Here is a 279,647-nt window from a genome sequence, read left to right on the forward strand (position 1 = left end):
ACGTCACCACTTTGAGATTCACATTAGGAGTGGTAGTTTTTTTTTTATTTGGTTTTGTGAAATCTTTTGCATAGATATTTACATCCTGTCAGAATAGAATGGTTGGAAGGATGGATGGAACATAAAATAAAAAAAGGAAAAAGAAGTTGCAAGGATATGTAACCGTAATACTCGTAGAACAACTGATTAAACTTTGATTGCGGTTCTGGGAAGCCCAATCCCAAGGTACATACGACGCACGACGATAGCTCTTCATTTTGTGATTTGAATGCAGTATCAACTTATTTTATGGGAAAACAGCTGTTGGAGTATTATATTTATGTATTTTAATTCATATAAATGTGTCTAGATGGGTTTTTATTTTGGATTACGTGTGTATACAAAGGAATTTTTTTATGATACCATTTGCCTTACTATAGGAGTTGAATTTGAATTGCAGTCTTTTTCGTATAGTCGACTGAAGATTTTGAAACTATTGTCAAGAAAAATCACACATTTTTAAAATTACCCCAATATCATCGAAATTGACAAAGTTCAACTGTCAGTTCGAGATCACTTGAGCGGCCATTATTCAGGACCGGCAAAAAGGGTGTGCTACCTCACACGGGTTCGAACTTCTAGATGATCTTAGGCGCCAATTATAGCTATCATTGACAAAAAACTTTGGAATTTTCTTGACAGGTTGTTTATAGCTATCATTAAAAGTTTCTGTAATTAAAAAGAATTTCCTTGTTAAAATCCACCGAAAAACTTTTACTGACTGAAAACTGTCCTGGAATTGTGTGAAATTGGAACTCAAATCAGTGGGACGATTCGTTTCACTTTTGAACATAAAATTGTCAGCTGTTCAGGATAATGAGTCTCCGTCCGGAAAATAGGAAAATACATTTTAAGAGAAAAACAAATGAGCAATTACACTTTTAATCAAAAAAAATTCTTTGGGTGATTTCCGATCGATCCGTATATAATTTTCATTTCTAATCTAAGGGAATCATAGTCAAATATTGGCCTCTTAGAGCTGCATTAATAATTTTTGCCGTCTTATGAAAAAAGAATTCTTAAAACTATGTATGTTTTTTTTCCTAACGTCACTTTTTAAACTTACACAAAAAGTATCAAAAACGGGTATTGCAAATGGTTAATTTTTCTTTCTTTCTGTTAAAAAATAATTGTGTTATCGAATACAAATTTGTTTTCATATTTAATTATTTGTATACAAAACTATTTTCATTGTATTGTGGAAAGCTTAGGAAAGGTAGGAGACTTGGTCTCACGGGAGACTGAGCCCATGGTCGGATTGAAGGGAGGGCAACCAGAGCAGAAGCCCCGGGGCCTCCACAAACGGGGGGCCCCCACAACAGAGACTTTTTTGTTTCAAATTCCAACTGGTAAACAGTAGTAAACATCTTTTCCGTATTTTTTTTTTTGCTCTTTTACCTTTACCTACAACCTACATAACTTAGTACGTACATGATTACTTAATTTAATCAATCACTAGCTGACCCAGCAGACTTTGTACTGCCTCAATCAATAAATAAAAGACCTAAACTTTTGTCTAAATTAATTTTAAAATAACGAAGCGTATTGAATAAAAAAGCATTTTTTTAATGAAGTTTTATTATTATTTTCGACACATCATGTTGCTTACTTAAAAAAAAAGAGTCTTCCTGAAATACTGGCTATTTATAAGGCTTACATTTTTATCAACAGACACACAATGTTATAGTACAATTTGTTAATCAATTTAAAGCTTATTCATAAACTATATTTTTTGTTTTATTTTGTGGTGCGTAAATAAAAAAAGGAGTAAGTTTTCTGACGCGCAACGTATAATTGTCCATGTGCGAAACAGGGAAACTCCAAGTTGATTCCGCAAACATTTAAAGACTGTCCTTGCGGTTTATGTATTGTCATCTCAAAGGCCAGACGTACTGAAAATTGTAAGCGTTTAAAATCGAATGGTAAATCCATTGGAATCATCAATATTCGCGGGATCATGACATCATCTCCTTTTCCTATTATGATTGTATCTTATTCATCAGCTTTTTTACAGCGAGTCTTGTTCCATTGCATAGTCGAGGTTGATTATTGTTACGCAGCATGATGACAACTGATCCTACTTTTAACTGCAAATTGTGCAATTCCAGTGAATTTAAAAACTCCGTGGGATAGTTGACTACGTCATCCTGGTTCATAACGGTGTCGATTGATTTGAAGGAAACCAACTGTCCTGGAAGAAAATTTTGAATGGTCGCATTGAGATCCTCCGCATCTTTATTTTTCGCTGCCAATGTGAGGTAGCTCTTCGCACATTTGATTGACTGCGACGACCTAAGTCATTTCGTCTTCTCCTCGGCATCGAAACGTAATTAATCAAAGTGAGAACATTTCTTACTCACTTAACAGTAACTTAACAGTAAAATGTTACTATCACAAAATATCACCAAAAAAGATCACAAGGGATCACAAAAGATAAAAGGATGCACTCAGAGAATATCGTAACCATGATCGTAACACAATATCGTTAATCGTAATACTTTTTTCCGTGTTCTGATTTTTTTTGGTTTACCTTCAAGCTCCGTGTTCTGAAGTGCGACATCAGAATAATTATCATATTAGTTGGTTGTCAAATCTAATGTCAGATATTATGGTTGTGTTCAGAAACTTAATTTGTTGCAGCACTTAAGATTTATGAAATTAAAGTAAGCTAAAAATCAGTTTCGCGAAGCCGACTAAATAAATTGGAAATCAATACTACTAACAGTTTATTACATTTTTGTCGCGTTCGCGATTCACTTTTGTTTATTTTCGAAACGCGACATTAGATCCTCCAAAGCGTAAGGAAAGTCTATTTTCATAGATATGATTGAATTTGAACTTTATGCAGCGGTAGTAAATTGGAAACTGACTCTTCGACGTAAGGAACACACCTAAAAAAGACAGCAGTGAGTGATTATAATTTTATATGAACTTAATTGAATAGCGAGAAAGTTCAAATTGACTCTAGAAAACGTTTGTATGGGAAATAGAAAAGGGCTGTTTTTAGGGTTTTCTCGAAAATTATTTGATTTTGCTCGCCTTTTAAACCTTGCCTAGACCTCCACGAACATTTCAAGACTAAAATAAAACAAATCAGTTGAGCCGTTCTCGAGTTTTAATGACACTACCGAACAGCAATTCATTTTTATATATATAGATTGATGAAAGTTTATCCGGTTGATTTAGAGCCTAGTCTTGGTAATGAGTTCGTTCAATCTGTGTCTTTGATTGACTTATACAAATAGGAAAAGAACTATGGAACAGATCAATCGCCGGAACTATTTTACTACCAAATTCTCGAAAATCAAAATTTCAGAGCTACGTTCCCAAACCTCGAAATTGCATTGAGAATGTATTTGGTTTTGAGAATTTAAAGCGATTTACTCCGAAAACTAGATTTTAACGAAATCATCAACGATTTTTAGGCGAAAAAAGCTCGAAAGGTTCCGTTCGTTATCCCTTAAATTAAATTTCATATAATTCTTTTTTTCCGTTTATATTTATATGTATGTTTTTGTTCAATACTAAAGGAATCTGCTTCCACAATAAATTATTTATTGAAAAACTCGAGTGAAAAAAATTGGTTTACTTTATTTTGAAAATAATTTGGGTCGAGGGGCCCCGCTTTTTTATATCCTGAGGCCTCTGAACCTCTAAATCCGGCCCTGCTTGAGACAGTGTTTAAATTGAATTGAATATTATTAATTTATGAATTTAGCCGTCTTACTTTTACATACTATAAAGAAAATAATTTTGTAAAAATTCGAAATTGAGGTAACCATCAATTTATTTTGGTATTTTTACCAATTTTAGTAATTTATTTAAAAGTTTGTATTTCATATATAAATAAAATGCGCGACTAAGTCGAACAAACTTGCTTATGTATCCAGAGTGCCTGTTTAAAAATATTTCCTGCATTTTAAGATTTAAAAATATACTCGAAAATTAAAACACCATTCGATTTTTCAAAAAAACCTTAATTTTTCAAAACTTGTATTTGAAAATCATTAGGACCGTTTTTTCTTATATATACAATTTTTCGATTTTAAATTACAAATATTTTTGATATGCAGTTATTGAGAGCTTATCGATTTTTTCAATACATTTTACATTTCAATTTCGTAAAAAAATGATGAACCCTTTTTAAGCTATTGAATTTCGAAAAAAAATTTAAATATTTTATTAAAAATCAAAAATAAAAACAATAATACTTTTTATCATCAAATATTATTAAGACTTGAAAACAAAATAACGTTTTTTTGGAGTAATACACACATTTTTTATAGTGAAAGAAGCCAAGCTAAGAAAAAAATTAAAAAATAGTTAAATGAATGGGGACTTCTGTTATTTTGAGTTTAAAAAAAACTAACGCGAGTTTGCTCAATACCTCAATTTCCAAATCTGAAGTCAATCGACTCGATGATAAGCTGTAGGGGACAGGAACAGACATTGTGACGGAATCGGAGAACCCACTTTTTTCGACTTCTCTACCATCGCATTGCCATGTGTTATTAAAATTTCGAGTTCGAATTTTTTACGAATGCAGAACTTGCCATATAGTTTATACGTGTGTGTCGCAATTAAAAATACACATTGGATTTTTCTTATACCTTTACCTTACGTTAACAACAAAATTTAGAAATTTAAACCGAAATTAATTAAAAGTCAATACCATCATTTATTCCCGAGATATCAAGGATCTAACAGCAATTTTTACTAATTGTATGTAGTTTGAAATTAATTTGAAGCAAATATTTTAATTTTTTATTTGAGTCGAAAACCAACTTTTGGTAATGTTTTTTAAGGTTTTTATATTTTGTAAAAAAAAAACGTCAATCGATTTTTCTCAAAAATTTTACCAGGGGTGGAATAAGGTGATAGTTGACTATCATTTTTTTTATAGTCAAATTGACTATCATTTTCATTCCGTCGATTTCTACCCCAGATCAAATTCGATTATTTTGACTGTCAACAATCAACAATTACCTTAGCCGATTCCACCCCAGATGTCAAAAACGGTATTCTTCGTTGAATACAATTATTTTGGAGACATAAAATCAAAAATAAACCAATTTATTTTGTCCAATGGAATGTGAAAACTGGAGAAATTAGTGTTTTCACAGATCTATATCAAGAATAAATTGATTTATTTTATCTATGGATTTGTGCAGTGCTTTTGATTTTATTATTAAAAAGTGTTCAAAATTCAATTTTTTTATTTTTCAGTAAGTAAATATTATACTATATAAAGTATTAAAGTATTTGTACCATACTAGCATATACAAAATTAATAAATATTAAATACTACAGTAACGCCTTCAAATGGCAAAATTAACCGAAAACGCGAGGCCCAAAAAGGATAACTACTGAAAGAACTGACCGAAAATTGTTCAATTACCAGAACAGAACCCTTCCCTTTGTCATGCACTGCTATTTTTACGAACAGCCATATATTTAAAACACGGTTTTTACTGTGACAAAGCTAACGGTAAAAAAACGATAATACTTATTTTCTGATATTTTGAATAAAATCTTTAGTTTGTTATTAGAAGTTTAATGAAATGTATTATAACATTGATATTGAAGGCCTTTTTGTTTTATTTTGAGAGCACTGCTATTTTTATGAACACAACTGTAGCTATCATTGGTTTTCACCATTAAAAACAAAAATTGGATTTTTTTTGGCATCATTAAAAATTCATTGAAAATAATTTCCTGATTGAAATCCACCGAAAAACTTTTACTGACAGAAATCTGTCATTGGAATTGTGTGAAATCGGAACACAAATCAGTGGAACGAGTCGTTTCACTTTTGAACATGGAAAATGAATTTCCGCCCGAAAAATAGACAAATACATTTTTAGGGAAAAATAAATTCTTTATGTGAATTCCGATCGATCAGTATATAATTTTCATTTCTAATCAAATATCAATTCAAAAAAATGTCCGGCTCGCTTTCAATGATAGCTATAACTGGCGCCTAAGATGTTAAAAAAAAAATTAGGTAAATTATCTTTTAAGCTAAGTGAATTGCTAGAAATGGCTTTAACGTTTCACAAAATCGTTTAAAATTTCGCGCTCTACTACCACTTAATAATAAATAAATAGCTTAATTTGCACTTTAAACACAAAAATGTAGATTAACATGTCATTGTCATGTCATGAGTATGTCACTTCAAAGCTTAATTCATTTATAATAAATCCGCCCACAAGACAAGCGAGCTCTATACCTATACAATATGCTTTGCGTGTCTAAAATAAATATGTATATGTAGGTATTGTATACATCGTTTTGCGACGTTTTTTGATCAATCATATTTCCTTGTGGCCATAATGCAGTTAATCCAATTTAGATCCTTACATATACGAGAGTATCTGATGCTAAAAAATAACGAAAAATTCTCACTCATCTTAATGCTGTTACTTGAGTTATGATAAGCATTCCGTTACAACAAGACCGGTCCAAAAAAAGAACCAGCTATACTACACATACATGCATAGTTAGATACCTAACTAACAGTATATTGACCATATGTTTCGATTTCACAGCCAAATGACGTCAGCAGAAATTCAACCAGACCATATTGCCGTAAGAAAAGTTTTGTGGATAAAAGTTAAGAGACGCGTAAATTAGATTTCGGGTTAAGGATTCGTAGGTCTGTACGCTCTTGTAACATTTACACATAAAAATAACAGAGAAACCATTTTTCATTTGTATTTATTTGTTTTTATTTTAAGAATTTTAGAAGACGCTATAACAGTTCCTACATCATAGTATGATGTATTACAATACAGTAGGTTGGAAATTTTAGTTTGTATTATATGAGCTTTTTATCTTTATCTATGCGTTGCTATTGCGATTGCGATTTTGCGAACCCCTATGAATTCACACGTGTTCGCTATATTCCTAGCCGTGTTGTTTATGTTATCTTATGGGTTATAACAATCAAACCACCCTCTAGACTTTACTCGTTAAAATTAGTGTTTGTTATTGTAGATATGCCGAAAGCTATGTTACTTTCATATTATGTCTATGGCCATTTTAATCTGTTCAAGTTTAATCTTTTCTTAGTTCACATGCGCCAAAAAGAACGGTACCAATGTATTTGTTGAGCATGTGACAAACTAAAACTTGAGTTAATTTGAGTGCATTCTCAATGAGCTTTAATATGATTTTTTAACAAAAGCTCAAAAACGTATGTGTTTCAAAAGTCGTCATAAATTGTCACATTAAAAGAACTCACTGGCATTTCATGCTCTTATGTGCTAAAAAGTCATAGCTAGAGGAATAATCAGTTTCCGGTGGTGAATAGAGATAACTTGATATAGAGAATAAATTAGGTGGCGTAACAGTCCATTGAGAACTAGAGCCTAGTGACTTACAACTCCTAACCATTCTTGTGAGCGAGTAATGTTGTCAGGGATTTAAGGGACCTATTGTTTTTTAAACCGAATCTGAACATTTCGACGTGAGAAGAAACATTTCTGAAATGTAAATTTAATTTCCCATTGAAAGTAATTGTGATCGGTATGATTTTTGTATATAATAATTTACGGCCACTAAAGATTATATTAATAACCTTAACAAGTTTACGTTTAAACACAGGGGCCTGATTATGAGGTTCGCGGCGGATCATTTCAAATTCGACTCTCGTCGTATTTCCTTATTAACGGCGAAGCAAAAATAGTTTTTACTATGTACATATATTTTATAGGTTTGACTTTTTCTTCCTGTATTCCAGTGATTTGACACATTTTTAATTTTTTGATTGAATTTGTGAAATTTGCGATAATTTAACCAATAAATTATATCAAGTTTAAAAAATGGAATGGAAGTATGGTGTACATTTATTCTGAAATGGAAGAATTCGTTGCAATGCCCTTATTTTTCTTCATAAACTCGATGATAACCAAAAATTGATGTCGATTTGTCTGCTTGTTTTTATCGTTCCTTGAATGAATTTTGAAATTTTATTGTAGATTGTGGATAAATTATAAGAAAATTAAAATAAAGATAAAGATAACTCACATTTTTATACAATAACAATCAAGAAAGAATCCACAAAATCGAACAGTGAATACAAATAAACACATTTTCGCCTTTGAATCCGCCAAAAAAAACTGTCGGATTTCAACTTTCCAACAAACATTATGGCATTTCAAATTCACTTTGGAATTCGTTAAATGGTCGAATTTAAAACGAAGAAATCGAAAGCGAAATCAATAATTAAAAAGAGGCTGGGATACTGATAACTTTCCATCCCGTCTGTCGATTTGTTTTGCTTAAAACTTTGAAGGTTTTCGTGTTGGGTTAACAAATTTGTCAGTTGTATTATTCTTATAAATTTTAAAATTACTAACAATATTTTTTCATATAAAGAAATAGTTTTACCAATTTTAGTAGAATTTCTTAAATTTTTATAAATTGCATGAATGAAATTAATTTGAGAGATATCAAGAACTGTAGATCAATTTTTACCAAATTTGCGTAATCTTTCTTGTAGGTTTTGCTTTTTTACGAAAAACTGACTGTTGGATTTTGTATAAACAAAAACTACTGAATATCGAAAACAATATTTGAAGACATTTTTTTTTGTTTAGTTTTTGTAAAAAAAACTGTCAATCCGATTTTTCTCAAAATTCGACTGAATATTGATAACAATATTTCTTATAAGTTTAAATTAGTTGGAAGCTATAATCTCAAATTTTTGAAAAAATATATTTGAGTCGAAAATCAATTTTTACCTACTTTTGTTAAATTTTCTTTTAAATTTTATTTCTTGTAAGAAAAACTGTCAATTTGATTTTTCTCAAACTTTTTCCAGATGCTAAAAACGTTATTTTTCGTTGCAGAAAATTGTTTTGGGATAAAATCGTATTGTATAAGTAAAATTTTCGAGGTGAAACATTTTTTTCAGGTTTTTTGATTTATAAAAAAACCGTTTATTGGGTTTTTTTTTTTAAATATAATTGTTTGATATCACGTTACAATATATTATATAAAATTTAATTCACGTCTCAAGCGTTTTTGGTTCATGAGCTATTTTGGGTTAACCAAAATGTTCACCTTTTATTTGCTATGGTAAAAAACCACCCACGCAATTTTCTTGAGAGCCCTTTTTACATCTTTCTGTCTTATTCTGTATAACAAAATTTATTTGAAGTCAATAGCTCTTCTGGTTCTTGAGCTATGGACGACGAAATAAACGTCGTGAACGTACGTACACACGTATGCACATACATCTTTCTGAAAATCTTTGATTTCGATTCTAGGAACCTTAAAACGCGACAAATGTCAACATTTTTAATATGACACAGCGAAGCCATTACAATAACTTCCTATTAGAAGTTAATAAACTTAAATATAAGAAACCACTTAAAGTGCGTAGCACTCTACGACCTAAGACTTCGAGATTCTTTGAGTTATCCGAGTTAACAACCTTGAAAGTTCGATTTTTCTCCGATAAAGTATGGAGCGAGATTTAAGTTTAAGTTTTATCCGCAGCAGCATGTTGTATTTGTTATACATGAAAGCTACCACTGCAGATACAGACAGTTGTGCCAAAAAAACACGCCTATTGTGATTGGTTCCGAAATTGAGCTTAAGGGTAAGCTGATGAGCATTTCTAGAGTATTACGGCTAAATTGTTTAAGGGGAGTAATGCAACTGCCCCATTGCACAGAACATTGTTGGTAATAATATATGTATTATTGTTGGTAATAATGTATGTAAGTTATGAAACATTACGACACGAAGGTGTTCGAATGATGTAAATGTTTCGGTTATATTTTGTTATTTCTAAAACTCTTTTTTTATCAAATTCAAAATACTTAAATATGTTTCAGGGGCACCTGCTCAATTATTCAAGTTATATTCTAGTTTTGTAGCAATGAAGGCTTTAAAGCCAGACCAAAAAGGGTAAACAATTTTGCCGTCGAGGGAATCCTAGCCACCTATAGCTATTTTTGGCAATATCGAATATGTGATCATCCCATAAGAGGTGATAAACATACCGATCACTGAAAGTTGATTAGTTTCCTGGATGCAAGTGAAACTCGTGGATAGCGGGATTGAATATGGGTTACGCTTTAACGACCCATGCTGTCGAGATCGGAATTTAATGAGCTTATCATACGCTGCCTTTAAAGTTCCACAACCGTGGGACAAGCATGTGAATATGGAAATGAATATGAAATGATTAGAAGTGGTGTTTATGAATACGAGGAAGAGAGTCGATTCAATACAAATTAATAGTTGGAGGGCAAAGAGGGTTCTCCTTTTTTAGGCTGGACACATGCTATTTCCATCCACTCGGAAAGAGAACTGTAGAATAGAACAAAGCTTACGAAGTGGTCTTGTCAGTGTTGAAGAAAAGCGGCTTTCAATAAAATGATAGGATAGTTTTCTTTTGGTAAAAATTAATTTTCGACTCAAATATCTTTTCGATAATTAGAGATATTGGATAATTAAATCTTAACACAATTTTTTTTTTTCAATATACTGTTAAATTTTTACTTAAATCCAACAGTCAATTTTTCATAAAAATTAAAATCTACAAAAAAAAACTACACACAATTGATAAAAATTGATGTTCGTGAACAAGTAAATGTATAAATTTTAAAATGTTGTTATTAACGAAAAATGGTAATTGAAGTCTGTAAAACAACTTTCAAAAGTTCTATTGGTTTTCGACTTAAAATCCCCGAAAACAAAACCACATATTGAAAACCACAAACTTATTTCATCATATGCAAACTATTTTTTCTAACTTTAAGTTCATTTAAAAAAAAATCCATTTAAAATTTTTTACAAAACACCAAATCCTACAAAAATAATAAAAAATCTGATAAGATTTGGTTTTCGTCCAAGTATTCTTAAATTTTTGGAAAACCAACAGATGAGATGGGAAGTTATCAGTTTGAGCGTATCCCAGCGTTGCTTTTTAATTTTTCGTGCAGTTTATGTTGGGATTCCTTGTCCGCAAACTTACGGCCACTCTCAATAAGCATAAGTAGTAGACATCCTTAAGTATATTTAATAATATTTAGACAAGATGAATACGGCAGCCATTGAACGAAGTGCACTTTTTACTCCTCTCTCTAAGTTTTAATTTGCGCACTCTATAATATTGTATTTACATATATAAAAAATTGGGTGGCAAAACGGTTCGTTGAGAACTAGTACCTAGAAACTTACAACTCTCAACCATTCCTGTGTGCGAGTAGTTTGCCAGAGAACATGAGAATTGGCAGAAAAAAATATTGAGAGTGACGAAACGAAGACCAAAAAACGAAGCCATAAGCACACAACTGTTACCCTTAAACATGGAGGTGGAAGTATCATGTCATATAAGGGAACCGGTCCGTTACATCGCATAGAAGGTATAATGAATGTCCAAAGCTACATAAATATCCTTAAAGACGTTATGCTGCCCTATGCAGTTGGAGAGTTGCCTGTGACGTGGAAATGTATGCAGGACAATGACCCTAAGCATACTGCGCGAGCAACTAAAGCATGGTTTTCCAATAATTATGTTGATGTCATCGATTGGCCTTCATATATCCCGGGCCTAAACCCTATCTAAAATCTCTGGAAGGAATTGAAAAGAGAAGTTGATAATCATAAAATAAAAAAACGTAAATAAAGGCAGTGTAAGACAGTAATAAAAAATAAGGGTTTCCACAAATACTGAGCTACGAGTAAGCCTTCAAATTTGGACAAAAATTAACTGTTCTTAATTAGTTTGCCAGCTAATTTTGTTTCTTCAAAACCTTTGGAAAAGTTATTTTTATTTTAGAAAAAAATTTTAATAAAATTTCAAGTACTTGCCTTGAGAAAATGTAAGAAGTATTTTTTTTAAATTTGTGTACGTATACAGTTAAAACGGAGTGCATTTCTTAAATTGTTTGAAAAATAGTTGCAGAAGCTAATTTATTTATTTACGCTTGTTGTAACTTAAAAAAAAGTGAACAAAAGTGTATTGGTCTCAATTTTCTCAGGAGTTTTCAATTCTGTTATATTTAAATGAATGGTTTGAATTTAAAAAAATGAAACCGTTTATTAACAATGATTTTTATAATTAGTTCAGTTGTATTTTTCTTTACAATCTCAAACAATTAATTAAATTTAAAAAGGAATTCAAACTTGTAGTTCATCATAAAGTACACCGATCACAGTTGGAAAACTCTTTATTTTTTGATCTCCTTAGCTTGAAAACTTTTTCTGTCTTAATTAAACAAAATTCGACATACTACAGTGCCATGCACACAATTAGAAACGCTTTTCCATCTACCTTCAACTTCTGATTATAATGTTTTCTTTAAATAAATGCGGCCATCTTTTTTTTGTACATTGAAATCTAGCCAACTTCACTATAAAATCATAATAGTAACATAGAATACCGTTATTTTTTCATTAAAGAAAGCAAAAAGCACAAAACCACAAAATCGATCGTGCACATAATTAGAAACGAACATTATTTGAGGCTTTTGAGATTAAAGAGTTAATTTTGGGCATTGTAAGTTACACTTTTGTATCTAGTCTTTTCGACAATTGAATTTTAATTGTTTAGTTAGGTCATCAAAATGGGGAAAAACAAATCATGTAACGTAAAGACTCGACTTGAAATTAACTAACAGACCTAGATTTCTAACATTTTAAAATGTTCAAAGAAGATGGTATTTAATGCTGTTCAATATTTCAAGAAAAATAATACAACAGAAAATATACCACAAAAGCTGAGAACAAAGCCAATCTCTCAAAGAGAAGATGCACTGATTGTTCGGGAGAGCAAAAAACCCTTTTGCAACTGCGAGGGAAATTAGGAGGGCAGTGTTTGGTGAAGCAGATAGTGTAGACACTGTCAAAAGAAGGTTGCACGAAGCTGGACTCTTGGAGCGCATTGCAAGGAAGAAGCCATTACTCACTGAACTTCACAGAAAGGACCACTGGGCTTTTGCTAAAAAATATAAGCACTGGACAGTCAATCAGTGAAAACATGTGCTTTTTTTGCTGGAAACAAAAATAAATAGAATTAATTCTGATGGAAAAGCTTGTGTTCGCCGTCCGAGATCCCAAGAATATAATCCAAAGTCTACTCGCACCATTTTCAAGCATGGTGGTGGCAGTATTATAATCTGGAGAGCAATGTCTTGGTGTGGAGCTGGCCACAATCAAAAGAATTGAGGGTCGTATGGAGAGGATTCAATATTGCAGAATCCTTGAGAATGTTATGCTGCCGTACGCGGAAAGAAACCTACCCAGAGTATGAAAACTTCAACAAGATAACGATCCAAAGCAAACGGCCAGTTACGCCAAAAAATGTTTCGAAAATTTAAAAAAAATATTAAAGAAGAAAGCAAGACAGCCAAAACAAAATGACTTTGAAAAATCCTTTCTAATTTTTTGCACGGTACTGTTACTTTCGTTTATAATTACCAGATGGAGTAATTACTATTCGAAGTTGATCTAACTCGATTGCGTAAAAAGGGTCCTACAAAATAGACAAACAAATAGACTTAAAATTAAATTTTATTTATCAACAAGAAAACTTATCACAATTGTTTTTGATCGTATAACAGTAACAGATGCTTCACAAAATTCATCATAGAAGCACTTAAAAGTAGAACTTAAACTAACCAAGTACCTATACTCCAATTCTTTTAATTTAGAAAGAGAATGGTTATATAACTTGGGACTTTAAAAAATAAAGAGAAACTGCGCACCATAATTTGTATGAAGGTATAGGTAGGTGTGGGCGGAGGGCGCTATTGTGTATATGTATGTGGAAATAGTCCGTGTTCGGGGTTGTTTCAACGAAACTTACTCTTTGGACGCAGAGTAGTACTACTCGGGTATCTCCTTATTTTTGTCGTATCAGGACTCGGCTTTAATACGTTCTTAGCTTTGTTTGAAGTTGGAGACTCTGTTGGCATTGACTTGTACCTCTGCAGAGACATTCTGGGTTTCTTTGGCTCGGCGGCAAATGCATCTTCATCGACAAGAGCAAAGCAATCATCAAATGAATCTTGAAGGAAATCATAGGTAGAAGATTTATCCTTGTCAATTGGAGTCTCTTCGAATGACCGCTCAAGTTCCTTTGTACAACTCTTCTTTGCTTTTGTCTCAAACGTTATTTCCACCTGCTGTGATGCTTCCAATAGAAGTCCTTCAGATTCAGAATCATCGAGTAATAGATCCAAGTCACTGTTTGTAGGTGGTGGTAATATAATTGGAGAAGCGGGTTTCTTAACTTTAGCATTGGAATTAGTTTGCTTCTTTCTGGGAGTGATTACTTTCTTTTCCAAAACAACGGAAGGCTTCGCTAAGTCCGTGTGTTCTATCTCGAGGATTCCATCAAAAGAAGAATCGTCAAAAAGATCCTCCTTCTTTTCTTTCATGTCATGAAAACCTGAGGGTTCCGAGGGAAATTGTTTGTTTTCCACAAAATCTTTTTCCACAGACTTCAAAGTAGATGCGCATTTTTTGGATATGATTAATTCCACTTGTTCGCATTGTTTTTTCAACAAGTCATCTCTTTTGTTCTTATTGGTCTTCCGTTTTTCCAGTTCAGCTCTTCGAATCTCTTCCTTGCGCTCCACAGAGCGTTTCTTGCGGAGTTCCTTAACATTGGCGCTATTTGGAGTTGATTTCGAAGTGTTTGATGAAGTTGCGGCGGGTCGATCTTCTTGAGTCCATTGCCAGGTAACATCTGGACTATTATTTGAAGACTGGGAAAGTATTGAACGTGGAGAAAAGTCTGTATCATTTGTCGGCGAATATGGGAAGTTAAAAGTGAATTTTCTGTGCGGTGGAGTACCCTCTATGGAATCATCGTTCTGAATTGCAATTGGTGAAGATGGGTCAATTGAAGTTCTCAAGCGATGTCTAGGAGAGGGAGAAGCTAATAAAAAGAAATAAAAATTGGTTTATTTAGATTCTTTTAAGGTGGTTTTTGTTTTTTTTTTACCACTAGAACGATTTCTTAAACGAGAAGTCAAAGATAGAGATTTTCGGGGTAATTTTGGTGTCATTTCCATTTTTAAAAATAACAAAATTCCAACTAAGATCAATAAATATTTTTCAATTCGAATATTTAAATTAATTTTTTTGTTTTTTAAAAATTCTTTTGAAAATTGAAAAGTGCGGCAAACAAAACGAAAATGAAAAAGTCAAAAACCTGTTGGCGTTTAATTGGGGTAACCGCTGTATTGGATGGCATCGTTCAGTCGACGAGGACATTTGTTTACAAATAAATTAAAATTATCATGATATTTGAAAACTTGTGAGCAAAAACTTAAGAATTACTAAAAATTAACCTAAGATTAAACGCTTAAATCCTTAAAATTCTCCGCAAAAATAGTGCTACCACACAAACAACAAAAAATTACAATTTTGCAAATAAATTTTAATTACCGTGTTATTGCTCGAAGACGTGATAACAAACACTGAGGTCTTATGATTCTGACTGGAATTCGACATCTGTCAAACTATGTTGTTAAACCAATATTGTTGTCAGCTGAAAAACTGGCATTTACTAAAATGGATCGCCTAACTATCGCCTACTACTAAAAATGGTGAGTTTGCCACAGGCACATATCATGCTCTAAGAAAAGATTATGGTTTACATAATCGTCAACTACGCAAGTAATTTGAAAACTTGTGAAAAAAAATTGTAGAGGCTGGATTGGTTACAGGTATTGTAAGGCTTGTGCATCATCGTTTCGCTCGTAACACTGGAAATATCGCTGCTGATAGTGAAAGTGTTGCCAAAGACCCGAATGTTTCCATTCCTCGTCGTTTTCAGGAATAAGGACTGTCACATTACGGCATGTTTTACATTAAGATCTACACCTACATCCATATATAGTTGACCTCACATAACAACTGAATGGGACAACAGGCGGTGGACGGTGATTATTCAAACAATTTTTTTTCAGCGACGAGCACATATCTCACTCGGTGGATATGTTAATAAACAAAATTGTCCTATTTGGGGTTCTGAGAATGGTCAAGTATTTAAAGGGAGGTCATTACATCCACAAAAAGTCAATTTTTGATGCACTTTTTGGTTCGAAGGTGTGATTGGACATTACTTCTTCGAAAACAATAATGAAACCCCTGTCATGGTCATTTGATTGCCTTCTTTTTTGTTTGCCTGCTTTTAAAGAATACGATTTGATTCCAACAAGACAGTGTCACATGCCACACAACTCGAGTAAATATGGGTTTATTGCAGGAGACATTTCCTGGTCTCGTAATTTCTTGTCGTGTCATGGCGATATCAACTGGCCACCAAGATCATGCGATGGGGCTAAGGGAAAGACCATGTTTATGTAAATAAATCTTCAAGTTATGGCTGAAATACAGCCCAATAATTGTCCATAAAGTCGCAAATTACCTTAAAAAGAATCGATGCTTGCAATAATTCGCGTGGTGATCATTTAAATGATGTCCTATTTCACACATAATTTCAATGTTCAAACTTTATAATAAAACTGAAATATCATAAAAATAAATTTATACATCTGTTTTATATACATTTACTTGTACATGAAGGCCAATTGCTCAAACATTAAAATGATTAATGAACCTTAAAAACAAAATGAAAAGTCCCTAATTTATTAGCGACTTCGCTTGAACACACTCATAGAGAACTTGTCTCCTGCTGACAGCTCTTCTCACCTGAACTGCTGATGACATTTCATATTTCTGACCACTGAACTGTTTTCGTTTTGTTAATGTCAAATCGAAAGTAGCCTCGAATGAAGTTTGAGTGGTGATGTGTACTTTAAATACGAAATTATTTTAAAATTTATTTTTTCTCATAAGAACCGATATTAATTAAAAACAATATCTTCGGTTTGTCCCATTCCGATTCCAGTGATAAGCAATTACCATGAACTACAATCCCAATCCAGCTGTTCGACAGCGTAAGTTTGAAAATTGTAAGGAAAACTCGCAAGCAAGTAAAATTTTAACATAAAAGAAAAGTAGTTTCCTACTTTCATTGCAATTCCGGTTGAAAGTTATTTGTAAAATAAACGTTTCTTTAAATAACAACAACAGTCCAAGATCTAAAAATTTGTTTTTGTGTGAATTGTTAATTTAAATCCTTGCCACTGCTGATGTAACCCTCTTCCCTGTGAACTATGCCTTGCGATTTTTCCCCCTGCATGTCAAACAAAATAAAGCCAACAAAACTACTCAATTGTCTCTCTATTCCACATTTCCTGATTAGATCAAGGTCCTGCCGGCAGGAAACCCAAAAGAGTTAGCGACATCGGGGCATTGGGTCCCAGTGCACCAGTTGCTCCCCAACAATATAATCCACAAATGGAACCAATGATGATTCCACAAAATATTCCATATGCCGGCAACCAGCCTTACAATAATGGTGCAGCTCCAATTCAGCAGGATTTTCAGTATACAACAATTCCACAACCACAACAGCAACAACAACAATTCCCATCTTATCCAAATATACCTCCTCAACAACAACAACAACAATCTGGGAACCTTCCAAATGCCCCACAATTGCCACCACAGCAATTTGCCATGTTCCAACAGCCAATTGTGCAAGACATGGCAATGCAATATGGACAGCGTTTGGCCGATCAAGGCAAGCAAATGGTCGAGACCCAATTCGAGAAGTATGTGCCAGTTGCAAAGCTCAAATACTACTTTGCCGTTGACAACAATTACGTGATTAATAAGTTGCGACTTTTATTTTTCCCATTCACGCACAAGGCAAGTACTAATTTTTTATATAGATGTTTACAATTTAAACAACTCTATGCTCTTAAAACAGGATTGGTCATTGAAGTATGATCAAGACAACCCAGTGCAGCCTCGCTATGATATTAATGCTCCGGATCTGTACATACCCACAATGGCGTTCATAACTTATGTGGTAGCAGCCGGTCTTATGCTCGGCATGCAAAATCGATTTTCGCCCGAACAACTTGGAATTCAAGCGTCTAGCGCTTTGGCTTATAGCATCTTTGAACTAGTTGTCTATTCAATAACTCTCTATGTTGTCAACATTAAAACAAGTCTCAAAACTTTGGATTTACTCGCATTTTCTGGATACAAATTTGTCACTATCGTTGCGTGCCTCTTGACAAGTACTTTCTTTTACAGTTTTGGTTATTACTTAGCCTTGATATACTCCAGTCTAACGCTTGGATTCTTTTTGGTAAGAACTTAAGATCCGCCATCTGCCTGCATATTTATCATTTCATTATTTTAGTTGAGAACACTGAAGACAAAAGTTTTGCTAGAAACTTCAGCCGGCGCTTCCGATGGTCCAATCAATTACGACCCATATGGAAATCCACAGCAATTGGATTATACTGGAGACCGAAAAAGAAAGCTTTACTTCCTCTTTTTGATTGTTGGAGGTCAAGCTCTTCTGTCATTTTTATTATCTAAACATTTATTTCTAAGAGAACCGACGACACCAAGTCTCGGTGAACTAAATTTGTAATTAAATAATTTCATTCTTTTTTATTTGGTTTCTTTAAAAAAAAAACTTTTTATTATTATTTGTTGAATTATATAACGTCGAGAAAAAGTGTACACTTTATTCGTGGAATGTATGTGCACCTTTTAAAAAAACAAAGGAGAGAATAAAAATTTGTAACAGAACAAAAGAATATTAACTTTTGAAGTGAAATTATTTTTTTATATTTGTAAAATTAAAATTGATAAAATGAAAAATACATTTATATGAATATATCCAACGAATTAATTCCGGCTACAATCGGTAATCTCATATATATATACATACACACATTAACCATGTCGTTTTGGTATTTATTTCTGGAGATCTACATTGTTTTCAGGTGAATATTTGAAATTTGGCGTTTCACTTCTTCAACAACAGTTCTAAATCTTATCTCCTCATTTTTGTTTTTCATTTGTGTTGTTAGATAGAGGTAGCTAAAAAAGAGACCTCAACAGATCAAGATTAACTCAAAACTACGTTTCAACTTAAGTTCTCCATGTTTTGTTTTGTCTGTCTATATTTTATTTACTTCCTTACTTAAGGTGGCTCTATAGTCCAGGGGTGGAATCGGCTAAGGTGATTGTTGACTATCAATTTTTTGATAGTCAAATTGACTATCATTTTCATTCCGTCTGTGTAAGATGATTCAACTCAATTCAATTCGATTGAACAATTTGAGATTCAAATTGTCAAAATTCGTTGTTGCCGTGGTGAAATTTTAAATTGATTCTTATAAAATATCTAAATAAAAGTTTCAAATTGGCTGATTTTGAATAAAATTCTTACTTTTCTTGCTTTTTTTTCGAATGTCGTAAGCTTTGTCGGTCACAGGGATGTGTTTTTTAAAAGAAACAAAGTGAAATAAAAAAAATTTCCAGTCGTTTGTGTAAGCGTCTGGTAGCTCTATTCGGAATAAACAAATTTGTTTGAAAACGACTATCACATTTTTTTTGTTTTAGCTTTTTAGGTATCAATTTGACTATCACTTTATATAGATCAAACTCGATCATTTTGATTGTCATTTATCAATAATCACGTTAGCCGATTCCATCCCTGTATCGCTGTCTTCCTCTGCTGCTTTGCAAACCGGATCATTGGTTTCCATACGCTCTACGTGACCCAACCATCTTAGTCGTTGGACTTTTACTCTTCTGGCTTAGTCTACGTCGCTGTACAGCCCGTACACCTCGTCGTTCCATCTTTCTCCTCCACTCCCCTTCGATGCATACGGGACCGTAGATCACACGAAGGTGCTTTCATCCGCTTTTGTCATAGTACATTCTTCTGCACCGTGAAGCAGGACAGGGATGATTAGGGTCTTATATAGCAACAATTTGGCCCCTCGAGAGATGGCTTTGGCACTCAATTGCATTCTTAGGTACAATGTTTTTGTTTTTCTTAGTTATATATGTATCGATACAGGTATGTAAGTATGTATATTTAAAAAGAAGACAAATAAAAGTAAAATCAAGGGGTGACGGCACCCCCTCCTAAAAGATATTTTTTTTTTAATTTTCTTAGTAATTCCCTTGAGTTCAAAATATATAGTATTGACATAATGGATTTCACACTCCTTTTATTTGTAATAATTTGCTTTGTTTATATGAAATTAAAGTTTGAATCTTACTGCTTTAAACTGTTTTTGCTAAAAGTAGGTACTACTTTTAACTGAGGGCTCGACCAATAACATTTAAATTGAAAATCCAGCAACTTTTGAACAATGGACGATGCAGAGAGAGGTCATATGATTTGATTTCTAGAGAGTTGTATGTACCGTAGTGTACGTACATACGTACATTCGGGAAGCTCTTTTCGTCGTCCATATCTCAAGAAGCTGTAGAGATGTCGACTTCAAATTAAGTTTGTTATGCAGATACATAATAATACAGAAATATGCAGATAGGACTCCAACAAAAATTGAGTGCGTGTTTTTTTACCATAGCGACTTAAATTAAATTTATATTATATACAAATTTTAATAATAGTAAAATCGAATATTTTATAAACATACAATGATATAACATATCTCTAAACGAATTACTTATGAAAGAATTACGTTTTCGGCATCTGGTATAATTTTGATAAAAATCGAATATTGTTGGTAACTTTAAGTTAATTTTAGAACAATCTTTAGTTTATAAAAAAAAACATGAAAACCTACAAAAACAAAACAAATTATAAATGGTTTTTTACTTAAGTATTGAAAGAACAGAGAACAAGAAAAATATTGACTTTAAATTATTTATCTTACACAAAATACTGTTATGAATATTTTGTAAAAGGTTTAAGCATTGTGTGTCTTTTTATTATTATTACTTTAGTTATAATTATTAACTTTCAACATTAAACTATTTTTATCGGTGTATAAATAAGTCAAATAAGAATATCGTTCATGGATCAATTTTTGGAAAAATTAAAATGACTTCGACTTGGTAAAATTTAAAAAAAAAAGATCTAATTGACACCTTTTTTCAACAAAACTAATAAACCTAAAAAAACCTCCCTAAATATGTTCATAACTGCCTCAAAATTGAATTTCTCTACCTATATATGGGTGATTATACAAAAGTTGGGTAACTTTTGAGGATATTTTGTTTACGATATTGTTATTAAATCCAACTTCTACAAATTCGGGTGCATATGATAGGTAATCTTATTAATATATTGCTCCCAATCGGGCCAGTCACTTTTTTGAATACATTGTATGATATTTGAAAATTTCAGAATTTTACTGTCAGGGGACTGACTAGTATACACAGTTTTGAAAGTAGATATTATAATGAAATTTTATACAAATTAGTAAAAATCTCTTAGGATTTATTAATGATAACTTAAAATCACTTAGTAACAATTAAAAATGATTAATAATATGTAATACTATAAGAAAATACTATATCAGTTTTCAAAACAGACTTTTGACATTTAACGTGACGTTATTTAACTATCTTTTACAACTTTCACCAAATATTTTTAAGTAATCAACAAACAATATGAACAAAATCTGAAAATATTCATCTTAAAAGTACTAATGATCATTAAATGAAGAAAAATAACTATATACCTGACACAGGACTGACGCTATAGGACTGACGAAAAAGACGAAATTTGAAATTATAATCAAAACTAATGTTGTTTTTTGTAACTTCGAATATCAACAAACTACATTTTAACAAATCAAAGTATAACATGAATGAATAAAAATAAACTTTAGATTAACAAAAAAATAACGACTCGCCGTAGGACTGACATGTTGACTGGCTTAGCACGGGTATAGACAACAAACATAATCCAAACTCTGGTACAGTGATGGTGGCCGTCAAATTGTGCAATCCGCAACTAACTTTATTACCAACATTAAAATTTAAAGTAAAATTTGACGTTGAGTCGGCGATATTTCGCACTAATTTTAAATTTAAATAACACACAACGGACTGACGAATAAAACTGAATACAACATTTCTTATTTTTTAAATTAAGTGGAGAACACTGCATTATATGCAGTAGTATATATTAAACTATATACAGCTGTGTTCAAAGAAAATAGGAGTGCTCTTACAAAATTTGTCTAAGTTGTTTTTTTAACATGTGTTTAGTGGTGAACAACTCATTTCTCTTCCCGTAAATATAACGGCACCTTGAGTATGATAACACAATGAATTGGTTTGCAATTCATGCACATTTGCATTCATAACCACAATTTAAGAGTTTTTTACTCCCAATTGGGCTGTTCATTAAAATAGGAGTGTGGGTAAGATTTCACGTTTTAAAAGCAATAAAATAAAAAAAAAGTAAGTATGAAAATTGAACTAAAAAAAAAATCAAATGGGGTGGCGCAACAGTCCGTTGTGAGCCAGGGACTAGTGGCTTACAACTCTCAACCATTCCTGTGTGCGAGTACTGTTGTCAGGAATGGAAGGGACCTACAATTTTAGGCCGAATCCGAACGGCTAGTTTGAGAAAGCACTTTTTCATGACAAGAATTAATCTTGAAGGATTTGTCAATTCCTCGCAAGAGGCAGTACCCGCGAAAATTAATTTTTTTTTTTAAATTAAGGTGGCACAGGCAGTGATTGAACCCAAGACCCCTTGCATGACAGTCCAACGCACTAACCATCATGCCACGGGTACTACATGAAAATTGAACTAGGAATATTTAAAAGTTGAAATATCGTTTATTTCCACACATTTGATTATTTAGTGGGCCGAGGAAGGCATTGCCACAACGAAAAGCTTCAATTAATTAAAAAACTACAAAATGAAGGCAAAACATAATATAAAGAAATTAAGTTGCTGTTAGGATTTTCTGACCAGATGATCGCTAATGCCATGAAATACAAAGAAAATCCAAAACCCGAGGTAGGAAGCGAAAAACAACTGTAACGGAGGATCGTCGCATCGCTCAGTTCAGTCGAAAATATCCCTTTGCTTCCTCCCAGATGATCAGGGAAATTTCGGACTGTCAGTTAGTAGTTTAACTATAAGAAAGCGATTGTTAGAAAATAAATTAACCGCAAGAAGTCCGCGAAAAGTGCCCATGCTGGCAAAAAAGCATGTAGCAGCACGCCTACAATTCGCAAAAACACATGCCAACTAGCCTTTGTAGAAATGGCGAAACATTTTGTGGACTGATGAGAAAAAAATTGTTTTGTTTGGTGGAACAGGTTCCAGGCAATATGTACGACGTCCAGAAAATTCCGCATATAAGCCCCAGTACACCGTTAAAATTGTAAAGCATGGAGGTGCTAAGGTGACGGCATGGGGCAGTTTCTCTTATAGTGGTATTGGCCCCATACATCAAATAATTGGCACAATGGATCAGCGGGTTTATGTGGATTCTTGTCCAATGTGATGCTGCCTCATGCGGAATTTATGCCATTAAAATGGGTATTCCAGAAAGACAACGACCCGAAACATACGAGTAAGTCTGCTAAGGAGTGGTTTCGCGTCAATGGGGTTGAGGTTATGCAGTGGCTAGCTCAGTCGCCTGACCTTAATCCCATAGAAAATTTATGGGCAGATGTCAAAAAGGGTGTTTCAAAGCGGAGACCTTCGAATTCGCGGCAATTGTGGGACGCAGTTCAGGAAGCATGGCATCAAATACCAATTGAGCGCTGTCGGACCCTAGTCGACTCAATGCCGCGTAGATGTGCAGCAGTCATAAAAAATAAAGGTTTTTCAGCAAAGTACTGAAAAAATAATGTTAAGTTTGATTATTTGCTTCCTTTTTTATACTTGAAATGAAATACTCCTATTATTTTGAACAGTTCCTTACTGACTTATTTTAAGAAAATTTATGTTTTTACTATCTTATTTGTTTAAAGCAAAATAGTTAATAAGAATAATTAACACATGACCGAATTTCCTACCTTGTACAAAAGAAAAAGTAAATAAAAATAACTTAGTTAACTATTGAATTGTGATTTTATCTTTAAAAATTAGTCACTCCTATTTTTTTGAACACAACTGTATGTCAATCAAAGATTGTAGTAAATTGATAAGTTTTCTCATATCAATGATAATTTTAAGTAGACAGCTACTTAATTGTTGGTTTTCAGGGTTGTAACATGCCAAAGGACTGACGTCTTAAGAACTATTTGTTTTTTTTTTTTAGTAACTTGTATTCAAAATGAATAACTGCAATTGAGTGGCCAATTAAAGGTCTTTCCATAATTGTTTTAATACTATAAATTGTAATCTCAATAAAATATAATAAGACTTTGTATATATTGGTTGATGACATCGAGTAACCCAACTTTTGTATAATACACCTAACGTACTGTTTCTCTTAAAAAAATTAAAAAACAAAAATCTATTGCTTATATTTAAATATGCACATCCACACAACAATGTAAAATATTCAAAATTTGATAACATTGTAGGTATCTGGAAATTTATTATTTCTTATATTGAAATTCTCGCTCATTTTTACCCCCACCCCAATACATTCCACATTGAATACATGTCGAACGAACAGTTTAGGAAGTCGATAAAAAGATGTTAGGTCGAGCGTTCATCTTCATGTTTATAAAAACACTTTACTTTTGACTTTAAACATAAAAAAAGTTAGAGACCAGTTTTTCTTTAAAATATTTTGTATTTCATAATTCCAAATTCAAACATTTTGTATTTCATAATTCCAATATATATACATTTTTTTAATTTAAAATAGCAAATTACCAAAATAAAATAAATAAAGAATATGATAACTGAGAAAAATAACACTTAATAAATATTCGGGTTTTTTACATACTTATTTTAACTTATTAATTAAACTTTCTTACTATTAGTTTAATATTTTGTTGGATAAAACTCCGTCCAGTCTTTTGGGTATATTTTTTATAATTTTTTGAAGTTGCTTGAGTGCACTTATTGACGAAATTAGATTTTCGCGAACTCGACGGTCCAGTTCAATTCACAAATTCTCGATTGGGTTAAGGTGTGGAGATTGTGGAGGTGTTTGGATAACTTTTGGACAGTTATACGCAAGCCATGCGCCTTGTGCTTCAGGTCGTTGTCCTGGTAAAATTTTGAATTCCTTAAAATGCTCATTTTCTCAGCACTTTGCCCTACATTTTCTTTTAGGATCCTTACATAGTATTCCTAATTCAATATACCGTCGATGAATACTAAATTTTACATGCCTCTGGCCGAAATGCACCCCAAACCATGATGTGCGCGCCTCCATGTTTCACTGTTGGCTTTGTGTTCCTGCTTTTAAGCTCTTCATGTGGTGCAACACCATAAATCTCCAATCCGATCCAAAGAGGTTGTACTTACTCTCGTTATCCGTTGCGCTCTCGGCATTCATTTAGTCGAGCACAAAAATTGCCTATGACGGCTCGGTAGGTAGTCTCCGTGATGGCTGCAATTTCATGACGGATATTTTCTTTTAATTGTGCCAGGGAAGTCGGTTTATTAGCGTAAACTTAGGAAAAGAAAACAAAATATTAAATAGGAAAAGATCCATATGCTTTAAATCGGGACTCCGTGGAGGCCAATTTATGTCACCTCGCCTGGAGATTAATTTGTTCGGAAAAATTTCTCGAACTCGAGGCAGAGATCTGTTGGACGTGTGTGAAGTTGCTCCATCCTGCTGGAACCATGTTCTTTGGTTGTAACCAGGAAAGTTTTGCAGTTGGGGTACGAAGAACTAGTCTAACATCTCCACATAACGCTCTGAATTCACTGTGAGTGTGCGTCCCCTTCCATCTTCAAAAAAGTAAGGGCCGACAATTCCTCGCGCCGACATCGCTGCCCATACGGTGACTTTGGGTGAATGTAGCGGTTTTTGAAATTTTTTTTTTAGGTTGGTTGCACTCCAGTAACGACAATTTTGCTTGTTTACATGACCATTCAGGTGAAAATGAGATTCATCGGAAAACAAGATGTTGGTGAACGTTGGAAAGCGCTCAATCATCTGATTTACAAAGGCAAGCTCTGACCAGCATCTTGAGGCTTCAGTTCTTGCACTAACTGAATTTTGTACCGGTGCAGCTTTAAATCTTTGTGCAGCTTTAAATCTGTATACGGCATAATGAGGATCTGTGCACATTTAAATCAACAGCACGCTTCCGAATCGAGAGGTTTGGATCATCGAATAGACTGAGTAACACTTTCCACGTTTTCGTCCGTTCTTGATGTTTTTGGCTGCCCAGATTTTGGTTTCTCCAGAGTTGACCCAGTCTTTTCAAACTTCTCAACCCATTTTGCAATGAGTCGAGTGCTAGGCGCATCATTTAAGTGACGAATATGTCGAATACTGCAGAATTTTCTACGCGCTACAGTCGCCGAATTACCGTTTTTGTACCGACTAAATTCCCAAGAGCCAGACTACCGACTGACATAGCCCCCGCGCCCTCAGAATAGTTGCTTTAGCGTAATAAGATAAGCAAATGTGAACTTACTTTTGAGACACCTTGTATTACATCATCACACCAAGTTGCATCCTTATTTTTGTGTTCCCTCGCAAATTTGATCCGAATTTGCATTTTGAGCATATTGATAAAAGGCTTTTTTTCGGGCAACACGACCATTGTAGCCATTTGTCTTTCATTTTGCATTCCATTAACATTTCTTGCACAATTTTTGCTCCAATTAAACGAGGATTTGCTTTAATTTTTCTTACAATAAGCCGTTCTTCTTTCGTTGTTAACATTTTTGGTTGACCCATCTGCTTCTTTGGTTCCTTCCTTCTCTTTTATACTTCCGAACAATATCACCGACAGTGTTTGGCTTTATGTCTAAAATATCAGCAATTTTTTGTATTTTCACCTTTATTATAGTGAAAAATAACAAGGTTTCTTTTTTCAAGGCTTGCATTTTTTCCTTTTCATAAGTAACTTTTTAAATAAAACCAAACGATCTTACACTAAAATGTTTTAAAAATGTATGCGAAGGTCTAGTGAACACTTTATTTTAACGGAACTCTTGAATAGACAACCTGTTAATCAGGGCAAATGTCAAACTCAGCAATGAAAACAAAAAACCGAATATTAATGAAGCCCTTACATGCGTCCTTTTGGCGTTTTTTATTGTGTATCTTAATGCAGTTAAGTTATTGCACCATTTTTTTTAATGAAATATTTAGAGATTAATATACTAATTTATAAAATAACCAAATAATAGAACTAAATTCAACTTTTGCTACGAGACAAACACCAAAAGTATGATTAAGAATAAAAACCGAATATTAATGACACCCACTGTATATACAAAGATTTTTAGAAGCGCATATTTAAGATTGTTTATTTTGAAATTTGACGTTTTCTTGTATGTATGTATGTAAGCATAAGAAACATGATATTCTCTCACGATTTTATGCCACATTTTTGACGATTCTATTGTTTTTATCATAGACACACCATATTTATTTTTTATCTTTCATTCACGAATGTGAATGAAAGTGGATGTGTACATATTTGCTAACTGAGCTGATGACAATGTTTCTAAATTCTTAAAATGGATCAACGAACAACAAATCAATAAATAGATTAATTACTTACCTTCGTACTCAAAAACTATCTGAATGAAAATTTTTTGATGGTTTGATATTTTCGTCTTTTGAATGTTTGCAATATTAATAAAAGTAAATCGAATAACCTAAATCAGAAAGAAAGAAGATAATTCAAAAACTTTAAATTACCCTTACTATTTTCATTTATTGATTTTTTTGTTGTTTGTTTAGTTTCTCTTTTTCATTTATTTATACTTTTGCATTTGTTTTTAAATTTAATTGCAATTTTAAATCAATATAACTTAGAATGTACATTTGTTGCCTAGTTTAATTTTATTTAATTTAATTTAATTATTTCTTTTCATTTTCATTTAAACTAGTTTTATTTTATTTTTTTATAGTTCAACATGATAAAATTATATATATTCTTATTTGCATATTTTTTTTCTTGTTTTATTATAAATCAACGTAAAACTAAATAATATATTTCGATATATAATATAGAGCAATAATAATAATAATTATATCATTAATATATAATACATAATAATAATAAAAAATAATGAAAGAAAATAGAAAAGGAGACCGCTTTAAACGTCTCTTTTGTATTTTGTTATTTAAAATAAAATTAAATAAATAGAAAATTAAAACTTCATAGAAACAGATTATTATTTCATACAATAATTAACATTAACTTTTTATTTCTTTTCTTTGTTTTTGTTTTGTTTTATTTTATTTTGATGATCACTTGCACGTTGCTTTCAATTTGTGTTTTTTCTTTTTTATTTTATGATAAAATGTGAGGGTTTGCCTTCTTTATTATTTTAAAGGTGTTTTTCTTTCTAAAATAAAAATTATACAAGGTTATTTCTTCTTAGTATTTAACAATTTTATATAAAAAATCGGAATTTTTATGTTTCCCTGTTATTTTTAGTTTATATTCATTTTACAAACAAAAAACTCATTTAAATTACATAATTTTACTCTCAGGCAAAAAGAATCTCAAACAAACTCCTCTTATCGGTTAAAATAATGCAAACAATACCCAAACAAATTAATTATCCTATGTAACAAAAAAAGAAAATATTTATAAATCATTAAAATTTAGTTGCACACAATATTCATATCTTACATAGGTACATATTTATGTACAAATTTATTTAAAAACAAATCTTTGGTGTTGTCAAAAAATTAATTTTGCCTATTCGCCTGCCAAGCACAGCGGAGTTTTTTTATTTTTAACTTTTATTACAAAATAACAAATTTTTGAAATTGATTTTTTTTATAAGGGCCAATTTTTTGTTTTTGGAATCGTTTTATGTTTAATTAACAAATCAAATATAATTACAGTCAATGAAATAGATTAATTAACATGTTGATCTGTGTATGGTGTAATGTTTGACTGTTGTTTACATTTTTACAAGGACGGATAGTATTTTGTTTCGTGTTGTTGTTTTTGTTTTATCGTTGGTTAAAATAAAATATTAGATAGAATACATATTATACATAATATCAAATAGTCAGTAGTTCTATGCTCTGAAACTTGGGTTCAAAACGCATAATCAATGTCTGTGGATCTATTACTGATTGACAAAATTTCGTTTTTTTCTGTTGCACAAACAAAACAATACTTTTTCAAAGCATTAAGATGTCCCTAATTCAAATCTCGCCTTTACATTTTTTTATCACATCAGGTTTTTAAAAAATGCTTCTTTAAAAATGCAAAATGCAATTGTATCATGAAGATACAATTTAAAGCATTTTAGTAGCTTACTTAGTTTTTGAAAATTCTCATTAGCTGTTATTTTTTATTTGAATCTATAAGAAGTTTCGAGAACAACTCGAATTTGATACTTTCAATATTTTTGAAAAATACGTTTTGGTCTTAATTTTTTGTACAGATTTCGAATCCAAATTCTAATTTTAATTTTCAACATTATACATTTAAAAAACGAGATATAATAGAATTGTTTAGACATTAGATTCGTTACGAGAACAAAACTGACTTTCAAACCGTTTTGGGCTTTTTTGTTAAAACCATTTCTAGCAAAAATAGTTAAGCGTTTCTTTTAGATTTTTGTAAGACAAATGAAATTTGAGAACTTTTGAAATTTAAGTGAATTTTATATATTAAATAATATCACGAATCTCTCTCGTGAATAGCAGAATAGGGCTGTTTTATTGAAAAAAAAATCTACTTCATAAATTTAGATAGCCTAAAAAAGCCTTATATACGTGTTTTTTCCAATTTGAAAAAGTCATACACTGCCGGCCAATAGAATAGGTTAGCACCTTTTACAAGGACTAAGGCTTTCTTCTCCAGAATAGTGCTTTGAAAAAAGGTTTTTGCTTTTGTATTCTAAAATTATGCCTCATTATCGATCTATTAACAAGAAAGAGACAAATGAAATGTGTACTAATGGTAAATTGAAAGCACACTATGTATGAAATGCAATTAAAAAAAGAGCATTTCCCATCGGTCAATGAAATAGGTTCATCTACTTTAAAGTTAGTTCTGGTTCAGAATTTGTAAAGATCAGTGCGTGAAATTTTTACAAAATGAAGTAAAATTATTCAAAATACAATTTTAGAAAAAAATGGGAAGAGCACAGTACCTTAGTTCGGAAGAAAAAATTGAAATCAAACTTCAGAGCGAATGTTAAGTGGAACAACAGCAAGCATTTTCACAGTTAAGAGAGTGATTAGGAGTGCCCCAAACATCAAGCGCATGAAACTGACGAAGAAGCCTCCACTTAAGCCACAAAGAAAGGAAAAGCGTCTTGAATTCTGCAGTCATGGAAAAAGGAGAGGCAGTTTGTCGTTTTCACGGATGAAAAAAAATGTAATCTCGATGGCCCGGACGGATTTACTTATCATTAGCCTGATCTACGAAACCGTTAAGGTGGTTTATGGTATTTTGGAACTATTGAGCTGGAATTTCCATCATCACGAATGACTGCAAATTCATACAAAATCAATCCTGAATGGGCTTTTCCGAAATTGAGTGAAATGTTTGGACCCGTTAAATTGACTTTTCAGCAGGATAACGCCCCCATTCATACTGCTAGAGTTGTAAAAGCATAGATAAACAATAACAATGTTGGATTGTTATAATGGCTCCCTACCCACCAGACCTAAATATTATTGAGAATGTCTGGGGAAGTCTACAAGGCTAGGCAACAATTTGAAGACACAAAAAAACTGACAACAGCAATAAAACAAGTTTGGACAAACATTTCCTTAAACTATTTTTAAAAAAATGTGCCAAATATAATTTTTGAGGTAACGCTAAATAAAGGAGGGTTGACTCTTTACTAAATGAATACAAAAATGGCAAATTCCTTCATTTTCTCTATATTTTCCAAATAAACACAGACGAAGCTATTCTATTGACCGATCAAAATGGCAATTTTTTCAATATATTGCAGGAAACGCTTTAAGTTTAACGTTTTCTCATTTTAGAAATAGGTAAGTAGATATACATGCTTTGAAAATTTACCCACAAAAATATTCATGCAAGACAAATAGTCTTAAGAAAAAATAGTTCCTCTTTATTGGAAAAGGTATGACCCTACTGTATTGACGGGCAGTGTATCTCAAAAACTTGATATGATACATTAATTTTTAAGTCCGATTTGAATTAAGGCCGTCAAAACCCATTGGAAAAGTTCAATATTAATTCCAGCAAGAAAACCTTGCCAACCAGTGTTATATTTTGAATAAACGTCAACTAATATTTTAGAATGTTTTGACTTCCAGATAAAATTGGCAAATGTAACTTTTGGTTTTACTTTTGAATTGTACACAATGGCTGCTTTCAATTTCAGACAGATAGGGTACCCATACCTTTTTGTTAGTGTTTTACGTGTAAAATAACAGCTGAGATGCCAAAAAAGGAATCCAAGAATTTCTGGGGTATGTAGATATCTGACAGCTGATTCAACACATAGTTAAATTTCATGAAACTTTAAAATTGATTTCAGCTTTTTGTGTTTGATGGTAAACAAAAAGATAAAAAATATTATTTGAAGTTGTATTTGAGGATGTTCTGTACATAATAGACGATTAAGAAGCTATTTGCCTCCGAATTTTAGAAGGTAATTATGATCTATTTTTTAAACTTCAAAATTGACTTTTTTTCTCGTTTACCTCCAGTCTAGTGTCCAGCTTTCTGAAGTTGAAGAACCTCATCATGTTCCAGAGGTAGAACAAAATTCAGGTAAATATATATTAATCTTGTGGCAATAAATAATCTTTTTTGTTATTATGTATAAAAGCAGACATAGGCGGACAGCTTGTGGAGCTACAAGCAAATAAGGTGGCTGAAAGGAAAGGTAAGTTATTCTTTCAGATGATTCGAAATCCCAAAGAACCATTCTATTTTCTTTTTTTAAGGTTGGGAACATAAATCCATTCTACTCCTCTTGGAGGAGTAAAGAAAGAGAAAGGACCAACTCCGTGACCCAAAAACCCGGCGAAGAACAATTTTTCAAGAAATTGCAAAAGTTCTTGAAGAACACCGGTCAATTTTTGATGAGAAGGAATTAGAAATATAATTAAAAAATATGAATTATCCATTAAATGTTTTATCCTAAAACAATTTTGACTTCGAAGCTTAAATGTTTCTCTGCTTTTTGTGAACAGCTGAAAGTTGTTTTTATTTTTTAACAGCTATCTCAATACAGCTATCCAACTCGTTCAACAAGGTATCTAAAAATCCACCTATCCAAGATACACTATCAAACACGAGATTTAACGCAGCCAATAAAATTCAACCCATGCATACAAATTTTTAATGACATGAGACTCCATGCGGAAGATATCGTCCGACGAAAGTAGTTTTCCCATAGATCTCCTTCGACTTCATAAAAGGATCTTTAATTCATTATCATATTTTCCACATATGCAATAATGATGAATGTAAACAAACTTTTATGGGATGTAGGTAGATGGAAATTAAAGATTCTCTTATTTTCTTAATTGGAGTGAATGAAAATTAATGATGTAATTTTCCACTTAATTGGAAAGTTGTCTCACAATGAGTTAGACGCAATGAGGTTCCATTTTTCCATTTACTGTGGTAATGGGCAGGTTCAGACAACACAAAGGACTTCATTTGATGTAAACTGCATTCTTTGCACATAAAATTTGACCAAGTTCGTTTTTCATGTGTCAAAAATTAAAAGTCTGTGCTTTACTTCACTAACCTCTTCCTACAGTTGATTATGCGACAACTACCGAAAACATAATTACCTACAAAACACTTCTCAGGAAAGCTATAATTTTCCTTTTACAGAAAGTATCAAATAGAAACTAAATAAATCATATAGTTATAAAGTCAGTTTTTAGTTGAATGAAAGATTATGATTAGCTGTCATTTTGACATAAGTGTAATTGACTTTATAGTTAGGGAGATTTTTGATTTGACTAACTTTCAAGGGATTTCAGTTGCATTCAACTTCATTCTTTGAACGTAAATGTCGACCAAAACATCTAGTTAGTTTTTCAAGTGTCATGAATTTCAAATTCGAACTTTACTTAGCAAACTTCTACTTTAAGTTCATAGTACAAAAGGTACCAACAAAATGATTGGCTACCAAACACTCCTCAGGCAAGCTACAACTCCATCACGATTTATAAATTATATTGTAAAGAAATATTAGTTATTTCTGTTCAAAATTGACAAGGAAGTTGTACAAAAAATAAATAAATCATAGAGCAGTAAAGTTCAGCTTTCAGTCGAATGAAAAAGCACGATCACATGTCATTTTGACATGAGTAAACTTGACTTGATAGTTTGCTAGATAATTCTTGATTAACTTTAAAGTCAACTTTTGAATTAAGTTGCCTTAATTGGAAGGCAATTTTTTGGCAGCTGGCTAAACAGATACTAAAAACTTGCCTTACTTTCCTTTATCCTTTATGTCGCCTGAATTTGCCCATTATGTTGTCTGAACGTGACCAATTGCTTTTTTCTAATTCATTGCTAAGTTCGTTTTTGTTTCAGGAGTAGAATTTAAAAAAATATACGCATACATATATGCCTTCTAACTTTTGAAATAATTTAATTATTTTAATCGTGAGACAGTATCCAATAGAATAGAACTTCAAGAATGAATTTTATGGTCCAATCTTCAAAAGATGAAGATATGTTTAATGCCTAACGGACGTATATTTTGCTAATATGTATAATATGTAATTCATGTAACATAGTATCAAGAAACCCCTTAACCTTGGAAAAATTTAAACCCGTATAATCACATTATCAATCTCTGCTCAATACTCGTACTATTTTTAAAGGCAGAAATCTATTAAATTTCATTTATAATGAAATTGTATAATTATAAATTTGTTTTGTTTTATGATAATGGTAATAATATAACTATAACAATGTGTGATTTTACAACATAATAGGCTATTTTTCTTAGGGGAGTGGGAGAGGGTTGTTATTTCTTTCTAAAAAAACTTGAAATAATAAATTTTAATAAGAATTGACAAAAAACAAACAGTATGCAATTTTAAATAGTTTACTATTTCATTTGTTTTTTTCTGTTTCTGTTTTTGTTTTTGTTTGTTTATTTATTTATTATTTATGTACTATTGAATTCGTCGCCAGTTTAATTTTGTTTAGCTTTTAAGCTTTATTTCTTATCAGTTCCTTGCTTACATATTTAATGCCAATCCTCTGCAAATTTAGAAGCGTTGGATTCTTATATAGTTTACATTTTCCTTTTTAAAGTCTTTTTATTATAATAAAATGTTTACTTTGAGTTTGCTGTTTGCTTTATAACCGTGCTGATTATTTTGAATATTATTATTATTATTATTATTATAATAGTATATTATTTTTGTTTTATCAGATTTTCGTGACAAAAATTTATTATTGTTATTTAATTTTATTAAACTATACTACTGTACCTCCTGGAGGTGCACTGGGACTAGGCGACATATGTTGAGGAACATTCTGAAAGGAAATATAATATTTTTGTTTACAACAAATAAACAATAATTCTTATGTTTTACAAGCAAACTAGAAAACCCCCCTATAAGAGAGAAAATGCATCAATTTTTGTTTTATGGACTTTTGGCGAGTCCAAATTTATTTTTCTTCCAATTAATCCTGATTAATTTCTTAATTGTCTTCCCCCACTGCTGCAAAAGTTTCTGCAGATGTGTATGGAAAGGAGTTGCACAACGGTAGAAACTGCTCCGATTTTTTATTTAACGAAAAATTCAAGGTATGGAAAGTTTTTGGGGTAGCAAACGAGAGAGGGGGAAAGGTGATTCTACTAAGGCACCTCTCCTGATTTAGATGGCATCGGAGAAATCTCCGAGATGAAATCAAAGGTAGTGTCTATGGTTTCAGTTAGGTTGAACTACTTATTGAACACCTTATAGGGCTACTACGACATATTTAGAGCTCAGGCCTGTAAACAGTGGTTATGTCGGCTCTTTCACTTGGAGTTCAGATCAAGGACTTGGTATTTCAGGTTGAAAGCCGTGCGTCAGGGTGAATTCCTTCCCACGTAAAGAGAAACTAGATGTGAAGCAACAAGCCTCGGATACGATGGGATTTACTGTTGACAACCCACCCAAACGATTTAAGGACAATGAGGTTCGGATATGCAAGTGGAATGTTAGGTCCCATGAATGTTAGACAACCTGCAGCTGAACAATAAGTGGAAGCCCTACACTATTATGAAGCAGATGGGCTGTCAAAAAGAGAATGAAAAACTGCGATATTTATTATGGTGACTACTACCGAGAAAACCAACAACGCGTATTTAGATGCTGCTTTGTCATTGGAGCCAGGCTTAGGCAACAAGTCTGGAGCTATAGGTTAATCATCATCAACGAGCGTTATATTCCATCTCCGATAGAATATAACTACGCACACGCCCCCACAGAATAGAAAGATGACAGCACCAAGGATATATTCTTCAAACTCTTGGCAAAGCATATGTGTCCTAGCTACGATATTAAGCGAAGACATTTTTGGTGGAATAATGCCTGCACGACAAAGCTTCCTAAAACGGATTCAGTCTCGCGCTTTCCACACATCAACATCCACGCGTCCAACTTCATGGATGTCCGACCTCTCCGAGGAGCTAATATACTCCGACCACTATCTCGTTGTAGTCGGAAATTCGAAATCCTATCTTGGGATAGGCAAATCCGAGGCAAAACTTGGAACTGCTGGGAGAAGATACAACGTTGAACGGCTACAATCATTAGAGATCACCCAAACCTTGTTCGACCGAGTCATAAGTAACCTCTTTCGAAGTTCATTGCAGCCAACATAATGCATCGAGAAACAGTGGCAACATTTCCAAGGTACAATCAGAGAAGCCCCCTCTGACGTACTGAGTTTCAAGCTGCTATCAACAAGAAACCAATGGTTTGATGAGGAATTTAGGCAGGCAAATGCAACCAAACAAAAGGCAAGCAAAGCACTCGCAAGCTCTATGATCAGAAAAGGCGAGACGAACACCGACTTCTCAGAAGGAAAAGGAGAGAGCTTGAAAAGCGTGCGGTCGAAGATGTTGAGAGGTTTAAAAGCAGGAATGAAGTTCGAGAGTTTTATGAACAGGTAAAACGAAATTCACAGGTACATAAACCTAGAACCGAAGGCTGCAAAGATGAAAGTGGAAACATCATAGGGAACCGCAGTCAATGCTGAGGATATGGAAGGACCACTTCTGCAGACTGTATAACGGCGACAACGAACCGAATTCCACTGTTAGGCAGGATGACCAATTCAACATAGACGAAGAAAGCCAACAATCCCTTCCTCCCGACTTAGACGAAGTAAAGATTGCCATATCTAAGCTGAAGTCTAACAAAGCCGCTGGAGCAAATGGCTTGAATACGGAGCGCTGGTGATAATTTGGTTGGGAGCATGCAACAACTTATCTGAAAAAAGAAGACCCTCTAAACTGCACCAACTGTAGATGAATCAGTCTACATAACATCGCTTACAAAATATTCTATGCCTTAATATTTGAAAGTCTAAAGCACATCGTCAACAACCTAATAGTTCCTTATCAGTGTGGTTTAAAAATTAAATTAAATTGAGTGGCGCAACAGTCCGTTTGAGAACTAGGGCCTAGTGACTGACAACTCTCAACCATTCCTGTGTGCGAGTAGTGTTGTCAGGGATGGAAGGGACCTACAGTTGTGAGCCGAATCCGAGCGGCAAATTTATGAAAGCACTTTTCATGACACGAATTACTCTTGAAGAATTTGTCAATTCCTCGCAAGAGGCAGTACCCGTGAAAAACTTTAGGTGGCATAGGCAGGGATCGAACCCAAGACCTCTCGCTTTACAGTCCAACGCACTAACCATCATTCCACGGGTACTACGTGTGGTTTTAGACTATGAAAAATTACAGTCGATCAAATAATCACATTACGGCAGATCCTGGAAAACCCCAAAAATATCAAATTTACACCTACCATACATCGATTTTAAGGCCCTATATGAGAGCAATAATAGGTAAAAACTGTATAGACATAGTTTTGGCATCCCTGCGAAGCTCGACCGTTTGTGCAGGACGACCATGGAGTTCTTCGTGCTGCTCCATAAAGGTTGGAAAAATCAGAACCATTCGATGTCAAAAAAGGCTTTAGACAAGGTGATGCACTGTCATGCGATTTCTTTCACATCGTCCTTTAAAAAAAGTGCAGAGCTCCCACCTCAAAACTAGCGGCATTATCGTTTAAAAGTCTGTCCAAAAACTGGCATAAGCTGATGACATTGACATAATCCGAAGAACTCAGCGTGATGTCAATGGGGCTTTTGTACATGCTGTCATCAAAAAAAGGATACGGTGCAGAAGCATGGACTATGACAAAAGTGGATGAAAGCATCTTGGGATGTTTCAAGAGAAAAGTTCTTTGCCTGATCTGCAGTCCCGTATGCATAGAAGGTGAGTGGAGAAGAAGATGGAACGACGAGCTTTACGGGCTTTACTACTACGTAGACTAAGCCAGAAGAATACGAATTCCACGACTGAGATAAATGGTTCACCAATCCACATGGATTTAGATTGTAAGATTGGTAAGCAGTTTGTTTTTTTTTGGATCATTAGGATCAATGTATTAGAAATCTCCCAGATGGGGACTATGTCATTATGTAAAGACGGCAATGTAAATAAATAGCATTCACGAAAATCATTACAAAACAAAACAAAAGGTTGAATCTATTGAGGATTATTGTGTGCTTTAAATCGATTTTTGGCAAGTTTATTATTTTTATTTGCCTTACATCAGGTCTTTGGTTCAATCCCTGCTTATGTCATCTAAAGCTTTTGAAAGGAAATGACAAATCCTCCAAGAGAAATTCTTATCATGATAAAACTGTAGGTCCCCTCCATCCCGAAATTGAATCACACACATGGTTGAGTGTTGTAACTCACTGTCAAGCCACCTTATTTATTTCATATTTTTATAAATGGCAGTTTAGGGCTACTCGAGAATAAGTGGATTCAGATTCCAGTGATTTTCTTTGAGTGCACATTAAAAAGAGGAAAACTTAACCAGACCTATTTCTTACCTTTAAATAAATTAAAAACATTATAAAGTTATTTGTTTTTTTCTTACCGATGAATATGCTGGCCTCGCCCATGTATAAATAAATCCATCCTGACAAGCCGTTAGAAAGCAATCCTCTCGAAATATCAAAGCTGTTAGCCGTTCATGGGCGATTTTCTTGCACACAAGTGGCTCCAGCAGAGGACATTCGTCAAACCTTGGACACGATTGCGTACCGATAAGTTTCATTGGATCGTAAGATGTAACAATCGCTCCCGTAGGCGATTGAAGTGTTGACGATTTGGATCCTAGTTTCAAAGTACCACCTATTCCAATTCCATTGCCGTCAATTGAATTACATCCTCCACTACTATTTGGTGCTGTCATAAAAGATGTCTGATGGTTGCTACTGCTGCTGTTATTACCACTTACGTATGATTTAAATAACTTTCGATGGCTACTGTGTCGCCCGCCACCGACGCCGACGCCTCCACCGCCACCACCAGGGTGATTCTGATGATTGTAGTGGTTATTAGGTTGACTGTTATCAAAAACCGTTGTCGTCGATGTCGACGAAGAGGTCGAAGAAGACGAGGACTTCTTTTCATTGCTGAAAAAGTTCGATACTCGTTGTGTTAAATTGCGAAGCGTTGATATATTCGAATCATCGGACTTGGTTGATGAAATTCCAGACGATGATTTTGCGTTGACGTTGTTGCCTATGCCAACGCCAACACTGCTGCTATTGCTGCTCCCAATATCGATTAGATCGGATGTGGTGGCGCTGATGCAGTTAGGGAATTTCAATGGGTTATTAGATGGTTTACTATTACTACTATTACTACAATTTGATTTGTTTGCTACAACTATTTCAGCTGCACTGCCAATATTTATCGCCGACGATCCGGGGACAGTGGCGGCTGTGTCGTTGGCCGGAGATGCTGTCGACGATGACGATAACGTGCAATTCGCTGTTGAGAATTTACCCGAACTACTGTTACTACTATGTTTACTGCTACAATTACTGCTATCGTGATCCTTGGTGATAATCGAATTGGGGTTGCTGCCATTGGTGACTCCGGGAGTGGAAGTCATTGCGAATGGCTTGATAAGTTTTACGTCATGGATGTCTCCATTCAGATGCGCACTGGTATTGTTGCTTGTGTTGTTACTAGTTTCATTCAAATTGGTGCTGTTAACCCGTTGTCGGAGAGTCAAAGGATGCCTCAGCACGTCCTCGGTTATATCCCAAAGGCATAGTTGAGTGTCTTGACTTACAGAACCCAGGCGATAGCTTATGGCTAGTTTGTCAGGGGCTAAACTTTCTCGGAATGAATTCGGACGCTGTCGTGCATTAGGTGTGGGATTCTTTTCACCAGTGCTAGGGCCAGCGGACACAGCAGCGGCAGTGGTACCGCCACCACTGCTGCTGCATTCGAAACCGTGGTTGGAATCACTGCCACTGCCATAGCGGTGGTTGCTGTACTCACTTACTTGATTTTCGTCATCCGAAAAATCACCTCCATCCCAATTCGAGTAACACGTTGTGTAAGGATCAAACGCCACCACCGACACCCACGACCGGTGTCCCTGTCCACGGGCTACAACTCGACGCTCATGCAGCGACCACACTGTAACCAGGTCATCCTCACCACCCACCACGATGTATTTGCCATCTGGCGACCAACATACGCACAAGAAGCCTCCGAAATAGGATCGAGCAATACCGAGCAATTCCATTGTGTCATAGTGAAAGACTCGCAGGAAACCATCCTGCGAGACAATAGCAAGATTCGAGCCGCATGGCGAAAAACAGAATTCATTTATGTTGCAATTCTCCGTTCCAAAAACCCATTTGTAGAGAGGATTCCGGGTGGACTTGGATTTGCATGTGAGAATCGTAAAACCATCACCCATTTTGAAAGGCTGATAGTTTGGCGAAGTTGGCGTGCAGGGTAGTTCTTCATTGTACAAGTAAAGATGACCTGATGCATGAGATGCTAAAAATAGATTTGGCGAACGTGGTAACCACTTTAAGCAGGTTACTTTTGTTTTGTCAATCAGGCGCTAAATTATTTAAAAAAAATTCATTACTGATTGTTTTTTCTTAAGAAGATAAAATAATACGAATAGAAAAACAAACCTCTTCATTATAAATTTTTCTAAGTTCACGTGGACCCGGCTGTGGTTGTACTAGTTGGATTTGGCCTGTTGTGAATCCAACTAAGAGAGGTGCTCCACTTGGTGTAGCCGCATGTGCATTAAAGTCATGGCAACTTGGATTTATACCTTTGTAGAACTTTTTATCAATTGGTTTGCTTAATTCAGAACCCTTTAATAAATAAAAAATAATATTTTAAATATTTTTAAATGAAATTAAATTTAAAAATTTATATTGAAGTTTTGAAATGCCTTTTATTTTTTACTAAAAATTTTTAATAAAATAACACTCGCCAAGGTCAAACAGACAACTTGTTTCATTTATGTAGTTTTCAAATTAAATGAAAATCTATCTATACTCTCATTTTGTATTTCTTTCATTTCGTCATAATTCAATTTGATCAATGCTTGATGCTAAATGCTCTAAGCAACTCATTTCGGTTGGTATATTGCACATAAGCTCAGTTATAGAAATCTTTGCGGAAAACTGCTTCTTCATGACGTCGTTCCAAGTGGCAGTACCCAAATTGAACACAGACCTCTTACATTACTAAAAGTCTGGCACTAAAATGTTCATTCTATGAACTACACTTTTGATTATACCAAAAGAAAAAGATAGGTATGTCATATCTTCCTGGCTATTTTACAGTCCGTTACTCTGTTCCACCTACTGTTGGATTCTGCCAGAAAAATTAAGAAAATTTTGCCGTTCATAGCTCCAAAAGGAATATTTACCTTTTTCGCAAGTGAGCTATGAAAGGCCGATCCTTGCCGGGACAAGTCATCAGCCCGTTCATATCCATCAATGCCACTATGACTTGGAACCCAAATAAGAGTGACATGGAGGTTGAAGTTGAGGCTGAATCACCCATTTTGGACCAGTCTCGACATTGTTGAACCAGTTTAGAGGATATTATTTTAGTTTAAGTTTGATTTAAGTACTTTGCACGCTTGCTAGTACTCCGCTTTGGCACAAACAGGTAGAGAGATATTTAAGGATTCAGAGAAGATTCCCTCTATCACACTGTATCTTTGACCAGTCAGTAAAGATATTGGTATAGAAGTTTTTCGTAAACACTCCGTCCTTCTAATCCTTTTTGGCAGACAGGATAGATGACTTTAAGGTTTTACTAAGGGTTTAAGCAGGGGTGCAGTAGTTGGTGTCGGTAGCAAAAATATCAGCTGGAATCAGTTCGTTAGTATTGCCCTGCCAATGGGGTCTGGAAAACCAACGGTTTAATTCTTAAAGCCCTAGCGCACTACTGGTAGGAGGTGCAGAATAACATTTTAGGTATCTGTTGGGCAGGGTCGAAGGCCCTGTAGTGCCGACACTAGCTATTCTTTGAACCTTCCTTAGTTTTTCGATATTGTACTTCTCGTTAAGCGCAGGCTACAACAAAAAACGCTCCATATGACAAAATGGGACGTATAACGGCTGTGTACGCCAACAAAATCATCTTTGACTTTTTACCAAAAGTTTTTCTACAAGCGTAAAATGAAATGCAGGCCTTCTTCACCCGCGCTGGCTGGAGGATAAAGACAGGATTTGACCGTTCAGTCGGGGTAGGCTGAAGGCCGTAAAGAACATCAGTTCAGGTTCACTCCGATTAACACCTAGTTCACTGCTAATGGCCCAACTTTCTTCAGAGCCATCTCCGTGTTTTCGCTAATTAAGATCACGAACTTCCCCGACACCAGTAAAACCAAATCATCGGCATAAGGTACCGCTTTTACCGCACAACTTTTAAACTTTATGGAGATTTTATTCATGACTAAAATCCATGAGAGCGGGGAGAGAACACCGACCTGGGGTGTTCCTCTACTAACATGTTTGGAAGAGATCGTGTTTCTTTTGCTTTTGAGGGGGTACTTTTTATTTTGTATTTTAAATGGTCTTCAATTGTTCCGAAAAATTCTGGCTGGGAAAAACCTTTAAGTACTCAGTTTTGAAACTTAAGCAGTAATCGCAAAATCTTGTAAGATTTTCTACTCCACAAAATTTCTAACTCCTTTATAACTATCAATACTACATTTTTGAAGCTTGCAGGACTCAAAACACAGACAATTTACAACAGACTGTCTTGAAATTTTAGTTAATTTCTAATTATCTCACCATTTGGCACAATATGTCGCAAAAATCTTACTAAATATGCGCTATAGGTCAAGAAAGCCCATATTTACTTCTTGAATAACTTCATCCACAAAAAATAACTGTTATTTGCGGTTTGCAAGACTTCAGCGTTATGGGCCATGTTTTTTCGTCGATGATCTCATCTGTTCTATCTATCTGTTACTGTGAATCGCGCCACAACAACCGAGTATTTTTGGTCCGAATTGGAAGACATGGACTTGGACAACATGTAGTTTCAACAGGACGGTGCCATAAGCCACACAACATGAGCATGTTATCATAGGAGAAATGAGCCAGTGCGATTAACGCATCAATACTCATTTGATAATAATAATAATAACGTGTGAAGCTGGTGACGTTTGAAGGGATTAGAGCCAACATTGAACGCGAAGGAGCGGTCGTATCGGCCGAAACGTTTGCCTGAGGCCGAAAATTGGGTCTAACACTGAAACTGCTTCCGTTAACTCTATCATAAGAACTTAAAGATTCTTGTGAGAAGTCTTTAAGGTACGATCTCTAACTCCGACTACAAAAAACAATCTTAATGATTAAAATGGACTAATCGATGACCCTGAGGAATTTTTTGTGTTATCTTGGATTTTTTCGCCTCATCAGAATTCTATAGAATTCACCTATCTCCATTGAAAAGTATATTTGTTATTCCTTTTATCAAAATGCTTTTTTACATTTCTATGGTGGGATGTAATAACTTGGAGTGAGGTTTTCAATCAAACCATTACAGAAGCGTTGGGATGGCTACGTTTGACTCTTAAGGCAACAGTTTTCGTTTGGTATGATGATGTTGCAAAATTGTATCGTTTTCTTTGTTATAAACTTCTTCGACGGGTAAAAATCTTTTGCTTTGAAATAATAAATTATTTTATGCTGAGGCAGTCTGTTCCTCGCCATGCATAAGAACTCGGCCTTTCGCAGACTCCGCATCAACTCACGCGGTTCATCATGTGATCATGCATCCCCAAAAAGTTACCGTTTGGTGTGGATTTTGGGCCCAGCGGCGTAATTGGTCGGTACTTTTTTGAAAACGACGTTAGTGAAGCGGTCACCGTCAACATCGAGGGCTGAAATTGAACTATAAGGACCTAGACGACATGTGGTTCCAGCAGGACGGCGGTATACGTGCCACGATTAACATTTTGCATGAACGATTTGAGGGTAAGGTTATCTTTCTAAGGGGTGATGTGAATTGGCCATCAAGCTCATGCGATTTGACTCCGCTAGACTTTTCCCTGTGAGTATTCTTGAAGTAGCTGGTCTATGCAAATAAACCACAATTGAACGATGCCCTAAAGTTGAACATAACACAAGCCATCGCTCAAATTCAACCGGATCTATGCGAAGAGTCATTGAAAATTTAACCACTCGGATCGGTGACACCGTTAGAAGTCGAGGCGGGCATTTGAATGATGTCATATTCCACACTTAATAGCATACACGTGCCTTTTATATAAAAAAAAATAATTTTGTTATTCCTTACACACAGCTTTTTATATCCTATTTCAACATCTACCCACCCTTATTAAAAAACCCTTTATTACTTGAAAGTGGTTGGCTTACAATCAAAATTCAATCTGCAAAACAAAATTTACTGCAACCCAACATCAAAATTTCCAGAAGCTTGCGCTTACGAAAATGCAGACAAAGCTGCTAATTCTGCCATCAAATCTGTTAGTGTACGCGATCCGTATGGTATGGAGAAAAAGATTTGTTACGAGTAGTAAAATCAAAATTTATAACCTTGGAGACCTTTGTATTTAAAACTTATAGTACAATTAGAAAGGAATACCCTAATGTAAATGTAAAGGCACAGCTGATCCAAAACAGCTGGAATCTTAAAAAAGGGAATCCAAAGGCATCCAAAACTTTCTGGTGTATGTGGGTATCTGACAGTACAGCTGATTTAGCATATTATTGAATTTGAAGAAACCCGTCAATTAATTTTAAATCTGAATGATTGTCTGCATTTTGTGAACAGCTGAAAATTGTTTTCTTCTTTTTGCGAACCATCTCAATTTGGGTATCCAACTAGTTTAAAAATATTTAAAAATCTACATATCGAGATTGAACGCAACCAAAATGGTCGCATTCACAAAGCTAGTGGCTACGTGGTCAAGGGATTCTGATTGGCTAAATATAACTACAAAAGTAGTTGAAATTGAAAAGTGTAAAAAATTCGGCTACAAAGTTAGTGGAGGATGATTTTGACGTTTCAAAATCAGCTGCTCGGTAAGGTAATACGAATTCAAAATAAAATGAATTGTTCAATATTTAAATACAAATATAAATCATTTGATTTTATTGAATTTAAAAACACAAAAGACTAGTTAAAGTTATCAAATCAAAAATGTTTCTTATTTTATTATTTGCATTTGTCAATAATATGACGGTTCCAGATTGACTAGCTTTGTAGTGTAATTTTGCATTCACGAAGCTAGTTGAATTTTGAATGCTTTGTGAATGCGACCAATCTCTAACTTTGTATGATTTAATTTAAACGACTTTCGAAACAAAATTCTCCAACGAGTTCGAACTTCCCATTTACACTAAATAAATATTTAACATCTTTTAGCAGAAATCAATCGCTATCAATGAAATAATTACGAATAATAAATCTTATTGTAATAAGTAGGAACAATAACTAATCTTAATTTAAAATGGTGTAAAGGGTGTTTTTTTTAATGTGTGGTTTTCAATCTGAATTTTCTTGTTTCGGAAATGGTGTTTTTGACAGCTGTCAATTTATACATGGCCTTTTTAGTTTGCCATTTTATAATAAAAATAATTACTTCTAAATATCTTTTGGAAATCGTACAAATTTATGACCAAAAAAATGGTTAGGTTCGCGTGACTCAAAGAGTGCTTTGTCCAATATTCAGTCGACATAATCGCCCAGCAGTGTCGGTAAGCATTCAAATACCTTAGGTCAATAGTATCAGCCGGTAATAACATAAACAAAGAAATACCCGGGAAGTTGCTGAAAGCCAACAGTGCTTCATTTAGTCTGTCAAAGTTTTGAATACCTTGTATATCTGGATGACCTGCTGGTAGTCTCTCCAGATTTTGATACTCACATCGCCCTGTTTGAAGAAGTAGCTGATTGCCTGAGAAAACCAAATCCAACCATTAACGTTAAAAAGTCGAAGTTCTTTTTTTAGGAACTAAAGTATCTCGGATAGATAGTTGGAGAGGGAAAGTTCATAACCGACCCCGAGAAAAAAGAATCAGTTGTCAATTTTCCAATACCTACAAACTCAAGACAGGTCAGGCGACTGCTTCGTGTAGCAGGGTGGTGCAGAAGGTTCATCAAGAACTTTTCTAACCTGAAAGTACAACTAAAGATACGCTAAAGAAAAATATGCACAATTTCTAATGACCAATGAAGCTTTAGGCGCTTTCGAATAACTAAAAAGGGCCCTAACAGTTTCCTCGATTTATGTTCGCTCAATATTCTCCAAAAGGTTTTACATTCAATGCAACGCGTCCAATACGGGAATCGGCACGGTCCTCTTTCAGAAACATGACGATGAGCAAGACCCGCCGATATCATACTTTTCACAGAAACTAAATTCTTCTCAGCGAAACTATAGCGTCACCGAGAGGGAGTCTATGACAGCGGTTATGGCTATAAACAACTTTGAGCCCTACGTTGAAGGCATGGGAATCACCGTCATAACTGATCATTCGAGTCTAAAATGTCTTATGTCTATGAAAGGCATATGTAAGTAGCCGGCTGGCGCGGTGGAGCCTGGAGTTGCAATCCTATGCCTTCGACATAGATCATCGAAATGATCACTCAATGTCGTTCGAACACCCTCTCTCGTGCACATGGAGATGCTTTGGAATTGAATCTAATTACACCTCTCATCGATAAAAGACGAACACCCTCTCTCGTGCACATGGAGATGCTTTGGAATTGAATCTAATTGCACCTCTCATCGATAAAAGACTCAGAAGAATTAAAAGAAACCTGTTGGAAGACCCCTGAATCACTTCCTGACTTAAAAATAGAGCATAACTTCTTGTATAAGCGAACTATTCCCCAAACACTGGAAATACCTCCGTCTGAACACTCTTGGTGTTTGTGGATATCATCTACACTAACAGAAGGTGTCTTTGTTGTCCTTGACCATATGTCAAATTTTGTATTTCTTCAAGCCTTACGAGCAGCGAAAGCGTCTAGCATAATTACATATCTAAAAGAACAAATGTTTAATAATTTCGGAGTGCCGCAAGTCCTTCCTTCGGACAATGGAAAGCAATTCATTTCCAAGGAGTTCCAGAACTTCTCACACTTCGGTGTATGGCACTTTAAGACAGCCAACTAAGCGCCCAATCCAATGCGTCGGAACGAGTCATTAGGACTTTACTGACAGCAATAAGGTCATACGTAAAAGAAGACTAACGTGACTGGGATGCCCATCTACACGAAATAGCAGGGCATTGCGAAGCTCACACTTCTACGGGCGTTTCATCTTATTTTGCGTTATTCGTAGTCAATATATTGACCCATGCCAGTTGTTACGACTTGGCACAGAGACTTACCATCCTTGAAGATGGAGAGATCGCAACTCTTCCAAGACATAAGCGGGTGAAACTTCTTCGGACCAAACTCAAAGAGTCGATTTAAGAAGCAAACGAAAGAGTGTAAAATTTTACAATACCCGTACTTAAAAAAGTCGGTTTTTGACTGGTCAAGAAGTCTATAAAGTCGAGATGTCATCAGCGGTAGCCGAGAAAAGTTGGTGTTAGTAAAGGATTAATTTCAAATCATCGAATGTATGCGGCATGATTTATGCTTTTTTGGAAAGAGGGTAGCTAGCAAGACCCCCTTAACATATGACATATGTCTGTCAGCTGCCGTGACAGACATTCCCTCACAATCCTAGTATCAATGCCACACCTAGTTCCTATCTACCTATCTCGACCTAACCTATCCCATTGCCCTTCCAACGTCTATTCAACTGCCTCCCAATACTTTTACATTACAACAGTGAAGCCTTAGGGTGAGGCCAAAATTGGTTTGGTGTCGAGATAAATGGAGAGACTCGTTGTAGAGTAGAAGAAGACCCGAATGAGTACATCCGCCATCGCGCAAAATCCAACCAGTTCAAGAATTTGGCCTTTCGTCTGGACACTTGCCCGAAGTCATTTTTCCTTACAGTAATGCTAACTTTTTGGTCTTAACCAAACCGAAAAAATGACGCATTCATCTCTGGAAATTCAGATGGGCCGATCGCTTTTACGCCTAAACTACTGAACTCATTTTAATGAAATTTGGTAAGGAGATAGTTTAAGACTTAAGAAAGGACATGATTTACTTTTGACCTCGGGAAAACAATGCATTACCATGGGAAGAATTACTTTCCGGAGAATCTTATCGCTTTCACTCCTTAATTACCAAAGATTTAAATAATATTTGGATAAAATTGGTATTATGGCAAAACAACTTTTTCAGAAGATCACGTTATAAATATTACAGGGAAAGATTTGTCTAAATTTGGGATACCAGACCACAGAGAATCTGGGAATTGAGCAGTGATTTAGATCAAGAATTAAATTATGATACTGTCGTTCTAGAGCAGAGAATAACAGGGGAAGTTCCACTTTTAAATTCAAAACTAAAAATAGTTTTTGGCACAGTTATACACAAAATTTGCAGCGAAGAAGGTGGTTTGCTATTTTAAGATGCTCCAGGAGGCACAGGTAAAACTTTTCTTTTGAAGGTATTGTTAGCTCAAATTTAGAAAAACAATGGAGCTGCTTTAGCAGTAGCTTCCCCAATTGAATAGCAGCTACGCCGCTTAGTGGTGGACGGTCAACGTACTCGGTTCTGAAACTGCAGTTGAACTTAGCTCATGAGGAAACGCCAGTATGTAATATCAGCAAAAGTAGTGAGCGTGGAAGGATGTTGCAGCATTGTAAATTGTTGGTTTGGGATGAATGTACAATTTCCCACAAAAAAGTAGTGGAAGCCCTAGATTGTACACTGAAAGTCATCCAGAACAACCCGGCTAACATGGGAGGGATGGTGGTTCTCTTAGCTGGCGACTTTAGACAGACCCTGCCGGTAATTACTAGAGATATACAGGCAGATGAAAAAAAGTTTTGTCTGACTACGAATATGCGAGTACAGGTACACAATGATTCTCAAGCACGACAATATGTCACTGCTCTTCTAAAAATTGGAGAAGATTGTATGCCAACAGACTGTAACAGCTCGATAACGTTGAGTCATAAATTCTGTCAAATTGCCTGTAGCCAGATGAAAAAAAGTAATGTCTATCCAAACCTGCATATAAATTGAGGTCAATTTTAGATAGTTAGCAAGATAAACGAACAAATTATGTCGGACCAGGAGGGAGATATCGTCGAGTACCTTTTAGTAGACAACGTTATAGACACGGAGCAAGTAACATCATACCCCATGGAGTTTTTTAATTCTTTGGAATTATCAGGGGTGAAGGTTGGTGTTCCAGTCCTGTTAATGAGAATTTTTGACGCACCAAAGTTATGTAATGGTACACGGCTACAGATTATTAAAAATGTGTTGCAGTAACCTATCTTCTTCTTAAAATGTATTAACATAACCTATGACCATCACTTTTTATATGGCCTCATCTCATCTCGGCACAATTGAAACATACGTACAAAAAAGTACAGCTCAGGTTTTTTCATACTACTATCCAAAAAAACTATCTAATGCAGACAAAGTCGCGGCTAAAAGCTAGTTTTAAATAAACTAAATGCCCCAATAGTCCGTTGAGAACCAAGGCCTAGTGACTTGCAACTCTCAACCTACACTTTGTATGCTTAATTCAAACAACGAGAATCACTCCAAGACTTCTGGCATGACAGTCCCAGGCACTAACTATCCCTTATTTTCGTAATGAGAATTTTGAAGAAAATACAAACGTAAATTAAATTTAAAATTTAGTCTTGTGATCCCGAAAGTTAAAACAAAGTCCAATCAAACAATGTTAGGAGCTTAGCTTTCGATTATCTTCGAATTGGAATCTTTATCTTTTAATTTAAATAAAATAAAATTTATTAATACTCGTGTGCCTTATTATGCATAACAAATTTAATATAATATCGTCTCTTATCAGTGGCAAACAAATTTAAGCAAACAATGTAGTGATTTCCATGCATTCAAAATGCCCACACAAAACGTGTACCGTGCACATCATCGGTTCCTATTCGGCCCCACTATTCTTATCACCACTTGATCTATATTAGTCAGTAGCTAACCAGTCCATCATCGGCTTAATGATGTGCCACCTTGAATTTGTATTCAATTTGCCACATTTACAAGTACATACGTGTAGGTACTGTGTACAATAACTTATTTCACCCCGCCTAAGCTTAATTCTGCTAAAAAAGAAAAACAAACAAGCAAATTGAATTCGTCACACTGTGAACTGAACTGGAGATGCGGGATGTATAACAATGTCAACTGTTGAACAGTTACCAATTCGTTTGACTTCCTGTTTTCTGATTTAGATTTTTAGACAAAACCAAACCAAATCGAGCTGTCAACCAGAAAACCCTAATTGTGCCATTAAAATCGAGAGAATACCAAAAACAAACAAATAACAAATAAACAACACATAGAAAATGTGCTGTGCTGTGCTGTGTGCGGTGCACCTTCCTACAAACAATTGTTTTTTCATTTCCATCAGCTACGACGCGACGTCGTCGGCGGGGAGCGACGTTGATGACGAAGACGATGGCGGCCACAACACAAACAATCATCAATTAGCAGCAAATGGTTTGTAACCCGTCCCGTCGCTGTCGTTGTGCCGCTGGTTTCTGCCACCTTCCACCGGCACGGCCGCCGCCGTCGATACTTAACGTATCGTATGTAGCACCACCTTCGTCATCTACATCTTATCTTTGGGTTTTGGATATTGCGTAAGAAGCCCAATTGATTAAATATGTGATGTATCTCATTTAAGCAAAATTGCCAGTGCATGTCATAATAAGGCCAACAACAAAAATAAAAAACAATCTTTTTTCTTCTTACCTTCTTGACACCACGGAAGGCATAGACGTAAAGTTCCCTTCCAAAATTGAAGCAGATCCGATCGCCGCCAAACATATTGCCACCACCGAGTCCTCCGTTGTGATCGCCATTCATGTGGATACCCGAGATTCCAGCGCCGAGACGCGAATCGATTGATGAAGACGACAAACCAGTGACTACTGCGTTCGAATTAGAATTGGAATTGGAGTAGCTGTTCTGCCGATCGTTGTTGTTGCAAGAGTCGCCTCCACCGCCATTGCTAGATGACAACGACGAAGTGACTGCCGCCGCCGCCGCCACCGCCGAACTGCTGGTGGAGGAACTATTGACTGCGCAATTGGTGGTCGAGGAAAGCGGTCCATTTGTAGGATTTGGCAAGGAAACAATGGACACCCGCACCTGTGGTGAACTTTGACTGTTTGTATAACCCACTCGATTAGGTCGTGAATATTCCGATAGAGTCATCAGGCGATAGGTGCCCTCTCTTGTGACAAATTGAGTTTTCAAATCGTCCTTAACATTGGGATCTAGTTGGCCAGCCATTATTGGTGTTGTGTATTGTTCCTTGTGTCGTTGCTTTTTTCGTCCCTCTGGTTCTGATTGTGGTTTTGATTTTGTGTCTGTTTCTGGCTAGTTGTCGTCGTCGTCTTCTTCGTCGTTATCGTCGCCGTCGTTCGATGATATAAATAATAAATAAAAATGTTACTGCAAACTTTGTTTTCACTTTGTGACAAATACATTAGAGATTTGGGAAATTTGCAATTTTGTTTTTGTATATATTAGCTTTTAGAAAAGACAACGGTATTTCACGGATGGTGAGTTTTGTGGGAGATTTATATTTTAACAGGCATTTCGGTTTTATTTTTTAAGTTATTAATTATTTTCTTTCGTTACAAGGAACGAACATTTTCCACTTTTCAACTTTTCACAACTTGACGGGTTTTTGACGGAATTCATTTTTGTGTTGGAAAAATGAATTAAGTGAAGTTGAATGTGGTTCTTGTTTAAAATTCATCGGAATTTTCAATTTGGAAGGAAAAGACAGGGATGTAAAGTTTATTACTCTTACTTTGTTAAGGCCATGCCCTCATGTCAATTGGACAAAAACAAAATGATTCATATAGGTTATCTTTGAGCTCAACTTTTCATTACTGCAGCACGAATTTCGACTCGCGGTTTTTTTTTATTTGTTAGATATGTGTAAATAAATTATAACTAAAGCAATTTTAGAGCGAGGAAACATTTATTTCTATTTTTAATTAAATTTCAAAGTTCGCTTTTTACATACAAAATACTCAAAAATGGTTGATTTTAACATTTCTCCCCTGTTTTTTGTTCAGTGTTGCCATACTTGCTTTTTTTAATGGGGAATTTTTTGATATTAGTGCTCAAATGCAAAAAGTACTTTGCATATACCCAAACTCACACCCACCCCAAATTCTATAGTGAACCTAAGCAGGGGGCAGAATGTCCCCCCTAACATACCTAGCTGTTAGAACGCCGTGCTATTAATTAAAAAAAAAAACTTGTTTTAGGCTCAAAAAATGCAATACAACAAAAGTAGGATTAATTCCGAAAAAGACAATTTTTTGTATGACTTAAAGTTGTTTCCTCGCCTTTAAAAGTAAAACATGTACTATTGAGACCCCTTCCTAACTGTAAAAAAAATCAGAAGGATTATTATTATTATTATTATTTATTAACATACAATTTTAAAAATTACATGCTAATAGGAAGAAAAGAGCGCTAGCTGCAAAGACTTTCCACTCAAAGATAAATGTATTTATTTAGATAACTAATTTATGACTATTAAGGTATTTTTCGATTTTTAAAATGTTTTCGATACTAATAGCGTTTAAAAATGAATAGATATTTTGATTATAAGGCAAAATGGTATTGATTTGTTGAGAGATACTGCATACAGCGAGGCCGAGTAAATGTGAGGTATTAATGATGTTGTTACAGACTGGACACAAAGGTGGGTCTTCTTTCCTTAAGATGTGCTGATGGGTTGAGGTAGTGTGTCCTAACCGAATTCGGATGAATTTTGATGTTGTTGCTCTGGATAAAGATGGTGGGTAGATGGGGGTATGAAGATCGGTGTTAATTTTAGAATAGTGATTTTCGTAGCCACTCCATTTTAGGATTTTATTCTTTTTAATGATTTGTTCGATGTATCTTTGAAGATCTTTTTTCGAAAATATATCAAAAGTGAAGACAGGTAGTTTATTGCAAGACTTTGCGGCTTTGTCAGCGTATTTGTTGCCTGGTATGCCAATATGGCTAGGCACCCACATAAGTTTTAGTTTATTGGGGTTCCTTATAAGAAGGTCAGTTATGTTGTTTATTATCTTGCTTTTGTGGTTTGCGTTGGATATGGCACGGAGAACTGAGAGGCTGTCGGTGCATATCACTAATTTGTAGCTTGATAGTGAGATCGTTTTAGCAGCTTCTTTGATGGCTAATGCTTCAGCAGTAAAGATTGATGAGAACTCCCATAATATCCCTACCTTTAATAAAGTGCCATGTGCATCGGTTACCGCAAAGGAGGTGTTATAAGCTGATTTCGACCCATCTGTAAACAAAGGAGTCCAACCTTCATGTTTAAGATTTCCTATTATTTCTGCAAAGTTAGAATAATAAACTCTCCTGTTGGTGTTGTCTTTATTGTACTCTGTAAGGTTTAGCTGCAAAGACTTTTGACTTATTTTCCAGGGTGGAAGGTTTGGAGTGTATCCTTTAACTCGTTTGAAAGGTAAGCCCAATTCTTTTGCCTTAGATAAGGCTTTGTTGATTGTCGATGGAAGACGTCTTTGCATTTTTGAGTAGCAAGTTGAATCAATGTCACTGTCAATGATCGAGTCTTTGGGAAAGACAAGTTTAGCGATGATTTTTAATAAACTTTCGGATTGGCGCTGTTCCAATGTGGGAGGCCAGCTTCCGCCATGATGTTTTCAATTCTTGTTGTGCGGTAGGCATTTATGCTTCTTCTGGCCGACATGTGATATGTAGATTTGAGAAGATTCAAAGTAGTGCTTGGACATTTACCATAAATATAAAGACCATAATCTATTTTACTTAAGACTATTACATAAGGTGTTAACATGAATATTAAGTTTTTTATTGGATAAGTAGCTAATTATGTTGCTTCTTGTGGCTAGGCTCTTTTTCAGGTTTATACAATGTGGCTTCCAATTAAATTTATGGTTAAATCTTTATCCTAAAATATCTAGGTTTTCTAAATTTTCTATACTTACATTATTTATAGCTAATTCAATTTTAGGACAAGACAATTTTTTACAAATATGTAAGAGTTTACATTTATTGAGAGAGAGCTTAGCTCCAGAGTTATCACACCAATTTACAATGTCCTTTACAGCTTTTGAAAAAGTTATTTTTGTTGTGTTTACATAAAATGAAGACGTCATCAGCGTAGATACAATGGTCTAAAATACGATATTTGTCAATAATGGCACTAATGTCGTTAAAAGCAATCAAGAATAACACCACCAACAGAGGTGATCCTTGTGGTATGCCATTATTGAGAGGTTGTATAGAAGAAAAGGAGTTGTTAATTTTCACAGATATTTTCCTGTTCAACAGGAATGATTTGATAAATCCGTAGGTCTTGACCAACACCCCAAGTAAGGAGTTTGTTTAATATCAAGTGTATCCCTATTCTGTCAAAAGCTTTCATAAAGTCCAAGCTGAGTATCGATACGTGATTGCGTGAAGACAAAGCATTGGATACGTAATGATCGATATGTAGCAAGGCGTCTGAACAGCCTCTATTGGGTTTGAAGGCAACTTGGTTCGCACTGATTAACTTTTTATTTTCTAGGAACCAAAAAAGGCGTTTTGCAACAATTTTTTCCAGAACTTTGGACATGCACGGGATGAGGGAAATTGGACGGTATCCGTCTATAGCGTCTATTGGTTTGTTTGGTTTTGGCAGTGGGATGATATAAGCAGTTTTCCAAGTTTGTGGGATGATGCCGATGTTAAATATCTCGTTGTAAAGTGCAAGATCTCTAGATTTTACATTAGAGGGGAGATTTTTAATCATAGGATAGGAAACGCGGTCTCTACTTGGAGTATTGCCTTTCAACATGCTTAAACAACATTCCAATTCAATATGTGTTATACTACCTTCAATTTGTCCCGCTAAAGAGGTAACAGAAATGTCAGGTGGTGTATTGGAAAGGCTGTTTGCTTTCAAAAACTTGAAGGATGATGAGAAGTTGTTGTCATCTGAGAGGTTTGACCAAGAGAAAGCGAAGAAGTTGCTTATGTCTGAAGTCGAAGACAGAGTACCCATGGGTGTTTCTAGTCATCTTATTAGACGAGGGACATAGTTGCCAGTGAGGCACCGAATATTATGCCACATTTTGGCGACGGAAGAGTTTGGATTAATTGTTGATGTAAATTCAGTCAATAATTTAGCTTTGCTTATTTTCATTTCTTTTCTAAATAAAGCTTGAGGGTGGTTGGTTGCATGACTCCGCTGTTTAGGCTTCCTAAGAAGCCTGGGTGATTCAACCTTAAGGCAGCAGAGTCTGGGTTGGGGATACTGTTGTGTTGTTTATATAGATTCATCATCTTCCGTATCGGAGTTGTGAATAAAATAGTTTTTAGATTCAATAAGATTTCGAGTTCTTTGTGAAATAGGTGAGTTAGTAGATTAAGTTTAAGAGTTTAAAGTGTTTGGTGTCAAGTTTGTTTGTATGTTAATATGAGAGTTTTCAATGTTATTTTGAGAATTTTCTGGGGTTAATGGTAAATTCGTTTGTGTATTAATAAAAGGGTTCTGGATAGTAGTTTGAGAGTTTGTAGAGTTTGGTGTCAGATTAGTTTCGATATTGATATGAGATTTTATGATGTTTGAATGTGAGTTTTGATTAGTATCTGAGGATTTGGATATTGTTTGAGTAAGATTTACGTTTGAATTTAATCGTTTGGAGTTTACATTGTTGGTTGGGGAGGAAACAGAGAGTGTTGGTGGAGTTGGTACTGATATTGCTAGCGGTGTTTCCGGGTTAATGTCGTTTGAGGTTGTGGGAGGAGAAATGGGAGTGGCAATGGTGCCATTATTACGTGGAGCTTGGGATGAATTTGCGTTTTTAGGAGGTAAGCTAGATGAATTTGCTACATTAGCAAACGAATTTTGATTTAAATTTGGTACTATGGGGTTTTGTTCTTTATACAGGCGTTTGGCGTCAGCCATAATGCACTTTTTTTTTGTTTTTATTTTTAAAATTTCTTTCATCTGAATAAATTTTGGGCAGTTTTTAGAATCAGATGAGTGGTCGGAGAGGCAGTTAGCACACATTATTCTAGTACAATCAGTATTGGAATGAGGTGGAAGGCTGCAAGCGGGGCATAATGGGCTATTGTTGCATTTTGTTTTGGTATGTCCGAGAAGTTGACAACTCCTGCACCGCATGGGATTAGGGAAGTACTCAGACACTTTTGTTTTGTACCAACCTATTTCTACGGTTTCAGGTGGTTGGAAAGTATCGAAGGTAAAGAGCATTAATCCTGTAGGTTTGGATATATTGTCAACAGTCTTAGTGAATTTGTATATTTCAGTGACGTTTTGTGATTTCATTTCAGACACTATTTCAGATTCAGAGACACTTATGAGGCATGGGGCGTATACAATACCAATTAAGTTAATCGTGATCGATACATCGAATAATCCAGAGAGATTTTTAATGGCAATACATTTTTCGGCAATTTTTATATTTTTGGTTAGGATTAGGATATAACCATCTCTTAATTGAGAAATTTGCTCGTATTCTGTACTGATAGCGTCTATTGGTTTTCTGAGTGCAAAAATACTGACTGAGGAAAGAGGTTTTTTTTCATCTGATGGGGCGATAACAATAAACTTTGGATTTTTGGAAATGGTTTTTGTAGGCAGTTCAGGGAATTCTTCAATGGGAGAATAGGTTTTCCTGTTTTTTTTTGGTTTGGGTTCCGATAGCGAGACTTCAGAAAGTCCGCCAAAACGGCACCCAGGTTTCATTTTGGGGCCTAAGCCCAAGTGCTTTAATGGAAAATCACTACACACGCGGTGGGTAAGAGATGCGCACTTAAATGAGAAAGAGTGAGAGAGAAGAAAAATAAATGTTTGTTTTAAATGAAAAGGTTTTAATTTTTTTTTTGTTATTGTACTAAGTACAAAAAAAGCAGCCGAGTAAACAGAGATGCGTATAGCACGAGAGCTAGTCGGAGACTGAAGTAACGAATAACCAAAAAAGAGTGTAGTGTTTTTGCTTGGAACAAAATGCAGTCCTTGCCAAAACCAACAACGTTTCCTCTTTGCGATCAACTTAATTCCACAGACGTTGAATGCCACTTTTGCGGCGCTGTCATTGGAGCCAGACTTAGACAACAAGTCTTTAGCTATAGGTGCATCAACATCAACTAGCGCCTCATGACTATCTCCGTCAAGACTAAATTCGGCAACACAAGCCTAATAAGCGTACACGCCCCCATATAAGAGAAGGGTGAAAACACAAACGATATGTTCTTCGAGTTCTTGGACAAAACATATGAGTAGTGTCCTAGATACGGTATTAAAGGAAGGGAAGCAATCTTTGGTGGAATAATCGGGAAAAATAGCTTGCACGAAAACACTTCCGTTAACGGATTCAGGCTCATTGATTTTATTGCGGGTGCGAAACTTCATGGTTACCAGTTCGCATTTTTCACACCTCAACATCTACACAGGAGCTTGGAGTTCTCCAGATCAATCTACATCTTAGTAGAACCCAGTCAATGCTGAGGATATAGAAGGACAAGACCACTTTTGCAGACTGTATAACTGCGACGATGACTCGAATACAAAGTCTTCTTAGTTTTGGCATCCCTTCCAAACTGGTCTGTTTGTGGACTATTGAGAATTCGCACTTCTCCATTAGGGTTGGAAACAACTTGACCAAACCTTTTGATCTCAAACAATTCTTTGGACAAGGTAATGCGCAGACATGCGATTTCTTTAACATCGTACTTCAAAGAATAGTGTAGAGCTCCCATATCAACCAGAGGCAATAACTTCTAAAAGTCAATCCAATTACTGGAATATGGCATTGACATAATTATTGGCATCGCATTGACGTAATTAAAAGAACTCAGAATGATGTCAAAACGTCACCATCGACAGACGTAACTTTGAGGTAGTTAAGAACTCTGTTACCAGCGCTAAGGTCAAACGAAGAATAACTCTAGCTAACCGCTGTCTCTTTGGGCTAAGAAAACAATTGATTAGCAAAGCCTTCTCTACAGAGACTAAAGTGTCGCTATATAAGACAATTACCATCCCCGTCCTGCTATACGGTGCATAAAAGCATGGACTATGACAAAGCGGATGAAAGCACCTTGGGTCTTTTCGAGACAAAAGTTTTTCGTGTGATCTACGGTCCCGTATGCATCGAACTGGAGTGGAAGAGAAGATGGAACGACGAAATGTACGGGCTGTACAGCGACGTAGACTTTGCCAGAAGGGTAAAAGTCCAACGACTAAGATGGCTGGGCACGTAGAGCGCATGGAAACCAATGCTCCTGCCTGGAAAGTCTTCGAATCCACACCCACAAGATAGCTCAGTAATGGAAGACCGCGTGGAAGTGAAAAGTGACCTTTCCCTACTTGGAGCGCAAAACTGGAGACGCCTAGCTAGGAACCGAGCTAGATAGAGAAGTTTGTTGGGTGAGGCCCTAGTTCACACAGGACTGTAGCGCCAGCTTAAGTTAGTAAGTAAGTTGCATGCCAATCAGTGGAGTAGTGAAAAAAAGTAAGCTTGATACTTTTTAAAATAATTCTAAAGTAATCATATTTTACTTCCACAAGTTTTTGACAATTGGCAATACGCTGCGGTCTCAAAAAGATGTCCAAAATCAAACAGGTGGTGGATCCCCAAAAGAGAAAAAAGAGATTGAGCTTAAGAGGAGAGATAAATGTCATGCTAGGAATAAGTAGTCATGGAAGGGTATAAAAACGTTTCTTCTCTGGAAGGATGCTCGAAACTCGAGCCAAATTCGATTTTGCCAAGGAAATCGATAGCCTGGAAATCAAAGTAAAGGATAGTTTAAAGGGCCTTGCGAACAACGAATGGACGTACAAACGTGGTTTTACACGTTTCCAAAAGTTTGCATTTTGTTCTCTAAAACAAGATAATTTTGTAAAAACAATTTGGTAGTAACGAATTGCAATGTAGTTGCTACGAACTGTCAACATACCATCCACACTGCAGCGAATTAATTGTACGCGCACAGCTTAACCTCAAAATTATACCACTCTTGTTTTGTTTGTTGAAAAGGGTAATTATAAATTGACAATTCGTTGTTGTTAGCGTATAGAAATAAAGCAACACAAAAGTGTTGCTGGTACCAATTGATTATTGATACCAACCGTATCCATTAAAATTAAGTGTCCAATGAAATTTAAATTAGATTGATTTTGTTGCTTCAAGTTAGAGGAGTTTGACTTTTATTCATGTATGGCTATTAACAAATTTCGCAAGAGACTTGAGTTTCCGAATACCAAAATTGAAAGTCATAAAAGTTTTTTTTGACAGCTTCTATTTTTGTATATACATTAATTATTGTTTTAAAAAAATGAAAAATCTCGCTAAATAGACCCCATAAGATATGAAGTCGATATATTTCATGTAGTTTCATTAATCGACTAACTTTCAATTTAGTGCATTCTTCAACCCATGTTGAAGAAAGTTACTAAAGTAAGTAGGTGAAGACCTTAAAATGACAGTAGCCGAAGAACTCAAAACATTACTTTATGTTTATTAACATCTAATTTCACAGGTGAAACTTCAACAATTTGACCATAATATATCCAGTTTTTGTATGCGTTATATTTATGGATTAAAAAGAAGTGCAACTGTATATCTGTGTACATTACAATTACCCGAGCAAGAAACTTCGAATTTAGCTAAACCTTTATGGTGGATCTGCACGATCTACATTTCTGCAAAAAATGATGCAGCCATTAACTTGCTATGGACTATTAATGGCCAATGTTTGATCTTGATTTTTGTACTTTTTTAAAATTATAATACAAGATATGATTAGTTCCTTTGAAAAACTAACTGTCAGTTATCTGTGGGTACTTCATTAAGTTATCTGACATTAACTTCTAGCTTGACTACCTAGCTGACAAATGCGGACTAAGACAACTTTCGGAGCGACTTTCCATTACCACAGCGCGAATTTCCTTCTGTTTTTTTTACAATTACGTAGGGGTCTAAATAGAACATTTTTTAAATATTAAGGCGAGGAAACAACTTTAAGTCATAGACAAAAATATTTTCTTTTTCGGACTTAACCCTACTTTTTTTGTATTGCATTTTTGAGCCTAAAACAATTCTTTTTAATGGATAGCACGGCGTACTAACAGCTAGGTATGAAACCCCCCTGCTTGGGATCGCTATAGGATTTAGGGTGGGTGCGAGTTTGGGTATATGCAAAGTACTTTTTGCATTTCAGTACTAAAAATCAAAGAACAAAAAAAATCAAGTATGGCAACACTGAACAAAAAACAGGGAAAAAATGTCAAAATCAACCATTTTTTGTGGGTTTTGTATGTAAAGAAGTGAACTTTGAAAATTAATTAAAAATAGAAATAAATGTTTCCTCGCTCTAAAATTTCTATAGTTATTATTTATTTGCACATATGTATTAAATAAAAAACCTCGAGTCGAAATTCGTGCTGCGATAATGGAAAGTTGAGCCAAAAAGTGAATATATTTTCTGAATTTATTTATAAAAATGAAACAAAATATATTCCTTATGCAGTAGGGGTCTTAGATCATCACAGACACAAAATATGACATTTGATTTGATTCGCTTTTATATGCCATCCCTGTTATTTTTGTGCTTTTTGAATTCACCACCTTTAAAATGTCAACGTACAACGTATTTGCCGCATTAAAATTGAAAAATTGTTTACGTTTCTTTTTTAGTTTTTAGTTTTAGTTCGATGTTAACATTTTTACCAATAGATACCTCGACCTCCATTCAAACATATTTTTGATAATACAAAAATAAACAATGGAAACGTGTTCACATTTATTGGAGACACGAAGAGTATATTTTTGGATTTTCATTTACTTGTTTGTATTACTTTACTTTTTTTTTTTAATTCAGGTCATGGATAAGTGCCTTGTTTGTGATATCCAAGTTCGGGACATAACCCTCTCTGCAACAGGACTTCAAATCAAAACCAACAAGTGGTTACATTTGGAGGATTGGCTTGAAATCGATGCAGCTATCGAAAGAATATTGGAACCTTTCGTTCATTCAGAAACTTTGGATGGCTTCGAATCGAATAACTTTCATCTCGGCGGAGCCATACGGATCGATTGTAGAAAAACAAAAGTGTCCAGATCGCACAAAAGAATTCTGGGCGAAGAGCAGAAGTATCTACCAATTGCTCTCGAAATTCAAGTCACGAAAATTAATACAAAAACCCTTATGGAACAGATTACGATGTTCGAAAAGAAACTCAATAAATTGAATACACAGAGTAGAAAAGTTTCACCGACAATCGAGGAAGAAAAGAATTTAGTTCAGAAAGAAAGTCAACGTGAATACGACCCAACGGCTCACATTACGGTCACCGACAAGAATACCAGTGAGTATGTTCCTTACACAGCTTCTTCCAAAACACCATCAGCCTTAGATACCTCTGGTTCTGCCATTAGTGAACCTTACTCTCCAAAACCAATTGCAGTAGACACAAGTTCCCCCGACCAAATATCTGAGTCACCTAATCAAGTTCCAAACTACAAGCCGGCGAGAATTGCTTCAACCAAACAAAAACCAGAACCAGAAGTGATTGAGAATAACAACGAGAGGACAAGATCTTCACGGCGGAGACATTCACCAGAAGTCAAACTTAAAACGTTGAAAGTTAAAGAAGATTCACGGAATGAGAAAACCAAACGAGTAGCATCACACAACACCAAACCAACACGGAATGCAGAGCTCTTTGGCTCTGATGACTCTGATCAGGAACCAAAAACCACGGCGAAAGCTGCTTCCGCTTCTTCCAGGCCTCAACAAATCTCCAAGGACTCAACATCTCTGAATCCCACATCGTCGTCTTCACACGAAGAGGAAACCACTCGAAAACGAATGAAACTAAAGCATGATTCATCTTCTTCTCGCAAAAATGTTTTGGATAATTGGCTTTCGAAGGGCTCAATAAAAAGCTCTGACAAACCATCGGGAGAGAAGACAAATGGAAAGTCATCGTCGTCAAAGAAGTCTTCGCGACATGAATCCTCGAAACCAAAGACCTCCAAGGACGATCAAGAGCGACAAGAACTAGAAGCGAAACATATAAAAGAACTCGCAGCACTTAGAGACGCACTCAAAGCCTCGCGGAAATCTCCGCCGCCAGAAATCGAGATCCTGTAAGTGATGAAACGGGATGCTTATTTATTAAGACAAAAATTGTATGTTTTTGTTTTTTTTTTTTGTATCTTGTTGTAGTATATTGTATAAATACCGCTATTAAATATCTTGTAATCTTGACTAAAATCTTTTGCATGTTCCAAGTGTTGAGTCTAAGACCTGAAACAAGTAATTGCTTTTATAACTTCTTTGAAAACTTCTTTCGCTTCTGTTAGTAGTGAGTAGCAAATAATCTTAGTCTTTATTCTCAAGTATGTATGTTTGTATATCGTTGTCAGATATGTATATTATGTATAACTGTAAACTAATTGATGTATGTTTACGAATCATCACTTGCTGTTCCTTTAAACTGACACGTATGTTGTTTATAAGAAGTGACTGCCCCAACTTGTAAATACGATATATTTTTTAGACAAATTTATGAAATACATATTTAACTTGGTCACACATTTCACTCTATGGAAATTAGGACAGTGATTGAAATAGACAACTCTAAATATCACCGTTTCCACTCGACCCGTCCTCTTCCTCTTAAGACTCTGATCGCTTATTCGAGCTCGATTGCATGTCCATTGGAGTCTACCGAGTTTAATATTTATCAAAAAACTTCTGTAAATTTATAAATATTAAAAAAAAGTCTTTAGGGATTTTAAACTGTACTCCAATAGTGTATCTAGTGATATGTACGTTAAATGCTATTTATTTGCCGATTATTTTAAATCAGTTTATTTGCCTTTTGCTCCTTGTGAACCATATGATTTTTTGAAATCTTATGCTATTGATATTGGAAGTATAGACTTAACTGTTTCTCATATTTTTTTAAGCTCTACCTAGTCTTAATATAAATTAAAGTGCTGGGCCAGAAACATAGCCCCTGTAGCACTAAAAAACTGCGCTGTTTCTTTGGCGTTACCGCTCAGCTTGATTTTCAATCAGTCTATAAAAAGTGTCCAGTTTTTGGACTGTTGGAAAATCTCTTATATAACTCCCATATTTAAGTCTGGCCCGAAGCAAAACGTGACCAATTATAGGCCTATCTGCAAATTATCAGTGATCCCAAACATTTTCGAAATGCTTGTCTGTAAAAAAATAATTTTTTTGTTAAAGATTTAATATCTGAATACCAACATGTTTTTGTTTCTGGAAGATCTACTCCTACAAACCTTTAATTGCTATGCGATTCTGTACTTTGCGGGTTTGAAAATGGTTTACAGATTGATATTATCTTTACAGATTGTGCAATTTGTTGATAGAGTTAATTATAGTGTACTAATTTTTAAGCTTTCAAAACTTGGTTTCCATTCTTATTTCATAAAATGGATTTCTTCCTATTTAAAAAATCGGGTTCAATTTGTAAAATTGGGAGAGTTTAAATCTAAAAGTATTGATGTAACTTCAGGTGTTCCGCAAGGAAGTCATATTAGACCCTAGTTATTTATGCTTTTTAAAAATGACATTCCCGTAAATTTTAAATATTCGAAGTATGAGCTGTATGCCGATGATGTCAAGATTGTCCGGCTCATAAAATCTTCTACAGCCTGTCTGTATCTTCAAGAGGATATCCAAAAACTGGCTGAATGGTGTGAATCTAACAAGTTGTTCCTTAATTTTGCCAAATGTCAGAGCCTTACATGCCATAGAAAAAGAAACACTTATTATATTTGATTAAGCTATCCACAATAGAAGTTTAGTTAGGTTTACGGCAAAAAAGGATTTGGAAGTTATATTGGATGAAAAGCTTTCGTTTAATAAGCACATCGATTACATAGTCAGAAGAAACTCTTGTGATTTTTCCGACCCCTATACCCTCAAATCATTATATATTGCACTTGTTAGATCGGTATGGGATTATTGCAGCATTGTGGAACCCCTATTAAATCACTCATTCTTCTAGAATAGATACAATTTAAAAAAGTTGTATTGTATATCGATAAGTTGGAAGTACCATCTTATCGATATTATATTTAGATGCCTGCTTATTGACATTTAAACGATTGAAATAAGGAACAAATATTTTTCAATAATGTTTGTATTAATAAGCAATCGTATCAAATGTTCTTTTTTGTTAGAACGAATATTTTCTTACTTTCCATCAAGGGCTCCCCGCTTTAATTTTCATTTGCGAGAGACTTTTCATAGAAGAAATTATAGTAGAAACGAACCGTTCGCACGTTGCATAAGAGAAACGAATTCTGTTGTTGAGGTTATAGATATTTTATCTAACCTTTCAAGAGATATTTTTAAAAAAATGTTATTTCTGCTTTGTTATCGCAATCTGGTTTGTAATTAAGATTTATCTATTGCTACCATTATAATTATTTGTTATTTTTGTACATGTATATACATATATTTAAATTAAATGTGATATTAAATGTTTAAAGAAGTTGTAAGAGTTGTACTCTGTTTGATTAAATAAACTAAACTACTATTAACTACTATAATTGTTTGGAAGGTAGATTCCCTACAGTTCATTATTGCAGCGTGTCTTAAATCTTACTTATTCATACACGAGGAAACCCATTTGTTGGTCGCCCTTAACAGAGCCAGAATTTTGTTGAGTAATAGAAAAAATCTTGAACAAAAATAACATCAAATCTGAGGAGATCAAAACAAAACCAAAACAATCCAAATTTAAAAACAAATCAACATCTTAGTCTTCAAAAGCAGTACGAAGAGTAATGCTATCCTTAATTCCGGTTTCACTTTTTACATATCTAGGAAGATTATTTAAATAGATAATACCGTAATAAAAATAAAGTTTTGCGTACTATCGAAACCGGAACGATGTCGATTGAAAGACTGAACTTTAGACACTTACAATATCCTATCAGAGAAAGATAAAAACCATTGCATCATAAATCAGTCTCTGTTTCACATTCATACATTTCAAGGATTCGAGCATAAATCTTATAGTAGTGTAAATGTTCATCTTTAAGATAACCCTGATTACAAATTTTTAAGTCTTTTCTGGAATACTTATTAAAAATGAATAGTAAAGTTGAACAATAAAGAAAACTTGGTATTACTTAAGCTTTATATAACAACGTAGAAGATTCAAATTCAAGTTGGCTTCTTATTCATCGACATAATTTGCGTTAAAATTATTATCTAAAAGAAGACGTGTTTTATATTTTCAACACAATTTAGTGACCATCCATACACAAATTTATTTCAGCATTCACTCGAAATGTAATGAATTTAGTTTTACTCACATTCACATTCACCTCCAGCTTGTTTATTTTCTTTAGTTTATTTCAATCAATCTGAGATTAACATTCTCTTTTATATTACATAAATATAAATAAAAACAACGAAAAAATAGTAACTTAGAGATATAATAAATATTTAAAATAAGTACAGAAAACATAAATTTAACATATATGTATATATCACAATAATTAATGAAATAACAAAATTAACGTTACATGTTTTTTAAAAGTTTCTCGTGAACTGTGAATACAAATATCTATCTTTTCAATTACAGCATTGGAAAAAGTCTCACGAAAATGAAAGCCTATACGAAGGCCTTTACTAGGAAAATAAAATTGTATTTGCTCTAGCAAGAAAGGACACATAATGTGACTACTTACTATATCCTTTATCATCATAATAGAAAAATACTTTCTTCTGACCTCAAGCGTTTGCATACCAAAAAGCAAACATCTCACATTATATGCGGGCATAATAATGTTCCAATTTAGCTTAAAAAAACAATATCTTGTGAAACTTCTCTGAATCCTTTCAATTCTCAATGAATGATTTGCATAGTACGGATTCCAAACCACGCAACAGTATTCCAGGGTAGATCTCACAAAAGCCATATAAAGAGATTTAAGAGCATATGAATCGTAGAATTCTCTAGTGTTCCTTTTTAGAAAACCCAACATTTTATATGCTTTATTAACAATATAGTCAATGTGACTACTAAATGTGAGCTTCCTATCAAATATGTCTCCTAAATCCTTCTTTTCATTCTTCTATTGGTGCAATTTTCCTTGAGCATATAAAGCTTTGACATTTGGCTACATTTAAGAAAAAAAGATTTGTATTGCACCATGATGCAAGTTCACATAAATCTTCTTGCAATAAATAACAATCATTTAGAGAATGTATAGTTCTGAACATTTTTACGTCGTCAGCATATAATAAATAAATGGAAATTGGAAAATGTCAGGAATATCATTGATAAACAAATTAAAGAACAAAGGACCAATGTGACTTCCTTGAGGGACGCCGAGGTTACTTTTATGCACTTAGAAACATATCTGTGTATCTTAACGAATTGGGTTCGATCAGCAAGATACGAACGTATGCATTCCAAAAGTATGGAGTGGATACCAAGTTTGGACAATTTATGTAATAATATTTCATGGTTAACTCTATCAAATGCCTTGGCAAAGTCAATAAAGATGATGTCGGTCTGGAGACCACTTTCAAACCCACTAACAACTAAATCACACAAAATAGTGAGATTTGTAGCTGTAGATCTGCCGAAAACAAATCCATGCTGAGAATCGGATACTATTTGTTTAGTAAGAAAAGTGAGCTTATCACATACAATTTTTTCAAAAATTTTAGGAATAATAGATAACTTACATATTGGTCGTTGGTATACAAAAGTTGGTCCAAAAGCTTTTGCTGTTCTTCTTAACTTTGGATTCAGCTGTTGAAACATAATTACCATACAAAAATTTATTTAAGACATCAAAAGACTTTTCGATTACAAGATAGTTCTGTCTGAAAACCAAATTATTTTTGTCTTTTTTGTAGCGTTTATATGCTTTATTTTTTTTATTTTCAGCTTAGAAAGTCTGACATTGACATGGTGGGTTGGAATTTTTTCTACTTATTTTTTTTCGGAATAAAACTTTCAAATGCTTGTTTTAAATAAGTTTTAAAAGATACGAACGCTTGGGTCAGATCTTGGCTTTTTATTATGAACTCCCACGGTAATGAATTTAAAAATAAATTCATTGCATCGAAATTACCTTGCTTATAATCAAAAAAATAGTCGATATAAAAGCCATTTCTTAAAAGAGAAATAGAATTAGAATGCACTCCCACGAGAGCAGCAGAGCATGCAGCAGCGTCGTCATCGTCATTTTTTTTGCACAAAACCTTCTTCTTTTTCTTCTTCTTTAGAGATGGAAATTTTCGATGATGAAGCAGGCAGTGCGGAAGGTAGTTGTTTTTGTGGTTTTTGTTACTTGGAATTTTCGATGAAGTTTTTGGAGAGGGCGAGGGATTTATATTAGTTATTGAGAGTCGATTAGTTGCGGGAGAAGAGTGGAATTTGGTTATTTATTCCCTTCGTAGAATTACGCACTTCTTTACTCACATTTAATTGTTTTTGTTTATTTTCTGTTTCTTCCTTTTGTGTGGCAATAACTTTATGAGAACTGGGTACTTCAAGTTCGAAATCCGATCCTTGTAAAAGAGCAACAAACAGTTTATTTATTAAAGATGGTAGAACTATGTTTGCACAATTTTCAAATTTCCAGATTTTCACTTCAAAGTCACTTAGCAGAGAGCATATGGCATGAAATGGGATACCGCATGTACCGCACAAGACAGTCTCGCTAATGTTTAGTATATCGGTACACTTTCCGCACAGATTACTCATAGTAGACAAAAAGTCTAATAAAGATTCAAGCAAAAATATTCTTACAAGACCAAGACTTTCCTGTCGCACAGGTTAAGACATAATGAAAAATTTTAATGAAAAACGCAAATCAAGTGAACAAATTTAACTATTGGTTTAATAAATTCAATCGAATAATGATTATTTTCAACTAATTATTAACTCTTCTTAAGTCCTTATTTAATCTTTGTCACATTGTTTTGACTTCTCTCCATAATTGTAGATCAGACTATAATTCTTAAAAAGTTTTACCATATAATAATTAAGGCTATTCTTAAAGTCATTAATGTAAAGAAAGAGAAATGTCCCTAGCATAGAACCTTGTGGAACCCCTTGATCAATATTAATCGCATTAGAAATTTTTTTATTTACTTTAGTTCTCTGGCTTCATTACGCCAAATAAGACTTAAACCATTCCAAATCACCACCACGCAGACGACACAACCATAATTCTTTGATCAGGATATGTCTATCGATAGTTTAAAAGACACATTTCAAATCCAGGAATACAGCTATAACAGAATTTCAAAAGTCAATTTGTCTTTCCACTTCCACAGAACACAATCAATTTCAGATTCACACGAATGGCCTCTTCTAAATCTAGATTGTTCCTCAAATAATAAATTATTAACCTCTAAATATATTTGAAAATGATGACAACTAGGTAAAATAATAATAGTTTTAAATCCTCACACTTATGTTTATTAGTTACTTTTTCTACTGGAATAACTACTGATTCTATCCATATTTCTGGAAATGTAGCTGCAAACAATGTTTAATTGATCAATTGTAAAAGAACTAAACCAATTATATCGATTGACTGTATAAGCATTTCTCTATTATTTGTAAATACACACCTCGCCACCCTTGGTCCTGTTTTTTGTATCCTCCATTGCTTCCAAACCAAGCATGCTAGATACTATTTCTTTTTGTAAATTAAACTTAATTTAATTCTTGTAATTTGATCAAAAGAAAGATTTAATCCTAAAGCTTTAAGTGTTAACAAAGTACTATCAACCAAAAACCAGCAAAATAAACCGTCAACAAAATTGTGCCACTTGAATAGGACAATTTTAATAATTCATCTTTTTCATTACAAAAATATCTTAAATTGTAGGTAACTGGAACTAGTGTTGAGCACCCCTTCTCTACCAAAACTTCAAACATCCGGACTGGAAGGGATGTATACAAACTAGCCAAATAATTAAGTTTAATCGAGCTCAAAGCTAATTTGATGGCTTCGGTAAGCTCGGGTACACTCATATATTGTTGTCCTGATTGTAAAACAACGTCAACAACAAGTTGACATAAATTGTAGTTCATAAGTTCCATAATAAGAAATGGCCCCGAATTATTACACCTCCAACAAGGCTATGCAGTCGGTCCAAATAATGTGTTTCTTTGTGTAGGTCATGGAAATAGCTATAGCCATGGAGCGTTCCAAATTTAATTTTTTTTCATTGAAAAAGAGCACTCGGTTCCACTCTGAAATCCAGGTCAAATGTGCGCGACGCAAAATGAGGCGTTAGGGGCTTAGGGGTGGCTTTTTCTTTATTTTCAGTGTTTTCACATGTTTAGCTTTCTAAATAACACAACGCATAGTTGTACCACATTTTTCCCTGATTTTTGCCAAAGAATCGTGTGAATTTGACGCCTTTCTTAAAATATGTCGCCTTTCCGCATTGTTAACCACGCTATGTGTTTGGCCTTTCATGTTTTTTTTATGTTTACACTGATTACTTAAAAATGTGGACATAACGTGACGGAAGCACTCGTAGCGTAATGGTTAGTGCGTTGGACTGTCATGCAAGGGGCCTTTGGTTCAATGCCAACTAACTTTTTTCACGGGTACTGCCTCTTGCGAGGAATTGTCATGAAAAAGTGCTTTCTCAAATAAGCCGTTGGATTCGGCATATGAACTGTAGGTCCCTTATATGCACTAATCCAATACATTGTTTCGGTGTTGCTAACTTTTCATATTCGTTTTCAGACTCACATCCCTCTTCTTCGGATGTGGAACTGCAACGACAAAACATGACAAGCTCATTAAATTCTGACCTAAGTAGCATTGTACAATAGAGAATAAAAAACCGCGTGGAATTTAATGTTTCGAAAACCCAATGCTGTCTTGTATCGTTAAAGCGAGATATATTCCCCTTGGCATTATCCATGTAAGGCACTTTGTTTGTCACCCACCAACAACCTCTTGTAGTACGACCACATACGCAATGTCGCTAAAAATACCACAAGATGTTTTGGTTTCCTAGGGCGATGCAAGACATTTATCTCCCCTTCTGATCTGGCTGTTATCCACAAGACTTACATATACGTCCAAAGCTTGATTATAACTCCCATCTCTGTACTGGTGCTGCAGAAACTTACTTAAGCCTCTTGAATAGTGTTAAATGCATAGCATTTAAATTGGTGATAATATCATCATTAGTTCATTTACTTCGCATGAACAACGTCGTTAGGTTTCTTGTATGACCCTTTTTTTGCCGTTATTTTAAAGGTTTATGCTCTAGTACCCAGCTGAATCCCTCCACTTCAAAATTTTAGCCGTAATACTTCTAGGAATTCTCATCAATATTCCCCCGAGCCCAACTTCAGCCGTACTGTCAAATACAGAGTTTTGCTTTTTAGACGAATGTCGAGTGCCTTTCCCGGTCATTGTAATATTCAGGATTTCAAAACCAATGTGCACCGACAGCTCCTTTCAAATCCTCTCTCCTTCTCCTAGTGCTCACACTGTGTCTCTGCATAATAAGGGAAGTATGCCGTTGGGGCTTTTATGCAAGAGAGCAAGATTCATCACATTGGTATCTAAGGCAGGCAATGACGAGGCACTGTTGCTGTTAATGAAGATGACATCCTTCCACCATTTGGATCTTTTGGTATCACTTTTTATTTGTCCTGCTGACATTTTATCTTTGTATACTGCTGCCTTAGTTTTTCCACACAAAAGATTCGAATGTAATTTCTTGTCCATTTTTCAGACCGTCATTTTCGGTTAGCTTATAAATACCGATTCCTAGCTAAAATTGCCACCAAAAGAACTAAGTGATTCTATAAATAAAATATTTGATACCTATTGAACCTTGTAAAGCTTTGAATAGGTATTAACTTTCTCCTAAACTATTCTTTAATGTGTAGTATAGTATACTTGTCGATTGAGAAATCTCCTTAAACTCGAACCACCTATAATAAATTATTAACTTCTTTTAGAAGCCTTACCCATCTTTCATTTGAAGATATTTTAAAAACCTTCAAAGAAATGCGCCCAATTCTGGATCCCATTTTTAAAATCTACTCGAAGAAGACAAAAGTAACTGGCTTCGAGGGGATTAACCATATGAAAACTTTGATGCTCATCGATGATAAGAAACAGCTGCAAATGCTCAATTTCCTCCGTGAAAACTATCAACCCAATGAGAAGGGTGTTCCAAGTGTAAGTTTTTAAATTAAATACAAATAATTTATTTTGTCCTAACATAATACTTTTATTAGTTGACTGATTTGTACATAAACGCCATGGTCCCCGAATGGACAGTAAATGTTTTCATGAAGGAATACAAGTTCACACGATCGGAAGCGTTACAAAGACTTGAAGCTCAAGAGGAATGCACGGTGCGTAATAATAGTGAGGATCTATTAGACATTTCGGATCCCATATGAAAATTGAATTAAGACAAAATTTGTAAAAAAAAAAGAAGTTTTATTGTTCTTTTAAAATTTTTTATTCGACGTAATGTTGGAGTGTTTCTTAAATAAATTGTTTTTCTTTTTTTTGTTTAATAAACTAAGTTACAATTTGTGTCCACTATCAAAAGAATAATTGGTTTGTTCCTTAAAGTAGCTAAGTAGGAATTCAAAAAAGAATAATGAAGCGCCTTATTTGTATCTTGTGAGCAAACACAAACGAATGAAAATACAAATTGAAACTTTTGATGTGTACGTTAATACAAAAAAGTTAATAATAAATTCAGTCTGTTGATTTACATCATCTTGTGGAGTGCTTTTTACAGCTCATCATGTTGCTGGTCATCTTCTTCGGCTTCACCATCGGCTTCCTCTGCAGCTTCTTCTGACTTGTCCGATTCGCTGGAATCCAAGTCCAAGTTATCCTCTTCCTCGTCGATTTCAGGCTGCTCGTCTAATGGAACTCCCAAGGTCTGTCGCATCATACGCTCTACACTGTCGGCAAAATCAGCTGTTTCTTGCAGCATGAAACCTGAACGCAGAGTGGCTGTACGGAACATCATTGTTGCCATTTCCTTGGCGGTCTCATCAGCTTCGTCGGCCTCAACGCGACGCAACAGCTCACGGATCAATGGATGGCGTGGATTGATTTCGAGTGTTTTCTTTTGGTTAAGGTAGTAAGACCTCTGAGGATCATCAGATTTCTGGTGGGCATTTGACATGGCCAAACGCTCCATGTTTCCAGTCCAACCAAACATACCGGCGACCAGCGCACATGGTGAGTTGCTCAAACGTTCAGAGACTTGGGCCTTAAGAATTTTGTCTTTTAAGGCTTCTTCGTTCAACCATTTGACAAGAGGTTCAAAGGTCGACTTGAGCTCTTCGAATTTGCCCTTGCTCTTCTCGGATTCAGACAGTTTGAATCCCTCCTTGGCGACGTTTTGGAATTTCTTGCCATCAAACTCTGGCAGGGCGGAAATGCAATATTCATCGACGGCTTCAACGAGGTACAGAACTTCATAACCTCTGGCAAGGAGACGTTCAACGAATGGTGAGCTTTCTACCTCAGAGCGAGTGGATCCAGCGATGAAATAGATGTGTTCTTGGTTTGGCTTCATGCGCTCAACGTATTCACTGAGACTAGTGATGCCCTTGCCCTTCGACGATTGGAAACGAAGAAGTTTGGCCAAACGAGAACGGTTGCTAGGATCTTCCATAATTCCAAGTTTGATGCTAAAATAAAAAGTTTTTTTGTCAATACATCGAACAGAATTACATTTTTTCTTCTCTACTTACTTTGTTGAGTATTCTTTCCACAGTTTCTCGTAGTTATCTTTGTCGAGCTTCTTGATCATGTCCAAGACCTTGCGAATCAGCTTCTTCTTGATAACCTTGATAAGTTTGTGCTGTTGCAGGGTTTCACGAGATACATTCAATGGCAAATCATCAGAATCGACAACACCACGAATGAAATTCAAGTAGTTGGGCATCATGTCGTTGAATTCGTCGGTAATGAAGACGCGACGAACGTAAAGCTTAATGTTGTCGGACTTGGTACCGTAGCGGTTAAAGCTCTCGGATGGCTGAACTTTTGGAATGTACAACAAACTCTTGAATGTTACCTCACCTTCGGCTACGAAATGGGTTTGGGCTAGAGGCTCGGATGTGTCCTTGGTCAGACTCTTGTAGAATTCGGTGTATTCTTTTTCGGTTACGTCACTTGGCTTGCGAGTCCAAATAGGTTTACTTTCATTGATGAGGGACCAATCATAAACGGTCTTGGTGACTTTCTTGGTTTTTGGCTTCTTGTCCTCGGAATTGTCTTCTTCTACCTTAGCATCTTCATCTTCATCGATCACATCGTCATCGGCGCTCTTCTCCTTGACTTCCTCTTCCTCAATGGGTACTTCTTCATCGACGTTCTTGCTCTCCCACAAGTAAATTGGGAAATTGATGAATTGCGAATATTTACGAACCAATTGTTTGATTGTTTCTTGTTCAAGGAAATCTTGAGCTTCTTCTTTCATGTGCAATGAGATGACTGTTCCACGTTGCAGAGTATTTCCACGAGGATCATCAGAGATTGTGAAGCTGTTTGAATCACTCTCCCAGATGTATTGCTTGTCGGCATTATTTTTGGTTGTTACAACAACACGATCAGCAACCAAGAAAGCAGAATAGAAACCAACACCAAATTGACCAATCATATCATTAAGATCTTGACCTTCGGATTGTTTGCTTGGATCTTGCATTTTTGCTAGGAAATCAGCTGTACCTGATTTGGCAATTGTTCCCAAATTATTTACCAGATCTTGGTTTGTCATACCGATACCAGAGTCCATGATGTGAAGAATTTTGTTCTCCTTGTCGGCCTTGATTCTGATTAACAATTCGGGATTGGTTTCGAGTTCGTTTCGATCAGTGAGGGCAAGCAAACGAATCTTATCGATAGCATCGGAAGCATTTGAAATCAGTTCACGCAAGAAGATCTCCTTGTTCTTGTACAGAGAATTGATAATGAGTTTCATCATGCGGTTGACCTCGGTTTGGAATGTGAATTTTTCCGCCTGAAAAAGAAATTAAAAATGTGTTTTATTAAATTTAACAAGCAATTCCAGTTTAAACATTTTAAAGGGGATCTGAGAAAAGTACACAGAACTAGGAATACAAATAATGAATCATTGATTGATTGTGTTAACAAACATGTTGGCGCAGTTTTGAGACAGTTATCAATATTGTGTAAACAGCGTGGGTGAAATAAATCGAAATGCCGAAAATATCATTCAAGTTAGAAATCTTGTTGTTTTAGACAAAAAAAAGGCATTTCTAATAGGGAGATTGCTAAAAAATATTTAATTAGTGAAGCCTCTGTAAGAAATATTAAAACAAAAATTCAAATACTCGGTTCGGTAAATGATAAACTTGGTCGCGGTAGAAAGAGAAAAACTAATTCCTATGATGATCGCAAAATTATACGGAAAGTAAAAAAATCCAATGATTTCGAGTCGTTTTATTCAAGAAAAGACTGGAGTAAATACTTCACAAAAAATAATACGAAGGCGGTTAAAATTCACCTTAATTCAACTTTTGTTAATTTTTTGTAAAAAAAAAACTGTCAATTCGATGTTTTTCAAAATGTTACTGAATGTTGACAACAATATTTTTTGAAAGATGAAAGTAAATTAAAGCCAATATCTTAAAGTTTTGAAAAGATATTTGAGTCAAAAATCAATTTTTACCAACTTTTATTAATTTTTTTTTTAGGTTTTTATTTTTTGTACGAAAACTGTCAATTCGATTTTTCTCAACATTTTTCAGAATGTTGAAAACAATATTTCTTATAAGATAAAATAAGATTGAAGCCCAAATTTCAAGTTTTTGAAAAGATATTTGAATCGATATTCAGTTTTTACCAATTTTGAGTAATGTTTTTTTTGGATTTTTATTTTTTATAAAAAAAACTGTCAATTCGATTTTTCTCAAAATTTTATCAGATGTCAAAAGCATTATTCTTCGTTGCACAAAATTGTTTTTGGAATGAAATCATATTTTAGTCTTAGAATTTTGGAGGTGACAAATTTTGATTTCAGTTTTTTTTTTGATTTATAAAAAACCGTTAAATGGATTTTTTTCAAAAAATATATATGTTCAATATCACATTATAGTTTATTATATAAAATTTAATTCAAGTCCTTTAGCGTTTTTGGTTCGTAAGATATTTAGGGTTAATCAAAATGTTCACCTTTTTTTTAAACTGCTATGGTAAAAAAAAAACACCCACGCAATTTTCTTGAGAGCCTTTTCACGAACGTACGGACGTACGAACGTACGTACACACGCATGCACAGTCATCTTTCTTAAAATCTTTTATTTCGACTCTAGGGACCTTGAAACGTCGAAAATGTCAAAATTTTCAATTTGTCAAATCGGACCCATTACAATAACTTCCTATGGGAAGTTAAAAATTAATAAAATAAGTCCTGCAGTATACTAAAAACATGTTTCTGCAATACCTGGACGCTTTGAGGAAGACATTCAATAGAAAGGATACGCAGCTAAGTACTAAATGTTAAGTTTTCGACAATGTGTGAGGTGTTAAATTAACATTGGAAGTAAAGGCCTGCATGAATGCATTCATTTGCTTTCTCATAACTTGTGCACTACTTCAGTGTACACTATTCATTGTCATTTCTCAACACAGTATACTCTGAATACGAGTACCACACTATAAAAAGCAGGAGGTGTATTCTACTCGATCACCTGATTGCAAAATGTGTACACTGTTTTCTTTCTCTCGCTCTCTTGAGTGCTTGATTTGAGCGAAAGGTGTGCAATGTAAACTTTTGGAAATACACTGAGTACACTGGGTACACTGAATGCATTTAATGAAACAATAACAGACAACAAACAGAGCAAAAACACTCTAGTAAAGATATAAATCCTCGGTAGCTATATTGGTTTGCCTACAAACTAAACCGGAAACGGATATCATAAAGTAATTCTTAGTGTGGGTGAAAACACGCACACTAAGACACAATTAATGAGGTCCGGTGCGTGGAAATTTAGTTTGTAATAAATTAATTAAAAATGTGTTATTTGATTTATTTGTTTTATTGATATCTATACTTTCCATCATCAATCATGTCTTAATGCTTAATCTGTTGCTTTTCTCAACAGCCATTTCTCACATATCTCTTGTTTAAGAAAGCTGACTTTGATTTCAAACAGCAGTAAGTTAACCAATATTTCTTGAACCTTCTCAGTGTACTCAGTGTACCCAGTGTACATAGTGTAGTTTACACTTTGTTCATGAGTACCCATTTATGAATACCCATTCTTCATGGGTTCACTGCAGTAAGTGCTTGGTTTGAAATGGGTACAAGACTCATGCAGTAATAACATATACGACGATTCATTCATTTTAGTTTCAAGCAGTGTATATAATATGGAAGTGTACTTGAAATAAAGTGAATGTCTTGAAACTGGTTTCAAGACATTCATTGCAGACCTCTAATTGGAAGCCACTGTATATTTATCTTTTTTTACAATTCTTGACAGATAATTCATATAATAATAAAATAAATTGTGCAACATAAATATTCTGAGGAACTTTTTCACATACATAAGTTAAGTTTTTTACGTTGTTTTCAAAGCACATTGTGTTTCTTAAGGGTTTATGTTAAACAAACACATTTATGTACATGTTTATGTATATGTTTCGGCAAAGACTTCGAAAAGATCATTAATGGGGCTCTGACTAAGTGGGCTGCGGACAACAAAATAATTCCGGATAAACAGTTCGGGTTTAAGGCGGGCCATGACACAATTCATGCTGCGTCTAAACTCGTTTCTGATATCCAATGGAATAAATCAAAACAACAATGCGCAGATGCTGTTCTGGTTGATTTGGAAAAGGCCTTTGACACCGTATGGTTAGAGGGTCTTTACCTAAAACTGAGCAGGCTTGGCATAAGCAAGCCATTGTTGTATATACTTTATAATATGCTTAACGGTAGAAAGTTTGTTGTGAAAAGTGGCAATGTAACTTCTACGACAACATTCTCAATTAAAAATGGTCTTCAACAGGGAGCGTTGAATTCGCCGATTCTCTTCAGCATTTACACCAGCGATCTGATAGGTAGTCTTACAAAGGCAATTGCGTACGCCGACGATCTAATTGCGTACAGAACGGCCCGAATGGTTGAGGTTATTAGAATTCTCTTGCAGCGTGATTTCGACAAGATTCAGCGATATTGCGACGACTGGAAACTGAAAATAAATGTCCAGAAGTCGGAGACAATTCTGTTCCGGACTCCGTTGGCTAGGGCCACGAGGGATACGTGCAAGAATTGGCCAGAGATGGTCATCGTTGATCTTCACGGGCAGCCATTAGCGAGAAAAAGTGTAGTGAAGTACCTCGGTATCAGGTTAGATCAGTATTTATATTTCGATAGACATATAAATGCTGCTCTGACCAGGGCCAGAGGAGCCTTTGCTCAGACGAAACGGCTGTTTTTCAGCATTCGGCTTGACCCCAGAGTGAAGGTAATTTGTTACATGGCCCTCATACGGCCGATGATGGTTTATGGTTGTCCTGTGTGGTTCAGCGTTGCCCCTTCCCAGATGGAGAAGTTTCGGGTGTTCGAGCGGCAGTGTTTACGATGCTGTACCGGCTTATATCGATCAGCCGAATCTTCTTATGTGCATTACTATTCCAACGAGGTCCTATACAACGGGGCTCGAATCAACAGAATTGACAATTTCGTGGTAAAACTCGTTCGAGGTAACATTGCAAGAGCTATGTCTTCGACCAACAATTTAATTTTCGGGGCGTTCTATCCGAACGACGAGTATTTTGAAGTGCACGCTTGAGCTACTTCATTCCACCAGAGGCATTCCTCTTTTTAGACAAATGCGGTCTGATACAGGATAGATTGGCAGTTCCGTTAATCTACCACGTCAGACGAAGAACCGTGGATAGGCGACTCCTGTACAATCGGGATGTCATGGCACAAGGCGGAGCAGAGCTCCGTTGGTTCAGTAGGGCTGTGTCCGAACTGATAGGGTGAAGCAGGAGAACCAGTTTTGGTGGCTTCAATCGTTTTTTGATAGTGGGTAGTCGGGATGGGGTCTTAAGCCTTGGCCGGCTTACATACTTGTTTAATAGTATTAGGGTTTATTTTTAAGTAGAATAGGCATGATGGCACGAAAAAAAAATACGAAAAAAACAAACAAAAAATACAAAAAAAAAATAAAAAAAAACATTAAAAAAAATAAAAAAAGAGACTACAAAATATGAAAAACAAAAATGTTAGATAGTTAGATTTGCTGCTGTGGTTGTTCTAGTTTTAAGTAGTTTATAGGTAGAATAGGTAGTTTAAGTTAGTTTTAAATTTTATTTAAGGACCTAATTTTAAGTAGTTTGTAAGTAAAAATAAAAAAGGATATTGATATTAGTTTTTTTTTTCAAATTTTCTAATAAATACAAAAATAAATAAAATTTAAATGAAGTAAAATTGATCTTAGGGCCGAAAGGCATTAGTTTTAAGTGTTATAGTTTAACTTACGAGTGTCCGTATGGGACCATTAAGTTAGTTGTAAGTTATGGATAATTAGGCTAGTTTTATGAATTTTTGTCTAGCTTAAAGATAGGTTTAAGAATGAATTAATAAAAATGAATTAAAAAAAAAATTTATATGTTTTATATGAACAAACGGGCCTTAAAAAAACATTTTTGTCTGTGTAATTTTTAAGTTGAATTAGACTGCGCACCACAAATAATAAAATGAACCATTGCTTTCAATTTGCTGTTTTCATTTGTAATATGTCATGATTTTGTAGCAGAATTATTTCTCAAAAATGCTTTTTCGAATACAACAAATAAAGTTTTATGTTTAACATAGCTTAAGATAGCTCATGTAGAAATTACATTAAAAAACAAAATTTTAAAATAAATATCCAGCCTCTATTTGTATGGTTTACCGATTTCATTTAAAATCCGTTAATTTAATGACTTTTTAAATTATAATTTTTATCTTTTGAAAAATGTAGATATTAGTTTAAAAATAATAAATAATTATTCAAGATTAAGCGCATTAGATAAGATAGCGAATAAATTATCAACACGTCATGTTTAAATATTTCGCCCTTGACCCATTTTGTGAAAAAATATCAACTTAATTCTCAAAGAACTAACCCCTATCAAATAAATCGATAATTAAACGCTTTGTGCATTAATTAAAAAAAAAAAAAAAACAGTACATTCTTCTTAGCTAAATGAATTAGCACAACGGTTGAGTCACAAGTAAGGTATTAGATCTTTGAAAAACACAGATCACATAAAATTTGCTTTAAATACGTGTATGTTAATAAAGTAGGTACATTTTCTAACACATGTTGCAGGTGTTGCAACGCCCCTTTTTAAGAATGTTAAGCAAACAAAAGAATTTTTACCTTTTCACGGAGTTCCTTCAGTTGGGCAACATTCAAGCCATCCAGTTTAATAGCTTCTTCTTCTCTCTTTAAAGTTTCGGCATCTGCAAACAACAATTAAAGTTCCAAACTTGTATACGTTGTCGAAAAAGAAATCCGAAAATATACAAAATTACCTGTTCGAGAACCTTCCTTGAAGGCTCCCATATCCAGCTCGATTTCCTCAATAGAATCATCGCCTTCAGCGGATATTTGGCAGATCCCTAATCCAAAAAAAAAGGAAGATTGTATTTTATTTATAATTTGAATTGCATTTGATATGTAATTATTTTGAAAAATTAAATATTTTAGGGTTAACCGGTCCTTGGGTTTGTAGCAAACAGAAAAACTTACCCGAAAAGAAGATTAAACCAATTAGAAGAAAGTACTTCATTGTTTTATCCATTTTTACAATAAAATATTTATTCCTAGGAATTCGTATTTATTTTGTTTTATAAATTGTATGGAGGACAATTATAATTCTCCCAAAGGAAAAAATTATTCGGCCACGACACAAATTTATTACCCGCTCTGAATGAAAATGAAAAACGAAATGACAAATGGAGGAACGAGGTGCAATTTTTAATAAATAAAAATTGAATACGAAAATGCTCTCTTTTCACACACAAAAGTGAAGGAAGAACAAAAACCAAATGGCGATTTGTGATTGGTCCAGATCAGAAAGCAAATACATAAACCAACTGCTAGAATTTTTGACAGGTATGTATGACACTTTATTGGTGTAGTTTTGAAGTGTTTTGTTTTAAGGGCATATTAACATTTGGACTTAATAGTAGGAGCGCACTTCAATCGACTTGAGTTTTCTCAAAAGAAATATATGCATACGATTGATATGAACATGTTCGTCTTTACTATAGGGTTCGCCATCAAAAGTTTTTTTTTCAACTAGTGCTTATTTCGTGAATGGAAACAACTAGCTCATGTCTGACTTGACAGACAATTAGTGTTATCATCCCGCTGAATGAATATGGTTGTGTATACGCTTGAACAACGCTGGGAACATCGCTTAAGAAGATGCCGATTTTGCCATCTTCATCTTTTCAGATGAAGCTCATTTTGATCTTGGCGGGTATGAAACAAGCAAAATTGTCGATACACCCAAAACGGGTCACTGTTTGGTACGGATTTTTTCCCAGAGGCATAATTTTGCCATATTTCGAAAATGAGCAAGGAGTGGGCGTTACAGTCAATAGCGATAGTTATCGGGCCATATTGAAATAATTTTTGTTCACAAAAAGTTAAGAGGAGGATATTGACAATATTTGATTTCAACAGGACGTCGCTACGTGCCACACAGCCAAAGCTACACATGATGTTTTTATAGCACTTAAAAAAATGCTATTTGGCGGACCCTATGTAATCTTGATTTATTTAACATCGGCTGTCAAATTTTGAATTTATGGCAAAATTTTGAGTGAAAAGTTTTGTTCTTCTCAAATTAAAAATAAAATTCCAAAATCACACTTATCCAGAGCGATCTTCTTGATGTTTGCATCGCTGTTCATCAAGGTGCAATAGCCGACTGTTGTGGTTTTATTTAATGGAACAACGATTCCCACATTGTGGAATGTTTTGGAGCAAATTTTCCTAGCCCGCTGCGACATATTTTTGGCGACGAGTTTGAAGACGCATCCTTTGGATCCGTCATTACGAAATATGAGCTAGTTTTCCTCGTCATTGGGGTCTTCACGCCAGTAGCCATAGTCAATTCCGGTTTCTCAATTAACAAAGACCGTTTGAAACTCTGGAGGATCATGAAAGAACCGCCAGCGCCGCAAATAGTCACCGGGCTTTCATTCTAGACGTTTTTTTGTTGCCAGGTAGCTTCCCCAATTTTTTTTTCTGCAATATTCTGTAAATAAAAAAAAGCAATAATACACGGAGAAAAATCAGCCACTTTAAAATAAGGTGATGGTAATCTTAATACCAATCTACTTAACACAACTGGACTTCATATCGAAATAAATAGATTCCGTTTAAACGCTCTTAGATTCAATTAAGTTCATCATTTCATTCTCAAGAGAATTTTCTGCTAAAACAAACCATACTTTTTCCGCTTAAAATTAACTGACTTCTCAATAATTCTATGTGTTAACTTATTGATTCAATAAAATTTTCTTGAAAAGGTGCATCATTTTAAATTAAATTGAACATCTCCTTAAACAAAAGTCGCCACTTATACATACATGCAGTGATAAAAACGTTCCATGCTACCGTGCAAGAGGATCTTTGCAACAACAAAAAAAAAACAGTTCCAATCAACCCATCTACCTATGAATTTAAGAAGAGAATCATTTTAAACTAAGGGGAACATCTTAAAACAGAATTTTTGGTTGCTTTTGGTTTTGTCTTTGCAACAGTGTGCATGTTCATGTGTATGTAGGTACGGTAGACAAACTAACGGATTTTTCATTAAATGAAGTGGTGACTCTCTATTTTAAGCAGATGTCCACATTAATTTAAGTTGTGACTCCTTTTTTTATAAGACAATTTCATTGTTTTTGTTAGTTTTGTTGCATCTTATACTCGTTCAGTAGTCGCATTGTGTTTTTATTCTTTTTCCAGTGAAGTGTTGAAGTTTTATTAAATAACTTAAGTGACTAAAAATGTCGGAAAACAATGAAGAAAATATGATATATCAATTTGTTTATACAACTGGCGATAGTGCAATCGAAGGCCTTCTTTCTGAATGGGGTCTATGTGAAAATTCGATTGCACTGCTTCATGCGCAAGGAGTCGATCAAAATATACTCTGCAAAATGGAGCGTCATGATATTGAAGTACTTTTTTCAAAGGTTAATTTAGATTTTCGGGAATATATTTTGTTTAAAGACGGATTGTTAAATTGGCGCATTTCACAGGTAAGTATTAAAAGTTTCCATTTTATCAATACTTTTTTTTTATGAAAATAGCTTTACTTTCTGAGGGGTGTGGTGGTGCGATCTAACAAAAATATTATTTTTTTATTCGAAAGGTTTTATTCATTTTTGACAATATTTTTGTTTTTATCTGGTTTTAAGGGCAAACCGTTGTCAGGACCAAGTTTAGTTGATCGAGACACACTCTCAATGTCCAAATCTGTTACAAGTTGGCTGGATAATTTAAACCAGTCTTCATCACCCTTAACTTCTTCTTCTGAAACACTGAATCTCATAGATGTACTGAATATCGAAAGTGTGTTACAAAAAACGATAAAGGGGCAGATCATAATTGAGTTTTACAAGAAAAATAACATCTTGGATAATAAATGTCAAAAGGACTTGGTCCAATGCATAGTAGACGAGTGCCTAAACAAGAGAGTTGTCTTAAATTACAAATTAATGCAACAAATTTCAGAAAGTATTGTTAGACTTTCCAACGGAGAAAAAGGTATGTATAATTTTTTACTTGCGATAAACAACGTACTTTAGAGGGCAAGTTTTGGATTCGTAAAAAAGCGATCCAGTCATGCCTATTTTTTTTTTAAATATCTTAAAAAATCATATTGATATTTAAACAAACAATTGTTAGGAGACATATTATATGCCAAGGAAGCAAGGCTCAAAAAATCCAACTGGAAAACTTCATTCCAAGTGGGCGAATAGTAAAATTCGCATTAAGTTTGTGAAGAGAACTAAGCCCAGCAGTACTACGTCCACATCCCACAAAGAAGGCAATACTTCCGACTCTGATAAAGACAATCGTGATGAAGACGGTATTTTTTTTTAAATTATTATATATAAGTGTTCCAACTATATATTTATTTAATTTCATATTTATTTATAGATGAGTTAGACCAATGTATTGTCTGGTTAGCGAATCATGTTGCTCCATGGGAAACTGTCCTTGACAACTGGAAGAAGACAAGCAACCTTCGCATTAAATCTCTGAAGAATAATGACAAATCATTAGGCAAATTGCTTAAGGATTGGCCGCGTTACAACGATGAATTAGGATATTCGTTGGTATGTTGATATTCTGTTTTTTTCTTGTGTATACTAGTGCACAATAACAATGATTTATAAGTACTGATTTTCTAATCCAACATTTCTTGTTCTAACATTTGATAACTTTTGATTAATCTTATAGACATTTTACTAACTTCTTGTTTTGATGAAAATAAGATAAACGAATTAAAAGCTCTTATAAAAGCCCACAACGAACAATTTCAAATCCTTTTTAACGAAAGTCTTAAGCCCAAATTTCATAATTTGGTACACTACCCTAGAGTCATTCGGTTTTTAGGACCAATTAAGTATATGTCCTGTTTTAGATATGAAGCAGTGCATCAGATTTATAAAAATTATGCTCGCAATATAACAAGTAGACTTAATATACCAATAACTTTATCTAAGAAAGCAGCTTTGAAATTTGCTGCACTTAAGATGTCAAACTCTTTTTTTTTGCGACATATCAGATTTGCCAATGGAACAAGCAAATCAGGTTGTTTTCAAAGGCATTACTTATAAACCTGGTTTTATTTTAACAAAATGCTTGAAGTCGTCTAATTTTGTTTATGAAATTGAAAATCTTTTACCAAAAAGTGAAGAACTTTTTTTAATTTGTAAAAGGTGGAAATTAATTAAATATCTCAATCATTATTTGTCTTTTGAAGTAGGGGATTTAGATGAAAATTATTGTGCAATCAATATCAAAAATGTGGATGGACCACCTATTCATTTTTATTTTTTAAATAACGGGCTCAAAGTTGTTCGCCTTAAGCTTTATTTTTAAGAAAATGTAAAATATTCTGTAGAAATAAACACTGTAAATAAACACTATTTAAACTATAAAATTACTTTTTATTTTTTGGAAATTTTGCAGCTTATGAACAATTAATTTACAAATGACTTGTTTGTATTTTAAGAGTACTAAATTCACAAAAGCTTAATTTTCTTAGAAGATTTGCTGCTGTGATCTTTTAATTTAAACTCCAAACTTTAAATGGTTAAAAAGGTAAGACTTGTTCAATTTTTGTTGAAGAGGAAACTGAAACGAAATTTCATGCCCATATAAATAAGATATTCGGCACACAAAGATCAGTTCCGTATATATTATTTTATGGTAATGCAAAATTAAATAATCTTTTTTAAAATTTAAACAAAAAGCTAATTTTTGTAAAATCTACTGGTAAACTTATGATTTTTAAGTGGTGAACATCTTACTTTAAGAAGAATGAACTTGAAATTAAGAAAAACTTCATTTAATTTTTACCTAGGAGAAGTCTAAAAAGAAACAGATTTTCTTGTAAAATATATTCGTTAACGTGTGATACCAAAGTGCGAAAAATTTTAGTTTTAATTGAACGCACTTAAAATTAAGATATGCTTCACTTAATATCAACTTTCAAAAAGTCTTAAAAAAATGTGATTAGAATAAAATCAATCGGAAAACGGCTTGTATTAACGTGGAAGATACATTATTTGTATGCAAATGCATTTCAAAATAAGATGTTTTCGACTTGATAAAATACTCAAAAGAGAATGATTTTCTTATAAAACTAAACGGATTCACCTTAAATATAACTTTACCGAAATCAAGGTGATTTGTCCAATTACTTTAAGCCGAAAGTCCGCTTGGCAAAAAACCATGCAGAAATCCACTTAATTTAATTCAGATTCCAATTGTTTTTAGCAAGTCTTTTTTCTCCGTGTACTTATTTTGTAAGGAAATTGTATACATAATATTACCTACCACGGCCAAATTTGTTTCAGAATGAAATATTTGTTTTGACAGCAGCCATCGGCTGTTTTATTTACATTAATTTGAGCGCACAATGTTCCGAAAGGTTTGTTTGTTTAGCTCAACTTAGAATAGCAACTAGTCTTCGAGAGGTTTTATATAAAATTTGTGGTTTACGAAAACTTGTAGTTTACCAAAAATGTATGGAAAAACTTGAGTTTTCGGCCAAAACCGATGACTTCGCGAAAACCGGGTTTTGGACTTGGTGTGAAAAGCCTATTAGATACATCGTCGCCTGCATGCAATATTTTTGTGAGTGTGAAATTACGGTTTTGTAATTTAAATACAGTTTTAATATTCCATTTTTTTCTCTTTCAATCTGTGTAATCCGTTTTTTGATATTTGTCCTAGTGTCAGAGATAATAATTTTGCATTTTGTCGTATGTGCAGGATATTCAATAGATTGCTTGTCGTGGTACTTTAAGGCCTGGTAGAACGGTGAAGCCTGCTTTCAAATATATTTTTATTTGTAACAAAACAAAATGTTAAAACTGTGTTAAATAAATGAATCTTAATCTCTCTAATCTATATTTTTATGGTTGTACTCATAGTATTACTGATATAGACAGAGAGGAAGATATTTACGAATTTCCGAAGTCTTTCCACCAAAGAAAAAAAGTTTTGTGTGTAAACTATATCAAAAAAGTTGAAGTGAAACTAGACGAGAAGAAAGGCAAACAAACATGATGAGTATCCTAAAAAGAAGGCCATTTTGCATTTTCATTTCTAAATAAGCTATCTGACCATACAAGTATTTAAAAAGTATTTTATAAATACATTGAACATATCAGAGCGCAATGTTTACTATTTTTTCTCGAAATATTGTGTTTCAAATGACGAATCTAAATCTAAGACTTCAAAAGGAAGCCGTTAAAAATCACATTTTTAGCTTCGCAGTTGTAGCCTCCCATTACTGCCGTTCAACAATTTCCAACAAGCATTTATTCATTGTCGGATGTGTTTCATTTGTTTGTATTTGTTTGGTTGACAAGTAGTTTTGGTGAAAATGTCACATATGACAAGGACATATTGGAAAAAAATTTCTTTTATTGCTATCTTTATTGAAATATTGAAAAGTGTTGAACATGATTCGATACATGTTTTCTGCATAATATCATTTAACATAATGCTATACAAAATCTATAGTAAGGTTTCACCAAAAGTAGCTGAATATAACATACGACAATGTTTTATCCAGGTGACGATATCTTTAGCTATGCTTGCCCTCTTGAAGTTTTGACGGAAACAAATATTATTATTTTTCAAACGGCATCTGTTGTTTCTTTGCTTCAAAAAGACACTAAAGAAATCTATTCTTATAAAGTTTGACAAAATAAACAAAATACAAAAATCACGTTCAAAAACTTAAGTTAAAAATTGATTTTTCACGAAAAGGACCAGACGCGTATCAAAAATGCCTAAATGTCCATGTACCTAAAGGGTACAGAGAGGCATTAAAACTCGATTTAAGAATTATTAAGTATTTTAAGTTTTATGATGTGTTCCTGATTACGTTATTAAACTGAGTCAATTACCCTAAAGCTCAACAATAGTAAAATCCAATCCAACTTCTCTTACGTAATCTATTGTTTTTTTTTGCCATGAGCAACCTCAAATGTCACATTGGAAATTAGAAACGGTTAATCTATTGTTTAATTTTTTGTTGATTTACCTTTAGTGTCGGTAGTTATATTTTTTTTTTACAAAATTTCAAATAAATTATACAAAAAAATGCCCTTTAAAAAAAATGAATGCTGGTTAAGAAGCTGGAGGAACTACAACAGCTAACTATTTAGAGAATAAAAGAAAACACAGGTTTTGGGTGAATCCATTTCTCGAAGTAAGGGAATTTCATGATTTTGAGGCGCACCTACTAAAGGACTTACTATGGGAGGACGGTGCAGAACTGCAGAGGCAGACTAAAAGAATTTTCGTAGGATGTTGGTCGACAGCTTTGAAGCTGTTCTTTGCCTAGTATAGATAACTTTGAATTAATGAATTTAGGCAGTCGACGTCAATTTAAAAGACTCTCACCACTTCATACAACACAAACGTCAAATTTGATGACAGGATTTTGATCCGCTCGAAAAATCCAAACTGCGATGACCGGATTATGGACTGGATGTTTGATTGTTGGTCTCTATTGGGTTATCTGATGACAAGCCTGAAAAGTCCTGTTTTTGGATTTCATTATTGTTATTTCCAAAAACTAGTTTATCGCCAACATATTGTATACTATTATAATAAAATAGACATGGATCAGCTGTGCTATTTTTCAATCCAGCTTTCTTCATAAAGGCCAAGAATCATAGACCTCACCCTGTTCTGTCTTCTTCAAATCCCTCATACTACTCTAAGTATACTTCTTCCTACAAAGTACCAAATAAAAATGCTGTTTTGAAGGAGCATGCGAAACTGTGTCGTAAAGGGCTACATGACTGAATGATTCTTCGTAATCGATAAATTTTTGTTGAACATACCCTTTCGCAACAAGTCTTGCTTTGTATTACCTGTACTATCGTTCCCTATCGTTATTAGGTCGTTTTACAAGGTCCCAAGTTCCAATTTCTTCTAAGGATGATAACTCATCCTCCATTGCCAAGAGCAACTGCGCACTATCTGCTGACTTCAAGGCATCGGAGTACACCCCACCTGTCATTCAGCTTGGCTCTTTTCTTTCTCTTCTTAGTAACAAAATTATATTTACCGATTTTTTTGGTTTTGTTAATCAATTCAATATATTCATTCTATATGAAACATATTTAAAAAGTAATAACTTTATAAAGTACGAACACAAGTTTAGTAACTATAACCTGGAATTTATACCATCAATAAGAAGACATGCGAAAGGAAGAGCGAGTGGTGGCTGTATTTTCGGATATAAAAAAGATAATGATAGTAACGTCTTTGAATTGAAAAGTTATGAGCAGATCTAAAAATGTATGGCAAGAAATTCCGCATATTGCCAACTTATATAAATTGTAACCAATGGGATGCAAATTTCGAAAAAAAAACTAGGGAGTTTTTTACATCTATGAACCTGGTTGAAAATTTGCTGCTAGTTGGAGATTAAAATGCCAAGATCGGTAACGAAGGAGGAACGGAAAATGATCGAATTGATATGAGCAGGAGAACGAAAGATGCAAAGGAGAATGGAATGTGTGCAAGTTGTTGGATCTATGCAATTCTTTTGGGCTCCGGATCCAAAACGGTACCAGTGAGGGCGACAACCAAGGTGAATTCACATTTGTTGGGAAACAAGTTAGCTTGTTGTAGATTAAAGCTTGGAAAGAGGTGAATGGAGCTCACTTATAACTGATTTTGATTTTTTGAAACTATTCAGATCATATGCCAATTGTGGTAACATTTAAATGTGGCAAAATAGTACCAGAGGCAACTGTGGCCTTAGAACTTATGCCCAAACCAATGGCTAAGTCTACGTCACTGTACAGCCCATACAGCTCGTCGTTCCATCTTCTCTCCCACTCTCCTTCGATGCATACGGGACAGTAGATCACACGAAGAACTTTTCTCTTGAACCGACCCAAGGTGCTTTCATCCGCTTTTGTCATAGTCAATGGTTCTGCACCGTATAGCAGGACGGAATGATTTTTAGGAGGTCTTGTTTGGTGTGGATATTAAAGCTATATACAGGAGCATTATTGGCTGAGTAAGCTGCACTGTCAGCGTATTCGTTGCCCTGGATTGCTACATGTCCAGGGGTCCACATTAACTTGATATTGTTTGGTGATCTGGTGAGTTGGTATCTTATTTCTGATATGAGTTCAGTATTATTGTTAGGGTTTTTTATGGCGTTAAGTTAAGGATATGCTAGCAGAGCATATAATGTGTTTTTTCACGGTAATTAGACGCAGTCTTAGTATCTTGTAGTATGGCAAATGCTTCTGCAGTGAATACTAAAGCGAATTCAGGCAGGTTGTCAATGGAAGCAATGGCACAATTTTCGAGTGTCACCGCAAATGATGTGTTTTCAGTTTTCTCAGAACAATCGGTATTGGCGGTAGATACTATTGCTGGTATTTACTTTTTTATAACTAGCTAGAGTTAATATTAGAGATTCCGGGTTTGCGCACATTGTGCGAGTGTATGGGTTAGGATTGTGAGGGGGAAGGCTACAAGTTTCGCGTATCTTAATTCCACCGCAACGTTTTGTTGTATGTCCTAGCAATTGGCAATTGCGGCATCGCATTGGGTTGGGAATATATTCCGTAATTTTGGGTGTGTAAAAACCGATATCAACTGATTTAGGGATTTGGTAGAGGTCAAATGTGAAGAGCATAAGACCTGAAGATTTTTGTTTTCCATCATCATATTTTTTTTGGACTTTATGTATGTCTATGACACCTTGAGATTTCATTTCGTTTTTCATGAGGCATGGGGCATAACAGGTTAAGTTTATCATGTAGATTCACAGTTATTGGGCAAACACCAGCAAGATCTTTAATTCGAAGGAAAATGTCGGTGGTCTTTTGAGACCTTACAAATATTAGTAAACTACCGTCTTGAAGTTGGTTTATGCTTTCGTAATCTTGAGTTATAGCATCAATGGATTTTTTAAGGGCAAATGGGCTCAGTGATTTGATGGGTTTTTCGTTCGATTTTGGGGAAATACGATAAATCGAGGATTCTTTAGTGATAGATTGGAGGCTTGGGAAAGCGTTTAGTAGTATGGTGTTGTGTTTTTTTTTTTTTGGGCTGAAGGTCAGGGTCAGGATCGGGGTCAAGATTCCCAAATCGACCACCAATATTATTTGGCCAATTGGTCATTTTAACTGTTTTTTTCTGTAATACACTGGGTACACTCAAATACGATACCGAGAAAAAGAAAGAAAACAAAATAAAGAGAGAAAGTGGTTTAAAAAGAGAAAACCGGTTTTGCCGCTTGGCGACAAAACTAATCACACAGTAACTTGATGAACGATGTTATCGGTTCGAGAGTTAGTCGGTGACTGTGTTAGCTCTTTTAAATGAAGTAGATGTGTCTAAAATGCTTATATATTGCAAAACAGCACTAATTTATAGAACTAGTGATGAAAATTTTTAGTTAACACAACTGTAACTTAATTAATTACAAAACCTTAATACAGTTAAAATTTTGTCAGTTAGACAGACGGCCATGCTTTAAAGATTGTTATGAAATTGTACAATTAATTGCAAGTTAATAAAAATCTATCTAATCTAATCTAAAAAATCTATAGCTGGTAGGTAGAAATGGCGATCTCAAGGCAACCTAGCCTGAGATCCAATTAGCGCTGTAGTGCGCCATTTTGATACCAAAAACTCGTTTGACCTTTGATTGAAAGGGATAGATTGATAGAGAAGCTATTTTGTCGCATTGAGAAAAAAGATTAGGTCTCTAATGTTTGTGTCAGATAGCTCATCGAGGACATTTGCAGAGGAAATGGATTATGGTTTCACTTTCTCTTTGGTCACTACAGCTACGGCAAAATGTGTTGTAAGAGATACCCAACTTCTCTGCATGACCTCCTATAGGCCAATGTCCGGTACAAACCGCAACAATCCTGGCTATGTCTTGCCTTGGCCTGCATAAAAGATCGTATACACGGGTTTTGTTATAGGTGGGCCATATCTTCCTAGATGTAATGCAGTTGGGTAAATTACTCCACCTTCGGTTTGATTCAGTTTGGTAGATAGAAAAGATTTTACCCTTCACAGCACCAAGAGGAATGTTAACCATTTCCGCAAGTGAGCTATGAAGGGCCGATCCGGGCCCGTTCATTTCCCACGATACCACTATGGCCCGGAACCCAGATGAGGGTGACACTGAGGTTAATATTCAGGCTCGAAAGCTCATCGCGACATTGCTGGACCAATTTAGATGAGGATATGACCGAGGTAATGGCTTTGACAGCTGCCTGACTGTCTGTAAAGATAGCCGCATTTCGGTTTGGGTTTTGTTTAAGTATCTTACATGCCTCCCTTACTGCCAGCAGTTCAGACTGAAAAACGCTAGCAAAGTCAGGAAGCCTAAAGGATTTGGCTTCATTTAGAGACTCAGAAAAGATCCCAGAACCAACTCCGCACTCCATCTTTGAGCCGTCAGTAAAGATGGTTGTGTTGAAACCTATCGACACGACGTCATCCTCCCAATCTTCTCTCAATGGGAAAATAACCTTAAAACCCTTACTAAGATTCAAAGTAGGAGTGCAGTAGTCAGTGTCTATCGAGATAATATCTGGGGGAATCAATTTCGTAGTGTTGCTGTGACTATAAGGTTTTGACGCTGCACGAAACTATGTATTTAATAAAAAGGCGATTGGTAGAAGATCCAAAATAACGTTTAAGGCGTCCGTTGGGCAAGTACGCATGGCCCCAGTGGTGCCCACGCAAGCTGTTCTCTGAACCTTCTTTAGCTTATTAATATTATAGGCTTTGCTAAGAGCAGGCCACCACACAATCGAACCATATGTTAAGATTGGGCGTGCTACGGCTGTGTATTAGGTCATTGGAAAGAGGACTTTAAAATGAGCCATACAAAAAATTCGAGATTTTGGTAATTTTTCACATACAAATTATTCTGACAAATATTCGATTGTATCAACCTTCAAATATAAAATGCGGAAGATCGTTTTATTTGTCGGAAATTTCTTAATATATTATGATATTTTGAATCCTGAAAACACGGTAAAACTTTGCCCACTTCAATCACTCATCGTTGTAAACATAGTATTTGAATCTGCTATAATTTTATCGACTCAACCCAACTTTAAATCGACCCTTCAACTCATTTGCTGATCAATTTCTGATCTCTCAACCACGAGTAACGAGAACGTGCTGACAAAAAGCTTACCACCACTAAGCTCTAAAGCTTTTAGTTTCTCCTCCTCATATGTTAGTTAAGTTATTTAATTAATTCTAATTCTATCTAATTTCTAATCAGAGAGATTTAACGCAAGTGTAGTCTGTAGTGTACTGAATAGTAAACATTTAAAAATTAAATTTTATTTTTCATCGAATTCAAAGTGTTACTGAGAAAAAACATTGTAAGTATTTAGTATTTATTACTACATTACTTGTCACTTTATCAAAATAAAAAGGAATGTTGTAGCCGGTTAGCCTAACATTTTCGCGTGGGTTATAAATCTAAATATTTTGTTTTGGTTTCCCAAAAGCCTACAATGCTTATACCACCTGTTCATTATTACAGGTTAAAAGATTCCAAAGAACTCTTTCTGTCTATGAGAAAAGCGAAAAAGTATATTATATTATTAATATTGAAGTTTAAAATAATTTAATATAATTTCAATCAACAAGTTGTGATGATCTTCCTTCGTACAATAACAAAAACTTAAGTTACTTGCAGCGCACGTGCTGTGTATTGTACCTACCTTCATATTTGAAAGGTGACAGACAGACATCGGACCGCTGAGACATTTCAAGTTCTTATCGTATTTTTAAAGGAAGCACTTTATTAATGTAAATTTAACTACAAACAGAAGGAGAAGTAGGTAGCTATAGTTAATTGAATCAAATAAGTGGGTTAGGGTCAATGCATACTTTTTATACCTATTGGACAAAATAGAACAAATTGGTAGGTGGTGCCTTTGCTATTTCGATGTATGTAATCTTTTAAACATTCGATTAAGAAGAAAACTATAGCCATTATGCCGAATAAAAATTGACCATACACAAAAATACAAAATTTATTCAGCCTTATCACAGGCCCCGTCGTAATAGATTCGTAGTACGAACCCCGAATAATTGTATCATTGATCCCGTCGTACTAAAAAAATTTGCTACGAAATTCGGAGTTCGTGAAAATTGGTATCACTTGCCCCGAATGAATAGAAAGTTTGGCAGTTTTTTCTACGAACAATTATTTTGATCGGAGTTTTTAAAACGAACAAAAAATTAAGCTTGCGAAGATAAATTAAATAAAAATTGAATAAATGAAAAGAATAATGTAAGTTTTACTATTGTTTTAATGTGAAAGTGTTTAGCTATGTATGTTTTTTTCTAATTTTTTTTTTTTTTTGAAGGGCAAATAAAGTTATGACAAATAAAATTTAATTCGAAAGGCTTTATGAAATGCTTCAAGAAATACTTGAAATTGCCCAAGAATTTTTCAAAAATCCCTAAGGAGGAAGTGAATTCGTTTTGGGAAGCAGTAAAAATAGAGTTAAATAGCTTAGGCCCACCTTCTAAGGACACCTCTAGCTGGAAAAAAGTAAATTGAATAAATTAGTCCAAACTTTTTTATAATTTAATTTAATTCTTAAGTGTGGTTAAATTGGAAGTCATAAATCAAGAGGAACATGGTTGAGAACAAAAAAGAATGCAAAGCTACAGGTGGCGGAGCAAATAGAATGCATTTTTTTAGCAGCCTCGAAGAAGGTGTCATAAGAATGAATGAACTTTGACCAGCGGAATAAAAGATCCACAATCTTATATATTCGAAAATTCTTCCGAGCCTTTAGAATCAAATGAACCTTTTGAAAAGAACGAACTTGCCAATGTTTCGATGTTATCAGACGTAGTTGATGTGGGAAATGTTCCACGGCGTCTTCCAACCACTTCGCGTCAATCATATGATTCATCCAGTCTTCGTGTATTTTCTTCATTTATTGCAAAGATTGCAACGACAAACTATCAACTTTTAAGATAGGTAGAAATGGCGATCTCAAGGCAACCTAGCCTGAGATCCAATTAGGGCTGTATTGCGCCGTTTTGTTACCAAAATCAACTTTAAAAGACAAACACAAATAAAAATAAGAACAAATCGAAAGATGAAAAAGGAACTTTTATTTAATTTTCTTATTTTGACGCATATCAGCTGATTTTAAAACTCCGAAATTAGTATTTCTGTGTGGCAATGCTTTCTTGAATTCGTTCGGGGCTTATGATGTAAATGTATTCGTATTCGTAGCGTAACACAATTTTCGGGGACTCGCTACGAGGGACTCTGTGATAGGGGTGATTATGTCTTATTTGAGGTTCATTTGGCAAGTTCAAAGTATTTAATATGACTGGTCGGCAAGGTTTCCTTACTGGCATTAAAATTGCAAAATTTTAATGGGTTTGGGCGGCCTTAATTCAAATCCGACTTCAAAATTAATGTATCACATTAGGTATTTGAGATATCACTTATTAAAATTTTAAAAAACACGCACATATATAAGGGTGATTATACAAAAGTTGGGTAACTTTTAAGGATTGTTTATGATGGTTATTAAATTAAACTTCTACAAATTCGGGTGTATATGATAGCTAATCTGATTAATATATTGTTCCCAATCGGTCCAGTCACTTTTTTGAGTAGGGTACATTGTAAGATATTTAAAAATTTCAGAATTTTACTGCAAGGGAACTGACGAGGTAACAAAGTACTGAACATGTATACACAATTTTGAAAGTATTACAATGAAATTTAATACAAATTATTAAAATTACATATTAACATTTAAAAATAATTATTAATATGTAATACTGGATTAGGTTAGGTTAAAGTGGCAGCGGATTCAGAATCCACACACTAAGGCCAAAAGAGAAGGCCCATTGTGATACCATGTGAATCTAGAGAATTACTTCGGACTAGTCGAACCATTATATTTGATATCCTTTTTAGCTAGTTCACTGGGATTATCAAAAGAGTAGTCTCCCTGATGAAGTTTGCGTCTCAGTGAAAGTGAAGGGAAGGTGAGAGATTGTTTCCTCTTCATCCTTATCCATACAGCTCCTGCAGAAGTCATTTGAGGCTATACCAAGTCGTATTGCGTGTCTGCCTATAAAACAGGTACCTATAAGGGATAATATGAAGTCTGCTTTGAGATAACAAGTCTTTAGAGCGCCTTAGGTCCAGTGAAGGCCATATGAGTTTTGTGGCTGCGCATGTTGGTAAATTGTGCCACTTAGAGTTTGCTATAAGAAAAGCTGTTTCTTTTAGCAGAAGTTTACATGTAGCTATCGGTATACCTATCTTCTCCCTTTCAGGTGAAATAGGTATGACTGTTCCATTTTTAGCGAGTTCATCGGCTCTACAATTTCCTGTGATGTCTCTGTGGCCCGGCACCCAACAGAGGTGAATGTTAAATTGCTGCGCCATCTCCATAAGAGACGATCGACAATCGAGGGCCGTTTGAGATTTGGTTGAGACACCGTCAAGAGATTTAATAGCAGCCTGACTGTCAGAGAAGATGCGGATATCAGAAGTTGATATCACGTTTTCTCTTAGCCAGGGGAGAACCTCTTTGATCGCTAAAATGTCCGCTTGGAAGACGCTACAATGGTTAGGGAGGCGGAATAAGATGCTTAGATTTAGCTTTTTTGAGTACACACCACTACCAACTGCCTCATTTGTCTTGGATCCTTCTGTATAAAAATGTATGCTTTTGTCATCCAGGAGTTTTTTGTCTTCTTCTCTGGATGGAATTGATACCTGGAAGTTTTTTCTAAATTGGGAGTTCGGAATAGTGTAGTCTATGTACTTTGGTATAAAACCAAAGAGGTTCAAAAGGATGGAGTGCCCCAAATTGTTGTTGGTCCATTAAAGATAAGGCGTTGAGTCTTAGGTATAGCTGTACTAGCTGCCACTTGTTTGCTGAAGATGTCGAGGGGTGTCAGATGGAGGAGAGTGTCTAATGTTGCTGAGGGTGTGGTTCTCAATGCCCCGCTTATGCAGAGGCATGCAGTGCCTTGGACTCTGCGGTGTTTGTCGTAGTATGTCACTTTCTTCAGTGCAGTCCACCTTACTGCAACCCCGTACAAAAGTATTGGTCGGATCGGATGACCGATGTGTAGCCAATAGGTTATGCGAGGTTGAAAACCTCATTTGCTTCCTATGGCTTTCTTGCAAAGAAAAAGAGGTACTGTAGCTTTTTTAACTCTTTCCTGAATATTAGGTTTCCAAATTAATTTTTTGTCCAATATCAGACCAAGATATTTGGCTTCATTGGTAAAAATTAGTGGTACACCTTTTATTGAAGGAGGTACAATTACTGGGATCTGTAATACTGGGAGAAAATACTACAGTTGTTTGCATAAAAATAGCAGTGCTCTCCAAATAAAACAAAAAAGGCTTCAATATCAACGTTATAATATATTTCGATAAACTTCGAATAACAAACAAAAATATTTAATTCATAATAACAGAAAATAAGTATTATCAAATTTTTACCGTTAGCTTTGTCAGAGTAAAAACCGTTTTTTAAATATATGGCTGTTCATAAAAATAGCAGTGCATGACGAAGTACTAGAGCTATTATATAAGAAGTAAGAAAAACTATAATAAGTTATATGAAAGTATACAAATAATGTTAGCTTACAATTAGTTCTTTGTTGCATAACCACTGTTTTTTATGATGCTTCGCATCTATGTACGTGGCACCGAGTCCACTAAAACCTGACACCTCTCGACTAATATTGCGTTCCACGAATCACGCACTGCTTCCCACAATTGTTTCGAATTCTAGGGTTGTGCTTTATGAACTGCGTTCTTAACATCCCCCCACAAATTTGCAATGAGGTTAAGGTCGGGGGATTGAGCGGGTCACTCCATAACAGATAACTACTTCTGCGCAAACCATGGTTTTGCCTTTTATGACGTATGCTTTGGGTCATAGTCTTGTTGGTATACCCAAACCAACGACATTTCCTCTTCAGCATAGGGTAACATAACCTCCTCGATAATTTTCACATTCTCGGTTGCATCCCTTATACCCCCCATGGGATAAATAGGCCCGACCCCGTAATATGAAAAGCAAGCCCATATCATCATTTTTCCACACCATGCTTCACTGTTTTCATAGAGTACCTGCATTGTAGGGTCTTCTCACATATTCTCGACAACCCTTGGACCCAAAAATGACGACTTTGCTTTCATCGCTCCGCAGAACATTCCTCTATTTCTCTTTTGCCCAATCTCTATGCGCCTTAAAAAACTTCATTCTCTTTGCCACATGCCTTTTCGTCAAGAATGGTACCTTGCGTGGACTTCGGGCTGGTAACTTCGTTTATAAAAGACGTCTTCGTATTGTGACAGCGTTAACAGACAGTTGAAGTCCATTTCTTATTTTCCTAGAGCCTATGGAAGGGTTCTGTTTTGCTAACTGAAAAATTTTTCTGTCAGTTCTTTCAGTAGTCATCCTTTTTGGGCCTCACGTTTTCGGTTTATTTTGCCATTTAAAGGCGGTACTGACTATTTTTGCTGAGCAAAAATAGTCAGTGCTGAGTTTTTGAATAAGTTTTCGAATTTTTTCGGTGCAGGGTCTTGAACTTCGCATTGTTTATTTTTGAGCCAATATTTTTTAATTTTTTATATACTAGTATGTTAAAAATACTTAAAACTTTAAATAGTAAAATATTTACTTACCGAAAATTAAAAAAAAAATAATTTTTAACCTTCTTAATTATAAAATCAAAAGCACTGCTATTTTTATGAACACCAGCTTCATATTAACATTGCCCAAAATACCTGATAATACGAAAGTAAACAAACTATTTACCAGGCAGAAAAATATGTATTACATTAAAAATGTCCATCATTATAGAACATAATAATATGTACATATGTTATAAGCTTATTTTTTTGTATGAGTAACAAACAAACATCTTTGCGTCAACTACTCTCGATTATTTTATTTTTAATGTTATCAATGACCTTTTTCTTGATAAGAAATTGTGGGTCAAACCCCCTGGACAGAAATAGGCAATATAAAACTGATACTGATTCGACAACAACGACGAGCTATTTAGTTTATCTCAGGTTAAAATTGAAAATATTTGTGTTATTCCTTAGATTATCTTCGAACACTTCGGTTGACTTTTATTTAACTTATTCGTTTACGAAAATATTTTTTTTTTCTATTCCACAGTTTTGATTTGAAATGGCATCAGGAAAGTTGGGTATGTTTTCTATTGGTTCAAAAAATAAAAGAATGTTGAAGCTAAAATTAAAAATCTCTTTAACTCAGCTCTGTTAAGTGTTTCCGATAAATCTGGGCTCGTAGAGTTTGGGAAAAATTTAGCCGCTCTTGGCTACCGACTTGTGGCGAGTGGAGGTACTGCAACAGCCTTACGCAATGCGGGACTTATTGTCGGAGATGTATCTGATATTACTGGAGCCCCTGAAATGCTTGGCGGTCGTGTAAAAACACTGCATCCAGCTGTTCATGGTGGTATCTTGTCAAGGTATAATGATACTACCTTAAAGTAACATAATATGGATAAATAATATTTGATACCCTACTTCTTGTTCTTTAGATTGACAGATAGCGATCTTGCTGACCTTAAAAAGCAAAACTTTGATCTTGTACACTTGGTGGTGTGTAATTTATATCCATTCGTTGACACGGTCTCAAAACCAGGTGTAACTGTAGCTGATGCTGTAGAGAACATTGACATTGGTGGTGTTACTTTATTGCGCGCAGCCGCTAAAAACCATGAACGTGTAACTGTTATTTGCGAATCCAGTGATTACAGTAAGGTTCTGGAGGAAATATCAAAAACCGGTGACACAACATTGGAAACAAGGTAATTTTTTTTCATAAAAAGAAAATTTACATTTTCTTCTTAACAAACCAATGCTTTTTTTTATTAGAAAGCTTCTCGCCTTAAAAGCTTTCACACATACTGCCACATATGACGATGCAATCTCGGACTACTTCCGTAAACAGTATTCTGCTGCAGGATCACAATTGAACCTTCGCTATGGCATGAATCCTCATCAAAAACCTGCGCAATTGTTTACGCAGTTGGAAAAGTTGCCATTAAAGGTTTTAAATAGCGCTCCAGGGTTTATAAATCTGTGTGATGCCCTCAATGGGTGGCAATTGGTGCGTGAGTTGAAAAAAGCTCTAAATCTGCCTGCAGCTACGAGTTTCAAGCATGTTTCTCCTGCTGGTGCTGCAGTTGGTACTCCCTTGAGCAAAGATCAAGCTAAGTTGTGTATGGTTGATGATCTTTACGAGATATTGACACCTTTAGCTACAGCTTATGCTAGAGCTAGGGGAGCTGATCGAATGTCATCGTTTGGGGACTTTGTTGCATTGTCTGATGTGTGTGATGCCGTTACAGCCAGGATAATATCCCGTGAGGTTTCCGATGGTATCATTGCTCCCGGTTACTCCTCCGAAGCCCTGGAAATCCTCAAGAAGAAGAAGAATGGTGGCTATTGCATTTTGCAAGTAAGATTACTTGAATTTTGATTAAAAAAAAGCACAAACAAATCTCTTTTTTAGATGGATCCCGATTACGAGCCTAGTTTGATCGAACGCAAGACTATTTTCGGTTTGACTTTGGAACAAAAGCGTAATGATGCTGTCATCGATAAGAGTTTATTCCAAAATGTTGTCACCAAGGGTAAAGACTTACCTGAAGCTGCTATTCGAGATTTGATTGTAGCCACAATCGCCTTGAAATTTACTCAGAGTAATTCTGTATGCTATGCCAGAGATGGGCAGGTTATCGGAATTGGTGCTGGTCAACAATCTAGAATACACTGCACACGATTGGCTGGTGAAAAAGCTGACAACTGGTGGCTGCGCCAACATCCTCGTGTGGCATCTATGAAATTTAAGCCTGGTGTGAAACGTGCCGAAATTTCCAATGCAATTGATAATTATGTAAATGGAACTGTTGGCAAGGATATGCCATTAGCCCAGTTTCAATCAATGTAAGAACATTTTGACGAATGATGCAATGAAAATGAATACAAAATAATTTTCTTTTTAAAAGGTTTGAAGTTGTCCCTCCACAGCTGACCCAGGAAGAGAAAACTGAATGGCTAAAACAATTGAGTGGAGTTGCGTTAGGTTCAGATGCGTTCTTCCCCTTCAGAGACAACATTGATCGTGCTAGATTGGTAAGACCATGAAAATTTTGAGTTTTAAATCATAATACAAATTACAATTTACTTCTTCAGAGTGGAGTTTCATACATTGGCAGTCCAGCTGGCTCGACAAATGATGCTGGTGTTATTGAAGCTTGTAATGAACATGGAATTATTTTGGCACACACGAATCTCAGATTATTCCATCATTAAAAAATAATTTTTACAAATCACTACTGAATAATATTCTTTAAGCATTTAAAATTCAATTTACATTTACATCCATACTACACAAAAAAAAAAAAAAATAATAAATAAAAGAACATTGATGCAATATTTTCATTAAAAAAAAGTTTCTCCTATAGGGCAATGTCCAGTGCATATTGCAGCGATCTTGGCTATATCATGCGTTGGTCTGCATAATTTCGATAAAACGGTTTTTGTTATAGGTAAGCCACAACTTCCTGGATATGGTTAAGTCCGTTAGATTGTTCCTACGGTTGGATTCTGTCAGAAAAATTAAGAAAATTTTGCCCTTATTAGCTCCATAGGAATATTTACCCTTTCCGCAAGTGAGCTTCGAAGGGCTCATCCTTGCCAAGCCAACTCACCAGCTCGTTCATTTTTATTAATGTCACTGACCTCGAACCCAAATATGAGTGACACGGAGGTTGATGTTGAGACTGGATAGTATATAGGATAATGTGGCTGAATTGATAGCCATAACAGTCGCCGGCTGTCAGTGCAGATGTCCGTGGTTTAAGTTTGATAGGAGTATTTGCATGCTTCTCTGATTGTTAATATTTCCGCTTGGGATACACTGGTGCAATTAGGTAGCCGAAGAGACTTAGAGACATTGAAGGATTTAGAGAAGATTCCCGACCTAACTCCACACTCCATCTTTGACCCGACAGTAAAGATAGTGGTAACGAAGTCTTTGCTAACTATGCTATCCTCCCAATTCTTTCTGGCAGGAAAGACGACTTTAAAATATTTACTGAGGTTCAAGGCAAGGTTGTAGTAGTCGGTGTGTTTCGCAAAAATATCCACTAGAATCTGGAATCAGTTCGTAAATGTTGTCATACCTATAGAGTCTGGAAAGCCTACAGTTTGATTCTTTAAGTCTTAGCGCGATACTAAGTATTTAATGCGAAGATCTACTCGTAAGAGGTGCAAAATAACATTAGAGGAGTGGATCAAAGGACCCCGACACTATAGCTATTCTGTGAACCCTTCTTAGTTTCCCGATATTGTATTTCTTCTTAAGCGCACATCAATCCATAACACCAAATAGAACGTGCAAAGGAAGTGTACTTTGGGATCTAGAATGACTCCTAGATATTTTGCGCTGAAGTATAAAGACAGGGTTTGACTGTTCAGTCGGCTCTGGTAGATGGTAGGTGTTTTAGTTTCGGTCGCAAAGAGCACCCGTCCAGTTTTGCTCTGATTAACACCTAGTATACTGCTTGTGGCTCAGCTGCTAACTTACTTCAGAACCATCTCCGTGATTCCGCTAATGACGAGCTTTTCCGATACCAGTAAAACCAAATCATTAGCATAAGTTACCGCCTTCATCCCACAACTTTTTAATTTTATGAGGATTTTATTCATTGCTAAAATTCATAAGAACGGGAAGAGAACACCCTGTTAAGGTCTACTCACATCTTTAGAAGAGATTATTTTACCTTACGAAGCTTAAATCCTTCTATCACTTAGCATACAAATTATTCATTCTTGAATAAAAACCTCTACCCCGATGTAAGTAAGTGATTCGTGAATTGATTCAGTAAGGACGACATTGAAAGCACCTTCTACGTCTAAGAAGGTAGCAAGAGTCAATTCATTATAATGAATTGTCTTCTCAATGGTATGCACTACCTTACGCAGGGCCGTCTCAGTAGAATCCCTTTTGAGATATACGTGCTGATATTATTCTAGTGGAAATTCTTCGAGAATTTCCCTGATATGGGTATTTAGGATGCGTTCCAATATTCCAAGCTAAATGGCGGAACATTATTCGCGGGTTCATGTCCATGCCTACCCACTTTCGGGGAAAAAAGTACTCCTGTCTCCGTGTCTCCGGTACATGATTGAGATAGATGTATCCTTTAAAGATGGTCTCCAGTCATTTTACTGCTATTTCTTACAGTTTTTGTAGCATTACTGGTAGTATGTATGCTTTCTCGGGTTTTAACCGCACTCATATCTATTACGCACGATGTAAGTAATCAAGAACAAAAATATACAAGTGTGCATCGTCATTAAACACCCGGCATACCATTCGTCAAGAAATTCATGCGGCAAACCTGCTTGCTGACCCTGTAACAAACCACCTCGGTAAATACTATTTCGGAAGACGAAGTAATTAACAAATGTGGCCATTCCTGGAAGTTATCCGATTGGAATTTATGAATCAGCAGGCTTGAATCTGCTAACAACACATGTTTTGTGCTGAATAATTGTCCCGTATATGCTGATGCTACATGGATTCGCTCCTATTTTAAACGAGAATTCTGTGTCAAAATCTGCGAATGTCTTTAATTGTCTGAAAGAAGATTCAAGTTCCTGATTCCCTTCAAATATAACTGGATGTTTCATCACCAAAGAGAATATATACGACTCCTAATCCCAAACCTAGTCCCAAAAATAATATTGAACCCAACTGGACTCTTAAAACACGAATATTTCCAAACTTTTCTCTCCCTAACCAACTTTCGTCCCTTAACCGAAAAACTTCTCCTACCTCTATAAAGCCTCCATCCAAACAAATACAAACACAACGGTTTTAATCACCTAAGGCGGCCTCCCTACCAAACGTGATGCACTTATGGAAATATTCTTGAAATTTCTTGATGGCTTCGAAATTTCTCCTCATAAAGTGAGAGAAGACCTATCCTCTTTCGCGTCCTTCATCTCTTCAAAACGATTATCTCATATCCAAAATCCCGTGCAGATATGAAGAAATACTATCGCTCCTAACCTGAAGACCACGAAACCTAAATGTCTTACCCTATATTATCAAAATGAAATAGGGTTACGGTCAAAAACGTCTGCCGTCTTTAATAGCTCCCAAAACCTTCCTTATGACATCTTTGCCCTTACCGAAACCAACCTCACATCCGATATCCCTAGTACGGAACTCTTCACTAAAGACTATTCCATCTATCTAATGAATGTCGTGGAATGTGCGAGTGATACACATGTCGTGGTGTGCTTTTAAGATATCAATAGTAATTTTGATAGCTCCACATTACTACTTTAATCGAATTTGAAGATGTATCAGCTAAGGTCACACTCCCTAAGTTTTGAATTTTTGTCCTTTGTTGTTATATTCGAACAGCCCCACAAATTAAAGAATACCAAGCTGCTGTTAATGCCATTGATTATCTGCTTGAACAAGTGCAACCTAATGATTTGATCATCGTTCTTGGCGACTTTAATCATCCCCATCTCAATTGGTCCACGTCAGATGATCATATATCCTTCTTTCCAACTAACATCTCCTCTGAATCTGAATCACTTTTCATTCAACCTCCGTCTGACTGCGGTCTTTTTCAACTAAATAGAGTAGTAAACTTTATGGGGAGACACCTTGATCTCATCTGATTGCTATAACTGTGTTGTCTCCGTGAGCCCTCACCTTCTCTCAACCTTGGATCGATATCACCCTCCCCTTAATATCTCCTTACCCCTTGAATTTGAAAACAACTTTTTTGAAATGGAGAATAACTGTTATGATTTTCGTAGGGCTGATTTCTCCAAACTTAACGATCTCCTGTATCTCAGCCGACTTTAAATTAAGTTCCCTTCACTCAAAAGTAGAGTCCTTTAAAAATTGGTTTTATTTGATTCTCTCATACTGTATTGAAGAATCAGTACCATTCTATCGCAAAAAAGATTTCACCTCTTCTCCCCCGTGGTACAACAGAGAGGTCTGTAGCCTGAGAAATACCCGTGTCGACCACAACAACTATGTTCTCGCCTATAATTCTTTCTCTGAATTAAGGGAATGCCTTTATAACCAATACCTTAACCAAATGTAAAATAACCTTCTTTCTGATCCACCTTCAATGAGTTTCGCCAACACAATCTCCTCAGATCCAACAACTATAACAAATCTATTTGCTAAATACTTTAGCAAATCTTATATTGAACATCTCCATGATCCTGATCCTCGCTGTTTTAGTTACTTAGATGGTTGCGCTCAAAACTAAAAACTGAAGAAATGGTACTTGCCAAAATCATAAGCCTCAAACAAAACTTTATCATTGGTCCTGATGGCGTCCCCTCAGTTGTTCTAAAAAAATGTATGCATTCTCTGTCAAAGCCTCTCTCTTTGAACTCTCTCTTTCCCAAGGTGGAAAGGTTCATTTATATTTCCCATTCATAAACAAGGTAATAACACTGAAGTTAACAAGACCTATTGCGAAACTTTCATGCATTCCGAAACTTTTTGGAAAGCTTAGTTTATGATTCCGTTTAATTCGATTGCAAGCCCTTATTCTCCCCCCCTCAACATGGTTTTCTAAAAGGTAGATCCACTACGACTAACTTAATTGAATTTATATAAAAAGTTTTGTCATCTCTTGAGAATGGTAATGAAGTTGATGTTGTATGCACTGATTACAGCAAAGCCTTTGATAAAATATCCCATAAGATAATTTTTCTCAAACTTAGAGCACTAGGCTTTCCATCTATTTTAATAAACTGGATAGGATTCTACCTTGCGAATAGAACTTATAGATTCCTCTATTCTATTTAGATTCTATTAGAGATCTTGGTATTATGTGTGACAAACACTTGAATTTCCATTTCCATTTTGACCAAATTATTAATAATGCTAATAGATCTTTTCGCTTTATTAAGAAATGGTCAAAAGAATTTTACAACCCCTATGTAACTAAAGCGCTTTACATTTCCCTAGTCCGTCCTCATCTTGAATATGCATGCCAACTTCTCCTTTTTATGAAAACCATTTACTCAGAATTGAAAATGTTCAAAGACGTTTCGTTCGATTTGCCTTGCGTGACCATCCCTGGGATGATATATCCAACTTGCCTTTTTATGTCGATCGATTAAAACTTATAGGTTTGCAACACTTATCTATTAGACGCAAAAACGCTGATATATTATTTGCTCACCAATTGTTAATGTCAAAAATGTTAACCCTGGATTCCAGATCTTCTAAAGATTCTATGCTAAGATTTGGAATTTTGTTTAGTTCGAACTTAACTATTTGAACGAATTTCTGTCCAGGCAGTACTTTTAGGATTTCCATAAGGAAAAGATTTTCTGGACTTATGTTGAAGTAAATCCAATTGTGATCCGAAAAAGAACTCACGGAGGAGGATCTTCCATTTTCCATTTGCGGAATAGGCAGTTTTTACAACAAATCAATTATCTAAATACTTTTGTTTGAATATTGATATTTAAAAAATGTCTTAAATATTAACTACATGTACTTCATTCGTCTTCTTTTATTTATTTTTGTTTTTATTTTTATTTTCTAATGTGATGTTTTGTAGGCCCTAACAATTAGTATTCTATAAAAATTATTCATACAAAAATATTTGCTTTTTTGTTTTTAGTTCTTAATCATAAACGTCTCCTCTCCTCTTTCAATACGTTTTCCTTGGTCCACGTTTAAAAATTCTTCTACAGTTGACACTAAAAATAATGAATGTAAACACGAAGAGTATTACAGATGATAAAATTAAAGCAATAAATGTTGTTTCTTCCATATTCGATGGATCAAGAACGTGATTTTGTGGTAGTAGCTGAAAATCGACTAGCACTTGTGTTCCATTTGGTGTTGGACATGGTTGTTGGACAATAATTTCCTGATGTTGAACCTAATTTCGAATATTGTTGATGTTGAAAAAGAAATATTTGTACAATTTTTTTTTATTCAGACCTGTTTATTTCGGCAAAGCTGAAGTCCAGCTGAATTGGTCAATGTCTCAGGGCTATATTCATCGGCCACCAGAACCGGTAAGAGCCATTTCTGTGGTGAAATTAACTGCAGCCAATGCCACATTTTTGAAACATTCCTCGAATGTATTGAATATCCACCAACAGCTGTTAGGGCCAGTGTAAGAAGGACATTCAGAACAGTGGCGGACATTTTCGTTGGAAACAGATGGGCACAGAAGATTGCCAAAGTTTGAATTACGGTAAGATATGTGAGCATGAATCCTAGAAAAGAAATAAATTGATTATTAATTTGGAGAAGTTATGTTCGGAATTTTAACAACTCACCCATGTACAAATAAATTCCAGTGTCACTGCTTGTTGAGTAGGTGTACAGTCCAGCCATACTATGTGCGGGAAGGAGATATGCCAACCATATACACAAGCTTGGAAACAGGCCCATGAAGCACTTGAATTAAAACAAACAAAAATTGAATGAATTACATCGATTAAATGTTTTTGATTCTTAATTCAAACCTGAATTGTTATATAAAGTTCTCTTGAATACATCCCCAGTCGAATATCTCGCTCAACGTGCTTTCGGTCATCTTGAGCATCTCTGATTGTGAGCATGAGAAGCGGCCAATATGCCACCGCCATTATGCAATGGTGATAACCAAAGCGGTCATTGTAAGTGAGTTGTGGATCTGATGCAGGCACATCCCAGAATATACAACCTATGCAAAGCGACAGAACAGCTGCAGCTATAAGCTTGCTTATCCATGTAAGCAACGATCCCGGTTGTTTATATGCAGCAAAACGCTTTATCAAAGCTTTCACTTGTCCCATGAATCCGGCTTTTCGTGTAAAAGCCGGAAGTGAAGCAGGCGGTGCAGCCAGAGGTGGCTCCGAATTGATTTGATCCCAAGAGTTTGCCAAGGACTCAATACGGGCTGATGATTCTAACATGGCCGCGGCAGACAAATCGTCAAGCGTCACCAAGTCCACTAAAAAGAAAAATATCATTAGTAAACTCACTCTTTTTATCATAGAAATAACAAACTTACAATAATAATCAGCTGGATTTTTAAATGGTGGACAAGGATAACCAAGATTGCCCATATGACGTGGTAGATCTGATCTACTGCCAGAAAAAACTGTCCTACCGCCAGAAAGCAAAAGAACACCAGAGCACATTGAAAGAATCTCAAAAGTGGGCGGCTGAAGAGTCATTATAACTATTCTGCCACCACTGCACCATTGTCGAAGATATTCGACTAAAAAGAACGTATCGAAAATGTCCATGTTGCTCGTTACTTGATCTAGAATAAGTATCGAAGATTGAGCCAGCAGCTGACAAGCTACGCTAAGTCTTTGCTTCTCCGAATGTGTCAATGAGGATATATTTGATGCGCGGAAAGTTGTGAGTCCAAGATCTTCTATGAGAATATCCATCTGTAAAGTTTGACATAAAACAAAGAACATTTAATACGTCCTCCTTAATAATAAAACGAGGATCAATTTGTTGTTACCTTTTCTTTGAAATCACTGCGATCAATCGGCCCCCGTAGTGCTGCATGAAAATTTAGCGTACACTGCACGCTCATACGAGGATCAAGTGATGAACTTTCTAGGGCTGGGACATAACTGCACAACTCCCTCAAGCCGCGCCTATTTATTTGTTGTCCATTTACAAGAACCTCGCCGGAAATACGTTCCCTCAGTCCCGCCAGACATTCGGTGAGTGCGGTTCCTTCTGGCTGGGAAGTCGCCATTATTGCAAATAAGTCTCCGGCCTTTGCCTGCAAGGAAACTCCTCGCAAGCCTGGATTCACATCCAAGCAATGCACCTGAATATTGGGATACACCAAACCTAAGCTGGAATGTTTTCGATTTGACATTGTGTGTGCATGATGGTGTGAATTGTGCTGATTGTGGTTCTGATTGTGCTGGTTGTGATGATGATGGTTTTCCATACGACTACGATTGGTTGTGTAAGTTCGGGAGTCGTAGTCGCCATATGTTCCCATATCGGCACCAAGAAGGTCCGCTTCACTATGCGAACGGTTTCCGTAGTGCTTACCATTAGGGATATAATGTGAATTGACATGGTTCCCAACTGCACAGAGATCAATTGGATATTAAACTTGTTTCGAATCTATATTTGTATTATAGAAGCCTTACCCGCTATACTAGCTCGACTATTGGCTTGTCGTAAGGCAGCAATTGGAACGCCCTGTGCTCTTGAATCTGGCCGTGGTGTTGGAATTCCTCCGATAGCTCTAAAGTCTGATTCACTACGGTATTTTCTAAAAATGGTACATTTGTTAAAAGTTCTTTCATGAAGGTGAGGGTCGAATATTCTCACCTTAAATTTGGTGGCACTCTACTTCTCGTTGTCTCATTGTCACTGCTGTCATATCCTGACGAACCTGCAGGTGGGCCTGAGCTATCTCTGAAACCTCGATTTATCCGCCCCCTCCCCGGACCCGGACCAGGCCGATGAGATCTTTGTGAGCCGGCATTTGGAGGGAAGACTCGAGGCAGGCCAAACTTAAGGTACGTATACATATTTGAACCTAAGGGTGATCTAATTGGAGAACATAAAAGAATATAATTAAAATCCGATAATAGGTCAAATAATTCGACTCACTTTGGACCGTACCGTGGATGGTTAAGAATTGATTGGACAGTCGTATCGCGTAGCTGGAAGTTTCCATATGGCAGCGGGGATTTATCGGATGAACCAAGGGCAGAATCGGTGAAGTCTGAATTAAGATTTTGTCTGCAAAGTAAAAAAAAAAAATGGAAACGAAAATTTACAAATTGACACCGGAACAATTTAACCACCACCACGCCTATAATATGTGTGTCCAATTGAGAATCATTATCAGTTGCGACCAGACCCATGTTTCTGACGGATCGAAGTTTATTTTATGATTGTTTAAATTCTCATTCAATTTGACAGGCTTGCAGGTGGTGGTTGTGGTAATAGGAGGTACCGCATCGAGTTATTGTGCAATCAAGCGTGTGGCCATGGATAAAAGGCGGAAATGCAATAAATATTTTAGGTAGCTATGTCTCTATATGTACAGAAGCCATCAATCGTATTGATTTGCATTGTGGTTAATCATCATTCAATCATTTCAGGAAGTCGTCATAAAAATAATACATATATCACAAACAAAACTATTTTACCTGTAGATTGACCATGCGTGGAGGTCTTCTGATGCGGCTGGTGGTAAAGGTGTGTTTGGTCCGTGCGGTACAGAATATCTACGTTCTTCGCGGGACAACTTTTTTGAAGAAAAATTACTCATTTCCATATTCTGTAAAGAAACGAATGAATGGTATTAGATATGTTACCGATTTAGTTTTTAATTATTTAAATTAAACTTTTATTCATGTATGTTTATGAAACACCTACATTGTCTTTTACATATTAAGCTATACATGATATAAGTTGAAGGTATCATTAAAAACTATATTAAGAATTTGATCTAAGAAGCCATTAGCTAGACATAAACAATCAAAAATATGAATTTAAAAACACTTATTTTTAGTGACATGTCTTGAAACATTTTCTAAAATATTATTTTTAAAATCACTATCATACTTAAGTTGCAACAGAAACAAAGGCACAAAATGAGTAATTATGTGAGAAAAGAAAAATGCATGTGGAACTTATTTCTACAGTTTTCGCATTCGAATGCCACAAAAAATGGAGTTCACTCAAAAGAAAACTTCTGTCTAACGTGTTATTGTTATCAAATTTATTTGTCTGTTTGTTATTCGTCCAACTAGTTTTGATTAATTTATAAATTCCAGCACATTAAACAAAATTTTGGAAAACAAAATTGTTGGAAAAATAAGCTAAGATAAAATAATAAATGGTTTAAACGAAGTTCAAAGTTGCTGCTTTTAATAATAATTACACTTGTCAAGAAGGTTTTATAATTGGCAATCAAGTTATACTTTTTCAAATCAGGTTCGAATTGATAATCAATATTTCACTTCTGGTTTTTAAGATATCACATTTTAAAATCGCAAAACGGTATGAAAGTAATATTTATCCTTAGAACGAATTCGTTCTTTGCTTGTCTGATGGTCAGACAACACCCGGAAGAAGGTATGTTAGAGTCTTTGGATTAACTAACTCAGCTTGTTGACGAGCCAACTTTAATTCCTGACGTTAAAGGTCAACCCGACAACACCCTAGACTTGTTTCGTATCTCTCATCTTAATAAATACTTAATCAGTATTTTTTGTTCGTATCTGCAAAATTTCATGTCAAAAAAATTCACTTAAAGAAAAAAGTCCTATGAGGACCGTTCGCAATATGAGAAAGCCAACTGAGACGATCTCAATGAATACTTCAGGATATTTAACTGGTTACTATGCTTCGTGTGTATTCAGGCGCAGATATGGTTACAAATTTAATTTCTTGTGAAATTTGACATTTTATCCTAAAAAAAGGTTAAAATCTATAAAACCCAAAGAGAACTTATTATGGCTGTAACGAGGTTATTAGGATCAGAGTTGTGAGTTTCCGTTGTTATAAAACCAACCCCACTGAGAAAAACTGGAATTAGTTCAAACAAGCTGGAAAGATTTTCGACAATCGTATTTGACGAACCAAATTTTCGCTCGGTTCCAACGTTCTTCAACAATGATACTCCTTTTGTAAGCTCAATTAATAAAACCACTTTGCAATTAATTCAAAGCTACCAGAAAATGTCATGAGTCCTCCTTTTCTTGAGAGCGTACACGATTTTATGGGATGAATATTCTTTTGCCCTCATACAGTTGCAGGAGTACTGAAAGACCTTGGCTTACACAAATTTGCTGGTTCAAAAAGTATCCCACCTATTGTACTGAAAAGTTGGTCTATAACGCTGGCAAAACTACTGCGTAAGCTTTTTCATCTTTCCTACTCTATATGATTTTTTTTTTCTAGCGCATGGAAAACACTATTTGTTCAGTTTGTTTCTAAAAAAAAGTAAATTCTCCTCCCCAACACCTATCCTCCAACTTAAGATATGCCTAGAAGAACGAAAGCTACTTAACGACCGCCAGGGCTTTCGTAGCATGGTTTATCTCACTAAACAGTGGAATAAATCATTTTGGAGAAATTTAGATTATTCAAAAGCATTTAATAGCAATTAGCACCAAGTCATCTCATACTTTTGGTATTGATGAATCCTTTCATCGTTGGATCAGAAACTATTTTTTTAACCGTTCAATACAAGTTCAAACCTGAAACTCATAAATTAAAAGCTGGTGTCCACCAGGGCTCTGTTTTGTCTCCGATAGTCCTCCTTATATTCATAAACGATCTTTTATTTTCCACTTCCAATCCATTGAACTGTTTCGCTGACGACAGAATCCTCAGCTTTTTATATATTTGTTTCTTGATCCACATCCTTGTCATCGAATGTGGAACTCCAATGGCAGATATGATTAGCTCTTTAAATTCCAATTTCTTACGAACCGTGTAGAATTTAAGAATTTAATACTTCAAAAAGTCAATGCTATCTCCTGTAGTTAAAGCGTAACCCACCCCCGATGCCGCTATCTGTGAGTGGCACTTGCATCCAGTAAACTAATAAACTTTCAGTACTCGGCATGTGTATCACAGATCGCGTCTTATGAAATGATCACATATTCGATATTGCCAAAAATGCTGCAAAATGCTTAGGGTTCCTCCGACGGTGCAAGAAATTTGTCACCCCTTCTGAATTTGCTATAATTTGCAAAGCCTTTATTCGTCCAAAACTTGAATATTACTCTCATATTGGGGCAGGATAAAAAAAGAGTTTTGAAATTGTTCTGTCAAATTATAAAGTTGCATTCCTGCTAAAAAATAATTAAGCTGTAATACTCGAACTTCCTGGAATGCTCATCGGTTTACCCTTGAGTTCAATTTCGGATTTATTGTAAGTATAGGAATTCTTTTTTTAAACACTTATCGAGAATGTGGAATGCTTTACCGAGTTTTATTTTTCCCTGCTATTTGGATATTCAAAATTGCACCTGTATCTCCTCTTAAATCCTTCCCTATTTTTCTAACACTCGCACTGCGTTTAAAGGTAAACATGTTTAGGGTATTAATAACCCCTTGAGTACATGTAAACTTAAAAAAACAACGTTATTACACCAAAATATATTTAAAAAAGAGGTTGGGATGCGACCCACACTGATAACTTCCCATCCTATCTGTCGATTAGTCTTGCTTAAAAAGTTTGTAGGTTTTTGTGTTTTGTTAAAAAAGTTGTCAATTAAATTATACTAAGAAATTTTGAAATTAAAAACAATTTTTTCCATAATATAATAAAATAGCTTGATTTCAAAATCTATTTTTGTTAACGATATTTTTTAGTCGTTAATCAATTTTTACCAATTTAAATAGCATATCGAAAAAGTTCTTATTTCTTATATAAACAAATACAAATTAGATGAATGAAATTATTTTGAAGTCAATACCTTCATTTGTCCACGTGATATCGAGAACCGGACATCATTTTTACGAAATTTTCGTACTGTTTTTTGTAGATAATATTTTTTTTTATGAAAAAACGGACTGTTGGATTTTTATCAAAAATTCACTGAATGTTGAAAACAATATTTTTTGTGAGATAAAATAAGTTTGAAAACAATATTTTAAATTTTTGAAAAGATATTTGAATCGAAATGTTCAAAACAATATTTCTCATAAGATAAAATTAGATTTAAGCCAAAATCTCAAAGCTTTGAAAAGATATTCAATTTCAATTCAATTTTTACCTACTTCTGTTAATTATTTTTTAGGTTTTTATTTTGGTTTAAGAAACTGTCAATTCGATTTTTCTTAAAATGTTACTCAATTAACAATATTTTTAAAAAATGAAATTAGTTTAAAGACAATATCTCAAATTTTTGAAAGATATTTGAATCGATAGTCAATTTTTACCAACTTTTAGTAATGTTTTTTTTGTAGGTTTTTATTTTGTGTAAAAAAGCTGTCCATTTGATTTTTCTCAAAATTTGACTAAATGTTGAAAATAATAGTTTTTATAAGATAAAATTAGTTTAAAGCCAATATCTTAATTTTATTTAAAAGATATTTGACTCGAAAGTCAATTTTTACCAACTATTACTTTTTTTTTAATTTTTGTTAAAAAAAACTGTTAATTCGTTTTTTCTCAAAACTTTACCATACAGTTATTTTGGAGACAACATCTTTTTTTCTTCGTAAAATAATCGAGGTGAAAAATATTTTGTTTCAGTTTTTTTGATTTATAAAAAAAACGTTAGTTGGAATTTTTTCTAACAATATACTAGTTGTTATTGGTTCGTGAGATATTATGGGTTATCCAAAATTTTGACCTTTTTTTAATTTGCCTTGTTAAAAAAAACACCTTTTAAATTTTAAGAGTCTGCATTATCTGTACAACAAAATTTATTTGAAGTCGATATCTCTTCTGGTTCTTGTGCTATGGACGACGAAAAAACGTCGCGAACGTACGTACACACGCGCGCACAGAAATTTTCCAAGAAATCTTTTATTCTAAGAGCTAATCATATCTAGGGTCCTTAAAAAATCGAGAAATATCAAAATTTTCAATTTGACAAATCGCACCAATTACAATAACCTCCTACGGGAAGTTAAAAATAATGTCGAAAATTGTAATTTTTAACACTAAAATCGGAGTTCGGAATAAGCACACCCAAATTTGCTCTTAAACATATTTTTCCAAACCATGAAAGCTTAAGGTCTTTCAAATCAAGGCTAATAATTTATCCCAATAGTATTTGAGAATTTCCGAAAACTAAGTGAGATTCTCTAATGATTTCATCTAGAATTACAAATTTTTATTTTGCAAAATCCTTGTTCAAATTTTTAAAACCTTACCTAATAGAGATATTATAAGGTTAGATTCCAATTGAGGCTCAAACAAAATTATTTTTTTCTTAATTTAGCTGACCATTTATTGTATATGCAAAATAATTTTATTACTATCAGAAAATGCATAAGGTATGAATAGATAATTTGTAAGCATAAAGTTTATTTCTATTGTACGACCAGATGAAAACAAAAATTAAAAACATTCTTTATCATAGCACTATCGTGAAATTGGTCTAAACTGTGTTAAGCTGATTTGAATGACAAATTCAACCGTAAATTCTTTGTTGTACCACATAAACTTATAATGCCATTCAAGTACTTATAATAACTTTCGTAGAAAAACAAAACTCAAAATGTGAAACTGCTCGTAAGAAAGAACAAATGAAAATAGTGAGGGCTCTGGATACCTATACATAGCTTACCTACATACCTAAATTTTACTTTGGTAGTTTAATTAAATTACCATTATTGTGGCTTTTGTGATGATGCATGTACATTCATTGTAATCAATTTTCTCCAATAAATGGGCTTGTCAAATTTAACTTTAACATAGTTTTAAGTTAATTTCGTGAAACTATTGATGACCACGATGGACGAACTACACGGGCACGACGACGACAATGCAACGGCGACGACGACTACGACGACGACGCACGGTGACGACGACCTATTTTAATTAATTCATGCGTAAAAAGAAGCATGACGGTATATCTATTCGAACGCAGCGCTGAACCATCATCATTAAGTTGGTAGAGGTCTGTCCTGTCCTGATCAGACCAGAGAGGTAAAGACATACATTTTAAATGTATCCAAACGTGAATAAATGAAGTTGTCTGTAAAGTGAAACGGTTGTTTTCTTTTCTTCCATGGCTTTTGCAAAACGTATACTCTACTTCAGCCAACAACGGTACTTGAGTCCGTTGATTGTAGTCCGCGCTGCCTATGTTAAAGAATAATTACTGCAATTTTTTTGTTTGTATATTTTTATTATATTGAGGTGACACTATGAGTTCCTTCAAGAATGAATGATCACATATAACGTTTTATTTGACATTGAATATCCACGAACGAAACAAAAGAGCTGAAGTTCGAACTTGATTGTTTAACTTGAATAATTAATAGCGAGCCCGATTAATTTTGCGGTCAAAAGTTGAATTTTTGATGTAGAATTTAAGACCAATATTTGAAGAAATTCTTGAAAAATTAGGTAAAGTTGAATATTTTCAGAGGTTAATCTTGTTTTCGGTTAAAGATGAATTTTGATGAAGATTTTATGAATAATTTAAGAATTTTGATAAAATTAAAACATACATTTGCTAAGAAGCATATTATCCAAAAGAAGACAGACATTTTTAATAAAACAGGTTATAATCACAAGAAAGAACTAAATCATATTTATGTATGTATGTGATCTAAGGTACACTAAGCAATTAAATAAATATGTATAGCTTTTGTACATGTGTAGCGAAAAATAGATAATATGGTGTGATTTTGTATTTGTATGTTTTACTAAATGCATTTAGTATATATATTTCTACCGATAGTATTTCTATACATTATTCCAAAAAATGAAAACCAAAAGCAGAGAAAGTAATAAATTTTAATCAAAAATACATTTAATTTCAAATTCTCAGGTTTCGATTACAAATTCTTAAGTGATAAAGGCAAGAAAGAAAGTGAAACACAAATTAAAAGTATGCATAAAAAGCAATGTTAATCTCAAACATTAAGAAACAAGAATGCATGTTAAATGTTAAATTTATTAGTACAGATATTTATATTTAAATATTAATATTATGGGAACCTTTTTTTTGTGAAAATGCTTAACAAAATTTGCTACTAATGACCATCAGACATTAACTTTTTTTGAAAATTGATTTTCTCGACACTAATGTTACAATTTAAACTATTATATGATGGATATTAAGACCAAAGAATTGAAACCTCAAAAATTGAGCTCATTTGGCTAAAAACTTAGTGCAGTGTAAGTAGTAGTTAAAAATAAAATGAACTTAATACAATTTAATAATACAAAAATCAAACGTCGAAAGAAACAAATATAAACAAAAATTAAACTAAAAACAAATTGATAGAACATATAAGTGTGTAGTCCAATGGTCTTAAGCATGTTTTTATTAATACTCTTGCTTATGCTCTAATCAAATAGGTTTATATATTTAAAAGTTAAGACATGCGAGTTAATGGATCATGTGTACCATAGTTAGTGCGGTATTGAGAAACATGCATTAATTGGAAATTACGGGTTTTGTGTATTTTTTATATCAGTTAAAAGTTGATGAATAAAGACAATTTCATTATAGACCCTCCCTTGCAATAGAGGCTGAATTTTGAAGAAGCATTATCCAATTTTTATAAAGAGGGAAGATCTAAGGATCAGACCATGGTAGCCTTATTAAGACGATACGTTTAAAGTTGCTTTGAACGGATTCTACTCTATTGTTGTTAATCTCTTAAAAAGAAGTCCATACTGGGTATTCGTATTCACGATGGGGAAGAACCAAAGTGTTAAATAGGCCAACGTTTGAGCTGGAGCTGACGGCATCGCTGCCGAACTATTTAAAGCAGTAGGCAATGACTTCGTAGGGAACATGCACCAACTCATCTGCAAAATATGGTCGGAAGAAAGCATTCCCGATGAGTGGAATCTCAGCATAGTTTGCCCGGTACATAAAAAAGGAGACCCTCTAAATTGAGCCAAGTACAGAGTCATCAGTCTCCTTAACATTGCATATAAGATCCTCTCTGCGGTATTATGTAAACGTCTGAAGCCGTTTGTCAACATCCTGATAGGTCCTTATTATCAGTGTGGCTTTAGACCATTAAAGTCCACTATCGACCAAATATTCACACTACGGCAGATCTTGGAAAAAATTAAGGAGCTTTAAATCGATACCTTCCATCTCTTCACCGATTTTAAAGCCGCGTATGACAGCATCCATAGAGAAGAGCTCTACAGAGCAATGTCTAGTTTTGGCATCCCTGTCAAACTTATCCGTTTGTGCAGAATGACGATGGAGAATTTACACTGCTCTATCAAGGTCGGAAAAGTACTCACCGATGCATTTGAAGTCAAAAAAGGTTTAAGACAAGGCGTTGCACTGTCATGCAACTTCCTTAATATCATTCTGGAAAGAATTGTGCAAAACTCAAGCGTCAACACTAGAGACACAATCTTCCAAAGGTCCATCCAATTACTCGGATACGCAGATGATATTGACATGTAATTGGAAGATAAAAGCGTGATGTTAGTGGAGCGTTTTCGAGCATTGCGACGGAAGCTAAGAAGATGGGTTTAGTGGTCAATGAGGGCAAGACCAAGTACATGCTGTCATCAAAAAAGGACACTGAACAACGACGTCTTGGATCGACGTCCATGGACAGCTATAACTTTTAGGTAGTTAAAGACTTTATCTAACTAGGCACCGCTATTAACACAGACAACGACACTAGCGCTGAAATTAACCGAAGAATAAATCTTGCAAATCGCTGCTTCTTTGTACTGTCAAAGAAAGATGACAGGGTGTAAGGATGCTTCGAGAGAAAAATTCTTCGGGTGATTTTCGGTCCCTTACGCATAGATGGAGAATGAAGGAGAAGAAGAAGAAGAAGAGGAGACTCAGAGAGGACCTCAACCAACTTGGCGTGCAAAACGGGAGACAGCTAGCTAGGGACCGAGCTGGCTGGAGACGCATGTTGGTTGAGGCCCAGGGCCACCCCGGACTGTAGCGCCACCTTAAGTAAGTTTTAATTTACCCCTAAAAACACCTAACTATGCCTTGTATCTGGAAACAGAACTTCCAAAAATATTAACTAGCATGCTTAAATTGCAAGCAGACTACATTTTAAAGGTTTTATCCCATCATGATGATCGACTGACAAAAGGAATAGCACTTTATGACTAAGAAACGAGGACTGGTGGATATCGTCATGGAAAGCTCTGGGAAACGCGTCTATAGAAACAATAACGCTGAATCCATCAAATTTGAATCATGCTAAAATGCGATGCTCTTATGTAGGAACCTCGAAAATTACAAAGCAGGATTTTGTACTCACACTGAACCTGAATCTTATGGAATCAAACTACTTTAATGATTCACTGAATAACAGTCAAATATCCTTAATATTTAAAACAAGATGCGAAGTCCTTAGCTTAAACGGATCACCATACAATGGCAGTTTTAATCAGTTTTGCAGTTTTCCACTTCATGAGTGCATGTCCCATTTTTTGTGCCTACAGAAATGCAACCTTTGGAAAAAATTTCTGACGGTTCAAGAAACAGTAGAAGTGTTAAGCTAATTTCAATGGAAAGCACTCTATTCCTTTTTGAAACCCATTTATACATATAGGATGTTCATTATAACCGAATTTGTTTAAATTTTTAATTTTTGTTTATCATTCATACCTAGAAAATTATTTATTTGGATTTGCTAACCGAGCTGACGGTAATGCCATAGCCGCAAAATTCATAAAAATTATAAGCAACGTACCAAAAGCAAAACAATACAATAAATGAATGGAATGAAATTAAATTAATTAAATTAAAATTAGAAGTAAAGTTCCGAGTTAAAAAAAATTGACACTTATTCACTAACAGTTGACTGCAAATGAAGTGTCTTATGTGTTCTGAACATGCACAATGTTAAAACTTTACCAGAAAATTAGAAACATAGAAGTTTAAGAAAGCTTATAATCAAAACTTTTTTTTACTATTTATATTTTATTAAAAAAAAGGAGCAATTAATTCATTTTCTGCAGTTTTCGGCTAAATATCAAATCTTAGAAAAAGTAGGAAATGGAGAGGCCCAATCGGCTCGGGTTTATTTGCTTTGACAATCGACTTCACAGAACCCCACAAAAAATAGTAAACCATTATTAATAAATTTGCACTAATTGCAAACGTTGTTATTCAAGAGTAAATGTCATATTAAACTGACCATAAATTAAATGACAGCTGTCAAAAAGACCAACTCCGAAAAAATTACTACCAAATTGAAAACCACACGTCTTACAAAAAAAACGCCCGTTATTTTAAAAATGTTTCAAGGTAATATCAAATCGGAAAGTAAGTGTCTCTAAAGTCAAACTATTGTTAACTATTAAACAATATAAACAAAACCCCACAATACAAATAATAATGCTAATTATGTATCTAAATATACTTATGTACTCTTGAACACTGCTTTGTTTCTTACCTATTTCCCTTTAAACAAAATAAAACATAAGGACTTTTATGTACCTACTTAACTGTAACTATAAGAAAACTTTATTTAACATTTAATTATTGTTGGCAGTAGTAGGTTAATCTTAATGAAAAACACTTTTGTGCCAGTTTTAAGTTAGAAAAAAAAACGAAAATTCCCACTCTCAATGAATGAATGAATAAGCTATAAAAAGAAGTTAAGTTGCTGCTGGCGCAATGCATACAGAGACGCAGATATTTGAATCCCACAATATCCAAACTTAAAAGTTGTTTTGATTCTCGTGTTATTTTTATTTTTATTTTTTTAATGGCTTCATGCATCGCTGAATTTTGCCGACTAAAACAGCGAAAATAATAATAATACTAAAAATATAAAAAAAAAACAAATAATTGTTGTGGACCAAAAAATTTCACTTTCTCAGCATTCCAATGCGAATAACCTGACGCGACGACGAATAAAAGAATGCAGTATTTCTACCACTCTGACGAAGTCTGCTATGCTGCACCTGCTTTATGTGAAAACACACTTTAAAAGTTATCTGGCGGATACATTTTTAGTGGTTCTTTGATTCTACTGGGTCCATTGGCATTCGCTTGGTTTTCGATTGTCGAACGTCGTCATTGCTGTTTTGTCGGTCGACGTCGCGGCGGTTTGTTTCGATGGAAACAAATTGACCACGAATTGGAGCCAAACTATCAAGCCTGCCTGCCTGATGGAAACTCCGTCACTTGACTTTAGTTCCTGTTAGGAACATTTTGAAGTTGACCTAGTTGCTGTTATTGCCGCATTGGACGAGCGAATCGACTGATGTGATGCTAACACAACGGCGAGGCCGGTGCGCCGCAGTGGGGCAGCTAAATGTGGACGTGGAATGTTGCAGTTACTGCTTTCGCAGATTTATTAATTTGCATTTGCATTTACTGTAAACATCGTTCATTTGTATAGATTTTCCATACGACCGACACAAAGACGACGACGAGTTACGAGCTTCAGGTCAGTTTTATAGATATCGATGATACAATGAGGCTTCGAAGCGGTATTTATACTTTGACAAATGATGCCATTGGTGGATATTACGGTAACATGTTCATATGCGTATAGCGTATGTGTGCCTGTAATTTAGTGCTAATACCGGTAGTCGAAGTATCATCATCATAATATCATATAATAGTCAATTTGATAACTAAATAAAATTAATACAAACTTCAAGTCTTATTGCAATGTTATATACGTCCATTACTCTTCTAATGAGTTGTGCATTTTTTGTTGATGCTGTAAGTACATCAGATACATACATAGATTGATAAATGATTTTAATGAATGAAGATTCAAACTTGATTTTCTGGATTTTACTTAATTGAGATGTGACGTGTTTTTAAGGTCACTTGTTTATTTTGTGTTTTTAGAATTAGCAAATATTAAGATCTTCAAATAGTATTCGTCGATTTGTAAAAAGGATATGAAAAAGTCCCAGATAAATAAAGCACACGAATATTTATAACAATTCACTATAAATATTTGTGGAAATTAAAAACTCGAGCTGGTAATTTATGGTTTATTTATGGAGCGTCATTTTTAAAATATTTAGAACTCGAGCATTTCTTCATATCAAATCATATCGGTGGAACTCGGTTTAAAATCATTTTCTAGGAATTTAAGATCTCAGTTTTTGTAATTTCTGACTCGAAATAATGACATTTTATGAACAAAATTAAAAACATATGACAAATTTGGTTGTAGCCGACATTTTTATTTAAGGATTAAGTTTTGATACACTCCCTTTTTTGAAAAAATGCGTTTTTAAATGCATTTCCTTTAAAATTTGTGTTTTTTTAAATTGTTTCTTTTTGATAAATGTACAATTATTCGTATTGCACTGAAAAACTTTACTTGAATAAAGATTAAAAGAAATTGGTTTTGGTTTCATTTTTTCATTGTTTCTTGAAAACTCCAACCATTTATTCAGCAAATATGTATTATAGGTATAAGTCCTGCAATCTCTATTAAATATCATATGATACATGAAACTCAAATGATAGAAAGTCTTGCATTGAAAAGTTTCACGAACCTAAAAATTATTGTCGAGATGAAAAATGCAACAATATTGATAAAAGTTAAGTATTTTTAAATATTTCTTCAGATGCACAATTTCTTGTCTTCTATAAACATATTAATTTACATGTTTATTTATTTTTTAAATATATTTTATAATTGTCCTTGTGATCCGAAACCGTATTGAATCTTAAAGTAATGGATTTGGAAGAAACAAAAACAGGAATGAACCGAGTTCTAATACCGTAAACCCCAAATTTAAGGGTCTATTAAATCGAATTTCTATCTCAGGCTGAGATTTAAATCAGAGTTCTAATGGTTTAAAACTGCTGGAGCTCCATGCAGTTTTAATTTATCAAGAAATCGGCCTGATAATAACATTTTGTGTATGATGAACAAACTTCAAAAGTCAATATCTTTCTTTGTTTTCATAATACTTAAATCGAAAACCATATATAATTTGTAGGTTTTCGTGTTTTAAAAAAAATAAAAACTAAAAGTTAGCAATAATAGCTTATATAGTTATAGTAAATTAAGTTTGATTTTAAAAACTGTTTTTCTTTTTAGCGAGATTTTTAGTTTCAAAAGTTGTTATATACAAAAATATAGATTGGATCTAAGGCCATTATCTTACAGTAACAACAAAATATAGTTTAATATAAAATAAAAATAATGATAAAGTTACCAAGTTTTTTTTTTAATTTTCGTACTTATATATATATAAACAAATACAAGTTGGATGAATGAAATTAATTTAAAGTGTTCACGTGATATCGAGAACCGAACATCATTTTTACCAAATGATCGTACTGTTTGTAGATTTTGTTATGAAAAAACGAACTTTATCAAAAATTCACTGAATGTCAAAAATAAGTTTGAAATCAATATTTTAAATTTTTCAAAAGAAATTTGAGTCGAAAATCAATTTTTACGAACTTTTAGAAATGCTTTTTTTAAGTTTTTATGTTTTGTTAAGAAACTTTCAATTCGATTTTCGAAAAAAATGTATCAAATGTTCAAAACAATATTTTTTATAAGATAAAATTAGATTCAAGCCCAAATCTGAAAGTTTTGGAAAGATATTACTTTTGTTCATTATTTTTTAGGTTTTTGCTTTTTTGTAAGAAAACTGTTAATTCGATTTTTCTCAAAATGGTACTTAATTTTTGACAACAAAGTTTTAAAAAGTTATTTGAGTCAAAAAACAATTTTTACTAACCCTTACAAATTTGTTATGTAGTTATTTTTTGTTAAAAAAAAAAATATTTCTTACACATGCCTATTGGCTATTACAGTTGAATTAACAAGAGAATCATAAACCCGACACACTAATCTGAAATTACTACCGAGACTCAAATGGAAGAATGAAGAATCAGACTGCTATAAGCGTGCTTTGAACAATTTATTTGAAACAAATTTACTGGCAACCGAATCTACTGACATTATGGCTATAGTCAATTAACAGAATTTATACGAAGCTCAGCAACGAACAAAATATCAAACACTAGTTCACCGTTTAAACAAGAATGGTTTGATAATGACTGTTTGAAGGCACGCCAAAGATCTTTTGCACTTCTGAAAATCGTCCGGATTTCGCATAATCCCGATTTAAGGAAATGGTACAATGACTGCAACATCTACTACAAAAATGTATGTCTACACAAGAAAATAGAATTTGAAAACAACGATGCACTTAATCTAGTTCAAAATAAAAACTCGAAAGAATTTTTGAAAATCGCCAGAAATATAAACGGTACAAGCTACAGAATAGGTTCAGGGTTAACAGCTGAATCACTTGCAATCCATTTCAAACATCTTCTCCACAGCGATCCAAACCTTCAGTTTTCCTATGCTCAGCCATCAATTTTCTACGAGTCTTTAGATTCGGCCATAACAATTAAGGAAATAGAAGCAGTAATGAAGAAAGCGAAAAGATGGGATTCACTACGAATTTTACCAGAACGCAACTCCTTCATACTTTAAATATTTGTTAAAGTTTTATAACAAGATCTTGGCTAACGCCGAAATTCCCTCCTCATTCACAAACTCAGTTATCTTCCCAATTCATAAAAAAGGAGTTTTCGAGATTGCTGACAACTATCGCGACATATCATTTATGAACGCATTAGCCAAAATATTCTGCGGTATACTTGTGGAGAGACTTGAAAAACGGGTGGAGAGGAAAAGTATTCTTCAAATCTTCAAGCCTGTTTTAGAAGCCTATTCTACAACAGACTAGATTTGTACACTTTCTTCAATCGTTAAAGCCTTCCAAGCACGTAATAAAAAAGTATACTCTTTCTTCGTAGATTTCAAAACAGCTTTTGATCGGGTGAATCGTAATGCCCTGTTAAATAAGCCCTCGCAATTGGGTATTTCATCAAAATTTCATTCTGTGGTTTAGGAAATGTACAATGGAACAAAAGCAGCGGTATGGGATGGTGCAGTATTCTCAGATTGGTTTGAAACAACCACTGGAGTAAAGCAAGGATGGCTTCACAGCGCGTTACTGTTCTCCCTTTTTATCAATGACATTGTTGAAGATCTATCTGGAGGCATAAGGATATCTAATTCGAATGTAAATGTTCATCATCATCATCAGAAAACCTACAATTAATGATTAACCGATTAGCATCTTACTGCAACAGATGGGGGCTCACGATTGATACGGAAAAATCTAAGGTCATGGGGTTTTCGCGCTCCTCCCGAAATCAAAACGTGAAAAGGTGGTACTACAATAGAAATCTACTAGAAGTAACCAATGAAATTAAATATCTAGGCGTAAAACTTACCCACAATTTGAACTTCAACAACCATCTATGAGAAAAGGCTAACACTTCACAAAGCTTGTTGAATTCTACATGGAGAAAAGTATTTACTAATAGTAGAATAATTCTTTCCGCCAAGTATAAGATATACGAGGCGGTAGTAAAGTCAACGCTCTGTTACGCATGTCAAGTCTGGGGTGCAGATGAATATGAACAAATTGAACAATTCCAGAGAAATTTCTTAAACAAATTTTTCAACTTACCTCAAAACACACCAAACTATGCAATGTACTTGGAAACAGGATTACCAAAACTCCTAATAAGTACCCTTAAAGCGCAGGCGGATTTTATTATTAAGACTTTAGCCCATGACGACGCAAGGATCACAAAAAAAATGCTCTTATACGAGCTTAGGAATAAAGACTGGTTGAATGCTAAGTGGGAAAACTTAGGTAACACTTCATATTGACAACATTTTTAAGGAACAGCTGTACTGAATAATTAGAAAGAAGGACTTGACTCGAGTAACATTTGTTCTAAATGGTCGTGAATCCGACAGTAGATTGTTATACTCTCAGCTTAACTACAATCTTGAGAAGAGAAACTACTTAACATACCGAGAGATTTCTTTCATTTTTAAAGCGAGATGTGAACTACTCAGCCTAAACGGATGCCCTTATAACGGGAGCTTTGATCAGTTCTGTTTAATATGCAACCTTAAGTCAAATGAGGACTGCTTCCATTTTATAAGTATATGCCCAATATATAAGCCACACCGACGTTTCTTCTTTGGTAAAAATACCCTTTCAATGCAAGACACCCATTAAATACTAAACGAGTGCCACTAGAAAACACTAAGTACATTTTTAGACGTTATCTTCAAATATAGAATGCTTTTAGCTAGCTAATATGTTTAATTTGTTAATTTATCTATATAATTGGTATCTATAAAAGACGTTTACGAGAATTATAATTCTTGTCAACCAGGCTGACGGCTTAGCCGTAAATTTAAACTTAAACAATTATTGAAATAATAAATGAACTTGTTACTTACTGACTTATTTATTTCTTAAAAGATAAAATAAGTTGGAAGCCACAATCTCAATTTTTTGAAAAGATATTTGAGTCAAAATTCAATTTTTACCAACTTTCAGTAATTTTTTTTAGGTTTTTACTTTTTATACAAAAAATTGTCAGTTCGATTTTTCTTAAAATTTTACTATATGCTAAAAACGTTATTTTTCGTTCGATAAAATTGTTTTGGAGATAAAATCATTTTTTATTCGTAAAATTTTCGAGGTTACAATTTTTTTTCAGTTGTTTTCAAAAAAAAATATTATACATAATATATAATTTAATTCAATTCTCTATGTCAATGGTTCGTGAGATATTTAGGGTTAACCGAAATGTTCACCTTTTTTTAAACTGCTATGGTAAAAAAACCACCCACTCAATTTTCTTCAGAGCCCTTTCTTCATCTTTCTGCCTTATTATCTGTATAACAAAATTTATTTGGAGTCGATATCTCTTCTGGTTCTTGAGCTACAGACCCAATAACTTCCTATTGGAAGTTTATAATATAAAAATTGAGTCTGAAAAAAAAAACATAACATATTCTGTTATATTTTTCTAATACAAAAGATCAATTGTCATTTTCTGGCTTTTTGTATCTATATTTTTGTAGCGTTCTTAATGTCCATAGAAAATGCCAACAAGAACAATATATATTATTTTTGGAAAAAAGATATGTTCCAACATAATTGCTAACATTTCTGCATGAAATGCACCAAAAACCCTAAAATTGTCACTTCATTTTGCATTCTTGAAATATGTAAATGTTAAGTTAAGACACACGTAACATTATTTTAATTTCGTCAGCCTTCTTTACAGAATATTAAAGAACATTCCTAAGCGGTGCTCAAAAACTTGTATTAATGTTAAGTGCGTGACCCCCCCCCCCCCATAAATTTTCTGGTTTCAGTTCCATTTGGGTGTTTTTAAATTTCGCTTTTAATTTAAACAAAACAAATCAAAGTAATAACTCCACCCGATGAAAGCAAATTTAATTCCAAATGATAATAATTATCATAATAATTACGAGTATATACGTAAACACGAAAAGTAGGTGTAGCTTAAAATACAAATTAACAAAGAAAAAAAAAAGAAACAAGCCTTAAGTGGTTTAAGTACTTATACAATTTCATCCAAGCTTGTAAATATTGTGTTTTTGTTTTAGCCAGGGTTTAATAACTTGTTAATTATTCACTTAACAAAATGCATGAATGGTTTGCACCTTCATTTTAAAACAAAAAGCGGATACTCAAAACAAAAAGAAAAGATAAATTAACCAAAGCCATAAATTAAGTACAAATACATTACTCGTATATGAATTTTTTGAAAAACATGTGCATTCTGCTCATTAACCCTGAAGGTTAAGTTTAAATTTAAAACAAATTCTCATAAATATTGTCTTAAGCTCAAAAACAAATAAAAAAATATAGACCAAGGTGTAAGTTTTGAAACTAAAAATTCAGCTCTTGTAAAGCTAAATAAATACAATTAATGCATATACAAATTTCTCATCGAAGACTCCCACTTTTCTATTTCAGGAGAATACCTCAAATTACTGGAGCATGACATTACCAACATTCTAAAACTAGGTTACTAGTTGAATCCATCAAAATATTGTTGGAAAATAGATATTTTGTCCAGATTAACATCACAGAATACATATCTAGATGACATGACACAGTGATGACACGAATATTATCATCACAATACCGACATTCATAAATATTTTATATTAACAAGGCCATTTTTCGACTGTCTAATTTTATATTGTAATTATTATTTTGGCAACCAAAACACCAAATATTATGTTTTATTACAGTGGGCCAACAAATTTTAATAAGAGGAAAATTTTATTTTCTTATACGGTTTTATTGATCTTATAAAAAACTTCAGAACTATACAATTATTTTATGATCATCAAAAGCAATTAGGTCTTACGATTTAAAATATTTACATACAAAATATTCTATCTTGTGTGTTATTCAAAACTGTGAGAAACTATCATAAATATCATAAATATCATAAGCACTTATAAAATTCCATTATGACAATATGCGTTGTTTCACTGTAACTACGTAACGACGACGTCAAAGTTCCCACAAAGGAATACTTAGGTTTAATATTATACAAAGCTCATAGAGCGTTGCAATTTTCAATGTCAAATCTATTTGATAGACGCTGATGATGACTTCTACTTAAGGTATGCATATATTGAATAAAAATAGCTAAGCCCGTCATTTTGTTTTGAATTATGTTTTAAACAAATTATTGTGACGGTCGTTTACCCTATAAGTCATAGAAGTTTAATGTACTGTGCATTAACCAAGGTATAAGTCTATACGGTCATACGGATATAAAAAAAGGTAAGGTGATGAGAAAGAGGAAACCCGGTAACTTTAGAAAAGGTAAATCAATCAACCTGAAAAGAATATCAAATGGGTAAATTATTTAAATTAATATTAAAAGACATATAATAAACTTTAAAAAATAAAGAGTCTTATGTCATAATATACCTATAGTTTGTATTTATTTATATTGACGTGATTATAGTCTATTGAGCATACATTGGAAGGTGACATTTGGGGAATTATATCTCCTCCAGGAATATACTAGTACATACGCTTGAGATTTTGTTTTTCGTTAGGAAAGATTTTAATTAGAGTGAAATGAAAACGAGATCTTAAATCAGAAGATAAACGACTGTATTTATAATAATAACAAAGATGTATCATCCAGTAACCGAAATAATTAGACTTTTTTGTTGGATCGTAGATTAATTAAGCTGGTCTAGAAATAATGAGATAGCACGAACATTCATAAACATTCCTTACCCATTTTGACAAGAAATCTTTCTATACAAAACTTTGAATGGTATTATGTTTAAAATTAGTTAAATAAAGTCCTATTCTGTAAAAGGGGCTGCCAAAATTAAAATAACTTGATGTGTATCTTAACCTTACATTTACATATTTCAAGGGCTAAAGTGACATTTTTAACTTCCCTTGAGAAGTTATTGTAATTGTTCCGATTTGTCAAATTAAACATTTTTACATTTCTGAACATTTCAAGAGTCGTCCCTAGAGTCGAAATAAAAGATTTTCAGAAATATGTCTGTGCGTGCGTGTGTACGTACGTTCGTACGTCCGTACGTTCGCAACGTTTTTTTCGTCGTCAATAGCTCAAGAACCAGAAAAGATATAGACTTCAAATAAACATGGTTATACAGATAATAAGGCAGAAAGATGCAGAAAAGGCTCTCAATAAAATTGCGTGGGTGGTTTTTTTTAACCGTAGCAGTTTAAGAAAAGTTGAACATTTGGTTAACCCTAAATATATTACTAACCAATGACGCTAGAGACTTAAATTAAATTGTATGTTATGTATTGTAACGTGATATCAAACAAGTATATTTTTGGAAATAATCAAAGTTTTATTTATAAATCAAAAAAAAACTGAAAACGAAATTTGTAACCTCGAAAATTGTACGACTAAAATAAGATTTCATATCCAAAATAATTTTATGCAACATTATTCTTCGTTTTTGACATGTGATAAAATTTTGAAAAAAATCTATTTGACAGTTTTTTTATAAAAAATAAAAACCTAAAAAAAAACATTACTCAAAGTTGGTAAAATAGAATTTTGACTCAAATATCTTTTCAAAAACTTGAGATTAAGGCTTCAAACTTATTTCATCTCATAAGAAATATTGTGTTCAACATTCTGAAAAATGCTGAGAAAAAAATTGACAGTTTTTTTTTACTAAAATAAAAACCTAAAAAAAAATGAATAAAAGTTAGTAAAAATTGATTTTCGACGTGAATATCTTTTCAAAAATATGAGTTTATGGATATCAACTAATTTTATCTTATAAGAAATATGATTTTCAATACTCAGACAAATTTTGAGAAAAATCGAAATGACAATTTTTCTACAAATAATAAAAACCTAAAACAAAATTAATAAAAGTTGGTTAAAATTTACTTTCGACTCAAATAGCTTTTCAAAAATTGAAAATATTCTCTTAAAACTTTTTTTTATTTTACGGAGAATTCGATATTCAGTAGTTTTTTTTATTAAAATCAGTCTGTTTTTTCATAAAAAAGGAGTACGAACATTTGGTAAACATTGATGTTCGGTTCTGGATATATTTCAAATTAATTTCATTCATCCAATTTGTAAAAATTTAAGAAATCCTACTAAAATTGGTTAACATTTGTTTTCGGCTAAAAATCTATTTAACAAAACTAGATTTTCAAACTAAACTATTTCTTTATAAGAAAAATATTGTTTGTAATTATTATTAAACCAAACAAGAAAACCTTCAATCTTTTAAGCAAGGCAAATTAACAGACGGGATGGAAAGTTATCAGTTATTTTTTTCTCATCGAGATTCCAACTCAAGTTCTTCAAATCGCTAATTAAGAGAAGAGTTAAAAAATGTCAATCAGTTGTAACATCACGTAGTAGTGTTTATAGTTTTACCGAAACTTATAAATTGGCGAATAGCTATTTTTTCAAATCAGATCACCCAATAGTTCACCGTCGATGTAATGTACTTACAGCCACTTCCTTTGGAAAATTTATTTTCATCTTGGCTTTGCCTTGCTGCAAAATGAACGACTGTTATCAATTTATCACCACCACTAAAAGCGTGGTTATTTAAAATATCCAAATATTGCTGTTTGTTCATAATTCCATCGATTGCTACCAAGTCTCCGGTGTTTTTAAAGCAAACACATTCCCAAAACATGACGGTGCCACCACCATGAGTTACTCGTTTTCACAAAGGTGCTTCTTTGCTTTACATTTTCCTAGGGATTCTGTAAAAAGTTTTCTTTTTTGATGCGTGTTACTCAAAACAGCTTTCATCAGTCCACAATACTTTTTCCCAAAATGATGAAGGCTTGTGTAAAAATTCTTTGGCAAACTGCAGGCGTTTAAGGTTATTTTTGTGATATTTTGGGGCATTATTTTGGCTATGTAAGTAGCAAAGTCAGCCTCCTTCAAACGATTTCTTACAGTCTTTTTCTGAAATTATGAGTTGTTTAGCAAATTTCCATTAAATTTTCTGACTATTTAACGGTCCTCTTTCTTGGAAGTCTTGCGTGGTGGCCCTGGACGTGGAACATTTCGCGTATACATATTTGTTTTTTTTTTTTCTGCTAATTTATTTAACAATAGACGATTTGACGAGGAACTTTATATAGTTTGCTTAATTTTCCACCGAAATACCCGCATAATACTTGGTCACCATCTCAATTCTTAAATCTTGGCTAACTGAAGATGTTATACCCATTATTATCAACTAATTGCTTGTAAATGTCGTCGAAGTTAATAAATTTTATTAAAAAGAGGCAACATAAATAGGAAACCTCAACTCTGATAGCACGCGACACGAAAGAAACTGCAAAGATTACTATGACAAAATACTTTTTCAAGTTAGTTATGGCTCAGTTTATTTATTAAATAGGTCCCAAAAAGAATGCATGAGAAAAATAAAACATTTGGTTTTGGGTAAGACAAGATTGCCGTTACATATCTCAGTTTACCATATCAAGTGGTCTAGCATTACAAATAGTTTGTCAAAATACTTTTCCCGGCCATTGTACGAACTATTGCTTTACAATTTTCAAGAATTGGAACTATGGAAGCTAGACTATTAGTCGGGGAATGCCAACTAGGTAAAACAGCATTCACCGATCGAATAGCTAAAATGTGTATAATTAAGCTTTATTTAGTCGATAATTAGTTGTGACATTTGTATTGTGTCTTTCTTCATTTCGACTAAACAAATTACATAAGTAATTAAGGGGTGTAAAAAAGGTCTTATCTTGAACAATTTGCTGCCTAATAGTTGTGTTTTTAAAATGTTAATAATAGAAAACGCTCATTAGTATTAACTATTAATTTAAACCAAATTCTCATCAGTTTTGTATACAAATAAACTAAAGTTAATTCTATTAAATGTTAAATGGCATTAACAATAAAAATGCTTCACGCTTCTTTTGTAAGATAGTGCATAGCTAAGAAAGTATAATACTGCAAAATGCAATTATTGGAATGTGTATATTTCATTGTCTAACACGCTTTGTAAGACAACGTTAGATCTTCTTGTATACCAAACCGATCAACATTTGTTCATGTTCCATTGGGGAGATATTTCAATTCATATAAGTTGTAGTAAATTGTCTGGTCTGACGAGGACGACTTCGACTGACTGGCTGACTGACACACAAAGTTGATACCTCAAATGTACAAAGAAATAATAATGACCGTTACAAGTTGCCGTTTACATTCATCACCAGCATTGACTTAACTTCAATATGGATGGAATCGAGATCGAGTTCGAGACGCTTTTTTGTAGGTTGTTATAAGAAATCTATTCACTAGACGAATCTGTGTATGAGGCTTTAAGTGAATGAAATTAATTTCCTAAGTACGGTTATATGTTTCTATTGTATCAAACGATTGTGCTGTTTTGTTGTTGCAATTCAATGATAAATGTGGTTCATTTGACCACAAAGATTTTATCAAAGCAAAGTATACGCTCTCCACTGTGTGCCACAAAACGTTGTTCTGTTACGCTTATATGGCAACATTTGTGTGCTAAATAGATAACGCTATCAACATGACTATTATGTAATTTAATCGATATAGCAATTGAAACGCATTAGTCATAAAAATGGCACTGTACTGTATAAGCTCTAAGGTTTAACGTAGATTTTAATACATGGTCCCTATTTTGTAAGTTATTGTTATTACAGTCGAAATATCATCTAAATTTAAACGACATTGTTGTCTCGAAGGTGGGCCAAACTTTTAGTTTGTGATTGGTCAGCTGTCAAAAAACGCATAATGACTGATGTTTTCAATTGCAAAAATAAATGCATTCGTTTTTTTTTTTACTTATATTTGTAGAATTCTTCTCTTGTCAATGGCGAATCAAGGTGGGATATTTTACAAAACTATTTTTTTCTGGTGTACAAAATAAACAATACTTTTTTAAAGGATTAAGATGTTCCAAATTCGAATCTCGACTTCAAAATATTCTATCACATCAGGTTATTTAAATATACCCCTTAAAAATACTTAAAACAACTAAAAACGGGCTTTTTAAGACTAAGTTAAAACTCAAAATTTCTCTTAACAATAAATTGTATGAAGATTTTTAAAAGTACTTAGTTTCTGAAAATTGTCATTAGTTATGACTATGAGCCTTAATTTGAATGAAAGACGAGGTTACGTTTCTAGTTTTGTTGGATTTTTCGAAGACTTTCGATTCCGTTAATCATGTCAATCTATGTACGAGTAGAAAGCTCATGCAAAATTTTAATTTTTTATCTAGTGCAACTAAATTAATTTTTTCTTATCTAACTGATAGGAAGCAAGCAGTGCAAGTTGGTGACACTCTGCCAAATTTTGCCGAATGTCACTGGCGTACCACAAGGTTCCATACTGGGTCCTCTCTTGTTTTCTGCTTATGTAAATGAACTTCCATCTTCATTAGTTAATTCAGTTTTACTTCAGGCTGTCCACTTGGCCATACCGTTGTGACCCATAGTGTTTCACACGAATCGTATAACTAAAAAGAGGCTGGGATGGGACCCACACTGATAACTTCCCATCCCGTCTATGAATTTGTAGGTTTTCGTGTTGGGTTAAAAAACTTGCTAATTGAATTTTTCTTAAAAAAATTAAAATTACCAACAATATTTTTCATATGCATAAAGAAATAGTTTTGTTAAATAGGTTTTTAGTCAAAAACAAATTTTTACCAATTTAAGTAGCATTTCTTGAATTTTTACAAATTGGATTTATGAAAAAATGGACTTTTGAATTTTTATAAAAACAACTACTGAATATCGAAAACAATATTTTCTGTGAAATAAAAAAAGTTTAAAGACAATATTTTTAATTTTTGAAAAGCTATTTGAATCGAAAGTAAACTTTTACCAAGTTTTAGTATTGTTTTTTTGTTGGTTTTTTATATTTTGTAAGAAAACTGTCAATTAGATTTTTCTTAAAATTTGTCTGAATGTTGACAATAATATTTTTTAAAAGATAGAAGTTGTGTAAATCTAATACCTCAAAGTTTCGAAAAGATATTTGAGCGGAAAATCAATTTTCACCAATTTTTATTCATTTTTTTGTTCAGGTTTTTATTTTTTGTTAAAAAAACTGTTAATTATTTCTCAAAATTCTACTAGATGTTAAAAACTGTATTTTTCGTGGCACAAAGTTGTTTTGGAAATAAAAACATTTTGTATCCGTGAAATTTTCAAGATGACACATTTTTTTCAGTTTTTTGATTTATAAAAAAAAACTGGTAATTGGATTTTTTTCAAAAAACATACTTGGTTGGTATAACGTTACAATATATTATACAAAACTTAATTCAAGTCTCAAGCGTTTTTGGTTCGGAAGATACCATAAGGTTTAACCAAAATTTAACACACGCAATTTTCTTGAGAGCCCTTTCTGCATCTTTCTGCCTTTTTATCTGTATATTGATACTAAGTACATGCTGTCATCAAGAAAGAACCTACAATAACGACTTCTCGGTCAAAACGTTTGGCATCGACATACTTAGCTTTGAGTTAGGTAATTACTGTGTCTACTTAGGCTCCGGCTATGAACATAGAAAACAACACCAGCGCTGAGGGATTATTCTTCATAACTGCTATTTATTTAGCCTAAAAAAGCAATTGAGTAGAAAAGCCCTCCCTCGAGCGACAAAAGTGTCATCCCTGTCCTGCTATATGGTGCAGAAACATGGACAATGACAAAAGCGGATGAAAACACTTTGGGTCGTTTCGAGCTCTTCGAGTGATTTACGGTCTCGTACTCATAAAGGGTGATTTTTTTGAGGTTAGGATTTTCATGCATTAGTATTTGACAGATCACGCGGGATTTCAGACATGGTGTCAAAGAGAAAGATGCTCAGTATGCTTTGACATTTCATCATGAATGGACTTACTAACGAGCAACGCTTGCAAATCATTGAATTTTATTACCAAAATCAGTGTTCGGTTCGAAATGTGTTTCGCGATTTAATGCGATTGTGACCAAGTTTCGCACTCAGTTTACTTTATTGGACATTAAACCAACCACACGAATGCGTACAGTGCGTACAGAAGAGAATATTGCGTCTGTTTCTGAGAGTGTTGCTGAAGACCGTGAAATGTCGATTCGTCGCCGTTCGCAGCAATTGGGTTTGTGTTATTCGACCACATGGAAGATTTTACGCAAAGATCTTGGTGTAAAACCGTATAAAATACAGCTCGTGCTCGTTGGTGTGGTTTGTACGCTGGTGGAATCATTGGACCGTATTTTTTCAAAGATGCTGTTGGACGCAACGTTACGGTGAATGGCGATCGCTATCGTTCAATGCTAACAAACTTTTTGTTGCCAAAAATGGAAGAACTGAACTTGGTTGACATGTGGTTTCAACAAGATGGCGCTACATGCCACACAGCTCGCGATTCTATGGCCATTTTGAGGGAAAACTTCGGAGAACAATTCATCTCAAGTAATGGACCGGTAAGTTGGCCACCAAGATCATGCGATTTGACGCCTTTAGACTATTTTTTGTGGGGCTACGTCAAGTCTAAAGTCTACACAAATAAGCCAGCAACTATTCCAGCTTTGGAAGACAACATTTCCGAGGAAATTCGGGCTATTCCGGCCGAAATGCTCGAAAAAGTTACCCAAAATTGGACTTTCCGAATGGACCACCTAAGACGCAGCCGCGGTCAACATTTAAATGAAATTATCTTCAAAAAGTAAATGTCATGGACCAATCTAACGTTTCAAATAAAGAATCGATGAGATTTTGCAAATTTTAAGCGTTTTTTTTAAAATAAAGTTCTCAAGCTCTTAAAAAATCACCGTTTAGAAGCCGAGTAGAGGAGAAGATGGAACGACGAGCTGCACAGCGACTTAGCCAGAAGGATCAAAGTAAAACGTCTAAGATGGCTGGGTCCCGAAGAGCGCATGGAAACGGCCACAGGTTAATGCAGTATAGAAAGACCGGAGATCAGGCAGCGGGAACAGTTGGAAAGTGACCCCACCTAATTTGGAATGTGCAACTGGAGACATCTAGCTAAGAACTGAGATAAATGGAGAAGTTTGTTGGGTGGGATCCAAGTTCACATAGATGACTGTAGCGCCACCTTAAGTGTGTAAGTAAGTACATTTATAACTTTTTTTATTTTAAGATCACATTTCTATTCCGCAAGCTCATTATAGAGGGTTTTTGTTTACTGCAGAACTTGCCTTTTTTAAATCAATGTTTTTAGTATGTAAATATTACAGTATCATCAAACTTGCATCTTTGGCCGTACTTTATCCCTCTTCGGATTCGTTTGGACCAAAAACTTAGCTAGTTCTTTTGAGGGACTTTGAACACGCTACTCAAGATTGACTTCAACGTCAATTCCAAACTTTAAATTATATAAATTATTTATTTCGATCTCCTGTTTGGATTTTAACTATTATTCACCAATTTTAAAAATAAAATCAAACTTTAATTACCTATTTACCTACTATTAATTACTATTTATTTATTCACATATTATTTCTAGTTTCTTAATATTTTCCTTTTCTAAACACTCTTATTTTTATTTTCTACTTTTTTATTTTAAATATGTATGTATATTAAAAGTCTTGTTTTATAAAAAAGAAAACACACAAATAAAATCAGAAACTGTGTCAGAATAAAACGTGAATGTTAATTACAAGAAGCTTCAAAAATATCTTTACCTTAAACCAGTTTTATAATTGAATATACCTACAGAATTTAATTTAAAAACAAAAATGTACAATAAAAAAGAACAATTTTGAAAACAACAACAAAAAGTGTGTCAAATCATCACGTTTATTTGCATTAAAAGTCTTGACATGAACTGACATTGATTTCTCCTAAAGTAGTTTTTTTTTAAAATTATATTAAAAGTTTATTCTATTTCATAGCAGGTCAAAGCTCAGGTTAAATGATGATTTTTATAAAACGATTATTATACACGCACTTGGACTTGAGTATAACCGTTTATGTCTTCAAATGTCTTCATTTGGTCATGATGGAATTCCAGATTCCATCACTGACGTCGCACGACGAAGATTTCCCCCTCAAGTGATAATTTGTGTGTCAAATATAAGCCAAACAAAATGAATCGATCAGCATTCAGCGCTACGCTAACATAGGTATAAGAAACTAGTTAAACTTTCTCATAGACTTAAGGCTTGGTCAGAAATCGGTAAGTAAGGTATTTTCACGTAATTTGGTATGTTGGTATGTGGGTACGTCTAGAATTCTAGTATGTACGTACACATTTCGTATGACGTTGACAATGAAATATTTGAAATGCGAATTTTGTTTAACCATGGATAGAAATTTTATTTATAATCCGAGATTATCATCTAACTCTGTAGGTACATTTATAACTTCCTTTTAATTTTAGCTCATTTTTCATGTTTGGCTAGAAAATTATATTTTTATTATAGAGATACCAGTTTACGTTGCGGGAATCATGTTTCATAAAAAGCAACGACAATTTGTACTCGACAAGAATTTGACATTAAACTTGAAGGTTAGTTTCGCATTGCATTTAATGATTCTATGATTTCACTTGTTGAGTTTTTAATGAAATAAAATATTGTGATTCATAAAATAAGAATTTGTTGATACATTTTTTAAGTTGAGTGAATATTTTATATGACGTATTCTTGATATGAATGACGGCTTGGAGTATTAAAAGTAGTATCTATGCACACAATTTCTTTTTGTAAATAAATAAGGTGGCGCAACAGTCCCTAGTGAAAAAACTTTCTATTAATTTTACTCACTTCAATACTACTCAAAATTAGGTGCTTAAAATAAAACTTTAAACAAACTAAAACTACAAATTTTTCCTGAAAACTACTTAAAACTAGAACAACCACAGCAGCAAATTTTGTTTTTGTATGTTTCTATTTTTGAGCCGCCATACCTTATCTACTTTAAACTTAACCTTTAAACTTTAAAACAGGTATGAAAGCCGACCATCCCGACTACTTATTATCAGCCGATTGAAGACACCAAAACTGGTTCTCCTGCTTCACCCTATCAATTCGGTCCTGCTCGCACAAAACACTATTGAACCGAAGGAGCGCTGGCTGCTCCGCCTTGGTCCATGAGACGTCCCAATTGTACTGAAGTCGCCTACCCACGGTTTTTCGACCGACGTGGTAGGTTAGCGAAACTGCCAATCTATGCTGTGTCAGGTCACATCTATGTAAAAAGATGAATGCCTTTGGTGGAATGAAACCGCTCAAGAGTGCACTTTCAAAGCACTCGTCGTCGTTCAGATAGAATGCGCCGGAAATTAAATTGTTGGTTGAAGATATAGCTCTTGCAATGTGACTTCGAACGAGTTCTTTCACGAAATTGTCAATTTTGTTGATTCGAGTCCCGTTGTATTGGACCTCGTTTGCATTTGATGTAAGCCGGTACACCTCCATCTGGAAGCGAAAAACTTTGAACCACGGAGGACAACCATAAACGATCATCACTTAGGGGTCAAGCTGACTGCTATAATTCAGCCGTTTTGTCAATTCTCTGGCCCTGTTCAAAGCAGTATTTATATGTCTGTCGTTCTTTAAAACTAATCAAACCAGATAGGTACTTCACTGCACTTTTGATTGTAAACCGCTGCCGGTGAAGATCAACGATAACCATCTGTTGGCCCTATTTAACGGGGTCCGGAAAAGAATTCTTTGATTCAGTTTCCAATCGTCACAACATCGCTGAATATTGTCGAAATCACGCTGCAAGAGAATTTTAATAACCTCAACCTTTTGGGTTGTTTTGTACGCAAATAGATCGTCGGCGGCGTACGCACTTGCCTTGGTTAGACTACATATCTTTAAGATTGCTGGTGTAAATGGTGAAGAGAATCGGCGAATTCAACGCTCCTTGTTGAAGAACATTTTTATTTTATAATGTTGTGGTAGAAGTTACACTGCTACTTTTGACAACAAACTTTCTACCGTTAAAAATAAAATAAATTAGGTGGTGCAACAGCCCGAACTAGGGCTTACTGTCTTACAACTCTCAACCATTCCTGTGTGCGAGTACTGTTATCAGGGATGAAGGGGACCTACAGTTTTTAGCTGAATCCGAACGGCTAATTTGAGAAAGCACTTTTTCTTTGTTCTATTTGGGAGAGAAAGGCGTTAACATAAATAAAAATAAATTGTTTGACCAATTTTCCAATTTAAAAACGTTTTTGGAACAAGAAATAAAAATATAAATTTCATAAACCCACCTATTCACGAGAAATGGGTATATTATTTTGAAAAAATGTGCAATCTTATATTTTATTGCGATTTTTTGATGATAGCCCAGTTTGAAGTCGCGATTCCTACTTATAATGCTAATGACTGAGAAATGTAATAGATTAAAAATAGAAAACGTCAAAGCAATTCTATTTTGTAAACATAATTTTAATAATATGTCTTAAACTGAAATTTTAAATAAAATGTGGTCTAATGGCAAATACAACCAAAATTGAAGTTAAAAATCAGAAGAAAAAAAAAACATTATGAAATGTTGGTGACTTACGTCAATCTATGGACAAGGTTCATATTTTATCTGTTATTCTCTTAGATTTTCTTGAAAGCACATTTTATGCAGTAGATCACATAGAATTTTTTGGCATAAACTCGTCAATTAGTTCAATTTGTTACCAAGAAATTTAACTAAAGTTAATATTTTCTACACAAGTCAATGGATCATTGTCCAATTTTCTTAAAAACCTTAAAGGTGATCTGCAAGGGTCGATCTTGATTCCATTGCTATGTTCTCTGTTTACAAACTCTTTTCCAACTTATAATAAAAACACCATTTTAAGCTATAAGGCGATGATATCTGAAAGTGTATTGAAGCAGTTCAAACTGCCTTTTTACAAACAAATTTATTTGTTTAGCATTCAACCTAATTTAATTTTTTTTTCAATTGTAAATATTTTATCATTTCAAGCAGTCTAGACTCCTTCCCAAAGTACCACCGATAAATTTGGAGTTTTATAAATTAATTTCCCACTTAAAACAAGCAAATCTTACACAATTAATAGGAATACAGTTAGTAGGTAATAAATTATGTTTTAAATTTAAAAAAAAGCTACAAAGGGCATCAAGTAGAATTTGTTGTAGCTATTAATTAGTTCCAACGAAGTTCTCTTACATAATGTTTATCATCATTAGCAAAAAATGATTTATTTCGAAATTTTGTTGGTAAACAAAAATTCAAAAACAAAACTAAGGCCACTGACTGTGTGAAAATGATGCTTGGTTGAATACGAAATTATTTAACAAACTTTTCTTTTTCAACGCAAAGACGAACTTAGTTATGTTCTGTTGATATTTTCAAGTAAGAAAAAACACCATCTTCACTTGAAAACAAAGTTCCGAAATAAAATACTGTGTTAAAATTATTTAATAAAAGTTCTAATTTTCAATGAATGTTACTTAATCCTTTAAACATTAACAAAACTGATATCAAATTTGCAACTTTTGGGCTATTTTAACAACCACTTTTACCCATCTAGCAGGTGGCTTCATTAAGTTTCCTCGAGATCCGACTTTACCTGTTTACCTGTGCTGATTCCACGGATATAAGATAATGGAGATTGCCATCATCATCAGTTGGTAATAATAATAGACTAATGAGAATGAGAAGTATTGTAGTTATTAGTTGTGTAATTAACCGCTGTTGATTATAATATTCGCAGACAAAAATTAAATAGAACACTTTAAACGCTTCAATTAGCTGTGCGAACTAAAATGTGTTAATTAATATGAAAAAATAATGTATGTTAACATAATTTTGTAATAACACAATAATTAGATAATTTTTATTCACTGTGTCACATACAAAATAAAAACAAAATGAATTATAACACTAGACGTGTTTTTTTGGGATTCCATACATAGTACTGTGAAAAATTGTCAAAGAAACGATCCGCAGTAGTCCGGTTTTTATATTTGAAAGTTCATAGAACTAGAAATTTGTCAAAACAATTTAAAACCAAATTGTAAAAAATTGTAATATTCTAAAATAAACAATTTTCAAGAGGATCAGAAATTATCGGGAGTAATAATATAAGAACTAAATAAAAGAATTCGTTTTTCGATAATGGGCTAATTATATGTACAAAACTTGTTGATATTAACATTTAGCAAAATAATAAACAAATATTACAGCTTATATCTACTTCCGCATAATTAAACAACTTATTCGAGTCAGCTTACAAAAACTAAACTACATTTTTATTTAGTTTTACAATTGATTATAAAAAAGAGCACAAAGAACTCAAAGAACGATTTTATGCAAAGCAGCGTTGAAAACTGGATCAAAAAGTAAGATTTCATTTTTCTTGTCTTGTTCTTCTTCTTCTTGAAGACTTGTGAAGATACTTTTAAGGTGTTATTGTTAAAGGTTGTCCTACTAAAGTTACAGATACAGACTCAAAATTCTGTGAAAATATCGGGGTTCATCTTGAATTTTGAAATGAACACATTCATCAATCGTAAAGGACGTATCAAATGCAAAAACGCAACGTCTTAAAATCAAGTAATACTTATAAATAGTACAGAATTTACTAAATTGAATTAATTAATTATAATCAAGAAAATGCAATTTAAATATAAATGAGTAATTGAAAATGAGTATATTAAAAATGTATTTCAGTTCAAGATCGAGAAATATTCAAAACAAATATCTTGGAACTTTTTGTTTTCGATTCTAGTTTCTAGACCTTGAATGACTGGGAAGATTATTTCATAGTCTGACAGAATGAACAAGAAGTCGAGATGTCAAACACGTATGGGTAGACGGACAAATAAGATAAAACGACTCGAGAAACAATAACTAAGTCTATTAGATAGATAACTTGGAGTCTTTTTAACAATCAAATTGAAAAGTAAGATACACCACCGTTATTTGAAGAAAGTTTCCAGGTTAAAGGTTAAAAGTTGACGAGTCTTAAAAACGAGAGATGAGCAAATCTACGCAGGTTAAAAACAAATCGACCAGTGGCATTAAATTCTACCTTGAACTAATGAGCTTGAGAGTAATGGTCTGCAAACAGCTAGCACCCATATTATCATTTTAGAATTTTAGATATTGCATCCTTTATCAGTGCTGCCAAGAAAACGTAAGCAGAACATAAGGACAAAAAGAAGTCAGATTATTAATAAGCAACAAAAACAGTAAGGGCCCAAGGATTGATCCTTGAGGAACACCAGTACGAACATGAAGAAACAAAGAAAACTTAAGTTGAACTTAAGGACAAAAAGAAATCACATCATTAATGAGCAACAAAAACATTAAAGGCCCAAGGATTGATCATTGAGTAACACCAGTATGAACATGGAGGAACGAAGATAGTTTACCATTACAATACATGGTTTGCATACGATTCGGCAAATATGAATAGATAAGGTTTTTTGTTGTGTTGGAGAAGTAAAGAAAAGATAATTATTCCCGCTACCAAAGGGCTTCAAGAAAGGTTATCACAGTAGTTCATTTTTGTCTAAAGCCTGGCTTATATCATCGGACAAATTAAGCAGAGTTGAAACGCAACTGTTTCCTGACCGGAATCCCAATGGCAGAGAAGCCAAAAGTTGTTTGTCTTTGATAATTTGTTTAATTGATTACTTATATGAGTTTCAAAAGTCTCAGATAAAAACGGAAGATAGGTATGGGTCTTTACTCATTTTTCTTTCCTTGTTTTGGAATAGGTCATTATAATTGTGTTGAAGATGTTAGTTATGTGAGCAAGCAGAAGAGGTAGGAGTCAGGATGAATATTGCATTTCGATTTTATGTTCTTGAGAGTATTGAAGAACCCGTGGCCAAAAAAAAACTCAAAGTCAAAACAATAATAATTCACCCAATGGATAAGGACCAGGGACGAATACTTTCTCTCTGAAATTAATAGAATGAAGCTTACTTAAGGTGGCGCTACAGTCCGGGGCGGACCTGGGCCTCAACCAACAAGCGTCTCCAGCCAGCTCGGTCCCTAGCTAGCTGTCTCCAGTTTCGCACGCCAAGTTAGTTGAGGTCCTCTCCCACCTGGGTGCGCCACCTGAGTCGCGGTCTTCCTCTACTGCGCCGTCCCTCGGGATTGGATTCGAAGACCTTCCGGGCTGGAGCGTTGATGTCCATCCGCTCTACATGACCTAGCCATCTAAGCCGTTGGACTTTGATTCTGCTAACTAGGTCAGTGTCGCTGTACAGCCCGTACAGCTCGTCGTTATATCTTCTCCTCCATTCTCCATCTATGCGTACGGGACCAAAAATCGCCCGAAGAATTTTTCTCTCGAAGCATCCTAAGACGCTCTCATCTTTCTTTGACAGGGTCCAGGCCTCAGCGCCATAAATGAGAACCGGGATGATGAGTGTCTTATAGATGGTGATTTTACATGCTCGAGAGAGGACTTTACTTCTCAATTGCCTTCTAAGTCCAAAGAAGCAGCGATTTGCAAGAGTTATTCTTCGTTTGATTTCAGCGCTGGTGTCGTTGTCTGCATTAATAGCGGTGCCTAGGTAGACAAAGTCCTTAACTACCTCAAAGTTATAGCTGTCCATAGTGACGTTTTGTCCAAGACGTCGTCGTTCAGTGTCCTTTTTTGATGACAGCATATACTTGGTCTTGCCCTCATTGACCACTAAACCCATCTTCTTCGCTTCCGTCGCAATGCTCAAAAACGCTCCACTGACATCACGCTTTGATCTTCCAATTATGTCAATATCATCTGCGTATCCGAGTAATTGGATGGATCTTTGGAAGATTGTGCCTCTAGTGTTGACGGTTGAGTTTTGCACAATTCTTTCCAGAACGATGTTGAAGAAGTCGCATGACAGTGCATCGCCTTGTCTAAAACCTTTTTTGACATCAAATGCATCGGTAAGATCTTTTCCGACCTTGATAGAGCAGCGTGCATTCTCCATCGTCATTCTGCACAAACGGATAAGTTTGACAGGGATGCCAAAACTAGACATTGCTCGGTAGAGCTCTTCCCTATAGATGCTGTCATACGCGGCTTTAAAATCGATAAAGAGATGGTGGGTATCGATTTGAAGCTCCTGGGTTTTTTCCAAGATCTGCCGTAGTGTGAATATTTGGTCGATAGTGGACTTTCCTGGTCTGAAGCCACACTGATAAGGACCAATCAGGTTGTTGACGAATGGCTTCAGACGTTCACATAATACGGCAGAGAGGATCTTATACGCAATGTTAAGAAGACTGATGCCTCTGTAGTTGGCGCAGTTTAGAGGGTCTCCTTTCTTATGTATCGGGCACACTATGCTGAGATTCCACTCATCGGGCATGCTTTCTTCCGACCAAATTTTGCAGATGAGTTGGTGCATGCTCCCTACCAAGTCATCGCCTGCTGCTTTGAATAGTTCGGCAGCGATGCCGTCAGCTCCAGCAGCTTTGTTTGACTTAAGTTTAGATATAGCTATCTTCACTTCGTCAAGGTCTGGTAGGCGGAATTGTTGATCTGCGTCGCCGAGGTTGAGTGGTTCTATCTCCCTTACAGCGGAATTCGGTTCGTCATCGCCGTAATATAATTTGGAGAAGTGATCTTTCCATATTCTCAGCATCGACTGTGGTTCTACTACGATGTTCCCTTGATCGTCTTTACAGGCTTCGGTTCGTGGCTGGTACCCTTGGGAGGTTTTTTTACCTTTTGGTAAAATTTACGAACCTCATTCCTGTTGTGACATCCCTCTATCTCCTCGATCGCGCGCTTCTCATGCTCTCTTTTTTTCCGTCTAAGAAGCCGGTGTTCCTCTCTCCTCTTCTGCTCGTAGAGCTCGCGAGCAGCTCTCGTCCTTTTGTGCAGCGCCGTTTTGTATGCCTCTTGTTTCGCTGCGTGAGCTTGCTGGCATTCGTCGTCAAACCAGGGGTTTCGCTGTGGTGGCCGTGTGAAACCTAGCACTTCAGAGGCGGCATCTCTGATGGCTGCAAGGCAATGTTGCCACTGGTTTTCAATGCTTAATGCAGGAAGCATAGGACTCCTTAGGAGGTTATTAGAGACTCGATCGGAAAAGGACATGGCAGTCTCTTGCGATTGTAGCCGTCTAACGTCGAATCTTCTCACAGTACTTCCTTGTTTTGGCTTGGATCGTGATATCCGTAGCCGTACCTTGGCTACAACGAGGTAGTGGTCCGAGTCAATGTTGGCCTCTCGGAATGTTCGGATATCCTGGATACTGGAGAAGTGTCGTGCGTCGATCGCAATGTGGTCAATCTGGTTGACGGTTGATTGATCAGGAGATTTCCATGTCCCCTTGTGGATATTAAGATGCGTGAACTGCGTACTAGCTACCAGAACGTCTCGCCCCGCAGCGAAATCGACCAGCCTGAATCCGTTGTCGGAGGTAGTGTCGTGCAGGCTGTATCTCCCGATTATGCCACCAAAGATGTCTTCTCTTCCTAGCTTGGCATTAAAATCTCCTAAGACAATTTTAATGTCATAGCCAGGGCACTGCTCATATGTCTTGTCCAAGAGCTCGAAGAACATATCTTTGGTGTCTTCATCTTTCTCCTCTGTTGGGGCATGCGCGCATATTAGGCTTATGTTGGCGAATTTAGCCTTGATGCGGATTGTCGTGATGCGCTCGCTCACACTGTTGAAACTCAAGACTTTTTGCCTGAGCCTAGTTCCAACAACAAATCCACACCCAAATAGACGCTGTCTTTGTTCTCGGTAGCAGTCGCCGTAGTGGATATCGCAGTCTTTTAGTTTGCGTTTACCCGGTCCATCCCATCGCACTTCTTGGATGGCTGTAATATCTGCCTTGCAGCAGTTTAGGGCTTCCGCTAATTGTTCGGCTGCACGTGGTCTGTTAAGGGACCTAACATTCCACGTACATATCCGAAGATCGTTGTCCTTATTTCGTTTGCGTGGGTTGTCAACAGTGAATCCGTCCGTATCCGAGGCTTGTTGTTGCTTCGAGACTATGATGTTTTTACGTGGCCAGGAAGTCACCCCGACGGCACAACCCCCAACCTGGAGGGCCAGATCCTTAGTATAACTCCAAGGAAGGGGAGCCGGATGAACCGCTCCTTATAGGCCTGGGCTCCGAATATGTCGAAGAAGCCCTATAAGGTGTTCACTAAGTAGTTCGACCTTACTGGAACTGTAGACGCCACCGTTGATTCTATCTCGAGAATTCGTCCGCTGCCGCCTGGATAAGGAGAGGTGCCTTAGTGGAAACACCTCTCCCCCCCTCTCTCGTTTGCTGCCCCCAACAACTTTCCACTGGGGTTGGAACCCAATCTCCAGTTGAGGTACTAGGCACCCGATGTTCACCGCGGGGAGGTGAGAGTAGGAGTTGATAGACAGAGGTGGGTTTTAAGAAAAACCTGTGGACGCTTGTGTCCTCTTGAATGCACATGTCTACCATTTGAACATCAATAGAATGAAGCTGTTCATCAAAAATTCAATCTTTCTTTTGAGAAATCAGAGCTGGAGCAATGAATTACAGGGTTTAGATAAAGATAAAAAGAAAAAAGTTCATATTCCTTCATTTAAAATAGGTAATTCCATATTAATATCCAACGAGGAAAAAGCCAACGCATTGGCCCGGACATTTTGTGCAAACAGTTTAGTTGCTGGCAACAATGCAACTAATAATCACATAGAATGTATTGTTAATCAATCAAAGCAATTATTCAACGAAAGTGTCCTTTAAGTAACCGAAGATTATAGTATCTTCTGATGACGTTGAAATTGTTTTAAAATGTCTTAAGACTACAAAATCTCCCGATTTGACGGAATCAAAAATATTTTTTTTAAAGAATCTTCCAAAAATAGGTATAAGATACCTTAAAAACTTGTTTAATAATTATTTCAAAACAGAATACTTCCCCACAGAGTGGAAAGCAGCCAAAGTCATTCCTACCCATAAGCCAGGAAAAAGTTTTAGTGACCCTTCAAGCTACAGACCAATTAGTTTGTTGAGCAAATGTTTAGAAAAACTTATAAGAAGCAAACTGGTTTTGCATGTAGATCAATTTGATATCTTGCCACCAGAACAATTGGGCTTTAGAAGGTATCATAGTACAACTTACCAAATTGATAAAATAACAAAGTTTGTTAAAAATAAATTGTCTTCAGGAAAGAGCACAGGAATGGTACTTCTTGATGTGGAAAAAGCTTTTGACACTGTCTGGCATACAAAAGTAACGATACTGGAAGGAATTTTTATATTTTTTTTTAAATTTAAGTCGGGGATGGATACCTGACTTTAGCATTTAACTAAATTTTATTAATTAATATTAAATATATCAAACAACGATAGTAAACAGTTAGGGAAAAATTAGTTAATTTAAAATAAATAACAAAAAAAGTCCTAGTGAATTAATTGATGTCTTAAAACAATAAGATGAAAGTTGAAGAAGATTAATATTTAAATTTCTACATATGAACAATTCAGATACATGAGAGGGCATTTCTTTTACAATCGTTGTAATCAGTCGAAAAGAAGATATACGTGGTCGCATATCAAGAAAAATAATCAACATGATTTAAAAGATATAAGAAATTAGCATCACTTTATTTTCTAAAACTTAAAAAGTGTTTTTAAAACGACACACATACATTACTCCACCTAATCGACCTTAAAAAATATCTCACTAAATCAATGACTCGCAATCGGTACACTCTTTATCGAACAAACATTTTCTGAAAAATTTACTCTAAATTCTTAAGATTCATTAACAAACTATTACCTTTACATATACGCAGTATTTATTAATTGACTTCAACACAAAAGTAACACAGAAATGAGAATGTTAAAGGTTTGATGTGCTTTCAAATGTGTACTTACGTACATTATGTATGAGTAATATTAACAATGTTTTACATACCTACACATTAAACTTTAATATTCGAGTTTTACAAACAAAAAATATTTTATGTTTTTTTTTTAAATAAAACTGGGTCAAGTAACAAACATTACCCGACATGACACGAAACTCACTTATTCTAATAGAAAAAAATTAAAAACAAAAAAATCTAAACGGTGTTAAATTAAAGACGTGTTCCATTTTTAAGAAATTTTTTTTGGATTTAAATTTCTATTCATAATGTTGTTGGTTATCGTATTAAAAAGGCAACGCAAGGTGAATGACTCATGTAGATTTGGCGAGAAGTGAAGATTCATCTTTAATTTAAATATTTTTAAGCTTCAAGCACAAGAGATAAAGATGAATAAATGCGATTGATTTGATTATCAGTCTCATTAAGGTGTAGGAAGTTATACCTAACTTACACTGTGGTTGAAGTGGAACTGAGCAGTTGACTAACAAAAAAAGAAAATTATTAAAATTGTGATAAAGTATTATTATTTATTCATAGAATAAATTCCATGAGTTGTCTTTCGCTTATATACCTACCACAAGGTGTTGCAACATTACCATTTGGTAAAATTTGTGTATGAGATAAAATTGATTGTGACTTTTAATTACGAGAATTTCGCATTTGTTATCAAAGTCCAAATGTGGACAGAAATTTGACTTTTTACGAATTAGATGCTCTGTCTGACTCTATCTAAAGAATTGTTGCCCATTATTTTCACACTGAAATCGTCATTGCGGGCGGTTTCAATATACACAATTCTTTTTGGATTCCCTTTTCTGGCCAGACAATACCCGAAGGAATCAATGCAGAGGTTTTTGCTGAGTTAAATCAATTAACTCAGCTTGTTGATGAGCCAATTGGAAATTCTGACGTTACAGGTCAATCCCATAACACCCTAGACTAGTTTCTTATCTCTCATCCTAATAAATATGCAATCAAGGTATTATCGCCTCTAAGCACATTAGACTATTTTGTCATTTCTGCATATTTCTCATGCCAAAAAACCCCAGTTATAGTGAAAACCCGTTCGAGAACCGTATGACATTATGAGAAGCCAACTGGGACAGTCTCAACGACTTCTTATCAAACTTTTCAGTATTCTTCCTCGATAGTGACGTGAATTCCTTCGCAGATATGGTTACCAAATTAATTCTTTGTAAAGAGTTTATTAGGATCAGTGATTTGAGTTTCTGTTATGAAGCAAAACTCATTATGGAAAACAGGAATAAGTTCAAACAAGCTAGAAAGACTTGCAACAGTCATATTCATCGAACCAAACTTTTGCATTGACCAGAAATTACGGCCAAAATACTACAATGTCGCATAGGTAGTTCAAATGTCTGGTCATTTGTAAAAAAACGTACGAAACAGCATTAATTCTTCGGTTTGTTGTAAATTCTAAGCTAGCACAGTGTGTCCTCCTGTTCTTGAGAGCGTGGATAGTATTCCTGTTATTGTTCTGAAGAGTTGGCCTTCCACGTAGGTAAAAAGACTATACTAAAGCTTTCCCATCTGTCCTATTCTACAGGTCTCTTTCCGAGTGGATTGAAAACAGCATTTGTCCACCCTCTTCCCAAAAAATGTGATTCCGCCTCACCCCCTACATATCGTCCAATTGCACTTAAGTCCCTTCTTTACGAAATCATGCAAACGCTGATCAATTTTCAGCTAAAGAAATATCTTGAAGAAGGAAAGCTTCAAGAGGAAAGCTTCAAACAGCAGAACACCCGATGCATTTAGAAAACTAATGAATTTTCAGTACTCGGTATGTGTATCGCAGATCACCTCTTATGGAATGATCACATATTCGATATTGCCAAAAATGCTTCTAGGTGCTTAGGAGGTTGCTAGAAATTTGTCACCCCTTCTGATCTGGCTGTAATTTACAAAGCTTTCATTTTCCCAATACTTGAAAATAACTAGCATATCTTGTTAAGTGTCCCTAAGATAAATTTAAGTCTTTTGAATAGGATCCAAAAAAAATAGCTTCGAAAATGATAGGTGATTGTTCGATTGATGGATTGTTCTACTGGTATTTTTACGAACAATGTACTATCTAATTATCTAGTTGCATTCCCCCAAACGGTTCTCTTTGGAGCTCTTTCTTTAACTGGATTTGTTTGACACGAGAAACAAGCAAATATGACACTGTGGTCCGATGTGCCTAGAGGCGTCAATGCACTGATTGTGTATTTATCAGGATCAGAAGTGAGGAACAAGTCAAGTGTATTTTCAGCTCGGCCGTTTATATCTGATATACAAATAGGCTCATTGACAAGCTGATAGTTAAACTCAGCAAAAATCTCAGCACACAATCCTACGAGTGTTGTCTGGCCCGGCGAAGCCACGAAGAATCGTGAACATTGAAATCGCTCGAAATAACGATTTCAGTGTGAGGACACAGGGGGACAATTTTTTATATGGAGTCAGACAGAGCCTACAATTCCTGAGAAGTTAAAACTCTATCAAGGTTTGGTACCTGTAAATAAATTTTGTTTTGACATAAAGACAACTTTAAAAATTTGTTTCATCTATAATTTCTTTTCGTATGTTCGTATATATTTAATAAGTCCTCGGTTTATTTTTGAATAATCGTCATATTATGAATATCGTAAGAGTCAATATCCCGCCTTATTAACAAAGAACTATCCTGCACGTCCCCCGTACAATTAAAAAAGAGTAGGTACATGACCGGGTAACCCTAGATATCTACGTGTATTTATGAGCTTGACTATCTTTTACATTCGATTCAAAAACCGGTGTTCATAAGCTATAACAATTGTAATGATTGGTTTCAAACTTTTTACATTTACATATTTCATGTTTGAGGTTATCGTGAAACTATTTTTGTGAAATGCAAGCTTAGAAGCCAAGTATAAAATAATTGCTTATCATATATTTTGCAAGTCATAAGAAATTCTTTCACATTCAAGTGTTTTTTACTTTTGTTGAAATTTCTTGTTAGACTCAATTAAGGCAACCGCACTGTGTTGTATGTTAAGTTACCAGAGTCAACGAGTCTTTTTATTTATAGCCTGCCGGCTCAATTTATATATTCTCATTTCTTTGTATCTCACGAATGTGACTAACTTAACCAACAATCTTCTGAACCCATATACGATCATTATATACATTGATAATTCCTAGAACAAGCGGTGGCGGATGTTGAGATCATCGAAGAATTTTTTAAAGGGACTTCGACTTATACCAACCCTACAAGTTCGACTGCGAATACAAGAGTCTTCAAATTGAATTAAGCTGAAGGTATAGGTATTGCAAAAGTTGTTTAGCTTCAAGACAAAGCAAAGCAAAAACAATTCAATTAGGACGCGAAAATTGAGCTTGTCGTTTAGGTATTTTAATATTATGTTATTTTTCTTTTCTTTTTGCAGAGTTGTTGTTGTAGTTTCAAACCTGAAACTAGACACAAAATAAAGACCCCTGGCCCTGGCCAAGTGAATGTGCATAATGATACAAAGCCAACCTACTTTCGTTGTCGCATTCCCAGGAAAAATCTGTGAATCCATGAGATGTGGAATTTTATATAGGTATAAGGCATCATCAGAGGAAATAACTGAAGCTGACAGTAATGATGGCAACGAAGACGACGACCGACACGAAGCCGCCGACGACTGACATACAACGATGACAATGAGATAGTTGAGACATGATGGAACTTAATTTTGATCCAAGCCGTGTGATGCATCAGGTGTATAATTTTATTTTACAATTACTGCATATTGCGAGAGCATGGTGTCTATGATGACTTTTTTGTTGTTGTTAAATGTAGCAGGGAGGCGGCAGTCGTCGTTGTAGAAATGTGTGGTATTTTTCTAATATTACATCTGACGGAATTGAAATAATTACCTCATTGTCAGGGTTGGTATAATATTTTTTAGTATTTTCTATTTCTTTTTTTTTAATTCAGTTTGATGAATTACTCATCATAAATGGGTTTGTTTGGGATGTGAAGGCGTTGACTAAAGTTAGTTTAAAATGTATTTAGACAAGTTCTATTTTTCTAATTTATAGTAGGTATAGTAAAATGTGTGACCTTTAAGCTGATGCAATGCTTAGAGAAAGGTCAATGTCATTTATACAGTCCGAAAACTATTATATCTAACAACCTTGGGTGAAAAGGTAATAAATCATTGCTCAAATTCGACAAAATTACAGATGTTTCAATGCAAGAATTGGCTTACCACAGAACAACTTATTCAAATCATATTAATTATGATAGGAAATCGAAAGATGAGATGTGTGCTACGAAGGGTACTAAAATTTTGAAAATAGCTAATGCTTTAGATCAGCGGATCCCAATCTTTTTTACTCACGGAGCTCTTTTTGCGTGCCAAATTTTACGCGGAGCAGTTCGTTGCTCATAAGCCATTATTCGCAGTTACATGTGGCAAATTAATTTTTTTTTTTTTTAATTCAGTAAACAGCGAAAAACACAGGAACAATGTTCACTTGTCTTAACTTAATAAGGAGTTAAATATTTATATTATATGCATTATAATTAAGTGGAGTTTCTTTTTAGTTGGAATAATGTGCATGCTTATTTTTGCATAAAGCTGAAATATCTGGTTGAATTTTGGACATATATCAGGCTCTGCATTGCGACGGGATCTACATTTTGTTTTGGTTTAAACATATGCAGAGGACCCTGATTCGTTTGTTGTTGCAAACGGCAGAAGAATTATTGTAACTTTCACTGACAGTAAACTAAACTCGTCTTTCAACATACACCAGAATGCTGATAAAGACTTCTATGTTGCAAACAGTTCATTTATCGAAAATCTGATGTCAGGTCAATCAAGCACTGAAACTGTAGCGATGTCAGGGATGGTGGTTTTTCCAACGCGGTAGAATACGGGTTTATTGTCCAAACGTTTTCCTTAGTTCAGGTGGAATTCGGCTGGAAAATAGTAGAGGAAGCCACCCAGCAAACCTATACTCATTAAAAATACCATCGGAAATGTCCAAATCTATTTCTTCTTTAAATTCTTTGAGTATTGGGAAGCTGTATAGGTTTTGATTTTGTACAGATTCAGCTTAAAACTGGATTTTATATTTAAATGCTTCTATTTGGTCACTGGCATCAAAAACAGTTATTGCCTTTCCCTGAAGTGATACACTCAAATCATTTATTTTTTTAAATATATCTAACAGATATGACCAATGCTCATTACACAACATGTCCCCAAAACAAAGTTGTCGTCAATGAGGAAGGTTCTAATGTCATTTCGAAAAGCCACGTCAGCGTTTTTCACCGATAAAACCACCTTACTTCTGAGTGAAGAAGTAAAGACGTAAATAGACTACCCATGTCATCACACAATACTTTAAAAAGCCTTGTGTTCTTTGGCCGTAACCTTTCGTCCAACATCTCTTTAAGGGAGACCGGAATTTATTGCGACGGCATTTTGGGGTAGAACTACAATGGTGCTACCCTTAACAATTTGCTTTATTCTTGTGACGGAACTGGACGTTTTTCCAGTCATGGCCTTGGCACCCCGTCTTGATATCTACTCTACGCAGTTAACCCTTTTAGTAGTTGGCAACGGTTTACAGAAGAGCAGATCTTCTTGAAAGGACTGTAGATATTACATTTAAAATAGCCAACCCTGCAATATTCGTTGATTTATCCATTTGCAGCGCAAATTGTGTGACTTTGATTCTTTAAAGTGAAGTAGCTTTCACATCCTCCGCTAAGTCTTTATTCGTCTTGATATTATGTTATTTGACAAAGGAGCGGTGTCAACTATTTTTTTGGTTTATTTACCCAACAAATATTCAACAATGTCTTTGACACATGGCCTTATTAAGTTTTCAGCAATACAAAAAATGTGGCACGAGTGTGGGATTGAAGACAACTTTCCGATGAATTTTGGACTTCAATGGGAGTTAAGCAAGGGTGTGATTTAAGAGCGCTGCTGTTCAGTCTATACATAAACGATATAACAAATTAAGTTAGAGGCTGATGATGAATAGACTTCAGTGATATTGCAAAGTCTGGAACATATCAGTTAATTTATCAAAGTCCAAAATATTGTAATTCAGGAGCGGTGAAGGAAGATACTCTAGAATGGAAAAATGGAATTTTCAAGATGAAGTCGTAGAAATAGTTAAGGAGTACAAGCATCGAACCTGAATCTCGATAGATAAATAAATTGGGTGACAAGAATTACAATAGGAGAATTTGTCAATTCCTCGCAAGAGGCAGTACCCGTGAAAAAAAAAACTTTAGGTGGCATTCGCAGGTATCGAACCCAAGACCACTCGTATGACAGTCCATTGCACTGCAACTAAAAACAGGAACTGGGCTTGTATACTCTCAAATTACACGTCAATTATGTGTCAAAAATTATGGAGATGAGAGAAAACAGGATTCCGAAGGTTGTGTCACATCATCATCATCATTATATAGAGCTTTTACTACAGTAAAGTTAACCACTTCTTGCAAATAAAGACCTACTTCTTGGCCGATCACACCACGGGTAAAGTAAGTACAATCTTTAAAGTCAGAGGTGAAATCCTCAGTTTAAACTTTATTCCTCACCGTCTAGATCTTCCTCTATCGTGTCACGTTTGAGCTTGTAAATCAACAATAACTAAAACTGTCTAAAACTTGAATTTGCGGTGCAAGCACCTCCCGATTCAATAGACAACGAAACCAACAAAAACAAAACAAAAGTGTTACATAGTGTTGGAGTACCATGTTGCCGAAAATTATATTCTGATCTGTCAAAATTGCCCTTTATTTAAACTGGTAAGTTAAAATGTATTTATTTAAGATTTTCATAAGGTGATAAGGATAGATTATAACCCATAGAGATTTAATGACATAGGAGTTCGAGAAGGCTAACATTTGAAAAAGCCAAAGGATGATTTGGCCTTGTTAATAATATAATCAAAAAAGGCTCGAAAATTTAACTGATTGTCGCAAAAAACTCCTAGGTCACGAGTAGAACATACAAAATGAATGGTAATATCGTGCAGACTGAAAGTTCTTGAGGGAAGATGTGATCGCTTACGGGTTAATGTTATGAATTAAAAAAAATTGTCGCACCAAATCTGAAATGAGTCAAGATAAGTTTGGAGTAAGACAAAATCATGAATAACCTTTGTTGACAGTTAAATTATCAATGATGTTAATAACGTCGCTGATAGTTAAGACAAATAAAAAAGGACCAAGCTGGCTCCCTTGAGGGACTGCTAAGATTGTATCAATGGAATCGGAGATTAAGAAACTGAAAACAACTTTATACGGCGGTTCTCAAATATAATCTGAACCACGAAATAATAAAGGGTTATAAATCAAGGGTTTTAAGTTCAAGAAAAATTATTTGGTGAATTTGATTTTATCAAAGGTTTTACTAAATTTCAGATCTATCCCAGATCGCTTAGACTATACCACCCCAAAAATGGTATTTGGTAAAAGATTCCATGTGTCCATCCCTTCAAGATCCTCCTGGGAAGAAGAGGGACCCCTGGAAGACGATGCGGTACACTTCTACACTGACGGTTCAAAGACCGATCACGGAGTTGGAAGTGGTATCTTTTCAGAACAACTGAATCTCAGTCTATCCTATAGACATCCCAATCAATGTAGTGTATTCCAGGCAGAAGTAATGGCGATTAAAGAAGCACTATCCTGGCTCAAAGAAAACGTTATATCTTGTAAGGATATACGAATCTTCTCGGACAGCCAAGCCGCTCTTAAATCTCTCGCGTCTGTCTCCACAAACTCTCGAACAGTCCACGATTGTCAATCATCTCTGAAGGAGATGACGGAACAGTTTAACATTCACCTCATTTGGGTGCCGGGCCACAGAGACATTCCGGGAAATTGCAAAGCCGATGAGCTCGCCAAAAACGGAACACTTCTGCCTTATGTTAGACAAAAACATAACATAGGAACACCACTTGCTACATGCAAATATCTTCTCAAGCAATATGCTTTAGAAACAACAAATACTAGATGGTCACAAAGTACCACCTGCCTGGCAACCAAGCAAATATGGCCAAGTATTGACTTAAAACGGTCAAAAGGCTTGATATCACTAAGCAGACAAAGTATAAGCTCTACAATTGGAGTAATAACGGGACACTGCCTCATAGGTAGACATGCTCTGAGGCTAGGGGTCTACACAAATGACTTCTGTAGAAGCTGCATGGACGAGGAGGAAGAGGAAACGGTCCAACACCTTCTATGTACATGTCCAGCACTCTCCATTAGAAGGAATTACTTCCTCCGTAATCCCTTCTTCGATAATACCAGTGAACTGGCAAATATTGACACAAAACGTCTCTCTAACTTTATTAAAAGTACAAAATGGTTTGTTTAAATTCATTACTCTCCCATGAGTAACCTCATTAGTGGTATCACAATGGACCCTTGAGGTCTACGTGTGTCAATGATATCTGGACAGCCACTCAAACCTAACCTAACCTACTAAAGTCTTTAGTGATTACGTCCACATTATTCCCTTTCTCTAATTCGATTAGATTTTTGGAAACAAATTCATTAAGATTAGTTGAATTGGATCTGGCTTTTAAGAAGCCATGTTGTTGGGAAGAAAATATGGGTCATCAATGAAAACAGAGACAGTCGTAGACCTAGGACACAAGTGTTAAATTATTATTAGTACCGGTCAGTGCTTTAGTCGATTTTTAAAGCGATAAATCTCAGGAACCACTTGTGCATTAAATTTAAAGTTCTGTGAGATACATCTTCTTACAAACATTTTACCAGTGGTATGGTGCATAGAAATAAAAAATATAAGTGATCCCATCCACTGGTTTGGTTTTTGAACCATCATGCATCGACGTTGTTTGTCAAAAGTAGTTGTCAAACGTCATTGGTTGCAAGCATTAGTTGGCACAAGTAAAAACATTGTTTTAATGATTTGAAGAATTTCGATGGAATCAACCGCTTGATATTGTCTCTGCGCTTCCTAAAATCAAAGATCCTCAGTGACGCTAGAAAAGTTTTTCTATCAATATGTAAAAACCAAAGACTAAGTACCATAAATAAAGAAATCTGATGATCGGTTGGCACACTTGAAACATATGTCATTTCAGACTTGTGGTGGCACATTTTGCACATGCTAATGCAAAAAAAAACTGCTTGACTTCAAGCTGTATATAAAAGTCTATATGCATTTTATCAATATGACCAAAAAACTGTTGACTCATGTGCTCCATTGTCACCGTCTTGTTAAAACGAAACCTTTAAGCCACAAATACGATCTTAAAAATGTCCAATGTCTTGAAATTTTGATACAAAATTTGATTTTTTTGATAAAGTTCTTCTTGTGTTGTACTTTTAATAGTATGAAGTTATTTACGATTACTTCTTTTTAAAAACATTAGTATTAAAATTTATAGACCCAAAACTATCAAAAACAATTTTTTGAGTCATTAAATTTTCACTTTGGTTTCAGCATTGCTCGTACCTATGTGTTATGTTTTAAATTCACTTTCCAAAATGTTTGTTAATTTTATTGAATTTAAATTCTCTACAGATCTTATCGAAAGTTGGAACAGGTTAAAGTAGGTATAACCTTCTTCTTTAACACTTTCACTGAAACATTTTTCGAAGGTAAATTGCTTCTATGTATATTTTATTATTCGGATTTTATTTTAGATTTTTATTACACTGAATCTTGATTAAAATTCTCATCAAAAGATCTTGAATTAATTAAAAGCAAAGGAAGCAATTCGTCAAAATATATTTATAATGGGAAAAAAGCAAAATAAACCAAAGTTAACAATTAAAATACTTAGTACTTTGTATTTATACAAAACACTAAAATGATTCATTCTTGCGTTTTATAAAATAATTTATTTACTACATTATTATACAAATAGAGATTCAATATAATGTAACTTCATGATAGCATTTACGATAAACGAAAAGCACAAAGCCATAAAAACTCGAAAAAAAGAAGTGGTATTTTTCTAGCCATTTTTGCAGAGTGTTCCCTCTTTGTGCGATAAATTCAGTAAAGGTGCACCAACATGATATAAATAGTCTAAGAATTAGCGTTTTAAAAGTTCAATTAAATGAATTTCCTTTTTGAAGTCAATAGATTAAGAATTGTTTTTGAAAGTAAGTCCATCGCCTAAAAGGTTTTATGGTAAAATTTGATTATGTAACTTGAAATACTAAATTTAAAAATGGTTAGAAAGGGGATTTTTAAAACTTCATCAAAAAATTAAAATTAATGTTTGGATTCGAAAACAACATTAAACATTAAATTAAAGCATATTTGTCAGAACTAAGTACTTATGTACTAAATTGCTTGTTCAAAACTTCATGTAGATTCAACCAAAGACTCAAACCTAATGAGAATTCACAGAAACTTAGTAAAATACTAAAATGATTTTAATCGTATCTAGAAGAGAAAGATTAGTACCTTCGCAGAATCATATCATACAATTTATTGTTTAGAGATATTTTGAGTTCTAACTTAGCCTTAAAACACTCGTTTTTGTTTGATTTTAGCAAATTTAAAGGGTCAGATTTTGAAAACCTGTGATAGAAAATTTTTAAGGCAAGATTCAATTTAGCACATCTTAATCGTTTAAAAAAGTATAGTTTTGTCTGTGGGACAGAACAACAAATTTTTTTTGTCGACCAGTGAAATTTTGACAGCAATTTACAGATCTACTATTTGTACAACTGTAATAGTAAGAAAATGTTATTGAAAATTGCGAATATTTAAAAGCTTTTGATAGTATACAAGTCCACACTTTTTTAAACAAACAATAAACAAAAATTACAATCGATGATTATTCAGTGCTAAAAATTTGAATTATTTAACTTTAGAAAACTTACAAGAAAGTTAGGAGGAATTTGAATAAAAATATGTTAAGTTTTACAAATTTGATTTTAAATCTAAAATATATCCATTCATTTTCATAAAATCGCATGATAACGTTGAAGGGGAAATCAACGAAATAGTTCAAAAGATTCAAGAAATTGATTTGTTTTACCAATAAATAAACCCATTTACTAGAGGAATTTTCTCGGGGCTTACATAAATATTTCGATATCTTTGTCTTCCAAAAAACATTTTATTAATTTAAACAACAAATTGTAGTTTACGATTTTTTTTCTAGGATAATGATAGATATCATAAGGATTTAGCAAATTGCTAAAAGTTCAAGTAGGCATTGCGTGATTTTAAGCAAAATGTTAAGAGTAATAAAGGTGTTAACAATGAGCTAAATCATCTTTTTCGTTAAGTAAATTTCTTAAAATGGCTTTAGCACTTTACTAACTACCAATTTCTTGACGAAGTTCGAAAATAAAATACAAACTCAGTCTAGTAATTCCCAGTTTATCTATAGGACGTAACTTTAAAGATATTAAGGACTCGAGAATTTCTTCACATCTAATCATACCTGCAGAAATCAGTTAAAAATTATTTTTGAGTTCTAGAAGATTTAGATCTCGATTGAATGGAACAGAGTTCTAACGAGTTTTTTTGCTATTTTCGTCGCGCGCCGCCGTAGAAAAAAGTTCTGAAAATAAGTCAGCTTTCGTTGAAGCGGACGTTTATTTATTATTTGGTTTTGTTATTTACACTTTTTTCGAAATAAAAATTGTGGTTATGTGTTTTATTAGATGTCGTCAAAAATGTGTGATATTTAAAATTATTCTCTATTTGATAAATGTACAACACATGTACGTATTTATTCGTGGCGCAATGAGATTTTTTCTAGAATAAAGACCAAAAGACATTGGTTTTGAGTTCTGCAATTACTAAAATATATATTGAGCCGTATTCTGATCATCTGACTATTAGAGTAGAAATCGCAAACTCTTCACAAACGACAGAAACCAATCTGAATCTAATACCTGGACTTTGTAAGAAAAATGAATCATCTAACCTGTACCAACATTCCTTGGATTCGATTCTTTTAAACAGCAACGTTTTATCAGAACTACCGGTTGATCTCAATAATAAGTTGGCTGAATACATACGAAGTTCAACGCATAACAAATCACTTTAAGCTTCTTCTCTCCAATGATTCCAGTTTTACAACTTTACAAGTGGATCCTTTGATCAGTGATCAAATATTAGATGAATACATTGAAAGCGAAGAAATTGAAGCTGTGTTAAACAAAGCACTAATTACGAATTCCTCAAAAATGCAACCCCTATGCTTCTCAACTAATTAAAAATTATTTTCAATTAAATCTTTATGAATGCCGAAATTATCCTATACATAAAAAAGGTTCACTAGAATCACCTGAAAATTACAGAGCAATTTCATTCATGAATGTAATTACAAAAATATTCTGCAGTATACCAGTTGTAAGGCTTGAAAAATGGATCAAACAGAACAATATTTTATCTGATCTACAGGCTGGTTTCAGAAAGAACTTTTCAACGATCTATCACATTTTTACACTATCAAATTTAGTCAAAGCGTTTCAAACACGTAACAAAAAGGTCTTCGCATTTTGGTATGTCTACAAAGTTCCTGAAAGTGATTAGAGAGATGTACACGGGTAAGAAGGCTGCTGTTTGGGATGGAGTGACCTTTTCAGAATGGTTAAGCAACTGCACAGGAGTCAAACAAGGATGCCTACTTAGCGCTCTTTTGTTCTCGTTATTTATAAATGATGTTGCAGAGGAACTTCCTGGGGAATAAGAATCGCTAGCTGCACCGTGAATGTGTTACTATACACCGATGACCTCGTTATACTTTGATGATTAATCTGTTATCGGCATATTGTAACAAATGGGGACTTTCTATCAATACGACAAAATCCTTGGAATTGAATCCAACATTAAATTTCAAAATTCATTTATTGGAGAAAGCCCAAAGTTCACAAAGTTTGATAAATTTAACATGGAAAAATATCTTCCATATACAAACAAATTAATTTATCTATACAAAATATTTAATTCAGTAGTGAAATCTACTCTTTTGTATGCTGCTCAGGTTCGGGGATCAGTAAAATATGAAGAAATCGAACAATTTTCTAGAAATTTTATAAAAAAAAACTTTTCAACCTTACTTTGAATACGGCTAGTTATGCGATATATTTAGAAACAGGACTTCCAAAACTTATAACAAGCACCCTGAAGTCTCAAGCTGACTACGTCATTGAAGTCTGCAGCAACCATTAGAGCACAAGACTTTCGAACAAACTTCTTTTCTTTGAGCTGAGAAACAAGGACTGTGGACATGTGGAGTGAGATTAGATGATGATTTCAGTAATGTAAACCATGTGAAAGAACAAATGTACAGCATCAAAGAGAAAAATGAGGACATAATAAGGCATTCACTGATAGAAGAAGCTCAAGACTAATTCAGAAATTATTTCAAGGATTCACTGAGTTATGAAGAGATACCCCTAATCTTTAAAGCAAGATGTGATGCTCTCAACTTAAATGGTAGTTTCAACCAATTATGTATGCCATGCAACTTAAAATCAAAAAGAGGATTGTTTACATTTGATTGGTATCAGTCCAATATTCAAAACTCAACGACGCTACTTTCTCGGGAAAATACTCTTACCCTACAAGACACTATAAACATTTTTAACGAGCAACATTAAGTACATTTTTGAAAGATATTTACAAGTATAGATTGTTATTAATAACAGAATTCTGTTAAATTCAAAACATACACAAATTTAAATATTTTTAATTTTTGTTGTCAACCTGGCTGACGTTTCGTTTGATCGTTTTCAGTAGATTCACCCAAAATATTATTGTCGATATGAAAAATGCAACAATATTTCAGAACGAGCGTGATGTCTTCTATTGACAGATTTACCTACACTTTCATCTGCTCATGTTTTTTATGGCAATATTGATTACATACGACATACTTTAATAAGCTCTTATGTCTATTTGTGCAGACTCAATAGTCGTGGTCATTATAAACGCTAAAATGTATAATATCCTCGTTCGCTTTGATTCAAAAAATATATGAAACAAAAATAAAGCGCAAGAAAAGTAAATAGTTTAATGGGTTTGAATTTTTATAAAAAATTTACATTTTAAAGAACTTTTAGCGTCCACAACATTTTATATTATTCAACTCATATTGATGACTTTTTGGCAAAACGTCCATGCTTATGTATTTTCTAAAAATATTTTATTTAAAAATTAAAATCGGTGAAGCAACATTCCATTAAAGCCTAGGGTCTAGTGACTTACAACTCTCAACCATTCCCGTGTGCACATAATGTTGCTAGGGACGGAGGGGACCTACAGTTTTAAACCAAACCCGAAGTGCTAATTTGAGAAAGCACTGTTCATGGCAAGAATTACTCTAAGAACTTTTGTCAATTCCTCGCAAGAGGCAGTACCCGTGAAATAAACTATATTTGTTATTGCACATAAAATGTGATTGTGGTCTGAAATTTTATCCAAAACAAGAATTTGTCTAAGTAATAGACCCCTCAAACCGAATTTTAGAGACTAGAACTTTGTCAAGATTTGCTCAATGAAAAAAACCTAAAATGGTAAAATAAACCTCTAACAAAAATTCCTAAGAGCGATTATTTCTAGCAACACAAAAATTTTTGTTTAATAAATCTTTCTATGATTGAAATGTGTTTAATTTTGAGAGTTAAAGTTGTATGATAAACATGGGTTGTTGATTGATAAATATTTTTTAAATGAAATAATAATAATAGTTAAAATTCTGTTTCTATTTGCAATCTTATTTCAAATGAATAATAACAGAGGTATTTATATTTGTTTATCAATAAAATTCAATCGTGATGCATTTCGAAGACGACCTATGGAAAGATATTAATCAAAATGTAGCTATTATGTACATTAATTTAAATCTTAGTCGTCGACAAATTCCAAGTAGTTGATTGATAAATAATGAGACAATTTTAATTTTATATTTTCTTAAAAAAAGAGTGGTAACAAAATTCAAAATTTTAAATTAAGAAATTAAAATTTAAGAAAATCCATCACGTGTGGTGTTCAAAATTGAAATCTCTTCTTCTGTATGTTAGAAAATGTAAACTCTAACAGGTGTCAGCAATGCTCCGACCATTTCTTTAAATTTATAAGGGTAATCAAAGATTTCAACACTACAAACTAGACTATAACGGTAGAGCTAGAAAAAAAATATAAAACTTCTTTTTCTAAAACTTCTTTGAACGTCATAGTCGTCGTCGTAGTTGGCTCAATATTTCTGGACTAGCAACTTATGTCCCCTAGGCCAACATCTAGCTCCAGCTCCTTCTTTTTTTTCTTCTTATTCTAGGTACGAGTCGAGTATATACAGCAGTGCGTTGCGTTCTCTTTGCTATTCTTTACCATCACTAAAGCCTTCTTTTACACGTTGACTATAAAAGTATCTATAAGGCTATAGGTATGTTTACAAGATCTGCTTAAGATCTTTGACCTTCTACATCGTGTATAGCAAGCATATCCATAGAGCCAAAGAAGAGTATGTTCTTGTGCTAACTTAACAGTACATTCCAGTTGAAGACAAATCAAATAAATGTATCTGACAGAATCATTATTATTATTATTTTTGTCTGCTGTGCTATACAGATGCAGACACTGCATACTTCTTAAAAAGATAATATATCTTTATGGTTGATTCTTGTGAGTGTGAGCTCATTAAGGTTTTATTTCTTTTTATTGTTTTATTGCCCGTACTTATAATTTGATATTGAAAAAGGTACCTTAAGCGACATCTAGAACTTCTACTTAAGTAACAGAATTTGTTGTAATTTGTTTGTATATTGAAGAAAGTTGAATTACTTACCATTGAAGCAAAAGTATAATTGGTCCTCTGTGTATAGTGGCGTTAATTCCTTTTGTGCATTCTTTGTAGAAACGGTATAGGTAGACGCTGATAAATCCAAATAAGAAAATATCCAATTAGAAGTAGATTTTCTGTGTTGTATATTTCCTCAGGTTTGATATTTCACTAATTAGATAAAATCATACAACTTTATTCACTATTTCACTGATATCTAAATTATCACTTAGACAAAACGTAAAAATCGCACTGAATCGACGATAAAATAATTTAATTATATTTTATTTTTCTTATTTTAATGTGTTATTGCACTTTTAAAAAAATGCACTTAGATAAAGGGTATGTGCGTTTATTTTTTAATGTTGCCTTAGATATTTAAGTTGACCGCGCCGAGCGCAGTACAGTATGCGCAAAACTCTCTGAGAGAACTAACCTCTGGAGTGACGCCATTTTAATCCAAGACCCCAATCCAACAAAACTATCTTTCTGTACTTATCCAGTTGGATGTACCTGTGTATGTTGGTTGTCTTTCTAGGTAGAGTGTGTCAGGTATTTTGGTAGTGAAGTCAATGATGTTCATATGGTATTGTTATTTTTGTATTTTGTTATATTGTTGCAAGACCGAAATTGTGTTTTCTTTAAATTTGAAATTAAAGTTTTACTAAAAGAAATGCAGGGGCTTAAAAAAAATTTATTGAAGCTATACATTTGTTTAACTTTCCCTTAATCAATTATCTTTCTGGAAAGGTATAAACGCTAAACAAAATTTTCAAATGATGTTTGGTAGCATTTTGTGTGCTATTTTCAATCTTGTGGACATTTTTAGGAAATATCAAACAAATTGCATATTATACCCAAAGAAAGTGACAATTAAATGTGAAAATGTCATTGGCCAAAATATCAACGTAAATACAATCAACTCTTCTTCAACTCAAAACCAAAGGCCGTCTGAAGTTCAAACAATCACATTCATGAATGGGCTGGCTACCTGCCTCAAAAACTGATGCAGTTAAAAAATATCGGAATTTTCGTGTTTCTATACTTTTTCAAAAAGTACCCTTTTCAATACAATAGAAATAATAGAATATAATATATATTGTATTGAAAAGGGTACTTTTTGAAAAAGTATAGAAACACGAAAATTCCGATATTTTTTAACGTTTTTTATACAAATCAATGAAGCTCGTAACGTTTAATAAAAGTTCTTAAAAAATGTTTTTCTTATTAAAATGATTTTTCTTTGTATTTTTATTTTGGGTAAAAGAAAATATTCCTAGTGATTATTTTTACTTACTTAAGGTGGCGCTACAGTCTGGGACGGATCTGGGCCCCAATCAACATGCGTTCAGCCAGCTCGGTCAATATCTAGCTGTCTCTAGTTCGAAGGTGTTTGTAGTTCTCTCCCACCTGCGGACACCATCTAAGTCGTGGATTTTCTTCCTCCAAGTCCAACGAAACAGAGATTGGCAAGAGTTATCGGAATTTAGGTAGACAAAGTCCTTAACTACCTCAAAGCTATAGGTGTCCATGGTGCCGTTTTGTCTAAGACGTTGTTGATCAATGTCATAATACTTGGTATTAGCCTCATTTGACCAGAAACCCCATTCTCCATGTTCTTCGGCACAAACTAATAAGTTTGACTGGGATTTCAAAACTAGACATTGCTCTGTAAGGCTCTTCTCTATAGATGAAGCCATGTGCGGCTTTGAAATCGATAAAAAGATAATGGGTATCGATTTGAAGTTGATTTTTTTCCAAAATCTGTCGTAATGTCAATATTTGGTCTACGCTGAATTTTCCTGGTTTGCAAACACACTGATAATTACCTATCAGGTTGTTGACGAACGGCTTTAGACGGTCTTTTAATACAGCAGAAAGGATCTTTTAAGCAATGTTCAGAAGAATGGCGCAATCAAGAAATTTAGAGGGTTTCTTTTTTTGTGTATTTGCAAATGTGTTGGTGCATGCTCCCACTTGCTGCTTTGAAAAATTCAACAGCGATGCCGCCAGCTTCATCGGCTTTATTGGACTTCAGTTCGATATAGCTATCTTCACCTCGTCGAGATCGGGCAGGTGGAATTGTTGTCCTGCATCGCATAAGGTGAAGGGTGCTTTCTCCCTTACAGCGGAATTTGATTCATCATCGCCCTCAACCCTCGGAACCCGACCATCCTCTCAAATAAATATTTTTTCGCAACCGGTGGAGAGCTTTCAATACCTTGCAAGTATCGTTTCCATCGAAGGCGGAACCGAACAAGACGTCATCTGCAGCATCGGCCAAGCAAAACCGGCTTTCGGTAATAAAAAAAAATGGAGGGATTACTCTATGAGCTTAAGAACAAAGCTACGACTGTTCCGCACAAATTTCGAATCTGTGCTTCTTTATGGGTGCAGCACTTGGAAGGTTATTTCAGCCATAATATGAAATCTGCACACCATCGTGAATAGATGTCTTCGTAACATCCTAAGGATTTTCTGGGCAAACCGTATTTCAAATGAGGTCCTTCACAGAAGGACAGGTCAGGAACCTACAGAATCTATAATACAAAGACGTAAGTGGCAATGGATTGGGCATACGCTTCGAAAAGGTAACGACTCCATTCCAGGCCAAGCAATGCAGTGCAATCCTCTCACACAAGAAGGAAGAAGAGCTGGACGACCGAGAAGCACATGGCACAGAACAGTCGAAGCGGAATCAGCGTCACTAGGCAAGAGTTGGAGGGAGCAGAAACACATCTCCGGAAACCGTACACGTTGGTGCGTAGGCGTAGTAGAGGCCCTATGACTCTTATGGGTTCCCAACGGACTTAACAGGTCTGAGAACCTAATTAAGTAAGTAATCGTCCTGATATTATTTGGAGAAGTGGTCTATCCATATTCTCAGCATAGACTGTGGTTCTACTACAATGATCCCCGGATCATCTTTAAAGGATTCGAAGCTCGTTCCTGTTTTGACATCCCTCTGTCTCCTCCTTTTTTTATCTAAGAAGCCGGTATTTCTCTCTCCTCTCCTCTCCTTTCCTGCTCGTAGAGCTCGAGTGCAGCTCTGGTCCTTCTATACAGAGTCTCGCGAAATCTTTAAACAAATGAAGACGAGGTGGATGATTTCCATTTTGGTCAAAACTTCTTTTAATTAATTTCGAACTTATACTTTGGAAAACGGCTACCTAAAATAAAAACAACTCCTGATTTCAGTTTTATTTAATTTTTATAAATGACAGTAATAGTAATGTAGCCAATTTGTATGTAACAGTTAGACGTAAAAAGTCAAATTATTAAAATAACTCATTTTCCACGAAGGGAAAAAGGACTAACTTTAATTAGATTTACGTTTCAATATGTTTGACAGCTTAAATATTGAAATCCTCAACTAATTTCAAAATGTATGCATATTTTACAATATTATTTCTTTTAAAATTCTCTTAAAATAAAATATTTGGATCTGGTAACAACAATTTATACATACCTAAGCAATCTAAAAGTATCAAAAAGTAACAAGAGATACAGTTTGGTTATTTTATTGTTGGTGTGATGGTAAAAACTAGTTTAAAATTTCCAATAAGATACAAAAAAATGTTACTCACTTCCAGTTTCAGCTCGTTGACCACCACACTACAGTTTCTCTTGTTCTCCATCATCACCTCACCAGTCTAATAGAACCATAGCTCGCTCAACCTGGTAGAATTGAGTCTAACTTGATTTTACCAATTCAGTCTTTTCTCAGCTAACAAAGTGCTTGGGTGATATGTATAGCTAAGTGTGTTTAAAATTTATGTGTTTGTTGCATTTTACCTGCACACCTGAGATAGATATATATTTACACAAGTCAACAGTTCGGAGTTTTCAATTTAAAAGAATAGAAAGACTCCTGTCTTTACCAACATACATACATATATTATTTACTAATTTAACTCCTTTTTTGACATTTCAATACAAAATAAACTAAGAGACGTCATTGATTGTTGATTAATATAAAAATGATCGGTAGTGATTATGTTCTGGAAGCGCATAACATTTTCCACACCACAGAGGTAAGCGCGTCTATTATATACCTAGCTTAATTATAAACGGAAAACCGTAGAATATTTGTGTACTAAGAAAATATATAAACAGTGAATATGAAATTTAATACTTCATAGTATGAAATCATGGTTTGTTTTTGTTTGGTTTTAGATAATAATGAGGAAACGTAAACCAATAAATAAACAATATTGAATTTCAGTTCGTACGTCAGCTCTTTTGTTTTTCTTTTCCTTGATGAATTTATTGTAATTAATTTTTAACAAAAATGTAAATATTATTTGCATACAGGTGGATGGAGGAGGATGTTTCAATGGTGGTGGCAGTACAGCTATGGTTCTTAAAGGAGTTAATTTGACTGTTCACAGCGGGGAAGTAATGGCAATTTTGGGATCGAAAGGTAAACCAACAAAAAACAAACAATTTAAATTGATTGCTGTTTTTTTTGTATTATTATTATTTTTTTTTTTAATTTTAAACACAATAAATTAAGAGTTTGACATATCAACAAATACCGGCATTTATACCGAATGCCAATTTTGTATTAATTAAGTATCTGTTATCAGCCTAAAAATGTATGCACAGACATGGTTACAAATTTAATGCTTTGTGGAATGAAAAATTTTATTACGAATGGGGTTGTCTATCAAAACTAAGGGAAATTTATGGTTGGATTTGCGCTGTTGAGAGGATATGTGGATCAGAGTGAGTTTAAGTTGTTTTAAAGCCAACTCCACTGAGGAAAACCGGAATAAACAACAAAACAACAGAAACAATTTGTTTGCATGAACAGAAATTAAGGCAAAAAATATTACAAAGCTCCAAAGGTAGTACAAATATTTGGTCCTTTGTAAAAAACGTACGTAGAATTAGATCGTCTTCAGTTCCAACGCTAGTTCACAATGACACTCCGTATGTAAGCTCGATTGATAAAGCCAATTTGCTTGCAGAAGAGTTTGCTGTTAATTTGTTAATTCGACGCTACAAGAGAGTATCGTGATTCCTCCTGTTCTCAAGAGCGTAAACGATTTTATGCGACAAAACTTTTTTCGCCCTTATGTAGTTGCGAGAGTATATACAAAAACTGCTGGCTCGGAAAGTATCCCCACTATTGTTCTGGAGAGGTGATCATCATCGTTGACAAAACTACTACGTAACCTTTTACATCTTTCCGATTCTACAGTAGATAGAAAAAAGCATTTGTCCAGCCTTGTCTTAAAAAAGGCAAATTTTCCTTCCTCTCCAACTCTGGTCCATTTGCACTAACGTCTTTGCTTTCTAAGGTAAAGGAAGGATGATCAATTTTCAGCCAAAAAATATCTTAAAGAACAATAGCTTCTTAATGACCGGCAGTATGGCTTTCATAGCAAAAGGTCCACGGGTTAATGAATGGTTCTTACTGAAAAGTGGAACAAATGTTTACATCATGCACTTGGAATGATCTTACATTAATAACATATGTAAGTTGGCGCTACAGTCCGGTGTGAACTAGGGCCTCTCCCAACAAACTTCTTTATACAGTTTGGTCCCTAGCTAGATGTCTCCAGTTTCACGCTCCAAGTTGGGTGAGGTCACCATCTTCTTGTGCGCGCCAACTGATTCGAGATCTTCTTTCTTTCGAACTTTCGAACTTCATTCCTGATTTTAAACCTCTCAACATCTTCGACCGCACGCTTCTCATGCCCTTTTTTTCCTTCTGAAAAGTGGGTGTTCCTCTCGCCTCTTCTGCTCATAGAGCTCATGAGCAGCTCTCGTTCTTTTACGTAGCGCGCTTAGCGAGCCTGCTTGGGCTGCATTTGCTTTGCCGGCGTTCCTCATCAAACCAGAGGTTCCCTGTTGGTGGTTGCTTGAAGCTCAGCACGTCAGAGAAGTCTTCTCTGATTGCATCTTGGCAATGTTGCCACTGGTTCTCGATACGTTGTGTTGGCGGTAGTGAACTTACAAAAGAGGTAAATTTAGACCCGGTCGGAGAAGGATTTGGCGATCTCTTGCGATTGTAGCCGTTCAACGTTGTACCTTCTCCCAGCATCTCCTTGTTTTGCCTTTGGTCTGGAAACCCGAAGTGCTACCTTGGCGAAAAAGAGGTAGTGGTCCGAGTCGATGTTACTCCTCGGAAAGTTGGGACATCCATGATGCTGGAAGCGAGTCTGGCGTCGATCGCAAAATGGTCATTCTGTATGACGGTAGATTGATCTTGAGAACTCCAAGTTCCTTTCTGGATGTTGAGGTGTGGAATGATCACATATTCGATATTGCAAAAAATGTTGCTAGGTGCTTGGAATTCCTCAGACGGTGCAAGAAATTTGCCAACCATTCTGACCTACCTGTAATTTATAAAAAAAGCCTTCATTGTTCCAAAAATTGAGTATAACTCTCATATTTGTGCAGGAACCATTAAAACAAGTTTAGATCTTTTAAAAAAGATCCAAAAAATAGCTTTAAAATGAAAGGCAATAGAACTAAAACCGAAACAATTATGTCACGTCAACACCGCCACGATTTTTCATGCCATTCGTTGTTCTACCGGTATTTTTGCAATCGTTGTTCTATCGAATTAGGCAGTTGCACTTCCCCTCAAACAATCGAGTCGTAATACTCGCACTTCTGGGAATTCTAATCAGATTAACCTTGATCTGAATTTCGGGCGTATTGTCGACCGCACATCAAGAATGTTGAATGCTTTACCCAATTCTTTTTTTCCCTATCATTTGGGTATTCACAACCTTAAGACCAATGTGCACCGGCAACACTTTTTAATTCCTCCCTATTCTCTTTAAGCTCGCACTGTGTTTTAACTTTTTTCAACTTTTAACCCCTTGAGTGTCCGTTAATTATAAAAATTAAAAATGTCAATAGTCACTGAAAGTTAAATTTTACCTTAAAAGCAAATTATATTCTATTTTACACCTGTAGGAAGTGGAAAAAGAGCTCTTCTGGATGTTATTTCTCGGAGAGCTGAAGGATTAACACGCGGTCAAGTATTGCTCAATGGAACACCTCTATCAAAAGCCCTATTTCAACAGAGATGTGGTTATGTTACTCAATCATGTACATTTATTCCAGGTCTTACAATTGCTCAAACTTTACATTACACAGCTACAATAGTAAGTTTCATATTGTTTCATGTTTTGTCTATAAAAAAATACACAAGTTAAAATATTTAAAAAAAATTGTTCAGCTTTCTGGATACTTAAAAAGCTCCAAAGTGCGGCAGGTATTAGCAGATCTTGCACTCTCTCAAGTTGCTCACAAACGGGTTGAGTATCTTAATATTAGTGAAAAAAGACGTTTAGCAATAGGAATTCAACTTGTTCGAGATCCAGGTAAAGCATTTATTCTTTAACGAACTATTTTGTGCAAATAAATTGTATTTAATATTATACCTACGGCGTAGTTATGTTACTTTTGGATGAACCAACACAAGGTCTTGATCCATTGAGTGCTTATTTGCTAATATCAATTCTCTCAAACACTGCAAAGAAGACGGGTTGTGGAATATTACTTTCATTGGAGAAACCTCGTTCAGATGTCTTTCCCTTTCTGGATCGAGCTCTATTTCTATGCCTGGGGGGAGTTGTCTATTCGGGCAGTACTCGAGCTATGTTAGAATACTTTCATGGCATTGGTTTTCCTTGTCCTCAGTTGGAAAATCCTTTAATGTACTATTTGTGTCTATCTACAGTTGATCGAAGGTAAATTTTGGTGTACATCGGTATAAGATCCCAAATACTAAATTTAAAGATTTAATTCACAGAAGTCGAGATCGATTCCTTGAATCGAGTCAGCAGATTGAAGCATTGGTAGAACGGTTCTCCCGAGAAACACCCATCTCCGATGCTCCTCTCAATTCAATGGGGAGCGGAAAAGTTCCATTAGCTTATGGCAAGCCAGGAGAATTGAAAGTTTGGCTTATGCTATATCTGTAACTAAAATTGCTTTTTATTTGTTGCTTATGTTCATTTACTTTTGTTTGTATTGTAAAGGAAACTATTGGCTTCAACTTTCTCATGTGGTGTGGCTGGTATGCGTTCACTGTTCCTTAGATTATTTCTGTTGCCTTTAGCAATGTCAACACTATGGCTGTTTTATTGGAATATTGGTGTAAGTTAATAAAATTTACTCCATTGTCAAGGGCTATTGTAAGAATTGTATTTATTTCAGGACGATGCATATGGATTCTTTAGTAAAAATGGTATGATCTTAAACATCATTGGTCTCTCATATGGAAGTGGAATTTTGGCAACAGTTAGTTTATGTATGTTTAAATATAAAATAAAATTTGTAGGTACATCTAAAATTATTTCTTTTATATTTTCAGATCCCATATGGAGAAAAAGATTTTCCCAGGATAACCCTGAAGGACTTTATACAGGAGCAACATTACTTATTGCATACAATTCAATTTCAATTCCATTTTCAATAGTTTCTGCAGCGATCGCAAGTTGTGTTCTTTATCCGTAAGAGAACTTTAATACTTTGTAGTCTGATTGAAATCTTATGCCTTTGATGTTTAGACTATTTTTAGACCCAAACACTCCAAATGGTACTATTTTTGCCTATGTTTTGGTCGGGCTTTGGACAAGTTATGTTATGGCCGAACAACTTTCAATTGCCTTTTTGTTGGTTGTTAAAGTTCCATTTAACGCAGCTATCGCAGTATCATATTTACTTTGTATAAGCCTAGCTTTAGCAAGTGGAACAGTACGGTAAAGTTTTTTCATAGTTTTTACCAAGGAATAGAAACTAATTTATAAATACTGAATAATTCAAAAACACAGGTCCTATAAAGGTCTTCAGCCATGGTTGCAAGACAACACTAAAGGAACTCACACTCGATATGTGTCTTCTTTGCTGCACAGTGTTGCTTTTCAATCACATAAACTGAATTGTACACCAACAGCTTCGGTAATTTGTCCCAAAGCAGCAGATTTTCTACATGAACGCTTGGGACAAGCTGATCCAGATGTACGATTATAGTACCATAAGTTTATAATTATTTAAATATATTAAAATAATTTTGTTTTTTCTTAGGAGACCATTGATGTTGCAGCATCTTGCGCTTTTGCAGTAGGCTTGGCAGCTTTTAATATGCTTCTGTATCTATTTCCAATGCCTCGATGTGTTCGACAAAAATTTAAAGACTGAAATGAATATAAGTAGTTAACTTTTATGTAACTTATGCATTTAAAGTATCAGAAATAAACTTCCTAGCTCTTATACAATTTTATAAAAATTATATGGTATGAACATTGGTAAAATGAATGCATGGTTTGTGGGCTGGAGGTGATTACGCCACAAGTGCATTTTCGAAAAATTTAATTTATTCGAAAAATGTTCAAAGATCAAAACGGTTTGGTAAGCACTTGAAATTAAATTTTGCGTGTGGGATTTTCCGGCTCCATATTGATTTTGTTGGCTTATAGCATTGAATTAATTTGCCTTTAAAATAAAAAAATAAAAATATGTTATAAAAAGAATATAATTAAAAACTTAGTACATTACACAAAAGTTCGTTAGAAATAATTTGGCGGTTCTCTTTTGTAATTGTTATACTTCTTCCAATAGCACCAATGTCATATAAACGTTTTTTAATCTGAAATTAATACACAAATTATGATTACTTTCGTAAGATATGAATATTTTTAAAAATACCTTTTTCAGAATAGTGTTTGAAGTCATAATCTTTTGAGTGAAAATCGATTCGAATTCATACAGAAATCTTATTTCTTTTTCTAAACGAATACTTTGACTTATTTCATGAAGAATTTTAACGTCATTCACAGCAATGGCTTTTAAAGAATAGGAAATATTTTTAAAAGTTTATAATAAAGGTTTTTTGTTTTTTTAACTTTTACCTTGAGTTAGATTCATCAAAATTATACTACAAGAAATAACAAATAACATGAACATTAATTTGGACGTTGTATTCTAGAACATTAAGAAAGGTTAAAGGGTTTTAAGGTTATTACGAGTTCTTTTTCAGTATTTCACTTACTGTGTCTTTTGAAAACATTTCTGAATATTCAAATTCTCCCATGATCATAACTATTGTCCTTAATAATGCACTTAGGGGGCTTGTGTAGTAATCCGACAATGGAAATATTAGTGAAAAGGTCATTGCAAAGCCAACAATCAGGAATATAAAAGAGACAGTGACCTAGGAAAGAAGGGGAGTATTGATGTATTTTCATTTATTTAAATTTATTCATTTTCACTTTTGTACATAGCATTAAAGATTAAAGCTTTGCCAATACATTGTTAATAAGAAGTATTTACATTTTTGTATTTTTTTTAATTAATTAAAACACATACTTTAACTTTTTTCTAAAATTTGATATGTTTGATAAAATTGAAAGAAACTTTTATGCTAGTGCACATAGTGCATAGATTAAATGAATTATAAATAAAAACTATCGCAAAGTGATTTGATTTATTGAATTCGTTAAACAAACTAAATATTAATTCATTAAACAACTTAAATATTATACATTTATTCTTACATTTATAGATTTGCAATGCTTTGAGCAATTTGAAAAAAAAGCTAAACTGAAGTATTGACAAAATTTACTATAAATGTTTTACTTTTAAAATCATTTCTTACGGAAAATACCAAAAAGTAATGCTTGTTGTAAACCGAAATCAATTGGTTGCGTTGAATGTTTTTAGCATAGTTCGATCTGCTTAATATGGGACGTAAAGGAACTTGTCTTCTAATACTTGAACGGCAATAAATAAAGTTTAATTGTTCCATAATTGTTGGTGACATGACTGACCCATTGATTAATTTTATAATAAAGCACAGGCACAGTTGAATGTACTCTCTGTGTTTAGAAAGCGATGGAAGATTTATGAGCGTGATCCTTTGATTGTACGGTGGAAGTTCGAGCCTATTGGACCATGGGAAGAAACGGATGCAGAAGCGCATGAATCTTCTTTGTACTCCTTCTATTCTGTTTATCTGGACTGAATAAAAGGGAGCCCATATTCCAATATTGGTCTTACAAATGATATATAAAGAAGTTTAAGAATATAAGGGTAGCGAAAATCATGTGAATCCGTTTTATAAATCCGAGTGTTTTTGCTTTTTAATAATATAATCATAATGATTTCTAAAAGTTAATTTTGAGACAAGGATTATACCTAGGTCAGAGAAAGTAGAGAGTTTAGTCAAATAAGAAGAGTCTAATTGATAATTAAGTAAAAAAAAATTGATTTACTTTGATTTACATTTGTCTATTTTAAGTAAAAGCTTATTTATAAAACATCATTCTCGAAAACTATTTAGATCATCTTGTAGATGTAAAGATGAGTGTTTTATTATAGGAGATAAGTACAAAATAAACAGAAAGGGTCCTAAGTGGCTACCTTGTGGTACGCCAGAGTTGGAATAAAAATATGATGACCGCTCATTTCTAAAAAGTACGACGAAACCCAACTAACAAATTTATCGTTAAAGGCTTGGGATTTAAGTTTGGAAGTTAATGTTTTATGGCACAATTTATCAAAGGCCTTACTGAAGTCTGTGAATACACAGTCAACTTGTTTCCGTTTTTCAAACGAATCTAAACAAAAAGAACTGAAATGAACAAAACTATTTTAGACTTACAATTAAACGATATGACTTTACAAATAATGGACTCATTTAACTTAGGGATGACGGACAGTTTTGCAATGGGACGATAATTATGTATATCATTTTTACTACCCTTTTTATGTATCGGTATTATGTACGAACACTTTCAAATTTCAGGAAAAATTGAGGATCTAAGCGATTCATTAAAAAGAATATGAAGAGGATAGGATACATAGGATGCGCATTTTTTCAAAATATAAGAAGGTACACCATCTGGAATGACTCAGGCGTTTGACATGAGTTCGCTATACTTCGAAAGCATCTTTGATTAAATTTGCAATCATATTTGAAATTTTTTCAGAGTCATGGCTAAGTTCGTTGTCCAAAGACACGAAGTTTGGATACCCGTCAGTATTTCTCTTACTATTAACATGGCTCCAAAAGTTTCTTATTGGGTTGTTTTTTATGTCGGATTCAGTATTTAAAATAAAGTCATTATAAGAATATCTGAATAGTCAATAAACATATTTCTTAGCTCATTGTATATTACCAAGTCATTATCAGCTTTTGTTTGTGCTGATGTCATTTAAGCAATGTCTATCACGTCTGAACACTTGATTTTTAGAATCGAAGAGTTCCGTATCCAAGAATGTATTGTTTAGACAAGTTTCATTCAAAATGATTATGTCCTGTGGTTGAATGGTTATATTTTTGTAGACCTTATTGATATTTGTCGGTAGTCCGTTGACATTTTGATATTATGTGGATTAGAATTATTTGAATTCGTGATTTCGGTTGCTTGAAATTTTTGAATACTAAAAGAAAATCGATTAGGGAAGGGGACTTTTCAGAGAGCTTAAGTAATATTTGTAATGATTTTGCATTATTTTTCCAATTAAATTTTGCTGACTTCAGAATAAATTATTAGTGATGTTTTATCAAATCTAGTTACCAACTTTTCAGGTGTACCACCTTCGACCACTCCTTGTTTTTCTTTTAATAAATGATTTGCCTATATTTCCTATTCAAAGTGTTTTTTGTATGACGTTGATCTCAAGATTTTCAGCTGTGTAAGATCTCCAGAACTTTGCTGGATTATTGTTGGACTATATGTAATTTCTTCTTTATCATTAGGATTGAAAAAGTTCAGGAAAGATTTACCAAATTTGCTTCACGTAAGGGTTTTAGAAACTTATGTATTCAGTCTTATGGGAAAGCTTTATTTGATTCTCTTTGCTTTCGATGTTTTGAAAGCAAACATAGATTCTTCTTACATACCTTTTCGTAGATGGCGTAATTTTGTACATGTATCTTTTAATACTACAAATTATGTTTAACACAATCCAATTACTGATTCTTGTATTGCTTTTAAGAAATTTGATTTTAACAATAGTAATACATTTATTACAATTCTTTTGTTTTCAAACGGTTCCTTGTCCTACAAAAAAGTCCTCAAAACTTAACAAAATTTTGATTTTACTGATTTTGTTAAGCGTTCAGCGCTTGATATAAAAAACTTACAGCCATCATTAAGTTCTTGAGCGTTGGAATTCTTATTTAGATCTCAGTCTGAGAAATAATTCGACTTATTAAACCCTCAAATTTGATTTCAGTTTAGATTCTTCTTACATACCTTTTCGTAGATGGCGTAATTTTGTACATGTATCTTTTAATACTACAAATTATGTTTAACACAATCCAATTACTGATTCTTGTATTGCTTTTAAGAAATTTGATTTTAACAATAGTAATACATTTATTACAATTCTTTTGTTTTCAAACGGTTCCTTGTCCTACAAAAAAGTCCTCAAAACTTAACAAAATTTTGATTTTACTGATTTTGTTAAGCGTTCAGCGCTTGATATAAAAAACTTACAGCCATCATTAAGTTCTTGAGCGTTGGAATTCTTATTTAGATCTCAGTCTGAGAAATAATTCGACTTATTAAACCCTCAAATTTGAGCGTCTAGGATATAGAACTCAGCTTAGCAAATTTCGTAATGAACGATTTAATGACCAGGAAACATTGTTCTATTAAAGTGGAAATGAAGGAATGTTTTTTAATGTGCAATAATAATAAATTGTTAAAATATAGTTATGGACGTCGACAAGTCCAGCTCACAATAACTTTTAGACTTAAAAAAGATGTTAAGCATGGACAATTTGTGAAGACATACATAACTTCAAATCTCAAATACGCAATTTGACCACAAGTAGAAATTTTGTTTATTTAAAAAATCAATTAGTCTGTGTGGACGTTATGTCCTTTAAAAATCGATAATGTACATATATTTAGTTATACTTTGTTTTGAAAAATGATATACAAGTTTCAATGAAAATTATATTGCAGATTAAATTTTTGTCACGCTCATTAATGTTTTTCCAACAATAGACGAAACCACTTTACCCTCGCCAAGCGATCTTCAATTCTATGAACATATTCCAAGGAGGCATAAGGTCCATAGGTCCTGTTTCAAGTTCTGCAACCTGAAGATCATTCTACCCGAAGATTTATTCTAATCAATAATTGCTTAAGCGGCCCATAGAAACCACACAGCGGTATATTGACATCCGGTGTGGCATTCCTCCATGCACGACAAACCAAATCGTACACACATCAGTTGTAATGAGATATCAAAGAGGAAATATCAGAATGAGTGACGTTGAAGCTTGAAGCTTTTATTGAAACGACAACAGCGCATCCCCATACACATCACACCGATCGAAACACTGACACAGAAAAATCAAATACTTTTGATTTTACTTGCTAAGTGTTTGAAAATGAAAATCGATGCCTGCTCCAGTCTGGTGTCTATGGGCCGCTTTACTTCTAGTCATAGCGAGCACTTCGAAAATGAAATCAATGACAAAATTTACATACCGCTAAATCGAATTTGACAAATATTTAATATTATTACTCGATAGAATTTCAGCAATGCATGTCGGTCAATCCTACCGGGTGCTATGAAAGTAGTTTATTATTCGTTAGAACTTTTTTTAATCAAACCGAAATCTTAATTCTTAAAGGTTAGGTAAACTATTGCTATAACATTTGTGTGTTGTTTTATAATTATTATTTTATAATGCTTATTACTAGTACACGTACCTTCAAAAAATTCTTCATGACAGTAGTAAACATAAGACTGTAACATCCTAGACTCGGAATTCTTCCTATTATTAACATCAAATTGATCCATGCTGGTAAAATAATTATCGTATTTAGTGAATGAATTATTTTAAATTGATGCCAATATAATGGCTGAATCAATTCGTATGCACAAATAATCAATCCAATACAAGAAGTCATGAGGTTCGATAATATCTCAAATTCGTAAATAATCCTTTGCAGTTGTATAAAACAGATCTATATGGATTAAAAATAATTAACATAATTGGATATGTATTTGCCTAACAGATAAAACAATAAAAAAAGGGGGCACCTTCGGAATGAGAGATAGTAAGCTGGGATTGCATTCATATCTCCCTTTTGCTACTCTAAACATTGCGTTAAAAAACTCATAAGATCTCGTAATCGCGAAAACTGCTTTTTCCTAATGGCGTAAACACCTTCAGAAAAACATTGGGTGACTTCCATTTTCACCTGTGAGCGGCAATCATTTGCGACCTTTCTCTAGTGTGCTATCCTTTGGGTGTGGATTCGAAAAATGTCTAGTATGGAGATCACGGGAAGAAGTTTTCTCTCAAAACGACCTAAGGTGCTTTCATCAGCTTTTGTCATAGTGCATTTTTTCTGCATCGTATAGAAGGACGGAGATGATGAGGATGTTATATAGTGACACTTTGGTCGCTCGAGAGAGGCCTTTACTACGCAGTACCATTCCCAGCGGTAAGCAAGAGTAATTCTTCGCTTGATCTTAGCGCTGGTGTTGTTTTCTGTATTCATAGCGGAGATTAGCTAGACAAAGTCTTTAACGACCTCAAAGTAACGTCTGACGATTATGATGTTAGTTTCACCGAACCTCGAACTTTATTTCTGCTTTTGAAGCTCTCAATCCCAACATCTTCTCACGCTTCTTATGCTTTCTCTTTTTCTTTCGGAGAAGTCGGTGTTCCTCTTTCCGCTTCTGCTCATAGAGTTCGTGAACAGCTCCCGTTCATTTTATTCGCCACTTTGCGAATCTGCATTTGCATGCCGAAATTCCTCATCGAACCAGAGGTTTCTTGGTCGTGGCTGCTTGAAACCCCTCGCGTCAGAAGCGGCTTCTCTGATTTGATTGTATCTTGCCAATGTTGCCACTGCTTTTTGATACATTGTGTTGGCGGTAGAGAAGTTCGAAAGAGGTTACTTGTGACTCAGTCGGAGAATGATTTGGCGATCTTTTGCGATTGAAGCCGTTTGACGTTGTATCTTCTTCCAGTATCTCCCTTTTTTGCCTTGGGTCTGGAAACCTAAAGTGCTACCTTGGCTACAACGGGGTAGTGGTCTGATTTGATGTTGGATCTTCGGAAAGTTCGGACATCAATGATGCTGGAAGCGTGTCTTGGGTCGATCGCAATATGGTCAATCTGGTTGATGGTAGAGAACTCGAAGTTCCTTTGAGGATGTTGAGGTGCGAAAAACGCGTATTGGTTATCATGACTTTTTGCGACGCAGCAAAATCGATGAGCATGAATCACTTATTGGAAGTGTTTTCGTGAAGACTATTTTTCCTGATTATTTCAGCAAAGATGTCTTCCCTTCCTAATTGTATGTACATTAAAATCAATTAGGACAATTTAAATATCGTAGATACTCATATGTTTTGTTCAAGAGTTTGAAGAACATATCCTTGGTTGTTGCGTATATTAGGCTATTGTTGCACAATTTAGTCTTGACAGATGGTCATGAGGTGCTCGTTGATGCACCACAGGTCAAGACTTGTTGCCGAAGTCTGGGTCCAATGACAAAGCCACAACTAAATAAGCATTGTTGATTTTCTCCCTAACAATCACCATAGTAAATATCGCAGTTTTTCATCCTCTTTCTGCGCGGCTCATCACATCGTATTTCGTGTATGGCAAAGCTTTATAGCAGTCCAGGTCCTTGATTTAAACTCCAATGGTGAGTGCCATCATAACCACTCCTTACAGCACAGATCTCCGAATTTGTGGTAATAACCCTATAAGGTGTTCACAGAGTAGTTCAATTTAACTGGAACTGTAACGCTACCGTTGATTCCATCTTGGGTATTTATCCGCTGCCATCTCGATGAAAGATGAAGTGCCTCGGTGGAAAGACATCTCTCCCTATTATCGTTTGCTACCCCTAACAACTTTCCATTGCGGTTGGAACCGAATCTTTCAGTTAAAGAGCTAGGCACTTCTTGTTTACCGCTGAGTGCTGTTAGGACACAGAGGCGGGTATTTGAGAAAAAACGTCTTGACGCTTGTGTTCTCTTGAATACACATGTTTACCATTTGAACATTATTGCCACATTAGACTGTTTGTCTTAATCATTTTTTCATTCACTTTTCTCCGACACGACAATGTATGAATCTTTTTTCGCAATGTTTAAAACGCTAAAAAAAGGGGTTAAACGATTTTTTCAGCCCTTGTTTTATTGGACTATTTAAATTATACATCATTTCTGAAGATCGATGATTTGGAACTTATCCAAGTTATGCTAAACAGTTTAACAAAAAAAACATCAAATACCTGTAAGATTGCATGACAGAAAAGTTGAAATCCGAAGAATAGCAGCAAGACGTTAATTACATTTAACCAACGTAAAACCGTATCGTCGTTATTCCTGAGATGCAATTCTTTATTATTTTGACCCTTTAAAAACCTTCTATAATGGTTTCCAATCATCAACGAAGACGTCGAGAGTAATGCAACAAATAAAATGTGTACTGCCACCAAAATGTAGAAAAACCTTCGATAATGTCGCCATTTCCATATCAAATACACTTCTGTAATTGAATTTCTCAGTTTGAAGTTTCCCACCAAAATTGATATTATCCTTACCAATTAAAGGATGTTGTAAAAAGCTCCATTCACTGCTGTATGATTCATTGAATGAATTTAAAATCTCATTAAGAACACACATTTGATGATCGGATTTTCCTGATGATGGGCAGCAGCTCGTCCCCGTTTTTGTAGATGATGGATGCAAAATTGAAAAATCTGCACAAAATAAAATGTTAAGAGTTATAACTTCCTTGATTTAAGAGTTTTTAATTTCGCTTTACCAAATTTAAATTCATATGAACTTCCGAGATCAGAATTCTCAATGTATCCATCGAGTAGATTTCTAAAATATTCAATTGGTTCGTTGAAACGTCGAATAATTAAATCAATGACGGACTCCTTTTCCAAAAAATGTTTCTGGTTGTCTGATATTGTAACTTCTGAAAGTGTAGATTATATATTTAGTAATAGGATATAATAGGTCTCAGAATTATGAAACAAGAAGATTCAAATGGAAGCGGTGATGGTGGAAAATGGACGTACGGATGCTAGAAGACAGAAAAGCAAAATCGGATCTAATCTTAGCAATTAATCCAACTGAATTAAGTCAAATACGAGGATGCTCAACATCCAGGGATATTTGGATGAAGCTTGATATAGTCTATGCATCGAAGGGTCTTGCTGGAAACGCAACATTGCTATAAACTTTGACGTAATAAGATTGCTAGTGGAGAAGACATAAGAGAATATCTTTCCAAATTCAGTTTCAGTTTCAGTTTATTTATTTATTTATAACGCTTACACAGTAAGATAATAAATATCTTATAAATTAGTGAAAGCCTTTGACTTAACTTTATACAACAATTCAATTTTTAAAAAATACGGTAAGAAAATAATATAAAATTAAATTATATACAAAAAAGAAAATAACAATAATTTATAAATAAAATATTAATTGACAATATAATAGAAATAGAAGAAGGAAAAGATAGTTAAGTTAGTTAAAGTTAAGAAGAGAAGATAGTTCATTAAGTTGAGTTAGTTGCTTTGGTTCGAAAAGAAGATTTTAATACTTTTTTGGAAAATATGTATATCACTTATATCCCGCAAATGAGTTGGAAGTGAGTTCCAGAGGCGACATGCAGCGATGAAAAATTGCCTTTCTGAGGTCAAACACGAAAAGCGTGGCAAAATTGCCGATGTCGATCTATTCGATGTTGACATTCTGATTTTTTCAAACAGATAAGCTGGTTGGCGTGTTTTCAAGATTTTAAAAAACAGTATCAATGTTCGAAGCTTCATGAAGTCATTAAAAGGCATACTAAGCAGAATCTCTTGCAAATGTGAAATATGGCCGTACCTTCTAAAGCCAAAGATGTATCGAATGATACTATTCAATGCTATGTTTAATTTATGTTTGCTGATGGAACCGCAGTTGTAAAAAATTTCGCATCCATATGAGTGAGAACAGGTTTTACAAGGGTCCTTGTAAGCATAAGTGAGGAGTGATGTTTTGGGCGGTCCACAGCGTTCCATAAGTTTTACCTACTAATTGGTTGATGTGGTCATTCCAGGTCAATGTTTTATTGAAGATTACTCCAAGATTTTTACTGGAATTTACGAATTCTAATGGGTTCTGGTTTAGAAATATGGAAGAAAAGTATGTTAAGTCTAATTCTTTTCTTGATATAACCAGGCATTTACATTTGTTTGCGTTGAGAACCAACCCATTGCACGACGCTCAGTAGGATATCTTTTCTAGTTCTTGGTGAAAGCGCAGTCGTCAATTAAACCAAAAGGACAGCTTTTGTAAATTTGAATGTCATCGGCATAAAAATGTTTTGATACTTCATTTATAATGAAACCGATTTCATTCACATGTAATGAGAATAGAAGGGGAGATAAAATTGATCCTTGAGAAACTCCTTGTTGAACCGGAAGAAAATCGGAGAGATTTCCATTTAAGAAAACGGCTTGCTTTCTATCATTCAAAAAGGAAGAAAGTAGTTTAATAGCTTCTGAAGATATGTTGAATCTGTGACGCAGTTTATTCAGAAGTATCGAGTGATTCACCATGTCGAAAGCTTTTGAAAAGTCTAATAGGAGGTATGGTATTAAGAGATACATGGTCTCTTAGAGTTATTATAGGTGTAGAAACAAATTTACTGTTTAGCTCATTTATATTCAATTCAGCTGGAAAATTATTTCTTTGTTTGCCTATTCCTAGCTTGCGGAGGTTGTTCCATATTTTACGACTATCCGATTTTAGTTCTAGACGGTTAGAGTAGAACTGTACTTTTGCGTGTCTTACCTCTTGAACTACTTTATTTCGCAATGACTTGTACAAGTCACCGAGCTCGTAAACACGGAACCGTTTCCAGCTTGGGTATACTAGATCACGCTGATTTATAAGTTCTTTAATTCTACTAGTAAACCATTGTTTATTTTCGCGGATTCTAGTTTGTGCTTTTAATGGAACTTATCGATCAAATAAAATATTAATATTTGTGTTTAGAAACTCGACTTGGTCATTTGGTGAAGGCATTAGGAAGATGTCATTCCATGCTATCATGTTTATATCATTTTCAAGATATGTTTTAAAGATATTCTTAAAATCTCTAAATTGAATTCTAGAAAACACTTGGTTTACAAATCAAATCAAATGGTGTGCCGCAACAGTCCTTTGTGAACCAGGGCCTAGTGACTTACAACTCTCAACCATTCCTGTGTGCGAGTACTGTTGTCAGGAAAGGAAGGGACCTATAATTTAAGGCCGAATCCGAACGGCTAGTTTTTGAGAAAGCACTTTTTCATGACAAGAGTTACTCTTGAAGGATTTGCAGTACCCGCGCAAATTAATTTTTTTTTAATTAAGGTGGCACAGGCAGGGATTGAACCCAAGACCCTTGCATGACAGTCCAACGCACTAACCATCATGCTACGGGTGCTACCACACTTGGTTTACACTTGAATTAAAATCATAGGTCAAAAAAATAAGATCATGTCTAGAAAAAATTGGTGTTTCAAGCTGATCATATAACAGTACTCTATCTTTTTCACTTACATAGTAGTGGTCTAGTAGCGTACAGGAAGACTGGGAAAAGTGGGTGGGTTGAGTATTGTTCACTGAGTGCAAGTCAAAGGATCTCATGTTTTCAATTAACCTTTTGTCAGTTAAATGGTCACAGTTAAAGTCACCGCATATAATAACGTTTGAAGAGATAACAGTAATTTCTTCAATAACTCTATAGATTTGTTCCAAATCGATATACCTATTTGGTCTTTAGATAGTTCCCAAGAGAAGATTACCTTCACTGCCTTTAACCTCCAAAAACAAATACTCACAAGAAGAGCTGGGTGACGAATAGTATAACTTCTTACAGATAAGGTTTTCCCTAACATATATAGCAACACCTCCTCCGCTGTTGCACCTATCAGAACGGAAGATCCTATATCCACTAAGAGAGTATGTTGCATCTTTCACATGTGCAGAGAACCACGTTTCTGAAACACAGATCGCGTCGATATGTGAATCTTCAGAAAGTAATCTAAATTCATCAATCTTTTTCATCAAACTCTGAGCATTGTTATGAACAACCTTGAAACCGTCACGTCGACAACTCAACATTTTTAACATAGTTCGCAATATAACATCACTGGTGTATCCTATGGAGCCCACCAATCGTTCACACAACTCTGAAACGAGTAGTTATAAGGCGAGATCTAAGTAACATACATATAATATAATGGGAAACAAAGCAACAACTTTTACAAAAGGGTTTCTATAAGGTAGCAATAATAAATATACATTGGTGAAAAAGGAAAGTAAGATAGAGCATAATAAGAGGAAAAATAGAAAAAGTGAAAGGTAATAGTAATAGTAAAAGAAATAATATTTCATACAATAAAAATTGGTTCATCATGTTGAGTGCTGGTGAAATTCTTCTTCTTGACTGCCTGTCACAGCAGAGGCAGCGAGTATAGTTTTCAATGTTGTATCGTTGTTGATGTGTATTGTCTCTCCTTCTCCTTTTTCGATACAGTTGATAAATGGAATTTATTTGAATATGGAAGTCAACATAAATGAAGATTTATTAACTGTGATCTTGATATATAATTTTCCTGATTCTTTTGAAAATTTTAGATGTACCATTAAATCTCGTGACAACCTTCCTTACATCAAAACTCTTAAAACTAAGATAACACAGGAACATGATGCAAGAATTTGAAGTTCATTATCAATCATCTGAAGCTATTTTTGCCAAACACAGCCAAGGAACATCCCAAATACAAGCAGAAACGTCTTTAAAAAATCAGCTAATGAAGGCTTTAAGTGTAACTGCAATTTTTACGGAAAGATGGATCATAAGGGCGTGGATTGTTTCAAGAAAATGGTATCTACACTGAAGCACACAGACAGTACGTATTTTGCAAATGTCTCAACAAACGACAAAAGACAGACTGTACATACTTCACATCAGAAATAGAAGCATGATGAAAACTTTTCAGCAAGTCTTGAATTAGCGACAAATGTATCCTCTGATGTGATTGCAAAGGGATATATCAATTTATTAACCTGGAATGGAAGGACAAATGTAGAAGTAGATCTTAACGACCTTCCTCATGTCCCAGATCTGCGTACGATCCTTTTCTAAAAAGCTTAGATTGTGGATAAGGGCTTAAAGAAAAACATTACACTTATGTCGAAAAAAGGTTAATTACCATAACCGAACAATTCTATTAAGACATGTGGAACATATACGTCGCTCTCAGGATCACCTTTACATAGTACATAGTGACGCTTGCGGTCCAATGAAAATTGATTACAGCCGATTCTGTAATTTTAAAATTTAACGAATTTAAACATTTTGCAGAAGCGCACACTGGAAGAACAATCAGTCCTTGTCAATCGGACTATTTGTCTGATTATTGCAATTTTGGAATGGATAAAATAACGAAAGAATGTGGAATACAGCGCCGCCGTTTAACAATTGTATAAAAAAAAACTTATGACATGAAAACAAGGACGTTATTAGAAAATACAAAATTAAATTCAAACAATTAATGGTACAGTAGGATTTTACACGAATAACAAAAACAATATCCGCAGTATGTATACTACCGATAAAAGTTAAAGTAGATTCTTACTACGGATAGGTTTTTGACGAGTCTCAAATGGATCTTATGTGATTTCGTTCTCAAATGGTGGTACGATCGATATTCCATTTGTATCTCGATGTCTGTGTTTGTTGCATTTGGAATCATGTGTTTTCAATTGGAGAAAAATCAATCTGTTACTGTTGATATTATTTAGTTTTGTTTATAAAAATGGACTAACTGATCTTATTTTGCAAGAGAAAACAATAGAAAAGATAATTTATAATTTGCTATGTTTCTATCAAGTAGTACTCGTGGTTTGATGGTTAGTGCGTTGGACTGTCATGACAGAGGTCTTAGGTTCGATCCCTATCTATGCCATCCAAAGTTTTTTTCACGGGTACTGCCTCTTGCGAGGGATTGAAAAATTCTCCAAGAGTAATTCTGTAATGAAAAAGTGCTTTCTCAAGTTTGCCGTTCGTAATCGGCTATTAACTGTAGGTCCCCTCCATCCCTGACAACAGTACTCGCACACAGGATTGGTTGAGAGTTATAAGTCACTAGGCCCTAGTTCTCAACGGGCTGTTAGGCCACCTAATTTATTTATTTATGTTTCTACCAAAGTTTTATTTCGGTTTAGATTAAATAAATCGTTTTGATGCTTTAACCGCAAATGAAATGATTAAGTTTGACAGCACTTTTTAAAATTCAAATGGTGTTTTTTATGAAGTGCATGTGAGATAGTTTGATTCGTGTTGAACAACGAGAACTTCAAGCTCGTTTCAACACCAAATGTGAATGTAGTAGTCTACGAACAAACCCCTCCTTGGAGCAATTGTTAAATTAACTTTTTTTATAGGATTTCAATTTCCAGATATTTTCTTACCCGTTGGGTTAATAAATCAAACTAACAATACTATTAGAATATTTTCTATTAAATTCTAATTCTTCGTGTGAGCTTTGCCAGAGCGTATCTCTAACGCTTAAAAATCTAACAACGTTGACAACAGTATTAAAGCTTACTATATAAAAAAGGTAGTTCAGATATTCTCAATTTTCGTGCATAACGCGATGATTATTGACGTCATAATCGAACAACAACGGAAGCAATAAACTAAATTGTGAAGAAATTTAAAATAAGTACAGGCATAACTGATGTCGAAAAGAGCGGCTTGATCGTATCGTAGTGATCGCTCATTCAAAAATATTGCCGCTGCAAATGGTGCTGATGATCCAAATTTATTGATACAATTACGGAGCAACAAGCATCACAATATGTTTTGGTTTGCTTTACTTTTGAAAACGAAAACAAGTCGTTTTTTGGAAAAAACACTTATTTTTACTAAATATTTCTACAATTAACTTACCCACTGTCTTTCTACTCAATTCGCCTCCATGCTGGAGTAGCTCGGCGGTAATCTCTTCACAGTCATTTAAAACCGCAAAATGACAAAGATTCAAAGCTATGCAATTGGTATTGCAACAATCAGCGTTACATATGAAAATCAATTGATTTAAAAACACATAAGTATCATCTAACTCCGAAAGCAAACAAAGACACTATAAGAAAAAAATAAAAATTATTTTAATAAATTGCTTTTTATTTTTACTCTTGTCGTACGTACTTGAATTAGATCCTTTGATAAAATGGCTTCAAAAAATTCTTCATATATTTTATTTAAAGCTGAATCAACTGAAGGTTTATGGATATAGGTGCCATTGCTTTCTTTTGCAAGGATGTATAATGTGGAAGAACACATTGTGTACTATTCATGCTTCCTCTTCGAAAAAAAAGAAATGTTTTATGTATTGTAAGTTCAACAATTCACTGAGTCTTAGAACACTAAATGGAGGTACTTCCACTATCAACAACTTTTATCATTCGTAATTTTTGCACTTGAAACTTATATTTTTATTTGTGGTTATGAAAAGGTCAAACCACATTGTTTTTTTTTCTAGTTTAAAGTGCTTAGTCATTTAAATACTATTTTGACATATTTCATGTGTTGATGATTCATTTTCCACCTATTTTATAGACTGCTATAAAAATTAGAGGCCATTCAGTTCTTATTGCTTATCAGTCAACGTCATTGTTATTAACTTGTATGTAAAAGTGTCGATATTTTCATGCCGTTACTACTATAAAAATATCACATAAGTTAATTTCTTTTTCTTCAAATTTAGAATCAATATGTGGAATTGACATAAAGAAATATATTTCAGTATTTTATAAAAAAAGTTAATATTATTTTGTTAAAATTGGAGAAAAAGTTATTGAGTCAATATTCGTTCCATCCTTAATATGGAACAATTATGATTTTGAGGAAACTTAGTAGAGTGTCCTCGTTGCTGAAAATGTATGCAGATGATTCCATTCACATCTTAAGAGCTTTCTACATTTTCGGCTGCTTTGGTGACCGAAAAAATTTCAAGCTGGACTCAGAAAGTGCAAATAGGACAGGGTAAGTAGTTTTGAGGTAACTATTTAATAGAATCTTTATTCCTATGTATTTTTTAATTGTATTTATTGTGCGTGCACTAAAGGGGTAATAGATACCCTTACAATGATTGGACACAGTCCAAGCAGTTAGGAAATAAGGATAGGATTAGAAAGGAGTACCCGAAGCAGGTTGGTTTTGAATGTCTCACATTGTAATGAGTGGGAAATATTGAACCTTGAAAAGCCTTTCAAGAACGTGTAGTTTTTTAAACACAGTGCGAGCTTTAGGAAAATATGAAAGAATTAAAGAGGAAATACAGGTGTACATTGGTCTTACAATTTTGAGTATGGAAATGATAGGAAATGAGCGGTTAAAAAAGAATCTATACTAAACAGTACATCCGAAATTAACCTTAAGGGTAAACTGAATGCGAGTATTACGCGGAATTGTTTAAGGGGGGAATTGGCAATGGGATAATTTGATAGAACATTGTTTATACAAATACCAGTAGAACAACGAATGGCATGAAACATTGCGGCGGTGTATTTGTTTCGGTTATACGAGTAGTTCTATCGCCCATCATTTTTCGGATCCTGTATAAAATACTTAACCTTGTCTTAAAGGCACCTGCCCAGTACAGCTAAAGAATGAATCCCTGTGCTTAATAGTACGACAAATTAAGTATCAAAGGTTAGCCGATGAGCGTTCCTAGAAGTACGCGTATTACGGTTGAATTGATTGAGGGGAGGAATGCAATTGGATATTTCACTAGAGCATTTTTTATGAAAATAGCGATAAAATAATGACGGACATGAAACCATACGACGCACAGTGCTCAAGAAATACAAAAGTTTTCAGAGCTCTCTTTTGAATTATACCCACAAGACTCAAAAGGGTTATTAAAGCATCCACCAATTATGGGAATTGTACTCGAGTTTCGGAAGAATGCTTTATAAATTATATCCACCTCAGAAGGAGAAAATCTGAACACTTACCGGCATTTTTGGCGCTTTCGAATATGTGATCACTCCAGAACAAGTGGTTTGTGATGTACATACCTAAAACTGAAAGCTGACAGCAGTTAGGGGCCAGATTCTGTAACAAACGAAACGAAAGAGATTGTTTCGTTTTTCTAAAACGAAAGAAAATGTTCGAAAGCGATAATTGGCATTCTGTATCGCATTTCATTTATAAACGAACACAAGTTTATGCTTCAAAACCAACAAAATTTGATTGCATACTTCTAGGATGTTGACAGATGTCAGATATCTTGATAGATGGGAAATTAATTTTAATCGATACATTAAACTCAAAAAAAGCTATATGTATGTATAAGATTAAATAGACATAAAATGAGGCAAAATTAAGAAAAAAAGGTACGTTTAATTAACTTTCTAATGATTTCAACTTCAATTTGGGTGATTGTCAAGTAAAAAAGAACAAAATAATAATAAAACATTACATTTCGATTAAAGTAAAATTGTATAACTATAAATAGTTAAGAAGACTCATCAGTATGATTGTGACAGATTGTGTTTTTCCAGAAAGATAATGTTTTAAAGAACTTCGCTTGCAAGTTGCAATGATAAAAAAGAACATCGCTTGCAATGTAAGTATTTCTACAATTAAATTTTCATTTTCTATAAAGGACGTACAACAGAAGACCTGCCCAAAAATAAATTTTACTTGCTTACATGCTCAAGCATCCATCAATGGCAACAAATAGCCAAGCAGAGAGCTCAGACAGGGACCTGAAAAACAAACGGTGGGAACCACTTATGTACCTCAAAGCTTAACTCGAATGGGCGCCCCATCAAAAATTGTAAAGCCTGGAAGAAAGTAAGTAATGTTTATATAGTTTTTTTTTATTATCATCATAAACTTCATTCTTTTTTAGACATGGGCCGACTATAATCACCGCACTAAGCAAAAACTTGCGCAGAATAAAAACTCTTTACACAAAACTGGTGGTGGCCCATTCAAGAAAAAAGAACTAAGTTTGAGGAAGCTGTAGTGGAATTGACAAAAATACGGACAGCGGTATATGGGTAAAATGCCATAAAGACTTTTAGTGCCGATATTCAACCGCATCCGCCTACGAGCCAACGACCTGCGATCCAACCACCTACGAGCTATTCGTCGTCTTCATCATCATCATGCGAGTCAAAGGGCAGTCTAGAAAATCTTGTCAGAGCCCTTGTGAGTTCAGAAACTGAGGAGACTGTTACTGATCCTGTTCCGTATTCTGTTCCTCTTGCGGAACAAACAAATATTCCAAAGAACATTTCACAATCATTTTCATCTAGAGAAATGGACAAGCTGGAAATGTTTAAGAACTCGGCAAATTCCAGTGAAGACTTTTACAAACAAGTCGTGGACGTATTGTTAGAAATACGAGATATCAAACGGAAGGAAGTTCAGATTTAAAAGCAACAAGCTTTAGACACGCTTTCAATCAAAAAAGAAAGTTATTTATAATAGAACAGGATCTTAAGGTTGGTATAAGAACCAACTAACTTAAAGAGTGTGAACTAAGTTTAAGAACCCAACATAAATTGGTTTTCGTGATACCACCATGACTGATTGACCATTGTGACCTTCATCAGAGAGAAAAAACTAAATGAGAGAGCCAAATTTCCTCGTCTCCGTCCCTTTGGAACCTCTTACTCTCATTTTTTATAGCGTGTTGAATTCGTATCGGTGTATACATGTTTTCACCTCGAAGAGCAGAGAGAATCGAGACATTTGATATTTCTGTCTCTCTCTGGTTTTCACAAATTAATTCTAGCAAACAATTTTCGTTTGTCAATGAATTACGGTAAACGTTAAAACGGAAGATTGTGGTGAATTTGTTTTTCTTTTCTCTTTCTTTGAGTTACAGATAGATGGCATTAACAACCAAAACCAGAAAAGATGTGTTCAGAAAGAGTGTATAACAAGGTTAAGGTTTTTTAGACTAGACTTTATTTGTTATGAACAAGTACATGTTTTTTATAAATGTATGTTATGTTTATTTCAACAGTAATACCTTAATTAATAACTTAACTGCTGTTTTATCTAAAATATACTGCATTGAATTATTTTACATCGAATTAATTATAATAGGTGGAAATAATAAAGGTCTACAGTTTACCGGGAATATTTATATAAAATATCCATATCTTCTGAAATTACGGTATCAATCGATATTTTCTGGATTTTATTGTTAACCTAACATTAATTTGTCATGAATTAGTCTTTCAGCTGTTTTATACACCAACAAAATTAATTATGAAATTTGGCTGCGATAATAATTACTTGAACACAGCATTTTCTATGTTTATAGTTATTCAGGTTTAGCCCTTAACTTGGATTTGCATTTATTTATGAATAGCCTAAAAAGTTTAGCAAACATCTATGAATAACCCACAATGCACTTTCAGGAAAACTGTAGTTAGAACTTTCCCTAACAGATTTTTCCTTGTCGCTATATAACTGAAAGATAAGATATAAATAAATAGTAGAACTGGAAAACTTATAAAAATGATGTATAAGACTTAAATTTTGGTTGAAGAACAAATTTGTATATTCTCTTCACAAAACTACTGACCTAGCGAGAATACAAATACTTTTACTTTTGTACAAAAGTACTTTTCGGCTTACATATGTAGTTAAGCCTTTAAAAACAGCACACTAGCTTAGTGAAAATAGCTTATCGCCAATTCACAAATCTTATGCGATGAAAATTGGCAACAGAAGTTCACGGTTTTTTATTTAGTCTCTACTTAAATCACTTATTTTCAGCATTTTGGAAATGTCGGTAACATAAAGAAAATGAACAACGAGTACACACAAATACAATAGGAATGTAAAAAAGAGATGAGTATATAAAAAAGTTTTCAATGTTTCTGAGTTGTTTTATTTTAATGATCCATGTTTACATTCTTTAACTCTCGTTGTCAATGTTCCAGCAACTCTCGCAGCCAAAATTAAGTCGATGAACTCTGAAAATTAAACTAAATCTGAGTTTTTTTTGCATTTTTCAACGGTCTGAGCGAAAATTAAACGCATAAACGCAGCTATAATAATAAAACAAATAATAGCTGTAGTGCTTTCAGAGTTTTATGTTTCTAGGTCCTAATTCTCATTGCACCGTTGCACCACCTTATTTATTTTACTTACTTAATAATTAAAACTGGCTTCAAATAACTAACTAATATTTCTCTAAATGCGTAATTTACAATTGTTGCTAAATCTTCATTGTTCTGGCACCTAACAAGAGTAATTAATTTCACTTCATATTCGAATGATATTACTCCCAAAGTAACACAATGAGAATACCAAAAAATTGTTCATCCACAATTTTGAATTTTCTTTGAACACCTCTGAACAGCATGGCATCCGCCATTTTTCAAAGATGGACGCCATTTTTTTTTAATGTGGGGAGTATGCACATCTTCTTGCATAAGTATTCGTTCCCCACATTTTTTTTATATGGAGTTAATACATATGCAAGTTTATGTGCAAATCGCAGCTTGTAGGCAAAAAGAGAGCAACTGTCGAAGTTGGTTCTCTCGTTTAGTTTTTTTCTCTCTGCCTTCATTTAGTGTTTACTTCTTAACATTTTGTTTTTTATCGTGAAGATATTTAATTTTTTCTTTTTTCATTGTTTTCTGATATGTTCATCTATACATGGGAATTGATCTCAGGAAACTGCTTATTACTTTCGTTTTGTTTTGTTGAATGCTCATAACTATCATGCTTATTTTGAAATCCGAAAGAATAGCTAATTCTGTGTCTATATCTCCAATCATAATGTTGACAACCACGTTGGGATTTGTCGCAGAAGGTGGATACCAATTTGGAGTAGGCAAGGACGGTGGTATTAAACTTTCTCAATCATCATTGTCAAAGTGCATAAAAAAGTGGTATCGGCATTAGAAGCTAAACTATGCCCCAAATGGATAAATTTTAAAGCCAATGACGAAGAAAAGGAAGCAATTAGGGATCATTTTTACCAAAAGTTCGGTATTCCAGGAGTGATCGGTTGCGTTGATGGTACTCAGTTTGCTATCAAACCCCCTCCACCAGAAATAAGACATTTGTTTTATAACAGAAAGGGATTCTACAGCTTGAATGTTTTAATTGTAAGGATTCGAATTCAAGTAAATTTTTGCATACAACTTTTAGAAACATTACACTCAATGACAGATCTGCGATCAAAAGATGCAAATAAGGTATATAGATGCCTCTCACCCTGGACCAACACACGGTGCGTTAGCGTGGAAGGTATCTTCCGTTCGAAACTATCTTTTGCAACAGTATACTGGAGGAAGACAAACAAACTCCTAGCTGTTAGGTAAGAAACAATAATCATTTTTTGAAAAATTGATGACACTGATTAAATCAGGTGACGCAGGCTATCCCCTAGAACCTTGGGTAATAACACCACATCGTTCACCAATTACCGGAAATTCTGAAAGCAAGTATACTATTCAACATTCCAAGGCACGCAATATTAATGAGCGAACTAACGCCTTACTGAAGAACAGATTTAGGTTTTGTCTAAAGGCTAGGCAGTTGCATTACTCAGCAGAAAAGGCTGCCCAAATAGTAAACGTTTGCGCAGGCTTGCACAATATCTGCATTTATTTGAAAGTTGCAGATAAAAATGCTGAAAATTTGCACATTGAAGATCACACTGAAAATGCTTTTAGTGACGTGGATGCTGAAAGTGAAAATAGTCACATTCTTGAAGCTAGAAACGCTCGTTTCAGAATTGCTGGTTTATTTTAATTAAAAGAGTACATATTTTACATATTGAGATATCACTATATCAGTCTTATTTATTTCATTTTTTTGGTTCAAAAATAAATTAATTAAAAACTGAAACCATTGACAACAAAAAAAAACCATTCAGAAAAAAAAACTTAATTCAAAAAACAACTGAGGAACTTTTTTTTTCTTTTATATATGTATGTAGGTAAGCAGATAAAAATCTCACATTCAAAGATTTTGTGGGACGAGTCCCAAACTTGTGTAGCGCCTAGTTTAGCTAGTTTCTTTAACTCCAACTTCTCGCACATTAATTTTTCCACGGCGAGATTGTGCCGACGTTTCTCTTCATACTTTTTTTTTGTGTGTCATTAGCCTTTTGTATATACCTATTCATTCGGTGAAGTTCGTCCTTAATATCATCCAGTTTGAAGAATTTTAACTGGAGTGTCTTTGTTTGCTCTATTGCGAGAAGGCACAGACAGATTCTCTTGGGCTTCAATTATTGAGCCTGGTTCCAAATTTTCTTCAGGGCAAGAAGCCATAGACACGTCTTTCGATGTAGAAGCCGCCTCCGTTTCAGACTCCTCTACTTGTATTATGCCAAATACCCTGTCACTTATGCCTTCAACGGACTGCTTAAGTGAAGTGATCTAGTCAATAGCTTCCTCGAACTCGGTTAGGGCTACAAGATTGTTGTCATTGAAGGCCTGTTTCCTTTTTACTTCATTTTCCACCACTTTTTTTTTTTGTTTTGGATTTAAAATCAGCCCAAACCTTGAAACCAAAAATTTGTTACTATACACCTTTTTTGTTAAAATTTGATTTATAGAAATTTTTGCAAGTCGCACCGTCGTTAGAAGAAGGTCCGTAGCTTCAGCTTCTCCGCAGCATCTTTTCAAAAGCGATCGATGTCAAACCGGTTTGTTGAAAATCCCTTGGCTATCTCAGGATTTTCTTCCATCAATCTGATGAGAGTCTCCTTCTGCTCCCGGTTGGTCCAATTGGAATGCGATTGCGACCTTTATTTAAAAAGAACACAAATAATTCATAAAAGATTTTTATTTTATCTATTTTTCAACACAAATATCAAAGCTTACATGTTTTGAGAATCTGTTTGCCAGAAAAAATTGAACGCTAATGAAATGACATTTCTTTCGAATGATTAGAAAGTCAAAGTTTGCTTGGTTCAAAAAATAAATGAACTTTCGATTGATAAAGTGAACTTTCTAATCGTTCGAAATTTAAGATGCAGATTATTCGAAATCGACTTTTAAGCATGAAAGAGAATTTTAAAATAAGGTTGTATATTTATGAAATAAATAGTTCAGTTAATTCATTTAAAACTCTTTTGGTTTTTATTGTACACTATTTCTAAAAATAATTATAAAGAAATCGTTAAGATCTTTGAACTAATAAACGTTTGATTCTGTGCAAATTTGTTTGCAGTTTTTTTAAGGATAATCTGTTACTATCCTTCGCCTTCCAATGGTATTGTGCTTCATCCTCACTAACTGTTTCGATCACAGGAACTTTATATTATATGCAAATGTTGTGAAGTGCAGCACATACATTGACACACTGAGAAACTCTTTTTGGACTGTATCTACTTTTCCTTTCAAGCACTTCCCACTGCCTAAGAGAATTAATAAAGCTTAGTATAATTTTTGTTTAATTTATAATAAGTTTTGAATATCATCTTTCGGAATACCTATACATCGCTCATTTATGTTGCGTGCTCTAGCGTGAACTGTGTTAAAGTGTATTTTGTCATGACCTCTTGCCTTTCTGTACGGTGTTAGTAGCCAGGGTTCAAATGGATACTTTCGATTGTAGAACATTTCTTCGTTATCAGTTGGCCGAATCAAACTTATTTAGGTGCCATTAACACAGCCAATAACTTTAAAATTGACAAAGTTGGAGATCATAAACATACACCAACATATCTGTGGTGTTTACAAGAAACATGAAAACTCCAACATATATGTTAATATGCTTACCACCGGGAATCTTATACTTGTTAAAAAAGTAACTTTTTGTTTCGTCCTCTTCAAAATCCGATGACCATTTGATCCATTCTGGACAAATTTGATCTTCCAACGATATCAAGTACTCTGTGCAATAAGGCAAACGAAATCATTTCCAACTGACAATGGTAAATTCCTCTACCCAGTATCTCTAAAGTAGAGCAAAGTCTTAAAATTGGATGAATATTTGTTACTCGTGTCAATGTTTTTATGTGTATATTATCCAACACTTATTTGAAGGCTATTTTACTCAACCGAAATCGTTGAATAAAGCTCTAATTTTTTAAACAAATATTTTAAAACAATAATTAGCAACAAATAATTAAAACACACCTTTGATCTTGCGAAATAAATGGATCCGAAAAGTCTCTAAAATTTTGTGTTACACTTCGCAAGTTCAGTAACTCAGAATACTCATTTTCTTCTTCACTGTCGGTCAAAAAGGCAATATATTCACGTATCATTTCTTTTTTTAATTCATTAATACATTTTTCATGACAAAAATAATAAAACTAAACCATTTCACAAGAGAAACGCTAATGAAACGTCAATGAATAAGCTATCGTTTTTTTCTTTCGAGTGTGCGAACGAAAACTTTCGTTTTTTATGTTACATGAAGCAAATCGTTCGCACAAGCGGAAACGTTTATTCAGCATTGAGTTTTCGACGCATTCAATTCTACACGTTTTTTGAATTCCCATTGGACAATGATGGCAAGATCAGAACAAGGATGGTAATCTTTCCTTAAACTTATTGCTTAAAGTATTACTTTTACCTGAGGACTGGAATAAGAACATAATATTAAGCGGCCCTATTCCAATCGCGCAACAAAAAATCATCAACTTTTGACCGAAAAACGATCCAGGGGTGGGGTTATATAAGCTATAAAGCTTATACAGTTAAGAATCACAAGTAAAGATTTTATATAAAGATTTGTTAGTAATTAACCGATATTAACCAATAAGCGGTTTGCTGTCAAAAACAGCAAAAATCTTTATTTTCACACAATTAAGAATTTGAAAAAACTTTAGTAATGCCTTAAATTATTTTTATAAGATATTTTCTGAGATAAAGAGCAAATATTCGAAGAATATTGATACCTTGAATAAGAAATCGCCAATTTGATATTAAGTTGCCTTTAAATTCATAAAACTCGTCTTTAATTCCATCTTATTAGTTGCGACTTATATTTTACATTCGTAAAATAATTATTAATTAAACATGAAGTGACAATTCCGTCTGTCTATCATGCCCCCCAAAGCCCAAAAAGTTGTTGATTGATTTCAAATTTGGAAATTAAGGGCTTGATTCGATTCGCGTCAAGCCTTTTTTCTTTTTTTTTAAGACCCAAACCTAGATTTTTTTAATTTTCATTAAAATGCTTGATTTGACTTTTTTCAATACAAAAAAATTTGTTTGTTTTTAAGTTTTCTGAAGAAATATTGAACCGTTTTTTTAAATAACTTATATCTACTGTCTAAAAGAAAGTGTGTCTTTTTTTTCTTCTATTTCATGCGGTGCTTTTTTCTCCGTGTATTTATTTTATATCAAAAGAACGTTCTATGAATATTTTCAAATAAAATAATTTCATATTTAGAACCACTTAGATTAACATTTCTGTTTAGTACTCAGCACATTGATCTGTTCTTAATTAACATTTTATTATAACTATAAAAGTGGAAGGGTATTTTATCACACCTAGTTGATTTAATAACTTTTAAAGTTATTTTTTTTTAAATACATGTAAATCAATCGCAATAAATATCTTCATAATTCTTTACTCGTGATGTACTCTAAAGTGAAGTATCTTCTAACGTCAGGCAATCTAACTAACAACACCTGATAAGATAGCCATGAAAGTGCATGTTGAAAGATTAAGGAAGGCTTACAACAAAAAAGTAAACTGCAATTCAGCCATTCAGTTAAAATCTAAAATATTAAAAATATTGAAGGCAGTCGATCGGTTTAAATAGAACTATTAGGAACTCGTCGAGAAAACTAGATTGTCCCCAACATTTTTGTATCTCTCTCAAGTGAAGGACAGGATTAAATTAAAAATCCTTTGCAATCATGGGGGATATGTTTCGCAGTGAAAAAATGGCCCTGTGCCAGCTTTTTATTCAACCAGAAGCAGCTTACGCAACCGTTTCGGAATTAGGAGAAGCTGGATGTGTTCAATTTCGTGACGTAAGTGGAAGATAAATAAAATAAACTATTATTTTTTTCCACTTGTTCAAAAGCATTCTCTTATATCAAGGTTTTGAAGTGTTTTGACTTTAAATATTATAATAAGCGATATAATAGTGAATGAGATAGCTTTGTTATCAAGAAAATATATAAAAGTTTTCAAACGTAAATTAATGCGGTGTTCAATTTGTTTCAAAAAAAGGACTTATTTAAGTTTGTGTAAAAAAACATGGAATATTAGATTAATTTCAAATATATGTTTTTGTAATCCTTCTTACCGCAATTGTCTGTAACAAAGACCAAACAATAATATCCAAAAGATTTATGTGCCTTAAATATTTCAACGACGAAAAATACTCGATTATTTTTGAAATACATTTTTTTCAACATTTTAAGAACTTGATATTAAAATAATGGAATTTGTTTCACTTTGTAACTTTATCAGCATCGAAAACTGCATTTGAAAAAATACTTCGTGAATTTGAACAGCCTTGAAAAGCTTTATGTTATTTTTGAAAGGTGGTTGTTGACTAGTGTAGTGTGTTTTAATGAATAATCCCAACAAAAAAAAAAACACTTCACTCGGGCGTTTGCGAAATTTTCTTATTAGGGAAATTGAATTTTCTATTACTTAATTTTGATTTCATTGAATTGAATTTTTGTTTTTACTTAGTGTGTAGGTGTTTTATCTTGTCAAGTGTCAATTAATTTGTTTATAATGGGTCAATTTATATTTCTAAGGTCTATGAGAATATTCTCACAATTCACTATTCATCCATCCTAGCATAGCAACCAAAGCAGCTTTACATGTCTTTTCATCCTTTTTGAATAGTGCAAATTGTGAAAATTTTTCAGAAATCGAATTATGAAATTTCTGTTCTCAGATTTTCGAGAACTTAGAAATGCATAGTTGCGCACCAATTGCACTTCAAAAAGAAAGTCAAATATATTTTTTTAAAGTGTATTTCAATTTTTTTTCTTTTCGATTGGATAGAAAATTAATTTAAGAAATATTTTTTTAAAGAAAAATCAGAGGCATGACTATGTAACTCGAATCTACAATGAAATTAGTTGAATTCGAAAATGTATCTATTTGACTACTTTCGAACCAACGAGAATCGAATAGTTCTAGTAGTGCCAACTTTTTTGACGTAACTGCAAAGTGGAATTCAAAACAAGGCAAAATCAAAAATAATCACTCTACATGACATGTGTTTTTTTTTGTTAAAGTGTAAGAAAAATTTTGAATATAAGTTTCACCCAATTACACCGGGAATTTGTAATTTCGTTTTTCTTCCTCATTCATTTAAAAATTCATCATCAGCGGGCACATGACTTTTTCGGTTGAAGTCAAAACTTCGGCAAGTATTTTTGGACTTGGTTTGCTGTGCAATTCCAGCGTTTATGTCACCACCGATTTGGTTTTGGTAACCTCGTGTTGCCAAAAAAAAATGCTAAATGCTGCTGATAACTTAATGATAATCGGAAGAGTATTTTGTCTTCTGCGAGTAGTCATGTCGGATGATATGGTGTTAAACTAAGAACATAAATCAGTCTTTAGAAAGACGATAGTTCCTAACAAAAGTATATATTTTTCATAAAGAATGCGTTCAATGATTCATTGTTCATATGTACATAGCATATGTACAAACCTTTTCTAAACCAGCTCCATTATTTTGGAATTATCTATTGTTCTTCTGCGTTTAGTTTGCAATTTGCTCGTACCGTTCTTCATTTTCTTGCAAATTGAACCAAATTCCAACGGTGTCCATTTTTGTAATAAATATTCTTGTGCAAACATTTGATGTTTTTTTTGTTCTAAAAACTGTCAAACAACCCGATATTCGTTTGAAAGTACACATTTTTTTGGAAACAAGTTGGTATAACCGACATACGATTCTACTTTCATACGTAGTACGATTTAAAAGTAGAATCGGAAATAGCTGTAGTTTTAGTTTTACTTTATTTCATCAATTAGAGAATTTTCATAATAAATAAGTTTCATAAGAAATAAGTTTCGAATAGAATCAAAAGTAGAATCGAGTTACGTAGTAGGGCCCTAGTACACAAATATTCAATTCATTCTAAGCCATTTTATTGATTTTGTTTATTTCAAAAAAATTGTGACATTACAAAGTTTATGTTCAATTCAATGTTTATTCAAGTGCTGTGTGACACAACATATTTTTTGTAAAGTTTTCCGACACGTGAGCAAGCAACATAGAGCTGTCCACGTGAGAAGCATTTACCTATTCTCCAAATTTAATCCACACACTTGTAACGATTGTCCTTGTGCTTTGTTAATAGTCTTTAATAAAGCGTGTGGCACCAGGAACTGTAAACGGTCCAAATCGAATGACAAATCTGTCAGGATCATTAGGAGACGCGGATACAGTACGTCTACACCTTTTCCAGTCAAAGTTGTTACCTCTATTACATTCTTCATCATTTTCTTGACTGAGAGTCTGAAGAATTATGGGAACGCCAATTTTCAATGTAAGAACGTGCGGTGGTTTGCCTGGCAAATCAAGCGAATTCAAAAATTCAGTTGGATAGTTGACAAACTCGTCTTGATTCTCCACAATATCAATAAACTTATATTTGGTCGTTTCACTGGGTATTCCATGCTGAATGGTGAAGGTGATGATATTGACATCGAGGTTTTTGGCTGCTAAAATATCACGCTTACCGAGCCATGGATGGTTTTTGTAGTTTTGTACATTATTTGGGAAAACAAAAATTCGGGTGCAGTGAGGTCAGGGGACCTTGAGGGCCACCGAGAAGTGGAGTTCCTTGAAATGAATTTGTTTGCCAATTTTTGTTGGAGCTCCACCATAACTCGTCTGGCTATATGTGCAGTTGCAACCTAGGCTTCAACCAACATGTGTATCCAGCCAGCTCGGTCCCTAGCTAGCTGTCTCCAGTTTCGCATGCCAAGTGGGTTGAGGTCTTCACCCACCTGCGTGCGCCACCTGAGTCACGGTCTTCCTCTACTGCACCATCCCTCGGGATTGGATTCGAAGACCTTCCGGGCTGGAGCATTGATGTCCATTCGCTCTACATGACCTAGTCATCTAAGTCATAAGACTTTAATTCTGTTAACTAGGTTAGTGTCGCTGTACAGCCCTTACAGATCGTCGTTATATCTTCTCCTCCGTTCTCCATCTATGCATACGGGACCAAAAATCACCCGAAAAATTTTTCTCTCGAAGCATCATAAGACGTTCTCATCTTTCTTTGACAGGGTTCTGGCCTCAGCGCCGTAAATGAGAACCGGGATGATGAGTGTCTTATAGATGGTGATTTTAGATGCTCGAGAGAGGACTTTACTTCTGCCTTCTAAGTCTAAAGAAGCAGCGATTTGCAAGAGTTATTCTTTGTTTGATTTCAGCGCTGCATTCGTTGTCTGTGTTTATAGCGGTGCCTAGGTAGACAAAGTCTTTAACTACATCAAAGTTATAGCTGTCCATGATGACGTTTTGTAGAAGACGTCCTTGTTCAATATCCTTTTTTGATGACACCATATACTTGGTACCCGTAGCGTGATGGTTAGTGCGTTGAGCTGTCATGCAAGGGGTCTTGGGTTCAATCCCTGCCTGTGCCACCTAACTTTTTTCACGGGTGCTGCCTCTTGCGAGAAATTTACACATCCTCCAAGAGTAATTCTTGTCATGAAAAAGTGCTTTCTCAAATTCGGATTCGGCATATAAACTGTAGGTCCCTTCTATCCCTGACAACATTACTCGCACACAGGAATGGTTGAAAGTTGTAAGTCACTAAGCCCTGGTTCTTCACGGACTGTTGCGCCACCTAATTTATTTATTTATATACTTGGTCTTGCCCTCATTGACCACTAAGACTAAACCCATCTCCTTCGCTTCCGTCGCAATGCCCGAATAATTGGATGGACCTTTGGAAGATTTTGCCTCTAGTGTTGACTGTTGAGTTTTCCACAATTCTTTCCAGAATGATATTGAAAAAGTCACATGACAGTGCATTGACTTGTCCAAAACCTTTTTTGACATTAAATGCATCGATGAGATCTTTTCCGACCTTGGTAGGGCAGCGTGCATTCTCTCTCCGTCGTCATTCTGCACCAAAACGGATAAGTTTGAGAGGAATGCCAGAACTAGACATTGCTCTGTAGAGCTCTTCCCTATGAATGCTGTCATACGCGAATTTCTATAAAGAGATGGTGGATATCGATTTGAAGCTCCTGAGTTCTTTCCAAGATCTGCCGTAGTGTGAATATTTGGTCGATAGTGGACTTTCCTGAAGCCACACTGATCAGGTTGTTGACGAACGGCTTCAGACGTTCACATAATACGGCAGAGGGTCTCCTTTTTTATGTATCGGGCAAACTATGCTGAGAATCCACTCATCGGGCATTCTTTCTTCCAACCATATTTTGCAGATGAGTTGTAACACCTTTCTGGACCTAAATGCTGTTTACTGCAATTGGGATACGCCTTCGGCGCAGTTCTGGGTAAAAAGATCATAATGGACTTCATCAGACATGAACAAACAATTAATCAAAGTCTTGTCCTCTTCGGCCATTGCAAACATTTTTTAGAAAAATTCCTCGCGAATAGGAAAGTCCTGAGGATTTAAATTGCTTGTAATTTGGACTTTTTACGGAAACAAGTTGAAGTCATCTTGAAGTTTTCGCGTAAGTCCGTCTGCTATTTTCAATTTGCCCGACAAGTTTCGATTGGAAAAGCTTGGATTTGCCTGTATTGCCGTTGGTACAGCGGTGGCGACTATATCCTGAACACGAACATTGGGATCTCGACGTTACGGTTTCATGCGATGCTTCCAGATTCGGAAAATATGTTTACCAGCCATGTTCATAATTGTTAACCAGACTCCGGCCTAAATTCCCTTTAGACGGAAATGACGGTCTGCAAAGCATGGTACTGTTGCACTATCCAAATTCTTTTTTTCAGTATCCCAAGCTTTTGAATAAATAGTTCACAATATTACTATTTGTTTGAGAACTGTCAATGATGTTTTAAGGTTGAATTATGTGTAATAGTTATGGCACCTGCTGCCAGCTGAATGAGAGCGCCCAAGGTCTATATTTTCGGTTTGCGTCTGCGACCTAGAAACACTTTCTTTATTTCATCCATATCACTTGCACTCATTTCCTTTTGACTGTGTCTTCCTAGATATTCTTAAAATAAAAATTACTGGGGTGACAGAGCACCTCTGTTGTTATCGGAAACTCGGAAGGTTAACATTCAAATATTTTAATATACAGAAAACCACTTTAACAAAAAATTCTACACATTCTGTTCTTTCTCTACTTTAGCTAAACGATGGGGTTCACTTGTTTCAACGAAAATTCGTTGGCGAAGTCCGCCGCTGCGAGGAGTTAGAACGAAAAATTCGATACATCGAGAAAGAACTTGCCAAAGAAGGATTCGAGCTACCCGAATTAAACGAAAACATCCCCAGTGCACCAAATCCTAGAGAAATAATTGATTTAGAAGCTCATTTGGAAAATACAGAAAATGAAATGCTGGAACTCAATCAAAACGAAGTTAGTTTGCGATCGAATTATATGGAACTCACTGAGCTGCGACAAGTCTTAGAAAACACTGATGATTTCTTTTCCGAGCAGGAAGTTTTAAATCTTGATTCGAATCGACGATATTCCATCAGTGCTGTTATGAATCATAGTGGACGAGGTGAATTGGGATTTGTAGCTGGAATTTTGAAACGTGAACGAGTTTTTGGATTTGAACGAATGCTTTGGCGTATATCGCGTGGCAATGTTTTTTTAAGACGTGTCGACTTGAATGAAGCATTCAAAGATCCGGCTACTGGACATGAAATTTACAAGACAGTTTTTGTGGCATTCTTCCAAGGGGAAGAGCTAAAGAATCGTATTAAGAAGGTCTGTTCTGGTTTTCATGCTGCAATGTACCCGTGTCCAAGTTCACACTCTGAACGCCACGAAATGATTAAGGGCGTTCGCACTCGATTGGAGGACATGAGAATGGTGCTGAATCAAACTGATGATCACCGTAGCAGGGTCTTGGCAACAGTTTCAAAGAATCTGCCAACTTGGAGTATTATGGTCAAGAAAATGAAAGCAATCTATTTCACACTCAATCTCTTTAATATGGACGTTACACAGAAATGCATGATTGGTGAGTGTTGGGTGCCGACCAATGACTTGATGATTGTTCAACGAGCTCTGGCTGCTGGATCTAATCAGGTTGGAAATTCAATTCCATCGTTTTTGAACGTGATTGAGCCAAATGAGTCACCACCGACTTACAACCGTACTAATAAGTTTACACAGGGTTTTCAAAACCTTATCGACGCCTATGCTGTGGCTTCGTATGGCGAAGTCAACCCAGCACTATATACGATTATAACGTTTCCATTTTTGTTCGCGGTCATGTTTGGAGACGTTGGTCATGGAATCATTATGCTGCTGTTTGGTGCTTGGATGGTTCTGTGGGAAAAGGGTTTGTCGAAAATGAAAGGTGGTGGGGAGATTTGGACGATTTTCTTTGGTGGACGCTACATAATCCTTCTCATGGGAATATTTTCCATCTACACTGGATTCATCTACAACGATATTTTCTCCAAGTCGATGAATGTGTTCGGTTCTGGATGGAGGGTTCACTATGATTATTCTACTGTCCATGCCAATCCATCTCTGCAACTGAATCCGAAAAACTACACAGTTGGCGTCTATTGGCTTGGGATGGATCCCATTTGGCAACTGGCAGAAAATAAAATAATTTTTCAAAACTCCTACAAAATGAAGCTGTCTATAATCTTTGGTGTCACACACATGTTGTTTGGGGTTTCAATGAGCGTCGTCAACCACGTGCACTTCCGTCGATGGGGTAGAATCTTCATGGAGTTTCTGCCACAAGTTCTGTTCTTACTACTGCTTTTTGGTTACATGGCATTCATGATGTTCTTCAAATGGGTTAAATACAGTGCTGAGTCAGAGATTTTGTCTGAAACTCCAGGATGTGCGCCTTCAGTGCTGATTATGTTCATCAACATGATGCTCTTTAAGTCCACACCTCCGTTGGAAGGTTGCAAGGAGCATATGTTTGAGGAGCAATATTACCTGCAAATGGGGCTTGTTGCCATTGGGTTATTGTGTATTCCATGGATGTTACTGTCGAGACCTTTGTACATTCATTTTACCAGAAAGAACAAGATTCATATAGTAAGTTCGGTGGAGATGTTTAGAGAAAGTTACTTTTTATGGATATACCATTATGTACATTTCTAGGTAAACCATAATGGTACCGGTAGGGATGCCCCTGCCGGAGGCAGTGGAGGTGGACATGGTCACGATAATGAGCCTATGGGCGAGATTTTAATTCAGCAAGCCATTCACACAATCGAGTATGTTCTAAGCACGATTTCCCACACAGCTTCATATTTGCGTTTGTGGGCCCTGTCTCTAGCTCATGCCCGTAAGTTGGTTATAAATATAGGAGACCGAGTTGCATTTGACTTTATTTGTTTTGCAGAGCTGTCTGAAGTTCTTTGGGGCAGAGTATTAACATTTGGTTTTTTGATACCATCGTACTATATCGGACCTGTTATGCTGTTTGTGGTTTTTATAGCTTGGAGTTTTTTTACGATGGCTATTTTGGTAATGATGGAGGGTTTGTCTGCCTTTTTACATACCCTAAGACTTCATTGGTAAGAATAAAGAATTTTTCTAGGAACTAATTGTATATTTTATTAATTTCTTTTTTTTTTATAACAGGGTTGAGTTTATGAGTAAAATATATGAAGGTGAAGGTTATGCATTCACTCCTTTCAGTTTCAAACAAATTCTAAAGGAAGATGATGAAGACGAATAAAAACAACCTCAACTAATAATAATTATTATATTGTTTATTACATCTTTTATCAATTTTATGTTTGATATATAAATACATACAATTATTTACATAAACAGTCTAATATTTATTTTAAAACACAAACTGTTACTTGTTGTGAAAGCCTGAAACCGATTTTCCCACTTCAGTGTTACCGCAAGTTGGAAAAAGAACTTTGCTTTGTCCGCATAAGCATTTCTAAGCTTTGCGTTTTGCTTTAATTTGAATACTCAAAAATTAAGACAGCACATACAGATGTCAATTTTTATATGATTTAAAACATAAAAAGATCAATTTTAAAGTGATTTGAAACACAAAATAAAATAGTTTAAAATAATGGTAACTGGCCGAATGATTAACCTTTACGTTGGGAAACTATTTCGGAAATGTAGGGCGTGCTTACAGAAATCATACAGGGTGGACCATTTTAGCGAACCATTTAATATCTCCTGAAGTCTGTTTACATGAAGGCTTTCATTTAAATGTAATCGATGAATTTTCTGTAGTATCGGGTATACCGCGATAAAATATATCTTCTATTTCTCTTCTGTTACATAAATTTGTGGAAGATCAGCTCGATGAGGTACATATGTAGTTAAGATTTAAAATTTCAAAACGTGCTTCGGCCGATAATTCATTATTGAAATAGTTTCTGATGGTAATTGGTGATTGAGGTTCCTATAGGTATTCCTGGAGGATGTTGACGATGCTTTAGAGAGATGCTGATTGTAATTTCTTTCATCAATTTAGGAGTAACATTTACAAACATAGAGCTCCATTCATTTACATTTGACTCCAATAAAGTTAAGTAAGTTTCATGTGAGATAGCTAGCTGACTCCATTCCTTGAATGGGGTGTCATTAGATTGCAGTAGTCTTAGCAAGATGGTTTTATGAAGATTCTTTCATCCCACTTCATCACTCTTATTAAATAATCCGAGTTCATTTTGAGGTTTTGAGTATATGTTGGTGTTATGCCAGACTCCACGTAAATAGCATTATTTGGTGTTGAATTTGGTAGTCTAAACAAGCGTTTAAAAAAATATCTTTGAATTGCTTCAAACTCCTCGAGAGCCATGTATCCAAAAACTTAAGCACTGTAGCACATACAAGTGTTGACAGTTGCTTGAAAGACCTAAAATTTTAACACAAAATAGATTTTTGGATTGGCAAAAAACTTTGGCCATAATATACTCAACGCAATTTTAGCCTCTTTGCTTTTTTGTTTGACATGCTTAGAAAAATTTAAATTATGCGTAAGCAAAACTTCAAGATATTTAAACTCTAGTACTACTTCAATGCGTTCGTTATTGAGTGACCAATTCTCTTCCGGCAGCCTTCTTTTTTGACACGTTTCAAAAATCATTATTTTCGTTTTGTTTGTATTAAGTGAAAAGTGAAATGATTTTCAGCTAGTACAACTAAATCGTCCGCGTATAGCAAAACTTTCACTTGGATATCGACAAAGAGTATTCCTCCTGGAAGTTCATCACAGATATCGTCGATAAACAAAGCAAACATTATTGGGCTAAAAATGCAGCCCTGTGGGACACCCGCTGTTGTTTCAAACCAATCCAAAAACTCTGATCCATCCCATACACAGGCGCTTGATGACTCCAAAAATTTAAAATACATCATCAGGAATTTTCGGGAGATCTCTAGTAATCAAATGCTGCTTCAAATCTACAAAACAAGCATACAATTTCTTTTTCTTTTCAATAGACTTCCTGGCCGTACTGGTAAGTGCAAAAATGTGACCGTCGTTGAAAAGCCCGACCGAAAACAAGCTTTTAACTTGCTTAGACGAATAGTGTTCTCGATCCACTTGTTGAGCCTTTCGTACTAAATTGAAGTCAGAATCTTCCGCATAGAGTTAAGAATAGAAATTCCTCTGTAGTTATCCGCAAGATTTAAATCTCTTTTCTTGAAAATGGCAAAAATAACTGCTTTAATGGAGTTTTTGGCACATAAGCATCATTGTGTTATCTGTTAAAGTACTCCACAAGGTAGTTTTTAAATTGATCAGTGCGGTTTTTTTAAAACTCGATAGGAATCCCGTCTATGCCTGGAGCTTTGTTATTCTTCGACTTACTAAAACTTGTTTCCAAATCACTCCAAGATATTGGACTATCTAATTCACTGACTGTGAAATTGGGAAGTGCGTAGTAGAAATAATGTTGATTCTCATCGACCGACAAAAGTGTTTTAAAATGAGCAGCAAGTGTCTCAGCTCCGAGAGCATTCGCCATATTTCTATTACGTCCACTCAATTCTCGAACATTACTTCAAAATTCCTTTCTTGCAATTAGTGAGTTTTGTTTGCTAGGTTGTGAAGGTAATCCGTTTTTTTCGTTGTGCAAAGTTGTTTGTATTACTTGTTGACATGTAGGTAAATATTTTTGGAAATAAAGCGTTTGTGGATCTTAACAATTTTAGATACACAAAAGATAATTTACGTAATCTTTTGCAATCACTATGGAACCATACGTTTCCAAGGTTAAACCGTGAGTTGGGGTTGTTGTAAGGTGACGGAACTGACGCTTTAATAATTCGTTTTAAAAACTCATCATTCTGCTCTAATGTGCTTAAAGGAGTAGGAAAAGAGTCACACTGGTCGGCTTAAACTAGATTTATGGATTTTTCTTTATCACTGATAAAGGTGAATTCGCCCGAAGTATCACTTCTAGATATTCCATTCAGCACGGACAATAAAAAGTTTTCAAACAAATCTGTTATAAGTTTACCATTTATAATTTCATTAAATAAAATCGCTGTCTCACCCAAATGCCTGTTATTTACAGAAGAATTTTGATAACAGCCAATGCGGGCATTTAAATCGCCAATGATCATTAAATTTTCCAGGTCACCAAAATTAACAAAATCAACTAAACTTTCAAAATCATTCTGCCAGTTATTACAGTTAAGATATACTGGAATAATAAAATAATGTATACTATTGCTTAAAATTTTAAATATAAGTCTGTTATGCATAAAACAAAGTTTGTCAAAACTTAAAGTTTTTTTACCCCACTAGTTGCATGTTCACACTTTGCATACAGATTTTTAAAATAGTTAAGATAATTATTTTCATTTTGTTCTTTTAAAAAAGTTTCTACAATAATAATTATATCGAAATTATTTATAAAGTTAAAAATATCAGGTTGTAAAAGTTTACTTTCAAAACCTGTAATGTTGTAAGAGCAAATGTATAGGTTTTGATAATTACTTATACTATGGCACACGACATTATGCTTCTTGAAGTAAATCTAGGTAGTTGCATGGGTTGACGCATAGGTGGCGCTTGTGTCGGTTGAGAAAAAGATGGCGATGATTCAGAGGAAAATGAAGCTCCCTCGAATCAATCAAAAAATTCTGGCCATCTGTCACCGAACATCTGCTTGATAAACGTCATTTTTTGTAAAAAACTAGATAGAAAAATAGATTTTTCTCAAAATTTTACTGAATGTTGACAACAATATTTTTTAACAAATAAAAGTAGTTTAAAGCCAATATCTTAAAGTTTGTAAAAGATATTTGAGTAGAAAATCAATTTTTACCAACTTTGGGTTTTTTTAGGTTTTATTTTTTATAAAAAAAAAACTGTCAATTTGATTTTTCTCAAAAACTTACCAGATGTTAAAAACGCTATTTTTCGTTGCACAAAATTGTTTTGGAGATAAAATCATTTTTTATTGGTAAAATTGTTGAGGTGACAATTTTTTTTTTGATTTATAAAAAACCATAGATTTTTTTTTCAAAAAATATAGTTGTTTCGTATCACTTAACAATATATTTAATAAAGTTTAATTCAAGTCTCTAGCTTTTTTGGTTGATGAGATATTTAGGTTTAACCAAAATCTCCACAATTTTTTAAAACAGCTATGGTAAAAAACCAACCACACAATTTTTGAGAGCCCTTTCTGCATCTTTCTGCCTTATTATCTATATGACAAAATTTATTTGAAGCTGGTATCTTTATTGGTTTTTGAGCTATTGAGCTATGCACGACGAAAAAACGTCGCGAATGTACACGCACGCACAGACATCTTTCCAAAAATCTTTTATTTCGACTCTAGGGACCTTGAAACGTCGAGAAATTTCCAAATTTTCAATTTGACAAATTGGAACCATTAAAATAACTTCCTTTGAGAAGTTCAAAATAAATATTCCCAATTAACAAAATATATTTTTACAGTTGGTGTAAGAGTTTTCTAACTTCTAATTGATGTGACTTCATGGAGCCGTTTACAGTATAACATAAGTCAATACCTTAATTTCTGACGTAAGCATAGCCTTGTGTCATAAGCTTCTTGAATTATTTGAATTAAAACAACGAATTTATTTATTTTATTATTTTATGCAAAATAAAATTGGAAACAAAAGTTATTTATGCAAAATTTTTTTATTTGAAATGCTTGTCCACCAAATATAAAAACCTATTTCATCACCATCTACCAAAGTCTTATGAGCACGCCCATGCCCACGCCCAAAAGCAAGGCCTCTATCAACAGCATTACCAAAATTCGGTTCGCATGATAGGAACTTTATATCAATCTCAATCGCAAAATATTGCTAAAACTCTTTTTCCTCGAGTAGTGTTTTAAAGCTGAACGGAACAAAAGCATGTCCTTCACCTTCGTAATGTTTGCTCATAAACTCAACCCTAAGAAAAAAGATTTAGAATCAATTAATTTGATGTATGATAACAAAAATGCTTCACGTATGTATTTACCAATGTAAACGCAAAGTATGCAGAAAAGCTGACAAACCTTCCATTAAAACCAGAATTGCAATAGTAAAAAATACCCAAGATATAAAATTCATGTACAAAATAATTGGACCTATATAAATGGATGGAATGGCTAATCCAGTTGAGAGCACCTTTTCCCAAAGCACTTCGGATAGTTCTGTAAGAAATACGAATTTTCGATATTTAATTGCAAATGATTTGAGAAATAAAAGTCATACGGGAATGAGCTAAGGATAAGGCCCAAAGACGCAAATACGATGCAGTGTGAGAAATCGTACTGAGAACGTATTCAATCGTGTGAATAGCTTGCTGAATGAAAATCTCGCTCATTGGTTCATCGGTGGGATCACCATTGCCATCCTCATTTCCATTTAAACCATTCTTGAAAATAGATAGATAGAATATGATATTTATAAGAAAAACTTACAAAAACTCACCAATTGATTGTTCTTTTTCCTACGAATATAGATGAATAACGGTTTTGTAAACAACATCCAAGGAATGCACAAAAGTCCAACTGCTACAAAACTCAGCTGCATCAATTTTTGTCCATCAAACATGTGCTGTTTACAACCATCTAATGGTGGAGTCGACTTAAACAGCATCATATCGATGAACATGATCAGCACCGAAGGAGCACATCCAGGTGTATCCGCAAGGACTTCCGTCCGAGCATTATACTTCACCCACTTGAAGAACATCATGAATACCATGTAACCAAACAGGAGCACAAGAAACAACACTTGTGGAATGAACTCCATGAGAATAGCACCCCATCGACGGAAATGAACATGATTCACAACACTTAAAGAAAGCCCAAACAGCATATGGGTGACTCCAAAGATAATAGAAAGTTTCATTTTGTGAGAATTCTGAAATATGATCTTGTTTCCTGCCAATTGCCAAACTGGATCTATACCCATGGAATATACACCTTCTGTGGAATTTTTTGGATCCAATTGTAGGAATTCATTGCCCAAAACAGTTGAGCTGTTAAAATTAACTCTCCATGCCGAACCAAATAAGTTCATTGACTTAGAAAACACGTCATTGTAGATGGCACCCGTGTAGATGGAAAACAGTCCCATCAGTAGAATTATGTAACGTCCACCAAAGAAAATAGACCAAATTTCTCCAGCACCCCGAATATTTGACAATTTCTGTTCGAAAATGCACATCCAAGCCCCAAACGTTAGCATGATCAATCCATGTCCCACATCACCGAACATCACAGCAAACAAAAATGGAAAAGTTATGATTGCATATAGCGCTGGGTTGATCTCACGATAAGAAGCTATCCCGTAGGCGTCGATGAGGTTCTGGAATCCCTGGGTAAATTTATTTGTCCGATTATAGGTTGGTGGTGGCTCGTTGGTGTTTATTACGTTCAAAAAAGATGTAATCGAATTTCCCACTGCCGATGAGCCACGTGCCAAAGTCCCTTGAACTATTGTCAAATCTGTTGTTGGCACCCAGCACTCGCCTATCATGCACTTCTGGGACACGTCTATATTGAAAAGATTAAGCGTATAATATATGGCTTTCATTTTCTTTACCATTATGCTCCACGTGGGTAAGTTCTTGGAAACGTTAGCCAGCACCCTGCGCCTCTGATCGTTGGTTTGATTCAAGATCATTTTCAGGTCCTCCAAGCGACTTCGGACATCGGCAATCATCTCATCGCGTTCCACATGAGAACTCGGGCATGGATACATGGTTGCTCGGAATCCTTGGCACACTTTTTTAATCCTACTCTTGAGTTCCTCCCCCTGAAAGAAAGCTACGAATACAAGCTTTTGACATTGACCGGCTGTTGTCTTCGTCAATTCTGCTTGTCTCAAGAAGACATTCCCATGCGATATTCGCCAAAGCATTTGTTCGAATCCAAAAATCCTTTTGTGTTTTATTATTCCCGCTACAAAAGCCAATTCCCCACGCTCACCCTTGTTTACAAGTTGATCCTTCGAACCCATGCGATTCGAGTCTATATTAAGAACCTCCTCATCGGAGAAAAAATCTTCAGTGTTCTCGAGAACTTGTCGCAGTTCATTTAATTCATTGTAGTTAGATTTTAGCTTATCTTCGTTTTCGGTGAGTTCAAGCATCTCACTCTCGGTCATCTCTAAATGAGCTTCCAGATTAATCATTTCCTTGGGGTTTAATGCACTTGACACTGGCATGTTGATATTGTTGTTTATTTCAGGCAAGATCATATCTTCTTTCTTAAGTTCGTTTGTTATGTAGTGAATTTTTCGTTCCAATTCATCACAGCGACGAATTTCGCTGACAAATTTCCTTTGAAATAAACTCACCCCATCGTTAAGCTATAATTAATTGTTTATTTGGTTGAGAAATTCTTTCATAAATGTTGGAAAAAGGTTTTTCGTTGTTAACTTACATCACGAAACTGAACACATCCAACCTCACCCATCTCCGAAACGGTTGAATAAGCAGCTTCAGGTTGTATAAAAATTTGGCAAAGAACCATCGGCTCACTACGGAACATGCTTCCCATGATGATTATTCCGATCTGAGTGGGCTTGAGAAAAATATACTTTTTTGTTTTAAGATACTTATGAAAAATTCGGTAAAACCTTAAACCAAGAGATCTTTTTAAAACATCCTTGTCGTACCGTATCAGACTTCGAAATAAAATTATTATTCTCAATTTGCGAAGCTTAAAAAGAAATGGGATCCTCCAAAAGCTACCACCCTACGTAAACGTTGATATGTGACGTAATTTTTTGATAATAATTATAATTAAAAAAATCTTATCAAAATATTTTGGGTAATATTTTTTTTGGACTTGTGAGTGCATCACGAGTAGCAAGTCACATTTTGTTTACATCAAATGTGCTTGCTTGTGATTTGTTATAAGAAAATAACAACAAATGAGCATGCTTGATATCATTTGATAACAGAAAATGTCTCATTGAGAACAACTGATGGAACTTTATTATCAGAAGTTGTATGGGACGAAATATGAGTTATGTTCATTCATTTCGAATGGTAAATAAATTAGGTGAACGATTAAATCGCACGTATTTAATGCTACGATTTACGATAACATTACGGTTTTGAGGTGAATACTAACTTAACCTTAGAAGTCTGCTTACTAACTGACCCAACAGATAATAGGGAGGTTTAAAGGACTTAAGGGAATTGAATGTAAGGCAAGATTCTAGTATCTGATTGGTCAGCTGCCAAAAATTTTCTTCTAACTAAGCCAAATTCATTATTATTGTTGTGACTGAAAAGTAAGTCACGAAAAATCACCCCTACTTGTAAAGTCAAGTCTAGGTACTTGTAGTGGCTCACAGGTTATTTGATACAGTGATTAGAACAAAATGAAAACCAATGAATTACCAAAGTTTAAAACAGCACTTTTCACGTAGGCTTATAGATTCATACTCAAAGTATAATTTTGCATTAAATGGGTACCAAAATATGCTTCATTTCTTACTCTTTTTACTACAAGAAGCATTTGATCAAAAAAAAACTTCACAGCTTAATTGATAAACCTAATTTAACCTACTTTCACTTTTTATTAACCCGCAATTGCTTGTTGTTTTCTTATAATCATAGTTGCTATGGTTATTTGAAACAGTTTCTTACAATTATTGTTTGTGTGATATTGTAGAATGTTGTACCAATTTTAGTCTTTTTATTTATTAAAATGTTGAAGTCCGCGAATTGGCTACTCGGCCTCATAAAAGCGGAAAATCTAGCCGCAACATTGCTGAATGTGTTCACCTTAGCCCATCAACGGTGAAACACATTGTGGAGCGGTTTGTTCATGAAAACCAAATCAAGTACAAAGGAAGAAATCCACCAAACAAAATTTTCAATCCTGCTGATGAAAGATTTATCGTAAGAGAAATTAAAGCCAACCCAAAATTATCGGCCCAAAAACTTGCTGCTGAGGTTCATGAAGAATTGGGGAAATCTTGTAGCGCTGAAACCATCCGCCGCCGTGTGCTTCGCTACCATAATTACTGTTAGAGTTGCTCGAATGAAACCTTTAATCAGCAAAAAAATCAAAGAACCCGTTTATCACCAACATACAGTAGCGAGCAAAAAAAATGCAAACAGTCACACCAAAATCAATTATTATTGCTTTATCTTTCGTAACGGTAAAATTTTGTTTTTCCGTTTCGGATATGTGTACTCATTGTGTAGGCATTCTGTTTATAATAGCAATATGTAATTGGTCTCTCTCTAGTGTTGTCAAATTTACATTTAGTTAGAAAAACATAATTTTACTGAGAGCAAAAAAAATGCAAATGGCAAATATGACTAGGAAGTTAGGTACATAAAATTTATTCTTTGGTTTCAATTAATTAGAATATGCAATTAATAGAAGCAACTATCGATTGGATGCAAAAAAGCAATAATTAACGCTGCTAACAACGGAAGATTGATGCAGGATATCGCTTTGGAGTTTTGTGTAGCAACATCAACAATATCGCGTATTATATCCCGATATCGGGAACAAGGGGACATCAATCGCAAAGTGGGAAGTGGCCGTCCACGCAAAACAACTTCCAGATTAGATCGTGAGATCATAAGGCAGGTTAAAGTTAATCCCTTTAAAACTGCAGTGGAAGTTACTCAGGACATGAATGAACATTTTGATGTTAACGTAGGGGTACACACAGTTAGGCGACGATTAGTGGAGTCAAAACTGTATGCAAGACGACCAGCTAGAAAACCATACATCAGTTCCATCAATAGAAAGAAACGGCTAGATTTTGCAAAGCGCCATATGCATTGGACAAGTGAGCAATGGACAAGAGTTTTATGGAGTGATGAGAGCAAGTTCAACTTGTTCTCGTCAGATGGCATTAGGTACGTGCGAAGGCCCCCGGGACAAAGGTACAGCCCTAGATATCAAGTTCCGACAATTAAACATGGAGGAGGGTCAGTAATGGTGTGGGGTAAGCAATTTTAAATATTTATGAAATCAAATTTGTAGTTGGGCTTTTTCAAAGGCTCATTTTCTCGTCAAGGCGTGGGCCCGATTTGTCAAGTAAGCGGCCGGATAAATGCCCAAATGTATAAGGGCATTTTGGAAGACCATATGCTTCCACATTTGCTGACGAATATGCCTGAAAACAGCTTATTTCAACACGACAACGACCCAAAACACACCAGCCGTTTGGTAAGAAACTTCTTAGAAGAGAAGAGGGTTCATGTTTTGAACTGGCCAGCACAATCTCCCGACCTCAATCCCATAGAGAATTTATGGGATCGTGTAGATCGGGAGATAAGAAAGCGAAATCATTCAAATTGTACCGAGTTGATGGAACAAATAAGGACTGAATGGGAACAAATACCTGCGAGCTATTTGGTGTCGTTGATTGACTCAATGCCTAAAAGGTTACGCGCCGTTATTGCCAATAAAGGTTTCGCAACAAAATATTAAAATATTTAAGTACAAAATTTCTTCAAATAAGATGAATAAATCCGTTATTTTTAAAATTTTCCAAGAATTTGCATTTTTTTTGCTTGGCTTAAGATCCAAGTTTAGGAACATTTTTTACAATAACTATTTTCATGGAGTAAGATTGGGTAAAATTCAAATCTGTTTAAGGAAAAAAATTAATTTGAACATTTTATGCTAAATTTCAAAGTATTATAATTTAAAATAACTTAGTTCTTGCTAAAGATTGTACCATACTTTTTCGGTTGCATTTTTTTTGCTCGGTACTGTACATCAACAGTTTCTGGGATTCAGTTATCTTTGCAGTTGAGTCCTCACACGGAACTCAAAAAGGAGAACCTAAAAGCTACAGTAAAGCATGGAGGAGGAAGTGTCATGGTATGAGCTTGTATGTCTGCAGCTGGTGTCGGAAATTTAGAATTTATTGATGGAACCATGGACAAAAATATGTACCTCGATATCTTGAAAAAAAATTGGTTCCAAGTGCTGAAAAGTTGGGAATTCGTTTGAATTTTCGTTTTTACTAGGACAACGACTCAAAACACAAATCAGAAATTTTACAGACCTGGATGATTTAGAATTGTTCCCACTTGATGACGCCACCGGCACAGTAACTTGATTTTAATGTCATCGAAAACTTATGAGCATTATTGGACCACAACATTCGAAAACACAAGTTTTCGAACAAGAACGAACTGTAAATAAAACCAGAAGTGAACCGTAAATTAGTAGATTCTATGCTCAAAAGACTGCAAGCGTTTGAAAAGTTCAAGGATTATCATACTAAATATTAAACTGCCACAAGAAGCTCTTTACTTTTAATTTTTATAAAATATCGTTGCTCATCACATAATCTGTGACTTAAAATTGTATGTTGTTTTAGTTTTTCAGTTGTTATGTTTTTAAATACCAATGTTTTAAAATAAATTATAGTTCTTTGTTGAAGAGCATTGCGTTTTCTCCCAAATACAGTTGAAAATTTGTTGGTATCGTTCTAAGCTTCTATGCAATTCCGATATATATTTGAAATCAAGCACTGTATCAATTAAGCTGTGAGCCACGTTTGTCCAAATTTCAGCTGATCATGTTTTTCATTCAACACTGGGAGCCAAACTTCAATTATTCTATAAAATAAAGTACCTTTTGTTGTGTCAACTTGTTAAATGTTCAACTTAATACAAACTTCAAACTTCTTTATCACGTAATTTTTCCTATAGCGAATTACAAATTGTTCCCCTTTCCCTTAAAGAAATATCCCATACAAATTTCGTACTTTATAATGAAATTCTCTTTACAAGGAACTGTGTTTTTTATTTTTTGATCCAAAAGCAAATTTTTTTGTTTATAACGAGGTTCTCAATTTTCAACTTTGAAAATAAAGCTTACTTAGATTTGTATTCTTCTTTTTAGCTTTAAAAGGGAACTCCTCGTTTTGGCCAGAATGTTGTTAATTTAATGTACATCGTTATCAATTTTTGCAGTTTCAAAAGTAAATGTTAATAAAACACTTTTAAAATATATTTTATTTTTCATGATATTACTTTTTTATTATGAAGCTTGAACGTTGACATGATTTAAATGACCACCACGCGAATTGATGCAAGCATCGATTATTCTCCAAGTCGTATTCTTTAATAACAGGCAAAAAAAAGTCGGTTATCATATGACCATAATGCTCTGAATTGATGATGGAAAACTGCTTACAATATTCATTTTTTGAGTGGATCTATAATGCAAAACTTTTCAGTTCAATGGATTCATAAACATTTGAAGCTCCAGTAATCGAACAAATTATTCAATTTGGTTGAGCAGGCCAAAGTTGAAGATTTTATGATGATTATTTTTTTTTTATTTTCTTTCTTAACTTTTGTAATGTAAAAACTAGAAAAAGGATTTCGAAACGCTTTCCATTTTTGTTTTCATAATATGCTTTGCCATTATTTAGATCGATAATTAAAAAAAAATGTTTATATTTGTTTAATTTAATGTTTTTTGAAACACTAATTTTTGCACACTTTTTCGACTTCAAATTGTGTAAAAAAAAAAAGATTCAACGAGTGGTGCTAAGATCTCAACTGATTCAGACTCATTATATTATATTTCTTAACATAAATCCCAAAGATCAACTGCTTCATTTTGCATCGAATTGAGCTAGGGAGATTTGAATTGATGAAGTCAGTCATTTTTTTAACCTTTTTTTTTTAATGGAAAATTCTTTGCAAGTATGATTTCTCTGTTTTGTGAGTGATGAATTTAAAAAGATGGTTTTATTTAAAAAAATGTTAATCATTTTTGATTTATGTTTATTACCTAAGATTTAAAAGAGTTTAAGAGCAAATTTTTGTAAGCCTGTAATAAAATTGTAAATAGTCTACGCGGTCATGTCCGATATGCAAACGGACACAAAAGAACTTCAATAAAGATGAATCAATTGAGGACGAACATAATTAGTAATGTGGAATTTGTTCTCCGCACGTTAGAATCATATGCATTGAATTTATTTTGAAGCTTGCGTATACTCAGCGACAAGAAGGAGAAGGTACTGATGAATCGATTGGGACCAAGGAGACGGAAAAACGAAGAAAACAAGAGATCCAAAGGCGTTTTCGTGATGAGCTTGGCATTGATGTGGATAAACCAAAGCAAGGGTTTGGAAACACTAATGACGGAAACACTGCAACAAGATTTTTTGAACAGTCATATGCCACAGCTTTAATAACTGGAGTCAATGGAGAAGTTATAATGAGGCTCAAAGTAATATTGAACGTTTTGAATTGCAGAGAAGTAGTGACTGCAGTTAAATTTGGGCACTAAGAAAACGGCAGAGCTTATAAAACAAAAGTATCCTGAAAAACTTCTCACCTACTCTACACCAAATATTGGTTCATACATAGTCAAAATATCATTGAATATTAATCACTACCACTTGGAAAACGGTCAAAAGAAGCCCAGCAATGCAAAAATAAAGACTGCAGGAAATATCGATATCAGAATACGTGTAAAGTTTCAAGGATTCGGCAGAATGAGGACCTATTTAACATGCTATCAACCTCCTCGGATCCACTTATTTCTTCCTTAAGGCATGTGAGAAGCCAAAAAGATCTCAAAGAACGATACTCTCCAGAAATGATGAGTTTATTACACATTTCCCCGGACTTAAATGATAGTTTCCAAGAAGTTTAGTGTTTATCGCCCATGTTCCGAATTTCGATCGAAAGTGAATTGAAATCACTTTTAAATTTCACGTGAAATGAAATTGCATGTTCTTCAATTCGATCGAATTCGAAAACTTCGAAATTTCTTTGAACTGTCAGAACTGAAGAATCATACATTTTTATTTTGTTTCCGAAGTAAAATGTTTGCTGTTTTGAAGATGGATGCAATATTATTATCAATTTTAAGAGGAAAACGGAAGAAGAATTGAAGAGATAAAATAAGAAAGAAAACAATATTTTGTGTGTGAAAATTATGTAGAATTGTTCTGATAATTTAAGTTATTTTAGATTAAGCAAAGACGCTTTTTTATATGTTCTAAGGGAAATAGAACCTTTTATAATACCTTCTCCAATTCAAAACTTGCTGCAACCCTTTGATTCCTAGCAGAAGGAAGCTTTCAAAAATCAATTCACAAAATGAAAAAAAGTGATTTGAATGCATTCGAAAAATGGAACAAACCGAAATATCGAATTGTGGAACACCCAAATTCACTTTCGCAAAGTGTATTCACAATAAGTGAAATGCAGAACATGGGCATATATATTAATTTGTTTTGTATTTTTCTTTTCTTGAATACTTTAAAATAAAAAAAGTGCCTTAAAATTAAAAAAATATTTTGTTCCCACTTTTTCATTCGAATTGGTCCTTTCTCTTTTTGCTCTACTGTTTCAATTCACTTAGATTACTTAAAAAATTGATTTTGTCGATTGCATATTAAAATACCGCTTTGATAAACCTTTGTTAAAACTTCTTATTTAAACACACATTTTTGAAACACCTTGTTAACCGTTTTTTTGAAAATCACAATTTCTATAGCCTTGGATATTTCCTTCAAGATAAAAAAAATCAAGCAATATCTTTCTTCGTTTAGGAAATATAATTTTTACAACCAAAAAAAGGCAAAACGGGCCACTGTATAGCTATTGTGTAAGCAAGCACCCATATGACGTATTTACGACGCGACGCTGTGAAAGGTCAGCTGGCTTCAGTTATTGTGGGAGATGAACTTTATATGGGTGTAGATGTAGATCAAAATGCAAAATATGACATATGTACATACATAATTAGCCATAAGACAGTCCTAAATCCTAAAATTGATGATGAATCGACACATTCGGGCCCTCGGCAACACTTTTTCTTACATGAACGATATTTTAGATATGTATAAATATGAATTACTATAGCATTAGTTTTTTAAAATAAATTCCCGTACCGTAACACAATTAAGGGATATCTAAATTGTGCGTAAACTTAATGCACGTCTAATTTCAGTTGGAAATTATTTGAGGGCACATTGGACAGCTCAAGTGAGTTAAGAAACTCTATTGTGTATAAAGTGTATTGTTCTGAGTTCATAACTGCGGCCGTTGAAAAATACTCTCCCATATCTCCTTCTACTTTATCCAGCATGTTTGAATTTATTTTCAAAGCAACATCGTTTCTAGGATATTTTTTTCACAATTAAATTGATCGTCATGAATGTTATTTTGTCAATAAGGGTAAATACGCCTAATGATAGGCAACGAAGATCGGTCCTAATGCAGGAAGCACCCAATGATATTCTACTAATTACACTGGTCAACACAGGTTTTGTCACACGAACTTTGATAGCTAATTTTGTTTTGTCAATCTAGTCTCATTATTAAATCACAATTGTCAAGTGTCAATTAGCCTCAGTTTTGTTGCGATACGGTATAACTCAAAACATGTACTACGCAGCAAATTAACAGAAGTGCTTCCAAGTAAACTGTTTTAAAAATATTTGTGGTTGCATTTTAACACCTTTTTGTTTTAGCATTTTTTTTTTGTTATTAACCCTGTGAACATGTCGAGCAAGTGTAACAATGATCCTATCTATTTATGTTATGTTTGCGTAGAACTGACATTCAAAAAAACCAAAGACGAAACTTTTCTGTCGCCCTTCAAGACAAATCCTGGGCTCCTTGTGTCTGTGTGAAAAATTCAACCGACTGGAAAAAAGGCGCACGACCTATTCCGTTTGCAGTACCCATGATATGGACTGAACAGCGAGACACGTTTCGGATTGCTATTTTTGTCTCACTGACATAAACTGTTATTTACCCTAACTTATCTTCGGCTATAAGACCAGTCTCTAATTGTAAAAAATTGCCAGAATTATTACTAATTGCAACTACGTCTGTTGAGAATGACCATTCACACCCGTCCACTTCAGGTAAATGTGTTGACGAGGACGATGACTTTCAGTTTAAAGGAATCGCAAACGTGCCACATTTCATAACTCAATGAGACTCAATAAATTATTTAGTTCCGAATCTAAATTTGTCCAAAAAACAATCAGAACTAATAGGATCTCGTCTAAAAACTAAGCGATTTAGAAAAATCTGCATGGAAAATGTTGTTGCAAATTTGTTGGGTAACCACAAGAGTGACAGCTACCAGAGAGTTGGTTAGCGAGCTGTTAATGACATATAAAGCTTCGGGTTGCAGCATGTCACTTACAATCCACTTTTTAGACTCCCACCTGGATTTTTTTCCTGACAATTTAGTGCCTGTTCCATCAACACATTTTGAATATGGAAAAGCAGTACTAAGGAAAATGGAACCCAAATATGTTAGCGGATTACTGCTGGGCAATTAAAAGGGACCAACCGAAAGAAGCGAAAAAAAAAATACAGTTTTGATTAACAAGATCTGTGTTATTTCGCAATATTTTAAATTACTCAATAAAATAAAATCTTTGGCCAGCAATTTTTTTTTAACTATTTATTTTTTCTTGTGATCACCAACGAAAGCAAAAAATATCAAAAAAGTCCGTGTGGCAAAAAAAAGTTAAAATTTTGTTGACCAGTGTTAGTGCTCTAAGAAAACAATACATAAATGTATGTACATAGGTATGTACATACAAATATCGAAAATCTAACTAAAGCGGTAAGGACGGATCTGCTCGAAAAAGTAACGCGGTAGAAGCTTAAAAAACTCTCCAGTGTTGTAACTACCCGCACACAAGAAATCATCTCAAAGTATTGCTCGATTGTGACTTGAAGGACAAACAAATAAACAAACAAACTGGATTTCCCATCTATAAAATTAGTAAAGGGCGTTAATGAAAACTATTTCCTTTACAATTAAATGCAAATCTTTTGATTCAAATTTTCAAAAAAAAATTTAACTTCCTCGAAGCCAACATTTTCACAATTTTTTCTTTTGTATGTCCAAAGAACAGGGATTACTTTACCTCTAAGGGAACAGTGTAACGGTGGGTTATTGCTCGCTGAAACTGCTCCTAAGCGGTCTTTTAATATATATTCTGATTCATAGAGTAAGGAAAGTAACACCCGTTTTTTTTTTTAACCAAATGTTGATACATTTGCCAGCCTCATTTTTGAAAAAATTACGAAATATTGAACAAAATCTTTTTTTTTGATTTGGTCATGTAAAGTTAGTTCGTTCTAAACAATGGAATTTAAAAATAAAACGAAAATTACAACTTTTTAAGTGCAATTAAATGATTTACAAACGAATTTATTGTAAAAATTAAAATTTTAAAAACAAAATTAACTATATCGAGACTTTTCTGAAGGAAAATATCGTCTTTATATCATTATTCTTCTTCTTCTTCATTGAGAATTTTTGCGAAACTGAATGGAGTGAAAGCATAACCCAATCCATCATAGAACTTGCTCATAAATTCAACCCTACAAACAAATAAAAGTGTTATTGTAAAAAAAATGTATTGACAAATTAATTTATTAAAATAGTTACCAATGCAATCGTAAAGTATGCAAGAAAGCTGAAAGTCCTTCCATCATGACCAGAATAGCCAATGTAAAGAAGGCCCAGATGGCAAAAATTACATAGAGTAATACAGGGCCAACATAGTGTGATGGCACTGCAAATCCAATATGCAAAAGTTGACCCCACAGCACTTCAGACAGTTCTAAAATTAATACAAAATTTTGCATTAAGAAAAACTTATAAATGCTAAGGGCACGTTTGGTTGTTTACTTACGCGCATGAGCTAAGGACAAGGCCCAAAGACGCAAATAAGAAGCGGTGTGTGAAATTGTACTGAGGACATATTCGATAGTGTGGATGGCTTGATGAATCAGAATCTCACTCATGGCCTCGTCTTCGTGCTCACCGTCCATGGAGCTATCGTCGTCGTGATTAACCTGAAAATACCGTAAATTAGTTTGAAATTTTTTGTTTCCTGACTAAGATCTCTTCAAAACTTACTACCTTTTTTCCCCTGGTTAACTTGATGTATATTGGCTTTGCGAGCAACATCCAAGGAATGCATAGTAAAGCTACTACTAGGAAGATTTTCTGCATCTTTGACTGTTCTTCGAACATCAGCTCATTGCAACCATCCAATGGCGGAGTCGATCCCAAGAGCATCATGTTGATGAACATAATCAGAACCGATGGAGCACATCCAGGGGTATATGCCTGTACATCGGTCTTAGCACTGTAAAGGACCCATTTGAAGAACATCATGAAGGCCATATAACCAAACAGAAGTGTTAGGAACAAGACCTGTGGCAGGAACTCCATTAAGATGTTGGACCATTTGCGGAAGTTGGCATGATTCACCATACTGATGAAAATAGCAAAGAGCATGTGAGTTACGCCAAAAATGATAGACAGCTTCATTTTGTACGAATTCTGGAAGATAATCTTGTTCTCAGCCAACTGCCAAATGGGATCCATACCAACGGGATAGACACCTTCAGTGAAAGTCTTTGGATCTAGTTGCAACGATGGATTATCCTTTACCGTTGAATAATTGTAATGAACTTTCCACACCGAACCAAATACGTTCATGGACTTGGAAAACAGATCGTTATAGATAAATCCAGTGTATAGTGAAAACATTCCCATTAGCAAAATTATGTAACGTCCGCCAAAGAAGATGGTCCATACCTCTCCACCACCACGGCTTCTCGATAGCTTCTTTTCCCAAATGACCATCCAACCTCCGAAAAGCAGCAAGATCAGACCGTGTCCAACATCTCCAAACATAACAGCGAACAAGAATGGGAAAGTAATGATTGTGTAAAGAGCTGGATTAGCTTCACGGTAGGAAGCTATGCCATAAGCGTCGATAAGATTTTGAAAACCCTGAGTAAATCGGTTGGTACGGTTATAAGTTGGTGGGGGTTCGTTGGTTTTGATGACATTCAAAAACGATGGAATTGAACTTCCTACTTGAGCTGACCCATCAGCCAGTGCTCTTTGAACAATCATCCAGTCATTTGTCGGTACCCAGCACTCACCAATCAGACATTTCTCAGTCACGTCGGCATTGAAAAGATTTAGAGTGTAGTAAATGGCTTTCATTTTTTTCACCATGATACTCCATGTTGGCAAATTCTTCGATACAGTGGCTAGAACTCTTGCTCGGTGATCGTCCGTCTGATTGAGTACCATTTTCAAATCTTCCAATCGCATGCGTACACCTTTGATCATTTCCATGCGCTCCGTATGGGAGCTTGGACAAGGATACATGGCTGCGTGGAATCCATTGCATACTTTCTTGATGCGATTCTTAAGTTCTTCGCCTTGAAAGAAAGCTACAAAAACTGTTTTCTGTACCATATGTCCCGTATGTAAATCCCTCACTGGCTCATCCAAATCGGCTCGCTTGAGAAACACATTTCCGCGCGAGATACGCCACAACATCCGCTCAAACGAATAAATACGTTCACGTTTAATTACTCCTGCTACAAAAGCCAAACGTCCACGATTCTGCTGGGCAATAAAATCATCGCCGGTAATACTTTTTCGACTTGCATCAAGATTAAGAACTTCTTGATCATCGAAGAAAGCTTCAGTATTTTCCAAAACTTGTCGCAATTCTGTGAGTTCTATATAATTTGACCTTAGATTGACTTCGTTTTGAGCCATTTCGAGAATTTCATTTTCGGCTTTCTCCAAATGAGCTTCCAAATCAATTATTTCTCTTGGATTAGGTGCTCTCGGAATATCATCCATGATTTCAGGCAAAACGATTCCATCCTTTTTAAGTTCGGTTTCAATGTAACGAATTTTTCTTTCCCATTCATCACATCGACGAACTTCGGTGACGAATTTTCTTTGAAATAAGCTGACGCCATCGTTTAGCTGTGGAAAATAATTTAAAAAAATGTTTTCCAAATATGTAAATACTTAATACGAAAATTATTATTTAACATTTTTAATTCTAAATTGAAAATAATAATAAGAAAAGTACAGTTCATGGGAGTGGTCGGTAAACTAATGTTCTTAATAATTGTAATTACACTTGGACTGGTAGACTATTATTCTAAATGATGAGCAAATTATTTTCATTGGTTATAAATGTGAGAGCATTACGTCAACAATATTGACAGTTTAAAAACCGTATACGGTTGAAACCAACCATTTTAGATTAACCAAAGATTTGTGTTTTTGACCATTTGTTGGCTTTTAGTGAGTTTTACTTCTGGATCGATGTTTTTCTTTTATTGATTTCGTAATTAAAAGTGGGTCACTCAGACATTTGACACCTGTCAAACTTAGCTGTCATTTGAAGTGTCATAATTTTAGTTGAATGCTTGGCATTTACAAAAATTGTATTCACTGAATAATGTGTTTTACTTATTAAAACTTAATACAAATGTTGAGATTTAAGTTTTCCCTTTTCGTGCATTAGGCGAAAATAATGGCCATCAAAATCTATGTACCTACTACGGAAGCAATCAATAATCACGGCATAATCGTAAGGCATTCTCAGTCGAAAATATTGCTGATTTATATGCACACATTTTTTGATTTCCCGGCGCTCTTGTCTTATGGAGAATTCGTACGAAACGTTCAATTTCTGCTACTGACAAGAGCGTCGGGAAATCATTTGGATTTGGATTTCTATCTTTATGAATTTCAAAATCAATCAATTCAATCAATGAAGCCTGCTACCTATTCAAAAGGTCGAAAATGCGCTCCAAAGCGGTCCCTAGACGCTCAATATTATTGTACAATATTTGATATTTCACAATATTATTGAGCGGGATAAAACCTCTGTAAAGAACCAGCGGTCGCCGTAGCTCTTTCTGCTTATAGGTACCTTTCTTAAGTAAGCCGATGTGTGTGCAGTGGGAAGGACGCTTTTAACTCGCTTCTCCTTAGGTCAGTATTATGATAAGCTTGGGTCCCCTGGACCTACGACTGTAAATACGAATTTTTTTTGTTCATTTGGTTGTTTTATTGTATTGCAGGTATTATGGTATTTTTAATGGCAAATCGAGAAAATATGGCTAAAAATTAAGAAAACATTTTGGAGCAGTGGCTGAACGATGAATTGTCTATAGATGAGGAGGAATTCCAACCAAATTCGGGGTCTGTGCGCAATAACAGCCCGAACAATCATTGAGAAAATGATTTCTCTGAAAGTGGAGAAGAATTTTTGTTGACAACTGATCACGATTCAAATTCTGATTTTTCTGAAGATGAAGAAGATGAAGCCGAAGAAAATACATCTGGATACTTCTATGGATAAAACAAATTCAAATGGGCTAGAGCACCACCTGCAAGAAACGCTAGTGTCGGGAGCCATATATAATTAGATTACCTGGCAGTACTTCTCGAGTCAGGCCTATTGATCCATATAATCCAAAGCAATCATTCGAGAAAATATTTGGTGTGTATACAAAAACCACAATATTAAAGTGGACAAACATCAAAATGGCAGCGATCAGAATTGAATACAAATCAACTAACCGTTTTGAACTCAGAGGCTGCACTGAACAAGAGCTGGATGCATTTTTGGGTCTTTTGGTCCACTCAGCTTTATTCAAGTCAAATCATGAAGCCGTAGTATCGCTTCTTGCTACGGACGGTACAGGTCGAGATATTTTCCCCCTTTGTATGTCCTCATTGCGATTTTATACGCTTCTGTTACGTCTTCGTTTTGACAACCCAGAAGATAGAAATGACAGGAAAAAAACAGATCCAGGTTGTATAGTCACAGACATTATCAATATTTTCAACACAAATTACTCAATTGTAGCCAATGCAACTATAGATGAGAAGTTGGTTGGTTTTCGCGGTCGCTGTGCATTCAAGATGTACATTCCAAGTAAGCCCAATAAATATGGATTGCCTTGCAGAATCGAAAACACACTATGTACTCAACACCTATTTATATTGTGGCAAAAATTCTGATTCATTGACTGCAGAAGAAAGAAAATTTTCAATTTGAACTCAACATCGTAACATCACGACAGACAACTGGTACACTTCCATGAAACTAGTAAATATAATGAGGTCCAAAGGTCTAACCGTCGTTGGAACAATGAGGAAAAATAAGAGGGAGATTCCGAAAGACTTTTACCTCACAAAAGTAGACGAGTCGGGTCATAGCTTTTCGGATTTACAAAAGATACGACAATGGTGACTTTGTCCCATGATGAATTTACAAGCAAGCCTGAAATTATCCTTTACTTCAATAGCACAAAAGATGGTGTGGATTCTGTCGACCAAATGTGTTCTGTTTATTCAAGTAGTCGCAGAACTCGTCGTTGGCCAGAGTCTGTTTTTATAGATTATTGGATATGAGTGCACTGAATGCTTACATCATCCAGCACCAGCAGAGCCATTAAAGAGCCCCGAAGATGACGAGAATGTTGTTTTTGAAAGGGCTTGCCAAGATTTTGTGCGAACTCAATATGAAAGAGAGGTATTACACCCAAAAACTCCCTGTGCAACTTAAGACGAGCATTGGTACGATTCTGAAACTCCTTAAAGTTGGAGAGAAACAAGAGAAAAAGATGCTCTTTGTGTCCGCCAAATAAAAAAGCAAAAACTGTACACCTGTGTGACAAGTGCAAAATGACTTTTTGCTTGACTTGTTCAAAACCTGTTTGTTTTTCATGCCTTTCAATGGGCTTACTTTGACCAATGAAAAACTATTTGAGTCAAAAGTAAATTTTAACAAATTTTATTAATCTTTTGTTTATGTTTTTATTTTTTGTAAAAAAAAATGTCCATTAGATTTTTCTCAAATTTTTTCAAATAGTGAAAACAATATTTCTTATAAGTAAATATTAGTAGGAAGCTATAATCTCATATTTTTGAAAAGATATTTAGTCGAAAATCAATTTTTACCAACTTTTGTTAAATTTTCTTTTAAGTGTTTATTTTTTGTAAAAAAAACTATCAATTCGATTTTTCTCAAAATTTTAACGAATGTTGAAAACAATATTTCTTATAAATTAAAATACATTTGAAGCCATAATCTCAAATTTTTGAAAAATTATTTGAGTCGAAATTCAATTTTTACCAACTTTGAGTAATGTATTTCTAGGATTTCATTTTTTATAAAACAAATTGTCGATTCGATTTTTATCAAAATTTTACTAGGTGTTGAAAACTTTATTTTGCGTTGCACAAAATTGTTTTACAGGTAAAATCATTTTGTGTTCGTAAAATTTTTGAGGGTGACAAATTTTTTTCAGTTTTTTTGATTTGTTAAAAAAATCGTTAATTGGATTTAAAAAAATATATGTATTTATTTGGTATTATTTCGATATCTCTCCTGGTTCTTGAGCTTTGGACGACGAAAAAACAACGCGAACGTACGGACGTACGAACGTACGTACACACGCACAGACATCTTTCTAAAAATCTTTTATTTCGACTCTAGGGACCTTGAAACGTCGAGAAATGTCAAAATTTTCAATTTGACAAATTGGACCCTTCTTACAATAACTTACTATGGGAAGTTAAATATTAACAAAAAGTAATTATTACTTCAAATATTTTACGAACACCGACATGAAATCTCAAAAAAAATTGTTTGCAACAAAGAATAACGTTTTCGACATCTAGTAAAATTTTGAAAAAAAAAAAACGAATTGACAAGATTTTTACAAAAACAAAAATTAAAAACAAACATAACTGAAAGTTGGAAAAAATACATGGTTTTCAACATTCCGAAAAATATAGGAAAGATCGAATTGACAACTTTTCTACAAAAAATAAAAACATATAAGAAACATTACTAAAACTTGTTCAAAAATTATTTTTAACGCAAATATCTTTCCAAACATTTAGGATATTGTCTTCAAACTAATATCATCTTATAATAAAAATATTTCCAACATTAAGTACAATTTTAGGAAATATCCAATTACAAGTTTTTCTTGAAAAAAATACAAACATTTACAACTCAAATAGTTTTTTAAACATTAAAAATCTTGGGTTCAAACTAATTTTATCTTTTAGAAAATATTGTGTTCGACATTCAGTTGAATTTGTATAAAAATACGACCGTCAGTTTTTTTACACAAATTATGATCTACAAAAACTAGTACGCAAAATTGGTACAAATTTATTTTCAATTCTTGATATCTCGTGAATAAATGAAGATATTGTGTTCGAAATGAATTCATACTGTGCTAAGTTATTCTAAAAATTCGATTGGTATTTGTTTTTATAAGTATTCTACTAAAACTGGGAAAATTTGGGGTTCAACTAAAAATTTCGTTAGCAAAAACATATTTTGAAATCAAACTATTTCATATGCAAAATGTTGTTGGTAATTTTTAGTTAATTTTTTAGAAAAATTAAACTGACAAATTTTTTTAACAAAACACGAAAACCTACAAAAAAAATTATAAGAAATGGTTTTCGACTCAAGTAATAGGAAACAAAAATATTTGTATGTATATTTTGTTAAAGGATGGGAAAATATCAATGTGGGACGCATTCCAGAATCTTTTTTTGTTTTAGTTTTACAAACCCAAAATTGAATGACCCTGTACTATGATTAAACTAAAACGATAAGAAACAAATGTTCTTACCGTTGAGGAAAAATGACATTTATTGTTTAAAGGGCTTAATTTTTATTATTTTCAGATAACTTTTCTGTTATCAATACCCTCAGTCTCCTAAGTTAACAGAAAAATGTTTGATTGTCTGTGATCGATTTTAATAAAATGAAAACGAAAGTGCACATATGTTGGTATTAACAATTATAGATATGATTATCAATCACATGCTTGATTAACTAATCAGTCAAAATCGATATATTCATGTCAATTATAACTTTAAAGCAATAACTCTTTGGAAACAATAAAAAAATATAAAATTTATTACATTTCAATTTGTTTTTGAAAGGAAAAGTGCTATTTCCTGAATTGTTTATGAATGAGACTACAGAAATATCAGTTTTTTATATTCAATAGTCAATAAACAAATGCGCTTTGGCGCAATCCTCTAGATTTCCGAAGTTTTCTCAACATAGCTGATCAGCTCGAAGAAGGTGGTTTTAGAATGAGTTAGAATCTTTATTTAGACAACTAACTTACTTTTTAAATAAAACTAAAATTTCTAAAATATTTAGAAAATAACCGAATTGTTCTTAAAAATACTTTTTACTCATATTAATTGCATTTTCTCATTCTTAAACAAAGTGAAGTCCTCAAAAATATACCATTATACCACTGACCAAAAATTTTCCAGCTGAAGCATAACTGATTTCAGAATTCCTCTACGGTAAGAGACCTATTTTTATATAAGAATGTATATTTTTGTTTTTATATCGTGAGCGCACTAAAAGGGGTTTGAATACCCTTTCAATGACTAGACACAGTCGGAGCAATTAGAAAAGAAGTATAGGATTAAATAGAAAAAACCGATGCACATTGGTGTTGAATGTCTGCACATTGTAATAAGTGGGAAATTTTGGACCTTGTAAAGCATTCCATTTAATAGTACGTCCGATATTCGGCTACTGGCGGGTAATAAGGTTGAATTGTATTAGGGGAGAAAGCAGTATTTATAGAAATAACGATAAAACAAAGATAGGCAAGAGAAGCAAATGTCTCGGTAAGAGAACGATCTTCTATCAATTTTAGAACTCTCTTTTCAATTCTATCCAAAAGACTCCAGTACGGTATTGGGAAACCAGCCCAAATATGAGAATTATACTCGAGTTTTGGACAAATAAAAGCTTTGTAAATTTTAGCTATATCCAAAGGGTTAAAAAACTTCTTGCATCGTCGGAGAAAACATTATCACTTAGCAGTATTTTTGGCGATGTCGCATGTGTGATCCCTCCACAACAAGTGGTTCGTGATGCTTAACTGACATATTTATGTCAACAAAACAAACTGCAAGTTTTGGCATAGTATCAATCCACATTTATTGCAATAAGTTGCAATGATAGTGTATGGACAGTATATAACTGCTTGGTCTGTTAAATAGACTGTCATTTAGTAAATCTCCTTTTAACAAATCAGCCGGAAGGGTTATAAGGTATGTATGTCAACTGAACACCAGGTTTTTTTCCTTGATAATGATGCCATCCAAAATCCACAACATAACAAGGCAGCTTTATTGGCAGTTACTGAAAATGGTTACCTCACTCGGAAGTGCTAATTTAAGCGTCAGAGTTATGGGGAATTAGACTTAGTTTTTGAAATTATTTCTAAGTAAGAAGGTCCATGAAACAGAGACACAAATCAGATTTGCAATTTAACTCGTTAATTGCATAACACGGTCAATATCAATTTTCTTAAAACAAGTAAATATTTTTTGAATTGAGTCATTTTTATGAGTTTTTGAGAATTCACCTTAATTTAAATCAAGTCTTATTTAAGAAATAACAAAATGATAAAGCAAATTTCTATTTAATTTGCTGAATCATATTAGTCTTTTTTTTAACAGAGAGACAGAGAGAGTGAATCATTGAGAGTCAATGAAGGCCCACACTCCTCAAATGTCCTTCCTTTAATGGATTTCCTTAGATTCAAAACATTTCCCAACAGTCACATTAATTTAATAAACTTACATCACGAAATTGGACACACCCAGCTTCTCCCAATTCTGAAACTGTTGTGTATGCCGACTCTGGTTGTATGAACAATTGGCATAGAACCATTGTCTCACTCCGGAACATGTCCCCCATAGTGAGGATTTTTATTTGATTATCCTGCAAATGAAATCACAATTTCCGATGAAATTATTTATTTTAAAAAATAAACACATTATATTTTATTAAATTACACTTCAGTTTGAAACAACAATATTCGGCTCTGAGGTTAATCCAGTTCCTCTTGAGGGTTTTGAAAATAGTGCGTGTGTGATGTTACGAGTATACACTTCAACCGATTTGCAGCCGTTCTATGTGGAATTCTTCGGAGAACTGGCTGTCATGGAATTTTGATAAAACTTTTTAAGTTCAAAGCAGTCCATAGTTGTAATAATAGGTTCTTTTTTACCTATGGATTTCATTTAATCTTTATCTGCTATGATTTTTATGTACCTATGTAGGTATCCGAATTTGTGTGGTGTGTTTTTTACCTGTGAAGTTATCTTATCTTTTCTTTTTTTAATTTATCGATTGGGCTATTTAGGTTTGCAACAGAGTCACGAGGAAATAATTGATTTTAAATTTTCTCGAATATCAACAATACCATCTGATTAACGGATTTCTATTTCGAAATTCTTATTTTTTCAATGTGAGAGTTAAACAAAATAATGTAGATTTGAGGGTAAAGTTATTTCCCAAATGTTTATGTTTGAGGTATTTAAAGTTATTTTTGAAAAAAGTTCACAAAACTATACTCCTTCGTAAAAATACTGTCAGTTTGATTATGCTCTCATTGTCACCAAGGTCAAAACTTTCAATAAAATACTTGTTTATTGAAATCTTACAAATCTCAAAAGGGGGGTTTATAAGGGTGGTTCTTAATTAAGTATTTTTATTTGTTTTGAACATCAGAACATGTATTGTTTTTCTTTTTATATAAATAAATACTAATTTTTTTATCGGTAAATAAGTAACTTTTATGTCAAGCTTATTTAAAATTGACTGTGTACAACCGGTTAATAGGGCTGATAACGGGTGTTCTTTTCTTCTTTTTATTTAGGTTTAAATAATTTTTTCACAGCTGTCACTTAAAATATGCTCAGATTTGTTTGCATGACTCAACGAAACAATCTCGACGTGGGTCTGTGTCGCGGCCTCAAAGATCCTAAGATCTAACACCACGGGATGGAGCAGAATATTCAGCACGTTATTGCTGACATAGGGTGTCAAAAAGTGAAACAATTTTTAAATGTAATAGCAAACTTTTATCTTTATAATAATAATTAATTGTATATTTATAATATTAAAGCTAAATTTTAATTAAATTGCTTAAAAAAACACCCTTTACTTCACCATTAATATGATATTCTAAAGAGCCTATAATATGGAAAACCCTATTTATTTTACAGCAATCAATTAGAGGATTAAATTGAGTGAGTAATAAATACTTTTATTTCCATTCATTTGATTCATTGATTGCTTTGGTCACAAAGGATTTGATTGAATATTATGAAACTAATTATAAAATCATCACTCACTCTCTAGACCAAATTTTGAAAGCACGGATTACTTTCCAGATTTGATGTGTACACAAACTGCCAATAGGCTTAGAGCCGTGACTTTAGATTTTTCAGCCGAAATCCAAACTAAAATCTAATCATAAACTTTTAAGAAACAAGCTAAATTTTCGTAAAAATAACACCGAAAATAATGCAATTAATAACTGAGGTTTTAACTATTTTCAGTCGGAATATTCGAAGCATTAACAAAAAATTTGTTGTATTCTTTCAGTTTTTCAATTTAATAAAGTTTTCTATTCGCATTAGAAATGTATGCATATGTTTTTCTTCTGCATACGTTAAGGGAAAAACAACACAGACAGTGATTATTTTCACTTGTTGGAGGCCCCTTTAAAAATGGACCTTTAAACGTGAACGAAACGAGATTCTGCGGCACAAAACGCCCGAAAAATAAAACTAAAATCTAAAAAAAAAATTGTATTGGAATATTTGATTTTGATATTTATTTAATTTTGATTACTATTTTTCCAAGTATGGAAAATATTAAAGGACTGTTAGTTCGAAAAAAAATTAGTTTTTTTTTAGATCTTCGAGGATCTAGGTCGTTCTCACTACTGGATGTGGTCATACCATATGTCATACCCCGTTTTTGCAAATTGTACAAAATAAACGTAATTATCTTTGACCTTATAATTAATACCACTAGATGGATAAAATAAAATAAATTCAAAACAATAACCATAAACTCGATGTGCTTACCGGATTTTGCCAAAAACATTCCAAATTTATAATTGGTGGTGACTTTAATGCTCGCCACCAGTTAATTTCGATTCTCTCAACAAGAATCAACACCCACACTTCTTCTTCGGTTCCTACGCTCGTTGTCAATGTTACTCCTTTTGTTAGCTCTTTAGAGAAAAGAAATCTGTTTGCTAGGCAGTTCGCCGCGAATTCTACGGTGCCAGTGAGTGTTATGACTATGCCTACTCCTCAGGTCTCGTTCCGAGCGGATGGGAAACCACATTTGTCCAGCCTATTCCCATAAAAGGCGAATCTTCCTCACCCTCTAACTACCGACCGATTGCACTTACGGTCATGGAAACGCTGATTAATTATTAGCTCAAGAAATATCTTTAAGATCGAAAGCTTCTTAATGACCGGCAATACGGATTTCGTAGCAATAGGTCCACTGGTGATCTCACCGAACAGTGGAGCAAATCTATACATCGTTTTGGAGAAAGTAAGATTATTGCACTTGATATTGTTTGGCATCAGGCTCTCTTATCGAAAATGCGTGCTTTCGGTTTTCACGAATCCCTACTTCATTGGATTAGTAATTACCTTTCAGATGGTTCAATACAAGTAGTATTGGATGGGTTCATGTGTGAAAACCATAAAATAAATGCTGGTATGCCCCAGGGCTCTGTTTTATCTCCAAAACATTTTATCATTTTTATTAATGATCTCCTGTCTGCAACATCTAATCCAATACATTGTTTCGCTCTTGGCTTTTCATATTCGTTTTCAGACTCACATCAATCTTCTTCGGATGTGGAACTGCAACGACAAAATATGATAAGCTCTTTAAATTCCGACATAAACAGCATTGTTCAATGGGGATTAAAAAACCGCGTGGAATTTAATGCTGTCTTGTATCGTTAAAGCGAGATATAGCCTCTTTGCCATTATCCATGGATAGCACTTGCATCAATGAGACTGGACACCTCGATATTCTCGATATGTGTGTCACCAATTACCTCTTGGGGAATGATCACATACGCGATGTTGCTAAAAATGATGCAAGGTTTATGGGTTTCCTTAGGCGATGCAAGCAATATTTCACCCCTTCTGATCTGGCTGTTATCTACAAGACTTACATACGTCCAAAGCTTGAGTATAACTCTCATCTCTGGGCTGGTGCTCCTGCAACTTACTTAAGCCTCTTGGATAGGTCTCTTGTCTGACCCTTTTTCACAGTTATTTTAACGGCTTATTCTCTAGTGAAATAGCCTGTTGCATTCCTCCCATTGAACAGTTCAACCGTAACACTAGCGCTTCTAGGAATGGTAATCAGTATACCCTCGAGCCCAATTTCAGCCGTACTGTCAAATACAGAGATTCGTTCTTCAGCCGTACTACACGAATGTGGAATGACTTACCACAAACTGTCTTTCCTAGTCATTGCAATATTCAGGAATTCAGAACCAATGTGCACTGACATCTCCTTTTAAACCCTCTCTCCTCTTCCACTTAAGAGTGGAAATCATCTGGACTTAATACGATTTTCAATGTTTCATTATAAGGCTTTAATTTTCCTGACGGTCATTCTTAATAATATTATCAACAACAGTTATTTCCCCGATAAATGGAAAATAGCAAAAATATTTCCAATTCCCAAAAATCCAGGATCGATTAGTGTAAATGACTTTCGGCCCATTTCCTTGCCTCCTAATCTCAGCAAACTTCTCAAATTGCCAATCGTGACTGAGCCAGTCACTGAGACTAGTGTAGCATAACTAGTTGAGCTTCAAAGCCAAAGATTCCACATTCAACGCTTCATGCTTATGCTGAATTTTAGTCTTAACAAAGATAAAACGACAACAACCTGCTTTCTTCATATTAAGGAAGCATTTGAATCAATTTGGAAAGAAGGTCTGGCCTTCAAGGTGAAATCTTTTCAATTTCCTGTCCACCTTGTCCATAATATACACAGTTTCCTTTCAGATCGAAAGTTTTACGTTTGAGTAGGAAACACCGATTCAACTCTTAAGAATGTCCTAGCGAGGGTTGCTCAAGGATCGGTCCTTGATCCTGATTTGTTTAATCTCTGCACCAGCCGATCAATAACCCACAAACAACGACACTTCTATTCTAGCTCTCTGTAGAGTTGTAAAATACATTTTTAAACTCTGGGAGTATTACCTACAATGGGAAATTAAGATCAACCCCATCAAAGCAGAACTTACGTGCCACAAAATGTAAACTCTTATCCCTGAACCTCCCGGAAAATACTGTAGTAGAACCAAAACATAGCGTGAAATATCTTGGAATTAATTTTTCTTATAGATTTAAATTCAACCACGCGCTAACTACACCCTTCAAAAGTCAAACGGTGCCTTTTCTCTCTTTACGTAAAAGAGGCGGCCTACAAACCACGACGAAGTTCTTGCTTTACAAGCAAATCATTGGTCTTATTCTATATGCTACACACTAAGTCCCACCTACATGAAGTGGATTCGAGTCTTTGAACGTAAGGTTCTCCGAGCTTCCACGTCACTCTATGTCTATAGGAAACCAAATTCCGTCCACTTTTATAGCAATTCGGGACTTTACAAAGCTCCTGGCATCGTACCAAGCGATGAATACCTTCACCACCTTAGCACTAACATGTCAAGGCAAATCCCGTACATACCTGTAATAATTTTTATTTTTGACTTTTAAAAGTAGGTTAACAATATGTATGTTATTGGGTATTGCGTTGTAAATATTTTAAATGAGTTCATGAACACATAAATATTGTCTTAAATTTGATTATTGTTGCTTTTCTAAATTTTTTACACATACATAACAATTAAAAGAGTATTGTTTTAAATTAATGCGTCATCAAAATACGAATTCCGATTTTGTATATTCCTAATAATAATAGAGCGTCATCTCATCTTTTACAGTTTTTCTTCTTCTTGTTCGTTTAGAATTACTTTAAAGCTGAACGGTGTAAAAGCATATCCCAAGCCTTCGTAGAATTTACTCATAAATTCAACCCTGAAAACATAATTATTTAAAGTTAAAAAAGTAAATTCAAAAATGTTAGTTCTTCAACTCACCAGTGTAAACGTAAAGTGTGAAGGAAAGCAGATAGCCCTTCCATCATAACTAGAATAGCTAGTGTGAAGAAGCCCCATATGGCAAATATAAGATACAGCATAATGGGTCCAATAAAGTATGATGGCACTGAAAATCCCATTTTTAGAAGTTGGCCCCAAAGTACTTCAGACAGCTCTAGATGAAGAAAGATAAAGATAATTTAAAGGCCTGAGTTGTTTAACTTATGGGGCAAGTTTAAACTTACGAGCATGAGCCAGCGATAGAGCCCAAAGACGCAAATAAGAGGCAGTATGTGATATTGTACTCAAAACATACTCAATTGTATGGATAGCTTGCTGAATGTAAATTTCACTTAGCGGTTCGTTTTCATGTCCATGTCCATGACCATGTTCACCACCTCCTGCAGCAGCACCCAAACTTGGAATATCAGCTCCATTTTGATCATACTAAAAAAATACACAAAATAATTATATAATTTTATTTTAAAGAGTGCCTCAAAATAAACGAAATAATTGAGGCTTGAAATCTTGTAAAAATTTTGGAACACCATTTAAAAAAACAAAGATTTACTTACAACGCGATTGCTGTTTTTTCTCCTAGAGAACTGAATCGACAAAGGTTTCGCCAGCAGCATCCAGGGAATGCACATCATTCCAATTGCGACAAAGGTCATTTGCAACGTATATTGCCCCTCGAACATGAACTCACTGCAACCCTCCAGTGGTGGAGTTGACTTAAATAACATCATATTGATAAACATGATCAACACCGACGGAGCGCAGCCTGGAGAATCGCCAAGAACTTCAGTCTTAGCAGTGTATCTGACCCATTTGAAGAACATCATAAAAGCCATGTATCCAAAGAGAAGCAACAGGAAGAGCACCTGTGGCAAGAATTCCATAAAGATAGTTCCCCATTTCTTAAGGTGAATTTGATTAACCAAACTCATGAACACTCCAAAGAGCATGTGAGTGACTCCAAATATAATTGATAACTTCATTTTGTATGAATTCTGAAAGATGATCTTGTTCTCAGCCAATTGCCAAACAGGGTCCAAACCCATCGGGTAAACACCATCTGTGAAATTTTTCGGATTCAGCTGCAAACTTGGGTTGTCGTAAACTGTTGAATAGTCATAGTGAACCTTCCACGCGGAGCCAAATACATTCATAGATTTTGAAAACACGTCATTGTAGATGAACCCAGTGTAGAGAGAAAATAAGCCCATGAGTAGAATTATGTATCGACCACCGAAGAAAATCGTCCAAATCTCACTTCCACCACGCTTCCTTGATAATTGTTTCTCCCAAATGCACATCCAAGCTCCAAACGTAAGCATAATCAAGCCATGTCCAATGTCACCAAACATCACTGCGAACAAAAATGGGAAAGTAATTATGGTGTAGAGCGCCGGATTAGCTTCACGATAGGAAGCTATGCCGTAGGCATCGATGAGGTTCTGGAAGCCCTGGGTGAATTTATTGGTTCGATTGAAGGTTGGCCGTGGTTCGTTTGTATTGATGACGTTTAGAAACGATGGTATAGAACTTCCAACCTGTGCTGATCCATCAGAAAGGGCCCTCTGTACAACATTCAAGTCCTTTATCGAAACCCAGCACTCTCCGATCAGGCATTTCTTAGTAACATCAACATTGAACAGGTTGAGAGTGTAGTAAATGGCTTTCATTTTCTTCACCATAATACTCCAGGTAGGTAAATTTCTTGACACTGTGGCCAAGACTCTGTTGCGATGGTCCTCGGTTTGGCTCAATACCATTTTCAAGTCTTCCAATCGAGTTCGCACACCTTTGATCATTTCATCGCGCTCTTGGCGGGAGCTTGGACATGGATACATAGCAGCATGGAAGCCAATGCACACCTTCTTTATGCGATTCTTCAGCTCTTCCCCCTGGAAGAATGCTACGAACACAGTTTTGTACACCGGATATCCAGTGGCGGGATCTCGGAAAGGTTGATCCAAATCAGAACGTTTCAAAAACACATTACCCCGAGATATTCGCCAAAGCATTCGTTCGAAAGAGAAAACTCTTTCGCGATTTATCACTCCCGCAACAAATGCCAATCTTCCCCTGCTTTGGGGCACTAAATACTCAGTAGGTGGTATATTTGTTTGACTAGAATCGAGGTTAAGCATTTCGTGATGTGAGAAGAAAGTCTCTGTATTTTCTAGAACCTGGCGTAATTCAGTGAGTTCTAAGTAATTTGACTTTAAATTGACTTCGTTTTGGGCTAATTCGAGTATTTCATTTTCGGTCTTCTCCAAATGTGCCTCTAGATCGATTATTTCTCTGGGATTTGGAGCACGTGGTATGTCATCGATAATATCGGGTAATTTAATGCCATCTTTTTTCAATTCGGTTTCAATGTAACGAATTTTCCTTTCCCATTCGTCACAACGTCGAACTTCAGTGACAAATTTACGTTGAAATAAATTAATCCCATCATTTAACTGTAATGAAAATAATCAGAGATATTAAAAAGCTTTGAAGGTAATGTTTCGAATTTAAAAAACGCGATTTTTCAAGGTGTTTTAGAAACCATATTGCAAAAATATTGCAAATAATCTATAGTCTATAATCTAAATTGTTATAGAAATTAGAAACTTCAAATCGTACAAGGCTTAAGGCAAAAGAAATCCGAGTCTTGGGGTATGCAACCTATTTGCTAGATATTAAATTAAAAATTAAATTGGGTGGCGCGACAGTCCGTTGAGAACCAAGGCCTAGTGACTTACAACTCTTAACCATTCCTGTGTGCGAGTAATGTTGTCAGGAATGGAGGGGACCTACAGTTTATATGCCGACTCCGAACGGCTAATTTTGAGAAAGCACTTTTTCATGACAATAGTTACTCTTGGAGAATTTGTCAATTCCTCGCAAGAGGCAGTACCCGTGAAAAGACTTTAGATGGCATAGGCAGGGATCGAACCCAAGACCTCTAGCATGACAGTCCAACGCACTAACCATCATGCCACGGGTACCACCATGCTAGATATTATCAATCTTTTTATTCTTAAGACTGCTATAGCTAATCTTGAATTGCCAACTGTCTCTCAGCTTTTTGATATAGGTTCTATGTTTTGGGATGTTTTAGAAATAGAAGAAGCACTACTTGATCTTGATGCAAGTAAAAAGAAAGGTCCTCATGGCATTCCTTCGTTACTCTTGTAAATATGCTACTTCACTGGCTTAACCACTTACAGGGCCAAATTTCTAGGTTGTTTAAAAGTTTCTTTAAACGTTTATATTCAAATCTGGATCAAAGCAACACATTACAAAGTAATCAACAATAAGTCAAATTTCGGTACGCTTCCAGCATCATGGATGTCCAAACTTTCCGAGGAGCTAATACGACTCGGACCACTACCTCGTTGCAGCCAAGGGAAGCGATGCAGGAAGAAGGTACAACGTCGAACGGCTACAATCGCAAGAGATCGCCAAATCCTTTTCCGACCGAGTTACAAGTAACCTCTCTCGAAGTTCTCTGCCGCCAACATGATCCATTCAACATAGACGACGAAAGCCAACAATACCGGAGTCCCGACTTAGACGAAGTAAAGACATATCTAAGCTGAAGTCTAATTAAGCCACTGGAGCGGATGGATTAAATGCCGAGCTCTTTAAAGCAGCTGGAGATAAGTTGGTTAGGGTCATGCACCAACTTATCTGTAAGATATGGTGGAAAGAAAGCATGCCCGATGAACGGAACCTCAGTATTGTTTGCCCGATCCTGAAAAAAGGACACCTTCTAAAATGCACCAACTATAGAGGAATCAGTCTACTTTACATCACCTATAAAATATTCTCTGCCGTAATATGTGAACGTCTAAAGCCCATCGTCAACAATCTGAAAGGTCCTTATGTGGTTTTAGACCAAGAAAGTCCACAGTCGATCAAATATTCAGAATAACTCTTGCTTACCGCTTTTTCTTTGGGTTAAGAAACCAATTGAGTGGTAAAGTCCTCTCTCGAGGGACCAAAGTATCGCTATATAAGACCCTTATCATCCCCGACTTGCTATACGGTGCAGAAGCATGGGCTATGATAAAAGCGGATGAAAGCATCTTGGTTCGGTTCGAGAGAAAAATTCTTCGTGTGATCTACGTCCCGTATGCATCGAAGGGAGTGGAGGAGAACATGAGAACGACGAGTTGTACGGGTTGTACAGCGACGTAGATTTAGCCAGAAGCGTAAAATTCCAACGACTTAGATGGCTAGGTCACGTAGAGCTCATGGAAACCAATGCTCCGGAAAGTCTTTAAATCCACACTCACAGGACAGTGCAGTAGAGGAAGACCGCTGATGCCTTCTAAAGTTCTTTCACGGGTACTGCCTCTTGCGAGGAATTGACAAGTTCAACAAGGAGTAATTCTTGTCATGAAAACTGCATTCTCAAATTAGCCGTACGGATTCAGCTTCAAACTGTAGGTCCCCTCCATCCAATTCCTAAACTTTTTGAAAAACTTGTCTGTAATAGATTATCTTTCCAATTAAGTAATTATATATCGGAAGACCAATATAGTTTTGTGTCAGTTATCAATGTATGTTTAATGACTATTTAAATAATTTTGAAGATCACATGCAAACAGATGTATTTTTTTCTCTTGAATTCTGCTTCATTTTTCTTTTAAAATTGCCAATAATATTGCATCCATCTTCAAAACAGCAAACATTTTACTTCAGAAACAAAATAAAAATGGATTATCCTTCAATTTCGAAGTTCTTGAAATCGATCAAATTAAAGAACATGCAATTTAATTTCACGCGAAATTGAAAAGTGATTTCAGTTCACTTTCGATCAAAATTCAGAACATGGGCGAAGGTGTAAGTTTGGTAAATCTCTGGAAAGTCGACGCTCTTGCTTCTCTGTTATGGTCATCAGAGATATTTTAACGTACCATTTAAAATGCCCAAATTGATTTAATCTTATTAAAATACGTGTTCCCCAAAGAAATTATCGTAATTCAACTACGTGCTTATCATGGCCTAAACAAGTCAATAAATCGTTGCACCAGGGAAACAAATACTGTTTGTTATAGAATAGACATGTTTAGAAACTGTTCTGGATAAACTTTTAAAATATATAAAAATAAATATGCAACTGTAATAATTTTGATTAATAAGTTCATTAAATAATAAATTTTCTATCTTATATCTTAATTAATAATATAAATTTGTTTTGTACAATTAATTAACTTACATCACGAAATTGAACACACCCAGCTTCTCCCAATTCCGAGACCGATGTGTAAGCAGCTTCTGGTTGTATAAACATTTGGCATAAAACCATTGTTTCACTTCGAAACATGTCCCCCATGATGAGGGCTTATTTATTTATCCTAAAATTAAAAATAGGATATTAAATAAAGTTATCAAGATTAAATTAAGGTAGTTAACATATGCTGCAAATTGAAATGTGTTTGAAATTCTATTAAATTATTATTGAAAAATTATCTAACCTACTAAAACAACCGTACTAATGTGAAAACCATATGTAACTGGCCTTAATGGATTTTTAGTGTTCGTCTCGTTGTCGCTCGCGTCGATTAAAAAATGGATTGTGCTAATCTATATTTAACTTCATTAATTCAATCTTACATATATTTCAGTTAAGATATCTTATCTAGCAGTATACATATTAAAATTGATTGATAATAAATAGAGTTGATTAAGTAAAACTTTTCGTAGAAGTCTAATAAGTTGAACATAATTAATCTATGTCTAATGGATAATATTGAACGATTTTTAAATGAAACTAGGTTAATTTAGTTAAAAGCTTGTCCTATTTAACTATTTAAATAAAAAAAACTATTTTATAACTAACCAACCGTTTGAATAATAATAACTTTCGACGGCAGCCACCAACAAGAAACCACTGGTTTGGAGAGAGGAACACAGACTTCTCAGAAAGAAAAAGAGAAAGCAAGATAAGTGTGTGGTCGAAGGTGTTAAGAGGCTTAAAAGCAGGAATTATGAGCAGGTAAACCGATATTCACAAGTTCATAAACCTCTAACCGAAGGCTGCTATGACGAAAGTGAAAACTTAATAGTAGAACCGCAGTCAATGCTGAACATATGGAAGGACCACATCTGCAGATTGTATAACGGTGATGACGAACCGGATTCCGCTTTCAGTCCATTTAATATAGACAACGAAAGCCAACAATTCCATCTTCCCGACTTAGACGAAGTAAAGATTAGCATATCCAAGTCGAAGTCTAAAAAAGCCACTGGAGCAGATGGCTTAAATATGGAGTTCTTCAAAGCAGCTGGAGATAATTTGGTTAGGAGTATCCACCAACATTTCTGTAAAATATCTTTAGAAGAAAACATGCCCGATGAAAGGAACTTCAGTATTGTTTGCCGTATAGAGAAATCAGTCGATTTAATAAAATCTTCTCTGCCGCAATATGTGAACGTCTAAAACCCATCGTCAACAACCTGACAGATCAAATATTCACATCACGGCTTCAACGATTTCAAGACTGCATTTGATAGCATCTACAGGGACGATCTGTATAGAGCCAAAATAGTCCGTTTTTGAAGAATTACAATGGAGAATTTGAGCTGCTTTATAAAGGTTGGGAAAAACTCAACAGAACTTTTCGACGTCAACACTAGCGGTACTATCTTTCAAAAGTCTGCCTAATTACTAGCATATTTTGATGAAATTGACAAAATCGGAAGAACCCAGTGTGATGTCAATGCGGCTTTTGGGAGTATTGAGGCAGAGGGGCAAAAAGGGCTGTTCCAAGAAAGGACCTACAACACCGAAGTCTAGGTTAAAACGTCACCATCGATAGAAATAACTTTAAGATAGTTAAGGACTTTGTTTACCTATGTAGGTTCCGCTATAAACGCAGGAATCAACATCCGCACTGAGATCAAACAATGTCCCGGCCCGGAAAGTCTTCGAATAAGGTACGATTGGAAAGTGACCCCACCCAAATTTGAGCACGTAACTGGAGACATCCAGCTAGAGACCGAGCTAGATGTAGAAGTTTTTTTGAGTAAAACCTTAATGGACAACGTAACGAACTTTAGACACTTAACTCAATACGATAACTAATTCTAAGTAGGTGCTTGAATAAACAAGAACTATATATCTATATCTTCTACTTCTGAATACGAAGAAGACTCATTCTTTATTCCATGCGTCATTAAGTTTACTTTAGATTCTACATAGACATAACTCAATGAGTATTTAAAAAGGTTCATGTGTTTCTTTAATTCTAAATATAAACAATTCTAAAAATTCCATTGAACAACAACGATTTGTTCAGCAATTTAACATAATTGAAACAATTTAACTGTCTTGATAAAGTGTGAGTCTAAAATTAGATTTTCTTTTTTACTTCGATTAAATTATACCTACTTTAGATTTAGATAAATACTTTTTAAGTTGATTGCAATGTAATTTCACTTAATATTTTTTGTTGTTTCTTTATTGACGAGTTAAAGTTTATTTTCGTCTTATTTTATCTTCTTTATTTTTCACCTAATTTCAAGCATTTTTATAGTCTACAGTAGTTAAACAAATTGCACACAATGTTGCGTGCGTTGCATAATTGACGAAAAATTTCCTACTTGTATTGCTTGAGTTTTATTTGTTGTTTTCCTTTTTATAAATTGTTATTAAATTTGAGGTCAGCAGTTAAAAATAAACACGCTACAATTCTTATTGAAGGTATTAAAATTAAGTTTTATTTTTCAAATTTTCCTGAATCTATCGCATTGAAAATATTATTTTAAGAGACAAATGAACTGAAGTAAAATATTTATTTAGATACTATTTCTATACAAATTTAAAACAATTTTGTCGATCCGGTTGATTAAACGAATTGTTTAATTTAATTTAAGTTATTCACAATCGATTTTTTAATAAAGAAAGTTCTTATGAAATTAGTAATTGCTCATAAATATGGAATAAGAATGCTCAAAAACATCGAAAAATTCCAAATATGTCGTCTAAAAACTGCTTACGAGTCCACACATCTGATTTTTTTAGAAAAAGAAAACACGACACGACAAAGAAATGTTCTGAATTTCATTTGAACAAAACGATTCCAGCAAATATCTTATTTTATCCCTTCTCCAAAAACCACAAATATACAATGTTGAATCAAAGAAGCCAATTGTTCAACAATAACTTATCAAATATAAGAGTTTATCATGAATAAAATTTCTCTCGGAAAAAATTTCAGTAACGATATTTGAAAACGCATGAAAGACCACACTCCGATATGCACAAAATTCTTAGTGGAAATAAGTTCCCAATTTTATTAAAATAATGCCCCACAAACTTTTATGTTCAAATTGACTCCAATATCAATGGCGGATCCAGGTTGGGGGTCAGAGCCATACAATTCATAGAGAAATGCCTGATCGTATCTTCGGAGGTTGAAAACAAACCGAGCAATGGCATTGAATGCTACCTTTAGCTTACAAAGCGAGTTGGAGTCAGGATCTGCAAATATCGCACACCCATACGTTACTATTGGTATGATAAGTGATTTAACCAGCTTTAATTTACCTTGAGTAGGCAGAATTGATCTAGTAACCGATAGTCCTCGGAGTGAAGCATACATTTTGGAGATAACATTATTGATATAAGTGTCCACGGTTGCCTACTGTTATAGCTAGGTTTTTTGCAATCGTGACATATTCGATTTGGCAGGCGTTTAAGTAAAGCGTTGGAAAATTTTAACCATCGTTCTGGAAAGCGTGATGTCAGTGGAACGGTTTTTGAGTACTGTGAAGGAAGCGTTGAAGATGGATTTTAGTGGTAAATGAGTCAAGACCAAGTATATGGTGTCATAAAATAGGACATTGAACGACGACGACGTCTTATACAAAATGTCACCATGGATAGCTATAACTTTTAGGTAGTTTAGTATTTTGTCTACTTGGGCACCGCTTAAATTCTGACAACGCCAACCGCGCTGAAATCAAACGAAGAAATAATTTTGAAATTCGGTGCTTCTTTGCGCTTGGAAGGCGATTGAATAGTAAAGTCATCTCTCTAAAGTCACCATCTATAAGACACTCATCGTCCCGGTTTAAATATATGGTGCTTTGGCCTGGACCCTTCCAGGAAAGATAAGATCTTCTTAGGATGTTTCGAGAGAAAAATTCTTGGGTGATTTTTGATCCCGTCTGTATGGATGTAGAATGGAGGAGAAGATACAACGATTAACTGTCCGTAGTGTACAGCAACACTGATCTGGTTAAAAGAATAAAAGTCCGACTTATTAGATGGCTGGGTCATGTTAATGAATGGACATCAACGCTCTAGCCCGGAAGGTCTTCGAATCCATTCTCGAGGGACAGCGGCGGCGCAGTAGAAGAGGACTGTGACTCAGGTGGGAGAGGAACTCAACCAACTTGGCGGTCGAAACTAGGGACCGAGCTGGCTGAAGGCGCATGTTGGTTGAAACTCAGGTCCACCCGGACTTTAGCGCTACCTTATATAAGTAAGTAATAAAGGCTTTTATGTTATGTAAAATATTTGATATTACGAGTTTAATAATTGTGTGAACACGTCATAACCCAACAAGTGAAAAAACACTGTTTACAGGACGGTCCTTTAAATAAACATGTTTTTTTTCAAAATCATTAACAATCAATCAAATCCAATTTCTAATTTTAAACAAATAACTAAAAAAAATTTAAACCTACCTTAACACAGCAAAACAAAAATTAAAACGTATTGAAGCTATTACAATTTATAGACAAAAAGATTCTTTTTATAATAGAACAAAAAATATACACCTATTTAAGTTTTTACATGGACTTTGAAAACTGAATAAATCACAATCAAAACCAAGCTCTAAAAATAATAAATTGTGGTCAAGATAGTTTTGTTTATTCCAATTTCTGTGGTTCAATATAAGTCTATAACAAAGCTATATTATATGTAAATTCAATTAATTTATCCAGTAAATTCTAATCACGTAACCATATCTGAAGGGTATATGACACTGTATATAGTATTCATATTTATAATAAAATTATAGTTAGTTATGCAAACTAATATCTAACATAATATGCTTTACATTTGCTAATGGTTATCAATTGTGCATGGGTTTTAATGGAAGTATAATTATTATAAAATAATAAGTTATAGTATTTTTAAAACCAAGATTAACGTTAACATTTATAGATAAAGTTTTTATTGCTTCCCTTCTGACTATAACAAACGTTTTGAACCAAGAGTGAAGGTTTTCGGATTTCTTTCCAGATCCAACAGTAAACATCTTAAACGGGCGCTACTTGGCGTTTGATAAAACAATCTGAAACCCTGAAACACTATCAAAGGGACAATTGTCAAAAAGTCCACACAACTAATGGCTTACGCAGATGATATTGATATCTTTGGAAGAAGCCAACAAGCTCACTATATTCCAGATAAAGTGAGCGTCGAAAAACCTTGAACTGCACGCAAATGAAACGTTGGGAAGGTATAGGTAGTTATGAATTTGAAGTAGACGTAAATTAGGATGGCCGCAGCCTTGGGGTGCGCAACTGGAAGGAAGGTTTATGCCAAAACCAGGAAAGGTGAAGAGGTGTAGCCCAAATTCCAGTTGTGGTAAAGAGGATGGAGTCATTAGTCAGGCCGATGGAAAAAAAATCTTTGGAATTAAATTAAACAATTAGCAAACATAAAAATTAAAATCCCAAATATCGTCCCATTTCCGTCATTTTCATATTAATGGAAATAAGTTATTGAAGTTTTGTTTGTGTCACTTTTGACGTCATCAACATCAAACCAATTGTCAAAGACCTACTCCAGAAAAACGGTCAAATGATCTCAGACAAATAATTTAATTTCATTTACAGTGTAATTAGTAGGTAATTTTTGGAGTAATCATAATTCTCATGAGAATTGTTTCTACACCGATAGCGTCATATACTAATCGCCTTTTAATAAGAAACAGGTGTTTATATAACCGTAAATGGCGAATTTGCTACAAATGCATAAGCTTTGTGATTTTTAAAATTCTCATGGTATCAAAATCGTTCGAAAGATATATGGTGCTTTACTCAAAATTATTCACTTTAAAGTAACGGGTCATCCATTTTGCGGTTTCAAAAGTATATGGCTGGAATTCGACATCTGTAAAACTTAGTTTTAAAACCATTTTTTAAATTTTTTTAATTGTTAAGACCTACTACAAAAATGCTAATTCTGCCAGAGCCATATATACATATCGTGCTTTAAGAGGAGATTATGGTTTACATAATCATCCAAATACGCAAGCAATTGGCAAAATTGTTAAGAAATTTGAAGATACTGAATATTTTAAGGTCTTTTCATCATCGTTTGGATCGTATTACTGAATATATCGCTGCTTTAAGTTGCAGTTTTGACGAAGACCCGAATCTGTCGATTCTTCGACCTTCTCAGGATTTGCGAATGTCTTACGTATTTCACATTTGGATCTACACCTTCATCAATGTTAAGTACAGCTCGCACAACAAATGAAGCTGACCATTCGCAACGTCGTAGATACCGTGTTCGATGCTTGAACAACACGCGATGGACGCCGATTTTTCGAACAAAATTGTCTTCAGCCACGAAGCACATTTTTCACACGCTGGATAATTTATTAAACAAAATTGTCATATTTGGGGTTCTGAGAATCCCATTACGAGAGGCCATTACATCCACAAAAAGTCACTTTTTCGTTCGGAAGTGTGTTTGGACCTTACTTCTTTGAAAACGACTTTGGAACGACTGTCACCGTCGATCCAGAGCGTTATGGTCATATGATAACCGAATTTTTTTTGCCTGCTATCGAAGAATATAACTTGGAGAATATGTGGTTTTAACAATATGGTGCCAAATGCCACACGTCTCTATCGAATATGGCTTTATTGCAAGAGATATTTCCTGGCCGCCTAAATTTTCGCCGTGGCGATATCAACTGAACACCAAGATCATCCCATTTGACACCGCTGGACTTTTTTTTATGGGTCCACGCGAAAGACCTTGATTATGCAGATAAACCTTTAACATTTGAGTACTTAAAATCCAACATTCGTCAAGTTATGACTGAGATACCACCCAATATGTGTCAAAAAGTGGTCGAAAATTACCTTAAAAGACTCGACGCTTCCAAAAATTCGCGTGGTGGTCATTTAAATGATGCAGTCTTTCACTCGTAATGTCAACGTTCAAAATGCATAATAAAGACAAAAATATTATGGAAGCAAATAATGTATAGGTGTTTTTTTAAGTTTACTTTTGAAACTCCAAAATGGATAACCCTGTATATGTTTATGTATCTAGAAAAATTGAAAAACTGTTTTTAAAAAAGTTGTTTGTCTTGGCTTACTTTTAAAAATTTAATTGACCCAAAAACATACACAGGATACGAGCAATTAAGAAGGTGATTATCTCTTCTTATAAATTAAGATCTACGATCGCTCTTTTCGTTGTATTTATGAAGTATTCCAAATCAGACCAAAGCATTTACAATTCTTTCTTGATCACTTTTACTATAGGGAATCTATTTTTTCATGAATAATATTTATAATTTATTAATGTACTCATTTTTAATATTCCGCATGTTTTATTGTAATCTTTATCATACAAAAATATAATTTCTTTATTAAATTCTCAACAGAACTTTTATATCAATGTAGAATAACACAATATTGACCTATTTAGTATATTTAAGTAATCGAGGTATTGTTTTAAATACGTAGCATGCTTGTTATAAAATAACCAAATAAATAAAGTTTATTGAATTGACTGTTTTTTTTAAGCCAAAATTTCACGAAAATGTAAACAAGTTTATATAGGTGAATGTATTAAAAAGAAAAATGTCTACCTCTGATTTAAAATTTGAATTCACCTTCCACAAACAAAGCTTGATTTGAGACACTTTCTCATCGGTTATCAGTATTTTTAATTTTTAATTTTGTTCTTTTGAAAATAAGCAAACACCAGAAAATGACACCTAAACAATTCACTTTTTGCACAAAATTATTTTAACATTGATAAAGGTTTATTTACTAACCTAATCAATTTCAAAAACTGAAGTAAAAACAAAAGTTTATTGACTCACTTACACGCGGATAAAAATTAAATAAATTTAGTTTTCGAATTCATAAATAGTAAATATAATACATTGACTCTCTTTAAAAAAAAAAGAAAATATTTAGATAGTTAGTTCCCGAAGCAAGTATAAAAATACGTTCTATAAGCACTCAGCCAAAGCTGCTTACTAATCTAACTCTTTCCATGGGGTTGAAAAATACTTGAACTAACTTATAACAGCTAAAAGTTATAGCATCTTTCTAAAACTTAATTTCTGTCTCATTCTATCTTTATTCTTTGGGCTAGCTTTCAAGATAAGCCCACCACCACTGGAAAATGATAATAATTTACTACCAGAAAAACAGGGCCGGATTTGGATTTTTAAAATTACAAAAAAACACTTCATGTTTTTAGGTGGTGACTTTTCAATAATAAGAAAGCCAACCTAAGTTTAACAATAAACGAATGCATTTAAATAATCTCATCTAATCAAGTTTTTCACTTGATATGATAGCTGAAAAAAAATGTTTTAAGCCTAAGGCGCAGTTGGTTTTCATCATTGAAAACAAATATTGGAATTTTTTGACAGGTCGTGTATAGCTATCCTTAAACAATTCTGTCATTGAAACAAATTTCCTGCTTGAAATCCACCGAAATTTTTCCTGACAGAAATCTTTCATTGGAATTGTGTGAAATTAGAGCACAAATCAGTGGAACGATTCGTTTCACTTTTAAACATAAAAGTATCAGCTGTTCAGGAAAATGAATTTCCGTCCGGAAAATAGAAAAATCCATTTTTAGAGAAAAATAAATGTGCAATTACACTTTGTGTGATTTCCGATCAATCTGTATATAGTTTACATTTCTAAACAAAGGGAAACACCATCGAATATCGATTCAAAAAAATTTCCGGATCGATTTCAATAATAACTGGCCCCTTAGGCTTTTAACTATTTGTGTCTAGCAGAAAACTGAAGATACCTTCAATTGTATGCCAACTCAAAAAGACTTTTTGACGAGACGTCATACATGACAAGAATTTTTAAAATACTTCGTAGCGCAACGCACAATCAGAAACGGAAAAACAGTGTTTTTTAATTTTAATAAGATAAGAAAAGTACAAAAACGAGTACGCCCACGTGTACTAGGTGTATCTTTAGTTTATATAGATTTAAATAAGAAAATATTTATAGAATAATTTTCAGTGTTGTTTATGACCTAAAAGGTGATCGATCAAAAGGTGTGTGTTACAATCAATTAAATACAAATATGTCAAATATCACCTCTACATTTTTATGTTTCGTAATATTATCTTGTATTTCCTCTGATACGGTGATTTTTACGCCGGGTAAAAGTTTTTGCACCACCTTGCGCATATATTATTTTTTTTCTTGATAAAATAGTAAATGATAATGATTAAGAAAATATCATAACTATGATTTGAAATTCCAATTTGTTATCTTTGTCATATGTAAGTGCTTTAAAATATTAAAAGCTTTAATTAATTGGCACATTTTTGTATCCGAATCAATGAATGTGAATTTTATCCGTTACTTTAGGGTTATAAATTGACTGCTGGCAGTTTTAAGAACATTTAAAACAAAATACAGACTTTACTTTACAGTAGTGTTGAAAAGCGTCTTGTTTGAGCTCAATTTGAAAAAGTTGAAGAAATCGATGTTAACGATAGCAACATCAACCTCAAAATCACTAAAAAAAAGTTTTTAAACATATTTAACCTGGCATCAAAAAAAGGTAATATCCTTCGTTTGATTTAAGCCTTTTCAAGACCAAAGCTTCAGACGAAAATCCCTTAGAAAATAATATAGTAAGCACGCTGTTGGTAAGAGAAAACTAACGTTTAAAAAAAAAAACATATTTGTGAAGTTCAATTGCATGAAAAGTCTTTAAGTTAATGAAGACTTCAAAGTAAATATAATTGAATGCAAAGAATCTCAAATAACTGCAACCAATTGATTGTTGAAAAAGTATATTGAAATTTTGTAAGATACAATTTGTGTGTGAATCAATTAATACAATTAGTTGACATGCCTTCCCTATCTTTGGAAAAGACACTTATTGTCTATAGACAGCCTCTTCAGCAACAACAAAGAAAACCGTGAACTAATTGAATCTATGAAGCCTTTGAGAACATTAAAAGTCAACGGATTCTATGGGAATAATAATTTGACTTACGCAAGTCATCGACCTGAAAGCAAACGACAAAGAAACCATCCTTTTTAACGAATTTTTCCAGACGCTGCGGGTAGTTTCCTAGCCTACTGTATTACAGAAGCTGTTTGATCCTCGCCTACAATTTAAGTACCCTTACAGGAATCACAAGTGCTACCAGTAACTGTCCCACTCTCAATTACGAGCATCCCTCATAATTACGCAAGCATAACTCTAGCATGGATATAAGGCCATGTTGGTATTAAGGAAAACGAGGCCATCGATATTGCATCAAAAGAAGCGAGTCGTTATTGTTACTTAAGAACCGCCTAATATCGCTCAAATATTTACAAAGGAAAATCATACGCGTTCTTTGTGGATGTCAAGGCTGCATTCGACACAGTCGATAGAAGATCGTTGATGTACAAATTGTACTGCAAGGGAATGTCTCACAAGTGTAGAGTCATAGAAAATATGCTGGAAGATACATGGGCTGCCGTGTGGGATGGGAAATAGTATCAGAATGGTTTGAAACGAAAATTGGAGTGAGGCAAGGTTGTACTCTAACCCCTTTGCTGTTTGCGCTATTTATCGACGATGTTATGGTCATTCTGCGTGGTGGAATTGAAGTCAGCAGTACTACTATCAAATCACTTCTGTTTGCAGATGATAAAGTGATTCTAGCTCATTCACCGGAAACGCTACAACTGATGATCAACAGATTATGCGAATACTGTGCCAAATGGAACCTAGTGGTCAACCAAGTCGAAGATCATGATCTTCAATAGAGGGAGAGGCAGACTACGAACAAATTAGAAGTGGCACAACAATAACGAAAGACTTTGTCAACGAATACAAGTGAAGTTGAGTGATCTTCACCTGAAATTTAAAAATGGAAGAAATAAACTTAACTTTTAAGATGTATTTCTCCACCAAATATCTCAACCATAGAACGAAATTTAAAGTTTTTGAATATATTGCAGAATCCATTATGCTTTACGCAGTCAAACTATGGGGAGGTCAACAATATTATGAAGTTGAAAAACTTTTATGCTTCTACTTAAAACGCATGTTCAGACTACCATCGAACACACCAAACTATGCGTTGAACCTGGAAACTGGATTATTACCGTTATACATAAAAAACACTAAAATTACAGTCTAATTACATTATAAAGGTCTTAAACATGGATGAAGGTCGATTTCCAGAAGAAGATCAAGATGATAACAGTGAGCAGAAAAGTTGGATGGTGTGATGAGTGGCTCATACACGTTTGTGTAATTTCGATCCAAGCCTAGACCAAGAGCATCCCAATAACTGGAAACAAAGACTCTACGAGATCATTTCCAGTGAAGCAAGAGGATACCTTTACAGATTGGTGTACAATACACTCAACTATAACCTTCAACATGCAAACTACTTCAGAGACGAACTAGGCGTAGAATCCATCTCAATGATGCTAAGGGCGAGGGTAGAACTTCTTCCGCTTAATTATAGGCCACACCGAGATGACCTTCCAATATTGTGCAATATATGTAACATAGCAGAGAGAGAAGACATATTTCATTTTATGGGCAGATGTCCGACTCTTCGTAAAACAAGGCGACATTTCTTCGGTAACGATACGCCTTCAACGGAACAACTTCAGAATATATTGAACGAATTGTCAGAAAAGCTATTACTTTTTTGTAAAACAGCTCTAAGTTATAGAGATAGAATATTAAATGCTATTTCAAGTAAATCATTAGTGATTCATTTTATTTTTCTTTAAAAATATTTCTTATTTAAATTTAAATATTGTTTGTTAATTTCATAAACAGTATACCAATCGGCAGACAGCAAAGCCACGCCATAAAGATTTTGTAAATGTAAATTGTTATATCCTGATGTTGTTAATAAATAAAATTTTAATCTAAAAAAATCTACAAACGAAAATCAAGAGCTCGAAAAATTCTGACGTAGATAACAAAACTTTTATCGAAAACATCAAACACATTTTGGAATTCCTTACAACAAAACTCGAACCAGAGAGGAGTACATTACTTTATTTCGTATTAAAGTAGGAACATCTCTTTTTTCAAGCTGTCACTATTTTACTAACGACCTCCCAAAAGAATGCGAACAGAACTTGCTGATTTTCCAATTTCTCCTCAAACTAAAGACAACGATTACATTAAACTTAAGAAGAAACAGATAGCCAAAATACTTGATCCATCCTATGTCGGATACTTTCAGCGCTTTAAAGTAGCCATTAACTTCCACAACAAGTTTAAAGACATTTAACACTTTTACAGCAATACTATAGTTAAAGATTTGAAAGATTTTATGTAAAATTATCACTTTTTATTAATTAAATCTAAGACAAATCAATAATATTAACACGACACCTAAGGTCTTGTTGCCCTAATGCCTTCCATTTAAATAATTCACACAATTTATTTATAATAAAAATACTGAATTTTTTACTCTATTTATGTTTCAACTCAACAAATTTATTTTAAACTCATTTTAGAGAACTTATGGGCTTAATGAGGAACTTGAGTGTTCCAGAAATATACGTTTAATTTGACCACTGAAATTAAACTTTTTAAGAAACAAGGACATATCGTTGATTAAATTAAATTAATCCACTTCTCAAAACAATAATCAATGCTCTCTTCGTTGTTGATAGTGAATTTTATTTATAAATGATATTTGCGCAAAATTTTAAACAACCTTTTGTTAAGGGTTTAACAATTTACCTTTCTTTATTTAGTTTTGCTATCTAGTAAATTGCTAATTGCCTTTTATAAACAAACGAACATCTAAACATATCTAAAAAGTGACACTTCGTAAAAATAAACAAAGCAAATACGCTTAAACGGACCTATTTATTGGAATTCCTAACTGTTTACTGGCCCATTCCATTCACTCTTATAAGAATATTTTTACAGAACTTATATGGATTGGGAAAATTTCTATGTAAAAGTTAAAGCAGCCATAGCGCGATTTTTACCTAAGCAAATTATTAAGCGATAGTAAAATTTTAAAAGCGTTTATAATTAGTAAAATCATCTTTTAAGCTTAGTAAATTGCTAAACATGGCCTTAACATTTTACTAAATCGCCCTTAAGTTTAAAACAAAAACCATTCTATTTTTAAAGCAGAAGCTCAATAGTATATTGCTTACTATCTAAAGTGAACATTTTCGAATTCTGTTAAAACTGCAGGGCCTCTGGTATTGCCTATCGCGCCTTAAAACTCGCCATATGAATATATTTAAACAGACAGCCGCGTATCGCGTTCCTTTGGGAAATGAGCTAAAAAAAAAGTCCACAAAATAAGTCTACACATACTATACTAATTTCTACGCTGCTGATAAGCGTTTTATTCAAATTAATATAATGTACTGTATGAACAGTGTACCTACCTACATACATTCGTACATTTGAATTGAAATATATTTAAAAAAAAAAACAACAAATTGAGTCATATTTCTTAATTTTGCTGGAATGTTTTATTAGCTGTCTTATACTGCTCAACTGCTGACATATATGTTGGTACTACAGAGAACACAATACTATATTTACTTTGATATAAACATGGACCGCAATCATATACGCATGATTTGATAAATAGATTAGGAAAGTATTCTATATCTATCTTTTCAGTATCTGTACTGTATACTCGTACTCGTACCTAAGTTACTTTAATTCTTAAAGTGGGATTTATTAGATGCACGTTGTGTCGTATATTTATAAAGTTTAAACTATGTATATAATGAGCAAGGTCATACATAACGCACTTTTCCGTTTACATTTTTAGAATAAACGTTATTCTTTTACATTTGTTTAGACAGTCCTTTAAAATATTAATAATAATTTATGATGTTAAAAAAGCAACTGACTTAAGATTATTTTACGTCAGAATTTTATATAAATTTAAAATTTTGATAATATCCGGTGCATTTTAAAGGTATGTACGTTCCATTGAGAAAAACTGTTTTGTTCTTTTTGATTAAAAATCCAACTATAAATTTATCCAACTCTAACAAATGTCCCTATTTATGTAGTTTTGGCTCGTTTTCAAACTTCAAAATCGTCACTTTGGAGAATTAACTTGAATACGTGCCATTTGCACTATATTTTGGAAATGCATAGTGTTTGAGGTTCTAACTTATTTTTTTCCCACCCCAAAGGCAATTATTCAGATGACTATAATGATAAATCGATTAAATTAATAAAGCTCAGTCAAATATATTGGGCCACATTCATAGTTACTTGATAAGTTCTGATTTTGTCTTTGCTAAACTAAACTTCAGTTTATGTTATTCATAGACAATTTAAAACGATAGCCTGGAGTTTAAAATTAAATACAACAGTACCCATGTTCAAGCTTTTTTTAAATTTATAAAGCGTCAAAAAAACATATTAATTGAAAAAATACGTTAAAAAAAACTGTCAATTTTATGATTGAACTTCAACATATTGAAGATCGAAATTCAATTAATTTCAAATCCACAACGGCTAATTTGAGAAAGCTCTTTTCATGACAAGAATTAAAAATACATAAGGTGGCGCAACAGTCTGTAAAGAACCAGGGCCTAGTGACTTACAATTCTCAACCATTCCTGTGTGCGAGTAATTGTAGGAATGGATGGTACCTGCAGTTTATATGCCGAATCCGAACGTCATATTTGAGCAAGCACTTTTTCATGACAAAAATTACTCTTGAAGGATTTGTCAATAATAATGAATAAAACTTTAGGTGGCATAGGCAGGGATCTTACCCAAGACCTCTGACATGACAGTCGAACGCAAATCTATCTTAAAGCTAGACAAAAATTCATAAAACTAGCCTAATTAACCATAACTTCCAACTAACTTACTGGTCCCATACGGACACTCTAAGTTAAACTATAACACTCAAAACTAATGCCTTTCGGCCCTAAGATCTATTTTACTTCAATTAAATTTTATTTATTTTTGTATATATTAGAAAATTTGCAAAAAAAAAACTAATATCAATATCTTTATTTATTTTTACTTAAAACTTCTTAAAATAAGGTCCTTAATATAAAACTTAAAGCTAACTTAAACTACCTATTCTACCTATAAACTATTAAAAACTAGAACAACCACACCAGCAAATCAGTTAGATTTACTAAATATGAAAAACAAAAAATGTTAGATAGTTAATCTAACATTTTTTGTTTTTCATATTTTGTTGTCTTTTTTTATTTTTTTTTGTGTTTTTTTTTTTATTTTTTGTGCCACCATGCCTATTCTACTTAAAACTGAACCATAAAACAAGTATAAAAGCAGACCAAGGCTTAAAACCCCATCCCGACTACCAACTATCAAGCACCGATTGAAGCCACCAAAACTGGTTCTCCTGCTTCACCCTATCAGTTTGGTCCCATTCGGACACAGCCCTACTGACCCGAAGTAGATCTGCTTTGCCTTCTGCCATGACTTCCCGATTGTACAGGAGTCGCCTGTTAACGGTTCGTCGTCTGACGTGGTAGATAAACTGCCAATCTATCCTGTATCAGACCGCATCTATCTTAAAAGAGGAATGCCTCTGGTGGAATGAAGCCGCTCAAGCGTGCACTTTCAAATTACTCGTCGTTGGGATAGAACGCCCCGAAAATTAAATTGTTGGTCGAAGACATAGCTCTTGAAATGTGATCTCGAACGAGTTTTATCACGAAATTGTCAATTCTGTTGATTCGAGCGCCATTGTATAGGACCTCGTTGGAATAGTAATGCACGTAAGAAGATTTAGCTGTTCGATATAAGCTGGTACAGCGTCGCGTCGTAAACACTGCTGCTCTAACACCCGAAACTTCTCCATCCTGGAAAGGGACAAGGTTGAACCACACATTACAACCATAAACGATAATCGGCCGCATAAGGACCATTCAGCATTTCACCTTCACTCTGTTCAGCCGTTTCGTCAGAGCGAAGGCTTCTCTGTGCCTGGTTAGAACAGCATTTATATGTCTGTCGCTGCTCCCTAATAGCTGCCCGTGAAGATAAACGATGACCATCTTGCGCCAATTCTTGCACGTATTCCTCGTGGCCCTAGCCAACGGAGTCCGGAACAGAATTGTCTCCGACTTCTGGACATATATTTTCAGTTTCCAGTCGTCGCAATATCGCTGAATCTTGTCAAAATCACGCTGCAATAGAATTCTAATAACCTCAACCTTTCGGGCGTTCTGTACGCAATTTGCCTTGGTAAGACTAACTATCAGCATATCATTTCGAAGGTAAAAGTGATTAAGTAGGGCTCTGTTTTCCAGGTCGTGATTTGGTACAAAAATATATAGAAATCATTTTTTCAAAAACTTTGTCCACTATTACTTTTTTAAGTATATTTCCGACAAGTATTTTAAGATTCAAAGCAGTAGCAAATTACCTTTTTTTGTAACATGCAAACGGAATTTTAACTGGATCAACACTATGCGAACAAATAAGCAAATGTGATAGAGTTTTAAAGGAGATACCTTATGAACATTGTTTTTTCCGGATGCTTCCAAATTGCAATGAATTGAAAACACTAATTCTGGCAAAATCCAATCCCAGGTGGAACAAATTAATGGACTCCAATAACCAGGCATATATGGCCTACCCATAACTTAAACCGTTCTATCGAACTTTTATGCAGATTCGGACATGATATAAATATAGAACATGGAAGGACCGCTTCTCCAACTTATATAACGGCGATGGCAAATCGAATTCTGCTGTAAGGGAGATAGAATCACTCAAACAAGGCGACGCAGAACAACAATTCCGTCTGCCCGACCTCGACAAAGTGAAGATAGCTATATCATATCGTTACTGAAGCCCAGCAAAGCTGCTGGAGCTGGAGCTGACGGCATCCTTGCCGAATTATTGTAAGCAGCAGCCGATGACTTGGTAGGTAGCAGCATGCACCAACTCTTAACCGCAAAATATGGTGAGAAGAAAGTATGATCGATTAGTGGAATCTCAGAATAGTTTGCCCAATACTCAAGAAACGAGAACCTTCGAATTGCACTAACTACTGAGGCATCAGTCCCCTGAACATTGCACCGAATTACTCTGATACGCCGATGATATTGACATGATTGGAAGATATAAGCTTGATGTCAGTGGAGCGTTTTTGAACATTGCGATGGAAGCAGAAGAGATGAGTTTAGTGGTCAGTGAGGGCAAGACAAAGACAAAGTCGACGTCTTCGACGAAACTTCACCATGGACAGCTATAACTTTGAGGTAGTTAGGGAGTTTGTCTACCTACGCTCCGCTATTTATTCAGACAACGACATCAGCTTTGGAATCAAACGAAGAATAATAAGTGCAAACCGCTCCTTCTTTTAACTTTGAAGGCAATTGAGTAGTAAAGTCCTCTCTTGAGCATCTAAAATCACCATTTATAAGACCAGTTCTGGTTTATGGCGCTGAGGTCGGGACCCTTTCAAAGAAAGATAAGAGCATCTGAGGGTGATTTTTGGTCGCATCTATAAAGATACAACGACGTATTTACGCGCTGTACAGCGAGACTGACCTTGTAAAAAGACTTAAAGTCCAATGTCTTAGATTGCTGAATCTTGTAGAGTGAAGTGACATCAACGCTTCAGCTCGGAAGGTCTTCGAATCCAATTCGAGACTCAGATAGAAGAGGAGCTCAATCAACGTGCGAAACTGGAAGCAGCTAGCTAGGGACCGTACTGGCTGGAGACAGGGTCGCTGCAATATGTACCTGACATTGGCCTTTAGGAGAGCAAAGTATCCCTCACAATATTCACGCTGCGCTGCGGCCGTAGCTGCGAAGACCAACATGAAAGGGAAACTGTGGTTCACTTTCTCCGTAAAGATAATGCCCTGGAGAATTCTATAATATTAAGCTTCGAAAGGGCATTCCTTCAAGATTTTGATGAACTTTCCGGGATGAAAATCGAAGACTTGATTTACTTTCTGAATGTGAAGAAAAGCTGTAGTATCACTAATTTTGTCAATATAAATCCGTCATAATGCTTAAATTTGATATTTTATTAGTTTTGGAATATACGTTTTAGACTGAATTTTTAGTGCTAATTCAAACTTAAATTTTTACTATTTACTTAAGTCTTTAAAGTTTTCAGCATTGTTTTTATTTTTAATACATTTCAAAAACTTGATATATAATACAATTGTTTAGACAACAGATTCGTTACAAGAACCAAACTTACTTTCAAACCGTTTTGCCTTTTTCACAGTTCTTTTAGATTTTTGTTAGATAGGTCAAATCTTCATAGCTTTTAACATTATTATATGAAATAATATAAATATTTCACAATAGCTTAAAAATTCCTTAGAGTTTTAAAAAGTTATATATCAAAAACCTGACGTGATACATTAATTTTGAACTCAAAATTAAGAAAACCTTGTCGACGAGTGTAATCAAAAAAGTAAGAGTACAAGTCAAAGAAAAATCCAAATCTACTATACTTCAAAAAAAGACATGCCATCAAAATCTTATACATCGGTATGAATCTTGAACTTTACTTTTGATTCAACTTATAAGAAGTATCACTTAAACTCAAAAAATAAAGATACAATTCTCTTCATGATTGGCTATTTATCATTCTATTAATAATCAATTATACTGACAATGCATTACACTTGTAGATTTTATATTCAATTTAAATCTTTTAAATCAAATACAAACTAGAAACATGTTTGTTTTCAACAATTTGTTTTCCCATACCTTTAATTAAATTGCCTATTATTATTTTTCTTTAATAGAAATCATGAATAAAACATAAACTTCCATAAATTAGTGTGTGCTTTGCATAAATTCATCACCAGTAATAATCGAGTCAATGTTTTTAAAAAACCCTCACTTAAGAAGCTATCCAAAACTCTTCACCTCATTTCAAACAAGAATATTTCAAACAACGACAACAACACAATAACAACCGCACTGCAGAATAAAAATTGAGCACACAAAAAGGTATTTTAACGTACCTACCTAATTTACCTACTAAACTATGACGAAAACAAGGTCATGACTTGAGAATTCTTTGGGCTTAGAAATTAGAAACATTGTCTATGTGAATATACTTGTATATCATATATAAACAATAATTCAAATTTAATTTAATTAATAATATACTTACTACTTCAACTGAAGTCTAACTAGATTAACAAAACTATCTTTCACAGCACTGACTTTTGAACTTTGTACACAACTTTTCTATAATGTTGGTGCACATGTTAGTTATGGAAATTTAGTTTTTGAATATTCTTTTATTAATATAAATTAATATTATAGAACCTTAATTTATAAACCACCACCGCAATGAAGATGTTTTATTTTGTGTATTTTTATTATGATTTTTAACGCAACTCGAATTTACAACATGTTTTCGAAGCGAACCAACGAAGACTGAATCGAGTGGAACTATTTTATTTCATTTCAACCTGTTGAACTGGTTGAATGTTGAAGTTATGTAGTTTAATTTAGTTAGTTAGTTGGTCATAGAAGCGTATACGCGATATGTTGATAGTTATGAATATGGAAATAGTAAAAATAAGAAAACATAAATATTTAAATTTTAATTAAAACTAAAAGAACAATCCCACAGAAGGTGACTGCGTGGGATCTTTATTTAAAAAATAAATAAATTTAAAAGAAATTAATAAGGGATTTAAAGAACATCTTTAAGTTTGAATTTTAATACAAATTTTTCGCGTTTAAACTTTTCCTGTCCATATATATAAATCAAATACTTGAAATACTTAAGTGTCTTTTATCAATCTGCGAATTTTCTCTTAAAACTGTTTGAAATAGAAATGAGTGTGTACCTATTTTATTGCATTGGAAATGGCTAGACATTACTTGTAGCTAGACTTGGTATCGTCTTGGACTCTGTCCACATTAATATAAGAGCGATTACATTACTTGCATTTCCCTGAAAGCTCTCTTACGCAAGTTTTGTGTTCCATTTTAATGGGTTGTTTGTTTTGATAAAAAATTGTTTTATTTTTTACAATATCGCATTTCATTTTCTAGAAGACAACCGAAATTATTATTAATTACTTTCCCAATGTTTCTACTTTTAAAAACAATGAGGTGAATATTATGCTTACATGTGGAACATCATAGATGTGAAGCTTTGATTAAAACTTGAATCGTTTAAAATGCATCGAAAAACCTATTGCTAAAGTATAAACATACAAGCTTTAAGGATTTTTTTTGAATTTTCATTGACTTTTAAAAAAAGGGGCTGGGATTGAACCACACCTTCCATCCTGTCTGTCAATTTGTCTGCTTAAACCTTTAACAAAATATTTATAACAATATTTTGTGTGGGATAAATATTAAAACCTCAATATCTTCATTTCTCCTAATACTTGAGTCGAAAGCCATTTCTCATCAGTTTTTTGTTGTTTATGTAGGTTTTCGTGTTTTGTTAAAAAAGTTGTCAGTTTAATTAACTGTCAAAAAAATTAACTAGAAACTACCAACAACATTTTTTGCATATGATGAATTAGTTTGATTCCAAAATCGATTTTTGATAACGAAACCAATTTTTACCAATTATAGTAGCATTTCTAAAAAGTTTCTATTTCTTATATAAACAACTACTAATCGGATTTTTGTAACAAAATTTTTAATAAAAAGAATGAAATCATTTTTAGGTCAATACATTCATTTATTCACGACATATCGGCAATCGGAAACTAATTTTTAACTACTTATACCAATTTGACGTTTCATGAAAAACTGAATGTTGGATTTTCATAAATATTTTACTAAATGTTGAAAACAATATTTTCTATAAATTTGGAACCCAATATCCTAAATATCATTAAAATTCCAAAAGGAAATCATTGTAATAAGTCCAGATTTGACATTCCTTGAAGTTTCAAGGTTCCTAGAGTCGAAATAAAAGATTTTTAGATAGATGTCGGTGCGTGCGTGTGTACGTATAGTCCGTACTTCTGTACGTTCGAGGCGTTTTTTTCTTCGTCCATAGCTCATCGACTTCAAATAAATGTTGTTATACAGAATAAAACCAGAAAAATGCAGAGAGCACTCTCAAAAAAACGGGTTCGGTGATTTTTTACCATAGCATTTTCAAAAAAAGGTGAAAATTTTGGCTAACCCAAAATATCTCCCGAACAGATAACGCTAGAGACTTGAATTAATTTAATATTATATATTGTAATGCGACATCAGACAAATATATTTTTAGAAATTTTTTGACTTAATTTTTCAAAATTTTGAAATTATGGCTTCTAACTAATTTTAACTTATAAGAAATATTTTTTCAACATTCGATTGAATTTTGAGAAAAAACGAATGGACTGTGCTTTTGCAAAAAAATAAAACATAAAAAAAAAAAAATAAAAGTTGGTTAACATTCATTTTCGACTCAAAAATATATTCAAAAATTAAAAATATTGCACTCTAATTTATTTTATCTTACAGAAAAAATTGTTTTCTACATTCAGTTAATTTTTTATAAAAATCAATTTTTTTCATAAAAAATAGTACCTTAATTTGGTTAAAATTGATGTCCTCGATATCTCGTGAATAATAGAAAATATTGAAAATATTGGTTTTGAATTCCTGAATATTGCAATGATTAGGAAAGACAGTTTGTGGTAAGGCATTCCACATTCGCGTAGTACGGCTACAGAACAATTCTCTGTATTTGACAGTACGACCGAAGTTGGGCTCGAGGGTATACTGATGAGCATTCCTAGAAGCGCGAGTATTACGGTTGAACTGTTTAAGGGGAGGAATGCAACTGGCTATTTCACTAGAGCATAAGCCGTTAAAATAACGGTAAAAAATGGTCAGACAAGAGACCTTACGACTATGTTCAAGCGAAGGAAATGAACTTATGATGATATCATCATATACCTATATAAGAAACATACAATTTTAAGAAATGCTACTAAAATTGGTAAAAATCCTTTTTTGAATAAAAATCCAGTTAACTAAAATAGATTTTCAATCAAACTATTTCATTATATGCAACATATTGTTGGTAATTTTAAAATTTAACTGACAATTGTTTTAACAAAACACGTTAATCTAAACAAATTTAGTAAGACAAATCAACAGACGAGATGGGAAGTTATCAGTGTGGGTCACACCCAGATATTTGAGCCGAAAATCTATTTTGTCTATGTTTTTTTTTATTTTTTGTAAACAAAACTGTGCATTTTCTTTTTGTAGAAGATAATTGTTGAAATAAAATCATTTTTCGTTCGTAAAATATACGAGGTGACAATTATTATTTCAGTTTTTTTGATTTATAAACAAAAAGCATTATTTGATTTTTTTTTTCAAAATTGTATTGGTTTTGTATCATGTCACAATATATAATATAGCAATTAATGCAAGAAGCTAGCTGTATTATTTAGTGAGATATTTTGGGTAAACCAACATTTTTACTTTTTTTTGTATTTCTATGGTAAAAAAAGCACCCACTCAATTTTTTTTTAGAGTCCTTTCTGCATCTTTTTGCAATGTTAAATGTATAACGAAATTTTTTTGAAGTCAATATCCCTCCTGGTTCTTGCGATATCGACGACAAAAAAAGCTCCCTGAACGTATGGACATACGCACGCACAGACATCTCTCTAAAATTCTTTTATTAAGACTCTAGTGACTTTGAAACGTCGGCAAATGTCAAAATTTTCAATTCGAAAAATCGGACCGCTTACATAATACTGTATTTCAGTGATAAATGTTCATATGATGGAAAGGGAAATATTTAAGAGGAGATACCGGTTTACTTTGGTCTTAAACTTCTAAACATAAACATTGGGGGGAAAACAGAGTTGGCCAAAGCATTCCATATTCTCGATGTGCGGCTTAAGAAAGAATCTCCATACCTCAAAGTACGCCTGAATTGAGCTCAAGAGCATTCCTAGCAATGCGAGTATTACAACTAAATGTTAAAGGTTTTAATGCAACTGGCTAATTCAACAGAACATTGGTTGTAAAAATATCGAAAACGAAAGGAAAGATATGTGAATTGGATTAGAAATTATATTTCGGATCGAATAATAAAAGTAGTATTTTATGGATTTAAGATTGTGAAAAATAAAATAAACGCTGGTATTCCCCAGGGCTCTGCTCTGTTCCCGACACTCTTTCTCATTTTTAAAACTGATTTCCTGTCTGAAACTTCTAATCAAAAATACTCCATTTAACAAGATCGGTATCTCAGACTGACATTTTGTTTAGCTTACAAGCTACTGAGGACTAAATGTGAGAAAGTGTGCTTGAAATCAATCAAAAACCAAACACATTCTCACATATAGTCTTCTTGCTTTATATATATATCTAAATGCTTTATTTTGATTGTTTCATGGGCTTCGTTCAAAAGTGAAACAATCCTAACCAACAAATTCTGAAGTGCTGACATGGCCTTAAATTGGAAGATTTGTATAGCTTTTTAATTTCAATCCAAATAAATGTCGTGAATGTATATTAAATAAAATATAATTTCTAAACATTTTACAATGTTAACAATTAAATATGATATAAAATAATTGGCTGCTATTATTGCTAATTCTTTTATTAGATAGTTGATGAAGATTAGCTGAAGCGGAAATTTCTTTTATGAACATACCTAAAATATTATTGGCTTTTTCAAAAATATTTTTCTACACTAACCTCTGCTTTATATCGGAAAACTATTGTTTATGTTCTGCATTTATATAATGTAATCTATGGAGAGATTTATTATATTAAGAAAAACAAAAACATACGTAAAACTCATACCCTTCAAACTATATTAAGTAAACTTGAACTTTGGTAACTAAACATTTTTAAGGAATGAATGAAAATTATATTTTGCGTTAAACTGTGGGAATTTACTAAAAAAAACTTCTGTACGTCAACAATAAACGTCCATGTCCAGTACATGATCTATTGAATGAGTTCTGCATGAATTCAGAACGATTTTAAGATGTTTTCATTTTGTGATATATGTAAAAATTTGCATTTTTGTTGGTCTGCATTTATTCAACAGGTTCGCTATAATCGTTTTGATTATTTTTTTAAAACATTGGTGTTCCTTTGATGCATTGTTTTTTTTTTTATAGGAAATCATTAAAAACAAACTATACATATACTTGGACTAGTTAAATTGGTACAACATTTTAATTACTTGTAAACAAAATATTTGGGCCGTTCATTAACGAAAATTTATTAGAATTAAATAAAAAATTGCGCTAACACCCTTAACTTGATGGGTTTTCGAACGCATCTTTGATCCGTATCATAATCCGAGGTTAATTATGAAATTTAAAGAATTTCGTATTGATTACTGTAGATTAGTGAATTAATTATAAATAAACCATTGGTTAGCTATCAACAAAATGACTGCAAAATTAAAGCTTAAAATTGACTTTTTCATCGAAAAAAGTAAAAAGGAAAATCTGAAAAAAAAACGTATTAACCTCCCATTTTGTTTTTCCTTTGCAAAGTGCCGCTACCCCTACGCATTGTTTTTTTTTTGTGAGTTTTCACATCTATTCATGGAATAATTGTCAAAATTAAAAATACAACAATGTAAAAAAAGGGGGTTTGGAGAGTGGAACGTACGAAAGATTCCCATCTTGGTATTTTTGCTTCTAATCCACTTATTTGCTTCGGCGATGATATTATTCTTAGCTTTCATATCAGTTTGGAAAAACTTGAGTATACCTTAAGGGGAGGAAACAACTGGCTTTTTCGCTAGAGCATTGTTTGTGAAAATAACGATAAAATAATGATAGACATCATAACTTGCGACGCACGGTCACAGTAATAAAATGATCGCTTATTATTTTCAAAGCTCTTTTTTCAGTTTTATCCAAAAGACCCAAACACGTTGTATGTATGGGCATACACTCGACTTTTGGACGAATAAAAGCTTTGTAAATTATAATCAAATCAGAAGGGTTAAAAAAACTTCTTGCATCGTCGAGGGAAACCAAAATACTGACAGAATTTTTGGCAATGTCGAATAAGGGCTTACTCCACAATAAGTGGTTTGCATTGTACACACATACCGAGAACTGAAAGCTGTTCAGTATCCTCGATGCAAGAACCACCAATGGATAGTGGCAATGAGTTTTGGAAGCATTACATATTCCCCCTTGGACAATGTTGTCATAATCAAAACTTAATGACCTTATTATACGCTGCCGTTAGTGGTCCACATCTGAAGAACAAAGATGAGAATCTAAAAACGAATATGAAAAGTTAAGGGTAATGTCATCTGCGAAACAATTTAGTGGGGTAGAAGTTTCAGACAAAAGATCATTAATACAAATTAGGAGTGTCGGAGTGAAAACAGAGCCCTGGAGCACTAGAGCGTTTATTTTGTGGATATCAGATTTGAACCCATCCAATACTACTTGAATTGAACGGCCCAAAAGGTAATTTCAAACCCAACAAAGAAAAGATTCATCGATACCAAAAGCACACATTTTCGATAAAAAAGCCTGATGTCACACCCTATTAAATGCTTCATTTTCATATTTTAAATATGAAGTGCAATAAACTTACTTTCTCCAAAACGATGCAAAGATTTGAAATCACCAGTGGACCTTTTGCTGTGAAAGCCGTACTGTCAATCATAAAGAATCTTTTAAACTTCGAAATATTTCTTGAGTTGATAATAATTAATCAACGTTTCCATGACCTTGGAAAGAAGGGGCGTTAATGCTATGGGACAATAGTTGGGGAGAGAGGATCCACCTTTTTTAGGTACAGGCCAAACAAATGATGTTGAGTAGGAAAGATGGAAAAGTTTACGCAGTGGTTTTTCCAATGTTGAAGAACACCTTCTCAAATCAATACTATCCGAGCCAGCAAATTTCTGTATGTCAAGGTCTTTCAGTACTCTTGCGACTGCATGAGTCTAAAAGAAGATTCATCCCATAAAATCGGTTAAGCTCTAAAGAAAAGCAGGCCTCATGACACTCTCTAGCAGCGTCGAATTATAAGTAAACTGTGTTGCAAGCAAATGGGCTTAATCAATCGAGTTTACAAAAGGAGTGTCTTTGTGGACGAGCGTTGCAACCGAGGATAACTTGTTGTTTCGTACACAGAACGAAAAAAGTCATCCTATTGACTTTTTTGGTCGTCAATATGACTATTGGGTAGTCAACTTTCAGCCGATAACCGCGATAGTCAATAGAACAATTTTCGGTTGTCAATTTTGCGATCCGAATTCGTCTTACAATTTGGTAGTCAATATGACAACTGCGGTAGTCAATATGACAACTGCGGTAGTCAATATGAACAATCGAAAATTGTTCTATTGACTATTCAGTAGTCAATTTTTAAAAAATAAGGTTGTCATATTGACTATTTTGTTAGTCAATGCGACAATTTGGCTAAATTTCAGGTTGACTATCGAAGATTGTTAAACTGACAATTTTTTTTCTATGTACGTTCTTTACAAATGACCAGAAACTTGTACTACCTTTTTGACATTTAGTATTGTTTTACTTAATTGTTGGTCATGTAAAAATTTGGTTTGTCGAATATGACCGTTGCAGATTTTTCTAGCTTTTTTGAACTTATTCCGGTTTTCCTCACTGAGGTTAGCTTGAGTTTCAGTTTACTAACTAATAAAGTAAGATAATAGATATCTTATAAATTTGTGAGAGCCTATGACTTAACTTTAGATAACAATTCAATTTTTTTAAAATGCAAAAAGAAAATGTTATTATTATAAAACCAAAAATTTGCATCTTTGATCCTAATAGTCTTTTTACAGCTTTAATCAAGCTATGAGTTCTATTAAGGTTTGATAGATTTTATCCTATTCGGGATACATTTTTTCAATTCTCAAAGAATTTAGTTTGTAATTATTATTATTAATATATTATTTATTTCTCGATAATTGTTTTTATTTTGTTGATAAAAGAATTAAAGCCGCGTATTACAGCATCTTTAGGAAAGAGCTCTACAGAGCAACGTCTAGTTTTGGCATCCCTCTCAAACTTATCCGTTTGTGCAGAATGACGATGAAGAATGCACGCGGCTCTATCAATTTCGGAAAAGATCTCACCGATGCATTTGATGTCAAAAAAAGTTTTAGACAAGGCAATGCACTGTCATGCGACTTCTTCAACATCGTTCTGGAAAGAATTGTGCAAAACACAACCGTCAACACTAGAGGCACAATCTTCCAAAGGTCCATCCAATTACTCGGATACGCAGATGATTTTGATTATTGATAAACTGGAAGATTAAAGCTTGATGTCAGTGGAGCGTTTTTGAGAATTGCGACGGAAGCTAAGAAGATGAGTTTAGTGGTCAATGAGGGCAAGACCAAGTTTATGCTGTCATCAAAAAAGGACACTGAACAAAGACGTCTTGGACAAAACGTCACCATGGACAGCTATAACTTTGAGGTAGTTAAGGACTTTGTCTACCTAGGCACGGCTATTAATGCAGACAACGACACCAGCGCTGAAATAAAACGAAGAATAACTCTTGCAAATCGCTGCTTCTTTGGACTTAGAAGGCAATTGAAAAGTAAAGTCCTCTTTCAAAGCATCTAAAATCACCATCTATAAGACATCCTGGTTCTCATTTATGGGGCTGAGGGCTGGACCCTGTCAAAGAAAGATGAGAGCGTCTTAGGATGCTTCAAGAGAAAAATTCTTCGGGTGATTTTCGGTTCCGTACGCATAGATGGAGAATGGAGGAGAAGATATAACGACGAGCTGTACGGGCTGTACAGCGATACTGACCTAGTTAGAAGAATTAAAGTCCAAAGGCTTAGATGGCTAGGTCCTCAAGAGCGAATGGACATCAACGCTCCAGCCCGGAAGGTCTTCGAATCCAATCCAGAGGGACGACGCAGTAGAGGAAGACCGCGATTTAGGGGCGCACCCAGGTGGGAGAGGGCCTCAACTAACGAAACTGGAGACAGCTAGCTAAGGACTGAGTGGGCTGGAGACGCCTGTTGGTTGAGGCCCAAGTCTACCCAGGACTGTAGCGCCACCTTAAGTAAGTAAGTATTTCAGTCCTTGTTTTAAAGATAACACTCATTTGATTAAGAAAGAGTTTTTCGTTAAAATAATTTCGAATAAAAAGTTTGTAGTTTAATTTTTTATATATGAGCCTAGTTGTCGGTGTTTGAGCTCTATTCAGACATTGCAAATACAGGGAATCATCTAATTATATATACAGCTGTAGAATAAGTCCTGCCAATTGGTATGGGCTGTATTATTGGAGTCGAAGTCTACGCTGTGTCTATAACAGCTAAATCATTCCATTCTTCGAAAGGCGTTATTTGAATAATTGCAAATTTGTACAAAATGTTTTTGAGTCCTTACATGATGAGAGACCGGTTGCTACACCACTGAAATAAAGTGTCTGTTTTTGAACTAAAAGCTGTTTATATTGTTTGTTCGCTTCTAAGTAAAGTGTTTGTAATTATATCTGCGCTGGAATCCATATCACTATTAAATAAGCATAGTGCCCAGTTAAATTTCCTGAACAAATTAATAATACTTTCGAATCATAAATCTTCTCTTCTTAAGAAACTCAGTTTATCTCATAATGTATACAAATTATATTATTTCTTTGAGAAAATTGTTGGAAATTGATTTTTTATATGTGTTTAAAGGTTTATTTATGGACAATATCTTATTGCTTAAATTATTATAAAATTAGCTGAATTCCGACACATTCCTTTGATACATATACAGGAAACTGCTGCTGCGAAATACATGGGAAAGTCGAAGCAGTTCGTTATCAAGTAAATAAACCGCTATAAAAAGGTCGGTAACGTTGATGATTTTCCTGATCGCGTAAGTGCAAGCAAAGCCTAAAAAAAAGACGAAAAAAATATTCTCGCATTATTCTCGAAAGATCCAACTTTGACTTTAAGTGAAGCTGCTGTGAAATTGAAAGCAAAAGGTGTTGATATATCTTACGGAACGATTCCCAGGCACTTGCTTGCCAATAAACTTAAATATCGCAGTACTTTGGGAAAAACAATTTTGAGTGCAAAACACGTTGAAAAACGAGTGGAAAGGGCGAAGGAAAACCTGGACCGCGTTCGGAGCATCGTAATTATTTCAGATAAATCCTTCTGAGCATTCCCGAGCATCAAACACGCCTGGACAACTTCCACCAATAGGATGCTTCAACGGACTGTTAAACACCCTGTCAAGGTCCATGTTTGAGAGTGCTCCTCAAACAAAGGTTTCGGTACTTTGTTCTTATTTACCGAGAATTTAAATGTCGAAAAAATGAATAAAATATATCGAAAGGATTTGTTACCATCTGCTAAGCAATGGTATATCAAGAAAAATGAAAGCTGGACAACGGTCCCAAACATCGGAGTCGAGCGTGTAGCGAGTGGAATTCGCAAAATTGAGTTATCACTTTAGATTAGCCATCTCAGTCACCGGATGCAAATCCCATTAAAAATGTCTGGGCTCTGATGAAAATGCAGCTTCGCAGACGCAAGCCAAGTAATTTAAATCAACTTTCTCGACAAATTTGGAATATTTTGAGGTCTTTTCCAGTAAAATATGCAGAAATCTAGTGGAAAGTATGCCCCGATGTGACGGTGCCAGGCCATAACCATGCAGGAGATTTTGCTTGCTACTGAGGTATTTGCATTAAGTATTGACGACCAAATTATCAATAAATTTGCGAGTTTTGGAAAAATCAATTGTTGTTATTAATAAACACTGACCACGCTCTTATGTAACACACTGTATGTGCATTATTGTTTTATAAAAATTAGCTAATGAAATTAAAACATATTTAATATTTATGTTATACCGTTCATCTGCTGGTAAATACAAAACAATCAATATAAATAAAAACTTTTCTACTTATAAAATTGTTCAGCTATTCCTAAAAAATGAATGCTTCGTCTTAGTGAAAGAATTTTCCTAATCGATGTAGTCTCCACATTAAATTTGTTTTTCGAATTCCAAGAATTTGAAACTCTTTATACAAAAGCACTTGAAATGAAAGCATACGTAAAAAGCTACTAAAAAATGTTTAAAACAAAAAAATCGGAGCATCATAAGTCCAGGCAGAGATTAAGTGGTGAAAAATTTACTTCACTATAGATTTGTTTATGTTTTATTAATTTTAAACTTGAGCAAATGTTTTATAAAACTTTTGACTAGATCTGTGCATTTAAGTATTTATAAGGCATTGTAAATATTTGGTTGATTCTTTTTACAACGGACATCAATTCATCATTTTTTTAAATGCACTAAATATTTCAAAATACATTTTTTTCAAATTGTTTAAAATCACCAATTTTACCAGACTGTAAGATAAAACAAACCTGATACAAATGGTATTTTAATTTGTATGTACAATTAAAATATGTACGAATATGTACCTCCATAAATAATCAAATTCAAATTAAAAAATTCCTTTTAAAAACAATTGAATATTGAGTTTACATACAAACGATAGCACATAAGTAGCTAAAATTTGTGTGGATGTTAAACAGAATATAAAGCATTTACCTTGTTAATTTTACTTTTGAAGTCCGAAATAAGAATTAATATCACTTAATGTAAATTTATCACTTTAGTGTTAGAAATGTTAGTTAATTTTGACACAATATAAAAATTCACATTTTTGTGCACATATTTTGTTGTATTAAATCGAATTAAACTTAAAACTCAATCCACTTCAATTTCGTACATAGTTTAAAATTGTCTGTTTTTCACAAAAATTTATTTAAAAATGAACTTGATGGTTTTGACTTTCAAACATCACTAAAATATACTCACGTATAGTTTTTTGCTACACGCGAAATGTTTTGTCTTGTCCAAAGATATTTTATTTTTTTTTTAATTTATTTTTTATATATGTATCTATTTCCGTAAAACAAAAAACGTCTGGTGAATTTTTAGAGAAGGTAATAAAATAAAAAAATAGAACAAAAAATATTTTGTCCACATAATCTGTCTGTCTGTCCGCGATGTGCAAAAAGCTTTATAACACAAAATAAAACAAAAACAAAATAATATAAATACAAATTAATAATTTTCATCACATAGGTAACATAAACGATTTATTTTGCAAGCAATAAAACACAAATATTTTGTACGTTAAAATTTGTTTTTTTGTTTGTTTTTGTCTGACACAGACACGGTTCCGGAATGTCACTCAATTAAGGGTGTTATTTAGTTGTAAGGGATTAATTTGTGATCGCGTAACTTTTAAAAATGAAAATATTTAATTTAACGACAAAGTGGTTTATTTTTTGTATGTTCCTAGTATTTTTTGTATCGTTTCCGAATATTATAGAATTATTTAAAAAAAGGAACATTTAAAAGAAAAGTAAACAAATATTTAAAAAATCTTTTTCTATACAAAAACAAAAATAATCTTTTATAAACTTTATTTTTTAACTAGATAATAGCTAAAGATAAGTAGGCACTTCCGAAAGAGTGTACAACACGTAGCTTTTATTAGTGAAATAATGTGAAAAATTTAGTGGAATTTTTCATCTTGAATGGCGATACTATAAGAAAATATATTTATGGTAGTTTTAAAGACTAGAAATTATTCATTCATTTTCAATATATAACTAGTTAATAAAATTTTTACAATAAATAATAGTTATCATCTTTTCGCTTTAAGGCTAGTGTTGAATGATACATAGCAAATTGAAATTTACATAAATTAAAAACTGATGTAAGAGACAATCAGTGTTATGACTCCGAATATACTTAAGCGAGTTAATGATTCTATGGGGCAAATCTTTTTTCGCACTCGTACTGTAGCGACAGTCCTAAAAGATTCTAATGTACATAAATCGACTGGTCCCGATGGTACCCCTGCTATTGTTTTTCATATGCGCTACTCTTTAAATCTCGTTTCGAGCGGATGGAATACCGCATTTCTCCAGCCTATTCTCAAAAAAGGCGAATCTTCTTCACAGTCTAATTACCGACTATTGCACTTACGTCCCTTCTTCCCAAGGTCATGGAAACACTGATTAATTTCCAGCTCAAGAAATGTCTCGAAGATCGAGAGCTTCTTAATGACCGACAATACGGCTTTCGTAGCAATAGGAGATAAGTAAGATTATTGCACTTGATATTTCAAAAGTATTTGATAGGGTTTGGCATAAGGCTCTCTTATCGAAAATACGTGCTTTCGGTTTTCATGAATCCCTCCTTCATTGGATTAGTAATTACCTTTCGAATCGTTCAATACAATTTGTATTGGATGGCTTCAAGTCTGAAAACCACAATATAAATGCTGGTGTGCCCCAGGGCTCTGTTCTATCTCCAACAATCTTTCTCATTTTTAATAATGATTTCCTGTCTGCGACTTCTGATCCAATACATTATTCCGCTGACGATAGTACTCTTAGCTTTTCATATTCGTTTTCAGATTCACACCCCTCTTCTTCGGATGAGGAACTGCAACAAAAAAAGAGGCTGGGATGCGACCCACACTGATAATTTCCCATCCCGTCTGTCGATTTGTCTTGCTTAAAAGTTTGTCTATATGTATACTCGTATCAATTTTTACCAAATCTGCGTACCATTTTTTGTAGATTTTATTTTTTTATAAAAAATCGGACTGTTGAATTTTTATATAAAAATTACTGAATATTGAAAACAATATTTTCTGCGAAATAAAATAAGTTTGAAGCCAATATTTTTATTTTTTGAAAAGCTATTTGAGCCGAAAGTAAATTTTTACCAAGTTTTAGTAATGTTTTTTTTTTTTAGAGTTTTATTTTTTGTAAAAAAAACCGTCAATTCGATTTTTTTTTAAAAAACAATTTGACAGCTAACAGTATAAGGTTATTAAAAATGGAGCGTTACACGATAGAACAACGTGTCTCCATTATTAAAGAATATTTCAAAAATAGTGAAAGCTTGGCGCATGCAGTTCGAAAATTTCATACAAAATATTGTCGAAATAGTGTTTAACTTCGTCAACTGTGAAGAGATTAATTGAAAAATTCATGGAGACTGGATCCGTTGGAGACGCCAAACACAATGGTCGCCCAAAAACAAGCCGTTCAAATGTGAATGTCGAAGCAGTGCGTGAGAGTGTTGCTGACAATCCAGGAACCTCAATTCGACTTCGTGGACAAGAATTGCAAATTTCAAGAACCTCTCTACAGCGTACACTCACCAAAGATCTGTGTCTTCATGCTTACAAAATTCAATTAACACAACAATTGAAGCCTAATGACCATGGACAGAGAAGAGAGTTCGTTGAATGGATAATTGAACAACAACAAATGGACCCTGATTTTTCGAGCAAAATCATCCTAAGCGATGAAGCACATTTTCATCTTGATGGCTTTGTCAATCGCCAAAATTGCTGCATTTGGGATTCGGAGAACCCACATGTGATTGTCGAAAAATAAATGCATCCACAACGCGTGACTGTATGGTGTGGATTTTGGGCTGGAGGCATAATTGGGCCATATTTTTTTTGAAAATGATGCTGGTCAAGCAGTGACTGTTACTGGTGCTCGATATCGCGACATGATTACACAGTTCTTTCTGCCAAAATTGGATGATATTGATGTGTCCAATATGTGGTTTCAACAAGACGGTGCCACATGTCATACAGCCCGTGAAACAATTCAATTACTGCATGAGACATTTCCAGGTCGTGTACTCTCTCGTTTCGGTGATCAAAATTGGCCTCCTAGATCGTGTGATTTAACACCATTAGACTTCTCTTTATGGGGTTATTTGAAATCACAAGTCTATGACAACAAGCCCACAACCACCCGTGCATTAAAGGAGGAGATTCAACGCTGCATCAACGAAATTCAGCCACATTTATGCAGAATGGTCATGGAAAATTTCAACAAAAGAGTGCGCATGTGCATGCAAAGCCGTGGAGGCCATTTGTCCGATGTGTTATTCCATACATAACCTTATCCTATGCACTTTACGAGTCAATAAAAATATAACTATCAAAAGACTTAAAACGGTGTTTTCTATTTAATTCAAATCTTGCGTTAATTTTGGGACAACCTTTAATATAAAATTAGTTGTAAGCCAATATTTAAAATTTTTGAAGAGATATTTGAGTCGAAAATCAATTTTTACCAACTTTTATACATTTTTTTTAGGTTTTTATTTTTTGTAAAAAAACTGTCAATGCGATTTTTCTCAAAATTTTATCAGATGTCAAAAACATTATTTTTCGTTGCACAAAATTGTTTTAGAGATGAAATCATATTTCAGTCGTAAAATTTTGGAGGTGACAAATTTTTTTTCAGTTTTATTGATTTATAAAAAAAACGTTATATAGATTTTTTTTAAAATATACCTTTGTGGTATCACGTTACAATATATTATATAAAATTTAATTCAAGTCTCTAGCGTTTTTGGTTCGTAAGATATTTAGGGTTAACCAAAATGTACACCTTTTTTTCAAACTGCTTAATAAAAAACCACCCACACAATTTTCTTGAAAGCCCTTTCTGCTACTTTCTGCCTTATTATCTGTATAACAAAATTAATTTGAATAACGTCGCGAACGTACGGACGTACGAACTTATGAACGTACATACCCACGCACGCACAGACATCTTTCTAAAAATCTTTTATTTCGACTCTAGGGACCTTGAAACGTCGAGAAATGTCAAAATTTTCAATTTGACAAATCGGACCCATTACAATAACTTCCTATGGGAAGTTAAAAATATAATAAACAAATTAAATTCCGACCTAAACAGCATTGTACAATGGGTAATAAGAAACCGCATGGAATTTAATGCTCCGAAAACGCAATGCTGTGTTGTATCGTTAAAGCGAAATTTTCTCCACCAACCACCTTTTGTGGAACGATCATCAAACCCAACTTCGGTCGTACTGTCAAGTACAGAGATTCATTCTTTAGCCGTACTGTGCGAATGTGGAATGCCTTGCAATGCCTGCCTTACCTAGGCATTGCAATATTTAGGAATTCGAAACCAAAGTGCCCCTCTCTCCCATTCCTAGTGCTCACACTGTGTCTACATAATAAGGGAAGTATTATCCCTTTGAGTGTGCGCTTATTATAAAATATAGTTCTTATTGTTATTGGTAAGTTATTAAATGACTTGGGTGCTGCGACAGTATAAAAGTAAGAGAAATGAGTTTTATGAGCAGTGGAAATATTGACAAGATGCATATTATTTATGAGTATATTATATAACTGCGATTATATAACTTGAAATGTTACCACTTTGCTTTATAAATTCTTTCAGTACTTTAAAAATGTAAAGGTGTCTCAAAGGTAGAATTAATCGATTTTTGTTGCAAATGATTCTAATTGGATGTTTTTGAGCAATCAACAAGGGTCTTAAAGTACTAGCATATAAACCATCCCAACTAGATAAACCATATTGTATTTTAGAGTTTGCAAGCAGAGCAGAATGATTTTAACAGATACGTTATTTCTAGTAATGAGCATCAAATAATTTTTTATATTGAAAATATGATCTTTCCAGTTCACTCCACTCCCATAGCTCCTTAGACTCTCTGGCTCTTGTTCTGTTTAAACTCAATTATTTTCGCTTAGCAACAAGTTTTAACAAAAAGCATACATAAAAGTAGATTAATTTGCAAATCAACCATTTATGTCGAAATTAAAAACACGCGGCATTTAAGATCTTAAACCAATTTAATAACAGTGACATATTTGTGGTTAAATAATTTATCACTTTTAAAAATGCAATTTTATCAATCTGTTACCTAATTTTTTTACCAAGTAACTCTGAAACAACTTTAGTTAATAATTGTCCTCTAAAAGAAAAACATTGAACAAAATCATTAACCATATCCCTTTGTTTTCGTGTAAACTTCACGTACATACAAAGACTTTCCTAAAAACATCCACGGAATGCAAAGAAGTCCGACTGGTAAGAAAATATTTTGAATAGATTTCTGGGCGTCAAACATAAATTCATTGCAGTCTTTTAGGGGTACAGTAGGTTTGAAAAACATCATATTGATAAACATTATAAGAACCGAAGGCGCACAACCTGGAGTATCAGTTTTATCAACACATTATTTGCTTTGTTTATTTGAAAAACATAAGGAGATTATACAACCAAACAAGAAACCCAAAAATAATATATGTGGTACGAATTCCAATAAGATGTAGATGAGTTTTTTAAATTTCTATAATTGGCAACACCCATACAAAATTCAAAAAACTGATGAATAACACCAAATATTATCGAGAGCTTTATGTTTTTCCTTAGTATTTCGTTATGGGGTTAGTCAATGTAAGTACTGCCAAATATAAAATATAAAAGAGGCTGGGAAAACATTAACAACATTTTCATAACAATATTTTGTGTCAGATAAATAATTAGAAATAACTATCTTTCTTTTTCATTTCTTATTAGTTTTTTGTTGTTTTTGTAGGTTTTTTAAAAAGAAGTTATCAGCTGAACTTTTCTAAAAAAAATAACAAATAATTACGAACAATGATGAAAGGGTAATCCGAGTTCACCAGAAAATGAAAGAAGCATTTCAGTTCTGAGCTAAGAAAACTGTTTGCACAAATGTTGTACTTTAGGCTTGTGAATTGGATTGAAATATTTTGATAAGACGATATAGGGCTGGTTTCCGGGCGGGCCTTTCTACGATTTATCAAATGTTTGCACTTACGAGCATTGCCAGGAGTTTTATCGACAAAAAGAAGCCCCTATACACTGTTTTCGTCGATTTTAAAGCTGCCTTTTATACCATCAACAAAAGATTACTTTTATATAAGCTAGCAGTTATTGTACTTTCAACTAAATTTATTATTTATTTGGATTTATGAACAACTTTTATTAAACACACCTGCAATGGTTTGTAATGGTATATCTATCTAAGTCAAAATCCTCTAATACCGAAACAGGTGTTTTACAAAGGTGTATATTGAGTCCGCTGATGTTCGCTCTTTTTATCAATGATATTGAAAATAAATTACCGGGAGGCGTCAACTATGGGGATTTATATTTGAAGATGTTGCTCTATGCTGATGACCTGGTGTTGTTCTCTGATAACCTAGTGACATTGTAGCTTCAGATAAATAAACATAAGCAATATTGCGATTCGTGGGATCTCAATATCAACATTTCTAAATCCAAAATTATGATTTTTAAACCTCAAAACTGTTCAGAAAATAATGTACGAAATCGGACATAAGATTGAAGTTGTCAGCGAGCATAAATATCTTTGTTTCGCTCATAATTTGAACATCAAAAATCATATTGGTAGCCAAATCAGCTATAAACTCGATGTGGTCACAATTTTTTTTCAAGAAGCTTCGAGGACCCTACTCAAAATTTAAGGTTTTTTACACAACCGTGAACAGTTGTTTTTGTTATGTAAATCAAGTGTATGGATACCAATTTCTAGAGGAAGTTATTATGAAAGTTATTAAAAGATACTTTTTCAAAGGAATCTTCCAGCTGCTGCGTAGCACAACTAATAACGCTATATATATGTATGTTGTGTCCGGGCTTCCGCAAATTTTTTTTTGAAATTTAAAGGCCAACGCAGTTATGTATAGACCTGATAGTAATCTGCACAAGCAAATCCTGCTTATATCACTCCATTGTGGATATTCCCCTTATCGAAATTGGCATGCTCTTGCCACAGCAATGAATCTAAATGCAAACAACAAAGAAGAATGGAGAAATACCTTTAACAACTGCATTTCTATGGGTGATGAGGAAATGTACAAAACTAATCTCGAAAGGGCTA

General features: G+C 34.3%; 15 protein-coding genes and 1 long non-coding RNA gene across 23 annotated transcripts; 7 read left to right on the top strand and 9 right to left on the bottom strand.

The window, feature by feature from the left end:
- Positions 1-13,562: 13,562 nt before the first annotated feature.
- Positions 13,563-15,180, bottom strand: LOC129941260 (uncharacterized). The gene is made up of 2 exons (XM_056049849.1): positions 15,009-15,180; positions 13,563-14,942 (listed from the first exon to the last, which is right to left on the bottom strand). The coding sequence occupies exons 1-2, from the start codon at positions 15,076-15,078 to the stop codon at positions 13,852-13,854; spliced, it is 1,161 nt and encodes a 386-aa protein (XP_055905824.1). The 5' UTR covers positions 15,079-15,180; the 3' UTR covers positions 13,563-13,851.
- Positions 15,181-16,781: 1,601 nt separating this feature from the next.
- LOC129941462 (protein YIF1B-B) lies at positions 16,782-18,696 on the top strand. 2 transcript variants are annotated; one of them, XM_056050095.1, is made up of 4 exons: positions 16,782-16,986; positions 17,280-17,788; positions 17,850-18,236; positions 18,291-18,696. In XM_056050095.1, the coding sequence occupies exons 1-4, from the start codon at positions 16,938-16,940 to the stop codon at positions 18,525-18,527; spliced, it is 1,182 nt and encodes a 393-aa protein (XP_055906070.1). In that variant the 5' UTR covers positions 16,782-16,937; the 3' UTR covers positions 18,528-18,696. The 2 variants fall into 2 exon arrangements, with proteins under 2 accessions (XP_055906070.1, XP_055906071.1); XM_056050096.1 differs by having other exon boundaries at positions 16,782-16,971.
- An 8,990-nt stretch (positions 18,697-27,686) lies between these two features.
- Positions 27,687-51,319, bottom strand: LOC129954223 (WD repeat-containing protein 20). 2 transcript variants are annotated; one of them, XM_056067984.1, is made up of 5 exons: positions 50,367-51,319; positions 40,178-40,366; positions 38,104-40,101; positions 34,420-34,465; positions 27,687-28,343 (listed from the first exon to the last, which is right to left on the bottom strand). In XM_056067984.1, the coding sequence occupies exons 1-5, from the start codon at positions 50,907-50,909 to the stop codon at positions 28,321-28,323; spliced, it is 2,799 nt and encodes a 932-aa protein (XP_055923959.1). In that variant the 5' UTR covers positions 50,910-51,319; the 3' UTR covers positions 27,687-28,320. The 2 variants fall into 2 exon arrangements, with proteins under 2 accessions (XP_055923959.1, XP_055923960.1); XM_056067985.1 differs by lacking the exon at positions 34,420-34,465.
- An 8,972-nt stretch (positions 51,320-60,291) lies between these two features.
- On the top strand, positions 60,292-71,434 carry LOC129953303 (uncharacterized). The gene is made up of 4 exons (XM_056066374.1): positions 60,292-60,470; positions 60,531-61,801; positions 70,669-70,891; positions 70,951-71,434. Exons 1-4 carry the CDS (start codon positions 60,435-60,437, stop codon positions 71,116-71,118), a joined length of 1,698 nt encoding a protein of 565 aa, XP_055922349.1. The 5' UTR covers positions 60,292-60,434; the 3' UTR covers positions 71,119-71,434.
- Positions 71,157-79,680, bottom strand: LOC129953300 (endoplasmin). The gene is made up of 5 exons (XM_056066359.1): positions 79,468-79,680; positions 79,251-79,337; positions 79,096-79,178; positions 72,439-73,709; positions 71,157-72,375 (listed from the first exon to the last, which is right to left on the bottom strand). The coding sequence occupies exons 1-5, from the start codon at positions 79,517-79,519 to the stop codon at positions 71,463-71,465; spliced, it is 2,406 nt and encodes an 801-aa protein (XP_055922334.1). The 5' UTR covers positions 79,520-79,680; the 3' UTR covers positions 71,157-71,462.
- A 1,343-nt stretch (positions 79,681-81,023) lies between these two features.
- On the top strand, positions 81,024-82,544 carry LOC129942730 (uncharacterized). The gene is made up of 2 exons (XM_056051780.1): positions 81,024-81,995; positions 82,155-82,544. The coding sequence occupies exons 1-2, from the start codon at positions 81,741-81,743 to the stop codon at positions 82,542-82,544; spliced, it is 645 nt and encodes a 214-aa protein (XP_055907755.1). The 5' UTR covers positions 81,024-81,740.
- On the top strand, positions 82,503-83,214 carry LOC129942739 (uncharacterized). Its single transcript, XM_056051789.1, has 3 exons — positions 82,503-82,828; positions 82,900-83,078; positions 83,203-83,214. Exons 1-3 carry the CDS (start codon positions 82,657-82,659, stop codon positions 83,212-83,214), a joined length of 363 nt encoding a protein of 120 aa, XP_055907764.1. The 5' UTR covers positions 82,503-82,656.
- Positions 83,215-91,768: 8,554 nt separating this feature from the next.
- On the top strand, positions 91,769-99,905 carry LOC129940149 (bifunctional purine biosynthesis protein ATIC). Its single transcript, XM_056048401.1, has 8 exons — positions 91,769-91,880; positions 97,707-97,737; positions 97,806-98,022; positions 98,095-98,364; positions 98,432-99,017; positions 99,072-99,505; positions 99,568-99,694; positions 99,755-99,905. Exons 2-8 carry the CDS (start codon positions 97,719-97,721, stop codon positions 99,872-99,874), a joined length of 1,773 nt encoding a protein of 590 aa, XP_055904376.1. The 5' UTR covers positions 91,769-91,880; positions 97,707-97,718; the 3' UTR covers positions 99,875-99,905.
- Positions 99,906-105,133: 5,228 nt separating this feature from the next.
- On the bottom strand, positions 105,134-162,684 carry LOC129939879 (ATP-binding cassette sub-family G member 8). Of its 2 annotated transcripts, none has more exons than XM_056048059.1 (11): positions 162,259-162,684; positions 108,770-108,900; positions 108,237-108,356; positions 107,940-108,161; positions 107,756-107,880; positions 107,104-107,690; positions 106,639-107,026; positions 106,109-106,578; positions 105,920-106,040; positions 105,576-105,856; positions 105,134-105,513 (listed from the first exon to the last, which is right to left on the bottom strand). In XM_056048059.1, exons 1-11 carry the CDS (start codon positions 162,259-162,261, stop codon positions 105,280-105,282), a joined length of 2,682 nt encoding a protein of 893 aa, XP_055904034.1. In that variant the 5' UTR covers positions 162,262-162,684; the 3' UTR covers positions 105,134-105,279. The 2 variants fall into 2 exon arrangements, with proteins under 2 accessions (XP_055904034.1, XP_055904033.1); XM_056048058.1 differs by having other exon boundaries at positions 108,225-108,356.
- Positions 162,685-165,931: 3,247 nt separating this feature from the next.
- Positions 165,932-171,511, top strand: LOC129941679 (ATP-binding cassette sub-family G member 5). Its single transcript, XM_056050374.1, has 12 exons — positions 165,932-166,286; positions 166,567-166,675; positions 169,189-169,379; positions 169,454-169,598; positions 169,670-169,967; positions 170,030-170,197; positions 170,259-170,376; positions 170,437-170,530; positions 170,594-170,732; positions 170,790-170,981; positions 171,054-171,240; positions 171,307-171,511. The coding sequence occupies exons 1-12, from the start codon at positions 166,233-166,235 to the stop codon at positions 171,418-171,420; spliced, it is 1,809 nt and encodes a 602-aa protein (XP_055906349.1). The 5' UTR covers positions 165,932-166,232; the 3' UTR covers positions 171,421-171,511.
- A 51-nt stretch (positions 171,512-171,562) lies between these two features.
- On the bottom strand, positions 171,563-177,194 carry LOC129941680 (transient receptor potential channel pyrexia-like). The gene is made up of 6 exons (XM_056050375.1): positions 176,955-177,194; positions 172,271-172,432; positions 172,131-172,203; positions 171,928-172,064; positions 171,778-171,868; positions 171,563-171,714 (listed from the first exon to the last, which is right to left on the bottom strand). Exons 1-6 carry the CDS (start codon positions 177,153-177,155, stop codon positions 171,611-171,613), a joined length of 768 nt encoding a protein of 255 aa, XP_055906350.1. The 5' UTR covers positions 177,156-177,194; the 3' UTR covers positions 171,563-171,610.
- A 2,333-nt stretch (positions 177,195-179,527) lies between these two features.
- LOC129953754 (uncharacterized) lies at positions 179,528-180,177 on the bottom strand. Its single transcript, XR_008782582.1, has 3 exons — positions 180,041-180,177; positions 179,817-179,975; positions 179,528-179,761 (listed from the first exon to the last, which is right to left on the bottom strand). It is a non-coding gene; the product is annotated as an uncharacterized LOC129953754 (long non-coding RNA).
- A 16,843-nt stretch (positions 180,178-197,020) lies between these two features.
- Positions 197,021-205,210, top strand: LOC129941534 (V-type proton ATPase 116 kDa subunit a 1-like). Its single transcript, XM_056050205.1, has 5 exons — positions 197,021-197,265; positions 202,577-204,466; positions 204,533-204,719; positions 204,777-204,951; positions 205,019-205,210. The coding sequence occupies exons 1-5, from the start codon at positions 197,149-197,151 to the stop codon at positions 205,113-205,115; spliced, it is 2,466 nt and encodes an 821-aa protein (XP_055906180.1). The 5' UTR covers positions 197,021-197,148; the 3' UTR covers positions 205,116-205,210.
- A 4,305-nt stretch (positions 205,211-209,515) lies between these two features.
- On the bottom strand, positions 209,516-212,530 carry LOC129941535 (V-type proton ATPase 116 kDa subunit a 1-like). Of its 2 annotated transcripts, XM_056050207.1 has the most exons (6): positions 212,281-212,530; positions 211,439-212,206; positions 210,320-211,378; positions 210,101-210,263; positions 209,865-210,039; positions 209,516-209,795 (listed from the first exon to the last, which is right to left on the bottom strand). In XM_056050207.1, the coding sequence occupies exons 1-6, from the start codon at positions 212,395-212,397 to the stop codon at positions 209,705-209,707; spliced, it is 2,373 nt and encodes a 790-aa protein (XP_055906182.1). In that variant the 5' UTR covers positions 212,398-212,530; the 3' UTR covers positions 209,516-209,704. The 2 variants fall into 2 exon arrangements, with proteins under 2 accessions (XP_055906182.1, XP_055906181.1); XM_056050206.1 differs by having other exon boundaries at positions 210,320-212,206.
- Positions 212,531-222,004: 9,474 nt separating this feature from the next.
- Positions 222,005-231,700, bottom strand: LOC129942851 (V-type proton ATPase 116 kDa subunit a 1-like). Of its 2 annotated transcripts, none has more exons than XM_056051946.1 (6): positions 231,550-231,700; positions 231,335-231,475; positions 222,763-224,646; positions 222,533-222,695; positions 222,286-222,460; positions 222,005-222,218 (listed from the first exon to the last, which is right to left on the bottom strand). In XM_056051946.1, the coding sequence occupies exons 2-6, from the start codon at positions 231,449-231,451 to the stop codon at positions 222,125-222,127; spliced, it is 2,433 nt and encodes an 810-aa protein (XP_055907921.1). In that variant the 5' UTR covers positions 231,452-231,475; positions 231,550-231,700; the 3' UTR covers positions 222,005-222,124. The 2 variants fall into 2 exon arrangements, with proteins under 2 accessions (XP_055907921.1, XP_055907919.1); XM_056051944.1 differs by having other exon boundaries at positions 222,760-224,646.
- Positions 231,701-236,389: 4,689 nt separating this feature from the next.
- On the bottom strand, positions 236,390-261,334 carry LOC129938788 (V-type proton ATPase 116 kDa subunit a 1-like). 3 transcript variants are annotated; one of them, XM_056046540.1, is made up of 6 exons: positions 261,068-261,334; positions 241,921-242,059; positions 237,275-239,170; positions 236,945-237,146; positions 236,700-236,874; positions 236,390-236,637 (listed from the first exon to the last, which is right to left on the bottom strand). In XM_056046540.1, exons 2-6 carry the CDS (start codon positions 242,035-242,037, stop codon positions 236,538-236,540), a joined length of 2,490 nt encoding a protein of 829 aa, XP_055902515.1. In that variant the 5' UTR covers positions 242,038-242,059; positions 261,068-261,334; the 3' UTR covers positions 236,390-236,537. The 3 variants fall into 3 exon arrangements, with proteins under 3 accessions (XP_055902515.1, XP_055902518.1, XP_055902516.1); XM_056046543.1 differs by lacking the exon at positions 261,068-261,334 and adding an exon at positions 249,746-249,893; XM_056046541.1 differs by lacking the exon at positions 261,068-261,334 and adding an exon at positions 249,557-249,738.
- Positions 261,335-279,647: the final 18,313 nt, after the last annotated feature.

Source organism: Eupeodes corollae, chromosome 1 (genome assembly GCF_945859685.1).
Source record: "Eupeodes corollae chromosome 1, idEupCoro1.1, whole genome shotgun sequence".
Classification (NCBI taxonomy): Eukaryota; Metazoa; Arthropoda; class Insecta; order Diptera; family Syrphidae; genus Eupeodes; species Eupeodes corollae.

Coding starts and splice junctions, on each gene's coding strand:
- LOC129941462 (XM_056050095.1), top strand. CDS start 16,938: ATGAACTACAATCCCAATCCAGCTGTTCGACAGCGTAAGTTTGAAAAT. Junction 16,987..17,279: donor ACAGCGTAAGTTTGAAAATT/GTAAGGAAAACT, acceptor TTTCCTGATTAG/ATCAAGGTCCTGCCGGCAGG. Junction 17,789..17,849: donor TTTTCCCATTCACGCACAAG/GCAAGTACTAAT, acceptor CTCTTAAAACAG/GATTGGTCATTGAAGTATGA.
- LOC129942730 (XM_056051780.1), top strand. CDS start 81,741: ATGTCGGAAAACAATGAAGAAAATATGATATATCAATTTGTTTATACA. Junction 81,996..82,154: donor TAAATTGGCGCATTTCACAG/GTAAGTATTAAA, acceptor TCTGGTTTTAAG/GGCAAACCGTTGTCAGGACC.
- LOC129941534 (XM_056050205.1), top strand. CDS start 197,149: ATGGGGGATATGTTTCGCAGTGAAAAAATGGCCCTGTGCCAGCTTTTT. Junction 197,266..202,576: donor GATGTGTTCAATTTCGTGAC/GTAAGTGGAAGA, acceptor TCTCTACTTTAG/CTAAACGATGGGGTTCACTT. Junction 204,467..204,532: donor GAAAGAACAAGATTCATATA/GTAAGTTCGGTG, acceptor GTACATTTCTAG/GTAAACCATAATGGTACCGG.
- LOC129939879 (XM_056048058.1), bottom strand. Junction 107,691..107,755: donor TAGTCGAGCTAGTATAGCGG/GTAAGGCTTCTA, acceptor ATCTCTGTGCAG/TTGGGAACCATGTCAATTCA. Junction 105,857..105,919: donor TGGAATTTATTTGTACATGG/GTGAGTTGTTAA, acceptor TTTCTTTTCTAG/GATTCATGCTCACATATCTT.
- LOC129941535 (XM_056050206.1), bottom strand. CDS start 212,397: ATGGGAAGCATGTTCCGTAGTGAGCCGATGGTTCTTTGCCAAATTTTT. Junction 210,264..210,319: donor GGAAAAAGAACAATCAATTG/GTGAGTTTTTGT, acceptor TCTATTTTCAAG/AATGGTTTAAATGGAAATGA. Junction 209,796..209,864: donor CATACTTTGCGTTTACATTG/GTAAATACATAC, acceptor CTTTTTTCTTAG/GGTTGAGTTTATGAGCAAAC.
- LOC129954223 (XM_056067984.1), bottom strand. CDS start 50,909: ATGGCTGGCCAACTAGATCCCAATGTTAAGGACGATTTGAAAACTCAA. Junction 40,367..50,366: donor CCTTCCGTGGTGTCAAGAAG/GTAAGAAGAAAA, acceptor TATTTATTAAAG/GGTTCTGAATTAAGCAAACC. Junction 40,102..40,177: donor GAAAAATTTATAATGAAGAG/GTTTGTTTTTCT, acceptor TAAATAATTTAG/CGCCTGATTGACAAAACAAA.
- LOC129941680 (XM_056050375.1), bottom strand. CDS start 177,155: ATGACTTCTTGTATTGGATTGATTATTTGTGCATACGAATTGATTCAG. Junction 172,433..176,954: donor TCATGAAGAATTTTTTGAAG/GTACGTGTACTA, acceptor CTTCTTTCCTAG/GTCACTGTCTCTTTTATATT. Junction 171,869..171,927: donor CAAACACTATTCTGAAAAAG/GTATTTTTAAAA, acceptor TATTAATTTCAG/ATTAAAAAACGTTTATATGA.
- LOC129953300 (XM_056066359.1), bottom strand. CDS start 79,519: ATGGATAAAACAATGAAGTACTTTCTTCTAATTGGTTTAATCTTCTTT. Junction 79,338..79,467: donor TGGTTTAATCTTCTTTTCGG/GTAAGTTTTTCT, acceptor TTTTTGGATTAG/GGATCTGCCAAATATCCGCT. Junction 72,376..72,438: donor TGGAAAGAATACTCAACAAA/GTAAGTAGAGAA, acceptor TTTTTATTTTAG/CATCAAACTTGGAATTATGG.
- LOC129941260 (XM_056049849.1), bottom strand. CDS start 15,078: ATGGAAATGACACCAAAATTACCCCGAAAATCTCTATCTTTGACTTCT. Junction 14,943..15,008: donor TTTAAGAAATCGTTCTAGTG/GTAAAAAAAAAA, acceptor TCTTTTTATTAG/CTTCTCCCTCTCCTAGACAT.
- LOC129942739 (XM_056051789.1), top strand. CDS start 82,657: ATGCCAAGGAAGCAAGGCTCAAAAAATCCAACTGGAAAACTTCATTCC. Junction 82,829..82,899: donor AGACAATCGTGATGAAGACG/GTATTTTTTTTT, acceptor ATTTATTTATAG/ATGAGTTAGACCAATGTATT.
- LOC129942851 (XM_056051944.1), bottom strand. CDS start 231,451: ATGGGGGACATGTTCCGGAGTGAGACAATGGTTCTATGCCAATTGTTC. Junction 222,461..222,532: donor CTTGTCCTTAGCTCATGCGC/GTAAGTAAACAA, acceptor TATTAATTTTAG/AACTGTCTGAAGTGCTGTGG. Junction 222,219..222,285: donor CATACTTTACGATTGCATTG/GTAACTATTTTA, acceptor ATTTGTTTGTAG/GGTTGAATTTATGAGCAAGT.
- LOC129953303 (XM_056066374.1), top strand. CDS start 60,435: ATGGAAACGTGTTCACATTTATTGGAGACACGAAGA. Junction 60,471..60,530: donor ATTTATTGGAGACACGAAGA/GTATATTTTTGG, acceptor TTTTTAATTCAG/GTCATGGATAAGTGCCTTGT. Junction 70,892..70,950: donor ATGAGAAGGGTGTTCCAAGT/GTAAGTTTTTAA, acceptor TACTTTTATTAG/TTGACTGATTTGTACATAAA.
- LOC129938788 (XM_056046540.1), bottom strand. CDS start 242,037: ATGGGGGACATGTTTCGAAGTGAAACAATGGTTTTATGCCAAATGTTT. Junction 239,171..241,920: donor GGTGTGTTCAATTTCGTGAT/GTAAGTTAATTA, acceptor TTTTCATTACAG/TTAAATGATGGGATTAATTT. Junction 237,147..237,274: donor GAAAAAACAGCAATCGCGTT/GTAAGTAAATCT, acceptor GTATTTTTTTAG/TATGATCAAAATGGAGCTGA.
- LOC129941679 (XM_056050374.1), top strand. CDS start 166,233: ATGATCGGTAGTGATTATGTTCTGGAAGCGCATAACATTTTCCACACC. Junction 169,599..169,669: donor TCAACTTGTTCGAGATCCAG/GTAAAGCATTTA, acceptor CCTACGGCGTAG/TTATGTTACTTTTGGATGAA. Junction 169,968..170,029: donor CTATCTACAGTTGATCGAAG/GTAAATTTTGGT, acceptor TTTAATTCACAG/AAGTCGAGATCGATTCCTTG.
- LOC129940149 (XM_056048401.1), top strand. Junction 98,365..98,431: donor GACACAACATTGGAAACAAG/GTAATTTTTTTT, acceptor TTTTTTTATTAG/AAAGCTTCTCGCCTTAAAAG. Junction 99,695..99,754: donor ACATTGATCGTGCTAGATTG/GTAAGACCATGA, acceptor TTACTTCTTCAG/AGTGGAGTTTCATACATTGG.